This window comes from Mesoplodon mirus (genome assembly GCF_964341445.2).
Source record: "Mesoplodon mirus genome assembly, chromosome: 4".
NCBI lineage: Eukaryota > Metazoa > Chordata > Mammalia > Artiodactyla > Ziphiidae > Mesoplodon > Mesoplodon mirus.
Genome location: NC_138979.1, coordinates 102,471,277 through 102,680,547, shown reverse-complemented (window position 1 = coordinate 102,680,547; position 209,271 = coordinate 102,471,277). Strand labels below are relative to the sequence as shown.

General features: G+C 38.1%; 2 protein-coding genes and 1 pseudogene across 4 annotated transcripts; all 3 read right to left on the bottom strand.

Annotated features, from left to right (window-relative positions):
* Window positions 1-19,015: 19,015 nt before the first annotated feature.
* Window positions 19,016-184,926, bottom strand: UBR1 (ubiquitin protein ligase E3 component n-recognin 1). Of its 2 annotated transcripts, XM_082619146.1 has the most exons (47): window positions 184,724-184,926; window positions 151,541-151,797; window positions 148,772-148,850; window positions 136,251-136,361; window positions 123,649-123,779; window positions 113,822-113,960; window positions 112,798-112,860; window positions 112,432-112,555; window positions 111,996-112,103; window positions 111,266-111,354; window positions 109,587-109,685; window positions 108,470-108,627; window positions 103,759-103,858; window positions 102,925-103,053; window positions 98,263-98,443; window positions 96,069-96,130; window positions 95,399-95,509; window positions 94,641-94,706; window positions 94,280-94,381; window positions 92,320-92,383; window positions 87,490-87,614; window positions 85,176-85,228; window positions 83,979-84,081; window positions 83,069-83,117; window positions 82,519-82,673; window positions 80,698-80,797; window positions 79,641-79,750; window positions 76,640-76,726; window positions 75,504-75,685; window positions 70,805-71,010; window positions 69,327-69,420; window positions 68,409-68,558; window positions 65,286-65,383; window positions 61,882-61,975; window positions 60,672-60,820; window positions 55,994-56,049; window positions 54,422-54,518; window positions 44,209-44,276; window positions 43,067-43,217; window positions 38,210-38,297; window positions 36,720-36,853; window positions 35,159-35,267; window positions 31,905-31,961; window positions 29,292-29,369; window positions 22,949-23,119; window positions 21,031-21,132; window positions 19,016-19,505 (listed from the first exon to the last, which is right to left on the bottom strand). In XM_082619146.1, exons 1-47 carry the CDS (start codon window positions 184,802-184,804, stop codon window positions 19,364-19,366), a joined length of 5,262 nt encoding a protein of 1,753 aa, XP_082475272.1. In that variant the 5' UTR covers window positions 184,805-184,926; the 3' UTR covers window positions 19,016-19,363. The 2 variants fall into 2 exon arrangements, with proteins under 2 accessions (XP_082475272.1, XP_082475273.1); XM_082619147.1 differs by lacking the exon at window positions 29,292-29,369.
* LOC309802429 (large ribosomal subunit protein eL32-like) lies at window positions 76,976-77,992 on the bottom strand (annotated as a pseudogene). The gene has a single exon. The product of its transcript is annotated as a large ribosomal subunit protein eL32-like (transcript).
* LOC309802119 (alpha-enolase-like) lies at window positions 117,584-121,362 on the bottom strand. The gene has a single exon (XM_082617387.1). The coding sequence runs from the start codon at window positions 121,219-121,221 to the stop codon at window positions 119,917-119,919; it is 1,305 nt and encodes a 434-aa protein (XP_082473513.1). The 5' UTR covers window positions 121,222-121,362; the 3' UTR covers window positions 117,584-119,916.
* Window positions 184,927-209,271: the final 24,345 nt, after the last annotated feature.

Below are 209,271 nucleotides of genomic sequence, written 5' to 3'. Positions count from 1 at the left end.
TTAGTGGAAAAACCAAAACTCCGGTCTCTTAAACTCCCGTGTCCAATGCTTTTTTTACTTGATAATCTCAGGAGTCTGCCATGGACTGAAAGATTGCGATGAATTATGAGCTTCCTTTTACTTTAAATCTTTTTCTTCACTCAAGTGACATTATGATTAAAACTGATTGAGAATGGTTAAATACGAATCCTATATTCAATCTCATAACTATTATTGAATCTGTTTCTTCTTGTTCAGGAAATGCCACAGCCTCTTGACATTCTTTGAAAAACAGCAGGCACTTCTACTGTCTGTCATGTCTAGATCCTTGGATGAAAAGCAGGACAAAATGTACATTAAAGGCACTTGATGATGCAGCTCATCTTGTTCTATTCAAACTTAAAGAAGTTGCCAAACTGTTTTCTTTCCACTGATTAAAACCACAAGTTGCTTTTTCCATTACTTTGTCTAACAGAATATAGTTCACTTCAGAGTATTGGCAGGGCAAGTAATTTGAATTGGAAAGGATTAGTGTTTCTGTAAATACTTTTCTTTAAAACTAAAGAAGTTTATAGGGGAAACAAAGTCCAGATTCATTGAAATGATGCCTAACAGAATTTCAAATAGATATTCTCTATTCAAAGAGACTATTTTTCACTCACTTAGCAAATATAATGTGTCTCTCCAAGCTACCCAGATGTAATCTCTGCTATCATAGGTAAGCGTTTTAGTGAATTTATTCATAAAACTACTATTGTGTTTATTTTAAATGAGTCAGTAGATACAGCTGGATTCTCCAAATGATGGAAAGATGATTATTCTTCTGTTATCATATGACCAACTCTCATTTGCAAATCCATGAAGGATAAGATAAATAGAAGAGTATGTGAGAAAGCAGTCCAGCAGCTGTATATCAAGAAAGAGTTGAAGGGGAAAAAAAGTGCAGTGCAAAGGGAAGTGTTGTACGATGAGTATCCTGAGAATAGTACAACAGTATATCTCAGAGTAGGAAGTATAAGAATGAATACATAGTGAAAGTTAATGCCACAGGTATAGGAACCCTAGGATATGTGCCCAAGGAAAACAGTTTCCCAGGCCCCCTTTTCTTCTCTGGTCTTTTCCATTTAAGAACTATTGGTCCCGGGACTTCACTGGTGGCACAGTGGTTAAGAATCCGCCTGCCAATGCAGGGGACATGGGTTCAGTCCCTGGTCCGGGAAGATCCCACATGCCACGGAGCAACTAAGGCCGTGTGCCACAACTACTGAGGGTAAGCTGTGACAAAGTGAGAGAGTGGCATGGACATATGTACACTACCAAACGTAAAATAGGTAGCTAGTGGGCAGCAGCCACATAGCACAGGGAGATCAGCTCGGTGGTTTGTCACCACCTAGAAGGGTGGGATAAGGAGGGTGGGAGGGAGGGAGACGGAAGAGGGAAGAGATATGGGAACATATGTATATGTATAACTGATTAACTTTGTTATAAAGCAGAAACTAACACACCATTAAAAAAATATATAGAATCCGCCTGCCAATGCAGGGGACATGGGTTCGATCCCTGGTCTGGGAAGATCCCACGTGCCGCGGAGCAACTAAGCCCGTGCGCCACAACTACTGAGCCTGTGCTCTATAGCCCACGAGCCACAGCTACTGAGCCTGCGTGCTGCAGCTACTGAAGCCCGCAAGCCTAGAGCCCGTGCTCTGCAACAAGAGAAGCCACCGCAGTGAGAAGCCCAAGCACTGCAATCAGAGAAAGCCCACGTGCAGCAATGAAGACCCAACTCAGCCAAAAATAAAATAAACAAACACATAAATAAATAAATAAATAAATAAATAAAAGAACCACACCGAATCCTCTGGCCCCACTGGCTTCCTCTCTAAAAAAAAAAAAAAAAAAAGAATTATTGGTCTGGGGACTTCCCTGGTGGCGCAGTGGTTAAGAATCTGCCTGCCAATGCAGGGGACACAGGTTCGAGCCCTGGTCCGGGAAGATCCCACATGCCATGGAGCAACTAAGCCCGTGCGCCACAACTACTGAGCCTACACTCTAGAGCCCGCGAGCCACAACTACTGAGCCTGTGTGCCTAGAGCCCCTGCTCCCAACAAGAGAAGCCACCACAATGAGAAGCACACACACCACAACAAAGAGTTGCCCTGCTTGCCGCAACTAGAGAAAGTCTGTGTGCGGCAACGAAGACCCAACGCAGCCAAAAATAAATTGATTAATTAAAAAATAAATAAATAATTATTGGCCTGTCCCAAGAGATACTTGTTCAGTTAGGATAAATGGCAAGGTAATATTCAAGAGCTGGTACCAGAATTTAGGAATCTCCTTTTGAGATATATGTATCTCAAATATATATATTAAAAAATAAATAAATTTGGTAGTCATCCTCTAGGCACCCCATGATCCCTGCCTCCTGGTATCTTCACCCTTGTATAGTCTAGTCCCTCCCATACTGAATTGGGCTGCCTCGTGTAACCAATAGGCTTTTTCAGAAATTGTGGTGTGTAAATTCCAAGTCTAGGTTATAAAATACTTTGCAGCTTCCACTTTATGCTCTCTTGGGTCACTCACTTAGAGGAAAGCCAGTGCCGTAATACGAGGACACTCAAGCAACCTCTTGGAGTGGCTATCTGGCAAAAAACTGAGGCATTACACCAATAATCAGCACCAATTTGCCAGCCATCTTAATGAACTGTTCTTGGAAATAGATCCTCCAGCCCCAGCCAAGCCTTCAGATGACGGCAGGCCTAGCTAGCATTTTGACTGCCACTCTGTGAAATACCTCAAGCCAGAACCACCCAACTAAGCCACACCCAAAATCCAGACCCACAGACACTATGTGATATAATAAATGTTTACTGTTGTTTTAAGCACTAAGTTTTCAGGGAAACTTGTCATGCAGCAATTGAGAACTAATACAGTAAGATTTGCAAAAATATGGGAGAGAGGAATGATTCAAGTCTAGAGATGTGTGCTCTGGATAACTGAGCCTGAAACAATGAGACTCTGATTCTAGGATCAGCCTTAGAGCATATTCAAGGATAATGAGCAAAGTTCAGATTTATACTGAGTTCCCCACAGAACATAATGCCTCTTTCAACACAGCTTCTTTTCTCCTGCCCAAAATAAATAACGTACTGGAGAATCCCTTTCTTCTTTCCCTTTTCCTCCATTTGTGGCGTCTATCCATATTTAGATACCCATTGATTTACTACTTTCTATTCTTCCCCTAAATCCAAACAGGAAATAATCTAGATGAGTTATTTACATCATTTTTACAATACCACAGTATGAACCAGCGTGCAACTCAAGGAAAAGAGACCTCCCTTCCCTTTTGCTTTCCCTCTCCCTCTTTAAAAACAAATCTCATGTCGCATACCTGAAACTAATATAATACGTGAATTATATCTCAATTTTTAAAAATCTCAGAATTGTACACTTAAATGGGTGGATTGTATGGCATGAGAATTACAGTCATCTCTTGGTATCTCTGGAGGATGGGTTCCAGACCCCCACCCCTCCTGAAGTTCCCCCCTGCAGATACCAAAACCCGAGGATGCTCAAGTCCCTTATATAAAATGACATAGTAGGAACTAACATAGTGTTGTAGATCAATTATACTTCAAAAACAAGCAAACAAACAAACTCAAAGAAAAAGAGATCAGATTTGTGGTTGCCAGAGGCAAGGTGTAGGGGGAAGGGAAAATGAAGGCAGTCAAAAGGTACAAACTTTCAGTTATACGAAAAATAAGTACTAGGGATATAATGTACAACATGATAAATTAACACTGCTTGTTTTGTTTTGTTTTTGGTTTCTTGTCTTTTAGGTCTTTTTTTTTTTCTTTTGGCCGCACCACTCCGTTTGGGTGATCTTAGTTCCCGGACAAGGGATTGAACCCATGCCCCCTGCAGTGGAAGTGCAGAGCCCTAACCACTGGACTGACAAGGAATTCCCTAATTAACACTGCTGTGCCTTATGTATGAAAGTTGTTAAGAGAGTAAACCTTAAGAGTTCTCATCACAAGGAAAAAAATTTTTCTATTTCTTAAATTTTGTATCTATATGAGATGATGGATGTTCATTAAACTTATTGTGATAATCATTTCATGATGTATGTAAGTCAGATCATTATGCTGCACACCTTAAACTTATACAGTGCTGTATGTCAATATATTTCAATAAAACTGGAAGAAAAAATCAAACAGCATAGTATTTGCATATAACCTATGCAAACCCTCCCATATGCTTTTTTGTGTGTGTGTGCATATAACCTATGCACACCCTCCCATAGACTTTTTTTTTTTTTGAGGCAAGGAATACGACTTTATTCAGAAAGCCAGCAGACTGGGAAGATGGCAGGCTAGGGTCCCCAAAAACCACCTTTCCATATACTTTAAATCGTCTCTACATTACTTATACCTAGTAGAATTTAAATGCTATGTGAATAGTTGCCTGGCACGCAGAAATTTCAAGTTTTGCTTTGGGGACTTTCTGGAATTTGCAAATATTTTCAGTCTGTGGTTAGTTGAATCCATGGATGCAATAACCAAGGATACAGAGGCCCAGAGCACTGACTGCATATCTCAATAAAGCTGTTTCTAAAAACTCTGCACAGTCTTTTGAAACAGGAAGCTCAGAGTGGACTGGCGCTCAAGTGTTTCCACAAACCAGCAAACAGTCCTGTTTTTTAAATTTTTGGTCAGTCTAACCAGTTTCTATTTGAATGTTACTTAATCCACTAAACAAAATATTTTAGAGCTAATTAATGCCAACCACTCTGCTAGGCACTGGGAGAACAAATATGAATAAACTCAGTCTCTATCCTTAAGAGTTTCATAGTGGATTAGCGAACATGCAAATCCCATTGCAATGCACTGCAATAACTGCTAAAGGTAAGCTATATAGATGCTCTAGAACAGGGGTCAGTAATCTATAGGCTGCAGGCCAAATTTTGGGGGGTCCTCTTAGAGCTTGACCTCTTTAAGCTAGTGTCAGATGCACTCTGATTTTGATAGAAATGCATTCACACCAAATACATTAACTACCTCAAGTGCTTGTATTTTTGAAAACTTCATCCTTTATTTTGCTGTGAAAGACTTTATTTCTAATTAAAGAAATTTCCAATAAAAAGGAATCAAGGGCCTCCCTGGTGGCGCAGTGGTTGAGAGTCCGCCTGCCAATGCAGGGGATACGGGTTCGTGCCCCGGTCTGGGAGGATCCCATATGCCGCGGAGCGGCTGGGCCCGTGAGCCATGGCCGCTGGGCCTGCGCATCCGGAGCCTGTGCTCCGCAACGGGAGAGGCCACAACAGTGAGAGGCCCGCATACCGCAAAAAGAAAAAAAAAAAAAAAAAAAAAAGGAATCAATAAGAGAAAACTGGCAGGAGGTGGGGGGTAGATGGGCAAGGTAATCTCAATTTTGGATATATGAGCCTATTGTCTTTTAACCTGTTGATGTTTGGTGTTTGGTGATTATTAAAATAGACCAAAATGTTAGGGAAGATTGACACTGATTAAAACTAGTAAAGTTAGAAAAGACACTAAATTTGTATTTAAAAAGTAATTCTAATTATAGTTATTTCTTGACCTACTTCCTATTTATGCCTAACTTTTATGAAATACAACAAAACTATACCATTAAATATTAACAGTTAACTTTTTTTTTTTTTTTTTTTTTTTTTTTTTTTTGCTGTACGCGGGCCTCTCACTGTTGTGGCCTCTCCCGTTGTGGAGCACAGGCTCCGGATGCGCAGGCTCAGCGGCCATGGCTCATGGGCCCAGCCGCTCCGCGGCATATGGGATCCTCCCAGACCGGGGTACGAACCCGTATCCCCTGCATCGGCAGGCGGACTCTCAACCACTGCGCCACCAGGGAGGCCCCAACAGTTAACTTTTTAAAAATTTGTTTATTTATTTAATTTTGGCGGCATTGGGTCTTTGTTGCTGCGTGCAGGCTTTCTCTAGTTGCACTGAGCAGGGTCTACACTTCGTTGCAGTGCGTGGGCTTCTCATTGAGGTGGCTTCTTCTGTTGCGGAGCATGGGCTCTAGTCTTGCAGGCTTCAGTAGCTGTGGCACAAGGGCTCAGTAGTTGTGGCTCGCAAGATCAAGAGTGCAGGCTCAGTAGTTGTGGCGCACGGGCTTAGTTGCTCTGCGGCATGTGGGATCTTCCTGGACCAGGGCTAGAACCCGTGTCCCCTGCATTCGCAGGCAGATTCCTAACCACTGCACCAGAAGGAAGTCCCAACAGTTAACTTTTTACAAGTTTTATCCTACTAGAACAGTAAATTCTCTACATATTTGCTCAGTCTATTAGCTTTCCTCTTTGTTGCAAGGTCATCAATTAACAAAGCATCGTTGGATATTCACAGCTTTCAAATGAGAAAGTGGTGAGGTGATGTTGTGATTCCTGATGTGTGTCTCTGACAGTCTGGAAAAAGTTCAGTGACTTTCAATCTGGTTCAGCGATCAGCTGCTCCAAAAGCTGGATGTCTTTCTGTGGTTTAAGGTAGAATAACTGCCTGGTAATGCTAATAGTGCACCCTAGAGATCATAGTATTCCACTGCCAGTTGTACTGAAATAAAACTTAGAATGGTCTCTTCCCTCTATTTTGTCTTATTAATCAAAGCAGAATATCCAGTGGGTAGGTGTTTTTATAATTTTTAGAAATCAGAGGGCAGACAGCAGAAGCAAGAAGAACTACAATCCTGCAGCCTGTGGAAAAATAAAACACATTCACAGAAAGGTAGACAAGATGAAAAGGCAGAGGGCTATGTACCAGATGAAGGAAGAAGATAAAACTCCAGAAAAACAACTAAGTGAAGTGGAGATAGGCAACCTTCCAGAAAAAGAATTCAGAATAATGATAGTGAAGATGATCTAGGACCTCGGAAAAAGAATGGAGGCAAAGATCCAGAAGATGCAAGAAATGTTTAACAAAGACCTGGAAGAAATAAAGAACAAACAAACAGAGATGAACAATACAATAACTGAAATGAAAACTACACTAGAAGAAAACAATAGCAGAATAACTGAGGCAGAAGAACGGATAAGGGACCTGGAACACAGAATGGTGGAATTCACTGCTGCAGAACAGAATAAAGAAAAAAGAATGAAAAGAAATGAAGACATGGGGCTTCCCTGGTGGCGCAGTGGTTGAGAATCTGCCTGCCAATGCAGGGGACACAGGTTCGTGCCACGGTCTGTGAAGATCCCACATGCTGCGGAGCGCCTGGACCCATGAGCCATGGCCGCTGAGCCTGCGCGTCCAGAGCCTGCACGTCTGGAGCCTGTGCTCTGCAACGGGAGAGGCCACAAAAGTGAGAGGCCCGCGTACCGCAAAAAAAAAAAGAAAAGAAATGAAGACAGCCTAAGAGACCTCTGGGACAACATTAAACACAACAATATTCGCATTATAGGGGTCCCAGAAGGAGAAGAGAGAGAGAAAGGACCAGAGAAAACATTTGAAGAGATAATAGTTGAAAACTTCCCTAACATGGGAAAGGAAAGAGCCACCCAAGTCCAGGAAGTGCACAGAGTTCCATACAGGATAAACCCCAGGAGAAACACGCTGAAACACATAGTAATCAAATTGGCAAAAATTAAAAGACAAAGAAAAATTATTGAAAGCAGCAAGAGAAAAATGACAAATAACATACAAGGGAACTCCTATAAGGTTAACAGCTGATTTATCAGCAGAAACTCTACAGGCCAGAAGGGAGTGGCATGATATACTTAAAGTGATGAAAGGGAAGAACCTACAACCAAGATTACTCTACCCAGCAAGGATCTCATTCACATTCGATGGAGAAATCAAAAGCTTTACAGACAAGCAAAAGCTAAGAGAAGTCAGCACCACCAAACCAGCTCTACAACAAATGCTAAAGGAACTTCTCTAAGTGGGAAACACAAGAGAAGAAAAAGACCTACAAAAACATACCCAAAACAATTAAGAAAATAGCCATAGGAACATACATATCGATAACTACCTTAAACATGAATGGATTAAATGCTCCAACCAAAAGACACAGGCTTGCTGAATGGATACAAAAATAAGACCCATATATATGCTGTCTACAAGAGACCCACTTCAGACCTAGGGACACATACAGACTGAAACTAAGGGGGTGGAAAAAGGTATTCCACGCAAATGGAAATCAAAAGAAAGCTGGAGTAGCAATCCTCATATCAGATAAAATAGACTTTAAAATAAAGAATGTTACAAGAGACAACGAAGGACACTACATAATGATCAAGGGATCAATCCAAGAAGATGATATAACAATTATAAATATATATGCACCCAACATAGGAGCACCTCAATACATAAGGCAACTGCTAACAGCTCTAAAAGAGGAAATTGACAGTAACACAATAATAGTGGGGGACTTTAACACCTCACACCAATGGACAGATCATCCAAAATGAAAATAAATAAGGAAACAGAAGCTTTAAAAGTCACAATGGACCAGATAGATTTAATTGATATTTATAGGACATTCCATCCAAAAACAGCAGATTACACTTTCTTCTCAAGTGCACATGGAACATTCTCCAGGACAGATCACATCTTGGGTCACAAACCAAGCCTCAGTAAATTTAAGAAAATTGAAATCATATCAATCATCTTTTCTGAGTACAATGCTATGAGATTAGAAATCAATTACAGGGGAAAAATGCAACAAACACAAACTCGTGGAGGCTAAACACTACATTACTAAATAACCAAGAGATCACTGAAGAAATCAAAGAGGAAATCAAAAAATACCTAGAGCCAAATGACAATGAAAACATGATGATCCAAAACCTATGGGATGCAGCAAAAGCAGTTCTAAGAGGGAAGTTTATAGCTATGCAAGCCTACCTCAAGAAACAAGAAAAATCTCAAATAAACAATCTAACCTTACACCTAAAGGAACTAGAGAAAGAAGAATAAACAAAACCCAAAGTTAGCAGAAGGAAAGAAATCATAAAGATCAAAGCAGAAATAAATGAAATAGAAACAAAGAAAACAATAGCAAACAAAGATCAATAAAACTAAAAGCTGGTTCTTTGGGAAGATAAACAAAATTGATAAACCATTAGCCAGACTCATGGAGAAAAAGAGGGAGAGGACTCAAATCAATAAAATTAGAAATGAAAAAGGAGGAGTTACAACAGACACGGCAGAAATACAAAGCATCCTAAGAGACTACTATAAGCACCTCATTGCCAATAAAATGGACAACCTGGAAGAAATGGACAAATTCATAGAAAGGTATAACCTTCCAAGACTGAACCAGGAAGAAATAGAAAATATGAACAGACCAATCACAAGTAATGAAATTGAAACTGTGATTAAAAATCTTCCAACAGGGCTTCCCTGGTGGTGCAGTGATTGAGAGTCTGCCTGCCGATGCAGGGGACACGGGTTAGTGCCCTGGTCTGGGAAGATCCCACATGCCGCGGAGTGGCTGGGCCCGTGAGCCATGGCCATTGAGCCTGCGCGTCCAGAGCTTGTGCTCCGCAACGGGAGAGGCCACAACAGTGAGAGGCCCACATACCGCAAAAAAAAAAAAAAAAAAAAAAAAAAATCTTCCAACTAACATAAGCCCAGTACCAGATGGCTTCACAGGCGAATTCTGTCAAATATTTAGAGAAAAGCTAACACTCATCCTTCTCAAACTCTTCCAAAAAATTGCAGAGGAAGGAACACTCCCAAACTCATTCTATGAGGCGACCATTACCCTGATACCAAAACAGGACAAAGATACTACACAAAAAGAAAATTACAGACCAATATCACTGATGAATATAGATGCAAAAATCCTCAACAAAATACTAGCAAACAGAATGCAGCAACACTTTAAAAACATCATACACCATGATCAAGTAGGAATTATCCCAGGGATGCAAGGATTCTTCAATATATGCAAATCAATCAATTTGATACACCACATTAACAAATTGAATGAGAAAAACCATATGATCATCTCAATAGATGCAGAAAAAGCTTGTGACAAAATTCAACACCCATTTATGATAACAACTCTCCAGAAAGTGGGCATAAAGGGAACCTACCTCAACATAATAAAGGCCATATATGACAAACCCACAGCAAACATCATTCTCAATGGTGAAAAACTGAAAGCATTTCCTCTAAGATCAGGAATGAGACAAGGATGTCCACTCTCACCACTATTACTCAACATAGTTTTGGAAGTCCTATCCACGGCAATCAGAGAAGAAAAAGAAATAAAAGGAATCCAAATTGGAAAAGAAGAAGTAAAACTGTCACTGTTTGCAGATGACATGATACTATACATAGAGAATCCTAAAGATGCCACCAGAAAACGACCAGAGCTAATTAATGAATTTGGTAAAGTTGCAGGATACAAAATTAATGCACAGAAATCTCTTGCATTCCTATATACTAATGATGAAAAATCTGAAAGGGAACTTAAGGAAACACTCCCATTTACCACTGCAACAAAAAGAATAAAATACCTGGGAATAAACCTACCTAGGGAGACAATAGACCTGTATGCAGAAAACTATAAGACACTGATGAAAGAAATTAAAGATGATACCAACAGTTGGAGAGATATACCATGTTCTTCTACTGGAAGAATCAATATTGTGAAAATGACTATACTACTCAAAGCAATCTACAGATTCATGCAATCCCTATCAAATTACCAATGGCATTTTTTACAGAACTAGAACAAAAAACCTTAAAATTTGTATGGAGACACAAAAGACCACGAATAGCCAAAGCAGTCTTGAGGGAAAAAAACAGAGCTGGAGGAATCAGACCCCCTGACTTCAGACTATACTATAAAGCTACAGTAATTAAGACAATATGGTACTGGCACAAAAACAGAAACATAGATCAGTGGAACAAGATAGAAAGCCCAGAGATAAACCCACGCACCTATGGTCAACTAAACTATGACAAAGGAGGCAAAGATATAAAATGGAGAAAAGACAGTCTCTTCAATAAGTGGTGCTGGGAAAACTGGACAGCTACATGGAAAAGAATGAAATTAGAACACTCTGTAACACCATAAACAAAAATAAACACAAAATGGATTCGAGACCTAAATATAATACCGGACACAATAAAACTCTTAGGGGAAAGCATAGGAAGAACACTCTTTGACATAAATCACAGCAAGATCTTTTTTGATCCACCTCCTAGAGTAATGGAAGTAAAAACAAAAATAAACAAATGGACCTAATGAAGCTTCAAAGCTTTTGCACAGCAAAGGACACCATAAACAAGACCAAAAGACAACCCTCAGAATGGGAGAAAATATTTGCAAACGAATCAACAGACAAAGGATTAATCTCCAAAATATATAAACAGCTTATGCAGCTCAATATTAAAGAAACAAACAACCCAATCCAAAAATGGGCAGAAGACCTAAATAGACATTTCTCCAAAGAAGACATACAGATGGCCAAGAAGCACATGAAAAGCTGCTCAACATCGCTAATTATTAGAGAAATGCAAATCAAAACTACAATGAGGTATCACCTCACACCAGTTAGAATGGTTATCATCAGAAAATCTGCAAACAACAAATGCTGGAGAGGGTGTGGAGGAAAGGGAACCCTCTTGCACTGATGGTGGGAATGTAAACTGATACAGCCACTATGGAGAACAGTATGGAGGTTCCTTAAAAAACTAAAAATAGAATTACCATATGATCCAGCAATTCCACTACTGGGCATATACCCAGAGAAAACTGTAATTCAAAAAGACACATGCACCCGAATGTTCATTGCAGCGCTATTTACAATAGCCAGGTCATGGAAGCAACCTAAATGCCCATCGACAGACGAATGGATAAAGAAGATGTGGCACATATATACAATGGAATATTACTCAGGCATAAAAAGGAATGAAATTGAGTCATTTGTTGAGATGTGGATGGATCTAGAGACTGTCACACACAGTGAAGTAAGTCAGAAAGAGAAAAACAAATATCGTATATTAATGCATGTATGTGGAACCTAGCAAAATGGTACAGATGAACTGGTTTGCAGGCAGAATTTGAGACACAGATATAGAGAACAAACATATGGACAGCAAGGGGGGAAAACCGCAGTGGGGTGGGGATAGTGGTGTGCTGCATTGGGCGATTGGGATCGACATGTATACACTGATGTGTATAAAATTGATGACTAATAAGAACCTGCAGTACTAAAAAACAAAAAAACCAAAAAAAAACAACTAATACCAAACTTTCTTTGGGTTATTTGTATGGAAATATGTTAATATAAATGTTTCAGACATTAAAAAAAAATTTTTTTTTTTTGGCTGTGTTGGGTCTTCGCAGCATGTGGGATCTTCCCAGACCAGGGCTCAAACCCATGTCCCCTGCATTGGCAGGCAGATTCTTAACCACTGAGCTACCAGGGAGGGCCCCACTTAGAAAGCTCTCTATGATCACTTTCCACTCTTGCTACTAAGTCCCCACATATACTCCAGTCCCTTTAGTCAGAGAGGAAATAAGGTATAAATACTGGAAATGAAAAGAAAAAACATTGATACATGTATTATCTACACAGTAAATGTCAAATGCATCTAAAGAAAAAAATATTAAAATTAATGATACTAAAAATGATACAAATGAACTTATTTACAAAACAGACTGAATGCACTGAATCAGAAACCTTTATATGTTGCTGTGTTTGCAGTAGGAAGAATACCTGGGGTTCAGGATCCAAGCAGTGGCTCCAATCCACGTCATTTCTGATGACTCCCTGGAGAACTCTGTGCTTTCTGTCCCTGCAACTCTGGGCTCTTCATGGTTAGACATCTTGGTCCCTAAAAGTGGTCCACTCTTGCCAGGGGATTCAGCAAGTGTCCTTCTAGACTACAAACTATTGCTGTGGCCTTTTGGGCTGCATGCAACTAGCAAGCAAGTAAAGGAGTCACCATGTTGGCAGGGGCAATTGATGTGGATGAACAGAAGGTAGGGTTGCTCTTGGATTAAGAGAGAAGGGAGGAACATGCGTGGAATTTAGATGATCTACTTGGACAGTTCTTGGTACTCCCTTGCCCAGTTGTGACTGAATGGCTTAGTGCAGCAACTTAAACCTTTTGTGCTCCCAAATCTCTCAGTATCTGCGTACTGCAGGACCCAACTAACACACTGATTATGTTGTTTAGGTCTACTATATTCTTAATTTTTTTTGTCCACTTTATCTATCTAGGTTTGGGAGATGTTTGTTAAAGTCTCCCCTATTAATGTGTCTATTCATCCTTTTATAGTCTGTAGTTTTGCTTTAGAAAGTTGCTGCTTTAGTAAATGACGTCCTCAGCTTGCACAGTTCCTACATGCACGATTTTCAGTTACCATGTTTTAATTAATTAACGTTAGTCCTCAACAACACGGTTCAAATTTCACTTATGATGGTATATTAACTGTGAGTAATTTCATAAAGTGCAAACTATGTGGCTAGCTCTTCGGTCCACAAATCACTAAATAACAGATGTGTGTCATGATCAGTGACCAATTATGTAACTTCTTTCAGAGTCTGTTGGTTTGGGGTTTTTTTGTTTTTGTTTCTTTTGGCCATGCCAAGTGGCTTGTGGGATCTTAGTTCCTTGACCAGGGATCGAACCAGGGTCTTTGGCAGTGAAAACACACAGTCCTAACCACTGGACTGCCAGAGAATTCCCCAGAATCTGTTGGTGATTGGACATTGCACATCTGTTGCTCAGTTCGGGACGGAAAGTGAAGCGTGAAGTCATGCTGTCTCCTTGTCTCCCAGTGATAAACCCATGTGACATTTTACAAAAATGGATAATCAGAAGAGGGAATGGCCAACAAAGATAAAAATGCAGCAAAGGGCTTCCCTGGTGGCACAGTGGTTAAGAATCCGCCTGCCAACTCAGGGGCCATGGGTTCGAGCCCTGGTCCGGGAAGATCCCACGTGTTGTGGAGCAACTAAGCCCGTGTGCCACAACTACTGAGCCTGTGTGCCACAACTACTGAAGCCCGAGTGCCTAGAGCCTGTGCTCCACAACGAGAAGGCACCGCAATGAGAAGCCCGTGCACCACCATGAAGAGCAGCTCCCGCTCGCCACAATTTGAGGAAGGCTGTGCGCAGCAACGAAGACTCAACACAGCCAAAATATATATATATAAGTAAATAAAAAATAAGTAAATTAAAAAAATTTTTTTAATGCAGCAAAGGAATTAAAGTGATAATGCTGGAAGTGAAATTTGGGTAAAATCTAGATGTTATACAAGTTATACTGGAGTTATAGGAGTAGTAGTTAACTGTGGAATTGTTGACACCACTGCTATTTGAGATAATGCATGTCAGAGGAAGCTAGTGAAGGCAAATTTCAAAAAAGGAAAAAAAAAGTGGTTAAGATGAATGTCCCAGAAGGAATGACACCATCAAAAGTCTTCACACTAAAGGAACTCTTGGAAGTATTTCACAACTTTGGAACACAAAGGGTAAAATTTTGGAAGCTGATCCAAACTTAGAAATATGACAATTTGCCAAGGCACAGAAAAGATGCTCACTCTGTATAACTTATACAGAGAGGCAGACATGCTCGACGTTATTTTCTAGATGTTTTTGGAAAAAAAAAACTTGAATTTTCAATGTTTCTAATGTTATAAATTACACTGTACTACATAAATGTTTTACTATTTTCATTTCCCAATACATTTATAATTGACAGTAGGAGTTTGTTTTGAGCAAAATTTTTAAAGGCCATGGAACAATTGTATCTTTTTTATTAATTTTATTTATCGCTGCGTTGGGTCTTCGTTGCTGCATGCCGGCTTTCTCTAGTTGCGGGGAGTGGGGGCTACTCTTCGTCGCAGTGCGTGGGCTTCTCATTGCAGTGGCTTCTCTTGTTGTGGAGCACTGGGTTCTATGCGCGTGGGTTTCAGTAGTTGTGGCGCGTGGGATTAGTTGCTCCGCAACATGTGGGATCCTCCTGGACCAGGGCTCAAACCCATGTCCCCTGCATTGGTAGGCGGATTCTTAACCACTGCACCACCAGGGAATCCCCAATGGTATCTTTCCCATTGATACTAAGATTGCTCTGTATGGTTTCAGCTTGCATGGACATATATGCAGTAATTCACTACTGTACAAAGTGAGGACTGCCTGTATTTGGTTCCAGTTTCTTCACATCCTCATCAACACATTATCTGTCTTTTTGAAAATAGCCATCCTTGTGGGTATGAAGTGGTATCTCACTGTGGTTTTGATTTGTGTTTCCCTAATGACTAATGCACAACTTTTCATGTACTTACTGGCAATTTGTACATCTTCTTTGGAGAAAAATCTGTTCAAATCTTTTGCCCATTTTAAATTTATTTATTTATTTATTTTTGACTGCATTGGGTCTTCATTGCTGTGTGCCTGATTTCTCTAGTTGAGGCAAGTGGGGGTTACTCCTCGTTGCAGTGTGCGGGCCTCTCATTGCGATGGCTTCTCTTGTTGTGGAGCACGGGCTCTAGGTGCGTGGGCTTCAGTAGTTGTGGCACGTAGGCTCAGCAGCTGTGGTGCACAGGCTTAGTTGCTCCGCAGCATGTGGGATCTTTCCGGACCAGGGCTCGAACCTGTGTCCCCTGAATTGGCAGGCAGATTCTTAACCACTGCACCACCAGGGAAGCCCCCATTTTTAAATTAGGTTCATTTCTTTAATTTTCATCTGAATCTATTTGTTAACTCAGCTGATTTTTTAAAAAGTAGGTGAGTTAAGCCCATCTACATTTGTTGATTGGTCTGAATTTTGTTATATTGTTTCACTACGTAGTTTATTTTCTTTGCCTCTCCCCCCTTTGATATTGTGTGCAGTTCTAGCTGTAAACTCTATACTGATTTTATATAATACTCTCAGTACTCTTTCTTTAAATTCTCTGTTGCTTCCCTAATATGTAAGCAATTTTGAAACTTCTTACTGCCCCTTCTTTCTATGTAGCTGCTAGTCTTATCCTAGTGTCACTTTGTGTAGTTTTTATTTCTTGATTTCTCAGCTTCAAGTGCTATCTTTTTACTTCTGTATAATACCATTGATGTAATCAGTGGGGTTTTTTTGTTTGGTTTTTTTAGGTTATTTTTTGTGGTACGCGGGCCTCTCACCGTTGTGGCCTCTCCCATTGCAGAGCACAGGCTCCGGACGCACAGGCTCAGCAGCCATGGCTCACGGGCCCAGCCGCTCCGTGGCATGTGGGATCCTCCTAGACGGAGGCACGAACCCACGTACCCTGCATCGGCAGGCGGACTCCCAACCACTGCGCCACCAGGGAAGCCCTCAGTGAGCTTATTTAACTTTCCACCTACTCATCCCTTTGCTCTCATCTTTTGTTGGTTGTAATAATTTTACATTATTTTGATAATGTAAAATTATCTGATTTTGTCTTATTCCCACCTCCTATCTTTAATCTTAATTCTTACAGTTGAACATATGCATATATATGTAAAATATGCATCGTAAAAATTATTTACTGATAGACTGTATGGTCAAAAAGTTTGGAGACCATTACATTAAATACCTATGTCTTTTAAAGAATTTGTCTGGGCTGACAAAGATAACTTTTAGCTATAGCTCCTTTCTAGGTATACTTTTTTATACTTTAAACCCAAATCCCCAAACATGAGAAGCCCCTTTTTTCTTTTTAAATATACACATATATTTTATTTCAAAAAGCACAGAACATTATACAAGTTTTAAATTTACATTTTGCAATAAAAGATATCAATATATGCATTATTTGTATAACTTCATCATGGATGGAATTTGAATCAGTGGTATAAACATGTGGCAGTCACTAAATATAGATCATCATCACAGTGAACCAAAATGCATAGTTGTTATGAAATGACAAATGACCACTAAAGGGTGAACTCAGCCCATACACCACGATAATAAATTATTTATACAGATATATGTTTTACTTCACTGTATCATTAAAATTCCTGCTAGCCCCTCACCAAACATTCAAAAAACACAGTTTTGGAGCCATCCTGTTGAACCAGTTCCTCCACATACTACACTAAAGAAAATAAAGTGACTTTTTGCTCATTTTTAAGTAAACTTCATATGCTTAATTAAACTGTTTCCAATGATGAAGGCAAACAACTAGGATATTTGAATATAATTAGAAATCCCTTGGGCTGGGGGCAGCACTGAGAGATGTATGTTCATCTACAGTGCAGAGATCTGAATCAATCTCAGGAAATGGAACTCAATAAGAAATGGGTTCTTTGGCAGTAAAGATCTGACTGGCCATTACAGGACAGTCCCTCTGGCAGCTTGAGAGCTTAACCCTAGAATTTATGCAGTGGATAGAAAAAGGTTAGAAATAAAAAATCAATTTATCTTTGCTAAACTGGGACCAATCAATTAGGGCAGAAGTCAGCATTTTCTGTTGCCTAGGCTGGCTCAGACTTCCCAGACAACCCATCCAACAAAATTACATAGGGAATAAAAAGAAATGTTATAATCATTTAATCATACTGGCAAATTTGACAAACTGAATACTGAAATTTGTAATCCTCACCCATCAATAGTTAGAAACTGTTTATTGGAGTTGTATCTATTTTCTGATACCTTCTGAATAATAATTATTCAGGTAGAAAATCATGATTGTGATTCTGATGCCTGTTCATGCCAATCCCTTATTGCAAAATCCAGAATTTATTTACTTTACATAAAAATACCAAAAAAATCTAACCCCAAATGTGCATCATCAATCACTTTGCAAATATATTTTTATTTGCTTTCTTTTGCTGAGCAAAAAGAAGGTAGGAAAACATTTATACACATACATGACCGCGGTCACCAAAGGCAAAATAAGACAGTCTTTGAATGTATCTTTCAAACTCCTAACATTACCCCAGAGACAACAGAAGCTACAATATAAGACTTCAATCTATCTTCTGCCTGTTGTTTTATATCATAAGTTCTTGATATAAAAAGTTAAAGCCAAAAACCAAGAAGTCTATGCACAGATGCAGGAGAGCTCTGTTATTTATAAACAAGATGGCTCAACCACAGCATGTTGTAACAGGACACAGACTACTGACCACATGGCTTTTTTCATTGGTTATACTATTCATATACCCAGAGTTTATGAAAAGTTTGCACACAGATAACAAATGAAGGATCTGTCTTACAAACACACAGAATGTTACAGTACAGGCTTAAATCTGATTGTTCTAATTTACAGCTGCCATGATCCATTCATTGGGGGAATTTTCTTATCCTCATTCTATAGATAGTTTACATCAGAACTGCATCAGGTTTCTGAGTCAAATAGAGTGGTGCCACAATCAAGAGATAATTGAACTCATTTTAGAAACTTGCCTTTGGAAAATGGAAAGTATAATTTCAAAACACAACAAAGCTAATCCTCACCATCAGAGGTGAGGACTGCAGGCTTTGTTTCATCAGGGATAAATAATAAATACATTATCCTAACTCTTCTTGAGGTCTACAGTAGGAAAAAAAAACCTTTTCCACACTGGCAGAAATTTGCCTTAGAAATGGAAACTTTGTCCATATAGAAATATAGTTTAATTTCTGGCTGAAACAGTAAGTGGCACTTTAGGGGCATTTCCTTAAGAGGGAAATTATAAAATTTCTACTTTTTGGAAAACTTTCTCAATTGAAGTACACCGCATGGTTTCTGAATTTCTCTTTAGCTGCAAGGAAGACTAACACAGATTATTAAATCTTGCCAGTGATCCATTAGCTAAATTAAATTTGGGGGGGGGGAACACCAAATACAAATTGTAGAAGAGCCAACCAACATATAAGAATGCCCACAAGGGGCTTCTCTGGTGGCGCAGTGGTTGAGAGTCCGCCTGCCGATGCAGGGGACACAGGTTCGTGCCCCGGTCCGGGAAGATCCCATATGCCACGGAGTGGCTGGGCCCGTGCGCCATGGCCGCTGAGCCTGCGCGTCTGGAGCCTGTGCTCCACAGCGGGAGAGGCCACGACAGTGAGAGGCCCGCGTACCATTAAAAAAAAAAAAAAAAAAAAAAAAGAATGCCCACAACTGCTTGATGTGACTTCATTTATCAGGTGGATGAAGTGAAGTGGGACAGATTATGAAGGGAAATACGTTTTCTGGAACTATTAGCAGAATCAGACACTTGGGGTGAAGAAGCATTTCTTTAGTGTTCTGGAACATAAAATAGATTAATCTATGTCTTTTTTTTTTCCTTTAAGCATATGTTCATTAATTGAAAGAAATACTCCATTAAGGAATATTTTATTGATGTATGTGAATCTGGACACGGAGCAAAAGACCCTCCAACCCTTCCCCGGCCCTCAATAAGGTCTCCATCATTTTGAATCAGTCTTCATTGCTGTCTTCATTCGTGATTCCCCCCAGGCAGAGTTGGAGCTCACAGTAACTGCCAGTTGAATCCAAATAACATCTGATTAGTTTCCTGGCTCCTAGCAATCTCTTCTATGATGCAATGCTGCTGCCACGCCAACTGGAGCTTCCGATACCGCTCACGAGATAAATGAAGGGGGTTGCCCCTCCTTCAGGGGGAGAGAAAAACATGTAAGCTTGAATCAAAGAACTACTACATCTTTATTGTTTAAATTAGTCTGAACTTTTGAGATGTTCTTGGAACTGGGAGGAATCACCTGGACAAGGTTTTAAACGGTATATTTTCCCTTCACCACTGATCACTATGAACTTGATAAGTTACTTAGCTAATGAAGAAGAAACTTACTCCTTGATTATTCAGAAAAATAGGTCAAGTATACCATGGGCATTATGGGACCCCATTTAAATGGCTAGAAAGGTTTATAACTTGAAGCAGTTCTATTCTTTTTTGAGTGGTTAGCCTGAGTAGGTCTTTAATGGCTTTCTGGCCTCTTATAGTTTATCCAGCTTTGATTTCTGATCTTTGGACGGCAGAGGTTAGGTCTGAGGTTTAACACTAAGTCCTCAAATTATACGCTGCTCCTCAGAAATACTTAGTTATTATTGTCTTTATGACACAACAAACTTGCTGGTGATTAGCAAGTATTTAAATAAAATTACTCCACACCAATTCTAAGGTTGCACAGTGTGTAACACTGTATAACAGCTAATCCAAAATGACTGAAGTTTGGCTGTTGCCAATGATGGAGAACTGTGAAACTCTCATCCCTGGGGCACTCACATGTCTCAGCTGGTTGGGTATTTTCATATTGCCTAACTAACTTAAAAATTCTGCTTCTTTGTACCTTTCTGGAACAACACAGGCCTCTTATCCTCAATCATTAACTACTTTCACCCAGCTTTTTCTTCCTGAATCCAAAGACTTTCTCTATGCAGGTCAAAAGCTGTTACAATAAAAACAAATCTCCGTATGAACAAAGAGGTTCCAAGCCTCATCTAATAAGCCGATTCATTCTGAATAATATATTGGGTTGATGAAAAAGTTCGGATTTTTCCATAAGATGTTACAAAAATCCCGAACAAACTTTTTGGCCAACCCAAAATTTCAAAAGAACAAACTTTTAAACAAAAAGAGCTTATGGTAAGGGGATCTAATCTTTATCTATATGTACTTGTGGGACCATTGTGGCCTTACCTCCTTCTTCTCATACCCATGAGTGGTACTCCAGTTCCTAACACCAGCGAAGGATACAGAAAATTACAGGATTCTAAGCATTTTTGCTAATGTTTAGAAGCAAAGAAGGCTGACATAGCTGGCTAATAAAAAGTTTCAAGTATTGCAATGGAAACAATGAATATCCATTTTAAACCAAACTCCCTCGCTGGATACTACAGATTTCTTTCTTTTATACATCAGCGTCAATTAAACCTTCTAAGAATTCTGAAGAAAGGTTGATTAAAAATAATAGAGCATTCAAACATTAGGATGGCGGGTGTCTAAAAATTTTGGAGAAGCACAAACTTGTTGAAAATTATGTGTTACATTTAGGATGGCATCATATTTAATATTTTCAATTTATAGCTATTTAAAAATATATCTCAGTATTAGCTTTTGTGTTTAAAGAGCTGCCACCATCCATGTACAATAATGTGAGTAAAATTTTAAAAACTTACTTCAGGCCAGGGTCTGTTTCTCCATATTCATCCAAATAAGGGGCTGGATAGGCACAGCCTCTGGCTTTACCTTCAACCAGGACTACTCTACATTCTCTGATTCTAAGGGACAAAACAACCAACAGAAATATTACTAAGTGCATGTATGCAAATGACAGGCACTGTGTCAAAGTTAATCTAGAGAAAAGACATGGTATCTGTTAAGAATTCAGTATAAAGACAATATAGACAAACAGACTAAATCGTGTTTTGTCTAAATAAAAGAGAATGAACATTGCTATTTTTGTTGAAGCTATGGGAAAGGATCAATGGATTTAGGGAAATGGGATCAGTCAGTAATACTGACTAAATATACTGAAGAGAGGAAGGAGCTTATCCTATGTGAACCCTAGGTACCCTGGAAGATGGTGGCTGGGGTTGTTTCTGTCCTATTTCCTGACCTATGACCTGGAGCGGGGGAGGGAGCTTAACAGAAGAATAGAACCACATCTCCTAGTCTGATAACCCTGGGCCAGAAAGAAGGTCATCTATGGAAGTGTCAAGCCTTTTCTGGTTAGAGCCAGCCTCCAACAGTGCACATTATAAAGAACCACTGTAACCCTGAAGATACTTGGGACTCTTACAGCAGAGAAATGGAAAAATAAAAAATAATGTTCGTGTACATAAGAGATAAGTACTCTAGAGAGAAATTATAAAATAAACAGTTGGAATAGGTAGTGGGTTTACTTGCTGTAGGTACCCTAGAAGAAAATAGGTGTTTGGGCTTTGCTTCCATACACTTATTCTCCTTGTTCCAACAGATGCTGATTAGCAGTGATTACATATTCCTAGTGAGTGAGACGTTTGGGTTTATATAAACAGAAACTAGATTACATGGGGAGAATGGAAAGAAAAAGCACATGCATCCACTTTGAATTTTTTCTCTCAGGAAACTTGCATTTTTCTTTCATAAATATGAAAGACTATTGATCTGCTCTCAGTCATTTGCTAAGACACCAGGGAAAACAATGGTTGGCTGGTAGAGGAAGTGAAGCAAATTAAAACATTCAAAGGACAACATAAAGTAACAATGTACATATCCTTTGAAAATACAAGTTTTAGGATTCTAAACTCTTTCACTATACCTGATTTTTACACAATACCAGAGTAATCAATATAAAGCCTATCATATTTCACATTTCCATTTTTTTTTTACCATCTTTATTGGAGTATAATTGCTTTACAATGTTGTTAGTTTCTGCTGTATAACAAAGTGAAGCAGCTATACGTATACATATATCCCCATATCCCCTCCCTCTTGCATCTCCCTCCCACCCTCCCTATCCCACCCCTCTAGGTGGTCACAAAGCACCGAGCTGATCTCCCTGTGCTATGCGGCTGCTTACCACTACCTATCTATTTTACATTTCATAGTGTATATATGTTAATGCTACTCTCTCACTTCGTCCCAGCTTACCCTTCCCCCTCCCTGTGTCCTCAAGTCCATTCTCCACGTCTGCATCTTTATTCTTGTCCTGCCCCTAGGTTCATATATATGTGTTAGCGTACAGTATTTGTTCTTCTCTTTCTGACTTACTTCACTCTGTATGACAGACTATAGGTCCATCCACCTCAATACAAATAACTCAATTTCATTTCAAGTCTACCATATTTGTTTAAGGTTTTCCACAAATAATGAAAATGTGAACAGATTGCAATTTTTAACTCCTTATTTTTTAAACTACTTACTTCATATTTTTTAAACTATTATTTACATTTGAGAAGGTACTTAAGTATTTTTTCAAATGCAATTGCATGTGAATAACAGGTCTATGCTCTAACTTCTGACAGATCATATCCTATCAACATACTGTCCTGCCATAATGGCCTCCAGACTGGATTCAGATTCCCTAAGTTCATTATGAAGCTTCCTACTTACTTTAGGAAAATGCAGACTCCAGCTCCACAGTGAAGGGCATGAAAAATGCAAGCTCCCACCTCTTCCCCATTCACAATTTCTTGGCAGCAAATGTTCTGAGAACACAGTATGGCTCCGCAGAAAAGACAGAGGACAGGGTGCTTTCGCTCATCATCTGCAGACCGTGGGCACCTCAAAAGGGAAGAAAACATTCAATATGGTGGAGAAATAATAAAAGCATGATATAATCAGTTAGCAGTGTTTTAGATGTATTAGTAGTGTTTTCATCACTGGCTGCTTTGCAGCAAAGAAAGCTCTTAAAACACAAGGAAACATTTAATTAGATGATTCCTCTTTAATACTTTTCCTTAAGAAGGTAACAAAAAGTCTTCTGATTAATTCATAGTAAGAAAATTTATTTTTAAATATGCAGTGTTCTGCGAATTCCCACAAAGTGTGGCACTTAAATATGCCTTGAGATTGAGATGCATTTAGAGAATCCAGTCTTCATCTGACATGACCAATTTACAGTCAGCTTCCCCCTCTGGATTGGTTTAGTCAATCTTGTGTCCTCATTATTGGAGCAATGACCTTGAAGGTGTACCAATTACTGCTGTTGTTTTAACCACAATTTTCAGTAGGGGTTTAAACACATTTCCCCCACTTCTTTGAAGTATTGAGATCTTTAAGGTTGAAAGGGGAGACTGCAGTCTTTGAGTTGATGCACCTTTCCACCTGTAAAACACAGCCAAGTCTTGGGAAAGAAAAAGTGACAAAGTTTACTTGTTTGAACCAAGTAGTACTATGAGATCTGGCCATTTGACACGGTGGGCATGCTAGAGCCTTGCTATAATGCCCCCAAGAGGGGTATCACTCTCTGAATTAAAGTGATAATGGCTATCTTTGTAAAAGAGCTTCTTATACTCCTATCTCTGCTGTATAATGGACATAAAGCAAGCATCAATTTGGACAGAAAAAAATAAATGCAACCCCAGGAGAGATCCATTGATGTCCACAGTTGGGTCAGAATAAAGAGCACCAAAACGAATCTCTAATATGGTATTAACAGTTTATTCTCTGATGCCCACTTTCTTAGGCAAGATAAGAAAATCACTATTCTCTACACAGGAGCAGAGGGACTCCCTGTATAGGTATTCCATTCCTGTCTCCTATAGATGAGGGGGTTATTTTCACTTCCCGGGCATTGCTCTTTTTGGATAAAGCCAACATCTTCTTTAACTTTTAGCACAGGATGGCTGAGTCCCATCCTATAGAGGAAAATGGGAGTGATGCCCCTGAAATACAGTCACTGACCAGCCACCCTCCTACGCTAGAGATGACTCAGTCTTAATGGGAACTAGTAGTAACAATAAAACTGGAAGACAGCATAAGATTTATTATCATTTTTACTTGAAACCAATAAGTACTAATATCATTCAGGAGCATCGTCACTGTGATTAATGATTAACACTCTTCTCAGAGCCAAGATACCCTTGAATGACTAGACAACAATATCTATTCACAGGGTGTCTGTGATACCAATGCAGCCCTAATATTAGGAAAATCACTGAATTTGGAGCTGGATGCAGTCTCTGAAATCATCCAGCTAAGTTTTGGAGGGCTGAGAGGTAAAGTGATTCAGTCACTTCTTTAGTTGGCTGACCTTAATCTGCCTGAGACAAGCAGCAAGGGAGCTGAAATTGAGGTCAATTCTAACTGGTAATAGAGGCTGAACTATGGGCTGCCCAAGCCCCTGATGGGCCAGTTAAACCCCCTGGCTTTGTGGCTCAAAGCAATGGTTATAACTAAATAAGAGAATTTCCTTAGTCATTCTGTAGGCTGGTGATTCTCAGAGTGGGCCAAAGAAGGGCTCTTCAAGCCCTTAAGATGACCCTGAACTGCAATCTCTCCTTTTGAGTCCTTCAAATGACAGCAAGTTATTTAACATATAACTAAAGACTAAGTCACCTTGTAGATCAAGGCAGTTAACTGGAATTATTAATTGGTATCCTTAAATTTGAGAGTTAGTTGTGTTTACTGAGAGCTCTAATTAAGTTTACTAATAAGTTTAGCTGTTGCACAAAGCTTAGGAACATTACAAAACGCCTAACTGAGCTTTGGAATTTCTGCAATTTGGGAAAACAATGCCTTGTCACCAGTACGTTATCAATGGAGTCTTGAATAGCTTTGATTTTCAAGCTACTGAGATTCTTGCCTTTTAATTACTAGTTACTGCTAGTTTCATGTCATCATTATCAGTCTGGTTTGCTATGGGTGATGTGTGATGCTACTGGATTGTCAAGGATACAGAACTGCATCAATAATAATTTTGGCTTATTATTTTCAAGACGATGCATTGTGATTCAAATATGAAATATTCACAAACCAATGGCTGAAGCAGATACAAATATGATTTCTCCATTCAGTGACATTTCACTGGTGGTGTGCTGCTCATTAATTTATGCTATTCAAATAACTTGCATCATATTATAGAAGGCAAAACAAAAATTACTGTTATTGAACATAATTTTATCATATAGCATCATGGGTTTAAGCTCATGTTGTTCTCTTATAGAAGTAACTAACAGGTAATTCATACATGGTATTAGCAATGAGCACAATGTAACTTGTTTTTATTGCTTCTCACTAGTCTTTATCAGCTTTTTTGATTTGAAAGTGATCAGTGAAAGGGAAGACGAAGATAAAAGGAAGTTTGAGAAACACTGCTTTAGAGTAGTGTTTAATCTGATTGAGGTAGGAGGAACATGGTGCCAGAAAAGGCTAAGGGGTATATTCCTCTTTCCAGTACCTAGGCTTGCACTTTGAGTCACAATGTTACCTGTTTTACTGTTATAATGGGCTTCCATATAAGACTGTGTTTGAGGGAAAAAAAGTGTTCTTCAGTGTTATTTCAGTGAATGAATGTGGTCACCACACTGTAATGCATGTAAAACAGTGTTTAAAGACACATGTATAAAAGATATTTCTAAGACAGCTACTTGCTTGGGAAGTTGAGAACAGTGCGGTTCCTCTACCAGAACAACTACTGATCTGACAAGAACTGTCTCAAGCAATTATTCTGGGAACTCAGAGTCAGGACAAACACTTGCAGTGTCCAGAGGAGTGCTTGACAAAAATGAGGCTAGTACATTTCAGCATTCTGTGTAGTGGTTACCATCCCTTATCCCCCAGCCCCACAGCAGGTAGCTATGGGGGTGGCTGCCCACAATCCTGGTGCAGCATGCTGGTGCCAAGGTGGGCAACAGGGACCTTGTCTTCAAAAATTACGGTTGTATGTTTAGTTTTGCCTGGCAGTTCACTGAGGGCCTGGCACAGAAACTGACCATTGTTTCAGCTCCTGTGGGCTGAAGCAGCTTCCTTGGCGGTGATGGGAGTAGAGGGGATTTAAAGAGGCAGATAGTCTTTATATCTTTTCTTCTCTTTTTTTTTTTTCTTATTGCATCCAGGCATTTAAGGAAATCTCTGTCAGTTACTGGCTGATCACAGAGATAATGGAACAGAGACTTCAGTGAACACACAACGAATAGAGTCTTTGCAAAAATAGTTTGGAAAAGTCACTAAAACAAACAGGTAACTACAGCCTTATCAAGCAACAATGGCAATTCCTGGGATGTGGTAAGAATCTGATTTTCAGAGTTATTACGTTACAATACTCAAAATGTCCCATTCTCAACAAAGCTTACAAAGAAACAGAAAAGTATGGCCCATTCACAGGAAACAAAAAAGAGACTGACAGAAATCATCCCTAAGGAAGCCCAGCCATGAGACATAATAAACAAAGACTTAAAATTAACTCTCCTAAATATGCTCTTTGAAAGAAACCATTAACAACAACAACAAAAACCTAATGGAAATCAGGAAAGTTGCAGGGTACAAGATCAACAGACAAAAATCAGTTGTGTTTAAATATACCAACAGGGCTTCCCTGGTGGCACAGTGGTTAAGAATCCGCCTGCCAATGCAGGGGACACGGGGTTCGAGCCCTGGTCCAGGAAGATCCCACATGCCGCGGAGCAACTAAGCCCGTGGGCCACAACTACTGAGCCTGCGCTCTAGAGCCTGCGAGCCACAACTACTGAAGCCCGTGCGCCTAGAGCCCGTGCTCTGCAACAAGAGAAGCCACTTCAATGAGAAGCCCGTGCACCGCAACAAAGAGTAGCCCCTGCTCACTGCAACTAGAGAAAGTCCGTGTGCTGCAACGAAGACAAAATGCAGCCAAAAATACATACATACATACATACATACACCAGAAATGAACAATCCAAAAAGGAAATTAAGAAAACAATTTCATTTACAATAGCTTTCAAAAGAATAAAATACCTACGAATAAATATAATCAAGGAGGGAAAAGTCTTGTACACTGAAAACTACAAAACATCACTGAATGAAATTCAAGCAAGCCTAAGTATAGAAGGCATCCATGTTCATGGACTGGAAGACTTAATACTGTTAAGAAGGCAACACTCTCCAAAGCAATCTATGGATTAATGCAATTTCTATTAAAATCCCAATTGCCTCTTTTGCAGAAATGAAAAAGCCAATTCTCAAATTCCCATGTAATCGCAAAGGACCCCAAATAGTCTCAACAATATTGAAAAAGAAAAACAAAGTTGGAAAGCTCTCATGTTACAATTTTAAAGCTTACTACAAAGGTACAGTAATTTAAAAATGTGGTACTAGCATAAGGATAGACTTATAGACCAATGGAACAGAATTGAGAGTCCAGAAATAAACCCAAACATCTGTGACCAACTGATTTTCAAAGTAGGTGCCAAAACTATTTAATGAGGGGGAAAAAAGAGTCTCCAAAAATGGTGCTGGGACAACTGGAAACCACATGAAAAAAAGAACGAAGTTGTACCTCCTACCTTATTCCAAAAATTAATTCAAAACAGATTCACAGCCTAAATATAAGCTAAAACTATAAAATTATTTGGAAAAAACATGGGAATAAATCTTCATGATCTCAGATTTGGCAACAAATTCTTAGTTTTGATACCAAAAGCACAAGCAACAAAAGAAAGAAACATAAAATGGACTCATACATCAAAGGACACTATGAAGAATATGAAAACACAACTTATAGGAGGAAATATTTGCAAATTAAAATCTAATAAGGGTTTAATATCCAGAAAATAAAAAGAACTCTTACAACTCAACAACAAAAAAGATAGTCCAATTATAAAATGGGCTTGGGATTGCCATATATACACTAATATGTATAAAATAGATAACTAATGAGAACCTGCTGTATAGCACAGGGAATTCCACTTCGCTGTACAGTAGAAACTAATACAACATTGTAAAACAACTATACCCCAATTAAAAAATAAAAAAATAAAAAATAAAATAAATGAAAAATAAATAAACAAAATGGGCAAAAAACTTGAACATACATTTCTCCAAAGAACATATACAAATCTGTAACAAGAACACAAAAAGATGTTCAACATCCTTGATCATTAAGGAAATGTATATCAAACCACAGTGAGCTACCATTTTTCACCCACTGGGATCGCTTTAATTAAAAAACAAAAAACAAACAAACAAACGAGAAAATAAAAAGTGCTGGTGAGAATATGGAGAAATAGGAGCCCTCATACGTTCTGGTGGGAATGTAAAATGGTGCAGCCATTGTGGAAGACAGTTTAATGGTTCCTCAAAATGTTAAACATAGGCATTACCATAATGACCCAGCATTCCACTCCTAGGTATATATACCCAAGAAAAATTAAAATATATGTCCAACCAGAAACTTGTACATGAAAGTTTGTAGTAGCATTATTCATAATAGTCAAAAGAGGGAAACAACCTAAATGCCCACCAATGGATGAATAGATTAATGAACTTTGGTATAAACGTACAATGAAATATTATTTAGCCAAGAAAGGAATGAAGTACTGATACATCCTACAACTTGGATGAACCTCAAAGACATACTAAGTGAAGAAAGCCAGACACAAAAGGTCATAGACTGTATGATTCCTTTTATATAATATATCTACTATAGACAAATCCATGGAGACAGAAAGCAGATTGTCAGTTACTACAGAATCGGGAAAGAGCGGGATGGAGAATGATTATTTAGTGGATGCAAGGTGTTTCCCTGGGGTGATCAAAAAGTTTTGAAATTAGAGAGAAATAGTGGTTGCACAACATTGGCAATATACTAAATGCCAATGAATTATACAAAATTGTATGTTATGTGATTTTCACCTCAATTTTAAAAAAAGATTGAAAATCACTGTTACAGAGGATGCTCAGTGGTCACTTTTAAAAAAAGTTTGCTAGTGGGGGTGAGTTTGCAAGCTCAAAAAAGTTTTAAATATATATTTCTTCTTACCTGAAATGAGAAGCTTGATTTAGGAGGCAGCTATAGTCATCAGGAAGCTCTATCAAACTATTTCTTTTTCTAGGGTACCTAGAAATATAATTTAAATGGTAATTTTATTTTATGAGTAAATAAGCCCAGATCAAAAACAGACCAAATAACAGAAGGAAGAATGTTTTAAAAATAATGAAAGGAGGGGAATTCCCTGGTGGTCCAGTGGTTAGGACTCTGTGCTTCCACTGCAGGGGGCATGGGTTTGATCCCTGGTCCGGTCGGGGAACTAAGATCCCACAAGCCGTGTGACGTGGCCAAAAAAAGAAAAAAAAAACAGTTTAAGGATTCATATTTGCAATCCATAGTAATTCCTACTGTTGACTAGATTAAATCTAAACTTTTCAGCCTAGAATTCCAGATCTTTCATCAGCTGGTTTCCTCTTCAAACCCAACTCCTACTATCTCCTAAGACTAAGTTGTTCTAGCTATATTTCTATACTGTCTAGGAAGGTAACATAATGTAGTAGTTAAGAACACAGACTTTGAAATCAAACAGGCCCGGTTACAAATCCTGAATTCTCTGACACCTGACAAGTCACTGAACCTAACCCTGTATTTCCTGGTCTGCAAACTGAGAATAAACATATTATACTTTCTCAATCACAGGGCACATCATCAATTTAGTAACACATTTCCGGGGGGAGGCGGGGTGAGGAGAGAAACATTAAATACTCATGCTGATTTAAGAAATGAATAGTATCAAGGAACCTCAAAGGGCTGTTGAGAACTCAATAAGATACTGAAGTGAAACATAATATACTTAGTACTTGTTACATGTTTGCAAATGTTATTCATTCTCACCATACTAATACGACAAAAGCCTTGCATGCATGTCCTGGGGAAGGTCATCTGAATAACATGAAATTCTCTCCTCAAACCCCAGTCAATTCAAATTCTACTATAATCTCTTCTGTGTTCAGCTAAAAATTATCTCCTCTAAGACTAAACTTACATCATTAAGAATATTTACTCTTTATATTTCTATAGCATTAACAGTATATTCCATATATTATTATACTGTATCTCATTTATGTACACAATTAGACTATAAACTACCTATGACCAAAAGCTGTATGTATTGTATCTTTTAACTCTCTCAGAGTATTTTAGTTTAGTACCATGCTGGGGAAACAGTAGATGTCTAAAAGGCACACGATGACTTCTGTGAGATTAATAGTGCTAAAATATGTACTCATCTTTTAAACTCTTCTTTTCTTAGTGATGTGAATACTACTGCATCTGAGCACAGGAGGTGGATCTATAATCTCTAAATCACTAAAGTTGGGTTAAGTGGTAGGCAGCAGCATATGCACATTTAAGGAGAAGCTGAAAGGAACTCAAGGGGTGAAAACAGATGAGAAAAGAAGGTAGCAAATGCACACTGTCTCACAATGTTTGCTTTAGCCATAAAAAAAAAAATTGTGCTGCTGTTAGTATTTAAGGCTGGGGTCAATTCCTCTGCTTGTTTATTGACGCAATGCAATTTGAATAAAAATCAGAGACTGTACATAATACAAACCAGGCCCTGGAGGGGATGCAAAGAAGATAAGCATGCAGTTCTGGCCACTGTTGAGTTTACTGTTCAGTGATTTACAGTGTTGGCCGGGACACACATACACACACATGAACAGACACATATGAGAGGATGTGTTAGGATAGGCTTCAGGGAGAAGGTAACATTTAAAATGGTCCTTGAGGGGGATTTCCCTGGTGGCGCAGTGGTTCAGAATCCGCCTGCCAATGCAGGGGACATGGGTCCAATCCCTGGTCTGGGAAGATCCCACATGCCACGGAGCAACTAAGCCCGTGCACCACAACTACTGAGCCTGTGCTCTAGAGCCCATGAGCCACAACTACTCAGCCCACGTGCCACAACTACTGAAGCCCACGTGCTCTAGGGCCCGCTGCTGCAACTACTGAAGCCCGCGCACCTAGAGCCCATGCTCTGCAACAAGAGAAGCCACCGCAATGAGAAGCCTGCACACCACAACGAAGAGTAGCCCCTGCTCACCACAACTAGAGAAAGCCCGCGCACAGCAAGAAAGACCCAACACAGCCAAAAAATATAAATAAATAAATAAATTAATTAATTAAAAAAATTGTCCTTGAGGAAGAGATGGATTTTGATTAAACCATAATTTAAGGGAGATGGGGGGCTGAAGAAAAGTTTTGCTGGGTAGTCTCTAAGCGTATAGAAAGGAAGAGATGGAGAGGAGGGAATAGTTCTAGTTATATCTTTATTCTCAAAAAGAAAGAAAGTGGTTTATATGAATACTGTCACTACCCTCTCATTTTAATACACTAGCAGCTCCAAGAAGCCTTTTAACAGGTATGCAATAGCTTAAGGAACAGGTGCTGGTGGTGTCAAACAACTTAAGAGGGAAAGGACAGCCACTCCAAGAAAAAAATCAACTGTATGAAGAATCGAATTTCCGGCAAAGACCTAACAGAAATGTAAGAAACAATGTGCTGAGTGAGAATGAAGACAACAGACTAGAAAGCATGCTCATCAACCAACTACTTTTGGAAACATAACTTGTAGATGGGGAAGGACTGAGAAGTAAAACCAACCTGACCATGGCGCTTTTTTGCTTCAGACAGTTTAGTAAGGCAGGGTCTGTACACCATCTATATGGGGAGCAGAGAGAAAAAGCAAATAGGTCATCACAACTTCAGTGGAATATTCATGGAGCCATCCTCTCCAAACCTCTCTGCCCCTTCTTTCCATGTGCCCTCGGCTAGACTTATTTTACCTTACATCTTGTCCCCCTTTCTTCTCCCTTTCTTTTCTCCCCTTCTTTTTTCTGTCTCTTTACCCCCCTTTTATTAATTTCTTTTTTAAAAGGTTATCTATTACTAGAACAACAGAAACCACTCTGAGTATTTTTTTTTTTTTTTTTTTTTTTTTTTTTTTTTTTTGCGGTATGCGGGCCTCTCACTGTTGTGGCCTCTCCCGTTGCGGAGCACAGGCTCCGGATGCGCAGGCCCAGCGGCCATGGCTCACGGGCCCAGCCGCTCCGCGGCATATGGGATCCTCCCAGACCGGGGCACGAACCCGTATCCCCTGCATCGGCAGGCGGACTCTCAACCACTGCGCCACCAGGGAGGCCCTACTCTGAGTATTTTAACAAGAGGGAATTTAATACTAGGAATTGGAAATAAAGGTGACAGAAGGGCTGAGAAGCCAACCAGGAGTCAAAAAAGGCAAGGCAACCCAAAGATGAGCCAATAACAGGAAGCTACTACCCTTCCCAGGCTGGAGGAACAAAATAATATTTTTGGAGTGGTTTTGTTGGAGCTCAGGGTCACTGGTGGATGCTAGAACTACAGTAGACTTGTCTGGTGGGAACTAGATGTTCTGACATCCAGTAGAACATCAGTAGAACTGACAGTAGCCATTGTCAGGGATGCCCCACGAGGCAGAGAGAGGTGGTCTAAACACCAGGTTTCTCTCTTCCTCCTGACCTCCAATATCTTACCAGTGCCTCCCACAGGCTGAAGCCAACAGACGAGGGAGACTGGGAAATATGGCCTACAGAGGTCAGTTCCCTGCCTTTCAGAGCAGACAATGAGGAAAGGCTCTGAGGCAAGCAGAGCCAGGAATGGTACAGACTTTGTTTCCAAGTTTGAATTTTTAACATTAAACTAGAATAGCAAGTTAAAAATGTATTGACTCCAACAATATAAAAGTAAAATTAGTATAACCTACTGTGATTGCATTCAACACAAAGCATGATACTGATTTTTTTTTTGGATTCATTTTTATCACACTGAAAATCAGAATACCTCATGAGAAATGAGAAAACACAGAAAAGAACCCAAAAGAAGAGGTGAGAGCACAAAGAAAGGTGTCAAGAGATGGGCAGACATTCACACAAATCCTGACATGGGCATGCAGGGAAAAAGACACAGATTAAGAAAAAGGAAAAAGAAAAAGGGTAGAAAATTGAAAAGACTATAAAGGAAATCATGGGTGTGATACTGTGACTGATAACATTAAAAAAGAGGCAAGCCCCAAATGGAAGTTACTTGTGCTAAGCCCACATCCATCAAACCAAGACTTAACACCTAAACCTAATTGCAGTTTCAACCTTCCCCAGAAATGAAATCTTTACCCATTGGTCTGGAATTTCCCGGTCAGTACCAGTGAGGTAATCTGCCTAACAGATCCTTTTGTCCCGCAAAGGAAGGTTACCTTGCCTGAAATAATCCTTTTTTCATTTATGACTTCCTTGTCCCACCTCCTTGCTGACTATAAAAGGCTCCTTACTACTTGCTAGATGGGATGCTGCCCATTCATGAATCATTTAATAAAGCCAACTAGATCTTCAAACTTAATTTTTTTAAACAATAATAAATATATTTGGTCTCTGACCCAGTTCCTGGCACAGGCGGGTCAGCACAACTTCAGCACTGAGCTTCCAAAACCCTTGGAATTTCCTAAGTGATATGAGTGAAAAAGGTGTCTTTTGTTATGTTAACAAAGTGGCTTTTGAACAAAAGGATGAGGGCTGGTAGCCAGGAGAACTAACCAGTGACTAGAGGGTTGGAACTTTCAGCCACCCCTTACCCACCAGCCTCTGGGGAGGGAAGAGGGCTGGAGGATGAATCAGTCGCCAACAGCCAATGGTTTACTCAATCACGCTTATGTAATAAAGCTTCCATAAAACCTCTAAAGGACAGGATTTGGAGAGCTTCCAGGTTGGTGAACACGTGTCGATTCAGGGAGAGTGGTGTGCTCAGAGATAAGAGTGTGGAAGTTCTGCTCCCTTTTCCTCATACTTTGCCCTATGTGTTGCTTCCATCTGGCTGGCCCTGAGTTACATCCTTTGATAAAAAACTGATGATCTAGTAAGTAAAACGTTTCTCTGACTTCTGTGAGCTGCTCTACAGACTAATCAAACTATAGTCTTTTGGTGAGCACAGGTGACAACCTGGACTGTGACTGGCTCTTTCTGAAGTATGTGGAGGTGGGGTCATCAGTTTTATGGACTGAGCCCTTAACCCATGGAATCTGACAGCATCTCCAGGAAGACAGCGTCAGGACTGAGCTGAATAGCAGGACACCCAGCTGATGTTGCAGAATTACTTGCTGGATGCGTGGGAAAAACAACCCTCCCCCCGCAACAAGTATTGGAATTGGATGCCAGAATCTTTAATGGGGGAAATAAAGTTAAGAGTAGCACGATGAGAACTGATTATTAAAATGATGGTATATGTCAATTATATCTCAAAAAAAAAAAAAGATGGAAAATGGTGGCAGCAAAGATAGGGTAAGGAGATTGGAGGTTTGGAGGGTAGAGAGTGATCAGAAGGGCCAGTAAGTAAAGGGGTAGGAAGAAATTTTTAATAAACAAAAGACACACTTTTCCACAGGAAACTTAACTAGATACATCTTTGATCTACCAAATGACCTTTATTTCCTCCTCAGCCACCCTGCTGAGATATGTGCTACCATACGAGATATGCTACTATTGTGGCCCCACTTTGGGTTCCTCCGATGTTTAACTGTGACTGTAGTGCTGCTTACAACAGGATCTACCCTCACTCCACCCACCCCCACCCCATTTAAAACTGGGATGAGATAGCAGCTGTGGGGAAAATAAGCACCATGAATGGTAGTCATGGTGGAACAAGCAGAAATTCCAGCTGCCCACTGCTGCTGGTCTTATCCCCAACTCCGTATGCGTGTGAATTAGGAATCTTGTATATTTTTGCCACCCCTTCAAATGATGCTAATCAATCTAAAAGCTTAGCAAATATTTTTAATTTAACATTTCCAAACTGTATAATAACCCAATAATGATATTTTAACCCCACAGTACCTCTGCACGAGGGGCCTTACAGTATCCCAATATTTCTGGAAAAGCAGGAACAAATTTGTGGGTAAAGATAAATAGCTACAGAGCGCACTGTACTCTCCTTCTGCAGGATCTGCAAGGAAATAAAAATACATTTAATAAGTACATTATTCTTACCTGGTCAGCAATAGAGTTTCTACATTGTTTATGCTCATTTCTATACTCTGTCTACACAGAGTATACTTTGTACTCTATAAAACTGTGGGTGACAAGACACAGTGATTCTTTTTTTTTTAAATTAATTTATTTATTTTACAGTGATCCGTTTAAATCTGATTGAGTCATTCTCCTGATCAGACTTCTCCAACATCAAACCACCACAAAAATACAAAATACAGAAGTCCTTATTGTGGCATAAAGGCCCTACCTGATCTGGACCTCATCTCCTACCACCCTCCCCCTGTTCAATAGGCTTCGGCCACTCATCTCTACTATTTCTCGACTATGTCAAGCAAAGCCTTTGCAGTTATTGTTCCTTCTGCTTAGGAATACTCTTCCTTCAATCACCCGCCCAGTTCAACCCTATCTCCTTTTTCAATGTCCCTTTGCTCAGTATCTCCTCACAAACAAGGCTTCCATGACTCTACCCCAGCATTCTCTACTCCCATGACCTGCTTTATTTTTCTTTGCAGCACTTATTACCATTTCACAGTATACTATATATATTTATCTGTTTGTTTATATTTCATCTCCTCTCAGTAAAAGAAAGGACTTTATCTTATACATTGCCATACTACAGCACTGACTAGATAATATATGATTTTTTTAAAAAATGAAAACAACAGATCTGTACTGACAACCACTTGGAAAGTAGCATCGTATTTATACAGAATCAGAACCTACATCTAACAAACCCTACTGAACTGAGTTCAAGATATAGAACCCTCTTAAGGCTGACCTGAGAAAAGGACAAAAGAATGAATCTCTGAGCAAATTTGATGACTCTTCCAAAATCACACAAATCTTCTGATTTTTACCCATACAAAGCCACAAGGAAACCTTCTCTACCTTGATGTAGATTTAAGGCAAGTAAAGGAGAAAGGAAATGATTCTGTTACTCAAATACACATAGCCTTGGTTTATCACAACAGGCCTTTCCCAGCAGCATTTTAACTCTTTCATAATAGATACAGTCATATGTTCAAAATTCAAGAGACAGAGTATATAATAAAAATTTCCTCCTACTTAGCCAAACAGTTCTCTTCCCTTAAAAGCAATCAATTTTTCTAATTTCTTGTATACCCTATCCATTATGCTCTGCATGCAGGCATTTTGTAAGCTCAAGTACAAAAACTGTACATAGATAGGAGCCATGAATAGGTTTTGCAGACTGTGAGGCTAATCTGGTTTCTGGCCTCACCTTTTACCTACAACAGGGCAGGGGCACACACATGTTTGGAATGAACACTGATGAAAGAGGTGAGGAATGAAGTGGTTTTGCCTGGTCTCACCTTGTATTCTTGAGGTTGAAGGTAACAAAAAAAGTCTTTTATTTACTACTCTGTGATTTCATTTTCCTACTTACTGGTAAATAGTTCTTCAGGTGGAGTTACTCCAAGTAAATAGTGGAAAAACAATGCAGCACAGCGAAGATAAGGGATGATGCCATTCTTCAACGAGACCCATAAATACCAGCCAGGAATACCACACCCAATGCAGCTAAGAGGCAATAATTCCAGAACAGAACAGAATACAGATCAGACTAAAACCTAGACTGTAAACACATCCCCTTTCAAAAACATAGCTAAGCATTAAATAATTTCTTATCCATTTAATTAAAAAAAAATTTTTTTTTTCCAGTACACGGGCCTCTCACTGTTGTGGCCTCTCCCGTTGCGGAGCACAGGCTCCAGGCACGAAGGCTCAGCAGCCATGGCTCACAGGCCCAGCCGCTCCGCGGCATGTGGGATCTTCCCGGACCGGGGCACGAACCCGTGTCCCCTGCATCGGCAGGCGGACTCTCAACCACTGCGCCACCAGGGAAGCCCTAATTTTTAAATATTTAAAACAAAATATTTAACTAGCTGAAGAAAACCACAAATCTTGCATTTTTTACCAGGTAGACGTTTAAGGCAAAGAACTACATTTTTCTTTCTCCTAACCCTTGTAATGAAATGTGGAGCAAATATATTTAGCGATAACTAACCAAAGCAGCCAAGTTAGCTTAAAAAAAAAAAAAAAAAAAGTTAATACTTTCCTGATTTCTGTATTAAAATTGGTGATTTGCAGGGCAGTGAAACTAATCTATATAATACTATAATTTTACAACATAAAGAGTGAACCTTAATGTAAACTATGGACTGTAGTTAATAACAATGTATCAATACTGGTTCAACAGTTTAACAAAGGTACCACACAAATGCAAGACGTTAATAATGGAGAAATTGGTGGGGGGAGGGAGGAAATGCGAACTCTGTACTTTCTATGCAACCTTTCTGTAAACCTAAAACAGCTCTAAAAAATAGTCTATTAACATAAAAATAAATACACACGCACACATATTCAGTACTTAAACTAAAAGAAAAAAGTTGACTGGCGAAGAAGATGAAAACAAAGAGCAGAACTTGGCAGCAGATGAAGCACAGCAGAGCACTCTATTGTACCTTTGGTTTAACCTCTGCATTGCCAATATGTTTCACATGTTACTCACAGCAGCCTTAAAAAACCTCTAGGTAGTTAAGTGTATTAACTGTATGAATTGCTTTAAAAGGGCAACTTATTTTCAACTTTTTACATTTATTTAAATTCTAACTGCTGCATATTGTTAAAATTCTATCATCTTTTGCCTATGTTCCCGTAACAGTTTACAAGAGTAAAGATGTGTCAAAACTTGTTTTAGACTCAGAAACAAATTAATGGGTAGGTTTTACTTGTTGTTATTCCAAAAGCCTTTTAACTGATTTTTAAAAACTGGAATTAAAATGGTTAAAAAGTTATACTGCCAAACAACTGAACAAAGATGTGGAATTATAAAAACAATACTGAAATAGACTGGACTAATGGACTGTTACTCACCCACTTGTATACTGAGAAACTTCTGCCAAGAAAGAAGATGCAGAACGAGCCTCTTCACTCTCTTCTTGAATTTGTGCAAGGGGGAGACCTGAAAAAGAAATTCTGAAAGATAAATCTATGAATTTGCTATTCAATTTATCAATTAAACCTCAATTTCATGGTTCCAGGAAAATAAGCAATGTCAACTCAACTGAGGTTCTTTCCCTTGTTCTCAGTCTAAATTGTTGATCCTGAATATTAAAACTGTTACATAAACTTTAACAGTATGTTAGCTAGAGAAACAAATAGGACAGAATCACAGCCTTGCTAAACATGATGTTTAATAAATATTTACCTCATTATAACATGACCAGGTAAATAAATTAGTGGTCATCTACCTGCTCTGGGTTCCTAGCTGTCCTGGCTAGCAGGTAGAAATTCAACCTCTAGAAAGGAAAGTAGGTTGCTGTTCTGCCTTCTTGCTCAAGCAAAGAGACACATAAAAAGCATCTTGTGGGGTTATTTTCCTCCGTAATCTATCCTTAACCTTTAGTAGGACCATCCTAAACCTTTCCAGCAACTGCCACCTCTCCCACTTAAGTTAAAATTCTGTGTAAGCCACTGAAGTTCCCTGAACTTTAGTTTTATTGTATTAAAATGGGGATAAAAATGCCTACCTTCAGTCTGCTGCAAGGGATGGGTACAGCACATTTGAGTAGTACTCTCGTTTTAAAAGTATTTTGTTTATCCATTAATTCATCTGAAAGGCCACAGTTAAAATTACCCTGAGTCTCTTACCTTGAATATTGCCAGTTCTTTTCCTTTTTCAATTAAGGTCTCTTTAGAAAATATACTTTTTTTTTAAAGGAAAATATATCATGAACTCATACTGATATTTCCAATTTAAATGGAAGAGTCCAATATTTGTATGACTTTTTTTTTCAGTATGAGGTAAATTTTACATACAATAAAATGCACAAATATTAAATGCACCATTTAATGAATTTTGACAAATTCACACACCCATGTAACAAGATCTTTTTACATTAATAAACTTTATTTTTATTTTATTTTATTTATTTATTTTTTTGCAGTACGCGAGCCTCTCACTGTTGTGGCCTCTCCCGCTGCGGAGCACAGGCTCCACGCACGAAGGCTCAGCGGCCATGGCTCATAGGCCCAGCCGCTCTGCGGCATGTGGGATATTCCCAGACCGGGGCACGAACCCATGTCCCCTGCATCGACAGGCGGACTCTCAACCACTGCGCCACCAGGGAAGCCCAATAAACTTTATTTTTTAAAGCAGCTTTAGGTTCACAGCAAAACTGAGAGAAAAGCACAGATTTCCCATATACCCACTGTTCCCAAACACCTACAATCTCTCTCACTATCAGCACCATTCACCAGGACTGGCACATTTGTTACAACCTATATTGACACATCATTATCACCCAAAGTCCATAGTTTACGTTAGAGATAATTCTTGCTGTTGTACATTCTATAGGTTTTGACAAATGTATAAGATGTATCCATTAGTATAGTATCCCACAGAGTAGTTTCATTAAACCCCAAAAACCCTCTGTGCTCTGCCTATTCACCTCTCTCTCCCCTAACCCTTGCCAATCACCACTGGTCATTTTACTATCTCATAGTTTTGCATTTTCCAGAATGTCATGTAGTTGGAATCATACAGTATGTTGCCTTTTCAAATTTGCTTTTTTCACTTAGTTATATGTATTTAAGTTTCCTCCATGTCTTTTCATTGCTTCACAGCTCATTTCTTTTTAGCACTGAAGAATACTCCATTGCTTGGATGTACCACAGTTTATTTATCCAGTCGCAAGGACACGTGGGTTGCTACCAAGTTTTGGCAGTTATGAATAAAGCTGCTATAAACATCTGTGTGCAGGTTTAGTGTGGACATGGGTTTTCAGTTCATTTGGGTAGGTGCCAAGGAGTGTGACTGCTGGACTGTATGGTAGGAGCATGTTTAGTTTGGTTAAGAAACTGCCGAACTGTATCTCAAAGTGTCATGGACTTCATTCCTACCAGCAATGAATGAGAGCTCCTGTTGGTCCACATCCTTGCCAGTACTCAGTGCTGTCAGTGTTCTGGATTTTGCCCATTCTGATAAGATGTATACTGGTATCTCGTTGTTGTTTTAATTTGTAATTCTCTACTGACACCTAATATTAAACATCTTTTCATATGCTTATTTGCCATCTGGATATCTTCTTTGGCAAGGTGTCTGTTCAGGTCTTTTGTCCATTTTTAACGAGGTTGTTTGTTTTCTTACTGTTGAATCTTAGAGGAGTTCTTTGTATATTGTGGATAACAGTTCTTTATCAGATGCATCTTTTGCAAATCCATTCAACCAGTTTGTGGCTTATCTTCTCACTCTCCTGATAATAATCTTTTGCAGAACAGAAGTTTTGAATTGTAATGAAGTCCAACTTACCAATTATTTCTTTCATGGATTGTATCTTTGGTGTTGTACCTAAAAAGTCATTGTATACCCAAGGTCACCTAGGTTTTCTTCTATGTTATCTTCTAGGAGTTTTATAGTTTTGTATTTTTATTTATTTATTTAAAAAAAATTTTTTTTTTTTTGTGGTACGCGGGCCTCTCACTGTTGTGGCCTCTCCCATTGCGGAGCACAGGCTCCAGATGCGCAGGCTCAGCGGCCATGGCTCACGGGCCCAGCCGCTCCGCGGCATATGGGATCCCCCCAGACCGGGGCACGAACCCGCGTCCCCTGCATCGGCAGGCGGACCCCCAACCACTGTGCCACCAGGGAAGCCCACTGTATTTTTACATTTAGGTCTATAATCCATTTTTAGTTAATTTTTGGGAAAGGTATAAGATCTGTGTCTGTGTCTTGCATGTGGATATCCAGTTGTTCCAGCACCATTTGTTGAAAAGATTATCTTTCCTCCATTTGTCTTTGCTCCTTCGTCAAAGATCAATTGACTATATTTATGTGGGTCTATTTGGGGGTTCTCTGTTTCGTTCCATTGATTCATTGGTCTGTTCTTTCACCAGTACCACACTGTCTTGATTCCTGTAGTTTTACAGTAAATCTTAAAGTCACGTAGCATCAGTCCTCTGACTTTGTTCTTCTCCTTCAATACTGAGTTGGCTATTCTGAGTCTTCTGCCTCTCCATATAAACTTACAATCAGTCTGTTGATACCCAAAAAATAACTTGCAGGGATTCTGACCGGGAGATTATTCATTTTTTACGTAACTTTTCTGAATTTATTCTTGTGTGTCTTCCTTCTTATATTGAAATTTTGGTTCCCAATGACATTAACACAATCACTTATTTGGTTTAAAAACTGCCTAAAATAATTTCAAAATAACAATATTAGTACTAGTGATACCACTAACTGAGCTCAATTTAAGATTTTTTTTTGTAGTTCTTCCATTATCAGAATATATCCTACTAGGGAAGTATAGTTGAAATACTGTTTTTTAAAATCACTTCAGCAATAATTTTCTTGATACACTTGTTAGGTTCATTTGTTGTTTTCAATTGTCAAAAAATTATTTTCACCAGATTTTTTTTTAATTAAGTATATTAGGGTTCTAAAATCAACTACGTTAAAAAGACATACACAAGAGTCTTTGCTCAAAGTATTGTACTCTTTACTTTGTCCTAGAGGCAACTCTTTTTAGTTTTCGGTTTATACTTCTGTTGTTTCATTTATTAAAAAAATAAGCAAGTATGAATATATGTAAGAATGTATACGCATGAATACACATAAAATACCTCACACAAAGGTATATACTAAAACTAGTGTTCTGTACCCTACTTTTGTCACTTAATAATATATCCTGGAGATCACTTCTTCAATAGATCTTGTTCATTCTGTTTTATAGCTGCACAGCATTCCATTATATGGATATACCATAGGTCATTCAACCAATCTCCCAGTTTTTTGCTATTCCAAATAATGCCACAATGAATAATCTGTGCTTATTTCCTTTCATATTTTTGCCAGTAGAGCTTTGGGGTAGATTCCTAGAAGTGGGATTGGTGGGTCAAAAGTAATGCATATGTAATTTTGCTAGATACTGTTCTAAGGTCAGTTTAATTATCTGTCCTCTAAATTATTTGAACTTTCAGTAGCCTTTATTGATCACTGATACTCAAAACCCAACTTTGCTTTCTATTAAGAGCAGAGTCTAAAGGGACAACTATACCACAATTCCATGATATTACTCATGTATCCTCAAATGAACATTCATCCAAAAAATATTTATTGAGTTCTTACTGGGTATAACAAAAGTTGCTAGACACTTGAAGCTTATGACGGAAGATTTTGAAATTTGAATGTTCCCTATTAAAGAAACAGTAGGCATGGAGGAGCAGGGAGAAAGGAGAAGCAGCGAAAGGAGTGGAACAACAGTAAGATATAACTATAAAATAAGACACTATGTGATAAATGCTATAAAATGAACAAAGTACTATCATTCTAGCTGGAGGAATCAAGAATGTTTCATAGACAGGCTTATCAAAAGGCTGAAAGTATTTAGGTAGGGACAAACACTGGAGAGACTAATCCTTAACCTTGAGATTGGGGAATATGAAAAAAAAAAAAAAAAAAAGGAAAAGCAGATCCAAATGGTCTCCCTGTATACCTAGAGAGCAGCTACAAGTTAGAGAATCAAGTGGTTGAGCTAATTATTCCTGTCACAGTTCTTCTAACCTTTCCGTTTAAACAGCATCCGTAAAGAAACAAATGAACAGTCCTTCAATAAGAGACATAATACAGAACTTAGAAATATATAAAATGATTAATCACAAGCATAATTTATTTTGCCAATAAATCATAGGCAAATGTTATTTACAGTTAACAACTGATGGGCGCTTTACCTGTGTCTGTGGTAAGAAGTATCTGAAGCATGTGTGCCATGGTGATCAAATGGAAGAGATAAAGGTGGTTATAGGAAGAACTAATTGATGAAGGCTGCAGATCAACAGCATCATCCCAATACAAGGATGGGAATGCTAACACAGTACCCACCTATGAGAGAAAAGGGACATCAACATGGGTAACAACAAAGACCAACACAAGTTAATCTCATAACTAAATGTAAAGAACACCAGATCCTGCACTGTTTGTGTGTGTTTTTTAATAACCACCATATTTTTCCTAATTATTCAACAAGATATTTTACAATATAATATACCATAAATAGAGGACAAATGTCATCACCAAACAGATTTAACCCTTTGCTGGGTCTACTTATTCTAGTTCTAGGTAGTGGTCTCAACCCTGCGGTTTTAGAAGATTCAACATTACAATCCTTGGGGAGCTCTTAAAATAACACTGATACACAGGACCCACCCCAGTCCAATCAAATCATAATCCCAGGTGGTAGGGCCCATTTACCAGCATTCTTTTCAAGGTTCCCCCAAGAGATTCCAAAAGATAGGGAGACAACCACTGGGTAGAGGATACTGGCTAACCTTGCATCCACAAACTCCATGCTCCCAACTTCACCATGGCTCTCTCTAGAGAACTCGCTTTGAAGGAATGGAATCTTCACAGGGATGGAAAAACTGTGCAAGAAACTCACAAAACAGTTGCCACCCAACCATAGGTGTTTTTGGGGAAGCCTGGATGCACCCATGGCCTGGTCCCTATCACGAATAATTAATGATTTTAAGACAGCTCACCCCATCATTCACTGCTTAGAATGTAAACAAGATGAGAAAAAGAGGAAGGGGGAAAATACATTATTAGAAAAAGTTTGCTTGTATAGACACTAACTAAATATAATCAACTGGAATAAGACCTATTACAAAGTAAAGGGTAAATGTGTTTTCATTTTTAAAGTGATTTTCATGGTCTCAGTCAAATCTGTATCTATTTGTAAAGGGAATGGACAAAAGAGACTAAACTTTGAACACTGATAATTTATAATCTTGAACAAAGAGCATAAATTTCAATGAGGAAGACACACAAAATTCTAAGTTTGAGTGACTTAAAAAAAAATTTACTGAACACTTACCAAAACATGAAATAGATCTACAGATAGAAGGCAAGGTGTAGCTTCTGATTTTAGGTTAGGAAGAACAACTAAAAAACAAAAAAACCTTAATGTAATTCAGTCAGTCATATAGCAATGTAGTTAAATATAATGCAAGATATAAACTTCTAAAACAAAAATTTAACAGGGTTATAATAATGAAACTGATAAACTGGTATATCACACCTTTAAGATATGGGAACTATAATTAAAGATAAACTAAACTGAGAAAAGGCTCTCAAAAGCCCTGGATGCAATTTAATGGTTGAAATATAAGATACAGGGGCAAAGGGTAAATAAACTAGGATGACTGAAGTAAAAAATTGCTCGATAAGTATTTGCTGAATGAAAAAGAATTCCTTTGTTTTTTTTCAGTACGCGGGCCTCTCACTGCTGTGGCCTCTCCCGTTGCGGAGCACAGGCTCCGGATGCGTAGGCCCAGCGGCCATGGCTCACGGGCCCAGCCGCTCCACGGCACGCAGGATCCTCCCGGACCGGGGCACGAACCCGCGCCCCCCGCATCGGCAGTCAGACTCCCAACCACCGCGCCACCAGGGAAGCCCAGAATTCCTATTATACAATGTTCCCTACCACATTTTCCCCCTAACTACGCATTTCTAAATGTTCTGTGATACATAAAATACATGAACAAATTTGGGGTTTGGAGCAGGGAGAGCATGAAAAGCACTGTAAATGAAAGGAGTATGGAGATGATCCTCTGGTTTGTATGGGCTGATGAACGGAAGGAAATGCAGACAGCTCAAAAACTTTGTCTTTCTGATTTGATCAGTCTCTAAATTTGGAAGTCAGAGAAAGAGTGACAAAGAAGTGAAATCAAGAATTCAAAACAACAGTAAGGGTTTTGTATATATAAAAATGAGGGAATTAATTTATTTCAATAAAGCTATTATTTGTTTAAAATTCAGACTAGGTGAATTTCTTAACCCCAAATCCAAGATTCTAAACAAAACCATAAAAGTTAAGAGCATGGGCTTTGGAGTCAGACAGAAATGGGATGCAGTACTTCCTGCGACTATTTGTCATAAGCAAGGTACCTGACTTCTCTAAGTCTACAGTGTATACAAGATTGTTGAGAGGTTCGTTAACATGTGCATTAAAAGTACTTATCCTGAGCTTGGCATACAGTAATCGATAAACGCTATTAATATTGGCTTTAAAAAACAAAGTGGGCGGCGGGCGGTGCTGGAAGCTGAGGCTCGGGTTTCGGTCAGAGCGCAGGGAGAGGACTGGGGCTGGCGGCGAGAACTCAGCCTGAAGGGGGCTAATGTGCCACAGCTAGCCGGGAGGGAGTCCGGGAAAACTCTGGAGCTGCCGAAGAGGCAAGAGACTTTTTCTTCCCTCTTGGTTTCCTGGTGCGCGAGGAGAGGGGATTAAGAGCGCTGCTTAAAGGGGCTCCACAGACGGGCGCGAGTCGCGACTGAAAGCGTGGAGCCCAGTGACGGGCGTGGGACGCTGGGGCTGCTGCTGCCGCCGCCAAGAAGCCTGTGTGCGAGCGCAGGTCACTGTCCACACCGCCCTTCCGGGAGCCTGTGCAGCCCGCCACTGCCGGGGTCCCGGGATCCAGGGGCGGCTTCCCTGGGAGAACGCACGGCGCGCCTCGGGCTGGTGCAACGTCACGCCGGCCTCTGCCGCTGCAGGCTCGCCCTGCACTCCGTGCCCCTCCCTCCCGCCCGGCCTGAGTGAGCCAGAGTCCCCGAAGAGGCTACTCCTTTAACCCTGTCCTGTCTGAGCGAAGAACAGACGCCCTCCGGCGACCTACACGCAGAGGCGGGGCCAAATCCAAAGCTGAGACCCAGGAGCTGTGAGAACAAAGAAGGGAAAGGGAAACCTCTCCCAGCAGCCTCAGAAGCAGCGGATTAAAGCTCCACAATCAACTTGATGTACCCTGCATCTGTGGAATACATGAATAGACAACAAATCATCCCAAATTGAGGAGCCAGGAGTCAGTGCTGTGCCTCTGAGGTGGGAGAGCCAACTTCAGGACACTGGTACACAAGAGACCTCCCAGCTCCACATAATATCAAACGGCGAAAATCTTCCAGAGATCTCCATCTCAACACCAAGACCCAGCTTCACTCAACGACCAGCAAGCTACAGTGCTGGACACCCTAGGCCAAACAACTAGCAAGACAGGAACACAACGCCACCCATTAGCAGAGAGGTGGCCTAAAATCATAAAAAGTCCGCAGACACCCCAAAACACACCACCAGACGTGGACCTGCCCACCAGAAAGACAAGATCCAGCCTCATCCACCAGAACACAGGCACTAGTCCCCTCCACCAGGAAGCCTACACAACCCACTAAACCAACCTTAGCCACTAGGGACAGACACCAAAAACAACAGGAACTACGAATCTGCAGCCTGCAAAAAGGAGACCCCAAACACAGTAACATAAGCAAAATGAGAAGACAGAAAAACACACAGCAGGAGAAGGAGCAAGATAAAAACCTACCAGACCTAACAAATGAAGAGGTAATAGGCAGTCTACCTGAAAAAGAATTCAGAATAATGATGGTAAAGATGATCCAAGATTCTATTTCCCAGATCCAAAATCTTGGAAATAGAATAGACAAAATGCAAGAAACAGTTAACAAGGACCTAGAAGAACTAAAGATGAATCAAGCATCGATTAAAAACACAATACATGAAATAAAAAATACTCTAGATGGGATCAATAGCAGAATAACTGAGGCAGAAGAACGGATAAGTGAGGTGGAAGATAAAACAGTGGAAATAACTGCTGCAGAGCAAAATAAAGAAAAAAGAATGAAAAGAACAGAGGACAGTCTCAGAGACCTCTGGGACAACATTAAACGCACCAACATTCGAATTATAGGGGTTCCAGAAGAAGAAGAGAAAAAGAAAGGGACTGAGAAAATATTTGAAGAGATTATAGTTGAAAACTTCCCTAATATGGGAAAGGAAATAGTTAATCAAGTCCAGGAGGCACAGAGAGTCCCACACAGAATAAATCCAAGGAGAAATATGCCAAGACACATATTAATCAAACTGTCAAAAATTAAACACAAAGAAATCATATTAAAAGCAGCAAGGCAAAAACAACAAATAACACACAAGGGAATCCCCATAATGTTAACAGCTGATCTCTCAGAAGAAACTCTACAAGCCAGAAGGGAGTGGCAGGACATAATTAAAGTGATGAAGGAGAAAAACCTGCAACCAAGATTACTCTACCCAGCAAGGATCTCATTCAGATTTGATGGAGAAATTAAAACCTTTACAGACAAGCAAAAGCTGAGAGAGTTCAGCACCACCAAACCAGCTTTACAACAAATGCTAAAGGAACTTCTCTAGGCAAGAAACACAAGAGAAGGAAAAGACCTACAATAACGAACCCAAAACAATTAAGAAAATGGGAATAGGAACATACATATCGATAATTACCTTAAATGTAAATGGACTAAATGCACCCACCAAAAGACACAGAGTGGCTGAATGGATACAAAAACAAGACCCATATATATGCTGTCTACAAGAGACCCACTTCAGACCTAGAGACACATACAGACTGAAAGTAAGGGGATGGAAAAAGATATTCCATGCAAATGGAAACCAAAAGAAAGCTGGAGTAGCAATTCTCATATCAGACAAAATAGACTTTAAAATAAAGACTACTAGAAGAGACAAAGAAGGACACTACATAATGATCAAGGGATCGATCCAAGAAGAAGATATAACAATTGTAAATATTTATGCACCCAACATAAGAGCACCTCAATACATAAGGCAAATACTAACAGCCATAAAAGGAGAAATCGACAGTAACACAATCATAGTAGGGGACTTTAACACCCCACTTTCACCAATGGACAGATCATCCAAAATGAAAATCAATAAGGAAACACAAGCTTTAAATGATACATTAAACAAGATGGACTTAGTTGATATTTATAGGACATTCCATCCAAAAACAACAGAATACACATTTTTCTCAAGTGCTCATGGAACATTCTCCAGGATAGATCATATCTTGGGTCACAAATCAAGCCTTGGTAAATTTAAGAAAACTGAAATTGTATCAAGTATCTTTTCCGACCACAATGCTATGAGACTAGATATCAATTACAGGAAAAGAGCTGTAAAAAATACAAACACATGGAGGCTAAACAATACACTACTTAATAACGAAGTGATCACTGAAGAAAGCAAAGAGGAAATAAAAAAATACCTAGAAACAAATGACAATGGAGACACAACGATCCAAAACCTATGGGATGCAGCAAAAGCAGTTCTAAGAGGGAAGTTTATAGCAATACAATCCCACCTTAAGAAACAGGAAACATTTCGAGTAAACAACCTGACCCTGCACCTAAAGCAATTAGAGAAAGAAGAACAAAAACATCCCAAAGTTAGCAGAAGGAAAGAAATCATAAAAATCAGATCAGAAATAAATGAAAAAGAAATGAAGGAAACGATAGCAAAGATCAATAAAACTAAAAGCTGGTTCTTTGAGAAGATAAACAAAATTGATAAACCATTAGCCAGACTCATCAAGAAAAAAAGGGAGAAGACTCAAATCAATAGAATTAGAAATGAAAAAGGAGAAGTAACAACTGACACTGCAGAAATACAAAAGATCATGAGAGATTACTATAAGCAACTCTATGCCAATAAAATGGACAACCTGGAAGAAATGGACAAATTCTTAGAAATGCACAACCTGCCAAGACTGAATCAGGAAGAAATAGAAAATATGAATAGACCAATCACAAGCACTGAAATTGAAACTGTGATAAAAAATCTTCCAACAAACAGAAGCCCAGGACCAGATGGCTTCACAGGTGAATTCTATCAAGCATTTAGAGAAGAGCTAACACCTATCCTTCTCAAACTCTTTCAAAATATAGCAGAGGGAGGAACACTCCCAAACTCATTCTACGAGGCCACCATCACCTTGATACCAAAACCAGACAAGGATGTGACAAAGAAAGAAAACTACAGGCCAATATCACTGATGAACATAGATGCAAAAATCCTCAACAAAATACTAGCAAACAGAATCCAACAGCACATTAAAAGGATCATACACCATGATCAAGTGGGGTTTATTCCAGGAATGCAAGGATTCTTCAATATACGCAAATCAATCAATGTGATACACCATATTAACAAATTGAAGGAGAAAAACCATATGATCATCTCAATAGATGCAGAGAAAGCTTTCGACAAAATTCAACACCCATTTATGATAAAAACCCTGCAGAAAGTAGGCATAGAGGGAACTTTCCTCAACATAATAAAGGCCATATATGACAAACCCACAGCCAGCATCGTCCTCAATGGTGAAAAACTGAAACCATTTCCACTAAGATCAGGAACAAGACAAGGTTGCCCACTCTCACCACTCTTATTCAACCTAGTTTTGGAAGTTTTAGCCACAGCAATCAGAGAAGAAAAGGAAATAAAAGGAATCCAAATTGGCAAAGAAGAAGTAAAGCTGTCACTGTTCACAGATGACATGATACTATACATGGAGAATCCTAAAGATGCTACCAGAAAACTACTAGAGCTAATCAGTGAATTTGGTAAAGTTGCAGGATACAAAATTAATGCACAGAAATCTCTGGCATTCCTGTACACTAATGATGAAAAATCTGAAAATGAAATCAAGAAAACACTCCCATTTACCATTGCAACAAAAAGAATAAAATATCTAGGAATAAACCTACCTAAGGAGACAAAAGACCTGTATGCAGAAAATTATAAGACACTGATGAAAGAAATTAAAGATGATACAAATAGGTGGAGAGATATACCATGCTCCTGGATTGGAAGAATCACTATTGTGATGACTCTACTACCCAAAGCAATCTACAGATTCAATGCAATCCCTATCAAACTACCACTGGCATTTTTCACAGAACTAGAACAAAAAATTTCACAATTTGTTTGGAAACACAAAAGACCCCGAATAGCCAAAGCAATCTTGAGAACGAAAAATGGAGCTGGAGGAATCAGGCTCCCTGACTTCAGACTATACTACAAAGCTACAGTAATCAAGACAGTATGGTACTGGCACAAAAACAGAAAGATAGATCAATGGAACAGGATAGAAAGCCCAGAGATAAACCCAAGCACATATGGTCACCTTATCTTTGATAAAGGAGGCAGGAATGTACAGTGGAGAAAGGACAGTCTCTTCAATAAGCGGTGCTGGGAAAACTGGATAGGGACATGTAAAAGTATGAGATTAGATCACTCCCTAACACCATACACAAAAATAAGCTCAAAATGGATTAAAGACCTAAATGTAAGGCCAGACACTATCAAACTCTTAGAGGAAAACATAGGCAGAACACTCTATGACATAAATCACAGCAAGATCCTTTTTGACCCACCTCCTAGAGAAATGGAAATAAAGACAAAAATAAACACATGGGACCTAATGAAACTTAAAAGCTTTTGCACAGCAAAGGAAACCATAAACAAGACCAAAAGAGAACCCTCAGAATGGGAGAAAATATTTGCAAATGAAGCAACTGACAAAGGATTAATCTCCAAAATTTATAAGCAGCTCATGCAGCTCAATAACAAAAAAACAAACAACCCAATCCAAAAATGGGCAGAAGACCTAAATAGACATTTCTCCACAGAAGATATACAGACTGCCAACAAACACATGAAAGGATGCTCAACATCTTTACTCATTAGAGAAATGCACATCAAAACTACAATGAGATATCATCTCACACCAGTCAGAATGGCCATGATCAAAAAATCTAGAAACAATAAATGCTGGAGAGGGTGTGGAAAAAAGGGAACACTCTTGCACTGCTGGTGGGAATGTGAATTGGTACAGCCACTATGGAGAACGGTATGGAGGTTCCTTAAAAAACTACAAATAGAACTACCATATGACCCAGCAATCCCACTACTGGGAATATACCCTGAGAAAACCATAATTCAAAAAGAGACATGTACCAAAATGTTCATAGCAGCCCTATTTACAATAGCCCGGAGATGGAAACAACCTAAGTGTCCATCATCGGATGAATGGGTAAAGAAGATGTGGCACATATACACAATGGAATATTACTCAGCCGTAAAAAGAAATGAAATTGAGCTATTTGTAATGAGGTGGATGGACTTAGAGTCTGTCATACAGAGTGAAGTAAGTCAGAAAGAGAAAGACAAATACTGTATGCTGACACATATATATGGAATTTAAGAAAAAAAATGTCATGAAGAACATAGGGGTAAGACAGGAATAAAGACACAGACCTACTAGAGAATGGACTTGAGGATATGGGGAGGGGGAAGGGTAAGCTGTGACAAAGTGAAAGAGCGGCATGGACATATATACACTACCAAACGTAAGGTAGATAGCTAGTGGGAAGCAGCCGCATAGCACAGGGAGATCAGCTCGGTGCTTTGTGACCGCCTGGAGGGGTGGGATAGGGAGGGTGGGAGGGAGACGCAAAAGGGAGGGGATATGGGAACATATGTATATGTATAAGTGATTAAATTTGTTATAAAGCAAAAAATAAAAAAAATCAGAAAAAAACAACAACAACAAAAAAAACCAAAGTGATAACAGGGCTCTGCCATTAACTAGCTATGTTAATAGCTAAATAGCTATAAATAAATAAATAAATATTCCATTTATGCTCAATTAAATATCTCAGCAAAACTTATGTGATATAGCAGGAAGAGCATAGGTTTTATGGTCAGGCTTGGATTCAAATATTAGTTCTGCCTCTTTTTATGACCTCGGTCAAGTCACATAACTTCTCTGTGCCTCAGTTTCTTCATCTGTAAATCAGGAAAATGATAATTTCCTTGAAGAATGGCAGTTTGAAGACATGATTATATAAAAAGATCCTTGTACAATGCCTGGCACATACATGGCAGTGAGCATTGTATGTCCTGTTGCTACTGCAGAATCAACATGTTACAACATTATTCATCACCTTTCACACAAAACAGCTCTCTATTGTGGACTTTCTGGACTTCCCTATTTCTCTCAATAATCTAGTTACTCATTTTAATTCAAAATCTTGCCTCTACCCATCACAATTCCCTCCCTAATTTATGCTACTACATGCAGATGCATGTTACCTTTAATTTTTCCTTTTTCCAATCCAACCTATGCAGTATCAAATTAACTTTAGAATATTATTGCTCAAAATGTTTCAAAAATTCCCAATAACCTGAAGAATAAAGCTCAAACTTCTCATTGGGGCATTTAAGATCCTCTATTTTTATCAAAACAACTTCATGCTTCTCTATCTATTTATAGGTGCCACTACTCCTATCAAACTTGCCTAAGTTGAACATATCACATGCTTTCCTACCTCCTCAATCTCTGTTTAAATTGTGCCCTGGGCTTAGAATGCTGTCTCTGTTCCTCTCAACTTATCTTTATGGACCCTGTTAGAGAAAAAAAAGAGCAGAGCCCCACAGTGATCCCTTCCTGTCTCAATTCTTGAAGCATGTATTCTTACCATACATCTGGCATTTGGCTACATTATAATGTGAGTTTTCACAGAGGTTCTGCTTCTTTAATTTAATCATAAGCCTTACAAATGGCAGGGACCATATCTTATACCTCTATACAGAGTTTATAGCCCTAACACCTTGCAAATAAAGATGTTCCTGCTAATAAATTTTCACATACCAAACTTTTACATAAAGGCACAAAGCTACATTACAGAGCAAAAGCACAACAATTCTATTAGTTACTGCCAATTAGAGATTATGCACTATTATTTCAGTTTCTGCTATCTGTCATGATGTTAAATAGTCTCCTTGTTTGGTGCTTATTTTGAGGTGTTTTAAACATTATAAATCCCATAACGTGTGATGAATGTAAAAGCAGGGAAACTATTTGGAAGTGCTGGTAAAACAAGGTATACAAATTATAACTGAAATGAAAAGAGATACCAAAAAATTAAAAAACAAAACCAAAATATTACTGTGCAAATAGGATAAACTGTTAACAATAGTAAGAGGTCCTAAGAACAAGAAGCACGTGTAACACGTGCAAAATTCTGGGCCTGTGCAACTGACCAATAAGAGAAAAAGTAAATGAAAAAACAGAAAAAATTTAAGTGTGTAGCTAGGGAACAGCATTAATATTAGATTCCTATTAGCATAAGATTAATTCAGGAGATAGCTGGAAATTAACTTGAAGATATAAAACTTGGCATGGTAAAAGTTCTAATGAAATTTAGGTGGCAGATTTGGATGGAGCCATGGAACCCCCATGTCATTAGAGTGACAGAAAGCTGCCCAGGATGAGCTCCCTAAGAAGCCTGTGGGAATCAACAAGGAGGAAGGCGACCTGTTTCAACAGACTTTCAAGGTAAAGTAACTGGTCAATTTTGGGGAATAAAGCCTGTTAGATCAGCTAGAAAAACACTATGCCTGGCTTTAAAGCTTAAAAAGACTCAATGACTCTCTTATTTGGTAGAAACATACCTAGGAAGTGCAAGCTTAAACCTCTTTACCTGTGACATATTTGAATTTACAAATAAAAAGACTATAAAAACAGTCTTTTTTAAGCCTGACCTATTTAGATGCAAAGGAGCTCCTGTAGTACAAATACCTAAATGGAAATGCAGACAACCAAAATGAAAGCCAAATCATTCTACTACTGTATATCCTCTAATCCCTCTTTTTGTTTTTATATTGAGTACCATATGGGCTTAATTTCTAGCTTGTTAGAATCTAAAAAAAAAAACCCCAACTCAGCTGTTATAGCCTGTCTCTCAAAGAAAAGGGCATGCATGGACCTACAGTCTGAGATTACCACACTTAGCACTTCTATTATTTTTATATGACTTTGATACACACCAGCAAAACTAAACATCTTTTTAAATGATCTAGCCACATCACTGCTCCCTTTTCTAACCAGACTGAGATACAAGATGTTAGTGATTGTGGATGTTGGTTCAAAAAAGCCCCTAGGTGGGTATAACCGATACACGTTGGCAACATTTGAAAACACTTGGTTTTAAAAATAAGATTGCAGGTATTAAAGGGGAAGCCATGTGTTCTGTTTTCTTTTTGTTTTTTCTTTTGTAAGGCTGTGGTAATGAGTATCCAAAATTAGTGCAGTGTGTTGTTTCCTAATAAAATACACTGTCAGAAATGCAATGGGAAAAGACACATAAATAACATAATAATAATAATTCAGAGAAGACTCTACCTGATAGAAGACGAATCAGATGTTTCTGTATCAGGACCTGAGAACAGGTAATCCTTTGTGCAATGGCAAACTGCATTAATGCTTTCAGACCATTATGCTAGATTGTAAGAGAGGGGAAGATAAAAAGATAAGGGAAGACAAAAGACCTAAGTCATTCAATGTAAAAACCAATCCCAGTCTGCAAGAATTAGTGCAGACTTACTATATACTTTACATTCTTGCAAATTTAGTTACAATATTTTTAATACTTCTGAAAAGTTTTATGACTTCACCGAATTTTTTTAATAGATTTTCCCATGACAAAGAGCTATTAAAGATATAATCACCTCAATTCTCATTTAAGTACTCATTTCTCCCAGAGTCATTCTCTTAAATGTCTGGCCTAAATTATTCTATTGAGGCCTGTGTAAATAAACATATTTATAGAAATTCTAAAATGATGGCAGAAAATCACTGAATTCAGGGAACAGATCTTCTGCTTCCCAGATGGAAGGATGGGAACTATAGGGAAGCACATCGTGGACTCCAAGTCCCCTGTGTCAGCTATCAGATAATAAGAGAGAAATGGCTAGGAGGTAGGTGGTCTAGGGAATCCTGTTGCCCAGTTTGTTTTCACAGGGCTACTGAGCACATTTCTTTCTTTTTTTTTTTTTTTCAGTACACGGGCCTCTCACTGTTGTGGCCTCTCCCGTTGCGGAGCACAGGCTCCGGACGCGCAGGCTCAGCGGCCATGGCTCACGGGCCCAGCCGCTCTGCGGCATGTGGAATCTTCCCGGACCGGGGCACAAACCCATGTCCCCTGCATCGGCAGGCAGACTCTCAACCACTGCGCCACCAGGGAAGCCCCTGAGCACATTTCTTAAGTACCATTTTTCAGGGTCCCCAATGTTATGAGGCTTGGGCCTGAGGCAGGAGTATAGTTATAGAGTCAGGATCTGCCCATCAAGGAGTCATGGTTTAGTTTTATTCTTGAATTCAGTATGATGAGTTATCTAGAGCTAAGCCAGCATTAATACCTAATATTACATGATGGCGCAAAATTAGTGAGAAGGAAAAATGTAGGAGACGCTAGGGTTCTGATTTGGAAATAAACAGAGAAAGGGAGAAAAAGTAACCAAGTATCAGAAATCTTTCTGTGAATTACATTTAACCACCAAGATTGAGAAAACTCTCCAAAGTGTATAATGTTGGCCTTTCAGTCTCCTATGAGACTGAAGTAGCTTTTTTTTTTTTTTTTTTTTGCGGTATGCGGGCCTCTCACTGTTGTGGCCTCTCCCATCGCGGAGCACAGGCTCCGGATGCGCAGGCCCAGCGGCCATGGCTCACAGGCCCAGCCGCTCCGCGGCATATGGGATCCTCCCAGACCGGGGCACGAACCCGTATCCCCTGCATCGGCAGGCGGACTCTCAACCACTGCGCCACCAGGGAGGCCCAGCTTTTTTTTTTTAACAGAATTCTGCTAACTTTTACAGAAAAAGGAGTGAATAAAGATTTTTTTAAATGATAAATTTACTGTGGACTCCCTAAACAAGCATACCATGAGTTACACGTACCCTGTTGGAATACACATACCTGTCTATTTTGAAGTGCTCCAAACAAAGGTTTTCCTTCATCTCCCAAGAGGTTTTCTCAAAGAGTAAGAAAAACAAAAATGATAAATTCTGAATACTGCTACAACTGTATACTTGGTTTCTGTCTATCAGATGTTCTTTAACTAATCTTATTTTTGACCAGATGCTTTGCACTTTTCCCCTTCAAAATTTCATGTTTAAGTCTATGCCAAAATTCCCCCCCCAAATTTAAAAAAATATTTTTTTATTTCACTGCGCCGAGTCTTAGTTGCGGCACACGGGATCTTCTTTGCTGCATGTGGGCTCTTTTAGTTGTGGCATGCGGCACCAGGTCAAACCCGGGCCCCTGCATTGGGAGCATGGAGTCTTAACCACTGGACCACCAGGGAAGTCCCTCAAATTTCCAAACTTTTGAGTGAGAGAATACTACAGAGGCAAATGTAGATCATTCACAAATAGCTACTACAAATAATAAAGTCCCTGCAGCAATCAATAAAGAATACCTGGGAAAAACAAAGCATTCTGGTTCATTTATCCTCCTTTAAAAAAAAAATTTCTACGCAAAAAAATTTTTTTCTTTAATTGAAGTATAGTTGACTTACAATATTATATTAAGTTCAGGTGTATAGTAATTTGATATTTTTACAGATTATACTCCATACAAAGTTATTATAAAATACTGACTATATTCCTGTGCTTTGTATTACTTCCTTGTAACATTTATTTTGTACCTAGTAGTTTGTACCTCTTAATCTCCTTCACCTATTTTGCCCCTACCCCTACCCCTCTCCCCTCTGGTAACCACTAGTTTGTCCTTTGTATCTGTGAGTCTGTTTGCTATATTTGTTCATTTGTTTTATATTTTAGATAGCACATATAAATAAAAACATACAGTATTTGTCCTTCTCTGCAAAAATGTTTTAAATAAGTAATTTTAAAAATATACTAACACCTATTTTGTTAAAAAATAATACATAAGACAGATGTAAGTAACCTTATTGCTCTTTTAGGTACTATTAAAAAACAATTAGATTTATATGATAAAAAGATGAAAATGAAAATACCAAAAAAGCATGGGTTCAGAAATATATTTGCCTTGTTGGCTAGGGTATTTATTACTAAATTTTTCTTATTTTCACTGATCCTTGGCAGCAAACACATCTGTGAGGGTGGAAGGCTTATTTCCTATTTTCTTTTTGCATTTTTTTTATCATGTATTTTTTCTTATTCTAGCTTTGAAGAAAGCAGAAAAAATAGAAAAACAGAACTGGCTAAAAACGGACAAAATTTTGGCTGATCTAGACACCATTAAACACTAAATGAGATAGTTAAAAGGTCAGTATTAACTAAATCAAGTATCACCATGTTTAATTCTAAACGTAACCTCAATTTGCTGGTAGTTTTTTTTACCATTAGATACCAGATGTTTAACTGAATATTATATATTGTGTTACAAAAGTCACTTGAGCAAGTCTAAAATCTATTAATATATCTTTTCAGTTCAGTACTGATTTTATATTTGTAAATTTTATATTAAAATGAATATCACATGATTTATACATACATTTTTAAAATTTGGAGGATGTGTGGATCATATAACCACCCTATTGGTTTTTTTTAAATTTTATTTATTTATTTATTTATTTATGCCTGTGTTGGGTCTTCGTTTCTGTGCGAGGGCTTTCTCTAGTTGTGGCAAGCAGGGGCCACTCTTCATCGCGGTGTGCAGGCCTCTCACTATCGTGGCCTCTCTTGTTGCGGAGCACAGGCTCCAGACACGCAGGCTCAGTAATTGTGGCTCACGGGCCTAGTTGCTCAGCGGCATGTGGGATCTTCCCAGACCAGGGCTCAAACCCGTGTCCCTTGCATTGGCAGGCAGATTCTCAACCACTGCGCCACCAGGGAAAGCCCCTACCCTATTGGTTTTGAAACAATTCCTGAACTGACATTTTATGGACTTTGGAATTAGTCATTAAACAAAACTTTATTTCCTGGGTATTGCTTGGGAAGAAGTTTTGTTAAATAATCTGAGTGAGGAAGTACTAAATTCTTCAGAGATTAGTGCCTTTATCTCAGAAGGGCTCCCTCTTGTTATGTGGCATAGATATGTTATTCACAAAGTGACTGATTGACAATATTTGTCTTCTTCCATTCTCTTTGTCAGACCCTCTGTTTTGATTCCTCAACTATTTTTCATAACTGTACATCCTGTATATGTCTCTCCACACCCACAGGGAGTGAGATAAGTTAGCTGTTTATGTAGTCGGAATAAAGTACAGCATTATATCCACTGCGTGGAAAAAGCCCTAGAGTGAAAACTATATAACACTCTATTAATCAAATAGATTCGAATTACTATGTTACAGAAACACATACGAAGATTCAGTCCTATTCTCCAATGAATTTCTCATCTACTCTATAACAAAACTGTCACTTTTTAAAATGTTCAATGCCTAAACATAAATTTCCAATTCCTAATGCTTGTGTTCCCAAAATAGTAAAGTGTAAAAGTACCTTCATTGGAAATCTGAAGATATTTAGTAGATCATGACTCCAAAAGAATGCTTTACATTTCATACCATATTGTTCAGATTCTATTTAAACCTCATCTTTTCCTTTTCTCATTTTATTTAATCATAGTAAATATAAACCTGTGTATTTATTTTTTACCCACAATTTAAGTTTGACAGGTTTGGAAATAACTTCTAAAATCGGTTCACAGAGACTGATGCTGATATCCAGGAAAGCTCTGTGAAATAAGTGGCTTTGGACTTCCCTGGTGGCGCAGTGGTTAAGAATCTGCCTGCCAATGTAAGGGACATGGGTTCGAGCCCTGGTAGATCCTACATGCTGCAAAGCAACTAAGTCCATGCGCCACAACTACTGAGCCTGCGCTCTAGAGCCCACGAGCCACAATTACTGAAGCCCGCACACCTAGAGCCCATGCTCCACAACGAGAAGCCACTGCAATGAGAAGCCCGTGCACCACAACGAAGAGTAGCACCCACTCGCTGCAACTAGAGAAAGCCTGTGCGCAGCAACGAAGACCCAACACAGCCAAAAATAAAATGTAAATAAATAAATTTATTTTAAAAAAAGAAGCGGCAGGCTTCCCTGGTGGCGCAGTGGTTGAGAGTCCGCCTGTCGATGCAGGGGACACAGGTTCGTGCCCCAGTCCGGGAGGATCCCACATGCCATGGAGCGGCTGGGCCTGTGAGCCATGGCCGCTGAGCCTGCGCATCCGGAGCCTGTGCTCCACAACGGGAGAGGCCACAACAGTGAGAGGCCCGCGTACCGCAAAAAAAAAAAAAAAAAAAAAAAAAAAAAGCGGCTTCATGCTAGTTACTTCAAATCATGAAATAGTGTCTTATTACAAAACTATATTTAAATGAAGAAAATGTGGTAGAACCATTAAAAACAACTACCAGAAAAACTGGAAAATGAGTCTGAAACTGGCTTGGATAAAGATGACATGAAAGAAATACAGTTCTTAACTCTTTTTCATGTAGTACTCTATCTTGTGACTGTCATGAGCAAATATACTAATTTAAAAATCTAAGCAATTCTTCACTGCTTCACTATCCCCGGCTTTAATGAGATATATAACACTGTGTAAGTTTAAGGTGTACAACAGGGGTCCCCAACCCCCAGGTTGCGGACTGATATTGGTCAGTGGCCTGGTAGGAACCGGGCCGCACGGCAGGAGCTAAGCAGCGAGTGAGCGAAGCTTCATCTGCCGCTCCCCATCGCCTGCATTACCACCTGAACCACTCTCCCACCCCCCGCCACCAGCACGCAGAAGAACTGTCTTCCGTGAAACTGGTCCCTGGTGCCAAAAAGGTTGGGGACCACTGGTGCACAACATGTTGATTTGATAGCTACACTCTTCCCTAAGAAGCTTTCAACATGGCAGAGAACTTGACAGTGGGCTTCCCTTCAGACTTGGTAGGTTTCTTGCTGCTAATCTGTCTCTCCTGACCACCTCAGTCTTCCTTTCTCTTTCCTGATAATTTTTTTTTTTTTTTTTTTTGTGGTACGCGGGCCTCTCTCTGTTGTGGCCTCTCCCGTTGCGGAGCACAGGCTCCGGACGCTCAGGCTTAGCGGCCAAGGCTCACGGGTCCAGCCGCTCCGCGGCACGTGGGATCTTCCCAGACCGGGGTACAAACCCGTGTCACCTGCATCGGCAGGCAGGCTCTCAACCACTGCGCCACCAGGGAAGCCCTCCTGGTAATTTTTTAGATGACTTTGGTTTACCTTTCTTTTTATCTCAAAGTGTAAAGTGTAAAAGAAATAAAAATACTGGACATTTCTGGGTTGATTCTTCTTCCTTTGTTTTTCTCTGATCTTCCAGTGTTGTAATATTATATTACATATATTATATATATATATTATATATTATTTCGAATAATATATATTTTGACTATTTCGAATATAGCTTGCTTCATGCTGTCCCTTTCAAGTATTTTTAGTTTATATGCTCATTTTTGTAGTTAAAAGAGATTAATACAAAATATTCTAAGGCTAAATGGCATCATGTCACCTAATCTACTGATATACCAAGAGTCCTTAAACAAGTCAAAGTATTCCAAGCCATCAGGGAAAAAAAGGAATAACTTTTGGTCAATCAATGTTAATTCTGTTTCTATAAAGCTCCAAACTAGTTCTCTTATAGGCTTTACCAATTGCCTGGATAGTGAAAGCACATGTGCTCCAGGTCATCATGGGGATTCGAGGATCCATTTCATCAGGAGGCACTTTCAATCCAATTCTATAAATTGTTGTGGCAAAGAGAAGGACCATTTCCTTGATGCTATTAGAATATTTTATCCTAAAAATAAAACAAGAAAAATTTATATTGATATAATGGTCTAGTAAAAGGGGCTACCTACTGAGAAGTCCAATTAAGTACCAAAGCAAGAATTTAACTCCTTTTGACAAAGTAAGCTACCCTTTGTCAAATTAGAGATAAGAGCTGCTGAAGAAGATTTATTCCTTAAGAAAAAATGGGAAAAGCAGAACTGTAGCTCCTACAGGTAGAAAAATGTCTCTAACAAACCGGTAATGACCCAGATAACTTCTTACAAAAGACGCAGTAAATGTTCACAGCAGAAAGGGTCCAGGTCCAAATTAAGGAACAGATTGGAGAGAGGATTAAAACTCAGAGGAAACAGATCTGACGTAAGTTTTAGTGTATGGATAAGGGACCAAGAAGTACTTCTGTGCTGATAGGGGTGTGTTTATGTCTGTGTGTGTATGTAATAATACATGTACTGGCAATGATTACTTCCGGTTTCCTGAACTTCTATTTGTTGCAAGTAACAAATATTTTCAGTAGCAATGGGATACAAAATGTAAACAAGGATCACAACTAGAAAAATGTACCTCAGATAATATTCATTAGCTAGTAATATGATTTGGATATATTATATTTTTCAAAGTGCCTTCACATAAATATCTTTCCATTAACCTTATGAGGTAAGTTAGGAGACCACTGTCTCAATCTTACAAACAAGAAAATGAATTGTGGTAGGGTTGGAGTGACCTGAGACTTTTCAGAAGTCACAGAGCAAGTCAGATGTGATTTTAACTTAAGTCTCTTAAATTCTGTTCTTCTTGTAGGTTGGATTATATAAAAATAGTATTTTTGTTGGTCAAAAACAGTTAATTATAGGCATGGTTCACCCTAATACATATTAAATACGTATTACTCTAATATCTCAAACCACTTAATTTTATTAGTACAAATAAAATTCTAGGGAGAAAGCAACAAGATAAAAATGGGATAAAGAAAACAATTTTTACAAATAAAGCAAGAAGGAAGGAAAGAAGAACTGTTCTTCACTCTTATTTTCACAACCACTTACAAACTTCTCTTGTTTAGATACTTACGAAGACTGAACTCCAAAACTCAGAATAGAATGGAACTCAAAAGTGGAATCACCCATTCCTTGATCAAACAAGACTGGAATTGTTGGCTTTTCTCCTTACAAATTAAAAGGAAAAAGAAAGAAAAATCACAGGAGTTTAGCCTGACACACACTTTTCTAGCTTTTGTAAATTATATATGATCATTTTAGAAAACTTAGAAAATGTTACTAAGCAATAAATAATCATTCACAATTTCTCCACCTAGATAACCAGATGGCATTAGGGTGATATTCTTCTGTTCTCCATATAAATGTTACATGTGTAGATTTTTTTTTAAAAAGGACAACATCTCTAGTACTGTTCTGTATCTTGTTTTCTCACTAATAGATCATAAATGTCTTCCACATCAGTAACTGACCCTCTATATTTCTATTTCTAGCGAATGCATAGTATTCTATTAGTAAGGCAGCATGCGTTAGTGAATAAGAACAAGGATCTGGAGCCAAGCTGCCTGGGTATGAATCCTAGCTCTGCCAGTGACTGTTACTAAGACCTTGGGTAAGTACTAAACCTCTTTGTGGCTCCATTTCCTTATCAAATTAGAATTGTTATTCCCGTATGTGAAATGACTTGTTTTTTTCTGGTGGCTCTTGAGATTCTTTTCTTCATCTTTGGTTTTCAGCAGTTTGGGTATGACCTATCTAGGTATGCTTTTAAGTTTGAGGCTCACTGAGCTTCTTAAGCCTATAAATTTAAGTCTTTCTCCAAGTTTGGAAAGTTTCCAGCTATTATTTCTTCAATATTTTTTCTGTACCATCCTTTTTCTTTTCAGGACTTCAATGACACAAATGTTGGGTTAAAGGGAACAAAAAAAGGTTCCATATGTCCCTAAGGATACTGCGTCGCTTTTCTGCATCACTTTTCTGTCCATTCTTCATTGTGTAATTTCCCCTGATCTAATTTCAAATTCACTGACTCTTATCTGACCATCTCCATTCTACTACTGAGCCCATTCAGTTAAAATTGTATTCTTTTTTCTAATAGATTTAATTAATTAATTAATTAATTTTTGGGCTGTGCTGGGTCTTCCGTTGCTATGCGCGGGCTTTCTCTCGTTGCTGCAAGCGGGGGTTACTCTTCGTTCTGGTGCGAGGGCTTCTCACTGAGGTGGCTTCTCTTGTTGGGGAGCACAGGCTCTAGGTGTGCGGGCTTCAGTAGTTGCAGCACACGGGCTCAGTAGTTGTGGCGTGCAGGCTTCAGTAGTTGTGGCTCACGAGCTTAGTTGCTCTGTAGCATGTGGGATCTCCCCAGACCAGGGCTCGAACCCGTGTCCCCTGCATTGGCAGGCGGATTCTTAACCACTGCACCGCCGGGGAAGCCCCCATTCAGTTAATTTTTTAATTCATACAGCATTTTTTCAATTCTGTTATCTCCATTTGGTTCCTTTTTTATAGTTTCTATTTTTTCCTGCTGAGAACTCCTATCTTTCCATTCACTTCATGAGTGTTCACCTTTATTTCATGTTTCATGATTATAAAGCTGCTTTATACTTTTTGTCTGAAAAGTTCAACGCTAAAACATCTCAGGATTGGCAGTTGGTTGACTGTTTTTTTCCTTGAGAGTTGGTCAGATTCTCCTGGTTCTCTGTACCTTCAGTAATTCTGGATTGTGTCTTGGATACTTTGAATATTACATTGTGATTATATTTGAACATTACTGGTCCGCATTAACATTCTCTGGAAAAATGTACCTTTTTTGTTGTTGTTCTAGTAGGCAATCAACCCAACCCAAATTAGGTTCAACAAGTTCTGTCTCACTCCCTGTGAGTGGTGTTTCCAATGTTAGTTTTCAGAGCCTTTGCTATGCTGCTTGGGTCTGCCAGTATATGTACTACTCAGAGTTTAGTCTGGAACTTGAGTGGTGGTTTAATGCAGCTTCAGTCTCAAAGCTGTTGCTATGCTTCTTTGGGCCTGTTCCACACACGTGCAGCTTGGAGCTGAGCTCAGGACTTGTGTTTGTCTCAAAAGTAGGAGATTCCCTTCTACAGCTCTATCCTCTCTGGGATTCCCCCCTATACTCTCTAGCTCCAAGGGGCCCTTTTTCCCAGTTCCTCTGGTCAAAATGACCAATTTCTCTCCGTTTTAGTCCCCTGTGCTGACTGGGGCTAACCTTGCGGTGAAGCTGTGAGGCAAAGAAAAAAATAATGAGGATTCACCCTGAAGTTTTTGTAATATAGTGGTCCCATTTCTCCCAGATCTTTTGGCCAGTAAGACTGGTTTTCTCTTGGGATTTTAGATATTTATGTGGCCACCATGGCAGTGCAGTTCCATGACTGGAGCTGGCCTTGGAAAAGAGCCAAAAGAGAGGGAAAAAAACACAAGTGGCATGGACATATATACACTACCAAATGTAAAATTGATAGCTAGTGGGAAGCAGCCGCATAGCACAGGGAGATCAGCTCGGTGCTTTGTGACCACCTAGAGGGGTGGGATAGGGAGGGTGGGAGGGAGGGAGATGCAAGAAGGAAGAGATATGGGGATATATGTATATGTATAACTGATTCACTTTGTTATAAAGCAGAAACTAACACACCATTGTAAAGCAATTATACTCCAATAAAGATGCTAAAGAAAAAAAAAAAAAGAATTCCCTTTACACTCTCCAGCTCTGAGGGGCTTCTTTTACAGTCCTCTGGCCAGAAAGATGGCATCTCTCCTGGATTTTTTACTGTTCATGTCCACTGCATAGTTCTGTGACTCAGGCTACCCTGGGGTCAAAACTGGGAAATAAAGGAGGAACAAAAAACCCCAGGAAACTCACTGCCTGTACTAAACATTCCTCAGATTTTTATTTCCTCCCCAATCTGCCTGCCATTATTTACTTCTCTGAGTCTTCAGGTAGTCTTATCTCTCAATTGTGAAGAATATATAAATGGGGTAATAATTTCCAAATGTTTGTTGTTATTAATAACAACATATTAACAGTATTAATAATAGTTAACACTTATATAGTATTTACTATGTACCATGCACTGTTCTACTTTATGTAGGATAACTCAATCCTTCAATCAATGAGACAGGTACTATTATCATTCCCACTTTGCAAATAAGAAAGCTGAGGCACAGAGAGGTTAAGTAACTTGTCCAAGATCACACAGATAGTAAGTGATAGATCTAAGACTTAAATCCAAGCATTGTGACTCCAGATTAATTACTGTCCATACTGCCTCATAGTATGAAAAATTATTAAACGGAGTAAAGTGATTTAAGCCAAACTTAGCCTTGGCCTAAAAAAACCTCTATTTCCTAATATTTAACAAATCTGTATCTGCAAACCATATTTTAGAGCAATAAGTACTTTCAAAAAAATAAAGACTCTGACACTTAAATCTCACACAGCTAAATATAAAATAATTTTAAGCAAACCTTTAGCATGTTTCATATTATAACCTGTTATTCTGGCCAGAACAGTCTGTATCCATCGTGCCAGGGTCAAAAGTTGAGCAAGAGCTTCTGTATTCTCACTGAAAAATGATATTTAAAAATTATTAAAGCCATTGGCACAAAGTCAAACTGAAAAGCTGAATCTGTAGGGTCTTTCCATGGATAAATGGCTGTATGAAAAAGTCAAACTTCTCCAGATTAGCTTCCTAGGTCATAGAAACACATGTGTCTAAAAATGTAGTTTTGGGAGGGAAGAAAAATTTTAAAATACAAAGAACAAGATACCACCCATCACCTGGAAGTAATAAATGTCAGTAAATGAAATCACCATTCTAGCTGCTAAAGTCAAAAACTAGGTATCACCACTGATATATCTGATTCCTTCACACCCCACATTCTAATCTATCAGCTAGTCTTACAGGTTTCATCTTCTAAATGTATTCCAAGTTGATCACTTCTTTCTATCTCCATCATTACTACCTGAATCCAAGTTACACTATCCCTCACCTGGACTACTTCAATAGACTGTTCTTCCTGCTTCCACAGCAGTGCTTCTTTATTATCTATATATTCATCACACAACCGCCAGCAAGATCTTTTAAAAATGTAAATCAGATTGTATCACTTCCCTATCCAAAACATTCCAATGGTTTTCCATCACACATAAAATACAGTTCTAACTTCAAATCTTAGCTCATAAGCCCTTTTAGGATCTGGTTCCTTGCTTGCTCCATTCCAAGCATACTGCCTTCTTCCTGTGCCTTGAACCTGCTGCCTTCTTGCTTCACCTTCAACGTGCTGATGTGCTCCTACTTCAGGGTCTTTGCTCTTGATATTGCCTGTGCTTAGCATTCTCTTCTCTCAGAGAGTAGCACTGCTTGTCCTTCACTTCATTCAGGTCTCTATCCAAATGTCACCGTCTCGGAGAGGAGCTCCCTGCTGACTCAATCTGGAGAGAGCCTCATGCACTGGTCTGTCTCTAGCCCTTTATGCTGCCAATTTAGTTTTTCTCTGTATTTCTCACTACTCAATACTCTGTATTTTTATGTTTACCGTTGGTCTCTCCTCTCTCTAATATAAATTCCATAAGGGCAGGGGCTTGACCCAAACTGTTATTAACAACCAAGGGGGACCAGAAACAGTACTATTAAAAAGGACTATAAAGTAGAGATTTGCTTACTGAAAGGACAGCTTTAAGTGAAGTTAAATATACAATGAACTGTGCCAAAATTCACATTTCTGGGCACAAATTTGATCTAAGAATTTTTTCAGTTCTCAGAAATGAAAGTGTACTCTGGTTTGTTATGGCCAATTTTCTTTAAAAATGCTAGCATGTTATTAGTTTTGATAAAGTTTTTTATATGCTCTTAACTTTAGTATCTTAGGTTATACTCATGTTGATTTTCTAACAAGAGAGGCAAAAATATTCCAACTATACATAAAAATGTTATATATAATTATGTATTTCAGATCCTAAGTAACAAGATTGTTACTACAGACTAAAAGTGTCACAGGGTTTGAAGAGACCTAGTTGTAAGGATCAGTCTAACTTTAGAAAGGACTGCCCTGAAGCAGCCTATTCTTAAATATATCAAGGAGGGCTTCCCTGATGGCACAGTGGTTAAGAATCCACCTGCCAGGGCCTCCCTGGTGGCGCAGTGGTTGAGAGTCCGCCTGCCGATGCAGGGGATACGGGTTCGTGCCCCAGTCTGGGAGGATCCCATATGCCGCGGAGCGGCTGGGCCCGTGGGCCATGGCCGCTGGGCCTGCGCGTCCGGAGCCTGTGCTGCGCGGCGGGAGAGGCCACAACAGTGAGAGGCCCGCATACCGCAAAAAGAAAAAAAAAAAAAAAAAAAGAATCCACCTGCCAAAGCAGGGGACACAGTCTGAGCCCTGGTCCGGGAAGATCCCACATGCTGCAGAGCAACTGAGCCTGTGAGCCACAACTACTGAGCCTGCGCTCTAGAGCCCGTGAGCCACAACTACTGAGCCCATGCATTGCAACCACTGAAGCCCGCACGCCTAGGGCCCGTGCCTGGCAACAAGAGAAGCCACCGCAATGAGAAGCCCATGCACCACAGCGAAGAGTAAGTAGCCCCCGTTCACCACAACTAGAGAAAGCCCATGTGCAGCAACAAAGACCCAACACGGCCAAAAAATAAATATAATTAAAATAAATAAATAAATAAAAGATAAATCTTTGTGATGTCACCTTCTTCCTAAAAGATGACATTCTATGTCCCAATACACTAAATAGAAAACGATTCAAAATTATGTTTTCTAATGACATGGAATAGTAGAGACAGAGCAACTACTTAATGACGCTCATTGCCAAACCTACCACCTTTGAACTCTTATGTTGTGAAAACATGTTAAAAGTGTTTTATCAATAAAATCATTTTCTTTAGAAAAACTTAGGTCTATCACTACAAAGTCACTGAGTTTAAAAAACTGAAATAATAATAATAAATAGTACTGTTATCATCATGTAGAATAGTTAGAATAAAGAAATATACAATTACATGTTCTAGATGTCATAAAAAACTAATAAATTTGCTATTAAATTCTATTCACAGATGGTCAGAATACAAAAGTTTAAAAACTTATTCTAAACACTAAAAAACTATCCATAGATGAACCTATCGTTTTTATTTACCTTTATAGTTAACCTTTTGTCCATGTCTCTACAACTACAGCATTTGGATCTTCAGAAAAATAGAATAAAAATAATAATACAAAGACCTGCAGGGCAACCAAACTCCTAATAGCAACTCTAATGCTGGCAAAGGACTATAAGAAAGGAATGGATCTTCTCTGCAACTTTCTTCCTTCTGTGAGTGCTAAGATGGAGATCAAAGTTCTATTGCTTTAATGGCTGTTGGAAGACAGAGGCAAAACGTGTAGACTTCAGTAAATGAATATTCCAGTTCCTTTAGAAACCAAAAATTGGGGCTTTTATCATATTTTTAAAGTTGAATACAAGTTATAAAATGAAAAAGTATTAACTAATAGCAAAAAAGAAACTAGTAATCTAATTAAAACGGTCACAACGAAAGGATTAAAGACAACTTAAAAAAATTAATCAAAACATAAATTAAAATATACCTGCTTATCCTTTGAGGTTGCAAAGGAATAATGGGGATCACAGTATTGCACAGAGACTTGCAAAGAGGGCAAAGATATTCTCCACTCTCTAAATCAAAAAGGTCAACATGAATGCGTTGCTGAGAGCTCAGCTGTACAGCTTCAAAATACCTGCAAAATTCCAAGACATAGGTCCATTCAAAACTACACATGTATCTTTGCTCTAATCCAAGTGAAAAAAATCTGAAATTTTTGCCTCAATAAACATCTTTAGAATCTACATGCAAAAATACACAAATTATAATGACAGAAGAAATAGGATGCCCATTCTTTTGGGGGCAAACTGGAGGACACATCAGGGCAGAAACAAATTTAAAATAGTTTTACTGAATTATAACTTGTCTGCTGCCTCAACAGCATGGAGATACAATACAGATACTACCTCCCTCAGTTTCCAATGACCAACTGAAGTAGTAAGGGCTATTATAGGAAAATTATGTATTTTAATCTGATGCCAAAAAGGTAAACCCTACACAAAATATTTCCCAGGAATTATATTTCTGAACTTTTATCTCTTCCAGATATACAACTAGAACTTCATGTCCCCTATTCTATCTCAAAGGTACTTTTCCCTCTATGTTTTGAGGGGAATGAGATTTTTATAAAGATTATTACTTCTTTTATACAAATACTGATCAAAAGAGACTAATTAGTTTGTTCAAAGCAAGTACAGTGAAGATTTTAAGTTGATAACTTTACACATCAATTTCTAAGGGTGATACTATAATAAGTATCATGCAAACAAAATCAGTAATTAAAACTGCTTCAATTATTCAAATAAGAAAAAAAGAAGACACGAGAAAACATGCCTTTTTGTGGCCTTTAGAGAACTTCAATATTCCTAGCTTCTTTCAAGAACATGTCAGAAGGACAACTTACTTCTGCCAGCACACTGCATGCATTACATGACCACAGCTTCCTGTGTAAGTTCCATATGCCAAGTCTGAATCCATGAAAAGTGGGTCCACGGTTTCTGATACAGAAAGACAAAAATATGAGGTATGTATTCATCTGCCCCACAATCATAAAAAGAAACCAAACAAAAAAAGAGGTTATCAGGTCTAAAATTCTAATCATAAACTTTCTTAGGAATGTCCAATAAAAGTGTCACAATATCATGGCAGTAGTATATATATTCTTAAGAGTAAGTAAAAAGAGGAAAATATAAAGCTAGACTTCCAGGTGTGATTAGTATGGATTAATGACAACTTCTATTCTTGATGTATATTTTATTTTAACATTAGGCTTTAAGTTGCATTATCTTGGTTGTTGAAGTGATTTTCTATGATTCAAGCACAGTTTACTTTTGTATTTTAAAAGTGATTTGACTGGGTAACTTTAAGGGATATTTAGGGGCAATATAATCTACTGGCTAAGAGTACAGACTATGAAGTTCAAAATCTGATTTCACCATTTATAATTTGTGCCTTCTGACAAGTTACTTAATTTCTCTGTGCCTCAGTTTCTTCATCTGTAAATGGAGCCAATACTGGTACCTAAATCACAGGGCTGTTATGAAGATTAAGTGAGTAAATACACATAAAGCACTTAACCAGTGCCTGGCATATGGTGGGTATTCATTAGATGTTAACCTTTTTTATCATTATTATTATTCCAAGGGTATTTAAAAAATAAAGCAGCTAACTCCTGATGTGATATAAGAATTACAACATATTACCTACTAAGTACTCCAGCCAAGAAAATGTTTAACAAGAACCTAACCACACGGCAACAACCAGACAAATCCACAATGTAAGACACTGTACAGGAAAACTGGCCTGCGTTCTTCAAAAAAATTATCATGAAAAAAAATAAAAGGCAAGTGACTATTCTAGATTAAAACAGACATAAAATAAGCAACATAGGAAACATGTCTGAATCCTAAATGGAAAAAAAAGTCTAGCTAAAAAAAGACATTTTGAGGGCAGGTGGGGAAATTCAAATACGGATTTTATATTAGATGATATTACTGAATTAGTAATTTTCTTAAATGTTATACTGGTATGGTAGATATATAATAGATTATCTTTAGTTTTAGAAAATGCATGTGGAAATATTTAGGGATGAAATGTCATGAATTCCTACTTTCAAATGGTTCAGCAAAAAGAAATGGAGATAGATAGAAAGAGACAGAATGAACAACATGGCCATGTGTTAATCAAAATTTTAAAAAACAGACAAAGGAGCCAATATGGCATGTAAAAATCTAGCGTCCATTTTATAAATGGGTAAAATGTGATCTGACCAAATAAGGCTAAATACAATCTCACTCCCAAACTTCTTTCAGATAGTATTTTTTATAATTACACAAGTATGAAAAGAAATGCTCAAAAAGACATTTATTAAACAATACATACCCCCTGAGAGTTCTATGGGTTTTCCCCTGTGCTGGGTTAAGGCGGTGGATTTCTGGACACAGGCCGATAATACCATGGCATTATTTTCTATTTTCACCTCTTGTTCTTCTTGGCAGAGGATGCATGTCAGCACCTCCTTTTCAGTAACAGATGGACCCCGTTTAGGACCCAAAGCAATTTTACAGTAGTCACTGACTGCTGGGGTGCTACCAAGAGAAACGACCAGAAATGAGGACACATGTTTTGGTCACTTGTCTTTATATTTTGGTAGATTTTAAGTAACTTTAGGGCAAGAACTTTAAGAATAAAAAAAAATAAAATAAAAATTATATTTAGCAATATTAGCTTAAAATCTTCCCCCTTGATTTTTCTGACTTTTATCAGTTAATTTGCTTACTAGAAAATACATTCTGTGTTGATAAGTGCAAAAAGAGAAAAAGCAGATCACAAAGTAGAATGCATATTATAATTATAGCTAACTTACTGTACCAAGAAGCTGTGAATCTGTTTTTTCTGAGTATAAAAGTAATACATACTTATTAAGAAATTTTGGAAAGTCTAGAAAAGTATAAAGAAGAAAATAAAAAGCATCATACTCTCACAACCTAGAAATAATGACTTGTACATTTCCTTCCAGTCTGCTTTCTATTTATAACATTTTTTACATAATTAAGATCACATTACATGTACGGTTTGTGTCCTGCTTTATTCACTTATATCTTAGCTGTTATCTCATGTCATTAAATTTGCTTCAGAAACATTATTTTTAAATGGCTGCACAGTACTCTCACTATATGTGCCATAATAGTTTTATCCATTCCCTCTTATTAGGCATTTAAGTTTCTGTTCTACTTTGGTAGCTATTAAAATGTAAAACATACATCTTAATGATTTAGCAATTCATAAGATGTATTCAATGTGTACAATAATAAATAAGAGCAAATACTTACAAAGCACTAATTGTAATGTGAGGCACTGTTTCAAATACTTTAAGTTATGTTACCTCATTTAATCCTTCCAACAATCCTATAAGGCAGGTACTATTATTATCTCTATTTTTCAGATGAAGAATCTGAGGCCTAGAGATGGTAAGAGGCTTATCTAATGATTCATCTAGGAATTAACCGGGCTGGGATTTAACCCAGATGATCTGACTTCACAGGCCATGCCGTGTAATACTGCCTCGCTATCCATGCAAGAAGCTCCCTGAAATATCATATATCATCCAACAAACTGGAAATAACTTAAATGGTTATCATCAGTATACATGAAATTACATAATACAGAATAGTATGCAGTTTTTAAAAGGTGGGTCTCAGCTAGGTGTGGTACTTACTACTTTTTAGGAGGCGTTCAGCAACATGTGGGTAAAGTTAACTTTTTGGTTATCATAAGGACTAGGGGGCACTACTGGACTTCAGTGGATGAAGGGCCAGAGATGCTAAATGCCCTGCAATTCATCAGGCATAAGAAAGAACTGCTGCCCAAATGCCAAGAATGAGGAATGCTAAGCTTGGTTTTTCTGTTTTTTAAAAATTATTTATTTATTTATTTATTTGGCTGCCCCGGGTCTTAGTTGCGGCATCCGGGCTCTTAGTTGCAGCATACAGGATCTAGTTCCCTGACCAGGGATTGAACCTGGGCCACCTCATTGCAAGCACGTTGTCTTAACTACTGGACCACCAGGGAAGTCCCTGAGCTTGTTTCATACGTAAGAACATACATGTACAGATTTCCAAGACATAATATTAAATGAAAATGGGAAACTGAAGAATGATACATGCATAATAACATTTATGCAAATAAAACAAAAGGCTGAATGACACTATATAATTTCTATGGTTACATATATTTGTATCTAATAGCACAGTAAAAATTCTTATAAGATATACATAAAACTTATAACCAGAGTATCTCTGAGGAAGGGCAGAAAGGAGTGCAGGATTTGGGCCAGTACTCAAATGGAACTTGAGCTTTATCTCTAACATTTGATTTTTAAAAGGAAAATGTGTTAATATAACTGTAATTAAAATTTTAAATGTAAATGTAAATGTAATTTGTAAATGTAAATTTGTAAATGTAATGTAAATGAAAAATGTAATTACATTTAAAACACGTAAGAGAATATATTTGTGACTCTGGGATAGGAAAAGCCTTCTTAAGATACAAAAAGTTAAAACTCAAAAAGACTGACAAATCTGTCTTTATCAACACTGAAAACTTTGCTATGGCTATAATTTCATAATTAATGTTAAATAAACAGGGACAACATATGGGAAACATGAAACAAACTTTAATATCCATAATTTTAAAGGACTTCTAGAAATCAGTAAGATAAAAGTAAAGCATCCAATAGAGATGGGCAAAGGATAATAAGAGGCAATTCTCAGAAGACAATTTAACAGGCTAGTGAATAATTATAAGAAAAGATGCTCAACCTAGTACTAACTAATCAGGGAATTTCAGAAGGGCACAAATTTATAATTTTGATTATACCAAATATTTTCAAGTACTGATAATTTTAAGTATTGGTGAGAATGAAAGAAACAGGAACTCTTCATACACTGCTGGGAGTAGAAATTGGTGAAACTACTTTGGAGGGCAATGTGGCAGTATCTATTAAAATTTTAAATAATTATGACCCAGCCCTTTCATTTATTAGATTCCACCCTTAAGAAGTACTTACAGGATTGTGCAAGGGGGAACATACAAAAATGTTCTGACACGTTGTTTGTAATATGGGAAAATTGGGAAACAAGGGAAAAACAACTTAAATGTCCAAAATCTGATATATAAAATATTATATATATCCATACTATGGAATACTATGCAGCAGTCATAAAGAATGATGTAGAATCTACACTAAAGGTCTATCTGTATTGACATAAAAAGATTTAAAAGACACTGAATGAAAAAGCAACCCACAGAACAAAAAAGGATGGTAAAATTTTAAAAAGCCACTAAAACACACAAAACAAGACTCATTATTATTCACGTACACGTTTACAAATGCATAGAAAGACACCTAGAACCACAGTTATTATCACAATGGTTATCTGTGGAGAAAGATCAGGAATGCAGAGGACGGTCAAAGGAGACTTACTGTGTTATGTGAATTGTTTTCAGTGAGAACACATACACAATTTTACGTGTACAATCAATCAGGCAATAAAAATATATTATGAAAGCACTAGGGCCATTAATTCTGAGTATTTCTGCTTACATCCTCTTGTTTGAATAAATATACAGTAGTCTCTTGTTCATTACTTTCTAAACGTTATATTGTTCATAGGTAATATCAAGAGGGTTGGGACTTCTGCTTGTTGTTTAAAGTTTTGTATTAGTTTCTAGGGTTTTTTTTGTTTTTTGTTTCTGTACGCGGGCCTCTCACTGTTGTGGCCTCTCCCATTGCGGAGCACAGGCTCCGGACGCGCAGGCTCAGCAGCCATGGCTCACGGGCCCAGCCGCTCCGCGGCATGTGGGATCCTCCCAGACCGGGGCACGAACCCGTGTCCCCTGCATTGGCAGGCAGACCCTCAACCACTGCGCCACCAGGGAAGCCCTAGTTTCTAGTTTTATTACTGTTGTCATCCCAGGATAGTTTACCATCATAATTTTAATCTTTAAGATATAGAGTCAGTATTCTTTGTGGTTCTTTGTTAGCATACTCAGCTTCAGGATTACAGGCATATTATGTAAAGTACAATGTTTACTGTCTACTGTTATTGCAGAAGCACAATTTCCTAAAAGTATCCACAACACACATTGTTTTAAGGAGCAGTGAAAGCTTGTTTTTAAAAATAAGCATAGGGCCTCCCTGGTGGCGCAGTGGTTGAGAGTCCGCCTGCCGATGCAGGGGATACGGGTTCGTGCCCCGGTCTGGGAGGATCCCATATGCCGCGGAGCGGCTGGGCCCGTGAGCCATGGCCGCTGGGCCTGCGCGTCCGGAGCCTGTGCTCCGCAGCGGGAGAGGCCACAACAGTGAGAGGCCCGCATACCGCAAAAAGAAAAAAAAATAAAAAAAATAAAAAAATAAAAATAAGCATAGAAGGGATTTTCAATATTTTAAATTGGAATGCTTTTCAAAGAACCATTATTTTGCCTCCTCCCTTTTCTCACTGTGTCTAAATAACAGCCCACAGAACACTACTCTCAGAAAGTTAACAGATTTCCCCAAGAGCACATCATAGTCTCATAGTCAGAAAACGAGGTTTACTAATTCCCATTCCAATGTGCTCTCCATGACTAAAACTATAGGCGTTGCCTTCTTTCTTTTTTAGAAAAAAGGAAAAATTAACATGGACCATCTTTTTCAAGTGAAGGGTTTTTTTTCAATCTGTAATAGCAGCATTTTTACCAGAACTCATAAAAATGATGTGGAATATATGAACTGATACATAAATGTGTACCTAAAGAAGTCCGCATGTACAAGATAACAGGAGCTGATTTCTATCTTTGCTGTTTCCATCGTCATGCCTTTTTGTGCATAAAGGTTCCCGACTAACTTCACTGTGCACTTGAACAGTTTATCAACATAAAATTACATCCAGTAAGAGGCTTCACTGTGCCCTTGCTAGCTTAAAAAGAGTGTAATTTCTCTTACTTTGAAATATATTTTGAAAAAATATTATTTAAAGTGAATATGTAATTTTTCCTACAAGAAACTGGGTTGCTAATTTTTAGTTTTGCTTTATTTTACCTCTCTTCCTCCATAATGGAGTCTTCTTTCCCAGACATTTCTGACGTACTGTCATACATGAGTTTGTGAGTTTCAATAAAGTTCTTCTGTAAGGCGGACATCTGAGCCATGATCTTCTGGCGATGCAGCCTAGCAGCTTCAGCTTTTCTTTTTCTTTCTGCCTTTTCTTTATCATGAGTAATCTGGGTATTAAAAGACCAGAAAAATTAGGTAAGATCCATTGTGAAAATGTACATATACTGTTCAGTCAGGCAAAATTTCGTAGAGTAAACTCAGATTCAATCTGATGACTCAAAATTAACATACAGGCTCCATCACATCTTACAATTAATTGTTCCATTGGTTACTTCAATAATTTAACTTACTAAAAAAATTTTTTTAACTTAAAATGCCAAGTATCTTAAATATATAATAAACTGCTTTTTATATTCAAAGCAGGTATATTAAGAAACAAAATTAAATGAAACAATAATTTTGAATCATTTGTCAATCATTTAACCACTGACATTTAATCAATTTAAAGCCAACTTGATGATGTCTAACAGTTACTACTAAACACATTGCTAAGAATGAGAACTTTAACAACATTACTGAAATGTATTGGTGTATTTTTATTTATTTTAACTTCAGTCTGGTGGTTTAATTTTAGGAAAGATAGTTAATAACCACAAGTAATAATATTCTAATAATTTTGAGATTAGAATCACCAAAACCTGATTCGTTATATTATGGAAATTCATAACTTAAACATTACTGCATTTCATTAAATCTTAGATGCACCATAATCTTGTGTTCCACTAAGAATGCTGCTGATTAAATAATAAGAAGGCATGGATTATAAGACATATTCTAATTTCAGACATTAAAATATTTCAAAAATTAATAAAATATGGTATTTTCAACAGCGCTGCACCGAACGTCAATTTCCTCTACTTTTGTGAAATACATATATTATATTGGATAACTATGTATGTCAACTACCACTAATCCCTGTGGTACAGAAACACAATGAACAATAGTAGACATCTTATATACCTTACAATAAACAGGTTCCTTCTCACAAAAAGAAGCAGCTCCCTTATACCAGTAAAGTTCAAAGACAGAGATGAACGTCATCATCATTATAATGTTATTACCTCATCATTTTTAATAGATTCTGATCCTGATGTAGTTGCTACAATTAAACAAGATTTTTCTCTTAATCGCTTCACGGTGTCAAACATCTGTGAAAAACAGATGAAATGTTTAAAAAAGATTTGGTTAGATTGATCAGCAACAGAAAAATTCACTCAACGGATTTTGTCATCATGTCTCCAAATGTCTTTAACTTAAACTTAAGCTATTTATATATATTTATATATACACACACACACACACACACAAAGAAATACCTGCAAATACATAATAAATAGCAATCCAGCTAAGAAGAAGGTTGGAGATAGCAAAAATCAGCTGAATCAGTCTGCAGGGGTGAGCATACCTCTGCTTTTGCTATGGAAAAAATTTTTTTTAATTTAAAATAACATTTTTAGTGCAAAGACATATAAAGACAAAGATACAATATGGAAAGTGATACCTTTTCTTCCTGATGCCAGTCCCTCTCCCCAAAATCAACTAAATTAAAGATAATTAGTATTTCTTTGCAGGAAAAAAATCAGAATATATATTTCTTTATATTTACATATATTCTCATAAAAGCCGATCCTACTATATATACGCTGTTTCCTACTTTCCTTTTTCACTTCAACATTTATCTTTATAGGTGTTTGCAAAACAGCTTATACAGATCTATCTCACTCTTTTTTTGTCTGAGTTTTATGGTTTTATTGACACAAATACAACGTGCACATGAGCTGTGTACTCATTTTCTTCACTGCACAACCTGGCACAAGGATTGTTGACTCTGGTGGCCAGCTGGGCTGCTCTCTCCACAATGGGTTTACAGTTCTTGGAGGAGACATTGTGAGCAGTCTCAGTAGAGTATGATTTGTTGCACAGCAGCACTTCAAGCTCCTCGATGTTGTGAACTAGGAACTTCCGGAAGCCACTGGGCAGCATGTGCTTTGTTTTCTTCTTGCTCCCATCAAGATCTGGCCCTTGAATCTTCTGAGCACCCTACTGTCAATACCTCTGGGTTTCTGCCAGTTACACTTAATTTTGACATACTGGCCTGACTGGTGCTAGATGAACTTCTTGGTCCTCTTTTTGACAATCTTGGGCTTCATGAGGTTGGCCATGATGCCAAGTAGGAGACAGCCGCCACCTCCACAGGCAGTGCCAAGGAAGAGCTATCTCATTCTTTTTAACAACATCAAGATTTCAGAAATAGGAGAGCACATCCATAAAACTTGTAGTATTTATATTTTGAAAGAGCCTCAGTCTCATGTGGAAAAAACTCCCACAAGGAACTTAAAACAAAACTTTGTATTAACCATTTAGATAAAATATCTAATGTTTATAAGAACAGATATTTGTGATTTTTATATATTTTGACAATGGACTTTGGTATTGTAATGGAAAAATGAACTTTCAGGACCAGATCTCCAATTTATAACACCAGGTCCATAGGATATAAATGTTGGACTAAATGATGGTTCAATTGACTTTTTTAAAATTGTGGTATCATTGGTTTATAACATTATACAAGTTTCATGTGTACAATGTTGTATTTCTACATCTCTATACACTACAGCATGCACACCACCAAAAACTTAGTTTCCATCCATTATGATACAGTTGACCCCCTTAGCCCATTTCACTCTCCCCCTACTTCCTTCCCTCCGGTAATCACTATTCTGTTCTCTGTATCTATGTGCTTGATTTTGTTTGGTTGGATCTTTTCATTTATTCAATTTAACTAATTTAATATTCCACATATGAGTGAAATCTATAGAATAGTTATCTACTTTACTTCTTTTATTTGTTTTTGTTTTATATTTTAAAATGATTATATTGGTAGGTTTAAGAAAAATAGTAAATATTCATGAAATCTACTTCAAGAGAAATCTTGATAACATCATTATCTTACAGTTACATATCAAATTATATCACACTTGTTTAAGGAGTGTCTCTGATTAAGTAATAAAAAGGACTAACTGCTTGAAGTACAAATCAGTACAAAGATCCCCAATTGATGTAACCACCGTATATTCTAATTATCAAAATAATATCTAGCTGATAACATAAAAATATTTTCATAAATACAGTGAGAAGAAGCTCCATAACCTTGGCTTCATGTTTCCATTTGGAGGATTTTCCATTAAAGTAACATTCTTAATCTCTCTCCCTACCCCTCATTCACTCCTCCCCAAAGGCACTGCCATCCACCCAATAGTTCAAACTCCAAATTAGGAGTCATTTTGATTTCTTCCATCTAATGTATCAGCAATTTCGATAGCTCCTACTATCACATTATACGTGAATCAGTCCAGCTTCTTGCCATCTGCTTTCTAGCTGAGGTCATGCTCATTTCTCACCAGGATTACTGCGATAATCTTCTAATGGTTACCCTGTGTTTACGCCTGTCCCTATAATACATTTATCCCTGACCTGTAAGGTCCTATATGACCTGGCCCCGGCTGTGCCTCTGACCTTGCTGCCTACCTTTCTCTCCCTCCCCCATTATGTTCCAGTCACACTAGCCTTTCTGGCCTCCTTAGAGCTTTTGCACTGCCATTCCCTCATTCTGGAGTACTTTTCCAGATTCTTGTAAGACTGGCTCCATGTCATTCAGTTCCAGTGTTACCACCTAAAAGAGGCCTTTTCTGATTACCCACCTAAAGTTACCCCTACTCATGTACTGAATTATTCTGATAATTTTTTTGTTTATTGTCTGTAGCTCAATGTTTGCAACATGATAGCAAGCACCTCATCTGTCTTTTTCAGAGTCTAGAAATGAGCATGGCACATAAGCAGGTACCCAATACATATTTACTGAATAATGAAACGAATAAATGTTCATTTATTAAAAAAAGCCCTCACTAAAACACAGGGAAAATAGGATTACTAACATGAAAAATTATGAGTGATCATGAAAGTCAGTAGTAAATGATTTTACAATTAGAGGATTCTTAAAGGCAAGCAGAGGATTCCTAAATATTTAAACCAAGATATGATCAGTTTATTTTTCAGTTTTACCTGGAGTATCCATGTAATCATGTCCTTCTGGCCTTCTAATTGGGGAATTCCCTTGAGTTTTTCTAAAAGCATTTGTATATTCTGAGCATTCATGGCTGAACTTCCCAATCCTTTTTTAAAACACAAAAATTATATATCATGAACATATATCTTCATAATTATGTATAAATTATAATTTATAGTTAATGTTATTCACATTGATAACCAAAGTTTGCAGTCAATCCCTTAACTACATTAATTTTTCAATGGAAGAATCCACAATTACATGAAGTATTAAGTACTAAATTAAAGAACTTGAAAAACCAGAATTACTTTAGGTCTCTCTTGTACATGTTCCACTGGGGCTGCTAAGTGAAAACTACCCTTAATGATATATCTTTTGCCTTCCCTCTACTTGGCTCACTGTCTAAAAGTACTTACTGAGAACCAAAGCTCCCAAAAATATGGAAGTGGGAGCTGTCATATCCATAAACTGAATAGGTTTATGATGTAGTCAAGAATCTAAAAAATAGTGTTTAAATAGAAAATGAGATGCTTTTGTCTTATTGATCTTATAAATCAATGTTCCTAGAATGTGCTCTGAAAAAACTGTCTTAATCACGTAGCGTTTAATAAAAATCTCATCTAAACCTATCCTGCTCTTCCACATTGAAAATGGTGCAAAACAAACACATTATCATCCACTCAGACTTCCGCAATCATTTTAAATTCAGGAACATTAATATCTTCCATAGATGGGTAGCGTAAACATTATGGTTGAGATAGCAGCAAATATTTGATAATACTGAGACAAGGAATGAAAGTAAGAAACCATCAATGTATGCAGCACCCCCAAAAGGGGGGTGAGATCATGCAGTAAAAGAACTGTCGTGGGGATTAAAAAACATACCTGCATTATTGAAAACGTTAAAAACTAAAAATGCTACGAAAAGACTTAAAACAATTTCAGAGTTTTCCGTCTTAAGGACTAACAGATTAAAATTCTATCAGAGCTAAACTTTTCTGTTACAAATTGGCAAATAGTTGAAACTGTGTTGAAAATGATACTAAAACATACTTGAGGCCTTATGGTAAAAGTCAAATGTCACTTCTTCTTCGGGAGATTTTTGAAGCTGTTGCTTTTCTTCTAGTAAGCCCAATGCCAGAATATGAAATGCCTGAAAAAGGAAAGTAGGACAAGATCCTTAAAACTGTGCTTCTTCAGGTAAATACATTTTAAATGGAGGTATAAAAATAAGCAACCTGATAGGTAAAAATGTGCAAAGGGGGGGCTTCCCTGGTGGCACAGTGGTTGAGAGTCCGCCTGCCGATGCAGGGGACACGGGTTCATGCCCCGGTCCGGGAAGATCCCACATGCCGCGGAGCAGCTGGGCCCGTGAGCCATGGCTGCTGAGCCTGTGCGTCTGGAGCCTGTACTCCGCAATGGGAGAGGCCACAGCAGTGAGAGGCCCGCGTACCGCAAAAAAAAAAAAAAAATGTGCAAAGGTTATGAACAAGCAGTTCACAGAAAAAGAAATATACACATATGAAAAATGTTCAACCTTGGGAGTTGCCTGGTAGCCTAGTGGTTAGGATTCTGGGCTTCCACTGCCGTGGCCTGGGTTCAATCCCTGGTCGGGGAAGTTCCTGCAAGCCACATGGCGCAGCCAAAAAAAAAAGCGTTCAAGCTCACTTAAAATTAAAGAAATGTGAGTGAAACAAGATCATCTATTTTTCACCTATTAAAATGGCAAAAATTTTAGAGCTTAGTAAAATACAGAGCTGGCAAAGGTGTTAGGAAGCAGGCACTCTTCACCACACTGGTAATGGGAAAGTAAATCAGTATAACATTTTTGAAGGCCAATTAGACAATATCTATCAAAAATGTAAAGGTACAGACCTAGTGCTAGGAATTAGTGTAACAGTCACTCACTTAAGTGTACAAAGGTATTTGTACAACAATGTTCATTTTAGTGTTCTTTGTTATACAAAGAACTAAAAACAACCTAAATGTCTATTAACAGGAGATAGTTAAATGCATCATAGATGTCCATATAATGGAATATGCAGCTATAAGCATGAGGTAGGCCTATATGCACTAATGTGGAATGACTTTCAGAAGATACAAACCTTTAGGCAGGGTGATGGGAGGCAGGGAGAGAAATTTTAACTTTTGATTTCAAATATATCTCTATGGGTTGAAATTTTTACTGCATTTATTTACTGCTGTTGTAAAAAAAAAAGTGAGATACACATAGAGTATGATAGCATTTAGAGCCTCCAGACCAATAACAGCCAAGGAAATTTAGTTAGGCAGGTGATAAATATCCAATTACAGCTACCAAAGGTGACATTATTAAGTAACTTATCCATAACAGTATGAAGAAAAAAATAGCTGCTTCCATTTAATGAGCTAATTCTCATAACAACTCTATGAAATAATTATATTTAAACCCATTTTAGCAATGGGGAAATTACTCTTTGCTCCTTAAATGGCAAGTGCGGTAACCCAAGTGGGATAAATTCAAGCCTAGACCTGTCTTCAAATCTTTATTATACTGTCTCCTGATAATACAATGTGAAATAAAAATATAGAAAACTATGATACAATAATGACATGCCAATTTATTATTAGCAGGAACAGCCCTTTTTTTAATTTTTGTGTTTTTTTTAATGTAAATGATTCCCAAGAGTAAGGATCCTAAAAACTTGAGAATGTGTCACAAGGAAATCTGTGCCACATCTAAGCTGTTTTCAATGACCCTTAGGTCTCAGGTGCTCTAGTTGTGGTTCTGACTGAAGCCAGAAAGTTAAGACTACTGATCTTCTCCAGACCCCCAAGAACTCTATGAAGTAGAGAAAGTATTTGAAACAGAGAAAATATTTTCGGTATACACACCATTTGGAGCATCCCTTCAGTCCACAAGTTAGAATCTGGGTCTACTGCCTGCTCAAATATGGTCCTGAGAATGTACATCATGATATCACAATTGAGAAGGTTAACTGCTTTGCTGAAAGCAGGGCAGAATTCAGGAGGAGGAGGTGGTGGTAATGCTAAAGTGGGTAGGAGATCAATGTCAGAAGAGACAAATGGGTACAATTTTATTTGGGTTATCCTTCATGCTAAATTGCAAATGTCAGAATCATATATTACATGCAAAACAACACATGATCTTTGTTACCTTTAAAGCACTGAAAACATCAATGTCAAGGGAAATATAAGTCACTATGTAAGTCACCCAAAATAAACTCCATTTGTTATAAATTTAAAATTCTATCACCACTGATGTAGGCTATATCTTAATATGTGAGCAAGAAACAAAGGGTTCTTTGCACTTCCATTAGTTGCCCACTCTCAAAAAACAACAAAAACAAAACACTATATGCTTTGCTGATACAAAATCACAGCATATAGTCAAAATGAGTCAATTCAGTATCTCATTTTTTACCTTCATCTTTGTTTTCCTGTTTTCTCCTTTTCTTCTGCATATGTTCAGCCTATATATATTAAAAAAAAAGTCTATCTTAAAATATACCACTTGACAAGCATGAAACAAATGGGGTACTTTGAAGCAGGCAGGAAAGATTCACAAACCTACCAAAGTACTTTATATATTGAAATATGTATTCAAATGCTACCTTATTCCAGAAACAAAATGGTTGTCCTAGGGAAAGCCACTGCAAAATAGATAGGTAATAATCCTCATCACTAATTTAGTCCCCATTCTTTCAGTCAACAGTATTTACCTAGTGTCTATTATATACAGGGCATTGTACGACAAACTGGAAATTATTCATTTTATAAGGACAAAGCCAGACATTACCTTAACTAAGTGATCTAACTTAACATCAACCCTTAATGGGACAAACAGACATTACATGTGCCTACTGATGTGATGCAATATATCACTTATGTAGTATTCTTGCCCTAAGATGTTTAACTTGAATCTACTCACAAGAATACAATCAGACATATCCAGAATATAGGATATTCTAAAAGACAACTAGCCTATACTCTACAGAAATGTCAATGTTATGAAAGACAAAAAAAGGCAAAAAGATTATTCCAAATTAAAGGAGACTATAGCAACATGACACCAAATGAAGTGCATGATCCTTGATTGAATCCTCCTACCCCTAACACAACTATAAAGAAAAGTTTTGGTATACTCAGGAAAATCTGAATACTTCCTATGAACTAGATAACATTATTGATTCAATTTTAATTTCTTGGGTAAGATAATGAGCTCTAATAATGAAAACCAGTATGAAATTACAGAAAAAACAGGCAATTTTCTATGGAGTTGGAAAGCATAAAGCATTTTAGGTTTATTTACTGAAGAGGATAACTTTTCCTACCTTGCTATGCTGTGTTTTGGAGTAATGATAAAAGTACATATTGAAGTCTTTCAATGATTCATCTTTCAGCTCATAAACTCCATGGCCTGATACACCTGGTTTCCTAAAAAGATAGAAAATATAGAGGTGAACTGCAGTGCTCTTGAAGTATAGAGTAAGACAAAATAAGAACCTAAAAATTAATCTAAAAGTCAAAATCAAGAGAAGAAAACAACCTTATCTCATTCAACTTGCTTAAACTGAAATGACAAATTTCATTTCAAGAGTAAAACTAAAAACCTACACTGTAAGCTCAAAGTCCTGGTAACAGCTAAGCTGTGTTTCATAATTATGAAATTTAAACAAATCTGAAGAAGTTTATTTTATACTATGTAGATCTGACCCCATACCCTACCTAAATCCCTAAGGCTTCAGAAGCTAAAAACAAAGCCTGTTCAAGATTTCCTGTTCAACTACAGCTTGCATTGTCTAAGGCCAAATATAAAATGGTAGTAAGATATCATATCTGTAGAAAATTGAATTGTAAATGAAAATATAGTGGTGAATCCTCTACAGAGAACTATAAGGAAAAGCATTAAGGCCAAAAGGAGCACACGGTATTTGTTCTGCACATTAAACAGCTTTTGGTTTCTATCAAAGTAAGTGAAATATTTTATTGAACAATATTAGAGCATGAAAAGCTACATTCCATTTTTAAGGTTATTTGAAATTAGCAATTTATCTATAAATACATTACTATAACAGTAGAAATTCATTACCAGTATCAATTTTTAATTTCAAGAATTAATCCACTTAAAACCTTATTTCTATTTTTTTGTATCTCAAAGAATCAAAGGATTGCAAAATAATGTTTTAATCCTAGCAAAGTCTAAAATTAGAATATAAAAATTTAATAGAATAAATGAAGTCATGGCTTAGAATTGATGGGAAAGAGACTATCGAAAGGTTTCTTTGCTTACTTAAGTCACCTAATATCACAAATGGACATTTCTCATTCACTTGACAAAAATACTCATTTCTTCATCATACAGGTACTAAGTGCCTACAGTGTGCCCCTTGTTCTCACCCATTCTGTCTGTACTTTGTTTTTGTCCTTGGGAGTTCAGGAAAGAACTTCAGAGCTTCTACAAAGTATCCGAAATACAAGAACAAAGATTGGTCTAACTTTCAGAATAAGCATAAATATTAAGTACTTACTTAAATGTGGCCACTTTGTTTATGACATTCTCTAAGCCAGTTTCATTATTTTCCTGTTGAAACAATATTTTTGTCATTTTTACCTTCATGTAATGACTTTATCTTCTCTTACTGTGAACTGAAATACACTTTCAATAGCATTCTTGAGTGTTTTATAAACAATAAAAGAAGATCAATTTCCAATATTTAAAAATTAGGTCTAAGACCAATTAGCTTTGTTTTGAGGGACCAATTTCTTAACAGAGGTAAGATGTATGTATAAACTGCTTAAGGAAGAAATTTAATCTAAGTTTGCCCTCATATATATATATACACATACAACCAGTAATTCAAAGAAATTATTTTCTTTGTCTAGTATGTTCATCACCTACATCATTTAAGCACATGCCCATGCTGTACTAATCCCTAAAACCAAGGCAACAAAATAAATAGGATCTACGGTAAAACACATATGTAGATGTCCAAATATATTCTGGCTTTTGCAATTATAATAATTTTATTTTTTTCTGACTGGCCTGAATTTTTCCTTGAATTCGGAATTTTTTTGTTGTTTCTTTTTGGCCATGCTGTGCATCATGTGGGATCTTAGTTCCCCAACCAGGGATCGAACCCACGCCCCTGCAGTGGAAGCACGGAGTCCTAACCACTGGACCACCAGGGAAGTCCCAACAAGGAATTTTTTTTTTATGAAGTCATTTAAAATCAGGATAAGGACCTAGTCAATATACTAAAGCAAATTCATAGATTCCTATAGTGTTGCAAAAATTAAATTTAGCCTCCTTTAAAAATGTACTTGAGATAAGCAGTGAAAAATTAGGGTAGACACTAAAGCTTTTTTTTTTTTGCAAAATACGGTATGTATATCATTATTGGTATGTGAAATTATTTTAGGTGGCACACAGTTATATATTTTTAAATTTTTGAATATTCATTTATCTTAACATGTATTAGGAAAAAATTAATCTAGAATGTCAAACCTACTATTTCATTGTAATATTGCTTAGAAAGATGCTAAGGAAAAATGTAAGTTGATTTTAAAATGTATTAATAAGGGACTTCCCTGGTGGCACAGTGGTTAAGAATCTGCCTGTCAATGCAGGGGACATGGGTTTGATCCCTGGTCCAGGAAGATCCCCCATGCTGTGGAGCCACTAAGCCCGTGCATCACAGCTACTAAGCCTATGAGCCACAACTACTGAGCCTGCACGCCACAACTACTGAAGCCCGTGTGCCTAGAGCCTGTGCTCCGCAACAAGAGAAGCCACCACAATGAGGAGGCTGCGCACTGCAACGAAGAGTAGCCCCCACTAGCTGCAACTAGAGAAAGCCCATGCACAGCAACAAAGACACAACACAGCCAAAAATAATAAAAAATAAATAAATAAATAAACTGTATTAATAATTATAAAATTGGTAGATAGATGTGCAAATATTATGAAGGTGATATGCCAAATGATTAAAGTTTGAGAATCAGTTAACAATGAAATTGGAAAAAGATACAGGTATGTTGGAAGAAAAATGACCAACAGTCAAAGCTTACCTCCATTCTACTTCTCTGGAAAGCCTTGATAGTACAGGTAAATCTAATCTCTTTTAAGAATCATTGTTCTAATTCAAAATTAAATCTCGGAGTGAAAGATATGACTCATAATCTTTAGGATTACTGCTTCAATATCAGCAATACTGAACATAAATATCACCTGTGTCGGCCATGAGAATGCACCCTGCAGACCTCCAGCTAGAGAACAGAGATACTAATGCAGGCTCACTCTCGGAGACATGGGAAGACAAGCCTTGATTAGACTACCCAGCAGTCTAGGACAGTCCTACCTAATGTTCCTTCCCTCTTTCCTTCACCTGGAGTCAGATTTGCACCACAGTGTGATGGCTCCCCCAGCCTTTCCCAGCTTCCTCACCATTTCTCTCATAGTCATTGTTCCTAATTAAATCTTAAATCTTTTGTCTTGACATCTGCTTCTCAGAAGACCCAGACTAACACACCACCCAAATAGTCTCAGCATTTCAGGAAGTCCCCTTTTCCTCTGGAGAAAATTTACGTTAAAGTAAAACAAAAAATCAAAGAGTTTCCTGCTCTAAAATGTTTTCTAAACAGCCAGAATGTCTCTAAAATGTTTCCTAATGCCCAAAAGCCCAGAATTAAAGTTTATACCACAAAAAAATTAATGGTGAGAGTTTTATATCTGAAAATGTCCTAAACAGATTTTCCTAAAACTTCGAGTGGCTTCCAATTAAAGAAAAAGAAAAAACTATCCCATCTTGAGGTGAATGGAGTAAAAAACAAAACTGGACTTACATTCTCAGGTAAATTTTTGGCAATGGCACTGTGTGGCATGGGTTCAATACAAAGCAAGTGAATAATTTCTCTCATTGTGACCTCTTCTTTGGTCACATTTCCCACTCCAGGTACATAACGCTCTCCTAATACAAAAATGAAAAGAAAAAGTAAAACAATTAATTGCTTTCCATTTAAATCTCTTCCCATCAAGAACACTGCATTAAATAAAATCTATGAGATAGTGACCAAAAATTATTTGAACATGTTCCTAAATCTGAACAAGAGTCTCTTTGCTAAAAGAGGAAGAAAAATGAAGAGATCTAGCTCGGTGCTTTGGTGCTTTGTGACCACCTGGAGGGGTGGGATGGGGAGGGTGGGAGGGAGACGCAAAAGGGAGGGGATATGGAAACATATGTATATGTATAACTGATTAAATTTGTTATGAAGAAAAAAAAATCAGGACATTTAACAGTGATAAAATACTACTATCTAGTCCACATTACAAATTCAACTTGGTCAGTTGTCTCAGTTATGTCCATTAGAGCTGCTTGTATCCTGGTCCCAGACCCAATCCTGGATTTTACACTGTCTCATTAGTTTCCTTTAATCCTAATCCACAGCACTTCTGACAGTCAAATAGAGTGGTGTTAATAATTATGCTGGACTCTCAGGCAAACCTGGACAGATAATCACGCTGCTTGCAGGGGATAGCAAGGATTTTAAACTTTGTCTTATGGGTGATGGGAAACATTGAAGAATTAGAGCAAAAAGCAAGGAAGCAACATAAGTTATTTCATGTTTCAAAAAGACTACTCTCACTCCAATGTGGAGAAAAGATAACAATGGGGGCAGTATTTGTTTAATAAAACACTAAATGTTGAATGAATAAAGAAATCTGTTAATAGACAATTACATCTAGCTCATCATTAGAGAAATGCAAACCACAATGAGGTACCACCTCACACTAGTCAGAATGGCCATCATTGAAAAGTCTACATGGGGGACCTTCCTGGTGGTCCAGTGGTTAAGAGTTCGCCTTCCAATGCAGGGGACACAGGTTCGATCCCTGGTCAGGGAACTAAGATCCCACATGTCGCAAGGCAAAGCCAAACAAATAAAATAAAATAAAATATTTAGAAGTGTCTACAAATAACAAATGCTGGAGAGGATGTGGAGGAAAGGGAAACCTCCTATGCTGTTGGAGGGAATGTAAATTGGTGTAGCCACTACAGAAAACAGTATGAAGTTTCCTTAAAAAGCTAAAAATAGAGTTACCATATGATTCAGCAATCCCACTCCTGGGCATATATCCAGACAAAACTATAATTCAAAAAGATACATGCACCCCTACGTTCATAACAGCACTATTTACAACAGTCAAGACATGGAAACAACCTAAATGTCCATCGACAGATGAATGGATAAAGAAGATGTGGTACACATATACAACAGAATACTACTCAGCATAAAAAAGAATGTAATAATGTTATTTGCAGCAACATGGATGGACCTAGAGATTATCACACTAAGTGAAGTAAGTCAGAAAGAGAAAGACAAATACCATATGATAGCACTTATATGTGGAATCTAAAATATGACACAAATGAACTTATCTATGAAACAGAAATAGACACACAGACATAGAGAACAGAGTTGTAGTTGCGGGGGGAGGGGGGGCGGGAATGGGGGAAGGAAGGATTGGGAGTTTGGGATTAGCAGATGCAAACTATTATGTATAAGATGGATAAACAACAAGGTCCTATTGTACAGCACAAGGAACTATATTCAATATCCTGTGATAAACCATAATGGAAAAGAATATGAAAAAGAATGTGTGTATGTGTGTGGCTGGGTCGCTTTGCTGTACAGTGGAAATGAACACAACATTGTAGATCAACTGTACTTCAATAGAATTTTTAAAAATTAATTCAATAGACAATTGCATCTAGAAGTGCACAGAATACTTTTTGACTTAAAGTTAGAAGAGTAACCAACTCAGTATAAAATCACAAATCTCAACCTGATGTCCATGTGTGAACTGAAAAATCCATAAACAATCTGAACTCTGATGCAGAATAAAGGTATGTATGTTTAAAAATATGTCCACCAATTCTTTGCTATTCCTTTCTTCAAGATGTGGAACTTAATTCTCCTCCTCCTGAGCGTGCGTTGCACTTATAGGCTCACTTACAACAAACAGAACATGGCTGGAGTGATGGTGTGTTACTTCTGAAAATAGGTTATATTTATTTGATTTTTGAATTTTGTTGAAGTATAGTTGATTGACAATGTGTTAGTTTCTGCTGTGCAGCGAGGCAATTCAGTTATACATGTACATATTCTTTTTCATATTCTTGAAAATAGGTTATAATCAGCTCGGTGCTTTGTGACCACCTAGAGGGGTGGGATAGGGAGGGTGGGAGGGAAGGAGACACAAGAGGGAAGAGATATGGGGATATATGTATATGTATAGCTGATTCACTTTGTTATAAAGCAGAAACTTAACACACCACTGTAAAGCAATTATACTCCAATAAAGATGTTTTTTTAAAAAAAAGAAAAGAAAATAGGTTATAAAAGGCATCTCAGCTTTCTCCTCTCTCTCTTGGAATATTGACTCTGGCGAAAGCCACTTGCTGTGTCATGAGGACTGAGGCTTCCTGCCAATTACCAAGTGAATGGGCCACCTTGGAAGAAACCCTCCAGCCCAGTCAAGCCTTCAGCTGACTGCAGCCCTGGACGACATCTTTACTGCAACCTTGTGAGACCCAGAGGCAGAACCACCCAGCTAAGTTGCTCCTGAATTCCTGATCCACAGAAATTGTGAGATAATAAAGTTTGTTATTTTAAGCTATTAAAAAAAAAAAAAAAAGAAAAATGAAGAGATCTGAAGAACACAGGCCTTCTCTTAACTTAAACACACACACACATATACATACACATACTCACATATTATAAACAAGGCCCCTCAATTAAATTAGCATGTGTCTCTAACCCAGAAAACAAGGAAGATAGCATTGAATAAGTAGTGGCCATCATGGAACAATAGCTTTTCTTTCAAGATTTCCTCAATGTTGTCTCTACTTGTTATTTAAGAAAGAACAAAATGAAAACTAAAAAAACAAAATACTTAAAAATATCTCTATGGATTAAATGACAAAATAGTAATATGTATCAGGAATGGATGGTGTTGCTAACATGCCCACATGATCAGGTTTCCATTTTTCATCTCGATAAACTGCCAAATGGGGAGAGAAAATAGCTAAATTAACTATGGGAACTTCACTGGTGTCAACAGCATCTAATCCCCAATGCTTCAAGAAGGCTTAAAATATTCGACCTTATGTCACCACTGATTTTCAATACTACAACATGAGTACAAAGTCCTGTGATATCTATAAGAGGGTTATTACGAAGACAGGAATTTTTTGCCTAAAAGATTTGATGAATTCTACAAATTAGCCAAAGAATGACATTTTGTTAATTTAATTCACTTCCAACAGACTCACTCCTCTTCAAACCCTCTAATTTTCAATTTTTTTCCACCAAAACAGTACCCTCTATAAGTTTCGTGCTAGAGAGAACCTTAGAGATCATGTAGATTACTTTCACATCTTACAAATCAAGAATTTGAGACCCTAAAAATGTAAATGGCACACTCTTGATAGTTTATAGTGAGGTCAACTCTAGATCTTCTGATTCCTAACCCAAATCTTTTGCTACTCCTTAATGTTTTCTCCATAATATAATCAGAGATTTTACACACACACACAAACACACACACTTTTAAAAATGATGACTCCTAAAGGTAATAAACTTATACTCAGGAATGTAGCAAGTATTAACTAAAAATCAAATCACATAGAAGGAAATACCCAATGAATTTGGGTAAACAAAATAACAGCAAAATAATAGTAGCAATAATAAAATAGTAAAATATAAAACAGCAAAAATATATTAGCAATTTTAATATATAGTATTAATAAGCAGTATTAGAAATTCTTCATATAGTATTCCAAGAACAAACACAAAAATTCCCCTCAAGTCTTTGTAATTTAATAAAGTATGTCACCAACTTAAAAATCTTTTACACATTTTAAATTTGTCCATTTTTTTCTGCAGTTTCCTATGGAATACTCTGGAGTTATTCCAGAAGAGTTAGTGCCTGGAAGATTTACATCTCACTTAGCAATGACGGTTACCACACTTCCTGCTGAGACAAGCAGCTAGCCCAGCAACTAGCTCCCTGATAAATAAATAAAATGAACCCAGGTTTTCAGATTTAGCTAATGGCTAGAATCCTCACTAGGAAATATTAATACAAAGCAGTGTCTCCTGCAGTAAAGTAAGAAACAAGAACTAGAATGAGAAGTCAAAAACTTTACTTAGCTGGTAAGATCAACAGAGACTATAATATAGAATATACAAAAGTAGAAGTATGGCCAATATTTGCACAAAGTAACAGAATGACTTGATGAAAATATATCTTACTTAGACGAATGTTAACATTGAAATTTCATATATATATATATATATATATATATATATACACATAAAATTTTTAGCACTCGACATAGTTATTTTACATCTACTTTTCTAACTAGAATAATTATATCCCAGATCTCTACAAACAAATCCAAACAATTACAAATCAGGTATCAAAAAATGAAGATGTAATAGCTGTGCTTTTTAAAAGGTGAGTTTCTAAACATATCAATCACATTAGTCACATTAATCTCTAATATTCTCTGCTGTATTTGGGAGAAGAACAAAATAACTTACAGTTCTTATTAATGTTCTCTCTAAAAAGTAACTCATGTTCTATTTCAAAACATGTTTTAATCTTACCCACAATATAGATGAGGACTTGAAGCATTTCTTCTATTAAGGTATTATATTGTTTAATCAAATCCTATAGAATTGTAAAAGAAAAAATTAGTTACTTAAGAACCAAAAACCTCCATAAATCATACATTTTTTCTGGATCAGATAGTCCATCTGATCCAGTATTTTCTTTCGGACCACAGCAACAGAGAATTATGAGGTGAATAATTCCCTTTTTTGACATCAAATTCAACAAGGTTCACAATACTTGGCACATAGTAAGAACTCAATAACAATTGTTAAATATTATTATTGTTTTTATTATCATTATTTCCCATCTAGCCTTCAGTCAACAAAAGAATTCTAATCTTTAACTTTTCCTCTACTATTGGCTTCCTTCTTATCTGGGTTGGTGAGACAGTGTCTTCAAATAGGTAACTAACAGTTATGGTGAGAGTTCCCTTCCCTATCACACCTGTTATTTAAATACTACAGTAAATTAGATATTCATTTTCACTGAGTATAAAAACATGACAAAAATTAGCTTTGTATTTTATAGACTATCCTTTGGTCCGTTGCAAGTGACTTCTAATTTGAAGAATAAAATAATGTAATTCATTGGGTTTCCCTGGTGGCGCAGTGGTTGAGAGTCCGCCTGCCGATGCAGGGGACACGGGTTCATGCCCTGGTCCGGGAAGATCCCACATGCCACGAAGCGGCTAGGCCCGTGAGCCATGGCCGCTGAGCCTGCACATCCGGAGCCTGTGCTCCGCAACGGGAGAGGCCACAACAGTGAGAGGCCCACGTACCGCAAAAAACAAAAAACAAAAAATAATAATGTAATTCATAAATTCAAAGTAGTCAAAGGTTACTTTATAAATTGGTATCAAGTATTAAAACACTGAAGACGTGACAAAACTCCAGAGACAAATTATAAACTGTAAAAAATTTATTGATAACAAATACAAGTAAAGAATTAATATCTTTACTAAATAAGGAACTTTTACAAAAAACAGGAAAAGGGTGAAGGACAGGAACAGATAATTCACTACCAAAAAGGAAAAAAAAGGTCAATAATCATGAAAACATGGTCAACCTCACTGATAATTAAAGAACTGCAAATGAAAATTAAACACCATCTTTCATGTATTAGACCAACAAAGATTAAAAATATCAGTACTATTACAGATGTACATACCGCTAGAGAGAGCTTAAATTGGAGTTACTTTTCTGAGAGCAATTTGACAATATGTATTCAGTCATAAGAAAGAGTATTCTGTATTCTTCAGCAAATCCACTTTGAAGAATTTATTGTAACAAAATAATTAGGCAAGTGTTTAAACCTTGAGGTGCAGAGATGTTTATATGAGCAAAAAACTTGAAAAACCTCTTCAGCAATAGGGGACTAAAATATAATGCATTCATATACTGCAATACTACACAGCAATTAAAAATTATAATGTAAAAAAAAGATGAGGTTGTTGCATACTTATTTAGTGACAAGAAAAAACCTATCACAATATTTCATTAAGCACAGGAAGCATATTACAAAAATAGTACATATAAAAGATTCAATTTTTCCTTTAAAAACAAATAAGACACCAAAACTTTAAAAGTGATCATTTCTAGGAGGCAGAGTTTCATGTGATTTTTCTTCTCCTTTTTGTTAATCTACACACAGTCATCACTCAGTATCTGCAGGGGATTGGTTCCAGGACCCCTGCAGATACCAAAATCCACAGATGCTCAAGTCCCTTATATAAAATGGCTAGTACAGTTGGGATTCTGTATCCATGGATATGGAGGGCCAACTATATTCTAATTTTTATAGAGTAAAAAGAATATATGTGTGTATATGTATGTTTTACATATGTGCCTGATTCTTGGAGATATACATAAATAAATAAAAATCTTAAATATGATTAAAATTTTTTAAATAATATTTCCTTTGGAATTAATTTACATATCAGTTTCTGTCACTTACCTGGTCTTTTATGGATATGGTCTTGTTAAAAGCATCAGCAAGTTCATACCTCTGAAGTACCAGTAATAAGAATTTGTTGGGATCCATTAACGATGCACCAATCTGTGAAAGAAATCAAGTACCATAGTTCTCATGTATTAAATGGAGAAACATTTTGTCTCTAGTAGGACTATGAGAAAAAATTATAAGGTAAATCTGCAGAAGATAATGCAGTAGTCCCTTCTGCTTCTATGATACTATATTCATTTCAACAGTGAGAAAAATTTAAGTGAAGTTAACAATAGCTATAATATCTTCGCTTATTATAAGAAACCTAGGAAGGAAGGTTAAGACAAATATCAGAAGTAATTTAAATAGGTACCTGAAGCATAATGATATCTTTATCATACATTTCTTCTCTGCACTTAACATCTTGGTAATAAAACACCTATAAAATAAAAAGTAGAACAGAAGCTAAAAGAATCATTTTAGTTCAAACAGAATTCTTAAAATTTTCTCTAAACTAGAAACCCCAAGAACTCCTTTGTGGCAAAAAATAAGCTGTAAATCTACAAATCATTTTAAGGGATTTGTGAGGATGAAGTGAGAAAATACGGCATGAAAATAATTCAGAGTTAAAAATGCTCTATACTAGTTATTACTCTCAACATGCGTAACAAAAGAATTTACTTCCCTTAAGTTTAAAATGCCCACTTCAATAAAAGTAAACCAATTTCTACAATCAATCATAACACTATTTTTCTCCCAAGTGGTATCTTTACAAGCCCTGTTTCCCCACCACTTAGGAAAAGCACTTCTTATTTGCTCTACAACAGAGGGAAACAATGCCCTTCCATTAAGACTGGTGGTGGGAAGATTACATGTCCCCAAGTAATCTTCAGAAAAGACATATATTGATGGGATGGTTCCTGGTACTACTGGCTTTCACCTAATCTACCCACTTAACAGTATTAAAGGAGAAATGTCTATATGGCCACTAGAACTTTCATTTCTGAGTTTATGTAAGAGAACACAAAACAAATACTCAGAAAAATCCAGGGATACAAAGTAAAACATATAAAAGAAAAAACAAGCAGAAAATAAACACATTCATAGTGTGAACAATAGGCCTTGCCATACCTGGCTAATGAGAGACAGCCCATTTCTTCGCCACATCTCAGCAACAACCTGGGCAACCAATACCAGACAACGCAAAGGATATTCCACTAGTACCTCTACTTGAAAATCCTCCTGAAACAGAGTGAGATCAATTCCATTATTTCCCAGAGGGCTTGGATGTTACGGCACTATACATTGCTCAGTTTTCTCATCTGTAAAACAGAGGGCTTGAACTAGATGACTCCAAGTCCCTGTGATTCAGATTTCAATGTTTTATCATATAGACACAAAATTACTAACTGGGAATTATTCAGGTAGGTTTCAAAATATTCTTTTTCTTCCCACTCAACCAAGAGGTATTTAGAGGGGACTTCCCTGGTGGCACAGTGGTTAAGAATCTGCCTGCCAATGCAGGGGACACGGGTTTGAGCCCCAGTCCGGGAAGATCCCACATGCCGTGGAGCAACTAAGCCCATGCGCCTAGAGCCTGTGCTCTGCAACAAGAGAAGCCACCGCAATGAGAAGCCCGCGCACTGCAATGAAGAGTAGCCCCCACTCACAACAACTAGAGAAAGCCCACGCGCAGCAACGAAGACCCAACACAACCAAAAATAAATAAATAAATAATTTTTTAAAAACAGGTATTTAGAAATAGAATATAAGCAAATCAACATTTAATAGAGTCACTTACAAAAGGCACAAATTCATGCAGTCTTGAAATAGCACCCAGCCTGCTTAAACGCACATGAAGACCTAAAGGTTAAAAAAAAAAGAGAGAAAAATGAGAAAGCAATAAACCCAGCTGATTTGTTTCCTAGTTAACTCATCAAGTTTGAAAACTTGTGAGATTTAAACATACGTTTATTGAGTTTAGAAATGACATCTCAGAATGCAAACATTTGATTTCTAATTTTGAAACAGTTTTACTAACATATTTAAGATCCTACATTGTACAAGGTGTGCTTATAAATTATATAAAAACAATATTCTGCCTCTTAAGAAATTATTCTCCTCTTAACCAAGCATCAAAAGAAATAAAAACTTATAAACAACACAGTCCTACTGTATAGCACAGGGAACTGTATTCAATATCCTGTGATAAACCATAATGGTAAAGAATATGAAAAAGAATGTATATATACATATAGCTGAGTCATTTTACTGTACAGCAGAAATTAAACACAACACTGTAAATCAACTATACTTCAGTAAAATAAAAACAAATAAAAACGAATCTAGGTATTTCTTTTTATAAAAATAGAAGTGACATAAAATCATGTCAATTATACCATATATAAAAATTAACTAAAAATGTATCAAAGATCTGAACACAGGAGCTAAAACTATAAAACTCTTGGATTTGGCCATAATTTCTTGGATCACAGGCAACCAAAGGGAAAATAAATGAGACTACATCAAATTAAAAACTTTTGTGCATCAAAGGACACTATCAACAGAGTGAAAAGGCAACTCACAGAATGGGAGAAAATATCTGCAAACCATATATCTGATAAGCAGTTAATATCCAGAATATACAAAGAACTCCAATAACTCAACGAGAAAATCTGATTAAAAAATAGACAAGGACTTGAACAGACCTTTCTCCAAAGAAGATATACATAGGGCCAGTAAGCACAGGAAAAGATGCTCAGTATCACTAATCATTAAGGAAATGCAAATCAAAACCACAAGGAGATACCACTTCACACTCATTAGGATGGCTATTTAAAAAACAAAAAGTAACAAGTGTTGATGAGGATGTGAAGTAATTGGAATCCTTGTGCTCTGCTTCTGGGAATGTAAGATGGTGCAGCTGCTATGGAAAACAGTATTGTGGTTCCTCAAAAACTTAAAAAGTAGAATTACCTTATGATCCAGCAATTCCACTTTATGGGTATATACCCCAAGAATTGAAAACAAGCACTCAAGCGCATATTTGGACACCTGTGTTCATGGCAACATTATTCGACAATAGCCAAAAGATGTAAGCAACCCAAGCATCTACTGGAGGATGAATAGACAAACAAAACATGGTATATATATACTATGGAATATTATTCAACCTTAAAAATGAAGGAAATCTGACATATACTACAACATGGATGAACTCTGAGGACATTATGCCAAGTGAAATAATCCAGTTATAAAAGGATATGAGTATGATTTCACTTATATGAGGTACCTAGAGTAGTCATGTCATAGAGACAGAAAATCAGAGACTGTAGGGAGCAGGGAATGAGGAGTTATGTTGAATGGGCACAAATTTCAGATTGGGAAGATGAAAAGAATTCTGGATATGGATGGTGGTGATGGCTGTACAACAATGTGAATGTACTTAATGTCACTGAACTATATAATTAAAAAAATGATTAAAATGGTAAATTTTATGTTATGTATATTTTACCACAATTAAAAATATAAATATGTACACTTTTACAAAGTTGTTAAAAGAAAAAGAAACTGACATGGTTGATTTACATAGAAATGCAAATCAAAGGATGATTAAAGAAAATCTATGATTTCTTTCTTTTAGTGGTGAAAGGAACAGTGACACAGTGAACACACTGGTGCAATCAGGAAGAGAAGAGGGTGAAAAAACAGCAACAAGATTTTCCTATATTTACACTTGGTTAGGCGATAAGTTACCAAGCTAGTTCTTAAGTGTATAGTATAAGGATCCATTAGTTGACCCAGATAACAAAAAGCCTAGGTAGCACCCTTAGACGTTCTGGTCACAGCTTTTTGAAGGATAGTGACAGCTTTTAACTGCAGTATCTGATCTGAGTATGTCTGTCCATACTGAGAACAAAAATAGTACTGATTCTAATATGAATATCTAGAAAACAAAGCTAACAGAAACATGCAAAAACCAAATCAACACTCACCAGCAAGAGTCCTAGAGATTGGCAGATGTATGCTTACAAGATCTTCAGATACTCTGTAGGATTTAGTTTCCAAAGTATGACCACACAATTGTACTACTGTTTTGCTACTAGATTTGAAACTTGTACTGCACCTCATCACGGCTTTATGACATTCTTTATACGCCACCAGTAAGAGTTCCTCCTAAAAGGAAAATAAAAATGCAAATAAACTGACAAGTTATCTACTTTATTACATCATTCAGTAAATATTTACTAAATACAAGCACAAAATTGTTTGATGTGTTACTAGAGCTACATCAACAGGATCTGCAAACCTGTAGGAAATATTATGACAGTCAGACAGACACACATACACACACAATCAAAGTAAAAAATTGTAAGCCACGTAAAAGGTATAAACTAATAACCTTAATAGGGCAAAAAAAAAAAGAATCACAAACAACTGGGAATACTTATTTGCAAAAGTAGCTTTTGAGGGGCTTCCCTGGTGGCACAGTGGTTAAGAATCCACCTGCCAATGCAGGGGACACGGCTTCAAGCCCTCGTGCAGGAAGATCCCACATGCCATGGAGCAACTAAGCCCGTGCGCCACATACTGAGCCTGTGCTCTAGAGCCCGCGAGCCACAACTACTGAGCCCACGTGCCACAACTGCTGAAGCCCACGTGTCTAGAGCCCGTGCTCTGCAACAAGAGAAGCCACTGCAATGAGAAGCCCGCGAATCTGCAATGAAGAGTAGCCACCACTCGCCGGAACTAGAGAAAGCCTGCTTGCAGCAACGAAGACCCAATGCAGCCAAAAATAAATAAATAAATTAATTTTTTTTTAAAGTAGCTTTTGAGTGGGGTTTGAAAGAATATGCAGAATTTAAGTATGGGGGGAAGATGGAGAGATGGTAGCACTGGAAGCAGAGATACAGAATAAACAAAGAGAAATAAGGGGAAGTATTACTCCTGTTCGGGCGGTGGAAAGGAATAAAAACTAGATAAATCAAAGGGTTTATGGACAGAATTAATGAGCAATTAAACTGGAAATATGCCTTGCGTTGCCATGTAAAGTTGAATATACTGATACTGTCTGAAGTGTAATAATGTAGTCAACATATTGCTTCAAGAAGAATTAGTTTAGTGGGTGTCACTGAAGGCGACAGATTGGAGACAGTAGTGTTAGGAGACAAGGAAACCAATAGAAAGTTTACTACTAAGTTAAGTGCAAGGTGATAAGGGACCCAAACTAGAGTGGGGGCAGTCAGGGCAAAAAAGAATAAACCCATAGGAAATAAGTTAGGATTATAAAATAAATTTAGGATAAGGAAGACTCAAATCTGGGTGAGTATGGCAGGGAGATGAGTCAAAGGTCACTTTTTAAGAATATTTCTCACTGATTTTATCTTGAAAAAGGGGAATTCTATAGTTAAATAAATTTCGGGAATATCTCTCTTAGAAATGAGCACATTAATTTTTTTTCTTTAAATAAATAAATTTATTTATTTATTTAGTTTTTGCTGCGTATGTTCTTCGTTGCTGCGTGAGGGCTTTCTCTAGCTGTGGCGAGCGGGGGCTACTCTTCATTGAGGTGCGCAGGCTTCTCATTGTAGTGGCTTATCTTGTTGCAGGGCACAGGCTCTAGGCACGTGGGCTTCAGTAGTTGCAGAACGCAGGCTCAGTAGTTGTGGCACACAGGATTAGTTCTCCACGGCATGTGGGATCTTCCCAGACCAGGGCTTGAACCCGTGTCCCCTGCACTGGCAGGTGGATTCTTAACCACTGCACCACCAGGGAAGTCCTGAGAACACTGATTAATCAAAGGGTTTGAGAAGTTCAGTGGCTTAAAAAATCATGTTTGATTTTGTTCAACCTAGCATTTCCCGATCTTACATGAACATAAAACTTTCTTCCCCCTCAGAAGTCTGTTAACATCTAACACACAGAACACAGTGGCTCTCAGATTTCCTGTACGGATGAACGTATGAATCACAGCGTCACGAACAGAATAAGGGAGTCAAGAAGAAAAAATGCAAGCTGGAAGTAGAATGAAATGATGAAAAATCAATTTAATATTCTCTGAGTTTGAAATACAAATGTAAGATCCAAGCAGTCATGTGTAGCACACAAACAGAAGTGATTCTATAGTTTGGGAAAGTTATCTTACGAAGTTTTAATTGGGGTGGTAGAAATAAAAGATCTGTAAGAAAAAGAAAACATTGGGGAATGTCTTATTTAGTAGGCAGAAGGAAGTGAGGGAAAAAAGGCAATCATTGATTTAAATGGGTAATCAATAAGAGAAATATTAGGATAAGTAGGTTTGTGAAAATCAGGGGAAAGAGTTTCAAAACAATTAAGGTTCTCAAAAGAATACAGTGCTACAGACATTTAAGGAAGATGGGGGACTTAGAAAAGACCTCTGAATTTGCTTACTGAATAGATCCTTTGAAATTTTTTCAAAAAGCAGCTCCTATCAATTGATAAGGGCAGAAGCCTGGCTCTAAAGAAGTTTTAGAAGCTAAAGAGTGGCGACAGTAAATGTAGATGACTTCAGGAGGTTTTGCAGATGTCAACATTAACACCACACACTTTGACCTTGTCTCCAACAATTAAGCATGCCCTTCATAAAGATGAGGGGAGCCAAAAAATATGTGCTGTGGTAGTTGCTGGACAATATTTCCTGTCCTTATTGTTCTATACAGCTGCTGTGCTAGATTAAAGTCTATTGTGTCTGTGAGCGTGACCGCCACTCTGAACCCATGACCAATGGCTGGTGGTGGAGCAGATGAGGAAAAAAGAGAGATAAAATACAGTTCATGAGGGAGCAATGACAAGTAAGGGGGCTTTTATTCTCATTGTTCTTAAGAATAGGAGAGTCCTGTGTGTTTACAGGCAGATGAATGAAAGAGTGGGAAATACCAGAGGAGACAACTGAGGAAGCAAACTCCAGGAAGAAGTAATATAGGTTGGGACCAAGAGCCTAGGTAGAGACATCACTTTTAGAAAGAGGAAAATGAAACAGACCAGTAGTGAAGATATATATAGAAACTTAGTGAATTGATTGACTATAGTGAGATATACAGAGAAACTGGAGAAGATGAAAGAATTTGACTTAGATAATGTTAATTTTCTCAGAACAGAAATAAATGAGGTCATCTTCTCAAAAGGGAGTCTGGAGTAGGAGTATGTGCTTAAAGAGCATTATGGTCTAAAATTATTGCTTAAGGAGGGGACTTTGCTGGTGGTCCAGTGGTTAAGAATCAGCCTTCCAATGCAGGGGACATGGGTTCAATCCCTGGTTGGTGAACTAAGATCCCACATGTCACGGGGCAACTAAGCCCGCATGCCACAACTACTGAGCATGCAGGCCACAACTAGAGAAGACCATGCACTGCAACGAGGAGGACGCATGCCACAGCAGAGGATCCCACATGCCACAACGAAGACCCCATGTGCCGCAACTAAGACCCAATGCTGCCAAAAATAAAATAAATATTTTTTAAAATAAATAAAATAAAATTATTGCTTAAGGAAAAACATTAGTTCTATATTATAAAATTAATTTTCTTGGACTTCCCTGGTGGCACAGTCGTTAAGAATCCGCTTGCTAGGGGCTTCCCTGGTGGCGCAGTGGTTGAGAGTCTGCCTGCCAATGCAGGGGACATGGGTTTGAGCCCTGGTCTGGGAAGATCCCACATGCCACGGAGCAACTGGGCCCGTGAGCCACAACTACTGAGCCTGCGCGTCTGGAGCCTGTCCTCCGCAACAAGAGAGGCCGCGACAGTGAGAGGCCTGCACACCACGATGAAGAGTGGCCCCCGCTTGCCGCAGCTAGAGAAAGCCCTCGCACAGAAACGAAGACCCAACACAGCCATAAATAAATAAATAAATAAATAAATAAATAAATAAATAAATAAATAAATCTATATATAGATAGATAGATAGATAAATAAATAAATAAATAAGTTTATTTTTAAAAAAAAGAATCCACCTGCCAATGAAGGGGACATGGGTTAGAGCCCTGCTCCAGGAAGATCCCACATGCTGTGGAGCAACTAAGCCCAAGCACCACAACTACTGAGCCAGAGCTCTAGACCCCGAGAGCCACAACTACTGAGCCTGCATGCCACAACTACTGAAGCTCACGTGCCTAGAGCCCGTGCTCTGCAACAAGAGAAGCCACTGCAATGAGAAGCCCGCACACTGCAATGAAGAGTGGCTCCCGCTCACCGCAACTAGAGAAAGCCCGTACACGGCAACGAAGACCCAATGCAGCCAAAAATAGATAACTAAAATTAATTTTCTTAATGGTTTAACAAGGCTCTTGATTGAATAAATATCTACACCCCTCCAGTGTTGCAATACTTAAAAGTCTAGTCCTAATTTTATTGTTAATATTCATGTCCAAGGAAATAAATTTATCAATAATTAATTTATTAATTGATTAGTGTGTGCTGTATTTTTTAAACTTCACAATTCCCAAAGGTAAATGGAATGCCACGGAGCACATCTTCTAATTAAGTGTAAAAAACTACAAATTTAATAAGATAATTCAAATATATAAGAAACTATTTAAGTAATAAAACTTTACATCAAGGAAGTTGCAACATAAAACTATACTATTAATAACAATCAGAACACTTAAAAAGGCACGGATCCTTCTAACAAATTTTACTTACATCACAAGCGCACCACTCTTGGAACATCAGTAAAATATTCTTCAATTGCATCTGTATAGCAATGGCAGCCTCCCAGTCAGGATCCACTTCTATGTGTTGCCCAACCTGTCTTCTGATTTCTTCCATTCCCTACAAGAAAAGAGTGGTTAACATATACATATGGGCCCTCTTTCTTTGCTCTTCCACTGGCAAAATATAAAATCATCAGGATTTATATTCATGTATGCATAGTTTTTTAACATGGCTGTTACACTAGGTCAGAACGCACGGGTTCAAATCACAACTCTGTCACTTTCTAGCTGTATGACCCTGGTCAAATTATTTCTAAACGCAAGAGGGAAGGGATATGGGAACAGATGTATATGTATAACTGATTCACTTTGTTATAAAGCAGAAACTAATACACCATTGTGAAGCAATTATACTCCAATAAAATTGTAAAAATAATAATAATAATAAATTTGTCAACAACAACAAAAAATTATTTCTAAGCTATGATTCCCTTATATGTAAAAGGGGGATAATAATAGTAACTACCTCATAAGATTGCTATGAGGCTCAAAAGAAATAATGCATGAAAGTGCTTACTACAGTTATCACATGGTAAGCATCAATAAACATTAATAGTAACAACTGCAGTTAACTAAGCTATTCAGAAAGATCTATTAAAGCAGAATCAGTGAGGCAGTGTTTAAATTTTACTTCTATTTTGTTAGATTTATCCTTCCTCAAATAAAAAACATAATTTGCTCAAAACAAAACAAAACATGAAAGATTGGGGTTAAATTTTTTTTAATAAATTTATCTTACTGATGTACAAAAGAACTATCATACCTGCATACAGGTAAGAATCTTCAAAAAAGATCTAATGCCTTCAAGGAACTGCATTCTTAATCTTTCCGTCCACACTGTGGGCTTGCTGATCAGGATATACCTATCAGTTCAAGAGGCAAAGAAACATTTCACTTTCCTATTTTGGGATAATTTTAAGGTTCTCAGGGCTATAGATAATGTTGATTCATCAAAATTATGAATTCTTATTTCTTACAGTTCTAGGCAGTGCTAGAATTACACCAGCAAAATGTGAATGCTCTACCTATAAGAGGCAGATGTCAAAGCTAAGCCTGACTTCTCCACTCAAAAGTTAGTCTGATTAAGTGAATCTAGCCTGTCACAGCTGGACAACCACAGTACAAATTTTCTATAACTGTTCATACCCTTCACCCAAAGGACCAGCTGAAAACCCTTCAGCCTCAAAATGCATGTCAAAACTACATGTGCATGATGTATGCTGTTTGCGCAAACTATTTCAAAATATTTTGTAAGTTATAAAATATTTTTGTGCACTAAAATGACACACTTTTCCCCCTAAAGCATGCAGTCATGAGAATTACAGTAGTTTGGCCTGAGGATTCAATACCTTTGTTACTGCTGCTCAGTATGTAATGACTAAAGATTTGTACAACTTTGTGTGACTATTCTGCACTGGCTCCCAGAGCCATTCATTCCTGCCACCTGATTTCAGTACCATAGATATACTACTGCTGGTGGGTCAGGAAATTTGGAACAGACTTCCTACCTCCAGGCTTTCTTCACCCAGAACCCAGAAGAAGGATATAAGCACCTATGTCATCGTGGCTTATATATCAGAATGTATTTGTTTCATAAGATAAACAGACCCATTTTAGCCTATAATTTACAAGACCAATAAATACTTCTTTAGGCTGTAAAGTCAATGGCTGTTTTCATATCCAGTGGGAACATGGTTTATCACAAAATAACTTCTCAGGAAGCAATCATTAACAATTATTAAAAAGTATTTTGCACTCAGTCAACCCAAATCAATTCCTATTACACACCAGGTATCAGAAACATAAACATGAACCAGACACCCTACCCTTGAGGTTCAAAGTGCAGATGGGAAAACATATATGTATACTGGACACTGTAATCCAATGTTAAGCTCCCAAAAAAAGGGCACAAAGGAAGTAATGTTGAACATAAAAGACAAGGCAAAAAGATGGAGGAAAAATTAGTTTTATTCGTAAAGATAGTAAGGATTGTGGTTTAATTTTCCCTTTCTTTAAATATCCATTAATACGTTGAAAGTTAAAATACAATCATCAGGGGCTTCCCTGGTGGCGCAGTGGTTGAGAGTCCGCCTGCCGATGCAGGGGACACGGGTTAGTGCCCTGGTCCAGGAGGATCCCACATGCCGTGGAGCGGCTGGGGCCGTGAGCCATGGTCGCTAAGCCTGTGCGTCTGGAGCCTGTGCTCCGCAACGGGAGAGGCCACAACAGTGAGAGGCCCGCGTACCGCAAAAAATAATAATAATAAAAATAAAAATAAATACAATCATCAGGATTTTATCAAAGAAATAACTTTGAAATATACTAATTACATTCTAAATCTTTCTTTTAAAGTAAAAAAGACTAAAGTTTAAACTCTACCACAATGAACAAATGGCATCAAAGTTTGGCTGTTTTCTAGAGCACTGCTACTCAGAAGGTTGGTTCACAAACCAGAAGCATCAGCATCAACTGAATCTTTAGAAATGCAGAATCTACTGAGTAATAATCTGCATTTTAACAAGCTCCCATAATGATTTGCATTCATATTAATATTTGAGAAGCACTGATCTAGAGAAGAAAATTTACATTTCTAGTTTCACATAGTTCATGCCTGACCCCTGTAGGAGACCTAGGAAGTAAAGAAGATGTAAGAGATAGGAAGAAAGGAAAGAGTAAGGAAGGAAAGGAAAAGAAAAGCAGTCTGCAGATAAAAATAGGTGGTAAAAGCAGTGGAAGGAGAGGGTGGGACAGAGTAGGAGAGGAAGAGGGTGACTTGCATTGAGAATATGCTATACTTTTCAGAAAAAGGAAGGAACAAGTTAGAGTAATAAAAGGACAATATTCACTTAACAGAACCAAGGTTCAACTGCATCTCTTTTCTAAGTTTCATTTCCAAAATATCCCAACAGATACCTTCCATAGAGTGAGTGACAAATGAAACTAAATTAATACAGGTGTATTTATTTAGAATGAGAGAGGTAATAATCCCTTCCTTCTACTACACAGACCTCAGAGTACTGTGTTCATTTCTTGGCATATACTTTAAGTGGTATACAGTCAACTAAAACAGGTTCAGTAGCGAAGGACAATAATGTAGAAGGAATTTTAAATATGAAATGGGTATATTTAAAGAAAATGATGCAACTTAACATAAAAAAGAGTTGTCAGATATGCCTGCTGTCTTCAAATACGTCAAGTTAAATGAGCACTGAGTTGTTCTGAATGGACAAAGGGTGAGCTAGAGCCACATAATGAAAGCTACAAAAAGACAGAGTTCAATATAAAATAAACTTTCTAAAAGTTGGAAGGGGCTACTCAAGGGTTAGACTGCACTGCTTTGCGAGAATGAAAATTTCCTGAGGCAGGCTGAACAGAGCTTCTGCTAAGACCAATAAACTTATTTCATGCTGAGGTACAGTCAGATAAGTAGTATATAAAGTGAGACTATGAAGAGCTACAAATTCTGGAAGAATCTGTACTTTATTCTAGAAACAGTTAAAAGGCATTAATTATTTGTGGTTATTTCTAACTGACTTAAAAGCAGGGCTTCAGGAAGAAGTGGTGAATGAGTAAGTATATGGGGAAATAATAAGAATGACTACAAAATTTCTACAATGAGAGACTGAGAAATGGGGCTCAGTAATTATTTGTTAAATGAAGGGTATATCCGATTGGTGTTTTAGGCCAGGTTTCAGAGAAGGCTTTGTTGTTGTTTATGTAGTCTGTGAAGCTACATAATGTACTGAAAGGAACATGAGTATTACAGATAAATAGCGTTAGGCTCAAATCCAAATTCTGCCACTTACTAGCTTTGTGACCTTAGGCAAATAATTATAATCTACAAATAAAGACATCACCTACCTTATGAGAATGTTGCAAGAATAAAATGAAGTAAAATAAGTAAAGCTTCTTAGCACACAGCAGTTACTAATAAATAACACAGGACCCTTGTGAGAGTGAATTACACGAGAAGTCTAACACAATATCTGCTACTCAGGTCCTCAAAAGACATTAATTTTCCCTTCTCCTTGTCATTAGAGATAGCTCTACTTATGTAAGGATGTAGGAGAGAAGTTGTGAGCATCAGAAGAGTGGGAAAACTTTAAAATTACCTTCCCAACCAGGGACCCTAAAGTTTTACCATAGGGGTAAGTATCTAGGGATGCATTAACTCTAAATTATTTACCACAGAGCATAATTATAGTCAGAGATCCACAAAATAAAATATGACAAAACAATGATGTGATCATGCACTTCTCTAGATAGAAAAATAACTCTGTTATAAGAATACTTCAGAATAATGAGAACCACAGAAAGAGATTTTTCCTATACAGTAGACCAAAGGAATGATAAATACACTGATTTAACACTAAATTTTAAGTACTGCCATTTGGAGTTTTTGTATATTTTTTGTTTGTTTTGCATAATGTAAATTATGCATAATTTGTGAATCACACTGGCTAAATGGTAATTCACTACTGAACTCATCACCATCTCAACTTGTACTGAAGATATGATAACATAACGATTTACTGAACTTTAAAGAAAGAATTACATGTCATAATCATATTTAGAAACTGCAGAATTTGAAAGGGTCTGGAAATATTTTTCTGAGTAATATCAAGGATCCAATGCATAGTTCCAGAAATCTGTCAAATGTATTTTTCTAACTAGACTAATCTATTTCTAGGTTGGTTTAGAAACTTGTTTCCAGCTCTCTATACTTTACATGGTCACTAGAAGAAGTGGACAAAATTAGAATGATTTTATTCACGTAGGGACTAGAATAAGTAATCATACATATCTTAGAGCTCTTTTTTTAATAGCGAACTAAATGAAACATATTTTGTCTTAATATATTCTTAAAATAATTGTTTAAATTTATGATTTATTGAATACTTTATACAGCATAATCCTTATAGTAGTCACCATCTATTTCTAAAAAAGTTAGAAATTTATTTCCTTTTAGGTCCAATGATCTCAAATGTGATCTATCATATGATTCCAACTTTAGTTTAAAAGGAAACTCCATTCTCTTCAGGGAGAAAAACTTAAGAAACCCCTGATGAATACCTGATCATATGTATGAAAAAGGGAGTTAAAAAAAATTCACATCAACAAGATCATCTGAAACTAAGCACTAAGAGACTATGCAAGAGGGGCAGAACCAAAATACCTGAGTGGAAGTGAGTGGAAGGCATGGTGACTATGATGGAGATTCATTTGGTGAGCCCAAGAGACCCTAAGTTCCTGTGAGAGGCCCTTCCTCAGTACCTTCTTTACTGACCTGATTTTAACTCTGTAAGAAGCCTTCACTTAAAACATTTATTGACATCACAGTAACAGTTCTTTGTATTTGCCATCATTATAAAGATTCCAAGATAACCAAAAGGATCAGATGTTTATATATATAGGACAGAATAAACACAACTGTGTTTAACAGGTACCCTCACCTTTTTACTCGAACAACTTACTTTAGATCACATATTACTGCATATACTCTTCCCAATTTGTCCTGGCTATAACCCTGGAAGTTGAATTTATTGTTCCTATCCAAGTACTCAGGCAAAACTTCCAGCAGAGTTTCAGTGATGACAGAGATAACATTTTGCTCTTCAATAAGATGTCGAGCCTGCAGAACATGTGAAGAATATTGTCTTTAGTATTAACTCATTATAGTATGGACTTTATTTATTTATTCATTTGGGTGGTAAATCATTTTGAACAAATGTTTGTTGAGCATCAAACGCACCCCTTAGTCTCACAGGATAGCAATTTCTGAGAAATTATTTTCTAAAAGTAAAAATTCCCTACTCCTCAGCAACTAGAAAACACCTGTCTGAACACCCCAAGCCCATTACACAGGTTACACAGTACCTGTGTAACATTCATTTACATGAATGTTTACCACTGTTAATCACACAGTGAGCAAAGTAGAACAAACAGATATACTTCAGGCTTCTGTCATATATATTTTCTATTCTGACATCTCCCCCTTAATCGCAATCCAATTTCTCTTCCCCATTCTTTTCTCTGGCCTTTGAAAAGAGAAAGTAGGAACTTTCCAGAAGAAACAGGAAAAGTAGTAGGATAAAAAGGAAGCAGAATCCTCCACCCTCCTCCTCCCAGACCTATGCAGCTCCATCTCATGCAAATGCTCAACAGTTATATTCTCCTCCTGTTTTATCTTACTCTGTTTCCCCACCCCTAACAACAACGATTAAAAACAACAACAACAACAACCTAAAGAACAAAAGAATAGCACAAAAAAATTTTTTTTGGTATTAAAAAGGCACTGTTCCTAAGTTACTCTAGACACTGAGAAACCATCCCTAGGTTTCACCTGCAGGAATGAGCACTTTCAGACCAAGGTAGTGCCATCACTCTCACTCCACAAATTACCTAGCCCTTGGGTATCATTAAAGCATTTTCACGTGCAGATACCACTGAAGCATTATTCAATTTTCCACGTGTAATTAGACCAGCATAGTGACTCAGAAATTGTTTTAATTCAATTCAACACTAACTAAAATTCTTAAATAATAAAATAAATATTACTTAGAAAGATTGCCAAGACTAATCAATACATACCAAAGTAGGAACAGTAAACATCTGAACTGAGAGTGCAGTTATAGAGATACTTCTGTCATGATCATCACTGATATAGTCTTTCTGTAGCTGCTTATAATACTGGAAGATAAAACAATAAGTGGAGAAGCAATTATAAATAAGTACTGGAAACTTTTAAAATCCCAATTTTAACAGCTGCTACATTTGTTCCTATGTATAAGATGGCAAGTATTGTAACTCCTATTTATTAAGGGGAGATACTATGGTCAACAAAAATTTACTAGAAAGAGAATAACAAAAGACTGAATATGAATTCAGCTACCCAACCTAGCATAGTTGGATACTGAGAACTATTTTTAAAAAACACAACACACACACACACACACACACACACACACATACACACACACACACACACACAGGTAAAAATCACAGAGGACTGCAAAGGTGCAGTATATACTTTCTCCAAACAGAATCTGGGGCAATCTTTAGCAGATTTTACCCCAATGGAATAGGGCAGGGACTATATTTAAAGTATTTAAAAGCTGATATGACCCAGAAAACCAACCATCAGATTCAACCCAGCCTCAAACAGAATGGATGCTGGCTGTACATAATTTCTTATATATACTGGTGCATACCAGCTGAAAATCAATCCTGATATCTTGGGAGAACAAAAACAATAATACATCCAGTCATGCATCAAGCATCTATTATATGTAAGCACAGTGTTAGATCCTTGACTGACATATTTAATTTCAACCATTAGAATTCATACAAAGTTTAAGAGGTAACCATGGTATACAGAAAAACATCATATAAGGAGGGAGAACTGCTGTTGTATACGGAAAAAACTTCATTTCAGATCACAGATATGGTCCAATATTCTATCTCTAATGAGTTTTAGAAGAATAGAGTTGATAATTTGAGTTGTCATCACCTTTAAAGAAACCAAATGCCTTAGTTGCTTTTAACAATCTACTTATAAAATCCAGGAAGTGCAGGTATCTTATCCCACAGTATCATTTGCCTATGACAATCACTGTTTCACTCTCTGCTTCCAATTCCATCCTGGGTCTACCTCTGTCCTAAGTTTTACAGAATTTCCTGCCACTCAAAATCAGAGTAAACTAACAAGTATTTACTGGATACCTCTGTATAAGGCAAAGCAGAAGGTTAAAGAAGTACATGTTCTCACTAGTCTAACTTGAGAAAGAGAGAGACAAAAAATATAACAATATAAGGGATATACAATAGATCAATAAAACAATATTAAAAAGCTATAAGATTTATCTTTATATTCTAGCCTCAAATAGTTAAGTATAACTCTTGCCCATCAGATATCTGCCTCCTTTTAGCATGTATATCTGTTCCTTTTCCCTGCTATGCCTTTCAGCTAGTCACTGCTCTTGTTATAATTTTACTAACAGACAAATGATGAGAAAAGATAAATGTATTCACGAATGTGATAACTTCCTACGCTTTTTCTAGGCAAACAATAGGTCATTTTCCACCTATCTCCTCTCTCAGACTACTGTTTCCATACTACCAAACATGAAAATAAATGAACTTTTTGACAGAGAAATGAACTATAAAATTAAATTCTTGCTTCATAATTATCCCCTTTGTTTCCATTATTTCACTTACAAAAATGTTTTTCTATTTCTATTTGTTGATATCTATTTATAAAGAGCAATTACCTTCACAAATTCCATAGCAAAGAATTTTTTGTATTCCATCTCCATAAAAAAACTGCTGAAGATCAATTCGTGAAGGATCTTACGGGCACCTATACATCATTTTTTGGGGAAGTGGGAGGAGTATCACCAAGGCAAAAAAAACATTCCAGCTATTAGTAGTGGCAGAATATTATAAAAATATTTCACATGCTAATAGACCTCAAGGACTCAAATGTTAGTGGCATTTATTGCATTAATATTTAATAGCTAGAATTTAAAATACATACATGTAATGCCTTTCCCCTCTTTTTCTGTACCCCTCTCACTCCTGTACCTTACTTCATCCTACTTCTCCCCCCTTTCTCCACTCCTTTTCATTCTGTTTCACTAAAGACTACTCTTACTCTGTACCTTCCCTTCTCCATCCTCTTTAACCTTTCTCTCACCTTTTACTTTTGGTTCTTCATTTAAATTTTAAAAATGAAAATTAACATAGCTTTTATAATGGCACTACTACATGAATGCATACATACTCTTTTTACTAGTTCTGACTAAATGAAAAGGCACTGTAATTAAAAGGCAATATCCCTGGGTTTTAACACAGAATACATATTGATTGGTTAACCTCACCTTCTAAGTATAATATCTTATCAAGTTCACTGATTTAATAAACAAAAGAGATTAAACTCCACTTTAAGGTCATAATATTCCTCTGCTTCATGGCAAGAAGCACAAGTAAAGATCTACCTACCTTTATAAAGCTTTGCATCCCAAAGCATTAACCTGGTTATGAGACAGGGATTCTCAGAGCCAGGTTCTTCTCTAAGGCATGCTTGGCAAAAGATCTGTCTGAAGTCACCTACAAACAAAAAAAGTCATATAATTTTTATTCTTAGAGTATTTTCTCCCAAAAGTTTCCTATATTACATTTCCTATAATAACATATGAAAAAACTAACAGTAATCATCCCACACTTGATGTCAAGAATTATTCTGTCAATATCAAAAGAATCAAGAGCCAATGAAACATTATTCACAGCATCTGAAATGCAATCCTGAAAATAAGCAAAATGTATATAAAAAAAACCAAAAACCATTTTATTTTATACTCAATGACATTTTAAAATTTGTGGCTATTTAAAAAGACAATAGTTTATGAAAAATAAGAAAAATAGGCTATATGCTTACTTGAATAGCTCATAATTTTATTCATCCAGGACCCCAGACGCAAAGCAAATTTCTGATGAGCCATAACCTCAGAGTGTAATACTTCTACATGAAGCGGATGTTGAGAGACATTTTCTGAATGACTCTAGAAATGAAAGGAATATTAAAAACAAACTAGTTTTAAAATTTTTGTTTTAACTAAGTAATCTACTCTTCAAAAAAAGAAATCATATAACTGTTGCAGTTCCAAATCTCTGGGTCTAAATGCTCCAATCTTATCTTTACTTAGGATGTCAAACCACTTCAACAATATAATTGTTTTACTTGGGCTCTTGTAATGTGCATTCCTCTTAAAATTCTCTTTTTGACTCTAATTCAGAAAATTACCTTTATATCTTCCTTTGCTTCCTGGCAAGCAGCAAAAGCACCTGCTTTCACAGCCCGACGGCCCTAATTATAGACAAACATGAGAATTAGGTAGTAGATTGACAATCCCAATCAATAAGTAATATAAAGCCCAGAGACCTAATCAGCTCTTAACTATCAATCATTTGTTGACTGCCTAAAAGTCCTAAGACTGACAATACCTAGAAGATAAACATAAACGTTTAGCAGCTTTATGTAGCTTCAGAACTTTCAATACCACTAGTGGAGAGTTTCTATACTTTAGGATTCTAGATTTCCTGCTTGGCAAGAATGTCAATTATTTACTTATTGTAGTATATTCTATTTCTATCAGATAATAATAAGTTAGGTTTACTAAACTCCTATTATATGTCATAGATAGTTTTCATGAGTAAGCTTTAAATTCTTCATCATATGTTCCATAATACACTTGTGATCCATTAGTGGGTTAGAGGTATGGCCAGAATATTGATTCCTCAAGCCCTAGAATCACAATGCTAATTACTAGTGCCATGATGTTTCTTCCACCATCTTACACTCCTCTTGAGGGTAGGGATTAGGTTAATGTTCCTTCTGCATACCCGAAGAACACATTTTGCTTTGGATGGCTATTAAATAAAAGCTGAGCCATGCTATCAATATTATTCTAAAAACAGTTTTAATAGATGATGTTAACTAACCAGCTTCTCATAATTCATGCATTTATTCATTCATTCAATAATTATAGAAACAGACAGAGGTTGAGCTGACATTCTTAACTACTCTTTGCCAAGTATATTCAATAACTTTCTAATTATTTAGAACAAAAGAGGAAAATTAGTCATCTTAAACTGTTAAACACACACAGAAAAATCAAGTTTCAACCAATTTACTTAGGCTATAAACAATAAATGAAGAGGATGGTTGTACCTAACACAATACTAAGGCACTTGGCAAGGGCCAGTCAACACCCAATTTCCAGGAAGCTGATGAAGACAGCATAATAATTCAAATGACACTCACGAACCTCTTTGTCTATGGCAGTGGTGTGCAACTGTGCCTCTGCGAGCTCACAGTCAAGAGCTCTTTGTAGACTGTATATGACATGGTCATATGAATGGTGTTCATCATTGAAAAGGACACAGTAGTAGCTATCATTTTTCTCTCTGTTTAAAAAAAAAAGATATATATTCAGACACTGCAACAAATAAACAAAGGAAAATACGAAACACAGGATAAAATAATATATGCCATGTGATGAAGCAGCACCATGTAGTTTCCTACGTATGGGAAAGTACCTCTGTAATACTAGTATAGGAGGTGATTTTAAGTGGTACGGTGCCATAAAATTTAAAAACCCTGATAAAAGTATTACCTTTTCCATGTTTGTCCCCCAATTTTTCTAACTTTCAATTAAAATATTATTCTCAGTAAGTGGCAGTATGTCTTTAACACCATTCTTAAATCTTGCTAATCTCCCACTTTGACAAAAGGAGACAGGTCTCAGGCTCAGAACCTTCAAGCAGGCAACGATAGACAGATTTTATTAACATTTAGTTTTTATTTAACTTATTTTTGTTTTTACCTTCTATTTATTTTAAGTGATACTGGTTTTATAGCACATTTAAGTTTTTTAAAAAAGGTATATAGATTTAAAATGCCAGAACTACCGTATGACTGAGAGGCCTTAGACAAATCACTTAAGCATTTAATCTTGCTGAGATTACAGTATCTTTTCCACCTCTAAGAAGAGTATAATATCTACATTTGAGAGTGGTGCGAGGATCTTATAAAATACGTGAAAAGAGCTGTCATGGGCTACACAAATATCAGAAGTTATTATCAGTTTTAAACAGTTTATAATAACCTTTCACTAAATACTCAATTGATCCTCATAACTCTAAGAGGCAGCTTTTCTCAGGCCTCTTATACCTTAGGAAATAGAGGCTCAAAAAGACTTCTCTATGGTCCCAAAGCCAATAAGCAGTGAGAATTAGAACTCAGATCTGTGAATTTGAAGTCCAGTGCGGTCTACATACATGACCACACTCAAGCAACCCACCCGTTTTAGACAGGTATATTGCTAGTATTATGTTTACCAACACAAAGTTTCTTAAAGCATTTAACTGATGCTATCAACATATCTGAAATTAAAACCTTTGTGGACACAATCTCTGATGATCGTTATTTTTCCAAACAGTTTATGGCCCAGCAAAAGTCAAAACAATACATTTAATGTTTTTAAAAATTGAAATTCTTAATTCTCTCTCATACAATAATACAAATACACCCAATAAACTAAAAAAACTATATTTAGATTTGTGAAACTCCTAATATTACTCAGGTAGAAAAATTCCTACAAGCCCCAAACTGTATTTCATATCAGGTCTAGAATTCTCTTTTGCGTTTGTAAATTAAGAGCAAATATTACTGTCACTAAAAGACTTATGGTTGTTAGAAATTGCTGGGTTTTAGCTAAAAAAAAACTGTTAAGGGAATTCCCCCGTGGTGCAGTGGTTAAGAATACACCTGCCAATGCAGGGGACACGGGTTCGAGCCCTGGTCCAGGAAGATCCCACATGCCACAGAGCAACTAAGCCCAGGCACCACAACTACTGAGGCTGCGCTCTAGAACCCACAAGCCACAACTACGGAGCCCGCAAACCACAACTACTGAAGCCCATGCGTCTAGAGTCGCTGCTCCGCAACAAAGACAAGCCACCGCAATGACAAGCCCACACACCACAATGAAGAGCAGCCCCCGTGCACCTCAACGAAGAGCAGCCCCTGCCTGCCACAACAGGAGAAAGCCCGCGGGCAGCAACGAAGACCCAGTACAGACAAAAATAAAAAATAAATAAACTTTTAAAAAAACAAGTGCTGGGGCTTCCCTGGTGGCGCAGTGGTTGAGAGTCCGCCTGTCGATGCAGGGGACACGGGTTCATGCCCTGGTCTGGGAAGATCCCACATGCCGCGGAGCAGCTGGGCCTGTGAGCCATGGCTGCTGAGCCTGCGCGACTGGAGCCTGTGCTCCGCAATGGGAGAGGCCAAAACAGTGAGAGGCCCGCACCCCGGAAAAACAAAAACAAAAACAAAAACAAACTGTTGAATCCCTATACCTGAAATAATCCTAGATCCCAAAGCACAGGGCAAAGGGCTATCTCCTCATTCCTACCAACAAATATTAAAAAAAATTTTTTTTAATTCATTAATTTATGTATTTTGGGCTGTGTTGGGTCCTTGGTGCAGTGTGCAGGCTTCTCGTTGTGTTGGCTTTGCTTGTTGCAGAGCACGGGCTCTAGGCGCACGGGCTTCAGTAGTTGTGGCACATGGGCTCAATAGTTGTGGCTTGTGGGATCTAAAGTGCAGGCTCAGTAGTTGTGGCACACAGGCTTAGTTGCTCCATGGCATGTGGGATCTTCCTGGACCAGGGCTCAAACCCGTGTCCCCTGCATTGGCAGGCAGATTGTTAACCACTGCGCCACCAGGGAACCCCCATCAAAATATTTTCTTTTCTTTTTCTTTTTTTTCTTCTTTTTCTTTTCTTTTTTTTAAATTTAATTTTATTTATTTTTTTTTATGCAGCAGGTTCTTATTAGTCATCCTTTTTTTTTTTTTTTTTTTTTAATTTTTTGGTACACGGGCCTCTCACTGTTGTGGCCTCTCCTGTTGCGGAACACAGGCTCCGGATGCACAGGCTCAACGGCCATGGCTCACAGGCCCAACCGCTCGGCGGCATGTGGAATCCTCCCAGACCGGGGCACGAACCCATGTCCCCTGCATCGGCAGGCGGACTCTCAACCACTGCGCCACCAGGGAAGCCCTAGTCATCCATTTTATACACATCAGTGTATACATGTCAATCCCAATCTCCCAATTCATCACATCCCCACCCCCACCCCCTGCTGCTTTCCCCCCTTGGTGTCCATACGTTTGTTCTCTACATCTGTGTCTCTATTTTGGTCTGCAAACCGGTTCATCTCTATCATTTTTCTAGGTTCCACATGTATGCGTTAATATACAATATTTGTTTTTCTCTTTCTGACTTACTTCACTCTGTATGACAGTCTCTTGATTCACCCACGTCTCTACAAATGACCCAATTTCGTTCCTTTTTATGGCTGAGTAATATTCCATTGCATATAGGTACCACATCTTCTTTACCCATTCGTCTGTCGATGGGCATCTAGGTTGCTTCCATGACATGGCTACTGTAAATAGTGCTGCAATGAACATTGGGGAGCATGTGTCTTTTTGAATTATGGTTTTCTCTGGGTATATGTCCAGTAGTGGGATTTCTGGGTCATATGGTAATTCTATTTTTAGTTTTTTAAGGAACCTCCATACTGTTCTCCATAGTGGCTGTATCAATTTACATTCCCGCCAACAGTACAAGACGGACCCCTTTTCTCCACACCCTCTCCAGCATTTGTTGTTTGTAGATTTTCTGATGATGCCCATTCTGACTGGTGTCAGGTGACACTTCGTTGTAGTTCTGATTTGCATTCTGCTAATAATTAGTGATGTTGAGCAGCTTTTCATGTGCTTCTTGGCCACCTGTACATCCTCTTTGGAGAGATGTCTCTTTAGGTCTTCTGCCCATTTTTTGATTGGGTTGTTTGTTCTTTTAATATTGAGCTGCATGAGCTGTTTATATATTTTGGAGATTAATCCTTTGTCCATTGATTCATCTGCGAGTATGTTTTCCCATTCTGAGGGTTGTCTTTTCGTCTTGTTTGTAGTTTCCTTTGCTTTGCAAAAGCTTTTAAGTTTCATTAGGTCCCATTGGTTTATTTTTGTTTTTATTTCCATTACTCTAGGAGGTGGATCAAAAAAGATCTCGCTGTGATTTATGTCAAAGAGTGTTTTTCCTATGTTTTCGTCTAAGAGTTTTATAGTGTCCGGTCTTACATTCAGGTCTCGAATCCATTTTGAGTTTATTTTTGTGTATGGTGTTAGGGAGTGCTCTAATTTCATTCTTTTACATGTAGCTGTCCAGTTTTCCCAGCACCACTTATTGAAGAGACTCTCTTTTCTCCATTGTATATCCTTGCCTCCTTTGTCATAGATTAGTTGACCATAGGTGCATGGGTTTATCCGTGGGCTTTCTATCCTGTTCCACTGATCTATGTTTCTGTTTTTGTGCCAGTACCATATTGTCTTGATTACTGTAGCTTTGTAGTCTAGTCTCTAGTCTCCAGCTCCGCTTTTTTCCCTCAAGACTGCTTTGGCTATTCGGGATCTTTTGTGTCTCCATACAAATTTTAAGGTTTTTTGTTCAGCTCTGTAAAGAATGCCATTGGTAATTTGATAGAGATTGCATTGAATCTGTAGATTGCTTGGAGTAGTATAGTCATTTTCACAGTATTGATTCTTCCAAGAACATGGAATATCTCTCCATCTGTTGGTATCATCTTTAATTTCTTTCAACAGTGCCTTATAGTTGTCTGAATACAGGTCTTTTTTCTCCCTAGGTCAGTTTATTCCTAGGTATTTTATTCTTTTTGTTGCAATGGTAAATGGGAGTGTTTCCTTAATTTCTCTTTCACATTTTTCATCATCTGAAGGAATGATGAAAAATCATTGTATAGGATGATGTGTATAGGAATGCAAGAGATTTCTGTGCGTTAATGTTGTATCCTGCAACTTTACCAAATACATTCATTAGCTCTAATAGTTTTCTGGTGGCATCTTAGGATTCTCTGTCAAACAGTGACAGTTTTACTTCTTCTTTTCCAATTTGGATTCCTTTTATTTCTTTTTCTTCTCTGATTCCCATGGCTAGGACCTCCAAAACTATGTTGAATAACAGTGGCGAGAGTGGACATCCTTGTCTTGTTCCTGATCTTAGAGGAAATGCTATCAGTCTTTCACCATTGAGAATGATGTTTGCTGTGGGTTTGTCATATATGGCCTTTATTATGTTGAGGTAGGTTCCCTCTATGCCCACTTTCTGGAGAGTTGTTATCATAAATGGGTGTTGAATTTTTTTAAAAGCTTTTTCTGCATCTATTGAGATGATCATATGTTTTTTCTTCTTCCATTTGTGAATATGGTGTATCACACTGATTGATTTGCATATATTGAACAATCCTTGCATCCCTGGGATAAACCCCACTTGATCATGGTGTATGATCCTTTTAATGTGTTGTTGGATTCTGTTTGCTAGTATTTTGTTGAGGATTTCTGCATCTATATTCATCAGTGATATTGGTCTGTAATTTTCTTTTTTGGTAGTATCTTTATCTGGTTTTGGTATCAGGGTGATGGTGGCCTCATAGAATGAGTTTTGGAGTTTTCCTTCCTCTGCAATTTTTTGCAAGAGTTTGAGAAGGATGGGTGTTAGTTCTTCTCTAAATGTTTGACCGAATTCACATGTGAAGTCATCTGGTCCTGGACTTTTGTTTGTGGAAGATTTTTAATCACAGTTTCAACTTCATTACTTGTGATTGGTCTGTTCATATTTTCTATTTCTTCCTGGTTCAGTCTTGGAAGGTTAACCCTTTCTAAGAATTTGTCCATTTCTTCCAGGTTCTCCATTTTATTGGCATATAGTTTTTTGTAGTAATCTCTTATAATCCTTTGTATTTCTGCCGTGTCAGTTGTGATTTCTCCTTTTTCATTTCTAATTTTATTGGTTTGAGGTCTCTCCCTCTTTTTCTTGATGAGTCTGGCTAATGGTTTATCAATTTTGTTTATCTTCTCAAAGAACCAGCTTTTAGTTCTATTGATCTTTGCTATTGTTTTTTTTTTTTTTTTATGGGTCACTGAGGCCTTTTTATTTTGCACACAAAACCACGGGGGATCTTGCCGGTGGACACCTCGGAGATTACAATGCAGATACACATGGCTCCAGACACGTGGTGGAAGAGAGGTGAGAAAAACAATGATTTGGGCCAATTCTATGATTAGAGAGCTAGGGTTTCCAGCAGGGTTCCAGATGGTCAAGCTCGGCTTCTTCAGTGGGTCTAAGGAAGCAGTGAGAACGTCACAGGAAGGGGAGAGGGCAGTTAACTATCAGAGGCCCCTCAGAGCACCGGCGGGGGCCTTGAGCTGCCCAGGTGACATCAGGAGCAGGTCTAATTAGCCGACGAGTGACCGCAGGGCTCACCCGCCCACAGCTTACTTGGCGAGGGGGTTTCTGAAGTTCCTGCCGGCAAACTTGGCCTTGCTGCCCAGTTCCTCTTCAATTCTGAGGATCTGATTGTACTTGGCCAAGCTCTCGGATCGGCACGGTGCACCAGTTTTGATCTGCCCAGTGCACAGTCCCACCACCAGGTCGGCGATGAAGGTGTCTTCAGTCTCCCCGGAGCGATGCGACACCATGACGCCCCACCCATTGGACTGGGCCAGCTTGCACGCCTGCAGGGACTCGGTCACGGAGCTGATCTGGTTGACTTTGAGCAGGAGGCAGTTGCACGATTTCTCGCTCACGGCCTTGGAAATCTGCTTGGGGTTGGTCACGGTGAGGTCGTCCCCCACCACCTGGATTCCCGCGCTGGCAGTGAACTTCTGCCAAGCTTCCCAGTCATCCTGGTCGAAAGGGTCCTCGATGGACACCACTGGGTAGTCCCTGACGAAGGACTTGTACAGGTTGGCCAGCTCGTCGGGTGTGATGTACCTGCTGGGGTCGTCGGGTGACTTGAAGTCCAGGTCATACTTGCCCGACCTGAAGAACTCAGAGGCAGCCACGTCCATGCCAATGACGACCTTATCAGTGTAGCTGGCCTTGCCGATGGCGTTCTTCAGCAGCTCCAGGGCTTCTTTGTTCTCCAGGATGTTGGGAGCAAACCCGCCTTCGTCTCCCACGTTGGTGGCGTCTTTCCCGTATTTCTCCTTGATCACATTCTTCAGGTTGTGGTATACCTCCGCTCCGATGCGCATGGCCTCCCGGAAGTTTTCGGCCCCGATGGGGAGGATCATGAACTCCTGCATGGCCAGCTTGTTGCCAGCGTGAGAACCCCCGCTGATGACATTGAAAGCCGGAACTGGCAGGATGACCTCGGCATTGCCAGCCAAGTCGGCAACGTGGCGGTACAGGGGCACCCCCTTCTCAACGGCGCCAGCCTTGCACACAGCCAGGGACACGCCCAGGATGGCGTTCGCACCAAACTTGGATTTATTTTCCGTGCCATCCATCTCTATCATCAGCTTGTCGATCTTCTGCTGCTCCACGACGCTCAGTTTCTTGCTAACCAGGGCAGGCGCAATAGTTTTATTGATGTGCTCAACAGCCTTTGAGACACCTTTGCCCATGTAGCGCGTCTTGTCATTGTCCCGGAGCTCCAGGGTCTCGTAGATACCAGTTGAGGTGCCACAGGGCACAGCAGCTCTGAAGAGACCTTTTGAGGTGTAGAGATCAACCTCAACAGTGGGATTCCCACGAGAGTCAAAGATCTCTCTGGCGTGGATCTTGAGGATAGACATGGTGAATTTCCGGTCGCCTGAGGTCGCCGCACGAGAGAGAAGCAGAGGGTGCTGAGGACACTGAGGGAGAGCTTTAAGGCTCAAGATCCGGACGTTCCAAGTACCGCGAGCTCGTCTCCGCTCCGCCGGCCTGGTCTCCACTCCGCCGGCCTGGCTTTGCTATTGTTTTCTTTGTTTCTATTTCATTTATTTCTGCTCTGATCTTTATTTCTTTCCTTCTGCTAGCTTTGGGTTCTGTTTGTTCTTCTTTCTCTAGTTCCTTTAAGTGTAATGTTAGATTGTTACTTGTTTCTTGAGGTAGGCTTGTATAGCTATAAACTTCCCTCTTAGAACTGCTTTTGCTGCATCCCATAGGTTTTGGATCGTCGTGTTTTCACTGTCATTTGTCTCTAGGTATTTTTTGATTTCCTCTTTGATTTCTTCAGTGATCTCTTGGTTATTTAGTAACGTAGTGTTTAGCCTCCATGTGTTTGTGCTTTTTACGTCTTTTTCCCCTGTAACTGATTTCTAATCTCATAGCGTTGTGGTCAGAAAAGATGCTTGATAGGATTTCAATTTTCTTAAATTTATTTAGGCTTGATTTGTGACCCAAGATGTGATCTATCCTGGAGAATGTTCCATGTGCACTTGAGAAGAAAGTGTAATCTGAGGTTTCTGGATGGATTGTCCTATAAATGTCAATTAAATCTATCTGGTCTATTGTGTCATTTAAAGCTTGTGTTTCCTTATTAATTTTCTGTTTGAATGGTCTGTCCATTGGTGTAAATGAGGTGTTAGGTGTTAAAGTCCCTCACTATTATTGTGTTACTGTCGACTTCCTCTTTTAGAACTGTTAGCAGTTGCCTTATGTCTTGAGGTGCTCCTATGTTGGATGCATATATATTTATAATTGTTATATCTTCTTCTTGGATTGATCCCTTGATCATTATGTAGTGGCCTTCGTTGTCTCTTGTAACATTCTTTATTTTAAAGTCTATTTTATCTGATATGAGTATTGCTACTCCAGCTTTGTTTTGATTTCCATTTGCATGGAATATCTTTTTCCAACCCCTCACTTTCAGTCTGTATGTGTCCCTAGGTCTGAAGTGGGTTCTTGTAGACAGCACATGTACAGGTCTTGTTTTTGTATCCATTCAGCAAACCTGTGTCTTTTGGTTGTAGCATTTAATCCATTCACATTTAAGGTAATTATCAATATGCATGTTCCTATGAACATTTTCTTAATTGTTTTGGGTTTGTTTTTGTAGGTCCTTTTCTTCTCTTGTGTTTTCCACTTAGAAAAGTTCCTTTAGCATTTGTTGTAGAGCTGGTTTGGTGGTGCTGACTTCTCTTAGCTTTTGCTTGTCTGTAAAGCTTTTGATTTCTCCATTGAATCTGAATGAGATCCTTGCCAGGTAGAGTAATCTTGGTTGTAGGTTCTTCCCTTTCATCACTTTAAGTATATCATGCCACTCCCTTCTGGCTTGTAGAGTTTCTGCTGAGAAATCAGCTGTTAACCTTATAGGAGTTCCCTTGTATGTTATTTGCCATTTTTCCCTTGCTGCTTCCAATAATATTTCTTTGTCTTAGGCTGTCTTCATTTTTTTTCATTCTTTTTTCTTTATTCTGTTCCACAGCAGTGAATTCCACCATTCTGTCTTCCAGGTCACTTATCCGTTCTTCTGCCTCAGTTATTCTGCTATCGATTCCTTCTAGTGTAGTTTTCATTTCAGTTATTGTATTGTTCATCTCTGTTTGTTTGTTCTTTAATTCTTCTAGGTCTTTGTTAAACATTTCTTACATCTTCTCGATCTTTGCCTCCATTCTTTTCCCCAGGTCCTAGATCACCTTCACTATCATTATTCTAAATTCTTTTTCTGGAAGCTTGCCTATCTCCACTTCATTTAGTTGTTTTTCTGGGGGTTTATCTTGTTCCTTCATCTGGCACATAGCCCTCTGCCTTTTCATCTTGTCTATTTTTCTGTGAATGTGGCCCCCATCAAAATTTTTGATGAAGAAAAGAGCTAAATACTTGGACTAAAGGGAGACACAGTGTTCCGAAGTCCCCACCTTCGTTCACAAACCTCTCAGGGAACTTGGAAGTTGGTCCAGGCCAGGATCAAACTGGGCAATTTACTTCCCTACTGGGATGAATGGCTGCTAGGACCTCGTAAATCATTTAGAACAAGACCCCCAAAATGTGTTTTCTTAAAAATCAGAAGCTCCTGATTAGGCTCTTCCTTTGGCTTAACTTCTATATAGTGTCTTAAGAGAACATCTCATATAAATGGACATTTTGGAAGTATTCCAATGAGGCAATTCTCTATAAAATCTTCATAATGATAGCTAAGTTAAAGCAGTAAATAACAACAAAGACATTTTTCAAACACCCATTTTGCAATATAAATAACCATCATGAAAACTTCTCTCTTTTAGAAAATCCCCCACCTTATCTGGAGTTGAGGAGGCAGTTCTTTTTCCTCTTCCCATACAGTCATTTCTACAATGTATTTTATCACTGAAGGGAATATTTTCCTGGCTTGGGCAATTACCTCTTCATTCAACGGACAGCGTAAGTTCTGCAACAAAGTATAGAAAAACATACTACCAATGTTGTATACAAGTAAGTGGATGAGAAAGATAATGTTATTAATTTATAGCAATAATTTCAATGAGTTCATTCACACCATCCTCCAGGAATGAATTTAACTTCAGCTCAAGAGGCTGCTATTCACATTGGTTTAGCTTAACTCCTTGTGGCCAAGTTGGTGCTACAGATGACAGAAAGGAAAGAAGGCAAAACCACAGAGGTCTCCTTTATGATGCTCTTCATTATGAATGTTCTTCCCTGCCTGAATAATTATATCATCAGAGAACAATGAGTTATAGGGACTGGTTATCCCCTCCAGCTGACAAAAACTTTTCTCACTAATTTATTTCAACTGATCTTTATAGCCACTCTGTTAAGGCAGAAAATTAAAGGCATTTAAAAGATAAAGGTCCCATCCAAGGTCAAAGAACCTCTAAACAGATATAAAAAGCAAGACTAAAATCTGGGCTTTTGACTCCCATGGGGGAAAAAATGTTAATTTCATTACAAAATACCACTTCCTTAATAAAAGCCTTGTTCAAACCAATTAGCTAAAAAAACGCATTTAAATGCTCTATGTCATAAACCATTATGGAAATGCAAATCAAAACCACAGTGAGATACCTCTCCATACTTGCTAAGGTGTCTATAATCAAAAAGGGAAATAACAATAAGTATTGGCCAGGATGTGAAGAAATTTGAACCCTATACACTGCTGGTGGAAATGTAAAATGATGCAATTTGGAAAACAGTCTGAGAGATGCTCAAAATGTTAAGTATAGTTACCATATGACCCAGCAATTCTACTCCTAGATATTTATCCAAGAAGAATGAAAACATATCTGCACAAAAACTTGTACACAAATATTTGTAGCAGCATTACTCATAATAGCCAGAAAGTGGAAATGACCTAAATTTCCATAAACTGATGAATGGATAAATAAAATGGTATGAAATCCAAACAATGGAATATTATTTGCTCATTAAAAAAAAACAATGAAGTACATGTTAAAAAAGCACTAAAGTTATACTTTAAATGGATGAATTTTTTAATACATTATGCAAGTTACAGCCCAATAAGATGTTTAAACAAAGCAGTAAGCAGGAAAAGAAACACAGTAGCTCTTTAAGACACACACACACACACACACACACACACACACACACACACACGTAAAATCCACTAGAAATTCAGGACAAGGCTTTTAATATTCAATTTTAACCTACCTGCTATAGACCGTACTAATGAACTGTATTTTATTCTGTGGTGACCAAAACATTAACCTACACATTTATTTTTTTGCACCTATTCTTTCTCACTCCCCAATGCTTTATTATTTTAATTTCTACCATCTCCTCAATATGTCACCTTTCCTCTGGAGATTTTGCTCAGAAGCTTTTGCTAGAGAGAAAAAAGAGTGCCAAAGGTACTAAGAGCAATATTAATCCACTATGTTCCTATTTCTTATCTTTTTTAGCTCAATATTTCCTTTCAATTCTTCAGAAAAGTAGTCTGAATTAAAGAGTTAAGAGAATCTACTCATTATTTCCATACTGTATCAATCAGAGGCTAAGTTCTTCAGAAGAGGTCTGGTAAGTACAGAAGAAACTTTTTTTTTTTTTTTTTTTTTTGACTGTGTTGGGTCTTTGTTGCTGCACGTGGGATTTCTCTAGTTGTGGCGAGCAGGGGCTACTCTCCATTGCAGCACGCGGGCTTCTCACTGTGGTGGCTTCTCTTGTTGTGGAGCACAGGCCCTAGAGCACACGGGTTTCAGTAATTGCAGAGCGTGGGCTCAGTAGTTTTGTCTCACGAGCTCCAGAGCACAAGCTCAGTAGTTGTGGTGCACAGGCTTAGTTGTTCCAGGACATGTGGGATCTTCCCAGACCAGGGATCGAACCCATGTCCCCTGCACTGGCAGACAGATTCTTAACCAGTGTGCCACCAGGGAAGTCCAAGTACAGGAGAAACTTTTAAATAAATCATTTATAGCTTAGAAAATAAGAAGGTCCATTAGAGAGAACAAAAGGGTGATAATCAAAATAGATTTTAAAAAACCTTAATAATTAACCCAGAAATGTACTGCAGGACTAGAAAGAAACTTCCCTTAAATATACTTTAAGAGATACTGCCAAATGCTGGATGATGGGCTGATTAGTATCAGCCAGGTCTAATTACATTTGGTAAATCCCTATTCTGGTTGCCACAATGCCACACGCCTGGCAGAGTATGGATTTCACATTCACCAAAGCAGATATGAAACAAATGCGAAGTACAAAGGACTGTTGGGGGGCAATTGATTAGTTATATGCTAGCCATAAGTGTCCTTCTCTCACATCTAGATCATGAATCAGATCTAGAGTCATTGCAGAATATCCAGATTTACCTTCAGAATAAGCCTGAATGACCAATTACCTTTGGAATCTAATTATAAATCCAAAGAAATCCAAGGAGATCAGGTTAGTTCAGGACTAAATTCAGTGTACTGAGGCCATATGACTCAGGAAAACCACCAACGGACTGGAATCCCATGATGTAGGAAGAGGGAGGCTAGTTTTGTAAACTCAATGAGCTATTTAACTCCCAAGGATTCTTCAGCTACTTAACACAAAACAGTACAAAAACAGTTTTCTAGAATGATTAGTTATGGAATGAAGAGGATATAAAAATCAAGCCACACGCAGTGGTTGAGAGTCCACCTGCTGATGCAGGGGACACGGGTTCGTGCCCCGGTCCGGGAAGATCCCACATACCGCGGAGCGTCTAGGCCCGTGAGCCATGGTCACTGAGCCTGCGCGTCCGGAGCCTGTGCTCTGCAACGGGAGAGGCCACAACAATGGGAGGCCCGCATACCACAAAAAAAAAAAAAAAAAAAATCAAGCCACAAAGCCCTCTGACTATATGCTAAAATATTCCAATACCCTTTAAAAAAATATCGGAGGAGGAAATGGAAATAATCAGAATGAAAAGGGTTCTTAAACAGAAACAAGAGGGACTTCCCTGGTGGTACAGTGGTTAAGAATTCGCCTGCCAATGCAGGGGACACAGGTTCGAGCCCTGGTCCGGAAAGATCCCACATGCCATGGAGCAACTAAGCCCGTGCACCACAACTACTGAGCCTGCACTCTAGAGCCCGTGAGCCACAACTACTGAAGCCCGTGCACCTAGAGCCTGTGCTCTGCAACAGAGACAAGCCACTCCAATGAGAAGTCCACACACCACAACGAAGAGTAGCCCCTCCTCACCCCAACTAGAGAAAGCCTGTGTGCAGCAATGAGGACCCAATGCAGCCAAAAATAAATAAATAAATTTATTTTTTAAAAAAACAGAAATAAGAGAATGAATAGAAAGGGACATCTGGTGATATTTAATCAAGCAAATTTTTTATTTGTCAAATGAAGGAATAATCATTTGGAATCAGGACAAATAAATGAGTAAGAGAGAACAGGCAATCTAAAAATAGAGGGCTGAGGGACTTCCTGGTGGTCCAGTGGGTAAGACTCTGTGCTCCCAATGCAGGGGGCCCGGGTTCGATTCCTGGTTGGGGAACTAGATCCTGAACGCATGCCACAACTAAGAGTCTGCATGCCGCACCTAAAGATCCCAAATGCCACAACTAAGACCCAGAGCAGCCAAAATAAATAAATAAATAAATATATATATTTTAAAATAAATCAATAAAAATAGAGTGCTGAACAATAAGGTACATGTTAACGATAGGTGAATGGGTAAAGAGTATATGAATATTCTTTGTACTCTATTTTTGCAACTTTTTACAAATTTGAAATTATTTCCAAATTCAAGGTTAAAAAAAAAAAATGTGCTAGAGCCCAGATTCTAAAGATCTGTATTTTAGTCCCAACTGTCACATTTGTCTGGATTACTATGGATCTTTAATACATTTAAAATCTGTTGGATCTATTCACACTCATAACTCCAGTTTTCCCTGGCAATTCTCATAAATTTTTCCAGAAGAACTTCTGATTACTTTTGTCAAGTTCCAAAAGAGAATTTGGCTGTTATTCTGACTGGGAATATAATGAATTTATGGACTAATTTTGGAAAAACTTTTATCGTTTCTAATACTGAACCTTCCAATCCAAGAATGAAATGTGTCTTCTGTTTTGTTTTTTTTTCTTTCATGCCCATACTCCTATTGGAGTATAGTTTTAAAGTTTTCTTAAAACAGACCTGGCAGATTTCTTCTTGGTTTTTTTCCTAGGTATTTTATTTTTTTTGATGGTATAGCAAATGGGATCTTTTCTTTCACTACATTTTCTAAAAGCTATTGCTTGTAAGGGCATTCAAGAAATATTTTTTCTGTAACAACCTAAGTGGGAAAAGAATTTGAAAAAGATTAGATACATGTATATGTAAATAAATAAAGTGACTTGCCTGAAAAAAAATTTGTTGAATACATTAAACTAATGATTTTTAGTATGTAAGTTCCATAACTAACAACATAACTAAACTCTACTATAGCTTCTAATTCTTTTTCAGTTAATTTTCTTTGGTTTTCAAGGTATAAATCATGACTATTTTGCCTCCTCTCCAATATTTATATATTTTAGTTCATTCTGTTTGTCTATTTGACTGACTTCCAGAATAGTAGTAAATAATAACAGTAGTAGTGAATTTCCTTATCTTGTCTCTATCTATAATGGGAATACACTAGTACTTCATCATCAAGCATGATTAACAGCTTTTGATTTGAGGCCAATAATTCTGGAAGAAATTGAAAATCTTATCAAAGAGCTACTTTCCCAAAAAGTGCCAGGCGTAAACAGTTTCACAGATGAATTCCAAAAACAGTTCATTCTAGGAATGTAGGCATAATTATGTTATATTATTCTGTCAAACTTGATTTTACCTGTTAATGTTTTATTTAGGCTTTCAGCTTAACAATTATTAATACAACTGATTTATAAATTCCATATTATGTCAGATCTGAAGTCAACATAATGTTGGCTTTATATAACAATTTTGGAAAATTTCCCTCTTCTGCCCTCTGTATTCAGGAACAATTTGCATGTTTTTGTTATTTTTGTAGTGTTTAAGTAATCGAGTGATTTTTATTTATTTTTTATCTTTTTTTTAAATACAGAGAAACAGAGAAACCGGTATAATAAAAACAACTTTTACCTAAATTTAGTAACTCTTTTTTCCATATATGCTTCCTTTTTTGTTGTTCGAGTATTTTAAGGTAAAAAATAGTCATCATGATATTTTACTCCTAAATATTTTAATATGTATTTAACATGGACATTTCCTTACATAATCTTAATACCCTTATTATAACCTAATAACATTAACAATAACTTTTAAATATTATCTGATATCTTGACCATATTCAAGTTTCCTAATTATTCCCCAAATGACTATCACATTTGGTTATGCCTCAAGTCATTTACATCTAAATGAATCTCCCATGCCCACCCCTAGACTTTTGTTCTTCATGACTGAGGTAAGGCCAATTTTTCCTATAAAAAGTCCTACATTCTAGATTTATTTTGAAATGTCCTATATATTATATTTATCTTCCTTGTGGTAGTCTTTATCTTGTTCATCTCTCCCCTGTATTTCCTATAAACTAGAAGTTAGATCTCAAGGCTTTATTAAGTTCAGGTAAAACACTTTTAGCAAGAATATTTCATTAGTGAGACTATGTACTTCAATTTCTTACCAGCTTGAGATAAATTCACATACCATATAATTCACTAAAAATATACTATTCGATGGTTTTTATGTGCAACTATTACCACGGTCAGTTTTAGAACATTTTCATCAACTCAAAAAAACATACAAAAAAACCTTTCATGATCACCCCCAAAAGGTCTCCATCCTCATAGACCTAAAAAATCACTAATCTAGTTTTTGTCCCTATGGATGTTCTATTCTAGACATTTCATATAACTGAAATCATGTGATATATGGTCTTTTGTAACTGGCTTCTTTCACTTAGCATAATGTTTTCAGAGAGTTCCTCTAAACTAAGTATGTTTCAGCACTTTATTCCCCTTTATAACCAAATACTATTCCACTGTATGGATATAACCTAACTACATTTGCTTATCCATTTATTAGTTGATGAATATTTGGATTGTTTCTAATTTTCATTAAGAATAATAATACTATTCTATTATTGTATAACACTGTTTTATTATAATAATAACACTATTATGAATAATGCTATGAATTTTCATGTATAAATAATTATTTGAACACCTGTTTTCAATTATTTTGAGTCTGTCTAGGAGTAGAATTGCTGGGGCATGTAGTAACTCTACATTTCACAGGTTGAAGAACTGCCTCTTTCCAAAGTGGGTGCACCATTTTACATTTCCACCAGCAGTGTCTGAGGGTTCGAATAACACTTGTTATTACCTGCTTCTTGATTATAGCCATTAGAGGATATTAAGAAGTATCTCATTATGGTTTCGGTTTGCATTTCTCTAATGACTTATGACGTTGAGCATCTTTTCATGTGCTTATTGGTTATTTTGTATATTCTTTGAAGAAATTCATATTCAGATCCTTTGCCCATTTTAAAAACTGGGTTGTGAAGAATTCCCTGGCTGTCCAGTGGTTAGGACTCTGCGCTTTAACTGTAGAGGGCACAGGTTCAACCCCTGGTTGGGGAACTAAGATCCTGCAAGTCACACAGTGAAATGAAATGAAATAAAATAAAATAATGAAATGCCACCACTAAAAAAAGAGAAAAAAAAAACTGGGTTGTCTTTTTATTTTTAAGTTTTAAGAGTTCTTTATAAGTTCTACATACCAGTTCCTTTTATCAGATAATATGACTTGCAAATATCTCTCTCTCATTCTGTGTGGTATCTTTTCACTTTCTTAGTAGTGTCCTTTGGAACATAAAAGTGTTTAATTTTTTTTTTTGAAGTACGCGGGCCTCTCACTGTTGTGGCCTCTCCTGTTGCGGAGCACAGGCCCCAGACACGCAGGCTTGGCAGCCATGGGTCACGGGCCCAGCTGCTCCGCGGCATGTGGGATCTTCCCGGGCCGGGGCACGAACTGTGTCCCCTGCATCAGCAGGCGGACTCTCAACCACTGCACCACCAGGGAAGCCCAAAAGTGTTTAATTTTGATGAAGTTCAATTTAAGGTTTTTTTTTCTTTTATTACTAATGCTTTTGGTGTTACATCTATGAATCTATTGCCAAATCCAAGGTAATAAAGATTTATCCCTATGTTTTCTTATAAGAGTTTTATCGTTTTTGCTCTTAATTTTAGGCCTTTGATCCATTCTGAGTTAATTTTTGTGGTTGGTGTGAGTTAGGGGTCCAGATTCATTCTTTTGCATGTGGATATCCAGTTGTCCCAGTCCCATTTGGTAAAAAGATTATTCTTACCCTAGTGAATGGTCTTGGTACTCTTGTTGAAAAATGGCTGACCACAGACATGTGGGTTTATTTCTGGGATTTCAAATTTATTCTGTTAATCTATATTTTTATCATTATGCCAGTACCACACTGTCTTGATTACTGTTGCTTTGTATTAAGTTTTAAAATAGGGATGTGTGAGTCCTCCAACTTTGTTCTTCTTTTCTAGGGTTGTTTTGGCTATTGTGGGTCCCTTACAATTTCATACAAATTTTAGAGCCATCTTGTCAATTACCTAAAAAAAATTTCCAGCTGGGGAACTATACTGAATATGTAGCTCAATTTGGGGAGCATGGCCTTTAATATTGTGATTTATAATAAGAAATATCTTCATCCCAGTTTCTGGCACAGAGCTCCTAAAACCCTTGGAATTTCCCAAGTGAAGAAGTGGGGGCTGTCTTTTGTTATGTTTATCAGGTGACTTTTAGAAGGCACCTAAGGATTCGGGCTGGTTGCCTGGAGACCCAACCTGTGATTAGAAGGTTGCAACTTTCAGTCCCATCCCCATCCCCAGAGGGGCTAGAGGTTGAATCAATTGCCAATGGCCAATAATTTAACTAATCATGCTATGTAACAAAGCCTCCATAAAAACAAACAAACAAACAAAAAATCTCCCATGGGCTTCCAGAGAAATACACACAGATGTCTCTAAATACATAAAAGATCTACTACTGCTAAATTCTTTCCAGGCAACAAAGCTTTCAGCCCCTGCATGCTCATCCCCTAGACACAAAAGGATGCAACGGACACTTTAAAATGACTGCTTTTCTCTTCCTTAGGTCAGATAAATTCTGAGGTAAGCCCACCGCCCCAATTTATTTTTCTTCCCATTACGTTTATATATAACTGAGTTGATTTGAAGCATCAAGACATGCACATGTTAGCACAAGTTAAGATCTGATCACATCTAAATATGCCTGCACTAAATCCAGAACTGTGACACAACAGCACGTAAGTAAAATCTTTGTAAATCTGCTTCCCTAAATCTGGGACACTGAGAAACAATTAGAAAAATGCAACACTGTCCTTAGAAACTGTACATGTTGAAGGGGTGGATATTCAACAAAAGTCTGTCAATGACCATAAGTACAAAGTAAATACTAAAAATGTTTTAATGCAAGTAAAAAAATATATTCTTGTGAAAATATTTAGGTTTGCCAAAAATTGTCTTGTTAAAGCAAGACAGTTTATGCCATGCCCAATTATTTGTTACACGATTTCTGTGCAAATCTTTATACCTGGACAAAGCCTCAGTCCTAAAATGCTTTAATTAAAATTTCTCCAAACTCAATCAGAAGAGTCCATTTGAATTTATTGTTTTACATAAACAACATTAGAATCTATTTCTTTTTATATTTTTTCTTCCAGTTTTGAGATATAATTAACATAGCACTGTATAAGTTGAAGGTGTACAGGATAATGATATGACTTAAATACATCATGAAATGATTACCACAGTAAGTTTAGTCAACGTCCATCAAGTCATATAGATACAAAATAAAAGAAAAAATATTTTTTCCTTGTGGTGAGAACTCAGAGTTTACTCTCTTAACAACTTTCACATATAACACACAGCAGTGTTAATTATTTTAATCATGGTGTACATTATACCCCAGTACTTATTTATCCTACTGGAAGTTTATTCTTTTTTGACCACCTTCATCCAATTCCCCCTCCTCCCACCACCTGCCTCTGATACCACAAATCTGATCTCTTTTTCTATGAATTTGTTTGTTTTTGAAGTATAATTGACCTATAATACTATGTTAGTTCCTGGTATACGACATAGTGATCTGATATATATTTGATAATAAATGGTCACCGTAAGTCTAGTCACCATCTATCACCATACAGAGATACTATATAATTATTGACTATACTCCCCACACTGTACACTTCATACCCATAGCCTATTTTGTAATGGAAAGTTTGTACCTCTTAACCTCCCTCAACTATTTTTTTCCTCCCCCTAACTCCATCCCCTCTAGCAAACACTTGTTCTCTGTATCTGTGACTCTGTTTCTGTTTTGTTATGTTTGTTCATTTGTTTTGTTCTTTAGATTCCACATATAAGTGAAATCATACAGTATTTGTCTTTGTCTGATTTATTTCACTTAGCATAACACCCTCTGGGTCCATCCATTTTGTCTCAAATGGCAAGATTTCAATTTTTTATAGCTGAGTAATAGTCATTTTTGTGTATGTGTGTATATATACACAGACACACACCACACCTTCTTTATCCATTCAGCTATTGATGGACACTTAGGTTGGTTCCATATCTTGGCTATTGTAAATAATGCTGCAATGAACATAAGGGTGCATATATCTTCTCAAATTAAATAAATTTTGTACTTCTTTTTTCTTAATTTCATCTTTGTATTGTTCATTACTAATGCATAGACATAAGTAATTTTTGTATAATTATCTCATATCCTGCAACTGTGCTGAATTTATTAGTTCTAATAATGTTTTAGTGGATTCCTTAGTATCTTCTATATACAAAATCATATCATCTGCAAACAGACATAGTTTTACTTCTTCCTTTCCAATCTGGGTGCTTTTTATTTCTTTTTCTTGCCTAACTGCCCCAGCTAGAACCTCCATTACAATACTCAATGGATATGCTCTGTGGCAAAAGCAGAATCTGCCTTATTCCTGATCTTAGGGGAAAAGTATACAATATAATTATAGTTGTGAGTTTTTCATAAATGCCCTCTATCAGGTTAAGGAAGTTTTCTTCTATTATAAGTTTACATTTCTTTTTTAAAATTAATTAATTTATTTATTTATTCATTTATTTTTGGCTGCATTGGGTCTTTGTTGTTGTGTGAGGGCTTTCTCTAGTTGAGGCAAGCGGGGGCTACTCTTCGTTGCAGTACGCAGGCTTCCCATTGCGATGGCTTCTCTTGTTGTGGAGCACGGGCTCTAGGCACGCAGGCTTCAGTAGTTATGGTATGTGGGCTCAGTAGTTGTGGCTCTCAGGCTCTAGAGTGCAGGCTCGGTAGTTGTGGCACACAGGCTTAGCTGCTCCACAGCAGGTGGGATCTTCCCAGACCAGGGCTCCAACCCGTGTCCCCTGCACTGGCAGGCGATTCTTAACCACTGCGCCACCAGGGAAGTCCCTATAAGTTTAAGTCTTCTTATCATGAAAGTGTGTTGGATTTAGTCAAATGCTTTTGCTGCATCTACTGAAATGATCATGTGGCTTTGTTTTTTATTCTATTTATATTGTATTACATTAACTGATTTTCAGATGTTAAACTATGTACGGTATTTTACGTCATACGAGGAGGCTCATTATGCCATATCAACCCAATATTCATAATGATGCTAATACTGATGACTGGTTTCAGGTGACAACAGTATGATGCCCTCCCCCGCCTGCCTCACTGTACAGTTTTGTTTTTTCCCTTATGACTAGCAAGTAATCTATGAGATGGTAATTCAGAACCATGTCCATATTGTTCCTCATCAACTCAAGTTTTAAGGGTTTTAGCATCCATTAATGATCCTTGTCTAAATCAAATATTTCCTTAGGGTTTGCAAAATGTTGATTTTTCTAATTCTATTATTCCTTCTCTATTAGCTAGCATTCCTGTAGAAAGAAGAGCTTTACCTCATGAACTGGAGATACTTGCTTACGATGAAATACAATTCCTGTTGAAAAGGTAGAATAAACGTTTAGTCCATCCCCTTCAATTACCAGTTTTTAGAGTAAGGAAATGATACAATAACCACTGCATGGCAACAAACAAGTTTTATTCTATTTAGTTCTCATGTAAGTTTCATTATTAGAAACTCATGGATTTTTATGTATTAAGTATGATTCAATCAATCATAGTGGTTATTTATTATTGTTTTTCTGATGCCCCAATTGTCCAACTCAGGTCAATGGGAGCCTTTTCAAACTGGGTTTTAGGTTCTTTTGACACAAACCCATCCTCACAAGCCTACCTTATCTATTCCCTAATTCACATGTGGAATCAGGTAGTTTTACAAAAAGCCCTGATTTCTTTTTGTGGGAAATGGTACTTAAGAGATCAAAATATATACCCTAAGGGTATTCAATGCTATTGAGTTATCAGGAACAGTTTAAAGAGTACAAAAACTATTTATTCCATAAGCTTTGAAAAGGATTCCTCTGTGAAACTATTAGAGCATGGCATTTTTTAGGAAGTACTTTCTTGTGACAATTTTCTAAATTTCTTCAATGGTTACTGCCTATTCAAGTTTTCTCTGTTTTTGAATAAATTATGGCACTTAATACTGTCTGATAAAAGAATCTATTTTCAAATGTATTTGTTCCGAGTCATATAAGGAGCCTTTTATGATCCTTCTGTATCTGTTCTATGGTTATTTCCCCATTCCTTTTTTTTTTTTTTTTTTTTGTGGTACGCGGGCCTCTCACTGTTGTGGCCTCTCCCGCTGCGGAGCACAGGCTCCGGACGCGCAGGCTCAGCAGCCATGGCTCACGGGCCCAGCCGCTCCGCGGCATGTGGGATCTTCCCGCACCGGGGCACGAACCCGTGTCCCCTGCATCGGCAGGCGGACTCTCAACCACTGCGCCACCAGGGAAGCCCCTCTCCACTCCTTTTTAATGGTCTACATCTGGGCTTGCTTGCAGTTTTTTTTCTTGATTAGGACGTATAATGGATAATCAGTTTGCTAACTTTTTTTTCTTTAAGAAAAGCAATTATGGAATTTATGTGTCAATTCTACTGTTTTCTAATTCATTATATTCTCCTTCTATCTATTAATAACTACTTCCATTTGCTCTTTTAGGTTAATATATTGTTTACTCATCAAATTGCTTAACAAAAAAGTATTCTAAGTTCATCTTTTCATTGTAAATTCATTCCTTCTTTAGAGAAATATGGAATATAATTATCAAACACTTAAATTCTCTAGAGTCAAATAAAACTCCTTACGTTTAAATATTAGAACATAAAAATCAGGATTATCAATGGAATTCGGCTTAACCCATACACATAACATTTATTTCTATTTAATTTCATCAACCTTAAAATAGTTAGCAATTAAAAAAATAGCAATATTCTTACCTCTTTTGTGGTACCTGCTCTTCCAGGTTCATGACTTATACAAAAAGGGCCAGTTTTCCATGCTTCTGTGTCTCCACAGTCACAAAATCCTCCTCCAGTAGAAGTATGCATCTGATAAATGAAAAACGAGTATGTCTTAATTTCAAAACATATCACAAAGCAAAGAAGAATGATAAAGATGACTCAAATAATAAATGTTTCCCTCTATTTCAACCTTAATTGCCTTTAATGTTATAGATATATATCAAAAAATATTTTGATTAGTTAACCAAAAAAAATCCTTAATACCTAATCACAACAAAACTGAACCTTCAAAATTGGTATTTTTGAAACATATTCAAAGTTTTTAAATAATAGTTTTTAAAACTTTGTACTAATGGAGGAGAACAGATTGTGACGTGTGCAAAAAATAATCTATACTTAAAAAAATAATAATAATAATAATAATAATAATCTATACTTTACCCAGAATGCTTGAGTAGATTTTATGATTAAACAAACTTCTTAAAAATCATTATAATGATACTTGTATAAGTACTTAAGACATGTATAAAGTATTTTCATCTATATTGATGTTCCACAGCAACTAAAACTTATTCACAACATTTTCCCTTTGAGGGTTCCTATAAAAAAAATTATCTAAAATATCCTAATTTAGATAGAGAAGGATGACAATGACATGAATTTGAGTCTTCCCCAAATCTCCCCCCTCCAAAGCATACAACTAACAAGGAGAACAAATAAAGCCACACATGACCCATGTCTGCAAGATTGCTAGGAGACAAAAAATAAATACCACAACCTTCAAATGACTTGCTTTATCAGAGTTCCTGTTGCCTATCACTTCAAGCCTGTGGTTACAGACAACATGAGAAGGAAGCTTAAGTGACCCCATGAAAGAGAACAGAGGGGTACAAAGGACTTAGATCAAGCACAAACAAAATCACGCTCTAGAAGACAAAGCCCAATGCCAAGGGACAAATACTGAACACAGGTTAGAACTTGGTGGTTCACAGGGAAAGAGACTGAAAGTGAGCAGGTCCAGAAGTGGCCACCTCAGAAAAGCACTACTTTTGGAGGAAAATCAAATACATTAAAAAAGGTGGTGACCCATTATAGATGGGGCAGTAAATGAAAGAAGTAAATAAGAAAGAAAATTTAAGGATGCTATGAAACAAGAGAGAAACAAGACATGCCAGACCCTCCCCTCACCTCACCACCATCACCAATATCATCTATAAAATAAGTTAGGGACTTCCCTGGTGGCGCAGTGGTTGAGAGTCCACCTGCTGATGCAGGGGACACAGGTTCGTGCTCCGGTTTGGGAAGATCCCACATGCCACGGAGCGGCTGGGCCCGTGAACCATGGCCGCTGAGCCTGCGTGTCTGGAGCCTGTGCTCCGCAACAGGAGAGGCCACAACAGTGAGAGGTCTGCGTACCGCAAAAAAAATAAAAAATAAAAAAATAAGTTACATAGAAGAGGGTAGAACTGACAGAAGAGAGCACTTGTGAAACCTATCCATGAAATGAAAAAGAACAGAAAAAAGTACACCATATCCACACAAAACTATTGCAAAAAAAAAAAGCCAAAAATGCAAATAAGAGCCAAAACCCAATTATGAAGCTGAAGAAAACTATACAGTGCTCCAAACTGAATTACACAGCCTCAAACAAGCATTAAAAACCCTTAATCAGACTAAACACCTTTAATCATAAATACAAGAACTAAGAACAGAAACGGACAAAGAAATAGGAATAAATAAAATGAGACTCAAGTGAACTAAGGGGAAAAACCAGGAAGAAAACGATATCATATCATATCAGAAATGAATTTTTTTAAATTATAAGATGATAGACTCAAATGAAAAGTTAATAAATAGCACTGAAACAAAGCAGGAAAACAAGAGAATGAAAATAAGATGAAGTAAAGAAATACTTCACAGTAGGCAAGCAGGAAAACAAGTGAATGAAAATAAGATGAAGTAAAGAAATACAGGGTCAGAGAAAAAGTGGTTGAAATAGAAGATAGGCCTAATAGAGGCAGATGAGTATAACTGGAATCACCAAAGAAAAATCAAAACAATGGAACAGAGGTAATATTTACAACTGTAATCTAAGAAAACTTCCTGGAAATAAAAGACCTGAATCTACACAATCAAAGGGCCAAGAGTGACTGAGAAAAAACTCACTCAGTATGATCAATTCCAAAGTATACCCTCCTAAAACTACTGGACTTTAAAGATAAAGGTCCTGAGGCCCTAGGCAAAAAGATGAAATAACATAATCACAAGAAAATTAGACTGGCATCAGACTTCTCAATAACAACACATAAAGCAAGACAACAGCAGAGCAGCATTTTCAAGGAAAGAAACTGCAAACCAAGAATACTGTCTACAGCCGAGCTATAATAATATAATTTTGAACATGTCAGAACTTAAGGAACACAGTATACATGCGACCTTCCTGAGGAATCTACCTGAGCAGTGATCAGCAAACTTCTTGTATAAAGGAACAGACAGTAAATATTTTAGTCTTTGCAGGCCATGGAATCTCTGTTGAATTACTCTATTCTGCTCTGGCAGTGAAGCATCAGCCACAGACAATAAATAAATGAACCAGCATAGCCACGTTCCAATAAGACTTTATTTATAGGCACTGAAATTTTAATTTCATATAATTTTCATTTATCATGAAATATTATTCTTCTCATCTTTTTTCCCAACCATCTGAAAATATGAAAACCAAGCTTAGGGACTTCCTTGGCGGTCCAGAGGTTAAGACTCTGCGCTTCTGCTTCAGGGGGCACAGGTTTGATACCTGGTTGGGGAACTAACATTCCGCAAGCCTTGCGGTGCAGCCAAAAGAAAAAAAAAAGAAAAGAATAAAAACCAAGCTTAGCTTGCAGGCAATACAAAAACAGATGGTGAGCCAGATCTGACCCACAAACTGTAGTTTACTGACCCCTAGAGGATGAGCTTCAGCTGACCAAGCAGTGACTGGGGAAACTTCAGAAAAAGGACAGATGGCAAACATTTTATGTATTTAATTTTAGCACTAAGAACAAATCAAGGGTGTTGAAAGATATATGGATAGAAGAATGTAAACATTATATGATCTCACAATCAGAAAGACTACAACTAAAAAGTGGGAGAAGGCAAAGAGAAGGCAACATAAGATTATCAACTATTAAATAGGTAATAGGAGGTAGTCAAAGATAGCATTAAAACAGACTAGATAATAAAAAGTTACATAAGGGAGTAAAAAGGAACTAAAGGCACTATAAAAATTATTAGTACAAACATTATCACTAGAACAATAGTAACAAAAGAAATTAGAATATACAAATCAATTTTATATACTGAAGTACGCTAGACTCATCCATGATTACTAAAAACGTAGTTGTTTCAAATGAAAGTAAAAGCATAACCTTAGTATAGGGAATGCCATGGAAGCAAGGCACAAAATCCATAAGCATGAAAAAAATCCGGCAAATTTGACAACATATAAATTAAAATGTCAGTAAGGCAAATGATAGCATATATCAAGTTTAAAAGAAAGAAAATAGATTTTATACAGTCAAAAAATACACTTAATTTATAATCCAGCAATATCATCCTGAGGTTACCCCCCCAAAATTAAAACAAATACCCACACAAAGACATGTACCTGAATGTTTGTAATAGCTTTATTTAAAAGCTGGGAACAAGACAAATATTCATCAACTGATGAACAGGTAATATATTGTGGCATATCCATACAACGGCATACTACTCAGCAATAAAAAGGAACAAACTGCTGAGACATGAGAGGATCTCAAAGGCATTATGCTAAGTGAATATAACCAGATAGGAAACACTACATACTATATGATTTCACTTATATGACATTCAGAAAAGCCAAAACTATAGGGACAGAAAACTGATCAGTGACTGCCAGGAGCTGGGGTAAGTGGGCAAGAGGACTGCCTGCAAACAGGAGAACTTCTGGGAATGATATGTTTTATATATTGATTATTGTAGTGGTTACTGAACTGTATGTCTGTGAAAACTCATGGAACTACACTTACAAGGGTAGATTTTATTGTATATAAATTATATCTCAAAAAAATCTGACTTTAAAAATTATTAAAGACAAGCATAGTAAGAGAAAATATTTGTAACGTATATAACAGCAGTAAGAAAAAAGCAAAAGAAAAATAAGGATAAAAACAGGCAATATACAGAAGAAACTAAACATACAATTAAAAAATGAAAAGATGTTAATAATAGTAATAGAAGTGCAAATTAAAATGAGATTATTTGACTAACAGATTGGCACAACGTAAAAAGACTGACTAAACAAACTTTGGGGGTGTAGATAAAGCACATTCTCATATCCTTTTTTTATTTTTTTATTTTTATTTTTGGCTGTGTTGGGTCTTTGTTGCTGTGTGCGGGCTCCCTCTGGTTGCAGCGAATTGAGGCTACTCTTCGTTGCGGTGCACGGGCTTCTCATCGCAGTGGCTTCTCTTGTTGCAGAGCACGGGCTCTAGGCGCGCGGGCTTCAGCAGTTGTGGCATGCGAACTCTAGAGTGGAGGCTCAGTAGTTGTGGTGAATGGGCTTGGTTGCTCCGCAGCATGTGGGATCTTCCCGGACCAGGGCTCAAACCCATGTCCCCTGCATTGGCAGGTGGATTCTTAACCACTGCGCCACCAGGGAAGCCCCACATATCCTTTTAATGGGACTGTAAATTGACACAGCAATTCAGGAAAAACATTTGGCAAAATCTATGAAAATTTTAAATGCATGTACACTTCAATCCAGAAAATCTACCTCTAAGAATCTAGTCTCAAGCACTCTTTAATATATATACTGGTTTATATTAAAACAAAGGTATATGTGTATGTTCCATTATTTGTTGATCAGTGAAAAACTGGAAACAGTGTAATCATCTAGAAAAGGGTGATAGGTTAAATATTTGATGACATATTCCCACAAAGGAATACATGCAGCAATTAAATAAGGCAAGAGTTATTATATCAACACAGAATTACCTCCATGATATATTAAGTTAAAATCAAGTTGCAGGGAGTTCCCTGGTGACCTAGTGGTTAGGATTCCAGGCTTTCACTGCTGTGGCCCAGGTTCAATCCCTGGTCGGGGAACTGAGATCCTTCAAACTGTGCGGCATGGCCAAAAAAAAAAAGTTGCAAAACAAAATATATAGTAGGATCCCATTTGTACACACACAAACATCCTCCTAAACATATAAATATATATATGAGTGTACATGTTTGTACATGCATAAAGATCTGTAAGGATGTGCACTAAATTGTGTAACAAAGAAAGTATGATGGAACAGAAAGGCAACAACAATTTTTATTTGTATTCTTTTGTATTATTTGAATTTTTTAAAGGTAAGTTTTATTGCATTGCGTAAATTATTTTTTTAATATTGTTGTGTTTCAAAGACAATATATGAATATAAATTCTCATCATGTAGGATTATAGCAGGCTGTTAAAATAGACCCTGATCGTTATTTTTATACCTCAGAAAATATACTGAGTTCTCATATACCCCTCCTTTTCCCTACCCACAGTTTCCCCTATTATGAACATCTTGCAATAGTGTGGCACATTTGTTGCAATTGAGGAGTCAATGTTGATACATTTTTTTAAATTAATTAAGTAATTTATATTTGGCTGCTTTGGCTCTTAGTTGCTGCACGCAGGCTTTTCACTGCGGTGGCTTCTCTTGTTGCGGAGCACAGGTTCTAGGCGCATGGGCTCAGTAGATATGGCTCATGAGCTCTAGAGCGCAGGCTCAGTAGTTGTGGCACACGGGCTTAGTTGCTCTGTGCCATGTGGGATCTTCTGGGACCAGGGCTTGAACCCGTGTCCCCTGCATTGGCAGGCAGATTCTTAACCACTGTGCCAACAGGGAAGTAAGTCCCTGATACATTAACTAAAGTCCATAATTTACATTTGGGTTCTCTCTTTGTGTTGTACATTTTGGGGGTCTTAACAAATGTATAATGACGTATATACACCATTACAGTATCACACAGGGTAGTTTTACTGCACTAAAAATCCCCTGTACTCCACCTATTCATCCCTCTATTCCTCCCACCATCATCTCCCAGCCCCAGCATCCACTGATCTTCTTACTGTCTCCATAGTGCTGCCTTTTCCAGAATGTCATACAGCTGGAACCATACAGTATGTAACCTTTTCACAATGGCTTCTTTCATTTAGTGACATGCATTTAAGGTCCTGCCATATCTTTTCATAGCTTGATAGCTCATTTCTTTTTAGCACTGAATAATATTCCATTGTAGGACTTCCCTGGTGGTGGGCGCAGTGGTTAAGAATCTGCCTGCCAATGCAGGGGACTCGGGTTTGAGCCCTGGTCCCAGAAGATCCCACATGGCACAGAGCAACTAAGCCCATGTGCCACAACTACTGAGCCTGCGCTCTAGAGCCCGTGAGCCACAACTACTGAGCCCATGTGCCACAACTACTGAAGCCTGTGTGCCCTACAGCCCATGCTCCGCAACAAGAGAAGCCACCACAATGAGAAGTCCATGCACCACAACGAAGAGTAGCCCCCGCTCGCCGGAACTAAAGAAAGCCTGCACGCAGCAACGAAGACCCAACGCAGCCAAAAATAAAAATAAAATAAATAAATAAAACATTTTTAAAAATTCCATTGTATCAATGTACCAAAGTTTTTTCACCCATTCACCAACTGAAAGACATCTTGGTTGCAACCAAGTTTCAGCAAATACGAATAAAACTGCCATAAACATTTCTGTGCAGGTTTTTTGTGGTTTTTTTGTGGATATAAGTTTTCAATTCATTTGGGTAAATACCAAGGAGCGTGATTGCTGGATTATATGGTTACAGTGTATTTATTTCTATAAGAAACTGCCAAACTGTCTTCCAAAGTGGCTGTATCATTTTGCATTCCCAACCCAGCAATGAATAGGAGTTCCTGTTTCTCCACATCCTCACCAGCATTTGGTATTGCCAATATTTTGGATTTTTGCCATTCTAATAGGTACGTAGTGGTATCTCACTATGGTTTTAATTTGTAATTCTCTAATGACATATGATGTTTTGTATCTTTTTGTGTGCTTATTGCCATTTACATATCTTCTTTGTGAAGTGTCTGTTTCAGATCTTTTGCCCATTTTTAAAGCTGAGTTGTTCATTTTCTTACTGTTGAGTTTTAAGAGTTCTTTGTATATAGTGGATAACAATCCTTTATCAGATACATGTTTTGCAAAGCCTTCCACCCAGTCTGTGGCTTGTCTTTTTATTCTGAAAGGTCTCTATTTTTTAATCCAGTAATTCCACTTCTGAGAACCTATCCTAAAAAATAATCTTACATATAGAAAAATGATTTACATATAAAGATATTTATAGCAATATTGCTTACTATTAAAAAAAACTGAAACCTGAATAAATTCTCCAATAATAGGTAAGCAGTTAAAATATATTATGGTTGGGCTTCCCTGGTGGCGCAGTGGTTGAGAGTCCGCCTGCCGATGCAGGGGACACGGGTTCGTGCCCCGGTCTGGGAAGTTCCCACATGCTGCAGAGCGGCTGGGCCCGGGAGCCATGGCTGCTGAGCCTGCGTGTCCAGAGCCTGTGCTCCACAACGGGAGAGCCCACAACAGTGAGAGGCCCGCATACCGCAAAAAAAATAAATAAATAAAATAAAATATATATATATATATATATATATATATATATAATGGTTTAATATTATATACCCAATAAGTTCTAAAAGAAACATAATTGAATGCAAAATTGAATCCAAAAATTGAATGCATAATTTTACATATTGTGCTTTTTCCATTTAAAAGTATAACATGAGAATTTTATTCTTTCTTTTACAACTCTATAAGCTTCATGTGAAAACTGTTTTTTTCTGATTAGAGGAAACAGCAGTATGAATATACTATTTTTGTAACTCACTATTCTCATTTAACAACAAAAAGGAAACATTTATGGAGTTAAAAATAATCTTTGGGACTTCCCTGGCATTACAGTGGTTAAGACTCCATGTTTCCATTGCAGGGGGCATGGATTCGATCCCTGGTCAGGGAACTAAGATCCCACATATCACGTGGTGCAGCCAAAAAAATAATAATAATAATCTTTAACAATGGGTGTTTTTGTTTATTTTGAGGATAAACATGCAGAGATTTATTGAAAGTTTTTTTAAAGATAGTACTTCAGTATATTCTTTTTTTTTTCATGGTTACCTTTTTGTGTGTATGTAAGAATGTTTAAGTTCTACTCTCTAAGCAAATTTCAATCATACAATAATAGTGTTATCAACTATAGTCACCATGTTAAATACATTAGATCCTCAGACCTTATTTATCTTACTGTAGTTTTTTTTTAAGGGATAAACTACTGAAAAACTAGATATCACAAAGAAGGGTCACATTACACACAGCAGAACAAAAACCTCCAACTTTTATCTTTGTTATTTTCCTGTTCTTAAAAGGGTTTTGTTTTGTTTTTTGTTTTTTATGCCTCTACTTTACTTTCAATTCTCTTCTTGGATTGTGCAAGATCACAGAGAAAACCCTTTGGTATGGGATATAAGTTTTATACATAAGGGAAAATTCAATTTTTGGCTCTTCGGTATTAAATTAAAATTTATATGAACACATGAAGTTTGACACTTAAAAACAACCTAAACAGGGCTTCCCTGGTGGCACAGTGGTTAAGAATACGCCTGCTAATGCAGGGGACATGGGTTCGAGCCCTGGTCTGAGAAGATCCCACATGCCGCAGAGCAACTAAGCCCACGCACCACAACTACTGAGCCTGCGCTCTAGAGCCTGCGAGCCACAACTACTGAAGCCTGCACACCTAGAGCCCATGCTCCGCAACAAGAGAAGCCACTGCAATGAGAAGCCCACGCACCACAACGAAGAGTAGCCCCCACTCACCGCAACTAGAGAAAGCCCGTGTGCAGCAACAAAGACCCAATGCAGCCAAAAATAAAATTTAAAAAAAACAATAAAAAGTTAAGATAGTTAAGTATTCATTGATATGATTTTTTATCATAAACAATATATAATCAAGACGAACTATTTTTGTGTCTGCAAGTCAGATGCTATCAAGCAAACAGCAATCCTTTTTAAATTTTTAATTCAAAGACAAATAGGAAGGCTCAATAAATTTTAATTTTCCAAATGTTCTCAGAAAGAATTATCAGAAGCATCCTCCAGTTATAAAACACAGTTGGGTAATCCATTTACCCCAAATGAAACACCTGTGTTGTGAGGCAGCAATGATAGAACTATGATCTTCTGTGGTGATAACACCCGCAACGCAGAAGCATTCCCTCTTCACATGAAGAGTGTGAATAACAAGAAGGGATGGAGAGTCACCTTTCATTATTTCATCAACTATTGGTGTTTTCACAGTATTTGAAATGCCTGATTTCAATTTTACAACAACAATACCAATATTTATTCTAAAAGGTAATCGTATGTTCCAAGTAGCAGAATTTCCAACACGATCTCTAAGAATAATTCAAAGTTCTTTTTTTGACCGCACCGTGTGGCTTGCAGGATCTCAGTTCCCTAACCAGGGACTGAACCCGGGCCATGGCAGTGAAAGCACTGAGTCCTAACCGCTAGACCACCAGAGAACTCCCTAATTTGCAGTTCTGAACCATGCTTCAGAAAAACATTTCCAGCAGTGCAGGATTTATTCCTATTTCATCGTTGGTAATAACTGCACATGTCACTGCAGGAACTTTACATTCTTCAGCTGCAGACTTTAAGACTGCTGTGAAAGGTGTACTTTTGGGAACACTGAGTACTCCATAAGGCAGCCAGCAGCGTGACTTTACAGGAACACTTGGACATGGTGGAGGGGGTCTGGACAGAGATGCCATGTCATCTCCGTGCAGCAGCCCCACTTCCTCTATGGTGCCGGGGACTGCAAAAGTTGTTCTGTGCTATTCTGTGACAAAAGGTTTTTCTTGGTGCTTTCTTCACATAGTACCTGCTCTTGGGTCTGCATCCCCATCGTTATTCTTTTCTTCCACTTCTCTGCAGCAACATGGATCCCTTCTTATTTCTTCCAATCTTTTTTTTTAATGGCTTCATTTTTTCTTTTATTATGTTTTTTATTATAAAAAGAATATACACAATGTATAAGCAAGTTACAAAGTATAATAATAAAATGATCCAGCATCTAACACAAGAGAATATTAATACTGTTGACGTTCCCTCTGTGATCATCCACTTGCCCTGGAGGTTACTATTACTTGAATTGTATTTATTAGTCATTCCCTCACTTTTCTTTAAAAATTTCACCACACATAATAGGTATCCCAGAAAGATTCTATCAACTTATTCTCCCACCAAAAGTCTTCTGTTCTCTTCACACTCACTTTTGAAGGGTAATATTTTTTAAAGCTTATGAACATAATTTTTTATTAGCTACACAATAGCCCATCCTTCTGAAAACTCAAAGGTTCCTGAGTAAGCTCTGTACGCACCTTCTATAAGAAGAGCTCTGCAAAAACCTAAAGATGATAAACCTAAGCATGCTTCATAAAAGAGTGCTTTGTGGTGGCAGTGTAGACTGGTAAGCTTTCAATACTCAAAGGTAGCTTAGTGAAGAGGTTCCTAAAATTTAACAGACAAGTTTTACCAGTCCACAGAAAATCAGAAAAGGAAGAAATAAGGAATGTGATGAGCTCTTTAACAGAGCTACATGTATGCAATCTAAAGACCTGCTCTTTAGTCTGAGATTATCCTACGTTCTTGGAATTAAATTTTCTTTTTTTTCATAAAATGATAGGAGATGGTAGGTATTTTTTGGGTGTTGTTCATGTGCCCTTTTTAAAATTAAAATTGAACTTCCTTAGCCAAAAAAAAAATTGAAAACCCTATGTCTTGCCCAAAGTCTTCTGAAATTGTACTGGCCCACAAAATCCCAAAGCTTGGCAACTGGGAAACTCTGGCCTTGAGACTTCAGCATCTCTCCCCCTTAATATCCCAGAGTAAAAATAAGAAGAAGTTAACAACTTCCTCCTTGTCTCTACTTCTGGCATTCTTTCTTGAGTTCTCCAACATAAGGAAAAAACTATAATAAATGGAGACGACTGGGAAATATGAAATTAACCAATGATCAACTTTGTAAATTCCATCAGTGATTAGCTTTGCAATGGTAGGAAAACATTTTAACCACACTATATGATAGGCTCCTCATGTTTTTTCTTTTGCACAATAATAAAAATACATATATATATATATAACATATATCTATAGCTTATCATTTCCTGAGATAGAAGCAGCAATGTTGAAGCCAGTCTAAAAACATGAACCGCATTTTCAGCTCTATGGAAGAAATAGTCTACATAACTTTAAGATGTTATTTACATTTACATGGGACCTTTGGCATATTATATGTACAAAGAGAAACATCAATTATTATACCTGCCCAAGCCCAGAGCACAGAACCAATACTGTTATTTGAAAAATACATTTCAGCTCAAAATAAAAAAGTTGTCTGCAGATGTCACAGGAAAGGCAAATCCCTCAACCTCACTACTAATTAAGAAAATTAAACTAACACCACAATGTGATACCATTATATACCCACCAGACTGGCTAAAATTAAAAAGACTAGCAACACCAAATCTTGTAAGTGTGTAGAGCCATGGGAACTCTCATATACTGCTGAAGAACTTATAAATTGCTATAACCACTTTGGAAAACACTATCTACTATGACTTAAGATATACCCTAGAACTCAGCAATTCTATTCCAGATATATACCCTGGATAAACTCCTGTACATGTGTACCAAAATACACAAATAAGAATGTTCACAGAAGAATTCTTTGAATACAATAATAGTCCCAAATTGGAAACAATCTACATATCTATATACAGTACAATGAATCAAGACAATATGGATTATTAAACCCTATAAGGTAAATGGACAAAATATATATATGCGTATATATATAAATATATACTTAATGCTGAGTGAAAGCTACTCAACAAGAAATAGATACAAAATGACTCCATCTGTACAGAATTCAAACACAGAACCATTCAATATGATTTGGGTGATAAGCTAAAAGGGAAATCAAGGAAACCATTATCACAAAACACAGGAGAGAGATTATCACAAAGGAGGAGAGAAGGATGGTGATCTAGAAGGAACAAATGGGAGGCCCCTGAGAGCTGGAAATGTCTCATTTCTTGACCTAAGTACTGGTTACACAGGTGTTCACTTTATAGTTATTCTTTAAGCTGTTCATATGCTTTATACAATCTTCTGCATAAAAATGATGTATCTCAAAAATAAAAAAATTGTAAGGGGCTGCATCTTGAGGTAGTAGATGTCTTATCACATGATATGTTTAATCAGAGCTAAAGCTTCACAAATCAGGTCTGTTACAGCAGGAACTCAAGTACTAGTCAGGAATTTGGACTAGCTAGCCATCAGACTCCTGCCAATCTAGAGATTTTATGCATCTATTTTCATACCTTGTAACGATGATTTTTATGAACACTATTCTGGAAGCAGTCCATACAGAGTACACATGTTGGATCAATTGCACAGTCCCTGAAAAAGATTAAAAATCAGACTCCAAAATTTACATGACTCCTGCTGATGCTCATGGTATGACTATAAAATAATGTCAATGAATTCCTATATCATACACAAACTGATTATGAAAATACTTTAAAAACTGAATTCCAGGGACTTCCCTGGCAGTCCAGTGGTTAAGAGTTCACCTTCCAAGGCAGGGGGTGTGGGTTCAGTCCCTGATCGGGGAGCTAAGATTCCCACATACCTTGTGGCCAAAAAACCAATACATAAAACAGAAGCAGTATTGTAACAAATTCAATAAAGACTTTAAAGTCAAAAAGACACGTGCACCCTAATGTTCACTGAAGCACTATTTACAATAGCCAGGTCATAGAAGCAACCTAAATGCCCATCGACAAACGAATGGATAAAGACGTTGTGGTACATATATACGGTGGAATATTACTCAGCCATAAAAAGGAATGAAATTGGGTCATTTGTAGAGACATGGATGGACCTACACACTGTCACACAGATTGAAGTAAGTCAGAAAGAGAAAAACAAATATCGTATATTAACGCATATATGTGGAATCTAAAAAATGGTACAGATGAACCAGTTTGCAAGGCAGAGATAGAGACACAGATGTAGAGAACAAACATATGGACACAAAGGGGGGAAAGTGGGGGGTGGTGGGGGTGGTGTGATGAATTGGGCGATTGGGATTGACATATATACACTAATATGTATAAAATAGATAACTAATAAGAACCTGGTGTATAAAAAATAAATAAAATTCAAAAAAAAATTAGTTTTCTGGTGCTCCATTTGGTAGCACATATACCAAAATTAGTTTTCTGAAAAATCATCAGCTTTTTTTCATTCTCTGCATCATCTTATCCTATTACAGTTATGAGTGTATTTTACAGACACTGATTGTTCACTGGTAAATGAGGCTTGGTTAAAGACAAAATTCATTAGAATGTAAGCAACATAAATTAAAGGATTTTAATTTATTTTATATAATGATATGTCCCAAGTACATAGATCAGTGCCTGGCACACAACAGGTATTCAATGAATATTTACTGAATAAATTAAATTCAATCTCTCTTAATCTCTTCCCTAATAAAAACTTCTAAAATGTAAAATTTTATTTAATACTTTCAAGGAAATATTAACAATAATATAAATTAGTGCAAAGTGCAAAATTAATTTTTAAAGTATTTATTTAGAAAAGTTGAAGAGATGGAATTGGGCAGTTTTAAAAATGAATCTTTAAAGGCTAATAAGTAAAAACTGACTAATAATAGCCTCTAAAATATAATATCATCTACTAACCTATTCAGAGCAGGATTTGTCAACCTCAGCAGTACTGACATTTTGAACTGAATAATTATTTGCTGGCGATATAGGTGACTGTCCGTGTGCCATAGGATGTTTAAGCAGCAACCCTGGCCTCTACCCACCAGATGCCAGTACCATTCCCCTAGCTGTGACAATTAAAAATGCCTCCATGACCCTTTTGGAGAAATGAGGTCTACAAATACCTACTATGCTTTAGCTGAAACTGACCAGGCTTCAGCTAAAAATATATAACAAGATAAATGAAACTTACTGCCATAGAGCAAAATAGTACATAAAATACAAAAGCTGACTGTTTCCTGAGAATAAAGAAAAGCAGTATGTTCTAGACAACTGTTAACTATACATAAACCAGTCAAACTTAGAATTACAGTGAAGCAAAAAACAATTCTCTGTATAAAATCTAAAACTTCAGGGCTTCCCTGGTGGTGTAGTGGTTGAGAGTCTGCCTGCCAATGCAGGGGACGCGGGTTCGTGCCCTGGTCTGGGAGAGTCCCACATGCCGCGGAGTGGCTGGGCCTGTGGGCCATGGCCGCTGAGCCTGCGCGTCCAGAGCCTCTGCTCCGCAATGGGAGAGGCCACAACGGTGAGAGGCCCGCGTACCGCAAAAAAAAAAGAAAAAAAAAATGTAAACCTTCACATTCCTAACCTAAACAACCTCTAATAAAAGAAAGAAAAAAAAAAAACTACAAGTGTTGTTAAGATCTAAAAGTTAAAAGTTTCAGGCAGGAGTAGAGAATAAAAAAGTTCTCTGTGTTACCATGCTGTGTTAAGTCAACTTCTCTCACAAAAGGCAAAAAAAAAAAAGCCTAAAGCTGTTTCCAGTTTCCTTACCACTGGCCTCTTCTATCCAACTAAATTACAAATGCTCCTACAGGTCTACAACCCTCTGATACCAAATCTCACTTGGTGGTGAAAAAATGACCTGAAATGACAAGGGACTATAGACTTTATTTATACCACTTGCTGTGAATAGTCATAGGTTTCTTACAGAAATGCTCTGTTTGATTACAGGATCCTGACCTGACTCCACTAGGGAAGTATTCAGAATTCTGAAATACATGTGGCGCCAAGAGTTTCAGATAAGGGTGTATGGACTATGTTATAAACAAGGCAAAAATATATCTCTTATATACTTCTGGAGAACAGGAAGAAAAAGTGAGAGAACTGTTTTAAGTCATATATTCAAAAACAAGCTGTACTAGCAAAAGCAAACTTATAAGTGCACAATAAAACAAAGTAAATTATGTAGAATTAAATATATTATAAATAGTAATATACCAAGAAAGGTACATCATAAAATACATACAGAATACCAAGTTGTTATTATAACCGATCCTGTACATTTCTAAATCTTACCTACAAGAATATGTTGTCTCTCCACTTTTGAAAACCTTCCCACAGAGTTGAAATGCTCCACTGTGCTTCAATTTCTCTAAGGAAATATCTGGATCTTCTCCAAATAAGTACCATTCCAGTGGAGTGAATATTGACATTTGTATATTCTCCTCCTGCTTTTCTAAGTCTGGTTCCATTTCAGCAAAATAAATTTCTGGCACCAATCGTGCCAAATGGTTCAAGAAAGTAGTATGAAAATCAATTTGCTGATCCCACCACTGAAAAACAAAACAAAACAAAACAAAAATTAAACTTTGTTACAAGTTCTTTCTTAAAGATCTAGGGGCACCAGTAATTGTGTAGTTTCAGAGGAACTGATCTACAATATATTCTTCCTTTATACTTCACCAATATAAAAGGAAAGTAAATGATTTTTTTTTTTTTTTTAAAAAAAGGCCTTGGACAGGGAGATCAGCTCGGTGCTTTGTGACCGCCTGGAGGGGTGGGATAGGGAGGGTGGGAGGGAGGGAGACGCAAGAGGGAAGGGATATGGGAACAGATGTACATGTATAACTGATTCACTTTGTTATAAAGCAGAAACTAATACACCATTGTGAAGCAATTATACTCCAATAAAGTTGTAAAAAAAAAAAAAAGGCCTTGGAAATAAGTGGTTGTCCACATACCACAGATATCTGGAAAAAAGAAGTGCAGCTATAGTGGATGAGAATTACTCTTCCCTTCTGAAATGGTCAACTCCTGGTGTGTGAAGGTGATTCTATTATCAGTCAAAGGCTGTACAAAGTATTCCCCATACCAGTAGTTTAACTATTTTATTTTCTTCTTACAATTTTATTGAGATATAATTGACATATAGCACTTATAAGTTTAAGTTGTGCAGCATAATTATCTGACTTACATACATCATGAAATGATCACCACAATAGTTTTAGTGAACATCCATCATCTCACACAGAAACAAAATTAAATGAATAGAAAAAAAAAAGTGTTCTTCCTTGTGATAAGAACTCTTAGGATTTACTCTCTAGTAGTTTAATTATTTAAAGGAACCATAGCGTTTAATGAGAGATCAAACTGAATGAGTGGCAGAGTTTTCAGAACACAAAAAGCGCTAACCATAAAAGAAAAAAACAGATAAATTGGACCTCAGCAAAAGTAAAACCTTCTGCTCTTCAAAAGAAAATGTTACAGATGGCGTTTTTGCCATGCTTATTTACACATGAAAACATGTTCAACATCATTAAATCATTAGAGAAGTGCAAATTAAAACAACAGTGAGGAGAAACCAAGCTGACAGAGTAGAAGGACGTGGAGTTCATCTCTCTCCACAAAAGTATCAAGAATACATCTATAGGTGGAACAATTTTCAGAGAACACCGGCTGAACACTAGAAGACCTCGGACACCAGAAAGGACAAGAAAGATCCCTGCATAACCGGGTAGGATGAAAGAAAGAAGGGAAAAATAAGAGGAGAAAAAGTGGGACAGGATCTGTGCCCCTCGGAGGAGCTGAAGCACAGAGGTTCCCGCATCCGGGGAAGCCCCCTCACTGACGGGGAAATCACTTGGGACAGAAGGGGAGCATCTGAGGCTGTCAGAGGACGATGAAATGGCTGGTCTGTAGCAGACGGGACAGAGAGAGACCTACACAGACAGTCAGTGCCACAGGCCTGTGTGCCCCAGACTGGGATGTGTGTCTGCTGGTGCACACGGGGGCTGAGAGCTGGAACATGGGGATTGGAAAGCAAACCCGGGGAGAGGACCGCTGTTGGCTGCGAGGAGACAGCCTGAGGGGACGGGAGGGAGGAAATCAGCAACCGGGACGCTTACGAAGGAAACCCAGACTGCCATAGAAGCAAGGCACCACTGTTGAATGACGTGCAGTGGGTGGAGCCACCACGGCAGCCTTTCTCTCCCCACCCATTGGTCCCCTGCCCCAACAGGCGCTAGGAAAAGCTGCCAGAACTGACCTTCTCACTCCGGTCACCAGGTGCTAGGAAAGGCTCCCACTAGGGCCAGATCTCTCATGCCCTTTGTCACGAGTTTTCCAGCGTACCTGTCACTGCCAGGGCCCCCACAACCCAGGCAGTCATGCCACCTCCGCGCCCTGTTCTCACTGGGGCAGACCTGAGTGCTCCAAGGCAGCCTCGGAAGCAGACTCTGGTGGGTGGCGCACACGCAAAGGTGGGGCTAAAACCACAGCTGAGCCCCGGGGGCGGGGGGGCGACTAAGGAAGAGGAACAAAAATCTTTCTGTGCAGCTACACAAACTGCACATTAAATCCCCGCGATCGTCTTGGTAAACCCTGCACCTATGAAATATCTGAATGGACGAGTGTTCCCAAAACAGAAACCAGTCTAGTGCTAGCAGCTATGGACTTTGGGGACTAGTACACCCAAGAGTTGGGCCATGTCAGAGTCCTAGCTGTCCCACAGTGCCCAAGGAGAGACTAGAAACCTACCTAGAGGTTTTGGAGGGTGGCCTGGGGATGCAGAGGTTGGCTGTGACTCAAGGTGAGAGCAAGGACACTGACAGCTGAGACCCCAGGAAAATATAAGTATTACTATTTTTTTAATGTTTTGTTTTGTCCTGTATTTTTTATTATTTGTTTTTATTTAGTTTTCTTAATTTATAATATATTTTTTTATATTTCTATTTCTACATTACTTTTTTGTTGTCCTATGTCTTTACCTTGCTTTTTTTTTCTTTGTGCTATTTAACTTTTTTTATTGTTTTTGTGTGTTTGTTTTCTATTCTTTGCTTTTTCCTTCAGTTTGCATTCTGCTTTTGTTTTGTTTTTGTTTTTTTGGTTAGTTTTGCTTTTAATTGTTTAACTTTGTTTTGGGATTCTTTTGTTGGTCTCGCTGTTCTTTTTTATTTTCTCTGTTTTATGTTTTTGTTTCTTGTTTTGTATGTGTGTGATTATTTTTGTTTCTGTTTGGTTTTACTTTTACCATTTGTCTGAGGTTTTGTTTGTCTGTTCCTTTGTTTTTCTTTCTTTTCAATTGTTGCTGCTGCTTCTTGCTTGTTTTTGTCTTTGCTATTTGTCCCGAGTTTTATATGTCTGTTTGTTTTCATTTGTTTTCTTCCTACCCTTTTATTTCTTTCTTTTTTCTTTTCTTTTCTTTCCCCATTTTTGCTGAGCTGTGTGGCATGTGGGGTCTTGGTTTCCAGGCGGGGGGTCAGGCCTGAGCCTCTGAGGTGGGAGTGCCGACTCCAAGAAACTGGAATACCAGAGAATTCCTGGCCCCAGAGCTCTCCCGTGAGTCTCCATCTCAACTCCAAGACCCGACTCCACCCAACTGTCTGCAGGCTCCACTGCTGGACACCCCACGACAAACAAACAAGAAAGGAACACAAACCCAACCATCAGCAGACAGGCTGCCTGAAGTAGTACTAAGGCCACAGACACCCCAAAACACACCACCTGACGCAGCCTTGTCCATCACAGGGAAAAGACCCAGCTCCACCCACCAAAACGCAGGCATCAATCCTTCCCACCAGGAAGCCTAAACAAGTCACTGGACCAAACTCACCCACTGGGGGCAGACACCAGAAGCAAGAGGAACTATGACCCTGCAACCTGAGGAAAGGAGACCTCAAAAACAGTAAGTTAGACAAAGGAGAAGACACAGAAATACGCAGCAGATGAAGGAGCAAGGTAAAAACCCACCAGACCAAACAAATGAAGAGGAAATAGGCAGTCTACATGAAAAGAATTCAGAGTAATGATAGTAAAGATGACCCAAAATCTTGGAAATAGAGTGGAGAAAATACAAGAAATGTTTACAGGGACCTATAAGAACTAAAGAACAAACAAACAGTGATGAACAACACAAAAACTGAAATTAAAAAACAAAATAGAAGGAATCAATAGCAGAATAACTGAGGCAGAAGAATGGATAAGTGACCTGGAAGATAGAATGGTGGAAATAACAGCCAAGGAGCAGAATAAAGAAAAAAGAATGAAAAGAATTGAAGACAGTCTCAGAGACCACTGGGACAACATTAAAGGCACCAAAATTTGAATTATAGTGGTCCCAGAGGAAGAAGAGAAAGAGAAAGGGTCTGAAAAAAATGTGAAGAGATTATCATCAAAAACTTCCCTAACATGGGAAAGGAAATAGTCAATCAAGTCCAGGAAGCGCAGGGAGTCCAGGCAGGATAAACCCAAGGAGAAACATGCTGAGACACATATTAACCAAATTATCAAAAATTAAATACAAAGAAAAAATATTAAAAGCAGCAAGGGAAAAACAACAAATAACATACAAGGGAATCCATACAAGGTTATCAGCTGATCTTTCAGCAGAAACTCTACAGGCCAGAAGAGAGTGGCAGGATATATTTAAAGTGATGAAAGGGAAAAACCTACAACCAAGATTACTCTAGCCAGCAAGGCTCTCACTCAGATCTCAAAGAGAAATCAAAAGCTTTACAGACAAGCAAAAGCTAAGTGAATTCAGCACCACCAGACCAACTTTACAATAAATGCTAAAAGAACTTCTCTAGGTAGGAAACACAAGAGAAGAAAAAGACCTACAAAAACAAACCCAAAATAATTTTTAAAATGGTAATAGGAACATACATATCGATAATTACTTTACATGTAAATGGATTAAATGCTCCAACCAAAAGACACAAAGCGGCTGAATGAATATAAAAACAAGATCTGTATATATGTTGCCCAGAAGACACCCACTTCAGACCTAGGGACACATACAGACTGAAAGTGAGGGGATGGAAAAAGATATTCCATGCAAATGGAAATCAAAAGAAAGCTGGAGTAGGCAATACTCATATAAGACAAAATAGACTTTAAAATAAAGACTGTTACAAGCAACAAAGGACACTACATAATGATAAAGGGATCAATCCAAGAAGATATAACAATTGTAAATATGTACGCACCCAACACAGAAGCACTTCAATACATAAGGCAAATGCTGACAGCCAGAAAGTGGAAATCAACAGTAACACAATACTGAGGGACTGCAACACTACACTTACACCAACGGATATATCATCCAGAAAGAAAATTAATAAGGAATCACAAGCCTTATATGATACATTAAACCAGATAGACTTAATTGATATCTATAGGACAATCCATCCGAAAGCAGCAAAATACACTTTCTTCTGAAGTGCACATGGAACATTCTCCAGGACAGATCACATCTTGGGTCACAAATCAACCCTCAGTAAATTTAAGAAAACTGAAATCGTATCAAGCATCTTTTCTGACCACACTGCTATGAGATTAGAAATCAATTACGGAGAAAAAAAACGTAAAAAACACAAACACATGGAGGCTAAACAATATGCTACTAAAGAACCAAAAGATCACTGAAGAAATCAAAGACGAAATCAAAAAATACCTACAGACAAATTACAACAAAAACACGATGATCCAAAACCTATGGGATGCAGCAAAAGCAGTTCTAAGAGGGAAGTTTACAGCAACACAAGCCTACGTCAAGAAACAGGAAAAATCTCAAATAAACAATCTAACCTTACACCTAAAGGAACTATAGAAAGTAGAACAAACAAAACACAAAGTTAGCAGAAGGAAACAAATCATAAAGATCAGAGCAGAAATAAATGAAATAGAAACAAAGAAAACAACAGCAAAGATCAATAAAACTAAAAGCTGGTTCTCTGAGGCTTCCCTGGTGGCGCAGTGGTTGAGAGTCCGCCTGCCGATGCAGCGGACATGGGTTCATGCCCCGGTCCGGGAAGATCCCACAGGCCACGGAGTGGCTGGGCCCGTGAGCCATGGCCTCCAAGCTTGCGTGTCCGTAGCCTGTGCTCCGCAACAGGAGACGCCACCACAGTGAGAGGCCCGCGTACTGCCAAAAAAAAAAGAAAAAGCTGGTTCTTTGAGAACATAAACAAAATTGATAAACCTTTAGCCAGACTCATCAAGAAAAAGAGGGAGAGGACTTAAATCAATAAAATTAGAAATGAAAATGAAAAAGTTACAACAGACACCGCAGAAATACAAATCATCATAAGAGACTACTACAAGCAACTCTATGACGATAAAATGGACAACCTGGAAGAAATGGACAAACTCTTAGAAAGGTATAACCTTCCAAGACTGGACCAGGAAGAAATAGAAAATATGAACAGACCAATCACAAGTAATGAAACTGAAACTGTGATTAAAAATCTTCCAACAAACAAAAGCCCAGGACCAGATGGCTTCACAGGTGAATTCTACCAAACATTTAGAGAAGAACTAACACCCATCCTTCTCAAACTCTTCCAAAAAATTGAAGAGTAAGGAACACTCCAAAACTCATTCTATGAGGCCACCAGCACCCTGATACCAAAACCAAAGATACTACGAAAAAAGGAAATTACAGACCAATATCACTGATGAATATAGACACAAAAATCCTCAACAAAATACTTGCAAACAGAATCCAGCAACACGTTAAAAAGATCATACACCATGATGAAGTGGGATTTATCCCAGGGATGCAAGGATTTTTCAATATATGCAAATCAATCAATGCGATACACCATATTAACAAATTGAAGAATAAAAACCATATGATCATCTCAACAGATGCAGAAAAAGCTTTTGACAAAATTCAACACCCAATTATGATAAAAACTCGCCAGAAAGTGGGCACAGAGGGAACCTACCTCAACATAATAAAGGCCATATATGACAAACCCACAGCACACATCATTCTCAATGGTGAAAAACTGAAAGCATTTCCTCTAAGATCAGGAACAAGACAAGGATGTCCACTCTCGCCACTATTAATCAACATAGTTTTAGAAGTGCTAGCCACAGCATTCAGAGAAGAAAAAGAAATAAAAGGAATACAAATAGGAAAAGAAGAAGTAAAACTGTCACTCTTTGCAGATGACATGATATTATACATAGAGAATCCTAAAGATGCCACCAGAAAACTACCAGAGCTAATCAATGAATTTGGTAAAGTTGCAGGATACAAAATTAATGCACAGAGATCTCCTGCATTCCTATACACTAACAACAAAATATCAGCAAGAGAAATTAAGGAAATAATCTCATTCACCATAGCAACAAAAAGAATAAAATACCTAGGAATAAACCTACCTAAGGAGACAAAAAGACCTGTATGCAGAAAACTGTAAGACACTGAGACACTGATGAAAGAAACCAAAGATGACACAAACAGATGCAGAGATATACCATGTTTTTGGATTGGAAGAATCAATATTGTGAAGGTGACTGTACTACCCAAAGCAATCTACAGATTCAATGCAATCCCTATCAAATTACCAGTGGCATCTTTTACAGAACTAGAACAAAAAATCTTAAAATTTCTATGGAGACACAAAAGACCCCGAATAGCCAGAGCAGTCTTGAGGAAAAAAATGGAGCTGGAGGAATCAGACTCCCTGACTTCAGACTAGACTACAAAGCTACAGTAATCAAGACAATATGGTACTGGCACAAAAACAGAAATACAGATCAATGGAACAGGATAAAAAGCCCAGAGGTAAACCCATACACCCATGGTCAACTAATCTATGACAAAGGAGACAAGAATATACAATGGAGAAAAGACAGTCTCTTCAATAAGTGGTGCTGGGAAAACTGGACAGCTACATGTAAAAAATGAAATTAGAGCACTGCCTAACACCATACACAAAAATAAACACAAAATGGATTCGAGACCTAAATGTGAGACTGACACTATAAAACTCTTAGAGGAAAACATAGGAAGAACACTCTTTGACATAAATCACAGCAAGATCTTTTTTGATCCACCTCCTAGAGTAATGGAAATAAAAACATAAACAAATGGAACCTAATGAAATTTCAAAGCTTTTGCAAAGTAAAGGAAACTACAAACAAGACAAAAAGACAACACTCAGAATGGGAGAAAATATTTGCAAACATATCAATGGACAAAGGATTAATCTCCAAAATATATAAACAGCTCATGCAGCTCAATATTAAAAAAACAAACAACCCAATAAAAAAATGGGCAGAAGACCTAAATAGACATTTCTCCAAAGAAGACATACAGATGGCTAAGAAGCACATGAAAAGCTGCTCATCATCACTAATATTAGAGAAATGCAAATCAAAACTACAATGAGGTATCACCTGACACCAGTCAGAATGGGCATCATCAGAAAATCTACAAACAACAAATGCTGGAGAGGGTGTGGAGAAAAGGGAACCCCTCTTGCACTGTTGGTGGGAATGTAAATTGAAACAGCCACTATGGAGAACAGTATGGAGGTTCTTTAAAAAACTAAAAATAGAATTACCATATGACCCAGCAATCCCACTACTGGGCATACACCCAGAGAAAACCATAATTCAAAAAGACACATGCACCCCACTGTTCATTGCAGCACTATTTACAATAGCCAGGTCATGGAAGCAACCTAAATGCCCATCGACAGACGAATGGTAAAGAAGATGTGGTACATATGTACAATGGAATATTACTCAGCCATAAAACAGAACGAAATTGGGTCATTTGTAGAGACGTGGATGGATCTAGAGACTGTCATACAGAGTGAAGTTAAGTCAGAAAGAGAAAAACAAGTATCGTATATTAATACATAGATGTGGAACCTAGAAAAATGGTACTGATGAACCGTTTTGCAGGGCACAAATAGAGACACAGATATAGAGAAGAAACATATGGACACCAAGGGGGCAAAGTGGCAAGGAGGTGGTGGTGGGATGAATTGGGAGATTGGGATTGACATATATACACTAATATGTATAAAATAGATAACTAATAAGAACTTGCTGTATTAAAAAATAAAATAAAATTTGAATGATAAAATAATAATAAAATAGTAGCTCTAATGTCAACCACATCAATAATTACATTAAATTTTTTTTCAATTAAAAAAAGAAGTAATGGACAAAGGATTAATCTCCAAAATATACAAACAGATCATACAGTTCAATATCAAAAGCAAACAAACCAATCAAAAAATGGGCAGAAGCTCTAAAGAGACATTTCACCAAAGAAGATATGGAGATGGCCAAGAAGCACATGAAAAGATGCTCAACATCACTAATTATTAGAAAAAGGCAAATCAAAACTCCAATGAGATATCACCTCATACCAGTCAGAATGTCCATCATCACGAAATCTACAAACAATAAATGCTGGAGAGGGTGTGGAAAAAATGGAACCCTCTTGCACTTTTGGTGGGAATGTAAATTGATACAGCCTCTGTAGAGAACAGTATGGAGGTTGCTTAAAAAACTAAAAATAGAACTACCATGTGACCCAGCAATCCCACTCCTGGGCATATATCCAGAGAAAACCATAATTCGAAAAGACACATGTGCCCCAATGTTCATTGCAGCAATATTTACAATAGCCATGACATGGAAACAACATAAATGTTCATCAACAGAGGAATGGATAAAGAAGATGTGGCACACATATACAATGGAATATTACTCAGCCATAAAAAGGAACAAAATTGGGTCATTTGTACAGATGTGGATGGACCTAGAGACTGTCATACACAGTGAAGTAAATCAGAAAAACAAGTATCGTATATTAACGTATATATATGTAATTTGAAAAAACTGGTATAGACCATCTCATTTACAAAGCAGAATAGAGACACAGACGTAGAGAACAAACGTATGGATACCAAGGGGTTGCAGGAGTGGGTAGGATGAATTGGGAGATTGGGATTGACATAAATACATTATTGATACTATGTATAAAATAGATAATTAATGAGAACCTACTGTATAGCATAGGGAACTCTATTCAATGCTCTGTGGTAACCTAAATGGGATGGAAATCCAAAAAAGAGGGGATATATGTATACGTATAGCTGATTCACTTTGCTGTACAGTAGAAACTAACACAACATTGTAAAGCAACTATACTCCAATAAAAAATTTTTTTAAATGACAGTGAGATACCCCTATATAACCTAAATAAAAATTTGGCAATACCAAGTATCAACAAGGATGCAGAAAACTGGAAAAGGAATGTGCTGGTAGGAACTCAAAATGTTATACATCCACTTTACGAAAGAGTTTAGCAGTTTCTTACAAAGTTAAATATATACTTACTATATGACCCAGCAATCAAACTCCTAGTTATCTACCCAAGAACTTATGTTCACAAGACACTTGCACATGAAGTTATAGCAATTTTATTCATAATCGCTCAAAACTAGAAATGATTCAGTTGTCCTTCAACTGGTGGATTATAAACAAACTGTTTGTACATCCAAACCATAGAATACTGCTCAACAGTAAAAGGACTGAATTATTAATGCATGCAACATCAAAAGAAGTCGAACTCAAGAGGCTATGTACTACTGCCTCTTAGCAGTTGGGACCATGTTCATGTTGTCAGCATATCTGTGAACTGAGCAAAGACCACCTCTGTGCCAAATTCCTGATTCCCATTATAAGTGGCTTTGGTGTTTTTCCTTTTTTGGCTGCACTGCAAGGCATGTGGGATCTTACTTCCCCGACCAGGGATCGAACCCACACCCCCTGCAGTGGGAGTGCAGAGTCTTAACCACTGGACTGCCAGGGAAGTCCCTATAAGTGGGTTTAACAGACACTATATGCAGATTTCAATAACACCACCCTTATCTTCAATCAAACAAGAGAGCTTTCTAAGTATCAAGAAATGCCCTGTTAAAAGACCTTCATGGATTACTCGTTGGCAATTTGGCCTTAAATGTGAAGTGATTACCTCAAACCACCCAGCCAGCTCAACATTTTTAATGCCACTCAGTAACAGCAGGCCTAAAAGAGAGGTAGGAGAAACAGAACTCTCTAGTATCAAACCAACAGTGGCAACTGGAGTTGCGGTTAATATCCTTCCAATTAAATTAATACTGTTCATTTGAAATATGTTGGCTTTCTGGTTTTATTAGAATTTCATATTTGTTTTATGCTTAAATTAAAACTGTAAGTATAAGGCATTCATACTAGTTTTATATTTGTACACATTTAAGTTATATTATAAATTAAAAAAAAATTTTTAAGGCTATATACTATATAATTCCATTTATATAACATTCCAGAAAAGGCAAAACTACTAGAGATAGAGGATAGCAAAGTGGTTGCGAGGGGCTGACAACAAAGTAGCAGCAATGTAATTTTTGAGGGCAATGGAACTGTTCTGTAGTATCTATTATGGTGACAGTTACACAACTGTTGGCAACTGTCAAAACTCATAGAACTGTACAATAAACAGTTATTTACTTTATGTAAATTTTCAGTGAATAAAAAAGAACATAGTTTGAAAACGAAAAGGAGAAACAGGTTGAGAGAAAATATTTGCAATAATACATTCCCTCCAAAGATCAGGGATAAGGCAAGGATATCTGTTCTCTTCTATTCAATATTGTACTAGAGGTCATAGCTAGTGAAATAAAACAAGAAAAATAAATAAAAGGCATGATGATTGCAAAGGAAAAAGTGAAGTTGTCTCTATTCACAAACAATATGATTACTCTTCATAAAAAACTCTAAGGAATCAGTTAAAAAACACACATAAAAATTGTAAGTGAATTGAGCAAACTCATTAGATATAAGATCAACAAATAAAGATCACCTGTATTTCTATAAACTAGCAACAAAAAACTAGAAAATGAAATTTTTTAAAATAGCATTTACAATAGCATCAAAAAACTTGGGAGTTAATTTAATAAAGATTGTGAAAACCCCCTACACTGAAAACTACAAAACATTATTGAGAGAAATTTCTAAAACACCTAAAAAAATGAAGAGTAACATCATGTTCATTGCTTAAAAGATTCAATACTGAGATGTCTATACTTCCTAAACTGATCTACAGATTCTACACAATCCCAGAAAGCTTTCTTGTAGAATTGACAAACTGATTCCAAAATGAATATGGAGGGAATTCCCTGGCATTCCAGTGGTTATGACTCAGCCCTTTCATTGCCATGGCCCAGGTTCAATCCCTGCTTGGGGAACTAAAATCCCACAAGCTGCGCAGCACAGCCAAGAAAAAAAAAAAAAAAAAGAATATGGAAATGTAAAGGACTTAGAAGAGACTTAACACTACATGATTTTGGGACTTACTATAAAAGATACACGAATTGAGACTGTGGAATTAGCACTGAGATAAATATATTTATCAGTGGAACTAAGAGAGAGTTTAAAAATGAATCCACACATATAAAGACAATTGATTTCTTAAAAGGAACCAACATAATTCAAAAAAGACAGCATTTTCAAAAACTGGTACAGGAGTAATTAGGTATCCTTATGGAAAACAAAGAACATCAACCCATACTTCACAACAAACACAAAAATTAATTCTAAATGAATAAAAGATTTAAATATTAAAAAATAAAACTGTTGGGACTTCCCTGGTGGCGCGGTGGTTAAGAATCCACCTGCTAATGCAGGGGACACAGGTTCGATCCCTGGTCCAGGAAGATCCCACATGCCATGGAGCAACTAAGCCCATGTGCCACAACTACTGAGCCTGTGCTCTAGAGCCCACGAGCCACAACTACTGAAGCCCGCACACCTAGAGCCTATGCTCTGCAACAAGAGAAGCCACCATAATGAGAAGGCCGTGCACTGCAACGAAGAGTAGCCCCCACTTGCCACAACTAGAGAAAGCAGGAGTGCAGAAACGAAGACCCAATGCAGCCAAAAATAAATAAATAAAATAAATAAATTTTTTAAAAAAATAAAATAAAACTAAAACTTCTTGACAAAAACATAGGAGAAAACTCTTTGACATCCTATGGGTGGGCAAAGAGTTCTTGGACAGGGCAGAAAAAGCACCAACCATGAAAAAAAATGGATAAATTTTTTTATTTTAATCAAAATTAAAACCTTCTGTTACTCAAAATGAACGTAACTGTTACCCAATACTGCTACTCACTGTGCATTTTTCAAATTTTTCATACAACCAAATACTGAAAGATGAATTTTAGAATGGATCTATATTAAAATGAACATGACCCTACTTCTTAAATTTAGCTACCCCTTCTATGAAATTACACACAAATAGGAGGAAACTAAGAAGTATATTTATCATACACTAACCCAACTTGCCAGTAGAGCATAGGGCACCAACCCACAGCTATCTATGGTAGCTAAGGTCCTGGCCCTTCCGGTACAGCAACATCCTTGTGCCAAGATGTGAGACTCATTATTCAGGCCACTGGGTAGTGTTATCTAGGCAAAGAATGAAGGAATCCTAGAAAAAATAATAGGGATGGAAAATTAGGACTCTTCAGTCTGTAAAAACAAAGGCTAGATAACGTTTATAAAATCATAAAGAGTTTCCGCACAGTGAACATATACTTGTTCACTATATCTTAAAGTAAATTAACAGGTGTCCCCTTGAAGTGTTAAACAATTTTCAGGGCAAAGAAAAGGAATGAGAATTCTATTCAGCTATGATAAACTAATAAAACTTGTCTAAAGAGTTTTCTAACCTGACATATAATTAGAATTAAGAATTTACAAGGCAGGGATACCTTCAAGATGGCAGAGAAGTAAAACGTGGAGATCACCTTCCTCCCCACAAATACATCAGATATACATCTACATGTGGAACAACTCCTACAGAACACCTACTGAACGCTGGCAGAAGACCTCAGACTTCCCAAAAGGCAATAAACTCCCTGCGTACCTCGGTAGGGCAAAAGAAAAAAGAAAAAACAGAGATAAAAGAATAGGGTCAGGACCTGTAGCTCTGGGAGGGAGCTGTGAAGGAGGAAAAGTTTCGACACACTAGGAAGCCGCTTCACTAGTGGAGACGGTGGGGGGGTGGCAGGGGGGAAGCTTCGGAGCCACAGAGGAGAGCACAGCAACAGGGGTGCAGACGGCGAAGTGGAGAGATTCCTGCACAGAGGATCAGTGCGGACCAGCACTAACCAGCCTGAGAGGCTTGTCTGCTCACCCACTGGGATGGGTGGGGGCTGGGAGCTGAGGCTCAGGCTTCGGAGGTCAGATCCCAGGGAGAGGACTGGGGTTGGCTGCACAAACACAGCCTGAAGGGGGCTGGTGCACCAAAGCTAGTTGGAAGGCAGTCTGGAACTGGCTAAGAGGGAAGAGACCATTGTTTCGGGGTGAGTGAGGAGAGGGGATTCAGAGCACTGCCTAAGTGAGCTCTAGAGATGGGCGCGAGCTGCGGCTATCAGCGCGGACACCAGAGATGAGCAGGAAACGCTAAGGCTGCTGCTGCAGCCACCAAGAAGCCTATGTGCAAGCACAGGTCACTAGCAACACCTCCCCTCCCGGGAGCCTGTGCAGCCCGCCACTGCCAAGGTCCCGTGATCCAGGGACAACTTCCCAGGGAGAACACATGGCACACCTCAGGCTGTTGCAAGGTCAGGCTGGCCTCTGCCGCTGCAGGCTTGCCCAACATTCCGTATCCCTCCCTTCCCCCTGGCCTGAGTGAGCCAGAGCCCCCTAATCAGTTGCTACTTTAACCTTGTCCTGGAACAGATGACCTCAGGCAACCTACATGCAGAGGCGGGGCCAAATCCAAAGCTGAACCGCAAGAGCTGTGTGAACAAAGAAGAGAAAGGGAAATCTCTCCCAGCAGCCTCAGGAGCAGAGGATTAAATCCTCACAATCAACATGATGTACCCTGCATCTGTGGAATACCTGAATAGACAACGAATCATCTCAAAATTGAAGCGGGGGACTTTGGGAGCAACTGTAGACTTTTCATGGATTACTCGTTGGCAATTTGGCCTTAAATGTGAAGTGATTGCCTCAAACCACCCAGCCAGCTCAACATTTTGAAAGCAAAACTGAGGTTTGCTTTCTGCATCTAATTTGTTTCTGGTGTTATGTTTGTTCTGGTGTTATGTTCTGGTGTTCTGGTGTTATGTTTGTTCTGGTGTTATGTTCTGGTGTTATGTTTATCTTAGTTTAGTATTTAGAGTTTATTATCATTGGTAGATTTGTTTATTCATTTGGTTGCTGTCTTTGCTCCTTTTTCTTTAAATATATATATATATTTCCCTTTTCTCTTTTTGTGAGTGTGTATGTGTATGCTTCTTTGTGTGATTTTTGTCTGTCTTTGCTTTTATCATTTGTCCTAGGGTTCTGTCTGTGCGTTTTTGATTTTGTTTTAGTATAGTTTTTAGCATTTGATACCATTGGTGGATTTGTTTTTTGGTTTGGTTGCTCTCTTCTTTCTTTCTTTTTTTTTCTTTTTTTATTACTTTTTAATTTTTTTATTTTTAGTAATTATTTTTTATTTTAATAACTTTATCTTATTTTTTTCTTTCTTTTTTTCTCCCTTTTCTTCTGAGCCATGTGGCTGACAGGGTCATGGTGCTCTGGCGGAGTGTCAGGCCTGTGGCTCAGAGGTGGGAGAGCCAAGTTCAGGACATTGGTCCACTGGAGACCTCCTGGCTCCACGTAATGTCAAACGACAAAAGCTCTCCGAGAGATCTCCATCTCAATGCTAAGACCCAGCTCCATGCAACGACCAGCAGGCTACAGTGCCGGACACCCTATGTCAAACACTAGCAAGACAGGAACACAACCCCACCCATTAAAAGAGAGGCAGCCTAAAATCATGAGGTAACAGACACCCCAAAACACACCACCGGACGTAGTCCTGCCCACCAGAAAGACAAGATCCAGCCTCATCCACCAGAACACAGGCACCAGTCCCCTCCACAAGGAATTCTACACAACCCACTAAACGAACCTTAGCCACTGGGAGAAGACACCAAAAACAGTGAGAACTAAGAACCTGCAGCCTACGAAAAAGAGACCCCAAACACAGTAACTTAAGCAAAATGAGAAGACAGAGAAATACACAGCAGATGAAGGAGCAAGGTAAAAACCAACCAGACCAAACAAATGAAGAGGAAATAGGCAGTCTACCTGAAAACGAATTCAGAGTAATGAGAGTAAAGATGATCCAAAATCTTGGAAAGAGAATGGAGAAAATAAAAGAAACGTTTAACAAGGACCTAGAAGAACTAAAGAGCAAACAAACAATGATGAACAACACAATGAGTGAAATTAAAATTTCTCCAGAAGGAAGCAAAAGAAGAATAACTGAAGCAGAAGAACGGATAAGTGACCTGGAAGATAAAACAGTGAAAATAAGTACTGCAGAGAAGAATAAAGAAAAAAGAATGAAAACAATTGAGGACAGTCTCAGAGACCTCTGGGACAACATTAAATGTACCAACATTCGGAGTATAGGGGTCCCAGAAGAAGAGAAAAAGAAAGGGACTGAGAAAATATTTGAAGAGATTTTAGTTGAAAACTTGCCTAATGTGGGAAAGGAAATAGTTAATCAAGTCCAGAAAGCCCAGAGTGTCCCATACAGGATAAATCCAAAGAGAAACATGCCAAGACTCATATTAATCAAACTATCAAAAACTAAAAACAAAGAAAAAATATTAAAAGCAGCAAGGGAAAAACAACAAATAACATACAAGGGAATCACCATAAGGTTAACAGCTGATCTTTCAGTAGGAAGTCTGCAAGCCAAAAGGGAGTGACAAGACATATTTAAAGTGATGAAAGGGAAAAACCTACAACCAAGATTACTCTGCCCAGCAAGGATCTCATTCAGATTCGATGGAGAAATTAAAACCTTTACAGACAAGCAAAAGCTAAGAGAATTCAGCATCACCAAACCAGCTTTACAACAAATGCTAAAGGAACTTCTTTAGACAGGAACACAAGAGAAGAAAAAGATCTACAATAACAAACACAAAACAATTAAGAAAATGGTAATAGGAACATACATATTGATAACTACCTTAAATGTAAATGAATTAAATACTCCAACCAAAAGACATAGACTAGCTGAATGGATACAAAAACAACACCCAGGGGCTTCCCTGGTGGCGCAGTGGTTGAGAGTCCGCTTGCAGATGCAGGGGACATGGGTTCGTGCCCCGGTCCGGGAAGATCCCACATGCCGCAGAGCGGCTGGGCCCATGAGCCATGGCTGCTGAGCTGGCGCGTCCGGAGCCTGGGCTCCACAACGGGAGAGGCCACAACAGTGAGAGGCCCGCGTACCGCAAAAAAACAAACAAACAAACAAAAAAACACCCATATACATGCTGTCTACAAGAGACCCACTTCAGACCTAGGGACACATACAGACTGAAAGTGAGGGGATGGGAAAAGATATTCCATGCAAACGGAAATCAAAAGAAAGCTGGAGTAGCAATTCTCGTATCAGACAAAATAGACTTTAAAATAAAGACTATTACAAGGGAAAAAGAAGGACACTATATAATGATCAAGGGAAAAATCCAAGAAGAAGATATAACAATTGTAAATATTTATGCACCCAACATAGGAGCACCTGCATACATAAGGCAAATGCTAACAGCCATAAAAGGGGAAAACGAGAGTAACACAATCATAGTACGAGACTTTAACACCACACTTTCACCAATGGACAGATCATCCAAAATGAAAATAAATAAGGAAATATAAGCTTTAAATGATACATTAAACAAGATAGACTTAATTGATATTTATAGGACATTCCATCTCAAAACAGCAGAATGCAGTTTCTTCTCAAGTATTCATGGAACATTCTCAAGGACAGATCATATCTTGGGTCACAAATCAAGCACTGGTAAATATAAGAAAATTGAAATTGTATCAAGTATCTTTTCTGACTACAATGCCATGAGGCTAGATATCAATTACAGGAAAACAATCTGTAAAAAATAGAAACACATGGAGGCTAAACAACACTGCTAAATAACCAAGAGATCACTGAAGAAATCAAAGAGGAAATCAAAAAATACCTAGAAACAAATGACACTGAAAATATGATGACTCAAAACCTATGGGATGCAGCAAAAGCAGTTCTAAGAGGGAAGTTTACAGCAATACAATCCTACCTCAAGAAACAAGAAACATCTCAAATAGACAACCTAACCTTACACCTAAATCAATTAGAGAAAGAAGAACAAGAAAACCCCAAAGTTAGCAGAAGGAAAGAAATCATAAAGATCAGATCAGAAAGAAATGAAGAAAATGATAGCAAGGATCAATAAAACTAAAAGCTGTTTTTTCAGAAGATGAACAAAATTGATAAACCATTAGCAAGACTCATCAAGAAAAAAAGGGAGAAGACTCAGATCAATAGAATTAGAAATGAAAAAGGAAAAGTAACAACTGACACTGCAGAAATACAAATGATCATAAGAGATTACTACAAGCAACTATATGCCAATAAAATAGACAACCTGGAAGATATGGACAAATTCTTAGAAAAGCACAACCTTCTGAGACTGAACTAGGAAGAAATAGAAAATATAAACAGACCAATCACAAGCACTGAAATTGAGACTGTGATTAAAAATCTTCCAACAAACAAAAACCCAGCACCAGATGTCTTCACAGGCGAATTCTATCAAACATTTAGAGAAGAGCTAACACCTATCCTTCTCAAACTCTTCCAAAATATAGCAGAGGGAGGAATGCTCCCAAACTCATTCTACAAGGCCACCATCACCCTGATACCAAAACCAGACAATGATGTCACAAAGAAAGAAAACTACAGGTCAATATCACCGATGAACATAGATGCAAAAATCCTCAACAAAATACTAGCAAACAGAATCCAACGGCATATTAAAAGGATCATACACTATGACCAAGTGACGTTTATCCCAGGAATGCAAGGATTCTTCAATATATGCAAACCAATCAATGTGATACACCATATTAACAAACTGAAGAATAAAAACCATACGATCATCTCAATAGATGCAGAAAAAGCTTTTGACAAAATTCAACACCATTTATGATAAAAACCCTCAAGAAAGTAGGCATAGAGGGTACTTCCCTCAACATAATCAAGACCATATATGAGAAACCAACAGCCAACATTGTTCTCATGGTGAAAAAATGAAACCATTTCCACTAAGATCAGGAACAAGACAAGGTTGTCCACTCTCACCACTGTTATTCAACGTAGTTTTGGAAGTTTTAGCCACAGCAATCAGAGAAGAAAAAGAAATAAAAGGAATCCAAATCGGAAAAGAAGAAGGAAAACTGCCACTGTTTGCAGATGACATGATACTATACATAGAGAATCCTAAAGATGCAACCAGAAAACTACTAGAGCTAATCAATGAATGTGGTAAAGTAGCAGGATACAAAAGTAATGCACAGAAATCTTTTGCATTCCTATACACTAATGATGAAAAATCTTAAAGAGAAATTAAGGAAACACTCCCACTTACCATTGCAACAAAAAGAATAAAATACCTAGGAATAAACCGACCTAGGGAGACAAAAGACTGTATGCAGAAAACTATAAGATACAGATGAAAGAAATTAAAGATAATACTAACAGATGGAGAGATATACCATGTTCTCAGATTGGAAGAATCAATATTGTGAAAATGACTATACTACCCAAAGCAATCTATAAATTCAATGCAATCCCTATCAAATTACCAATGGCATTTTTTACGGAACTAGAACAAATCATCCTAAAATTTTTATGGAGACACAAAAGACCCCGAATAACCAAAGCAGTCTTGAGGGAAAAAACGGAGCTGGAGGAATCAGACTCCCTGACTTCAGACTAAACTACAAAGCTACAGTAATCAAGACAATATGGTACTGGCACAAAAACAGAAACATAGATTAATGGAACAAGATAGAAAGCCCAGAGATACACCCACGCACCTATGGTCAACTAATCTATGACAGAGGAGGCAAAGATATACAATGGAGAAAAGACAGCCTCTTCAATAAGTGGTGCTGGGAAAACTGGACAGCTACATGTAAAAGAGTGAAAATAGAACACTCCCTAACACCATACACAAAAATAAACTCAAAATGGATTAAAGACCTAAATGTTAAGGCCAGACACTATAAAACTCTTAGAGGAAAACACAGGCAGAACACTCCATGACATAAATCACAGCAAGATCCTTTTTGACCCACCTCCTAGGGAAATGGAAATAAAAACAAAAATAAACAAATGGGACCTAATGACACTTAAAAGCTTTTGCACAGCAAAGGAAACCATAAACAACACCAAAAGAGAACCCTCAGAATGGGAGAAAGTATTTGCAAATGAAGCAACTGACAAAATATTAATCTCCAAAATTTACAAGCAGTTCATGCAGCTCAATATCAAAAAAACAAACAACCCAATCCAAAAATGGGCAGAAGATCTAAAAAGACATTTCTCCAAAGAAGATATACAGATTGCCAACGAACACATGAAAGGATGCTCAACATCACTAATCATTAGAGAAATGCAAATCAAAACTACAATGAGGTATCACCCCACACCAGTCAGAATGGCCATCATCAAAAAATCTACAAACAAGAAATGCTGGAGAGGATGTGGAGAAAAGGGAACCCTCCTGCACTGTTGGTGGGAATGTAAATTGATACAGCCACTATGGAGAACAGCATGGAGGTTCCTTAAAAGACTAAAAATAGAACTACCATACGACCCAGCAATCCCAGTACTGGGCAGATACCCTGAGAAAAACCATAATTCAGAAAGAGATATACCACAGTGTTCACTGCAGCTCTATTTACAATAGCCAGGACATGGAAGCAACCAAGGTGTCCACTGACAGATGAATGGATAAAGAAGATGTGGCACACACATACAATGGAATATTACTCAGCCATAAAAAGAAATGAAATTGAGTTATTTGTAGTGAGGTGGATGGACCTCGAGTCTGTCATACAGAGTGAAGTAAGTCAGAAAGAGAAAAACAAATACCGTATGCTAACACATATATATGGAATCTGAAAAAAAGGTTCTAATGAACATAGGGGCAGGACTGGAATAAAGATGCAGATATAGAGAATGGACTTGAGGGCACAGGGAGGGGGAAGGGTAAGCTGGGACGAAATGAGAGAGTGGTATGGACTAATATATACTACCAAATGTAAAATAGCTAGCTAGTGGGAAGCAGCCGCATAGCACAGGGAGATCAGCTCAGTGCTTTGTGACCACCTAGAGGGGTGGGATAGGGAGTGTGGCAGGGAGACGCAAGAGGGAGGAGATATGGGGATATACGTATATGTATAGCTGATTCACTTTGTTATAAAGCAGTAATTAACAAACCATTGTAATGTAATTATACTCCAATAAAGATGTTAAAAAAAGAATTTACAGGGGAGAGGGATAAACTGAGAGACTGGGATTGACAATATACACACTACTACCTATAAAATAAATAATGAATAAGAACCTACTGTATAGCACAGGGAACTCTACTCAATACTTTGTAATGGTCTCTATGGGAAAAGAATCTTAAAAAAGAGTGGATATAGGTATAACTGATTCACACTGATGTACACCTGAAACTAACACATCATTGTAAATCAACTATACTCCAATAAAAAATTTTTTTAAAAATTTACATAAAGTTCCATCACAGGTAAGTAAGGAAGGTTACACATATTTGATTATATATAAGGCTTTCTGAGTTTGCTCTCCTGAAGCTCAATATGGCTCCATAAATAAGCTGAACTCAATAAAACTTTATGTAAAACATTATGCTAAAACTAGGTATTATTAGGGACTTCCCTGGTGGCACAGTGGTTAAGAATCCTCCTGTCATTGCAGGAGACATGGGTTCGATCCCTGGTCCAGGAAGATCCCACATGCCGCAGAGTAACCAGGCCCATGAAGCACAACTACTGAGCCTGCACTCTAGAGCCCACATGCCACAACTACTGAGCCCATGTGCTGCAACTACTGAAGCCAGCCCTCCTACAGCCTGTGCTCTGCAACGAGAGAAGCCACCACAATGAGAAGACTGCACACCACAAAGAAGAGTAACCCCCGCTCGCCACAACTAGAGAAAGCCTGCACTCAGCAACAAAGACCAAACAGAGCCAAAAATTTAAAAAACAAATAATAATAATAATAATTTTTAAAAATTAGGTATCATTGTAGAAATTAAATTAGCCTATCCTACATATATACACTACCAAACGTAAGGTAGATAGATAGTGGGAAGCAGCCGCATAGCACAGGGAGATCAGCTTGGTGCTTTGTGACCGCCTGGAGGGGTGGGTTAGGGAGGGTGGGAGGGAGGGAGACGCAAGAGGGAAGGGATATGGGAACAGATGTATATGTATAACTGATTCACTTTGTTATAAAGCAGAAACTAATAAAAAAATAGCCTATCCTCTCAGAAGGACAATTTTGATAGTTATTAAAATTTTTAATTTATATAACCTTTGACTCAGAAATTCCCACTTCTAGGAATTTGTTCCTCAGATAAACTCAAATATGTAAAAACAAATATACACAGGTATTTTATTTGCAGCATTATTTATAATAAGAGACTGGACATGTGCCCAAGTAAGGAGCCCACCTGCCGTAACTAAGGAGCCCCACGTGCAGCAACTAAGGAGCCCACGTGTGGCAACTAAGGAGCCCGCCTGCCGCAACTAAGACCCAGTGCAATTAAATAAATTAATTAAATATTTTTAAAATAATAAATAAAAATAAAATTTAAATAAAAAAATAATAATAAATAAATAAGAGACTGGAAACAATCTAAATGCTCCATAAGAAGAGGTGAATAAATCATGGTACATAAATTCAATGCAGCCATTATAAAAAAGGGGGGGCAGATATCTATATGTACTGTTATGGAACATTCTTCAAGTTATATTTTTAAATAAGAAAAAAAAGGTGGGAGGAACCAAGATGGCGGAGTAGAAGGACGTGCTCTCACTCCCTCTTGCGAGAACACCAGAATCACAACTAGCTGCTGGACAACCATCGACAGGAAGACACTGGAACTCACCAAAAAAGATACCCCACATCCAAAGACAAAGGAGAAGCCACAAGAAGTGTGCACTATGTTACTTGTAACTGAGAAAAAACAACGTCCACCTAAATGTCTATCAATAAAGATACATCTATGCAATTCTATGCAGTCAGAATACCATAAAATACTGTAGATTGAAAAAAGCAAGTTTAAAATAATAAAATTTCACTTTTGTAAAGAAAATGAAAACCTAAATTATATTTACTTTATGCATTTCTACAAATTTGAGTTTCCTAATTCAACATACACACATGTATATAAATGTATAGATATATGTATAGATGTTTCCTAAACATGGAGTAAGTGTCTAGAAACAGAAACATCAAACTGTTAACAGTGGTTACATGGAGAAAAGGAATTGCGGAGAGGGTCTAAGAATTTTCACTTTTTACTTTAAACAATGTAATTCTGTTTGACCTTGTTTGACAAGTGTCAATACCTCTGCAATCAAGGGGCGGTGGCGGGAGCCGCTCTAAAAAAACTATAGGATATACACCCATTTAAAATGATGCCAAATACACAACATTGTTAAGCAACTATACTCCAATAAAAATCTATTTAAATTTTTTAAAAAAATAAAATAAAATGATGCCAAATAGTCTCAAAGTATCTCCCTTGAAGATACTTATTAACTACAAAGGGAAAAACATAGTAAGTATAAAGTAGAGAAACCTTGCAGATACCAACTTAACCAAATGATTAAGATAAATATCACCAGTAATAAGAAATATTGATATCAAGAATCCCTTAATATGATGCACTGAGAAGGATATGGTACCATGTTTGTGTTATTCTTGCCAAAAATGTATGCCCTCATTCCAAACTTAAGAAAACATCAAACCCAAATTAAGGAACATGGCACAAAATAACTGCTCAATATTCTTGAGTAGTCATGTCAAGGTCATGAAAAACAAGGAAAGATCAAGACACTGTTACAAACTGGAAGAAGACTATGAAGAAAGTGAGACATTGTTACATACTGGAAGAGACAAACAGGTGGGATGTAAGGTGGGATCCTCAATAGGATCCTGGAACAGAAGGACATTGGTAGGAAAACTGGTAAAATTTGAATAAGGTCTGTCGTTTAGTTAGTAGCAATATTAATTTCTGGTCCCTAATAATTGTTCTACATTTACGTGAGATGTTAGCATTAGGGGATGCAGGAGTGAGGGATATAAGAGAACTGTTTGTTCTATTTTTCTAAGTTTTCTAAAAGTCTAAAATGAGTTCAAAATAAGAAGTTAGAAAAAAAGAGCTGATAACTGAAGATGTCTATTTCCATCTAATGGAAAGGCATTGAAGATACACAGTACATTAAAGTAGGTTACAAAGCAGTGTGTATAAAATCTCATTTTGGTTATATGTTATATATATTAACATGGGGAAAAAGTTAGATGGAATATATACCAAAATGTTAACAGTAGTGGGTAGTGGGATTTTAGCATACTTTCATGGAATTTGTATGTCTGCTTACCTAATATGAATAATATCCTTACAGTTATTCCATATTTTGGCAGTAATTTTTTAACTGTAAAATTTTAAATATTTTACTAAAATTTTTTTTAAATGAACTAAACCTTCCAATATTCTAACTCCAACTTTTCTAGGATACTCACAAATCAACAACTTGTGTTCTCTGCATACCTGGCAACAACTATAACTAGCAGATTTAATGTTCTATGGTGTACCTAAAATTCTTCTCTTCAAACAGCACTAAAGAAAAAAAAATCCTGTATATTCAGTCCTATACACCAAACAAAAACCTTTTTCTGTCCTTCCTAATTATGGAAGGCACAGAACTAGTTTCTGTTCTAGTTTTCAAGAATATTTTCAAGAACATGAGAAACTTGAGAATCACCAAAAACCTAAGGGATCTATTCTGGTTCAAGTCCTTCATTTAAAACTGAGTGACAAGGAAAAAGTAAACTGGTTTGTTCAAGACTGAATAGTATCAGGGTCAGGAATAGAACTTAGGTATCCTGACTCCCAGAGTTCAGTGTTCATGCTACTTAACCAAATATAAATACATTATTCTTTTAAATTTACCCTTAAGACTTGCTCAATTTCACTTTAATAGTGAAACAAAACAAAAAACAAAGCTTTGTCTTCTTTTTAATTTTTCCCTCTAAATGAATACCACTAAATATTCTTAAATTATATCCCTGTCATTACATGTCTCAGTCTGAGGAACTAATATTTTAAAATGTTATCCTTACATAATTGGATGATTTGGACAGAATGTCTGGGTGTTGATGCCTTCAAGGCCCTCTCCACTGACCTTACCACTAGCTCTCTATCCTTCCACCTCCCCCTACCTCAGTTGTTCCTTAAGGTCGATTTAGCTCAAAGCCCACCTCCATGAACACTTCACTGACCCATCTAAGAAAATTTCTCTCCCCTGTAACTCCAATGCAGCACTTACTAAAGAAGGTACTCATTCAGCACCTGTACCTTTGCCAGATAACATTAGTTACCTTTAAATATGTACATCGAGCCTCTTCAACCAGATTTTTAGCTCCTTGAGGGAAGGAACTTTCCTTCCAAATCCTTGTATCCACACAAGCCTATCTCAAGTACTTAACAAAAGGTCTCAGTCATTGTTGAAAGTTATAGACTTCTTGCTAAAGAGAACAAAGCAAATGATAACATTAAGCCTTCTAAAACTGTTTACAAAATTCTTACAGGAGACAAAGAATAAATATGCTGTTTCACAAAAATTTTTTCCTAGATGACTGCCACAAGTATGAAAAAAATTTTTTCAACTAAGATTTCTGGGTTTTTTTTCTAGATAAGAAAAACTATACAGGATGTATTCTACTGGGTGACATGTTCAGAAATTACTGGTGACTGGAGTAGGTTTGATTCTTTGGTTGGTTGCTTTTAGTATTTTCTCCAATTTGAGACATGATTAAATTAAGAAATTTTTATTTTCATGTTCAGGGAAAAAACCTCTTTTTTCAACATCTGGAGTTAAGGGAAGACTTTCCCAATTGACTGTTCTGTAAAAACAAATTCTCACAACATTTAAATCCCCAAACATTCCAAACATTTTCCTCATCCCCATGGAGATTAAAAAATATGTTTTCAATTCTGACCCAGGGACTGGGATGACTGGTAACATCAGTCTGAAAGCAGAACTTACTTTAAGTACACTAGGTTCCTTTTGTTCAAATCACAATTTACCCTTCCTTAGATAACTGATGGACATCTACGGAGGGCCTGTAATTCTGTTTCTAATTCTCCTGTTTTAAAGGCATAACAAAATCTGGAGGTGGTAGAACTGCTCAAAGCAAGTACTGGACTAGTAATTGGAGCACCTCTAGGCACAAGGAAATCTTTTGGTTATACTAAATTTTCTTGTAATACTATTTGACAGATTTATGAAGTTTAAAGACAAGCAAACAACAAAAACCCTAGTGCACCCACTTATCCCATAGGGAAACCCTGTCTAAAACATATCTGATAATCAGCTCCCTAAGCCTGTCTGAACACATCCACTCAGCCAACTTCCATTCTTACAGCTCATACTTAAACCAAAATCTACCTTTCTGTAACTTTTATTCTATGCTGCCTGAAATAATCCAATACAAATTACTCTGCTCTTTCACCCAACAACCTATCAAATAAATGAAGCTAAATATTATGTCCCTCATTAGTTTCTTTATTCCAGGGCTAAACAGGAATGTAGAAACTAAAGAAATCTGTTCATTCCTAGAAATGAAATTTGGCTATCCCTAATCCCACTCTCCATGTTTACCACTCTTACATAGAACATGCACAATATGTACATAGGAGTGGGACTGCTTATTACCTTTCTTATCCAGGACACTAAACTGCTTTAAAAGATCACTTTTTTGCTTGTTTGGCAGCCACATCACATTATGACTTAGTGAGTTTGCAGAAAACTAAAACCCTCAAATCATTCATATAAGAGACCTAGTCCTACACACAAATACCCAGTCCTAGACATAGTTTTTACTTTCATGACAATTAAATTTCACCTTGTTAGTTTTGATGCAAAAGTTAGCCTAAGGAGATTTTATGTGTGTGTCCTATAACATATCGGTCCTATAATATGTCTGTTAAGCCTTGTGTTGTTTTGTACATAAGTCTACTACGTCCTCATGGCATTGATAAAGTTAGCCAGAATCAAATATAGAGTAGTATGACAAATAAGGCCCCTCTCTCTTCTTTCCTGTTGAGATAATATACATACATGTATGCTGTCAGAATTTAGTTTTCGAAAGCTTACCATCCCTCCTAAGCCTTTCTCTTCCTTTTCTGCTCTGACCATAGGCTCATGCTCCAATTTTCTAAGCTCTCCTTGAAGTCTCTGGATGAATGAAGTCTGGTTTCCTACACTATGGGGTACATATCTCATATTGTCTTTCTACTGTATTGAATAAATATTTCCAATACAACTAAAATTCTTTCTTAGACTGCAAGGCAGAGTATGTGTATATAAAAACATAAATGGATAAATTTACAGATTTTTCCTCCTGTGGCTAAAGTCATTTCTAGCTTATCCAACAATACCAAAAGTTCAAAGGACTTTTAAAAGGTAGTCCATAGAGACACATTAAGTGGTTATAGCCCCACTCCTCCAAACAAGTCAAACAGACTTCGTTCTGAAGAATAGCATTAAGTAAACTATAAGGAGAATTACATTCAAGTGATTAAAAACAAACTCCATTCTGGACAGGGCCTATGTCATTCCTGGATAGCAAGTAGGCACTTATGGAAGCACAATAACTCTTCTGGGGTCTTTCAATAGCATTTATTTAGTAGAGCATATTTCCATAAGCACTTAGCTTACTACAGGGTGTAACAATATTAAAAAAAAAAAACTGTACCAAATGCTTTAAAAAAACAAACTCATGAAATAACTTTTGTTTCTTCAACAGGAGGCATGTTAACCAGAATATCTTAGAAGAACACATAGGAGTTCACAGAAATCACTCAGGACTAAAGAGGTCTTAATAGTTTGTTTTAAGCCATCTGAGTTAAAAGCTTAAAGAAAATTGTTTCACAGAACACAACATATGATTAACACCTTCAAAGAAATCTGAGGTAACCCTCAAAGCCAGCACACATGAAGAAAGGACGGGCAGGATACTGCATTGGTTCATCCCGCATCACTGATTTATATATGTATCTACCCAGACAGACACTATGCAGTACTGAGGACAAAAACCTCTTTATCTGCAAGACAATGTCTGTTATTAAACATAAGCAGTCAGTCTCAAGCACCAGCTCATCTAGATAAATTACTAGATAAATTACTAGTAGGACTGAAGCTGTCATTCTTTTTTATTTTTATTTTAATTAATTAATTAATTTACTTATTTATTTATTTTTGGCTCTGTTGGGTCTTCGTTTCTGTGCGAGGGCTTTCTCTAGTTGCGGCAAGCGGGGGCCACTCTTCATCACGGTGGGCGGGCCTCTCACTATCGCGGCCTCTCTTGTTGCAGAGCACAGGCTCCAGACGCGCAGGCTCAGTAGTTGTGGCTCATGGGCCTAGTTGCTCCACGGCATGTGGGATCTTCCCAGACCAGGGCTTGAACCCGTGTTCCCTGCATTGGCAGGCAGATTCTCAACCACTGTGCCACCAGGGAAGCCCGAAGCTGTCACTCTTGACTTGCAGTTTTAGAACTTAACTTCATCGGACTCTACAGAATTTGGTACTGAAAATCAGAATTTTCCCTAGCTGCCTACAATAGAAATGAGGAGATGCTGATGAAAAAATAACTGTCACTAGGCTATGCTATGATCTGGCAACAAAGCACTTGAGTTAGGACTCAAGAGACTTTGGTTTTGGACTTTCCTGATGGCGCAGTGGTTAAGAATCCACCTTCCAATTCAGGGGACACGGGTTCGATCCCGGGTCCAGGAAGATCCCACGTGCCACAGAGCAACTAAGCCCATGCGTCACAACTACTGAGCCCGCGTGCCACAACTACTGATCCCACGTGCCACAACTACTGCAGCCCGCGTGCCTAGAGCCCGTGCTCCTCAGTAACAGAAGCCACCACAATGAGAAGCTCGCACACCGCAACCAACAGTAGCCCCCACTCGCTGCAACTAGAGAAAGCCTGCATGCAGCAACGAAGACCCAATGCAGCCAAAAATAAATAAATAATTTTTTTTTTTTTTTTAAAAGAGAGACTTTGGGGCTTCCCTGGTGGCGCAATGGTTGGGAGTCTGCCTGCAAATGCAGGGGATGCAGGTTCGAGCCCCGGTCCGGGAAGATCCCACATGCCGCGGAGCGGCTGGGCCCGTGAGCCATGGCCGCTGAGCCTGTGCGTCTGGAGCCTGTGCTCCGCAACAGGAGAGGCCGCAATAGTGAGAGGCCTGCGTACCGCAAAAAAAAAAAAGAGAGAGAGAGACTTTGGTTTTCATCCTCATTTTCTCACTCTAAGTATGTTCTTACTACAGAAAACTGTGCTCTGGCCTAAAATAATAGATACAGATTTCTAAGGAAAATCACCTCCACTGAAAATAGCATATAACTTCTCATTCATTCCTCTATATCTCAATATTTTAAAGTCAACTATAAAAAGACTATGTTATCTCTTAAAGATCCCCTATACACATGAGATTGTAGATAATTTTTCCTTGACACAATCAGGAAATGACTATGATCAAGTCAGACATGATCCTTGCCTTCACGGAACTTACATTCTGGTAGGAGAAACAGACATTTAAATAAATAAAGACAATACAGTAATCACAGATTGTAGTAAGTGCAGTGGAGGAAATAAACAGGGTGCTTCGACAGAGAATGGTAAAAGGAACCCATCTTTTAGACAAGGTAAGTATCAAGAAAAAACAGAGGAAAAACACTCTATGAAAAAAGAACAGCAAGCAAAGGCACAGGCTCTGAAGTAAGACAGAGCTTGGACTTATTTTGGAAGCTAGGGTGGCTAAAAGTGAATGAAGAGAAAGTAACAGAAAATGAGGGGAGATGGAGGGGCCGGATCAGGCTGGATCTTGAAGAACATGTAATGAGTTTAGATTTTATTCCAAGTAGATGGGAAACCACTGAAGGATTTAGGCAAGAGATTGACATGATCTGATTTAGTCTTACAAAGATTTCTCTGGCTGCTCTGTGGAGAATGGACTGGAAGAGGGCAAAAACAGAAGCTAAGAGACCAGTTAAAAGGCCACTGCAGTTGCCTAGGCAACAGATGGTGGCTAGGACTAGAGAGATGGAGTGGAGACAGACAGAATTGTTTGTGTTCAAGAGCTATTACGGAAGTGTCATCTACTGTGACAGGGATAACAAAACTAGATGTCTCCCTTCTTTGCCCTCCCAAAACCTGGTCTTTCCTCTCAGTATATGACACAGCCACAATCATGAATATTTAAGTCAAAAACTGGGGATCCAGATGTCATCTGTTTCTTCCCTTTTCCCTCATGCCTACACCATAAACAAATCTTTCTACTTCTACCATACTTCCATAATCTCTCCCCAATCCATCCACTTCTCTTCATCTCCAGTGATATCGCTTTAGTACAAGCCACCAGCAACTATGGCTTGGTTACTGTAGTAGCTTCCTAATTGCTCCTCCGTTTGAAACACTTTTCAGACATCCAAGTGGATATGTCAAGTAGGCAGACGGACCTGTGACTGTGGAGCTCAAAAGTGAGATCACCCAGAGATACAAATTTGGGAACTGAACGAATACAGATGATATTTAAAGTCACAGAACTGGATGAAATCACATGGGCAGAGGATGTAGACAGGGAAAAGAAAAGAGTTTAGTACCATACCAGGAGGCATCTTTTGAGATGGACTTAATAAAGAAAATCCAGTTAATGAAGACAGAAGGCAGAAGTTCTGTCAGACCACTCCACATACTATGAATTCCCAATTTTTCTCACTCTTCACCTTCCTAGACCCAATAAACTACCCTCTCCTAGAAACTACACCCTATGACACTGCACTACTCTCACCTCCTACCTGCTTGGCTTCTCCCTTTCTAGCTCCTTCCTCCACTGTCTATCCCTGAAATTCAATCATTCCTGTCTTCCTCGCTTCTCCTTCTCTTCCTCCCTCCCTCTCTGTGTGACTGTCTCTTTCTCTCTGTGTATGTATAAACACACACACAAACACAGACTTTCCTCCTCAAAGATCTTATCCATCCCCACAACCTCAACTGTCAACTCTATACTGAGAACTTCTAAATGTCTCTGGCTAAATCTTACTCTGTGGCCCACAGACCAGGACTTCATTTGCAGTGCATGCTTGTGAAAATGCAAATTCTCAGACCCCACCCTAGACCTACCGAATCAACTCCCCTAATGATTCTTAAGCAATGGCTCTTCTAATAAATGTCCAATAATTCATACCTATTACTTCACTCTAATTGCATGTATGTGATGTCAGGAATTTGAGAGACTTCATGCCTGTTGATTGCAACACGACAGAAAAAAATGATCTGGGGTCTAAGAAGGAAGTTTGATTTAAGGATAACAGAAACTATATAATACCCAGGGACAAGACTCTAATGGAATTGGTAAGATTTCTTAGACCTCTGTAACTGTCCCATATTTACTATTTTGTTTTCCCCTGCCTCCCAATGGTGATTTAAGATTCAAATCATTCAAATGTTAAAGAATCTCTGAGCTTGCTTCGCTTAATCGAGAAGAAGTAAACTGGAAAAGCCAGTGTCTTACTCCATTGTCAGGATAAAATTGAAGGTGGTATTTTTAAAAAGAATAGGAAACTAGGAAGATGTCTGGAGTCCTAAAATAGAGAGAGCCAAGCCAAAAAAGTGATCAGGAGGCTCACCAGTCACAGGTCTTCATTCATTTACATCACCCTATCTTGTATTAAAATTTGAGCACTTGTCCTACCTGTGTCTCTAGAGTGTGAGTTACCTGAGGCTTTTACACTTCTCTTGTCATCTACCTACTATCTTGAAAAACCCAAAACCTTGCCCAAAGAAATCTAATATTGAAGAGTTTGCAACATAATTCTAGCTGGATTCCTGTACCATTATCTCCAATTCCAAATAAGTAAGATCCAGATTGATGAGGTTTTTTTGGTACCACCTGGAAGAAATTAATATATCAAAGCTTTAAATAAACACTAGTCATCTTTAGCAATACAAAATTACGATAACACTTCTGACCACAGCACAGTTTCTCCACTCCTTAGAAGATGTCAAAAGCACAGCTTTACCTTAAGACCAGATGTTTCAGCTGCTTCTAAAGTTTCCCTATCTTCTCATTTCTTATCATCTCAAACACATGCTTCCCCCTTCAATACGGTGAAATGAGGTTGAACTGCTACTTGGGGTAGAGGATGGTTGCAAGCACTGCCCTAGTTGATGGCCAAACCTTAGTCCAACTCCTTCCCCACCTGATTTCTGTCTCCCAGCCAGTCTCTTCAGTCCCTGAGGTGGACTCTTTTCTGGAGCTCACTCTGTTCTCTCATAAAACAATGCTCAAGTGTCTGCAGGGTTAAAATACTTCAAAAATGATTTTATTAAAACTACAAACCAAAGAAACTTCAGAAAGAGGTGTATATCCCACACCTTTCTATATGCACCAATAAAGATAAATTAGTAAAACTCTTCACATCATGCAGTGACCAATATTTGAATATTTTCTATATACCTCCCCACTAGGTGCCTGGAGACATCCAGAACATTCCCTAATGTTGCCCCCTACCACTTATCCTCCTCAGTCAGCTTTCTCCCTGTAGTCAGACTATTGACTCAAATTTACTATCTCTGCCCTCCCTTTTTTTTTTTTTTTTGGTTTTCAAAATACAAGGGCAAAGTATAGATTCCGATATTAATTAATGGTATCGCTCTGACTTGAAATGTCTGGAAGTCTGTTCTTCACCTGTAAAAAGCAACGACAGATGATGGGTTTCTCCACCGAGGATTAGGACTGGATTCTCAAGATGCTACAACGAAGGACTACAACTCCTACACCCCATATCTTGACGTGAGTTGACACAGGCAGCGTTCCCTGTCACTATCATGCCCCACCCAGCCAGCTATGCGATACAACACTAGGTGCTGCGTCCTGGACGCCTATCGTCTAGGAGGGGTTAACACTACGTCTGTCGGAAAATGGCTCTTCCTCCAAACCCCTACACCAGACCATCTAATAACATTACCAGTTCTTTCTATTTCAGGATAGAGACAAGCTTGAACTCGTCACGGCTAATAAATGACAAAGTCATTGTACACCGGAGACTTGGCCGGCAGGAATGTGGGTGATGACTAACTTTATTCTGTGGCTTCCTTTCAGATCAATCCATACGACTCCCGCTCCCCGGAGCCACCGTAAGGGGTGAAGCCCCACATCCTCCTGAACGCGGTAGGGAAGGACTCGGGGGGACAAAAGCAACTAGCCTACACGGACTTACAGACGCCAGTCGTTGTGGAGTCTGAGGCAACTCCGTGCTGACTTCCATCCTCTCTGCATCCCCAGCCTCCTCTTCCGCCATCTTAAGGAAAACTGACACCCGCAGTTCCAGACCCCCCGCCGGAGGCGAGTGGGAACCTGTGGCCGGTCCCAGAGACGAAGGGCGACAGTTTTACGACGGCCCCTGAAGTCGGGTTTGACGCAGAATCGAACAGCGGTTTCCGGTCCGCTTCCGGAAGGAGGCGTCACGGCCGGTGCGGCTGTTTCTTCCCCTCATTTCTTAGTCACAGTGCTTGGTGGCCGAGTGGTTGTATAGCTGGTTTCGGTGCTGGGAACTGTTGCATCTACGAGGTGAAAAACAAGTTCAGCGTCCATTATGAAAGGAAGAAAACTGTCGGGGCTAAGTGAGAACCTGCTCTGGGTCTCTTTCTGGTCAGGCTGTTGTTGGGTGTGTTTTGCCTTCCTAAGTACCTGCATTGGTTCCCCAGAGCCCACAGAATGAAAAAATACTCAAAGATAAGCTCTCTTTAGGAACGTAGCCTGTGGGAACTTGCACATGCGCGCAAGAAAGCTTGGGCCCCAGCAGCTCTTGGGAGAGGTGGTGAAGTAACGAGAAATGGGAAACCTAGTCATTCAGCGGCAGAGGAAAGACGAAATAAACGTGGTACATCTGCATTATGGAACATCGTGTAGCTCTTAAAGAGAACAAAATAGCTCTGTGTGAAAAAATAAAGATAAGTTAAGTGGGAGGAAAATGCAATCAAGTTGCCACCAACTATGGTTTGGCACTTACCTACATGTTAAATGCGAAAGTAACAGTCTTGAAAGGGAAGAGAGCAAACTATTAATAGTTAGCTCTGAGGAACAGGAGAGGAGAGAGGTGGTCTAGAGCTACTTTACCTTCTGTATTGTAAACTGTTTACAAAAGAAGTAATTTTAAAACGTATTTTTTAACAAAAGGAAAAAAAATAAAGCTCCTAACGCTCTGGAAAGAGTTAATAGTAGTTAACTATTTGGGGAAAGATTAAGTTAGGTCTTTACCTCAAATAGTATATAAAAATAATGAATTGAGGCGTTAACTGCTTTTAAAAAGTAAAGAAGTAAATGTATTTGTATAATATTGGGGTGGAGAAGGCTTTTTAAAGCATGACAAAAGGCAGAAAATATAGAATATAGAAAATATTAAATGTCAGAAATATAGACAGATAATATAAAAAGACTGATAGGTAATTTCATCAAAATTAAAAACTTACATAAAAATAAGTTACACAAAGTTAAAAAGTAAACAAAAGCTGGGTAGAAATTTCTGCAACACTCATGACAGACCAAAGGATAAAATCCCAAAGAAGACTCTTCCAATTTTAAAAATGGACAAAATACATAAATACTCATCAATTTGGGGGACTTCCCTGGTGGCACAGTGGTTAAGAATCCTCCTGCCAATGCAGGGACACGGGTTTGAGCCCTGGTCCAGGATGATCCCACATGCCGTGGAGCAACTAAGCCCATGAGCCACAACTACTGAGCCCGCGAGCCATAACTACTGAAGCCTGCGTGCCTAGAGCCCATGCTCTGCAACAAGAGAAGCCACCACAATGAGAAGCCTGCACATCGCAACAAGCAGTAGCCCCCCACTAACCGCAACTAGAGAAAGCCCACGCTCAGCAACAAAGACCCAACACAGCAAAAAATAAATAAATTTATTAAAAAACAAAACACTCATCAATTTTTATAAATATATGAAAAAAACCTAAATAGTAAGCAAATAAATGCAAATTAAAGAAAAATGGATTCCATTTATTGCCTGTAAATTTGGTGAGGTTTTTTTTGTTTTCTTAAGGATAATCACCATTGTTGATAAGCTGGAAGGATACTCATATATTGTTACGTAAAATGCAAGTGTAAATTGGTAAACCTGCAGGAAAGCAATGTGGCAACCTTCCGGATTCTTTTTGTTGTTGTTGTTGTTGTACGCGGGCTTCTCACTGTTGTGGCCTCTCCCGTTGCGGAGCACAGGCTCCGGACGCGCAGGCTCAGCGGCCATGGCTCACGGGCCCAGCCGCTCCACGGCATGTGGGATCCTCCCGGATCGGGGCACGAACCCGTGTCCTCTGCATTGGCAGGCGGACTCTCAACCACTGTGCCACCAGGGAAGCCCTTTTTTTTTTTTTTTAATGCATACTCTTTGGCCTAGCAATTCCATTTTTAAGACTGTATCCTAGAGAAATAATTCAGGGTGCAAGTGAAGTTTTAACTACATCATTACTGGCAATGGAGAAAAATTAGAAAGACCTCAAATGCCCTCAATAAAGGACACTGGCTAAATAAACTGTGGTCACACATACAATGTAGTACTCTGTAGCCTTTAAAAATATTTTAGAACATTGGTTCTTAAAGTGTGGTCCACAGACCCCATGAGAGTTCCCAAGATTCCAAAAGTTTGTGAGGTACAAACTTTTTATGGTAATGGCAAAGAAGTTATGTGTCTTTTTAAACAACCATGTTGGTATTTGTAATTACTGTTGCAGAGGCAACGGTGGATGAAACTGCTGGCTGCAGCACAAAATAAAGGCAGTGGCACCAAAAACAACTAGGCACCAGAGTCACTAGTACTTTCTTCACCACCATTCCCTTGCACTTGAAAAAGGCAAGGGGCCGGGGCAGGGGCCCTGTTTCTCTTAACAATGTTCTTGATGAAAGAGTAAAAATTATTAACTTTATTAAATCTCAACCTGTGAGTCTTTTAAATATTCTGTATGATGAAATGGGAAGCACACATAAAGCTTTTCTGCTGTATCCAAAGTATGATTGTTGACTTGAAGAGAAACATTTCTGTGATGGAGTTGCTAGCTGAACCAGCCACCATTTTCATGGAACACCATATTTACTTAAAACAACTGACAGATATTCTAGGGTTATGAGATTCTGAAGCAAGTAAAAGATAGAATGAGAAGGCAGGCATTTTCCCAAATATGAACAAATAAGCCATTCTCATCAAGGAAAACAACAGTTTTTGTCTGCAATAAAATTCAAGCTTTCAAGTGAATGTTTTGTGGAGAACTTGTATCTGCCACTGTGAGTTTGACAAAGTCCCAGTGAATTTGGTGGGATACGAAAACATGTGCTTTGGGGGGGTATTGTGTAATGAAAAGTATTGACATTTGGAAGATCTGTATAAGTCAATGAACCAATATTTTCCAAATGACAAATGCAGGATGTTATGAAATCCAGCATGGGTAAAAGATCTGTTCACATTGCTAAATAGACCAGTAGAATTTAATGTTATGGAGTACAAAAATTTCAGATTCCATACTGAATTGATCTTTAAGATTTTACTATTGGCCTAGTTCTGATGTGGATTCAAAGAATAATATCCACAATTATCTGAAAACCCTATTAAAATACTCCTCCCTTTTCCAACTATGTATCTGTGTGAGGCCAGAGTTTCTTTATATACTTGAACCAAAACAACATATCACAGTAGATGGAATGAAGAGACATGAGAACCCAGCTGTCTTCTATTAAAGAGATTTGCAAAAATGTAAAACATTGCCACAGTTTTTGTTTTGGATAATCTATTTTTCATTTACAATTTTATTATTTTAACATGTATTGGGTTGGTAATTGTTATTTTAGACAAATTGATACTTTAAAATTTTTCCTGTTTTAGTTTCTAATACAATAAATATCAATAGATATAACCCACATAAACAGAAGAACTTGGAGTTCCCTAATTTTCTTTTTCTTTTTAAAAATTTATTTATTTGGGTGTGTTGGGCCTTAGTTGCAGCATGTGGGATCTTTTGTTGTGGTGCACAGGCTCTTCATTGTGGCGTGCACGCTCCAGAACACCGGCTCAGTAGTTGCTGCACGCAGGCTCCAGAGAGCGTGGGCTCAGTAGTTGTGGCACACGGACTTAGTTGCCCCTGTGGCATGTGGGATCTTAGATCCCCCCACAACATGTGGGATCTTAGTTCCCCGACTAGGGATCAAACCCCCGTCCCCTGCATTGGAAGGCAGATTCTTAACCACTGGACCACCAGGGAAGTCCCAAGAAAAATGGCTTTAATCTTTGCCTGGCAAAGGGGAAAACACAGCAGGCTAGCACCTCAAGAATCAAGTTCCCTAATTTTTAAGAGTGTAAAAGGACCTTGGACTTCCCTGGCGGTCCAGTGGTTCAGACTGCGCTTCCACTGCAGGGGGCGCGGGTTCAATCCCTTGTTGGGGAACTAAGATCTGGCATGCTACGTGACTCAGCCCCCCCAAAAAAAGGTATAAAAGGATCTCGAGACGACAATTTGAGAGCTACTGTCGTAGAGGCATTCTTATTGACTTGGGAAGATTTTTTTTTCCGGTATTTATTTATTTATTTACTTGGCCATGCCAGGTCTCAGTTGCGGTAGGCAGGCTCCTTAGTTGTGGCATGTGAACTCTTAGTTGTGGCATGCATGTGGGATCTAGTTCTCTGACCAGGGATCGAACCCGGGCCCCCTGCATTGGGAGCGCATCTTAACCACTGCACCACCAGGGAAGTCCCAGAAATTTTTATTTTCTACTTTGTGTATTTTCTAGTTTTTCTTACAATTAATATTTCTTACTTGTTAAAAAAAATTTTTAATCTACCTCTTTTTTAAGATAGAAAAAAAACGGAATACCCAGCTAGATAGATAGTAGATAGATACCCAATCTATCCAGATCAAAAAGCTTCCTTGATAATGTCTTCCCTGATCTAGCCAGTTGTGGTGGGATCTTTCCCTCCCCTTGGAGGAACTAGTAGATATACAGCTCTAATATGGTAGTTCCTTAAGTGCAGGAACGAAGACCTATACATAGAAATGTCAACTACTGTGTGAAAGGTTTTAGATGCATGTTAAAGTATGTTAAAATGACTCTCAAAACAATCCCACGATGTTGTTCTCATTATCATCATTGTACAGACAAGGAAATTAAAGCTTGAACAAGTGAGGTTGCTTGTTCAAACCTGCAATTACTAAGTAATAAAACCTGGATTCAAAACCTAGTTCTGATTAGGTTCAAAATTTGTGCCTTTAGCCACTGCACTCTCCTACCTCCTATTTTTTAAAAAAAAAAGAAATTTAAGTCTCTTTTACCATTTTATATAATATAAATGTCTTCATCAGGTATCTGGCACACATTTAACATCCTAGCACATTTATATTAGACATTTTACAGGGCATGAACCAGATAAAATAGATACAAACTTATGATTTATCATTGCTCTTTTCTTATCTAGACCAAGGTGTGGTTTGGCCTAGTTTAGAATAAGATTATGAATTTCTTTGATTCTTATGCAAAGACACACTTTTTTCAATTAACATCAGTTCACAGTAACTTTTGTGAGTAAATAAGCTACAAGGTCATTTTTCAGGTGCCATTTTACTGTTTGACACATTAACAACTGACACTTTCTGGATGCCCCAGGATGACACAGTCAGCTGGGACAGCCATGGTCAGAACTGTTTTCCTTAGAATCCTCATATATGGGTTATGCTGTAGGCTTTCAACCCTGGTTACACATTAGGATCACCTGGGATCTTTTTAAAACTTCCAATGCCAGGCCTCATTCTAGTGATTCTGATTTAATTAGAAAGGGGTGGAACCCGAATTTTCAGTTTTTTAAACCTTCCCCACGTGATCCTAATGAGCAATCAGAGTTAAGAACCCCTGGGTGATTCCATTTTAACTGATCTCATTCTCTGGGATTATTTTCTTATATAGGATGATAGTAGGGCCTACATAATTCCTCCTGCCTGGTACAAACCCTTGATATTCCTCATCGAGATTAGGGAAGAGCATCCTTCCTAGTTGGTCTCCTTATTTCCTCTCTCTTGCTCATATCATCCTCTGTCCTCCTGCCAGAATTATTCTTAAGGATAAATCTGGTCATGTGACTCTTACCTAAATGTATTAGACAACTGCTCTAGGATAAAACTTAACCCTTAAGCATGGCATTCAAAGCCCTTCTCAACCTAGCTTGAAATGATTTTTGCTAGTCTTATCTCCCTTGACACCCCTCTTCTTTTTTTTTTAATTAGTTTCTGCTTTATAACAAAGTGAATCAGTCATACATATACATCTGTTCCCACATCCCTTCCCTCATGCATCTCCCTCCCTCCCACCCTCCCCATCCCACCCCTCCAGGCGGTCACAAAGCACCGAGCTGATCTCCCTGTGCTCTGCGGCTGCTTCCCACTATCTATCTACCTTACGTTTGGTAGTGTATATGTGTCCATGCCTCTCTTTCCCTTTGTCACAGCTTACCCTTCCCCCTCCCCATATCCTCAAGTCCATTCTCAAGTAGGTCTGTGTCTTTATTCCCGTTTTACCCCTAGGTTCTTCATGACATTTTTTTTTAATTCCATATATATGTGTTAGCATACGGTATTTGTCTTTCTCTTTCTGACTTACTTCACTCTGTATGACAGACTCTAGGTCTATCCACCTCATTACAAATAGCTCAGTTTCGTTTCTTTTTATGGCTGAGTAATATTCCATTGTATATATGTGCCACATCTTTATCCATTCATCCGATGATGGACACTTAGGTTGTTTCCATCTCCGGGCTATTGTGAATAGAGCTGCAATGAACATTTTGGTACATGTCTCTTTTTGAATTATGGTTTTCTCAGGGTATATGCCTAGTAGTGGGATTGCTGGATCATATGGTAGTTCTATTTTTAGTTTTTTAAGGAACCTCCATACTGTTCTCCATAGTGGCTGTACCAATTCACATTCCCACCAGCAGTGCAAGAGTGTTCCCTTTTTTCCACACCCTCTCCAGCATTTATTGTTTCTAGATTTCTTGATGATGGCCATTCTGACTGGTGTGAGATGATATCTCATTGTAGTTTTGATTTGCATTTCTCTAATGATTAATGATGTTGAGCATTCTTTCATGTGTTTGTTGGCAGTCTGTATATCTTCTTTGGAGAAATGCCTATTTAAGTCTTCTGCCCATTTTTGGATTGGGTTGTTTGTTTTTTTGCTATTGAGCTGCATGAGCTGTTTATAAATTTTGGAGATTAATCCTTTGTCAGTTGCTTCATTTGCAAATATTTTCTCCCATTCTGAGGGTTGTCTTTTGGTCTTGTTTATGGTTTCCTTTGCTGTGCAAAAGCTTTGAAGTTTCATTAGGTCCCATTTGTTTATCTTTGTTTTTATTTCCATTTCTCTAGGAGGTGGGTCCAAAAGGATCTTGCTGTGATTTATGTCATAGAGTGTTCTGCCTATGTTTTCCTCTAAGAGTTTGATAGTGTCTGGCCTTACATTTAAGTCTTTAATCCATTTTGAGCTTATTTTTGTGTATGGTGTTAGGGAATGATCTAATCTCAAACTTTTACATGTCCCTGTCCAGTTTTCCCAGCACCACTTATTGAAGAGGCTGTCCTTTCTCCACTGTACATTCCTGCCTCCTTTATCAAAGATAAGTTGGCCATATGTGCGTGGGTTTATCCGTGGGCTTTCTATCCTGATCCACTGATCTATCTTTCTGTTTTTATGCCAGTACCACACTGTCTTAATTACTGTAGCTTTGTAGTATAGTCTGAAGTCAGGGAGCCTGATTCCTCCAGCTCCGTTTTTCGTTCTCAAGATTGCTTTGGCTATTCGGGGTCTTTTGTTTTTCCAAACAAATTTTGAAATTTTTTGTTCTAGTTCTGTGAAAAATGCCAGTGGTAGTTTGATAGGGATTGCATTGAATCTGTAGATTGCTTTGGGTAGTAGAGTCATCACAATAGTGATTCTTCCAATCCAGGAGCATGGTATATCTCTCCACCTATTTGTATCATCTTTAATTTCTTTCATCAGTGTCTTATAATTTTCTGCATACAGGTCTTTTGTCTCCTTAGGTAGGTTTATTCCTAGATATTTTATTCTTTTTGTTGCAATGGTAAATGGGAGTGTTTTCTTGATTTCATTTTCAGATTTTTCATCATTAGTGTACAGGAATGCCAGAGATTTCTGTGCATTAATTTTGTATCCTGCTACTTTACCAAATTCATTGATTAGCTCTAGTAGTTTTTTGGTAGCATCTTTAGGATTCTCTATGTATAGTATCATGTCATCTGCAAACAGTGACAGCTTTACTTCTTCTTTTCCAATTTGGATTCCTTTTATTTCCTTTTCTTCTCTGATTGCTGTGGCTAAAACTTCCAAAACTAGGTTGAATAAGAGTGGTGAGAGTGGGCAGCCTTGTCTTGTTCCTGATCTTAGTGGAAATGGTTTCAGTTTTCACCATTGAGGACAATGTTGGCTGTGGGTTTGTCATATATGGCCTTTATTATGTTGAGGAAAGTTCCCTCTATGCCTACTTTCTGCAGGGTTTTTATCATAAATGGGTGTTGAATTTTGTCGAAATCTTTTTCTGCATCTATTGAGATGATCATATGGTTTTTCTCCTTCAACTTGTTAATATGGTGTATCACATTGATTGATTTGCGTATATTGAAGAATCCTTGCATTCCTGGAATAAACCCCACTTGATCATGGTGTATGATCCTTTTAATGTGCTGTTGGATTCTGTTTGCTAGTATTTTGTTGAGGATTTTTGCATCTATGTTCAGCAGTGATATTGGCCTGTGGTTTTCTTTCTTTGTGACATCCTTGCCTGGTTTTGGTATCAAGGTGATGGTGGCCTCGTAGAATGAGTTTGGGAGTGTTCCTTCCTCTGATATTGTTTGGAAGAGTTTGAGAAGGATGGGTGTTAGCTCTTCTCTAAATGTTTGATAGAATTCGCCTGTGAAGCCATCTGGTCCTGGGCTTTTGTTTGTTGGAAGATTTTTAATCACAGTTTCAATTTCAGTGCTTGTGATTGGTCTATTCATATTTTCTATTTCTTCCTGAGTCAGTCTTGGCAGGTTGTGCATTTCTAAGAATTTGTCCATTTCTTCCAGGTTGTCCATTTTATTGGCATAGAGTTGCTTATGGTAATCTCTCATGATCTTTTGTATTTCTGCAGTGTCAGTTGTTACTTCTCCTTTTTCATTTCTAATTCTATTGATTTGAGTCTTCTCCCTTTTTTTCTTGATGAGTCTGGCTAATGGTTTGTCAATTTTGTTTATCTTCTCAAAGAACCAGCTTTTAGTTTGGTTGATCTTTGCTATCGTTTCCTTCATTTCTTTTTCATTTATTTCTGATCTGATCTTTATGATTTCTTTCCTTCTGCTAACTTTGGGGGTTTTTTGTTCTTCTTTCTCTAATTGCTTTAGGTGCAGGGTCAGGTTGTTTACTCGAGATGTTTCCTGTTTCTTAAGGTGGGATTGTATTGCTATAAACTTCCCCCTTAGAACTGCTTTTGCTGCATCCCATAGGTTTTGGGTCGTCGTGTCCCCATTGTCATTTGTTTCTAGGTATTTTTTAATTTCCTCTTTGATTTCTTCAGTGATCACTTCGTTATTGAGTATTGTTTAGCCTCCATGTGTTTGTACTTTTTACAGATCTTTTCCTGTAATTGATGTCTAGTCTCATAGCATTGTGGTCAGAAAAGATACTTGATACAATTTCAATTTTCTTAAATTTACCAAGGCTTGATTTGTGACCCAAGATATGATCTATCCTGGAGAATGTTCCATGAGCACTTGAGAAAAATGTGTATTCTGTTGTTTTTGGATGGAATGTCCTATAAATATCAACTAAGTCCATCTTGTTTAATGTATCATTTAAAGCTTGTGTTTCCTTATTTATTTTCATTTTGGATGATCTGTCCATTGGTGAAAGTGGGGTGTTAAAGTCCCCTACTATGATTGTGTTACTGTCGATTTCCCCTTTTATGGCTGTTAGTATTTGCCTTATGTATTGAGGTGCTCCTATGTTGGGTGCATAAATATTTACAATTGTTATATCTTCTTCTTGGATCGATCCCTTTATCGTTATGTAGTGTCCTTCTTTGTCTCTTCTAATAGTCTTTATTTTAAAGTCTATTTTGTCTGATATAAGAATTGCTACTCCAGCTTTCTTTTGATTTCCATTTGCATGGAATATCTTTTTCCATCCCCTTACTTTCAATCTGTATGTGTCTCTAGGTCTGAAGTGGGTCTCTTGTAGACAGCATATATATGGGTCTTGTTTTTGTATCCATTCAGCCACTCTGTGTCTTTTGGTGGGAGCATTTAGTCCATTTACATTTAAGGTAGTTATTGATATGTATGTTCCTATTCCCATTTCCTTAATTGCTTTGGGTTCGTTATTGTAGGTATATTCCTTCTGTTGTGTTTCTTGCCTAGAGAAGTTCCTTTAGCATTTGTTGTAAAGCTGGTTTGGTGGTGCTGAACTCTCTCAGCTTTTGCTTGTCTGTAAACGTTTTAATTTCTCCATCAAATCTGAATGAGATCCTTGCTGGGTAGAGTAATCTTGGTTGCAGGTTTCTCTCCTTCATCACTTTAATTATGTCCTGCCACTCCCTTCTGGCTTGTAGAGTTTCTGCTGAGAGATCAGCTGTTAACCTGATGGGGATTCCCTTGTGTGTTATTTGTTGTTTTTCCCTTGCTGCTGTTAATATGATTTCTTTGTGTTTAATTTTTGACAGTTTGATTAATATGTGTCTTGGCGTATTTCTCCTTGGATTTATTCTGTATGGGACTCTCTGTGCCTCCTGGACTTGATTAACTATTTCCTTTCCCATATTAGGGAAGTTTTCAACTATAATCTCTTCAAATATTTTCTCAGTCCCTTTCTTTTTCTCTTCTTCTTCTGGAACCCCTATAATTCGAATGTTGGTGCGTTTAATGTTGTCCCAGAGGTCTCTGAGACTGTCCTCTGTTCTTTTCATTCTTTTTTCTTTATTTTGCTCTGCAGCAGTTATTTCCACTATTTTATCTTCCACCTCACTTATCTGTTCTTCTGCCTCAGTTATTCTGCTATTGATCCCATCTAGAGTATTTTTTATTTCATTTATTGTGTTTTTAATCGATGCTTGATTCATCTTTAGTTCTTCTAGGTCCTTGTTAACTGTTTCTTGCATTTTGTCTATTCTATTTACAAGATTATGGATCTTGGAAATAGAATCTTGGATCAGCTTTACTATCATTATTCTGAATTCTTTTTCAGGTAGACTGCCTATTAGCTCTTCATTTGTTAGGTCTGGTAGGTTTTTATCTTGCTCCTTCACCTGCTGTGTGTTTTTCTGTCTTCTCATTTTGCTTATGTTACTGTGTTTGGGGTCTCCTTTTTGCAGGCTGCAGATTCGTAGTTCCCGTTGTTTTTGGTGTCTGTCCCCAGTGGCTAAGGTTGTTTCAGTAGGTTGTGTAGGCTTCCTGGTGGGGGGGACTAATGCCTGTGTTCTGGTGGTTGAGGCTCGATCTTGTCTTTCTAGTGGACAGGTCCACGTCTGGTGATGTGTTTTGGGGTGCCTATGGCCTTATTATGTTTTTAGGTAGCCTCTCTGCTAATGGGTGGGGTTGTGTTCCTGCCTTGCTAGTTGCTTGGCATAGGGTGACCAGCACTGTAGCTTGCTGGTCGTTGACTGAAGCTGGGTGCTGGTGTTGAGATGGAGATCTCTGGGAGATTTTCGCTGCTTGATATTATGTGGAGCTGGGAGGTCTCTTGTGGACCCGTGTCCTGAAGTTGGCTCTCCCACTTCAGAGGCACAGCACTGACTCCTGGCTGCAGTACCAAGAGCCTTTCATCCACCCGGAGAGAGCACCCAGCGCAGGTCAGGCGGTTCTGTCCGTGGCAACCGGAAGATGCCCGCCACCCCTCTTCTTAAACTATCCACACTGTGTTTTCCACACACCATGCCGTCTCATAGTTCTGTGCTTTCACATAGGTTAGTCCCTTGGCCTAGAGTGCCCACCTCCTTCACCACAACTCTTTCTATAAAGAGACTTTGACTGATTCTTTAGGGATCAACTTATATATGACTCCCTCTGAGTTTTCTGATTCTCTCATTCTCCAACAGGTGGAATTTTTCTGTGTTTTCATGGCACTTTAAATGCCTCTGGCCCAGCACTTATCATGTGATGGAGTTATTTAGATGCCTGTTAACCCTGCTAGGCAGTGAGCTTCTTGAGAGCAGGAAGTCTGTCTCAGCTTTGTATACGTAGCACACAGTGGCTGCCTGCCACATCATGGACGCTTAAAATTTATGGAAAAAACTCAGAAAAGACTAAAATACTACACGATACAAATTATTGTAGTTGAAATTTATAAATGGTTCTTAAAACACAATCTTAAAAAGTCAACTCACAAAATATTCATTGGTCCCACAATAATTTACAAATCCAGGTTAGAAACTAGCACTTATATTTGTTTCATCATCAGAGGCTTCTTTCTAGGGATCTTAGAGTTTTAAGCCTGAGGCCTTCTTAAAATGCAAGTTATATTTGAGGAGGATAACTTCCTATCAGATTACCTTGTAGTAGGGATTAGTTTAACAGATGCCTGAAATCCAAGTTCTATGAATTGTACATGGTGTTAGAGGTTGGGTTTCAAAAGAAACTGACTGAAGCAGAGTTTAGCATACAGGTTTATTAGGGAGATTTCTTGGGATCAATACCTGTAGGAAGGGGAAAGAATGGGAAAGAAACATCACTAGGCTGAGGGAGAAGCTGAGCTGCAATGCAATCTGAATGAAGGACTCAGCCAACTCCCTGGGGATTTCTGAAGCTGGACTCGCTCTTCAGAATTGGGACCAGGGTGGGTAGGCCTTTATATCCTCACATTGATCAGTCATTAGATGTGGCAGCCATGGCAAGAGGGGTCACCTTGAGCAAGGCAGGCCTCTTCAGCAGAGGCAATTATTCCCTTCCAGCTGAGGCAATGCAACCAGCAGCACTGCCAGCAGCTAGGGAAGTAAGTCCTTCATTCCTGAAGGGGGATTTGGGCTGCACATCACGGTTTCCAACACAGATAGGAATGGTGAGAAACAAAGGGCTGGAAAAAGGCAGCTAAAAAAGCCCAAAGACAAATCTTATCTTCTTCAGTTTAGCCTATGCTCTTGGGAGGCTGTGTGACATGTGGAGACTATGGAACTACAAATGCCAGCAATTTGAATCCTGATTTCACCACTTCCTACCTGCAAAGAATTAGGTAAGTCTCATAGAGTCTCTCCGCCTCAATTTTCTCATCTATAACTGTGATGAAAAAATTTCCCTGATTATGTAGTTGCAGGAATTAAACAAGAAAATATATGTGAAACTACTTTGTCGATTATCAAGTGCCATACAAATACATGGTGTTGTTACAAATATTTGATTTATTGATTAAGTTAACTGGTTCAAAAACTAAGTATCTGTTTAAGTTCTCTGTTCAAAAACTAGCAGGTAACAGGGAGTACAACTCTTTTGTATTGTTTCCTCTTTAGCTCTTGCGGTATGCTCCATTGATCCAAGAGGCTGCCAAGATGCCTACCTTAAAATTTCTTTTACTTTTTAAAAAAATATTTATTTATTTATTTATTTATGGCTGCATTGGGTCTTCCTTGCTGTGTGCAGGCTTTCTCTAGTTGCGACTAGCAGGAGCTAGTCTTAGTTGCGGTGCGCGGGCTTCCCATTGTGCTGGCTTCTCTTGTTGCAGAGCATGGGCTCTAGGTGCACGGGCTTCAGTATTTGTTTCACGTGGGCTCAGTAGTTGTGGCTCACGGGCTCTAGTACACAGGCTTAGTAGTTGTGGCACAGGGGCTTAGTTGCTCCGCAGCATGTGGGATCTTCCTGGACCAGGGCTTGAACCCGTGTCCCCTGCATTGGTAGGCGGATTCTTAACCACTGCGCCACCAGGGAAGCCCTACTATTTTTTTTAACTTTTTAAAAACTATATTTCAATGGAATAAATTCCTTACTTAACAATGCATGTGGATTTGGTAGTATTGTCTTGGGCCAGAGAAATTGTAATGTAATTGAATTATATGTGAACTATTTCTATATTAACATGTTCCAAGGATATAATCTATGGCCTTTATACATGAGGCTCTAAAGGTGGGGACTGATGATCTCAGAACAGAAGGCAGCTCAGGAACTCAGGAGGAGAATGGCAGAGGATAGAGATACAGAGGAGCTTAAGCTTTTGAGAGATGTGGGGAATGACAAAGCTGAGCTGCTGATGGTTGAAGGGGCTTAGGCAGTGAGCCCATGAGAAAATCCATTAACCCCAAATGTATTATCTCACTTACTCCTTAAAACAGTTTTGTGAAGCAAAGACAGCTATAGTCCTCATTTTAGAGGTAAGATAACAGTGGGTCAAAGAGGTTACAAGATTTGCCTAGTCACACAGCTAAAAAGTGACAGAGCTGGCTTCAACACAGATATGTCTGAGGTTCTTAGCCGCAACAGTATATTGCCTGAAAAGTGTGGTTTCAGCCTGAAACCAACGGGTACTCCTGGAGAAGAGATAATGACAAAGGGAGGGTAGTAGAAGTGGGAAAATAACTCTATGAATAAAGTAATAAAAGAAAGAACAGTGACCTAAAAGACCTGGCTAGGTGGGGATAATCATGTGGATAAAAAACCAGGGAGACCCAAAAAAGGCTGCGTGGGATTAAATGGATGTGCTATCTTTACCTAAAATTTCCAAAACTGCCTTATTGTTTCATTAAGGCCACAACTGAAGGTAGAGAGTGAAAAAGAGGAGAACACAATAATTGTTACTTTGGGGGAAGAAAAAAGAAGAAAGGGAGAATTGAGTGAAAGAAATAGAGACAAGGCATGAAGAAAGCAAGGACTTGTGACCTCTGTGGAAGGGCAAGTGGAGTTGGGTTATAGAAGAGTCTAATGACCTTCCAGGCACGAGACGAAATAAGAAGAAGGGGAAATGAGCAGACAAGAGTGAAAGGAAGAAGGGGATGAAGGAAAATTAGTGGAAATAGAGAAGATAAGCTCTTAACATGATGAGGAAGAAAAAAGGAATATTACATTAATTTATTTTCAGAGTGATAAAAGGGTGACAGAATTGAGTAAATTTACTGAAAGGCCCTGTTCTTGTCATAAATACACACATACATACACTTTTTGTCACACTAATAAAAAGGCAGCAAAACTAAAACAAATTAAGTGACATAGTTTAACAATCCCAGGAACTACTTTAACCAGAACCTATAGTAATCATAAAGGCAAGGATATTGTAATAATTTATCTTACACCATGTCACTTAAGTTATACAAGCTTTTCCTAGGCATCCAATTTCCCAAGAAAACAACATATATGAAAATCTTTCTTTGAGGGTACAAAGATGCTTTAAAATTAAAGATAATTTGTCTTGAATGTAATGCTCTCATTCCATATCTTATTAACATATATCAGGGTTGTTTTGTGGGATTTTTTGTTGTTATTGTATTTGTATTAGTTGGCTATGTCAAAATTTTCAGTAACTATTACGGGTAAACTGTTAAGTTTGTGTGTGTGTGTGTTGTTGTGCTGTTTATTTTTTTTCTATTTTCACTGTATGTTTTTCCTGAATGGATCTAGTAGTGTTTGAATAATTAGGTCCCAAAATATTGCATTTCAGATATGGGCTTTATGTTTTGAAGTTCAAAATAATTTATCTTTGAATATAACCACCTCCATGTAATGAACGATACTTTTTTGTTCATAGAGATTCACAGTAATTTGATGAGATAAAGGGATCTAAGGCAATAGTCTGCTAATAGCTTTTACTAGTAGTCAGCAAACTATGGTTGTCCCAGTGCTTGTTTGTATCACTCTGACCTAAGAATGGTTTTTACATTTTTAAATGGTCATAAAAATCAAGAATAATAATATTTTGTGACATGTGAAAGTTATTTGAAATTAATATTTCAGTGCCCATAAAGTTTTATTGGAACGTTGCCACTTGTCTCTGGCTGCTTTCATGTTGCCACAGCAGAGCTGAGTACTTGCTACAGAGACCAGATGGCCCACAAAACCTGAAACATATATTATCTGGTCCTTTACAGAAAGTGTGTCTACCCCTGTCCTAGAAAATGATACAGCTCTGCTCTGAGTAGAAATTACATAGTTACACTGAGGTCAACCCTGAATACTGACTTAACCAAAATTGTGATACAACTCTTTTGGGAGGAGGGGTCTGGGTATGAATTAAGGTAGTCCTTGTGGTGGTTGTGAAAGAAGGTTTGTTCCTAGGTGGGAGTCAGTAGGATATCACTTAATCCTGAGAGCCCAAAACTATCATGATTGGCATGTCAAGAGAGATATGGAGGTTGATTAAAAAAGAGTGAGCTCCAGAATTCAAAGTCTCCTCTGGAATTGTGAATGGGGAACACTTGGGACCCAACATTTTCTTGGTAGTAAATGCCATTTTCTTAGTCACAAATTTGTTGAAATATTGCTTCCTTAAACTGAGAGCATGTATAATTTTGAGTAAAATAAAAATTATATTAGAAAATAGTGCCATGAAGGGAATCAGGATATAACACCCCAAAATATGCCATTTTAGCATAAGGATTATTTTGAGCTAAAGGCAATTCATAATCAACAGATATAGGAAGGGTTCTCTGCCTTTATCTCTCCAAAATCACAGCATATATTTCCTTTTGTGAAGGTGACATACATTTCCTCCCTCCCTCTCCTGGACCAGGACGAGGAGAGTGACCTTATCACCAGAGACAGAGCCAGCACCAAGATGAGCCTGCATAAACAAATATTACTAAAAAAAAAATAGCCCCTTATCTTCTGTTAGTTCCCCCATATATTTCCTAGTTACTTCCCCACAAATGATCTCCCTTGAAGCCCAAGCCCTTTCTTTGTTAAGAAAGGTATATAAACTCCCAAGCCTAATGGCTTCTGTGAGTTACCTCTTTTCTGTGAACTCCTATGCATGTAAAAAATATTAATAAACTTGTATTCCTTTTCTCCTGTCAATCTGCCTTTTTTCAGTTGAATTCACAGGCTCCCAAATATCAAACTTAAGATGGTAGATGAAGTTTTCCTCCCAGTCCCTCCACACCAGGTGGCTTAGTCCCATTAACAGTATTCCTGACAGGAGAGCTCAGGTGTTTCTTCACATACCTCCAAAGCCTCGGTTGGGCAGGAAGGGCTATTATTATTTTTTTAATTTATTTATTTATTTTTGGCTGTGTTGGGTCTTCGTTGCTGCACGCGGGCCCTCTGTAGTTGCGGTGAGTGGGGGCCACTCTTCGTTGCAGTGCGCGGGCTTCTCACCGTGGTGACCTCTCTCGTTGTGGAGCACGGGCTCCAGGCACACGGGTCTCGGCAGTTGCGGCACGCAGGCTCACGGGCTCTAGAGCACAGGCTCAGCACTTGTGGTGCACGAGCCTAGTTGCTCCACGCATGTGGGATCTTCCCAGACCAGGGCTCGAACCCGTGTCTCCTGCATGGTCAGGCGGATTCTTAACCAGTGCGCCACCAGGGAAGCCCAGGAAGGGCTATTATTTTTATCCAGAGCTCCCAAAGTACCTAAATAGAGAAACTATGAAGAAGTTTGGCCTCTACTGCGTCCCCCCAGGTCCTTGGTCTTCCCCTAGTCCTGGCTCTGTCCCGTCTGCCCTACTCAACTCCCAACTCTTTCCCTAAGTATTAGTGTTTAACCCCCAACAGTCCTTGGCGCCCGGGGAATTTGGCTTGAGGTCCTTTAATTTAGAACTCCACCTCTCTTTGGGCAGACCCCAGACACCGACTTCGGACCCCATTGCTCGAACTCCGGCTCACCAGCACTGGCTCCTCACACTCTGGTTTCCAATGCTCAGGGAATATCATCATATCATGGGTATGAGACGGGTAACTGAAGTGACAGGGGAGAAAACTTGGCGCTGTTTACCGTCCCCACGGAAACCGCAGCCTCCCACCACCGACTGGGCGGGGCTTTTAAGGGGCGCGGCCAGCGGCAGAGGGGCGGGTTCCACTCGGAACGCCCCGCCCCGCCCCCATAACGTCACTGAAGGGCTGGAGTTTTTGCCAGGAAGCGCTCCCCTAGGAGGCAGAGCAAATTGGTTAATACTGCCTAGTGTCCCTCTTGTGGCTCAAACTCCTGATCAACGTGGGCAGGTCGTGTTGAATGAGGGCTATCCCCTGGCTCCACATTCAGGGCTTGACTACACTGTCAAGATTTGAACGTACCTAAAGGAGAATCATGGCCAGGTTCCAAATTCTTGGGTAATAAGATGAATTGTCCTAGATTATGGGAAAAATATATTTTGTGTTTTAAGAAAAGGCTACTTCTGGGACTTCCCTGGTGGTCTAGTGGTTAGGACTGTGCGCTTCCACTGCAGGGGGCATGGGTTCGATCCGGATCCCTGGTTCCGGAACAAAGGCCCTGCATGCCACGCGGTGGGGTGCGGTGGGGGGAACCTGGGGGGATTCAGTAGAGGCCAAACTTCTTCATATTTTCTCTATTCAGGTACGTTGGGAGCTCTGGATAAAAATAATAGCCCTCCCTTCCCAGCCGAGGCTTTGGAGGTATGTGAAGAGACACCTGAGCTCTCCTGTCAGGAATACTGTTAATGGGACTAAGCCACCTGGTGTGGAGGGAGTGTGTGTGTGGTGGGGGGGAGCAACTTCAGAAAGTTGGGAAAACAAAAAAATCATGTGCAGGCAGAACTTGAATAAATATAAAGGATGTAAAGCTAATATACATGTTTATGTATGTACAAATTAAGCATCTACATTGAATTGAATGTTTCCATTTGTAAAAGTTGTCAAATTATTTTTACTATTCTAGTAAGATTATCCCAGCTTCCTGTTAGTCTGTAATTTACATGAGTGGTTATTCTTAGCCTTTTATTTGTCTTGTTCATTGACTAGAGTTCCTGGATTGTCTCAGTTGGGTCAGCATGTTCCTTGTTAAGAAATATTTCCTTACTTTTTAACATTAGGGACTGTTTTTCTTTTTCTTTTTTTTCTTTTTGGCTGCACCTCGCGGCATGTGGGATCTTAGTTTCCAGACAAGGGATCAAACCCCTGTCCCCTGCAGTGGAAGCAAAGAGTCTTAACCACTGGACCACCAGGGAAGTCTGGGACCAGGCATGATTTCTTAACTGCCAGCAATTTGAATGTTGCAGGGTTGGAACACAGGTGTAAAAATGAAACGTGTATGGAAGCAAATCCAGCATACCCTCTGCAAATTTGAAAAGGCATTTATTTACGTATGGTGAATGCTTAGTGGTTTGAATGATGATTGTTTGCTTTGGGGTGGAAAAGTTAGCCTGTCTTCAGAGAGGGGGACTCCTCTTATCTCATGATTGGTTTAGAAAACAAAACAATATAAACCTAAGCTGAGTCTTGTGCTTACTAAAGGAAATATAAATTTTAAAGAAAAAGCAAAGAAAGAAAGAAAATTATAGAATGGTACCACTGTCCTCATTTTCTGATTCAGTTTCTTCACAGCTTCTACTCCTGCTACTTGTCCCAAGAGTGCTGATTTCTGAGCTGAGAAAAGTGGGGCAGGGGAGGGGGGATGGCTATCTGTCCTCTCAGGGAGCCTGTGGACCATAGCAAACCGATTTGGGGGCAGATTCACTTGAAGAAAGAGGTTCACATATTAAGCTAAGAAGCAGGAGTCATTGAGGTCAATAGGGTCAAAGGATGTGGAGAGGGTAGTCCACTTTAGTCTTTAGTCTTGGACTAAGATCATTCCCACAGCTGGGATCAACCCTCTGTTAGAACCAGGAAAGTTCTGAGAATGTGGTGAAGTAATCAGGGTTGGAGACATCAGCACCAATTTTGGAAGAAACAGTCCTCAGATCAGAAATTTCATTTCTGAGTTTGGCTTGGTTTGTCGGGGTTAGCTTCATTTTAGAGATAAGGATTTACACACTCAGGGAATCATTTCTGGAGTGAAACTCAGATTGCTTGTTCAAATTGAGTCAGACATAGGTTAGGGGGCATAAATAGACCTGGATCTTGGTTTTACTCTCAGCCCTGGATCTAAGCCCTGGATCATTTAGGGCACTGCTGGTCGGAGGATCCTGGCCCTGCAGGTGATGAAACACAAGAGCATTTCAGCCATAGTGGAGGGGAAAGGGTGTGGAAAAAGAGGATCAGACAAATAAAGAATTTGCCAAAGGTAACACAACTAGGAAGAAATAGAGTCAGGATATGAATCAAGATCCATAAGACTCGAGGGAATATGCTCTTCACAGAGGCTCCTGGGCATGGAGATGTGGAAGTGATTGGGAAGGAATGAGACTAAATGCTCAATGGAAAGAACTTTGGTAAGGCATGCAGGAAATAGCTCAGTCTACCAGGAGAATAAAGTCTAGTTTGGAGGACTTCCCTGGTGGCGCAGTGGTTAAGAATCTGCCTGCCAAGTCAGGGGACATGTGTCCAAGCCCTGGTCCAGGAAGATCCCACATGCCATGGAGCAACGAAGCCCGTGAGCCACAACTACTGAGCCTGCACTCTAGAGCCCACAAACCACAACTACTGAGCCCTCATGCCACAACTACTGAAGCCCGTGTACCTGAAGCCCATGCTACGCAACAAGAGAAGCCACCGCGATGAGAAGCCCTCACACTGCAGCTAGAGAAAGCCCGCGCATAGCAATGAAGACCCAACACAGCCAAAAATAAAATATAAATTTTAAAAAAAATCTAGTTTTTTGAAAGGAGTTATATGCCCTAGTTTGCAGACGACTACTTCAATCCTGGGGTTCAAGTGGTTTGGTGAACACATTAAATAGACATGAGCAAATTTCTTTGTCCAGGATCTGAGTAAATTCTAGGAAGAGGACCCACATGGGACCCATGATGGACCCAAGATGGTTTGAGAACCTGTCGATGCAGCTTGCCAACCAACTATATATTCTATACAGGCATCTTTTCCCTTAAAATGTGGCAGTGTTCCAATAAAACTTTATGTGTGGTAGGACTTCCCGGGTGGTCCAGTGGTAAAGAATCCACCTTCCAATTCAGGGGATGCGGGTTCAATCACTAGTCAGGGGAGTAAGATCCCACGTGCCATGGGGCAACTAAGTTCGTGTCAAACCTACTGAGCCTGCACGCCTCAACTAGAGAGCCCGCATGCAGCAAACTGCAGAGCCCATGTGCCCTGGAGCCTGCACTCCACAACTAGAGAGAAGCCCGCGCACCCCATTGAAGATCCTGTGCACCGCAACGAAAGATCCTGCCTGCCGCAACTAAGACATGATGCAGCCAAAAAATAATTAATTAATTAATTTAATTTAATTTTAAAAACTTTCTATGTGGACACTGAAACTTGAAAAAATGGAGGTGAGCTGAGTATAAGCAATACATGGAACACTGTATGACTAACAGAGATAAAAGGCAAAAGAAATCCCTAGGCACAGAGTGAAAGCAGATACCCAGACAACAGCTGTGCACCAGACATGGTGAACAAACAGGCCAGGTTAGAAGTTAGAAAGCTCTGGGAGATGCTGCTTCTGAAAAATCAGAATGACACAATACTTGAAGTGTTTAAAAATGCCAAGTAGAAGTTCAGACAATTAGTGATAAGAACTTGAAAAACAAAACATATAGAAAAACCAAGATAATTCATCACTGTAGGAAAAGGAATTGTGCAAGATAAGAATAGTTACCCTAGAGCAGGGGTTAGCAAAATGTGGCCCCCAATCCACCTGCTGCCTGTTTTTGTACAGCCTTCAGGCTAACAATAGTTTTTACATTTCAGATGGTTGAAAAATAAATCAAAAGAAGAATATTTCATAATACATGAAAAATACATGAACTTCAAGTTTCAGTGTCCATATGTAAAGTTTTATTGGAATGCTGCCACTTCATTCATTTATGTATTGACTCTGGCTTCTTTTGGCTAGAGTTGAATAATTACAAAAGAGACAATCTGGTCCATTAAACCTGAAACATTTATAAACTATCAGGTCCTTTATGGAAAAAATTTGCTAACCCAAAACAAAATAAAATTTTTTTTCTCTTTACATGGTCATTGTTAACAACTCAGAAAATATGTATAAGCAAAGAGAAGAAAATATAAATAACCTATAATTTCATAAAATCTCACTATCCCAATATAAGCATTATTGACAGTTTGCTTTACACGTTTCCAGGCTTTTTTCTGTGTATGTGTGTGTGTGTGTGTGTGTGTATGTGTGTAAAATGACATTATACTATACAGCTTTATAAAATACTCATTATCATGTTATTAACATATTTTCATAACATTAATATTTTTCTTCAAAATTGTTTTAAGATTACTGCATGTAATTCCCTTATATGGCTGTGATATTTTATTTTTAAGACTCTTATTGTGGAACTTTTACTGTAGTTTATTTCTAGTTTTCTCCTATTATAAATTTTGCTTTATTTTAAAATTTTTAATATTAGTTATTTATTTATTTTTTTGGCCACGCAACTTCCAGGGATCTTAGTTCCCTGACCAGGGGTTGAACCCTGCTCCCAGCAGTGAGAGTGCCAAGTTCTAACCACTGGACCACCAGGGAATTCCCAAATTTTGCTTTAATAAACATACTTACTGGGAAATTTCTATAAACATCCATATTTTTCCTTAGGATAAGTTGTAAGTAGAAATACTTAGGTTAAGTTGTAAGTTGAATGTACATTTTAATATTTTTTATACTTTGATGGATAAAGTATGAATTTATTATATTTTTATTAAATATATCTCATAAGAATTTTGTGTTAAATATTTTATACTACTAAAGATTACATGTAACATGTGTACAAGTTAAAGAATAACAGTAGAGGGCTTCCCTGGTGGCGCAGTGGTTGAGAGTCCGCCTGCCAATGCAGGGGACACGGGTTCATGCCCTGGTCCGGGAAGATCCCACATGCCGTGGAGCGGCTGGGCCTGTGAGCCATGGCCACTGAGCCCGCGCGTCCGGAGCCTGTGCTCCGCAACGGGAGAGGCCACAACAGTGAGAGGTCCATGTACCGCAAAAAAAAAAAAAAAAAAAAAAGAATAACGGTAGAATGAATACCAGTGTATCCACCACCAGCTTAAGAAATAAAGGCTAATTTTAAAAAATATTTATTTATTTACTTATTTATTTGGCAGCACTGGGTCTCAGTTGCAGCACGTGGCATCTTCATTGTGGCATGCAGGCTCTTTAGTTGCAGCATGTGGGATCTTTCACTGCAGCATGTGAACTCTTAGTTGCGGCATGTAGGAGCTAGTTCCCTGACCAGGGATTGAGCCCGGGCCCCCTGCATTGGGAGCTCGGAGTGTTAGCCACTGGACCACCAGGGAAGTCCCAAAGGCTAATTTTTAAATATTAAAAATAAATAATAATAATGTGACCAAAATATTTTTCTGGTAGTTTTTAGTTTTAATGACTGATTTTGGTGCTTTTTCTGACTTTTGATGAAGCCATTAGTCCTCTGCATTTATTTTTTTAATTTAAACATTGTGGATTCATGCTTCATTGCAGGGATGGCAGAGTGGCATTTGTATCACAGGAAAGTGAAAGCTGACAATCTTATGATTGTTTGTAAAACTGTTTCATACATTTAAATAGATGTAAAGAATGGATTTGAAGTTAACCGAACTTGCCTTGATTGACTCATTCCAAAGTGGCTATCTGGTCATTGTCTCTTTTACTCAACCTTAAAATGACTTATGAATGTTGATCATTTTAATAGTGACCTAGGTTCAAGCCTCCCACCTTTATTTTTTTTTAGTTTACTACTTATTCTTATTTTAGAAATTGTGGTAATATATACATAACACAAAATTTACTATTTTAATTTTTAAAAAGTGTACGTTGTGTACATTTTTGTTGTCGACCCCAAGTCTGTGCACCTGACAAATGGTGATGCCAAACAAACAGAAATGTCAGAGTTCTGAGGAGAGAAAGGTTTATCGCAAGGGCCAAGCAAGAAGTAAAGGTGGCTCATACTCAAGAGACCTGAACTCCCTGATGGTCTTCAGAGAAGGGTTTTTAAAGGCAAATTTTGGGGGGAGGGCTGCAGGATGCATGAATTTCTTCTGATTGGTTGGTGGTGAGGTAACAGGGTGGTGTTTCAGGAATCACAATCCTCAGTCTTTTGGTTTCAGCCAGTCTGGGCTCTATGTGCTTGTGCTTGGCATGTAGTCACCATCCTCCACCTAGGTGGGGGCCTTAGTTCATGTAGAAGAGCTCAAAGATATGTATCAGATTGTTATCTATATCCCTTCAGGAGAAATGAGGACTGCTTTATCACCTCACTATTGTTTCTTGACTGCTTTTCCTTTGTTTCTTCATCCTCTCACTTCCCTAATTAGTAACTGTTTGAATATGCCCTTTGGAGCTCAGGGAAGGTCTAGGAAGGCCTGCAGGGACCTACTTAGTTTTAATGCCCCCTTTTCTTTGATACTCCTCAATCTTTTTTTCTTTTTTTTCCTGTTACTTTATTTTTATTTTTTATTTCTTTTAACATTTTTATTAGAGTATAATTCCTTTCCAATGTTTTGTTAGGTTCTGCTGTATAACAAAGTGAATCAGCTATACATATACATATACCCGCGTATCTCCCCGCTCTTGCATCTCCCTCCCAACTTCCGTATCCCACTCCTCTAGGTGGTCACAAAGCACGGAGCTGATCTCCCTGTTCTATGCAGCTGCTTCCTACTAGCTATCTATTTCACATTTGGTAGTGTGTATATGTTCCTGCCACTCACTCACTTTGTCCCAGCTAACCCTTCCCCCTCCCTGTGT

What these genes read in the sequence shown, in the direction of transcription:
- LOC309802119 (XM_082617387.1), bottom strand. Translation starts at nt 121,221, where the DNA reads ATGTCTATCCTCAAGATCCACGCCAGAGAGATCTTTGACTCTCGTGGG.
- UBR1 (XM_082619146.1), bottom strand. Translation starts at nt 184,804, where the DNA reads ATGGCGGAAGAGGAGGCTGGGGATGCAGAGAGGATGGAAGTCAGCACG. An exon ending in TGATTACATGGATACTCCAG is followed by an intron (nt 76,727 to 79,640) that starts GTAAAACTGAAA and finishes TGTTTTTCACAG; the next exon opens with ATGTTTGACACCGTGAAGCG. An exon ending in GTTTCTCAGTATACAAGTGG is followed by an intron (nt 36,854 to 38,209) that starts GTGAGTAACAGT and finishes ATTGCCTCTTAG; the next exon opens with CTGCATTGGGTGTGGTATTC.